The following is a 241,341-nucleotide window of genomic DNA, read 5'->3' as shown; positions in this document are numbered from 1 at the left end:
GGATTCTTGCTGAAGGCAGGCCAGGGTGGTAAGATACCAGGGAGGGGAATGAGGAATTTGAGCAGGTACCCAGCAGGACTCTAGAGGGGCCAAGGGCAGAGCCAAGCTGGGGGCCTACTCCCAGGAGCTCCACGACTCGTCTGCCCAGAGTCCTTGCCACCTCAGCTGTGCCATGAAGTATGATGGCCGATGGTTTCAAACAGCTGAGCCTAAGGCGAAAACCAGACTCGCCAGGGAAGCAGTGCACCATAGAAAAGCTGACCTACCTCGCTGTGGCTGGGACGTAAGGTGTCGGGAGAACGGCTGGAGCCGGAGAGGCAGGTAGTGGGATGCAGAGCCAAGTCTTCAGGCCAGGAGTTCCCTGGCTTCAACTAGAATCATCTGGGGAGCTTTGAAAATGTGCTGATAAAGGGCCCTCACCCCAGACCAAGTTAACTTCTGATGGTAAGATGTGGGCCTCAGTATATTTTTACTGCTCCCCAGGTGATTGCAGCACGTAGCCACGGTTGAGAATGCCTGGCTTAGTTAAGATGTTTGGACTTGATCCTAATTACAATGAAGCCCCGAAGGACCTTCAGTAGGGAGGGCCCGAGAGCGGGTCTGTGTATTTCAGGGAGGAGCAGGGAAGCTGTGGCAGGAACCAGAGGGGACAGGGTGACTGGGGCTCAGAGCCACCGTGGAGAGAAGACAAGGGCCGACTCAGGAGCAATTTGGAATCCTTAACTCCAATTGGTTACCTAAGGGAGAGGGACTAGGGGAAAAGGCACAGTCCGTTTTTACTATATATATTGTCTTATTAAGGTATTACAGGTATGTATTTTTTGTGACTTAAAAATGTTTATAAAATCTCTCAAAACAGGGGTGCCTGGGTGGCTCTGTTGGTTGAGTGCCCGACTCTTGATTTCAGCTCAGGTCGTGAGATCGAGCCCCGCGTTGGGCTCCGTGCTTGGCAGGAGTCTGCTTGGGATTCTCTCCCTCTGCCCCTCCTGCTCTAAAATAAAATAAATCTTTAAAAAAAAAATCTATCATAAAATCTTACATGACACCAAAGGTGACCCTTAGACCTTTGGTTTGGGCCAGAGACAAAAGTGGGGTAGGGTGTCTTACAGAAATATTGCAAGTAAAACCTCAGATTTGTGCACTCAAGCTTGTCACAACACAGGGAAGGAGCGCTCAGTGGCTGTGCGTCACCAAGAGGTGAGGCAAGGAGAGGACTAAGGGTCGGTGGAGTTTAGGGGCCGTGGTTGGCGGACGCCTTTAGCTCGACGGTGAGTGTCAGCGACTCTCGAGTTGGGCATGAAGGTGAGAGCGAGTTTCTGCTCGTGCTCGCCCCCCGTGCGTGGAAGCGGACCCCAAGGAACACCCCAGCTCATCTCCCTCGGCACGCTGCACCCCTACACTCCTCTGGCAGTTATTTGCAAGTCTGAATTACACGCGGTTCAGGAAACTGGCCTAATGATTGATTTACACACAGAGCAATTCAACAACTCACACCTGAATCCCCTGGAACTTGAGGCATAAGTATTATAGTCTGAATATCTCTGAATTGAATGTGAATTGAGTATCTCGGAATTGAAAGAAAATATCACTGAATCCCGAAAGTCGTAATTTTACAAATGTACAATAAAGGAATTTGCCAAGAGTATCAGGAGGGAACAGAAAAGGCACTTGAGGTGATAATCTCTATTAATTCCCTTCAGAATATGGACATGAAAATACAAACCATCATGTATTTTCTTTCCTTAAAAAGGCCACGAAGACACTGATTCAGTTGCTATGAGCAGATCTGAAAGGTTTCATTGGCAGCTTAGGCAGTTTTGTTCAGTAGTTTTGGAATAATGGACAGATCAGCTGGTAATTTAGCAGCACCCAAGCTGTTGGAATCAAGGCGCCATCTGACGTCACAAGTCACTAGGCTACTCCCGAGAAACTAAGGTATTTTATTTTAAGTCACAGAAGTGGAGTCAAGCGTTCCGAAGAAGATTTAACGCATCCGGAGGCGGCCGGTTGCCAGTGAACGGGGGTGAGGGCCTCATACAGCCTCTGTGCGGCCAGCTCCACCATTTCCCGCAGGGATTCGTCTTCCTCGCTCCCTTCTTCGCATTCTACAGTCTGAAAGTGAAAGCACAAACAGGCCTTTCACCCTAAGCGTCTACAAGTGTCGTAGGGAAGACAGACTGATCCCCATTTCCGGGGGGGGCGGGGGTCACCGAAGCCTGGCGTCTGGGGTCCTGAGCTGTGGCCCTCAGGCCCGCAGGCGTGGGCCTGACCCGCGGAGCCCGACCGCACAATCACTGGGTCTAATTAGAGGTTAATTTTGGAAAAAGGAATAAATGGAAAATCTAGTGAACTAGATTTACTTCCAAGCCCATATTCTAACCCAGTAAGTGACACTACCAGGAACTCAGTCTTTGTAATACCAATTACTTAGCAAGTTCAAAATTTGTATTAAATCTGATTTAGACTAATAATCTTCTAGTAATTTCTCAGCTACAAAACACTATATGCGGTTTTAAAATTTTATATGATAAATATTGCCCATATTACAACTTAGTAAGGAAAGAGAAAAGTAACACCCTTAATTCTATAACCTAATGATAACTCCTGTGAACATTTCAGTATATAACCTTCCAGACTTTGAGCTACACATATGTATTTCTTTAAAACCAAAATGGGGTAATTTTGTCATACTTGCGATCTTGTTAACTTTTCTTGGCCCTCACTCATGCGGGGGGGGCAGCTGTGCCATTAGTGATCCCCATCGCCACCTGCCTGCACAGACGTCCGTGTCCAGGTGTACATCATGCACACAACCTACTTTGATTTTCTTTAGTTTCCTACTCGCGCATATTTTGGTCTCTCGCAGTTCTGCTGTTACAATCAATGCTAGAAGGGAAATCCTTGTATCTGCTCGAATTATTTTATCATTAACTTGTCCAATTATTTTCTTTGATTAAATCCAGTGAGTGGAATTGTGTTCAAAGGTATTTAATTTTCTGAGCCTTTCTAGGCATTTCACCAACTCCGCTGCGGGAAGAACGTGCCAGCTCATTTATGACCCCTTCCCGGCCCCAAACTGACCCTGATGATAAACTGTGGCCTGGTTTTCCCCGGTGCCGGGTCCAGCACTCTTGTCCGTCTGTGCCCAAGTGTTAGGCAAACAGTGAGGTTTTGTACTTTCAATCTGTATTTCCTCTAATTACTAGTGGATCGGAGCTGAACGTTTGCTTCATGTGCTTGCTGGCTGTCCAGACTTCTTCTCTAGTGAACCACTTGGTTATATTCTTAGCTTGTTTTGCTTTTTTTTTTTTAAAGATTTATTTATTAATTTGAGAGAATGAGAATGAAGAGAGAGAGAGAGAGAGAGAGTACATGAGAGGGGGGGAGGGTCAGAGGGAGCAGCAGACTCCCCGCCGAGCAGGGAGCCCAATGCGGGACTCGATCCCGGGACTCCAGGATCATGACCTGAGCCGAAGGCAGTGGCTTAACCGACTGAGCCACCCAGGCATCCCTTCGCTTATTTTCCTAGTGGGGTAAAATAAACTAGTGTCTCCTCAAAGCATCTATATAGTCAAAGAACATAAATTTAAAACCTATGTTGTTTCTTTAGCAGAACTGTTCTAATCTTCAAAAACAAGACTGTAAGATATACTTATTCACTTATGCTTATGAAATAATTATGCAGATGTGTAGTGTTAGACCAGAGCAGGCCCCACGATCTTGAATCCCATTTTTTTGGAAAAGCCACTTGGATCTTGCTGGTAAAACCAGAGAACAGTTTCTCTGAAAAAATCTGGAATCAACTGGATGCCAAACAAGAGAAATGGACTCAGTCCTCTCGCTGGAAAGTAAATGATGGGGAATAATCCACACGAGACCCGAGTGCTGTGCAGCGAAGCGCAAGAACACTTAGGACAGGGGCGCCTGGGGGCTGGGTCGTTGGGCGTCGGCCTTCGCTCGGGACCATGGTCCCGGGGTCCCGGGATCGAGCCCCGCATCGGGCTCCCTGCTCGGCGGGAGGCCTGCTCCTCCCTCTGCCCCTCCCCCTGCTCGCGTCCCCCTCTCTCGCTGGGTCTCTCTCTGTCGAATAAATACATAAAATCTTCGAAAGAACACTTAGGACCGGGTGGGGGAAGAAGCGAGAGAACGGGGCCCCGGCTGGCTCGGTCAGAAGGGCACACGGCTCTTGATCTGGGGGTTGTGAAGTCTGCGCCCATGCTAGGTGTAGAGATTACTAAAAAAATAAATAAGCTTAAAAAAAAAAAGGAAAACCAGGAATGTGTAACTTTATATGTAATAACATAAAACCTGTAAAAAGCAAATGTAGGAAAAAAACTGGAAGGAAATGCCAAAATGTGGAAGTGAGCTGTCGGGTGTGAGACCGGAGATAACTTTTGTTTTGACTTTCTCTCCCAAATGTCCTGAAATGTGGGAAGGAGCAGCTACATACCCGTGTCTCCAAGGTTTATATTAGCAGTTTTTCCCGTCCACTGTGACACTTAGAATAGAACCATCTTTTACACTTACACAGTCTTCTCCAAATATGTCCCTTAAGATAAACAAAGATGCAATTATGAGCACAAGATGCATTAACAAGTAAGTCAAGTACATTTTTATATACCGGGGAAAAATAATATTGAAGATAACCCTAGTTCTGAAGTAGAATACTTCTATCTATTCCTGAGATGTACTTAAGTTCACATGTTTTACTAATTTTATAAAATGGTTAAAGTACACAGCAATCATTAGTAAGACGGCTTTCTTCAGGGGCACCTGGGTGGCTCACTTGGTAGAGCATGTGACTCTTGATCTCAGGGTCGTGAGTTCGAGCCCCACGTCGGGCCAAGAGCTTACTTAACAAAAAAAAAAAAAGAAAAAAAAAGGCATGTTTTCTTCAGCTGGTACTGTGCTATGCATTTTATACACGATTTTAACTTATATTTTAGTAAGAAGCTCTTTTGCACAGGAGGAAAACAAGACCCAGGGAAGGGATTTGCCTGCAGCCCCCACGGCTGGAAGGCAGTGGGGCTGGACTGAAATGCAGGCATCTCCACTGAACAGACTCAAGCTGCTGTCTGCTCCTCTGAATCAATTTCAAACACCTCCTTTGAGTTAAACTCTTCACTGAGCATCTGCTATGTGCCAACTTCTTAGGGACGGAAGTCACTGAGACACTGCGTCTGTCGCCAAGGAGCTAGGGTTTAATCATTAATTTCCACCTCTTGTCCGCATCAGTTACCCAGGCGCCTGCCACCGCCGTCCAAGCAGCAGGCTGGACCCAGGCCGGGAAGGGCAGCCCGCGGTCTGACACGCCAGACGGGCCGGCACTGCCCACACGGAGCCCGCGGGCCGAGGGGAGGGCCGGCCAGCCGCCTGCTCTCTTAGGAAGTTAATCGTAATAAATACGTTTGAATAAACTTGGCTGGGTACCCTTGTTACTAAGGAAAAATGCTGTATTTTAACTACAGAAATATATTCAAAAGGTAGGGAAGAAATATTTCATGTTCATGTAATCAATTATTGGTTTGTTTACAGAAACCAATAAACTCCTACTATACATCCTAAGGATTTAAACAACTGGAGTTTTGAGATTATGATCGATTGGAAGTTTAAACACTCCAGTATGTCACGTTCATGAGGCGAATGTAAGCTCCGGCTCTTTGTTCCTGTTCCTCACAGTTCACGGGCGTGTGGAGGCGCGAGAAGAGGGACGGGGCGGCGGCCGGCCACGCCAGCCCGCGGAGAAGGCGGGAGGGCGGCAGGCTGTCAGGATGGCCCGCAGCCCAGCGAGCTTCCCTCCGGCGCCACCGACTGCGCTGCCTGGGGAGGCTTAGCCCGTCCACGGCAACACCGGTGTGCTCTCCGCGAAGCTTCCCAGCACCAGCGCTGCCCGACGGCACAACTGTTCCAGTCACTGTGCCCCGCAGGCACCGCAGGCCCAGGACACCTGCCTTCTGCGGAAGCGCCTTTTACCTGGACTCCTGGGAGGGGCTGCGGGGCACGGGCGTCTAACCCCTCGACGACAAAGATAAAAGCGCGGGTGGCTGTGTGTTAAGTTGCACAGTCTCACCAACTGTCCCGGGCGTCCAGGTTCTCGAATGATTAGGACACTCAGGCTGGCAGGTCGGGCTTCCGAAACTGCAGGGTACAGCCCTTTGCAGACGGAGTCGAGGACGGGGGGGGGGGGGGGGGGGGGGGGGGGGTGACTGCTCTGAGCGCGGGGGTGGGGACACAAACACAGAAGCTGCTGCCTTTTGAATGGCACTGCCTGTCCCTGTTCCTGCCTGTGAGCTGCTTTCCAGTCTGTATGACAGGGATGCTTTTTAATATCAAAATGGCAACATCAAGAACATTTTTCTGAAGACGTTGGTAGCTTCTTCTAGCAAGGTCACCTCTGAAAGCCTATCCGTTTTTAAAAGCTATTAATTGGCTGCCTTAAAAGATTATCAGTGAGGAATTTGGGGGAAGGAAGGAACAGATATGTTAACATAAAACCTCCAATATGCAGAGGACCTTCTTTTGTTAAGACGTCTAGTCAATGAACTTTCAATTTAAATACAGAGGCAGTTAATAAAAGTGGGAGAAAAAAGTAGAAGCAGTCACTCAACAAGAATTTGAGAGATACTATGTTCAAGGCACTGTGCTAGATGTGAAATTATAAAACTAAATTCAAATCTTTTAATTTTCCTTTTCTTGGCATAATACATAGCTTAAATGGTGGTTATCCGCTATGATGCAAGTGATTATTTTATCTGGAAAAAAATCCCCAAATCAGTATTTAAAAAAATGTTTATTTTAAGTAGGCTCCACACCCACTGTGAGGCTTAAACTCATGACCTCACGATCAAGAGTCACATGATCCAATGACTGAGCTAGCCAGGAGCACCCCCAAATCAGTCTTAAAGAGTATTTGAGAAAAAGGGAAAGACCTAATATCTGGTGTTTAGAAAAATACTGAGTTTAAAGGTACTTCTTAGTTTACAGACTTACTATCTGAGAAGAGTCCAGAAGAAAACCATTCTTAACGCAGAACTCACATTTAAGGAGAACATACACAGTAATTCTTAAAGGCACATTAACACCAGGTGAAGAGTTTAGTACTTGACCTTAGTAAAGATGTACGAATCTTAGTCGACCATGCCAGAAATGGCTTAACCAAGGTCACAGGTATTTGGAACTAGCTAGAGTGTTAGCTGGAAGGATGAGGTTCACACCCCTTTACGGAAACAAACACAGACATCAGACATCCAGAGCACTTAAGAGACCTGTCTGAGCTTCACAGCCATCAGTGAGCCAGAACTAAATCCCGGCCTCCCCCTCCCTGCCCTCGGCCTCACCACCCCTTATGGGGCAATAATGGGGACAATACTTACTGGAGCATGATCTCCAGCCTCTTGCTATAAACGTGCATTTCTAATTTTTTAGAAACCTTTTGTACTGCACCTGGGGAAAAAAAAAGCAACAGAGATCAATTTCCAAATTCTTATTTAGAATAGTTCCCGAGTCAATATCAGAACACAGTTACTGGTAAGATTTAAGGGGATCAATTATGGAATCCTTCAAGCGACAAACAAACCATCTACCTGCTGAGGCAAACTGCTATTTTCATCCCTTTATCTTTTGTTCTTGTTAAATGCAGAATCACAAAATGACATTTAAGATTACTTTACATTTTATTTGTAATGTTCCTCAAACTTTTCCACATTTCATGTATGCGCGGAAGTGACCTTGTAACTCTAGGACTCCTGGGGCACATCCTGGCTCAGAGATCTCTGGAGCTTTCATTTTACCTAAAACATTATATAACTTTTGCATTCTACTATATATAATGTACTTATACTGATTTTAATAGAATTAATATTTAAAACCATGTGCCAGTTAGATCACTTAGCTTTCCCTCCCCAAAACACGGTAATCTGACAGTTCAGGAAGATCATCTGGTGTTTCAAGTGTGCCCTGGGACATCAGTTAAGTGCCCCCCAGCCCATCAACAGCAGCAGAACCATGCAGAACTGTCTGGCAGTTCCTTGAAAAGTGAAACATTCAGTTAGCATATGACCCAGCAACTCTACTCCCAGGTACAGACCCAAGAGAAGTGAAAACACATGTCTACACAAAACTTGTACATCGATGCTGAGAGCAACATTATCCATGACGGCCAAATGGTAGAAACAACCCAAATGTCTATCAACTAATGAACGGAGAGACAAAATGTGGTATACAATGGAAGATTATTTCGCCATGAAAAGGAATGAAGTCCTGATTCATGCTGCAACATGGATGAAACTTGAAAGCACTATGCTAAGTGAAAGAAGCCAGTCACAAAAAACCGTGTATTATGATTCCATTTTTATGAAGTGTCCAGAAGAGCTAAATCCATAGAGAGAGAAAGTAGGAGAAAAAAAAAGCAAGCAGATTAGTGGCTATCTTGATTGGGGGCTGATTGCTAAAGAATATGACGTTTCTTTGTGGAGTGATGTAAGTGTTTTCGAGTTGATCGTAGTGAAATGAACCTACTCTGTGGAAAAGAGCCAGGCTGCCATTTCTCCTAAATTATTCTATAAGTCAGACTACAGTTATTCTGATTGCTTTTAATTCATGAGGCTTTTTCCTTTTTTTTTAAAAATGCAGGTCTCACTGGTATTTGTATACATAGCGAAATAATCGCAAGAAGTGCAGTTAACCATCCATCACAACAGTCGCAAAAGGTTTTTTCCTTATGATGAAATAAATAGTTTTGAGTTTTAACTGAATATACAATGAACCAGATGCCAGCCAAGAAAGCTATATAATAAAACTTTATACTTTAATTATAATCATTAATTCTATTAAGTATTAAACAAGCATTTAACTGACATGTAAAATCCCATAAAATACATTAAAAAATAACTAAGCTATGAAACTATTAAAAGAAACTTTCCAGACTGAGTGCACATGTATGCATATTTGCCTATTTATCACTAATATTTATGACAAACTCCTCAGATACCTAAGATTATATGTGTACAATGTGAAATCACAGTTATCTATATGTACACCTGCCCCTAGTAGGTGTGCGTGTCAGGACACAGATGTGCTGAAAACAGGTGCAGTGCCAAATGGAAGGACGTAATGGAATAGAAGAACATAAAAGAATATATTTTGAAAATGCTTAAGCTTGGCTGTGTGTCCTTGATGAGAGCAGGGGGATACAGAAATTGAAGGTGGGGCTAAACACACACACACACAGATAAAAACACAAGTTGTATTTCCAGAATCTGTACCCAAGTCTCAGCAGGCTGAGAAATGGAAACGGAGCGGAATGCCAGCTAAGAAGAATCAGCCTGTTCACAGAAGGTGCCTCTAGAATAGACCTGGCAAACTTCTGTAAATGGCCTGATCGTATTTGAGGCTTGGTGAGCCACGTGGTCTCTGCTGTAACTAGCCGACTGCTAATGGTCGCTCGGGGAGCAGTAGCAGATGGTATGTAGACAAATGGGCATCGCCGTGTTCCAAAAGAACTTCACAAAAACAGGTGGAGGGCTGAACTTGGCTTGTGGGCCCTGGTTGTTGACTCTGCTCTAAGAAGTTCAAATACCAAGTTTGGCTAGGAGAAAGTCAGTTCGTTAGTACGATAAATGTACAGGATGAATGTCCTCTACTTCCCCACGTGCAGCCAAAGAAAAGAGGGAGTGTGTCAGTTCTCGTGATATTTTTCATCTTCTGAAGGAGCAAGTCCTGCTTATTAAAAACGCTGTCACCTTGCCCCATGGGTGGCAGCTTTCCAGGCTACTGTAGCACATACACTCCTTGGGGCACTGTCTTCTCTCTTTAAAATTCGTCCCGTCTGCCTTCTCTCACCCTCTGTATCTAATCCAGCAGGAAAGACTACGGGCTTGACCTTCAGCCTATCTCCAGAACCCAAGCACTTTCTGCCACACCCCCACCTGCATGGCCACAGCTCTCAACTGAAACACCTGCTCTCTTTACTTGCCCTCCCAGTCTCTCAATGAGCACCAGCGCAACCCTTTTAAAAACCTTACATTAACACGCTTCACTCAGACTACAAGTCCAAAGTCCTTAAAATGGTCCATAAAGCCCTACACTTCTGCCCCTGCTCCAAACGCTATGCAGCTGCCCCGGCGCTCACTAGACCACCAGCTCCCAGAGGGTAACCATTTGCTGTGTTCACTGCTGTGCCCTGAGCACCTAGAATAATAGCTGCCCAACAGAAGGTTCTCGATAAATACTTGTCAAATGAATGTTAGCTTTGCAAGCACCTCATTGCTCCAGAAGAACAGAATCTCCTTTTCTGAATACAGCACAAAGCAGGGACGCACTAGGGAATCCAGGGCCGCCAGCTAATTCAGCACAGTTAACTCATAGAAAAAACCCTCTTCTAGCTTGTCTGCAATGAATCCCTGGGGAGTGCCCAGATGCTAACCTTAAGAAACAATGTTTACATTTTTGTTATTATTACTAAAAATGGATCACTAATAATATAATAGCCACTGTTGACTAGTACAGATCAGAGTAAAGGCACACTTTCACTTTGGACCAGAGTACTAAGAGAAATGCGCAATATAAAGTCAGACCCATCTATGGTCGCTCACGTGCTGCTTCCTGTTTGACACGGATAAGGCATATTTGGTGATTATCTGTCTTCGTTTTCTAGCACAGTCACTAAGCGGCAGCTTTGTCACGGGTGCAGCTGGCATCTGGACACCAAAGTTGACAGGCTCAGGCCCAACACGCCCTGGGGCCCCTGCCCCACCACACAGCGTGGAAACGGGCTCAGGGTGGCTGAGACGTGACACAGCCCTGAAGACTCCCCAGCATCCTAACCAGCCTAGAAGCACACCATTTTTGCATAGGTGTCTCATACTTCAGAAAAGTACACAAATACCTGACAAAAATACTGACATCAGGTGATTATATATCACAAGACAGACTTCATTTTATACAAAGGGTTATCAAAATGCAGTGAACAGAAAGGAGTCCGGGAGGTTAAAGCAATTCAATTCCGAGTGTCTGATCTGAACCGAACGAACCTAAGATACAAAGGGAAGGCCTGCTGTGTTCTCAAGGAAGTGGGCATCGATCCTGAAGGGTGTGCCCACTCAAGGCTCTGGGTTTGAGCCCTTCCTTCTTGTTCTCTGCCCTTCGTGTCACTGCCCCTCACCGCGCCACCAATCATCAGTGGTGACGTCAGCACAAGGAAGGTCCTCCTTCCCACACACCTCCACCTTGTGCTTTGTCCTTTGTATTTTTATCACCTAAGAAAAATGTAAAATAGGAAAATAAGAAAAATCTGACAACCGCCTTTCGAGCTGTTCTGTCACGCGTGTACTTCTATGCCCGGGGGCAGACTGTGACACTAAGTGAGCATCCCGGGAGAACCCAGGCTCTGCCAGGCGTCTGTGGCTCCTGGACGTGGACAGTGCCCTCCACTATGCTACCCGCACACAGCGGTGTCCACTCCCCACCAGCTAATTCAACAAACACAAGTCATCAGCGGCATCCAGATGAACATTTTTACCATTTTTTACTATTCCTCAAAACAAATTCAAATGCTTACCAGTACCTCAGATGAGTAAGTTAGACTCGTCTAAGTATTTATTCGTTTCATTATACAGATGCGGTCAGGTACAAGACAATGGATTATGAAGTATCCAGCAAAACGTTTTTCCTCCTGCAATCAAAGACTACCTACTTGTTTATTTTTTGTAATTTCAAGGAAGAGAATCATTTTCTCAGAGCACAACCTGGTAGCATGAGAAGGATAAAGGTTGGGAGGCTTCCCCAAATTCTTCATGGGCTACCTTCCATTCCAATGAAGCGTTACACTGAGTTATGTATAAAATAGATACAACTGTAAAGAAATAACACAGATGCCTTCACTAGTGTCTTCTTTGACTGAAAATGGCTACTTAGAAAAGAAAACCCAAAGTGACTGCAAAATTGCCCTAAGGAGGGATTCCATTCTGTTCTACAGGTTTTACTGAGCACCAATAGGGCCACCGATTTTCTTATTAGACTGTTGGCTCGATTCAGCAATATTTTGGAATTTCTGATTAAATTGTTTTTGAGAGGACTTGACTAAGGAATTTTATCTTAGTGTTCAGGGCAACCAGATTTTCGGCAACAGCACAAATAAAGACCCAGGACAAAAAGTAAAATATGAGTAACATGCAGTGTTATGCACATATTTATCTTGAAGGTTACAGGAGTGGAACAAGCAGATTTCAGATTCTAGAATTCTGTCTTCTGCTTTTTAGTTCACAGACCATGGGAGAAGTGAAAGAATTGATAAAAATGCAATCATTCTGTACCTTTCCTTATTTTCGGGTTGGACTGGACTTCCAGGATCACGGTTGTTACTGTATCTGCATACATATCATTGGAAGGGTTTGCCAGCCACTGTGAAGCAAAAGGCAGAATTAGAAAGGTGTGAATAGGGCCGACCACAAAAGCTGTGAGTGCTACCTGCTAATGCACGGGACAAATGGGACTTTGTGTCGTGCATTTTCACTGACTGAAACTAACCTGAAATTAATAATGCTGGACTTCTCTAAGATATACTGAGTGCTTCCTCTGTGGCAAGGGCTTTATGGGCATCCCCACACTTGATCCTCAGAACACCTTCATTTTACAGAGGTCACTTGCATGAGGTAACACAGCAGTAACTCAGGTACTGGGATCAAATGCAGATCCCTGAGCACTGGGTTTCATCAGCACACAACATGGGAAGAAGGCAGTATTTTTAAACACTTCCTTTTGTTTCCCACACGAAGCCTAGGACCCTTTGCCCCTGCACATGCCCAGGGCTCCAAGACGGTTTTCCTCCTCTGCCAGATGAATGTGGGACCAGGTGAATTATTTCAGGAACAAGTGCCTTCCCTAATGTGTGAGGGGCGCGTGAGGGGCGCGTGAGGGGCTCGTCGGTTGAGCGTCCTCTTGATTTCAGTTCAGGTCGTGGTCTTGGGGTCGTGAGGTGGAGCCCTGTGCGTGGGCTCTGTGCTCAGCAGGGAGGCTGCTTTAAGATTCTTTCCCTCCACCCCTCTCAAAGCTTGTGCACGTGTACTTTCTCTCTCCCTCTCTCTAAAAGAAATGGCCAAAATCTTAAAAAAATAAATAAAAATCCGTAAGATCAGAACAGCAGACCATCTAGATGGAGAACTTACATAGGATTCTACCTTGAGGCAAAGAACGAGATGAGGTACCTCCCTGGATCATTTGGTTCCAGGATTCACTTTGAAAGTCCTTCTTTAAGCTTAACAGATGCCAAGTTATCAAAATCAACCATCAAATTAATTTGGTGTCTGGGTTCCAAATTCTACCAGTAGGAATTTAAAATTCTAATAGTAGGAACCACACACAATGGTTTCTAGCCTTTGTGTATTTGGGTCAAATTAATATTGCTTATTTGAATTTTCAAAATTCCACTCTTAAGAGTGCTGTGTGACAAGTCTATTTGTTTCAATGTAACAGAATTTGATTTTTATCTTGAAAATGTTAGATATTTTGATATAAGTGAAGACATCCAGTGCTATCACAAAATTAGTTGGGACTTCTCATATGAGACCTATATTCACTACACATACTAGATATTAAGCCTTAATTTAACATTAGTTCCATTTCTTTTTTTTTTTTTTAAGATTTTATTTATTTATTTGACAGAGAGAAACACAGCGAGAGAGGGAACACAAGCAAGGGGAGTGAGAGAGGGAGAAGCAGGCTTCCCGCCGAGCAGGGAGCCCGATGTGGGGCCCTATCCCAGGACCCTGGGATCATGACCTGAGCCGAAGGCAGACGCTTAACGACTGAGCCACCCAGGCGCCCCTCATTTCTTTTCTTTTCTTTTTAACTAGGCTCCACACCGGGCATGGAGCCCAACGCGAGGCTTGAACTCATGATCCTGAGATCAAAACCTGAGCTGAGACCATTGAGTTGGATGCTCAACGGACTGAGCCACCCAGTTGCCCTTAATATTAGTTTCTATGTTATTGGAACTATGTAGAAAATGCCCAGCTATGTCATATTTAAAGCTGATTTGGGCAAGAAAAATAAGCGCGCGCACACACACACACACACATTTTTCCTGATGGAGAAGAAACAAATTTTCTCTACAATTATATGTGAAGTCTTAAAATTTTTTCCCCTCCTTGTTAAGGTAAATGATCATATCTTACTTCTAATACCACCATTCCTGGCTCCTGTATGACAGTGATATTTTTGAATACTTTCAGAGCAGGTTTTTCTTGAATTTCTAATTCTTCCACATCACCTGAAAAAAAGAGTATCAAGATGTATATAATTTTCTAATAATCTTCCAGAGGCATTATTCCTTTGTTTATAGAGACAGCTGAAATAAATCTGATACACAATGAAAAAATTACCCATTTGTGTACTTAGATTTCAAATAACTAAGTAAGTTTTATGTGAACTGCTTGTAGCAACTGAAAGATCTCAACATGTATTTAAAAAACTCATATAACGAGCCAGGATTTACCTTGGACCCTCAACATTTTTTCAGTCACGAACTTTGGTGATTGTCAAACATCTGTGTCTATTTAAGAGATTTAGCCACTAGTGTCTTAAAATTTAACATGAGACTAGTCAACTACTTCCAACTAGTCACTTCTGCCTTCTGTCTTCATAGACTTCATCATTCTACAGGAATATTCTGTTGTTTAAGAGACTTTTCTGGTCCTCCCAGGAACCTCTTAATTAAGGGTTAATTTTATTAGCTTTCTGTATTATGACCTATAATTCTAATATGAGGATCTGAAGTAAAAGAAAAGAAGATTTTCTTTCTACTGGTTTATTTTATGGTTGTATTTTGCTATTTGAATTATGAAGAGCATATTAATATAAAGTATAATTTATTATTCCAGTGTTCCTGCTTATTAGAGGGAATCCACACCTTTTAACTTAGTCAGTGCCCCTCATTATGTTCATGCCCCAAAATCTCTAGCTCCGAATGGTCTAATATGAAAACAGAATAGGTTTGCTGTTTTACTGGCCTTTGGCCAGTGGTCATGTGTTCTTGTAAAACCTGCTATATAGACTGGTCCTGATGGAACCAGAAAACTTATTTTCTGAATAAGAAAAAAAATAGATGAAATTTAGCAATAGCATACACTAAAGTGGATTTTAAACACGAGGAGCAAAGATTACTGATATTTTTAGAATTTTCAGTGGATCAAGGATAAGTATAACACAATTTAAAAAATTTATGAGTACACTTTCAAAAATTCCCCGAAGTTGAGAACATGTCCAAGCGAAGTACAAATAAAATTTGTGCAAATTCTGAGACAATTTCCCAAATCAAGTAACATCCTTTCCCAGATATATACTTATCTTACTCAAAAGCAGAAAACAATTAGGTGCATTTTAATAAATACACACACCTGTCAATTTCTGTAGTTGGTAATAGAGCAAATTAAAAGGACCGGTATAGGGAATGGCTTGCGTCTGTTTCACAGTGCTCATGGCCAGGTCAGTATAATCTGAAGAGGAAACAGAATACATACACTTCAAGTAACAATACCAGTCACACAAAATACAATCTGCAATCTACAATCGGCACATACAGGGGGAGAGGGAAGTTAAAGCAAGGTAAACAAGAACATGTTTTTCAGAAAGCGTACAAGGTACTCCTTAATCTCTCCCCACCCTGCATTTCCCCCTTTAACTCCCTACGCCCACCCCTGCTCCCCGACTAGTTAGCTTATGCTTCAGCTATAAGACAGCAGCCTCACCGCCCTGAAAACATCGGGTCCCTGCAGGTCTCCAAGCCAGTACCCAGCTGTCCTCTGCTGTCTTCCGGGCTTGGCCACTTCCGACAACCCTTCACCACGCGGCACAAGTGCTCAAAACCTTTCCCGACTCTGCTAGACCTGTTTGTTCTCTCCTCACAAACTTAGGCACTTCTCTACATCACGCAGCACGGCGACTAGCTCTGGACAAGAACACTTCTCTCATGAGGCAGCCTCCAGGGGCCGGGGCTATGCTCTGTAGCCCATCTTTAGTGCTCCAGCACCCGGCACGGTGCCTGGCCCAGAGTAAGACTGCACCCACCGCTGGAGAGGGGGACAAGTTATACTGCACCTGCGTGGTGCACTAAAGCTGACCGCCAGCCCAGCTCACAGATGGAACACCTAAACACTGCCATTTCTTATCCTTTCATAAAGCACTCATACTCCATGAGTGCTTGCTTTATTATGCATAAAACGGAGCACAGTTTATTTAATGTGATACCAAATTTACGGCAAAAGTAATGGTGGGGGCGCCTGGGTGGCTCAGCTGGTTAAGCGACTGCCTTCGGCTCAGGTCATGATCCTGGAGTCCCGGGATCGAGTCCTGCATCGGGCTCCCTGCTGCTCAGCAGGGAGTCTGCTTCTCCCTCTGACCCTCCTCCCTCTCATGTGCTCTCTCTCTCTCATTCTTGCTCTCTCAAATAAATAAATAAAATCTTTAAAAACAAAACAAAAAAACAAAAGTAATGGTGGCCCAGCATCCATATAGACACACAACATAAAGGCCCAGCAAGTGATGTAAAAGTCTAGGTCATAAAGATCAAAATGCGTGAGTGGGGAGTCCAAGGTACTTCAGAAAATAAAAGTACCAGGACTCCACTGTGAAAGGTGGAAAACAGGCTTGTCAAGGGTCAGCAGGAGTGGTCAACCTTAGAGGTGAACTTATGTTCCCAGTTAAGAAAAAAGTCCACAAAGAATTCAAACATTTAAATAGTTCAAGGAAGATTTCTCCCCCCGTTAAGTTATGTGCATTACTAACCCATCAATTTCTATTACTTGGCTGTTACTTAAAATTTGGCCATTAGTAAGAGAAGATTTCATAGATCTTCTTTCAATGTGAAAATCAATTTATATTTGATAATTAATAGTATACTTACTGGAGAGGTCACAAGGAGAAAGTATGTGATAATTAAAGTTTCTTTTAACAAGTATTCCCGAGACCCGCTGGCCTTGTTCTGGTTTTTTGTCTGCTAAAAAGCCCATGACCTATTTAAAACAAAAAAAAAGGAGGAGAAATTTCCAATTTTGGAAAATGCAATTTTTCAGATACTCAATCCTAATGATGGCCATTAGGCACATGAAATCAAAAGTTGGACGCTTAACCGACTGCACTGCCCAGGTGCCCCTCTAGTTAAACGAATTTTTAAATGCTGATTATATTTCTTGAAGGTTTATAATGTATAATGTATAACGGCCTAATAAAAACTCTGGGGGTGCCTGGGGGGCTCAGTCAGTTAAGTGTCTGCCTTCAGCTCAGGTCATGATTCCAGGGTCCTGGGACTGAGCCCCGCACTGGGCTCCCTGCTTCTCCCTCTCCCTCTGCTGCTCCCCCTGCTTGTGTGCTCTCTCTGTCTGTCAAATAAGTAAATAAAATCTTTAAAAAAATAAAGCAAAAATAAAAACTCTGAAAAGTCCTGCTGTAAAGAAAGCAGCTTAATTTTGTTCAACTCCGCTTCTCCTAAATTGTCTGACTATAAAATTCTTCCCCCTCCCCAAATCTCAACCAGCAGAGTTTGGGAAATTTAATTCTTAGATTCCTAACTGAATACATTTTTCTATAGGTACAAGGTTGCTTCCACTAAACTGGCCACTGGAAAGTTTTGGGAATAGGAGTTAATTCAGGAGTAAATAAATACAACCATCTGTCCTTTGGCAACAAAAGTCTCACATCTTAACTTAGTTGCTAACTTTTTTTCCTCTCAAACTCAACCGCAAGGAAGGATATTCATCAGTTAGCCTTCTCATATCTGGCTCATTATATATTAAAAGAATTGCTGTAAAGTTGCTCATTAATACATGTCTGATACTTAAACCTTCAGATAAATCATTAAAAATTCCCCTTAGAAGTATCTTAAAAAAAATCCTTAACAGGAGGTACAAATGCAGATGCCCTTACATCATCCTTCTAAAATCTCAGGTAAGATTTTTAACTATTTTAAATTCTGAAAATACTGTATTTCAGCATCAAACATGGACAAATTTTTATAAGTTCTATCATACCACATACATGTTTAAACATATGAGCCTATCTTTAGATTCTTTGGGAGGAGGGCCAGTGGACAGAAATAGTGTATTAGATGTAGTAATAAAACAGTAATGAGTATTTGTTTATTCTCAGACACAGGGAGGAAAAGGAAGTGGAGATGTGGATTACAAAGCTACCGAATTCAACTGCATTAAGATCTAATGTACTTGAAAACTTCCTACATGAAGAAATGAATTAGTAGGACCAGAAGAAGACCTGAAAAAGCATATGGATAAAATTTTTATACAATACTAAGTAGACAGAAATCATCATTAAGGACATTATCTTGCTTTGATGAAAAGTCTGTATTTTTAAGAAGTATACATTTCCCTTTAGAAAAGACCTGGATAAGATTAGAAACCACCACCTTTTACCTTGGCTAGCTTTTCTCCTCTGAAATTCAAGGTCACAGCTTCTGTATTCCGAGGATTATGAACCTCTATGTGAACTTCATCATTGTCCTCATATTCTCGAATCAGGGCTGCTTTCAATCTGGCCATTTCGTTCTGTTCTCCATGGACTAAAATCTACATAGAATGAATTGTAAGAATAGCCAAACTATGGAAAGAGCCAAGATGTCTATCAACAGAGGAATGGATATATATACACAATGGAATATTATGCAGCCATCAAAAAACCCGAAATCTTGCCATTTGCAACGACGTGGATGGAACTAGAGGGTATTATGCTAAGTGAAATAAGTCAATCAGAGAAAGACATGTATCCTATGACCTCACTGATATGAGGAATTCTTAATCTCAGGAAACAAACTGAGGGTGCTGGAGTGGTGGGGGGTGGGAGGGATGGGGTGGCTGGGTGATAGACAATGGGTAGGGTATGTGCTACGGTGAGCGCTGTGAATTGTGTAAGACTGATGAATCACAGACGTGTACCTATGAAAGAAATAATACATTATATGTTTAAAAAAAGAAAGAGACGATAGTAGGAAGGGAAAAATGAAGGGAGGGAAATCGGAGTGGGAGACGAACCATGAGAGACTATGGACTCTGAGAAACAAACTGAGGGTTCTAGAGGGGAGGGGGGGTTAGGGGATGGGTTAGCCTGGTGATGGGTATTAAAGAGGGCACGTATTGAATGCAGCACTGGTGTTATACGCAAACAATGAATCATGGAACACTACATCAAAAATTAATGATGTAATGTACGGTGATTAACATAATAAAATTAAATTAAAAAAAGTGAATGAATTTGAAGAGAGCACAGGGAAACATCCTCAGTTCAGCTTAATGATGGCCCCTATCTGACTTTAATATGTGCAACAGACAAATACTTGATGTTATTAAACGTGACAACTTTGAAGGACCTCCCATCAATCAAACTTGTACAGTTATTTTCATTCTGTTTGGCTTTAAAAATCCTGAAGTAGAACTATTTTAAGTGAGAGTAAAGACACTTCTACTTCAGATGTTCCCACTAGTGAGATACACAACTTTACGGAAGCTGGACTTTTTCTAGACTTCTATGTTCAACTATAAAGGGCTGCACCACGTGACTTCTGTAGCCTCTGCCAGCTTTAGACATAGGATTCTTCGACGAAACCATTGCTACTCTTACTAATGCAGAGAACACCCACAGTTTTCTTTAGGTTTCTTAATACAAGACCTTCAAAAGAAGATTTTTATGGGGAAAGAAAAAGACTTGATATTTTCTTCCGTTTATTATAGTAACACCAAATAAAATATTTCAGAACCAAATGAAATTGCCTTTGAGGGGTATTTACAACAACTGTATTAGATACTGGTCTCTTCCCACTCACTTCTATAATCTGTATTTTACAAGACAGATCATTCTTAACCTACAGACTCCTGGTAGATGATTTCTGGCCTGGGCTCACAGAAGCCTACTTGGCATCACTCGTAGGCAGAGGCATATGACCGAGTAAAGAGCCCGGCTTTGAGGCCTGGCTGCTCAAACACAAGTCCTGGCTCCATAGGTACTTCCTAGCTACGGAAACTCGGGCAAGTTACTTAATATCTCAGTTTTCTCATCTACAAATAGTTGTTGGTTGTAAGGAGTAAGCAAGTTGATGCATGTAAACCAGAGTACAGAGTGCCTGGTTGGCTCAGTCAGCAGAGCACGTGACTCTTGAGCTCGGGGTTGTAAGTCTGAGCCCCATGTCCGGTGTAGAGATTACTTAGAACATGCGTACAGTACCTGGCACATGGTAAATAATAAATGCTAGCCGTTACCTATGGTTACCACTAACACTATTGTTATTCTATCACGTAGATATACTTTTGCTGACCTGGTTATTGAAGGAAGGTAAGCATCGAGTTCAGTCCTGTCAGCAGAGAGAGAGCCTGGAGAGCAATGAAATGGGACTGAGGATGAGGTGGTGAGCGCCGAGAGAAAGGGCACTGCAACGCTTCCTCCCCGGCTTTAACATGTGGGAGCGTTCCCGTGAACCACATCCACTAGGGAACCTCTGTGAGGAGCCTGCGCTGTGACGAAATTCACAAAGCTAAAAAGTAGATGAGGGATTTTTCTCCACCCAAGACTCTGCTTATCGAGTAAGGGCCACTGGCAAATCCCTGTGAGGACTTCCAGGCTAGAAAGAACTCAAAAATTAACAGAGGAGCACATGAAAGGACGCTCAACATCATCAGTCATTAGGGAAGTGAGAATCAAAACCACAATGAGATACCGCTTCACGCTTATTAGGAGTGGCTGTAATTACAAAAAGGCAAACAACAAGTGTTGGCAAGGATATGGAGAAGTCGAACGCTTGTGCCCTGCTGGGGGGATGCAGAATGGTGCAGCCACTTCGGGAAGTTGAGTGACTCCTCCAAAAGTTAACAGAATGACCCTACGATCTGGTGAGCCCACTCCTTCGTGTATATTCAAAAGAAGTGAGAACAGGGACTCACACAGATACTTAGAGGCCAGTGTTCACCGCAGCATGCATATACCACGTGCATGTGTGTGGTCTATACATACAACGGAATGTTGGTCCCCCACACAGAAGAAGGGAGTTCTGATACGTGCTACAATATGGATGGACCTTGAGCACATTCTGTTAAGTGCTGTAGGATTTCACCTTCATGCAATACCTAGGCCAGGCATATTGAGAGAGACAGAAAGCAAACTGGAGGTTGCCTAGGGCTGGGGAGGAGGAAATGGGGAATTTTTGCTTAATAGGTACAGTTTCTCTTGGTTGCACAACACCATGAATGTGATTCATGCCACGGAACTGCACACTTAAAAATGGTTAAAATTGCAACTTCTATGTTATATATATTTTACCACAATGAAAAAAATTTTAGGAAAAAAAACTAACAAAAGGCTATTTCATCTAAACTACTTTTCAATAAGTCTAGAAAGGGCACTTCATCTGTTTCCACATACACGTTCCCCAAGTGTCTGTTGATTAAAAATATGTATATTTTTTTAGCTTTCCTTTCTTATTCCCTCCCCAGCCCCACTAAAATAGAATTGTTATTTTCGTATTACATGAAACTTAAAAAATATAAACAGATCACATCAGTAAGGAGCTATGTGATTTCATATCTATTTGGATCTTTAATTTTTTACTATTATATGATTTGTCTTTCTCTCTTTCCGTATTATTAAGCATTTACTCCATGCCAGGCACCGTATTACATGCTTTAGATCTATGTTCTCTCATCCCTTCCTCACAATTACCTTACAAGGTATCATTATCACCCCTATTTACAATTGGGGCACAGAGAGGTTAAGTAACTTGCCCAGGGTTACCCAGCAAGTAAGGGGTGGAGCTGGGATTCAAAACAAGCAGTCACAAGCAAAGCCCATGCTCTTAAGTTATTGGGGAGGCTGCAGAAAATGAGAGAAAGAGCACTGGAGTTGGGCCTGGGGGATCTGATGAGGGACCTCGGGTAAATGGAGACACAGTGCACAGCTTGCCCAACTCAGAGGGGAGCTGCAGAGGTCAGGTCCAAGTGCTCACAGAAGCCTTCTGCAAAAAGGGCTACCTTAATGACAGGCAGTGTTTGATTTGAAAACCAGGTGCAGTTTCTTGGGTCTGTTTCCTTCCCCTTTAACGTTATAAATCAAATTCATAGACTAACCACATGAGGCGGTTTCAAAGCACGAATAAATTCACTGGTTTGCTGGTAATCTGTGTGAGCAGAGAAAGAAATGTAATCAACAGACATTTTCAGTGGTAACTTCTGTCCAGACATGGTAGTGATTTCTTCTGGCTCAGACATGATATGCTGTTAAAAAAAAAAATAAAAATAAAAGAAACAAAACAAATAAACTACCCAATCAGAAAAGAAAAGGTACATTTTCTACTTGTTAACGTAGCCACAAACTCTTACATTAAATTTGGGACCTTTAGCACAAAAAGCCTTCTAACAATTTACTTAGTAAATATCAAATATTTATTTTCTTGGTTGAGCAAATATTTAATCAGGAAAGTAAGCAAGTTAACTAAAATTCAATGTACCTGGAGTATTGGAAGTGGCAACTGTAACTTATGACCAGAAAGGCAAACTTGGATTCCCAGCTACTCTCCTGTTCTAAAAAGTCACTTTTCAGACAGGTGTGTTTCTGTTCTGGAAATCTATTTTAAATACATAGCCAACACTGTCTGTGTGACTTAGAGAATATGCTAAAGTAATAAAAAATGGTCGAAATGGAGAATCACGAGGTATTTTTAAAAATAAGTTCTAGAAGAGGAGAGAAGAGGACGTGATGCTTGGATGTTCAGAAACTGCCTCTGGAGCTCTGCACGCATTTCCTACCATGTGTACATCCCTAAGAGTCAACATCAACCGTTGTGTATCAACAGGAAGATGGGCAATCGACCCAAACACCTTCTGTGACCTTTCAAGAGAATACACACTGGCAAACTTCTTCTTCACTGAATGAGGGTATCCATGTTTTTGCGTCTGTCTCAAATAGGTTCCTTTCCACAGTTTTTACTGCGAATAGATGGGTGCTTCTCAGGCTTTAATGGGCCGCTTTAATGGGCCACCTTGGCAATTCTGATTAGGAATAACACGGTGGTTTAAGACCATGGCTGACCTTGGCAAGCGTCCCTTCCACACAGTACCCTGCTATAATGACGCCATTCCTCTTATCCGTGCACCAGCTTTCAAAGAGCTCTCTGGATAAGCCGCTCTGCATCATGCCTGGGGAGGCCATGACGACGCTGGGGCCAATGTCATCAAAATGATCCATGCTCTAAGAGGGGAAAAGGGATGATAAAGGCATGCTGAGTACCAGGGTTAGGTAAGGCATTCCTCGTTTTTAAAGAAGAACAAAAAGCTAGGTAAAAAGATTAATCACATTATTGAAAGGGCCTCCATGAGACTAGTAAACATTTTAAGTCCAATTTCTAAGTTCCTAAACAAGGTAGGCTAGGAATGAAAGGAGAACAAAGTGATAAAAGGCAGTTAGTTCACACTGACCTTCTAAATCTCCTACTGGTGTTAATGGGCTATTAGGACCATTTTCATTGCTAGGGAGGTGGGCAGAAAAAAAGTAAGAGTCACAATGGCTTTCTATCCGCCCAAGATAGAACTCTGAGAGAATTTTCCCCTCACAATGGCCTTGCGTGCTTCATGAAGATTTTGAGCCGGCCTAGAAATCCAACTGGAAAGTTCAACATTGTTTCTAGGGAAAACTTGGCTCTAACTCTTAAAAATTAACTTAAAAAATAATACTTCATGAATAGAGCCCATTTATAACTGGAAGATGACTTATAACTTGAATTATCAGGGGCATAATTTATTAAGATTAAAGCATTAATTTTAATAAAAATATTCTTCTAAAACTATTTTTTTAACTAAAGAAAATCAGATTTTATTGTTTATTGAATGCTCTACAAAAGTAATGACGAAAGTTTTCATACATGGAATTTGCAGTGGGAATCAAAAAGATTAGGTTAGAGTAAGAATAGAAAAACTTAATATATAATGTAAGATTATTTTTCTCATCAGGACTTCCTGTTTCCACGGCAGAGAGACCCAACTTAATCAGCAATAGTAAATACTGAGAACGTATGCAGACTTGGAACAAGTGGCAAAAATTGTTAAGCAGAAAAGAATGCCAGTTGCTAAATTTTTGTGTTCATGAAGAAAAATGGTGCCTTGTAGAGAAACAGCTAGACTTCAGCAAGAAGGACTGGGCCTCAGGATCAATGGCAGTAGCTGTGAGCACTACCAACTCATCTGTGTTTATGGGTCCTTCCTCAGCACTCACCTTGAGGTTACTAATGTGCTTGAAAACAAAGGGATTATTGATGTTGATCTGTTTGCGGATTTTGTCATTCATGGCATTTACATACGTCTGGTACACTGCCATGCACTTCTTGGCCAAAGAGGACGCGTAGTATATGGGAATATCATGGAGTTCTGGGTGATTCTGCCAGTACTCATCTAGGGAGATTTTATAAGAAACAAATTTCATTTTGTTGTGAATACAGTTCAAATAATATATAGTTATATATTATTATAGTATATAGTTCAAATAATAAATGAATAAGAAATTCTGACAATTTATAGTTCAAATATAGTTCAAATAGTATATAGTTCAAATAATAAATGAATTATAAGAAATTCTGACAACCAAGAAATTAGCATAGAATTATGTATATACAGAAGTATTTACACCCATATATATTTATACAACTATATATATATTTCCCTCTCACAATTTTTGTAAAAGACTAATTTATGTGTTAATAGCAAAGATATCAAGGTTTGGACCCCCTGGGGTGTTAGAAATACAATTTGTAATTATAAGCACACACGACAATTTGTTCAACATGTCAGCTCTTTCTGTAGTAATTATTACCCTGGTTAAGGGTAAGCCACATTCAAGACACTGCTGCGCACAGGGCTGGAAAGCCGGGGGTGGGGGTGCTGGTCTTGGTTGTTTTCCTCAAGGCCATCTCCTCTCTCCGGTCCCTTCTGGTCCTTTCCACAGTAGGCCGCGTCCTAATGGCTCTGCACCTGGTAGGCCTCTCACAGGGCTCGGCCCTGCCTGCAGACACCCAGGTAACAGTAAGTGGATGCTCCTTCCTGGGACGCATTCCTAGTGGATCTTGCATCCTGCCCTCAGGAGGGGCCCTGTTCCACGCTGGCTTCCCATTTTTCCTGGACAGTCTGGGGACACCAATACCTTCCAATACATTCTATCTTGCTTTAGTCAGCTTCCTGTAGGCTGCTTGTAATCGAGGCTCTAGTTCCTGCCCCCTGGTTTCCCTAGTGGCCCTGTAACCCGGAGGCAGGGATGGCTAGCGGCACCAGCAGTGGCTGCCATTTCCTGGCAGTGCTGAGCAGGGCTCCCATAGGTGTCTGCGACCACAGAAAGAGCACACAGGGTCCGCATCTTACAGAAGGAATGGAGGCTCAGAAATACCAAACCCCTTGCCCAAGATACAAGATCACACACCAGAATGTGGGCAGCTGGGATTTGATACCCACAGGTGGCCCAAGGCTCTGGGATGCAGCCTCTGGTTAGAAAGGGTGCTCCTTCTTTCAACACACGTTGGCCCCTCTTGTGCTTTAGCTCCGGGCCAAGGCGCAGAGGCTCTCATGGAGCAGCGGGAGGGACTTCTAGGGTCTGAAGGCTCCCTAGGGGCCCGAGCCTGGCTAGGCTAACATTTTTTTTCAAATTGAAGTATCACTGACATATGATATCCTATTAGTTTCAGGTGTATATCATAGTGATTCGATATTTTTATACACTACAAAATGATCCCCATGGTAAGTCTAGCTACCATCTGTCACCAAAGTTATTATAATACCACTAACTATATTCCCTATGCTGCAGACTACATTTCCGTAACGTCTTTATCGTCTAACTGGAAGTTTGTACATTTTAATCCCCTTCACCTGTTTTGCTTGACCCCTAAGCCCTCCCACGTCTGGTAAACCAACAGTTTGTTTCCTGTATCTATGAGCCTGTTTCTGTTTGGTTTGTTTGTTCATTTGTTTTTTAGATTCCATGTGTAAGTGAAGTCATATGGTATTTGTCTTTCTCTCTTATTTCGCTGCCAAATACCCTCTAAGTCCATACATGTTGCAAATGGCAAGATTTCATCCTTTTTTGTGGTAGAGTAATATTCTCCACTGTCTCTATATACCACATTTTCTTTATCACTCATTCATCAGTGAACACTTAGGTCATTTCCATGTCTTGGCTATTATAAATAATGCTGCAATGGACAGAGGGTGCATATGCCTTTAAATTGGTGTTTTCATTTTCTTTGGATAAAAACCCAGAAGTTAGGACTGCTAGATTATATGGTATTTTGATTTTTAATTTTTTGAGGAGCCTCTGTATGGTGGCTGCACCAATTTACATTCCCACCAACAGTGCACAATGGTTCCTTTGCTCCACATCCTCGCCAACATTTATCTTTTTTTTTTTGTCCTTTAGGTCATAGCCTATCTGGCAGGTGGGAGGTGGTATCTCATCTCACTGCGGTTCTGATTTGCATTCCCCTTGAATGATGAGTGATACTGAGCATCTTTTTATGGGCCTGTTGGACATCTGGATGTCTTCTGTGGAAAAATGTTTTTCCAGTTCTCTGCCCATTTTCTGAATCAACTTGTTTTTTGATTTTAAGTTCTTTATATAGTTTGGTTATTAACCCTTTACCAGATGTATGATTTGCAAATATCTTCTCCTTTTTTGTTTTGTTTAATATATTTTATTTATTTATTTTTGAAAAAGATTTTATTTATTTGACAGAGACATAGTAAGAGGGAACACAAGCAGGGGGAGGAGAGGGAGAAGCAGGCTTCCCATGGAGCAGGGAGCCCGATGCGGGGCTCAATCCCAGGACCCTGGGACCATGACCTGAGCTGAAGGCAGATGCTTAATGACTGAGCCACCCAGGCACCCATGTTTAATATGTTTTAAAGAGTTCAAGAAAATTAGCCTGGTACTAACTTAAACTTAAAAATCAAAACTTATTTCTAAATACTAGTGCATGACCTGAAAAGAATGTTGTGATCACAATCCCAAGATGTGGAAGGTTTTAAAAACAATTCAGTAGAAGTTTACAGTGAGTAACAGACCATAACTTATTACCTTAGAGAGACACTAAATTCTGAGATAGTTTTAAATAAAAATGTAATCTCAGTATTTCAAAGACTTATCAAAATTAGGCTTTTTGTAGTCAGACTTTGCTAGTTACAAAATAGGACTGCCAAAGTTAAACTTGTTACTGAACACTTAAAAACAGGACAGAAACATTACTGTTTGACTATATTTTTTTAAAAAGCTGCCAAATAGTTTCTGATAATAAAGGAAAATTGTGGGCAATACACTTTTAAAGGAAGTCTTATTTTAGGGGAAAACTCTCATTAAATCCCAAAATATTATAAGAGTAGTATGGTCAAAAGATATCATTTATTCTCCTAGGCACACCTCCATTTAGGAAATGTGTTAAATGCCTAGTATGCAGTTTACAATTATTATTTACATATTATTTCTAATTTTTAAAAACCTTATGAAGATTCATCTCCATCTTACAGATTAGGAAATAGGCTTAAACAAAGGTTGAATAAGGTGGGAATGTTATTTTTCTACTTGACTATAAGTAAAAACTCTATAGAAGGACAGGGATTTTTCCTGTCATGCACATGAAATATTTCCTGCTTTGCCCTCTGGTTTATTCTGCTCATGTTTTTACTGATGTAATTAAAATTTTTAATGGTGTCAAAGTTTTCCATACACTTTTATTTCTCAAGTACCTTGCAATGCATTCTACATACCAAGGTCATATTACTTCTATTTTTGGTGTGTATTTTTATGTATAAATTTTAAATAACAAAGAAAAAGTTAAATAACTTGCCCCAACGTCACATGGCTAGAACACGGATGAAATTTGAAACCAGTCATTCAAATGGCTATCCTCTATTATACTACATTGTAAGGGAGAATTTAGGTGAAAAGGAGCAAGCAATTGCATAGGGCAGTCCTGGTTCAGAAAAGGAATCATAACCTACGCCCTGATAGTAGACTTGCCAGATAAAAATACCAAATACCAAGTTAAACTTGAATTTCAGAGAAAAAACAAAAGATTTTCAGGGTAAGAATATATATTAAATATTTGGGACACCTATGCTAAAATGGTATTCATTATTTATCTGAAATTCAAGTTTAACGGAATTAAACTTGTGTCTTATATCTTTATGTGCTGAATCTGGCAACCCAATTTGATGATAACAACATGGTTTCCCCTTCCCAATTTCCTCTGTTCTTCAAATTACTTTGTTATGGAGACTTTTTATTTATTTAACTTATTTTAAAGACTTTATTTATTTATTTATTTTAGATAGAGAGAACATGAGTGGCGGGGGGCGGGCAGAGGGAGAGAGAGACTCTCCACTGAGTGAGGAGCCCAACACAGGGCTTGATCCCATGACCCACGAGATCATGACCTGAGCCAAAACCAAGAGTCATTTTAGTATTTCAAAAAACTAGGGTTCAAAACAGTATGTACTCCAATCCTAGTTAAAAATACACAAATGGGGGGTGCCTGGGTGGCTCAGTTGGTTAAGCGACTGCCTTCGGCTCAGGTCATGATTCTGGAGTCCCGGGATCGAGTCCCGCATCAGGCTCCCTGCTCAGCAGTGAGTCTGCTTCTCCCTCGGACCCTCCCCATTCTTCATGCTCTATCTCATTCTCTCTTTCAAATAAATAAATAAAATCTTAAAAAAAAAAATACACAAATGGGGGGTGCCTGGGTGGCTCAGTCATTAAGCGTCTGCCTTCGGCTCAGATCATGATCCCAGGGTCCTGGGATCAAGCCCCGCGTTGGGCTCCCTTCTTTGCGGGAAGCCTGCTTCTCCCTCTCCCACTCCCCCTGCTTGTGTTCCCTCTGTCAAATAAATAAATAAAATCTTTAAAAAAAAAATACACAAATGACTGGAAAGATGTTAAATCTGGATAGTGAGAAAGTGGATGATTTCCTTTTTCTGTTTTTCTCTGTTTTTTAAATACTTCATTGAGCATGTGTAAGTTTTTCTGTAATAAGTAGGAACAATGGGTGCCACTTTTTGCATATATTTATACTTAATGACCCCTTCTAACTCAAACATTCTGCAATGCTATTTGGGGAAAGCACTCTTCTTAAAGACTGTGTATACAGCTTCAGTGTGAAGAACTAGAAATGGTTACATAGAGCTCTTGCTCTCACCTCCATCTGTAGAATAAGGCTAAGTCTATCCCTATTACACTGAAAAGGAAAACAAGGAAAAATGGAGTAAATGATCCCAGCTCAAAAGCTGATCTGTGAGAGATAGGACATGGTAGGAACTGCATTTTCTGTATCCTAAGCCAGTCCAGTTTTCTCTCAGTCCTTTTTTCTAACTGCAAGTCAAATTTATCCTTAGAAGTCTTGAACTAAAGTCTCCCTAAGTGGCGCACCTGGATGGCTCAGTCAGTTGAGTGTCCAACTCCTAATTTCAGCTCAGGTCATGATCTCAGGGGGGTTCCGCGCTCAGGGAGGAGTCTGCTTAAGATTCTCTCCCTCTTCTTGCCCCCCAAATAAATAAATAAATGTTTTTAAAAACTACTAAAATGATGAATACCCTTACTGATAAAAATTTTTCTTTGTATCATATATTTCCCACAGGTGGTACTGCTGGGTCAAAAGGTGACATATTTTTAGGACTCCTGAGGCTCACTGCAGAGAGTTCTGAGGCTGTTGGCAACTTCCAGAAAAGGGCACCACTTATATTCCCAGTAGCAGCGCCCAAGGGTCACTGTTTCTCTGGGCTTTTACAGCACTACATATTTTTAGATGCAGAAACGGAAGCCCAGAAAGGCAGAATGACCTACCCGAGGCCAGGCAATTACCTTGATAGAAAGGCACTCCAAGATTTTGAGAATCCCCCAATAAAAAGGAAAAGGCATACCTAAAATCAAGAGCAGCTCCTGAGCCCTTCCAAGAGCAAAGACAGGAATGAGACCTCTGCCCCCTCTGTTTACAATGTCATGAACAGTGTTACAGAATCTTGCTTCTCGCTCTTCACGCTTCTCATGGATATGGGTCCCATAAGTAGATTCCTAAATGACATGTTAGAAGTATGAGACCAAGACTGATGCTTGCCAAAGAATACAAAAGTTAAACGTCAATAAAATGCAGCGGCAAAGTAATTAATTTCTTCATTAACATGCCATTTACTTGAACACATTGTTATAATACTAATTGAAAAGAAGAGCAAATAAAAACGTTAGAATTCAGATCTGACTAAGCAGTAAAAAGATTTTAGAAAAAGGAATCAGGAAAAAAATTTAAAATAAAGTATCTTCCCTGCTCAAGATAATTCTTTTTATTTTTTTAAAACATTTTGCTTTCCATCAATGGGAAAAGGGTATTTCTCCCACCTTTGATAAATCAGAGCTTGTAAAACAGAAATAGATATTGTTTCTTATAGTTCTGTTTAAGAATATCCCTCAAGCCTCTCTAGGTGAGGCCCCCTGACCAGCCGCATGGGCATCCCCAGGAGCTTGTTAGACGTGCTGAATCTTAAGCCCCAGCCCAGACCTACTGAATCCACATCTGTATTTTAACATGACCAGATGATTCATATGCAACATCAAAGTTTGAGAAGTACTGCTCTAAAGTACCAGATATAATGAAAGTAACTTTTTCTGAGGGTTAAAAAAAAACCCCATAAAACTTCCCTTAAATTAAGGTCAATTTATGTGTAAGGTACAATTAACTGAGTGAAAATGAATTCATTTATACGTTGCTTAGGGACAGCAATATGCCAGGGTCTCTCATACTTGGGTGGTTGGGGGATGTTACGGGTGGTGAGGGAGAGACCGACAGTTCTTCAGCCTTGAACTAAATTTACTTGATACTCTTCTATATGCCATAGGCCCAAAAGCTCTCTCTCCTAATCCCTGGCCTCACTGTCACCAATACACATTTATTAATTTGCTCCTCATCAACTACCACCCCACCCCTCACCAAAAACTCTGTACAGTTAACTGATTTTTATTCTCCTGTGACTTGCAAACTAGTAGGCAGCTAGAACACACACACAGAAAGTTAGCAGTTGCTACGAGCTGAAAGACAGTAACCGTGGCCAAGGCAGTAGGGTCACACCATTTCTATACAACCCTTAAGAGGTTCTATGAATTTGAGGTAATTCCCTTAGATGAAAATACTTAGGAGGTGTCCTATCATCTCTGATTCAAGGCTAGAGTTATCACATAAGAGCAAGAAGGTGGAGCTGCACTAAGAGAAGCAAAAAAAATGAATTAAAAATACAAGTAGGGGCGCCTGGGTGGCTCAGTCGGTTAAGCATCTGCCTTCGGTTCAGGTCATGACCCCAAGGTCCTGGGATGGAGCCCCACATCAGGCTCCGTGCTCAGTGGGGAGCCTACTGCTCCCCTTCCCTCTCCCCCCTCCCTGCTTGTGCTTTCTCACTCTTGCTCTCTCTCTCAAATAAGTAAAATCTTAAAAAAAATAAATTTAAATTAAAAAAAACTAGTACAATTACATCTGATAACATATATTCTGAAAATGAGATCATGATTTTTTTCCACTAGAAAAAAATCCTGCGTACATTACACTAATTAAAACACACAACACTAATACTTACAATAATAAGAATATCAGGTTTAATATTAGGAATTTCGGCTGCCATTAAGTGTCTGTCTTCTTGTCTTGAGAAATCACCTGTGTACAATAGCTGTGAAAAAAATAAAGCTAGAAAGTTAGGATTTTGGAAGGTTTTGTTTTACTAGTGAAGATATTTAGCTCATAAAATCTGAAGGTGAAGTTCACCTAGAAAAAACAGCTTACAAGTGATGAAATTTAGATGCAATACTTAGGTCTAATTCAAAGTGTCTATCTCAGTTCGGTTATATAAACTGTCCAGTGTTTCAATTATTCACTCTAACTTGGAGGAATGACACACTCCCAGATGCACCCAGCACAGACAACCTGTATATTAACAAACCTGAGAAGTGCTCTGGACACCTGAAACAAGGGCATGATGAGGAAAGAAATCTACTAAGGTATATGGAAAAAACCATCTAAAGTGGAAGACAAAAACATAGGAAGGTATGCATCAAATTTCACATGGGAATTCAGATCTGCATTTGTGCTATTTTCTGCTTATTTTTTGTGCCTCTGAGCACAGAGTAAGGATAAATGATTTAGCAATACTTAGTACAACTCGATGTGTAAACATTTCAAACCAATGAGCAGCTGCTAACAATTCAGGACAATATTACTCCAGAGCATGGATGCTCAGCTCTGCCTACACGTAGGAATCACCTAAGAAACTTAAAGAGGGGGGAAAAAAAAAAAAGGCCAAGGCCACACCCTCAGAGTCTGATTCGATGAGTATTTTTAAACAGGGTCCCTAAATGACTCCAACGCGCAGCAGAGGTAAGAGCTGGTGCTGTCATCCATCTATGTTTACAAGGATGGTGGCAAAGATCTGTTCTGATGAGCACCTGTCACTCATGCAGCGCCCCGCCCCTTTCAGGGGCTTACACGTGAATCCCAGAACACCAGGATGACATGAATGCCCAATCACGGTTTAACATGAAACAGGTAGAGCCACAAAAAAGCTCTGCCCTCAACATTTTTCTAAAGGACCCTGGAAAGGAATCAATCCTATGTATTGTGAAGGAACGTTAGTCTTTTGAGAAGCTTACTTTACTCCTTCTAATCTTGATACAGGAAGTCTTACCATGGGGTTATGAACTGTGATATTTAAAAGGGAAAAGCATCAACTTAATTTTATCCTACATTTCAGTGTTTAGACACCACACAAGTCTTAAGGAATTTCCTTTCGTGTCACTTGGGGGCACGAAGCTCTGCATGGATTTCTCCTGGAGAGGAAGCTGCCAGAGCAAGAGTACCTTCACACCCGCGATCTCAATCATGAACATGGCAGCTCCTAGGACGTGGCCTGCGTGGTAACACCAAAACTTGATTCCTGCAACTTCTTTAACTTCATGGAAGTTGATGGTTTCAATTTTGTCCATGCTCTCTTCCAGATCCGTCTCTGTATACAGCATGTCGTCTGCTGATATATTACTAAATATTTAAAGAGGCCAACACAGAAAATTAAGGGTAAGGTTTTTGAAAATTGTCTGAACACAGAAACCGTGAATGAAATAGCTGGAAAGTTCTTTCACTGTATGGATTATGCTATTTAGAATCTCTTGGACATTTTGTGTATCTTTTTTACTCGGTAACTATAGTAATAAAAATGTTTTCTGTGTACAGCTACAAAGCATGATTTTAAGCAAAGTACATAATAAATTACAGCACAGTACTCTTACGATAGTATTTCTCAATGTTTTTTACCCCAACACTCCTGAGAGATAAACTCACTCATATACACACACACTGAACCACAGCAGAGAGTTTTACATCAGGATGTGAAAAGATTTCTCTACAAAGTGTAGTGTAAGTTTTCTCCTGAAAATTATGCTAATGTACTTCCCAAAAAGCATAAGGGAGTGATGGTTAAGGCCACAGACTCTGGTGCCAGGCTGCTTGGGTCCAAATCCCAGCTTTGTCTCTTACCATGACCATCACAGGCAAACCACCTAACCTATGTATGTCTCAGTTTCATCACCTGTAAAGTGGGATTCATAACAGAACCTACATCATGAAGTCGAGAGGAAGATGAGTTAATATATGCTGAGAAGTAAGGACTGTGTCTGCACATGGTTAGCATTATTTAAGTGGTAAGCAGTATAATTACTAAAGGTAACTCTTCCATTCTTTTATATTTACATGTGAAGAATAACAAATTGCCTCTTAGCTACTTTTGGAATATACAAATTAAACAGTAAACTTTTGAAGGCTAGTAATTTATGCTGTAGGTATCACAAAAATGCTTCTAAATTTTCTGATTATCCTCTTACAAATGGAAAAAAACAGCCTCAGGAAACTTTTTCATTTAAGATAGTAATTTGCTTTGATCAAATAATCTAAAATACAATTTCAGTATATATCACTGTATCATGTACTTGATCTTAAATTTTAATAAAATCATAAAATTCTGTTTATAAAATATTGTTAGCATACCTTATAATTCACCTAAATTACAAAGATTTAGGGATGTAAAAACTTCACAAAGACTTTATGGTCAGGAAGGTGCTGGGTACACAATGGGTATTTGAAGAGTTGACACTGAATGACAAATTAATGACATCCTTGTGAATAAAAACAGTGTCTCACTTCCAAACACAAAATGGTCCATATCTTGAACTATATGTATTCTGTAGAAGCAAATTCCTGTATAAATCTGATAGGGCAATTTACCTGACTTTGACATAATCTGAAAGAAGCCATCTATAAATAGCTTTTGTAGCATGAGTCATAAATGTTCTTCCTTTGAAACTTGTCTTCTGTAGAAACCAGGGCAAAGCTCCACAGTGATCCAAATGGAAACTTAAAAAGAAACAAAAAGATTGTCAATTTTTAAAATACTATTCAGGATAAACTATATGAAATGAAACTGTTGCTCACTGTAAAGTTCTATGTAACATGTGCATATGGATACTTTCAGAGCACCCAGGGTAGGTTATGTGCAGAGGGAAGGAATACAACATCCAGTTCTGCAGAGCCAGAGGCAGGGTGATCCCAAGACCCAGATCACCACCCCAGCTGAAACCGAGAGTCAGAAGCTCAACCGACTATTCTTTTGGTTTCTATTTCATTGCTTTCTGCTCTAATCTTTATTAGTTTTCTTCTCCTGCTGGGTTTAGGCTTTATTTGCTGTTCTTTCTCCAGCTCCTTTAGGTGTAAGGTTAGCTTGTGTATTTGAGACCTTTCTTGTTTCTTGAGAAAGGCTTGTAGTGCTATTTCCCTCTTAGGACCGCCTTTGCTGCATCCCAAAGGTTTTGAACAGTTGTGTTTTCATTTTCATTTGTTTCCGTGAACTTTTTAAAAATTCTTCTTTAATTTTATGGTTGATCCATTCATTCTTTAGTAGGATGCTCTTTAGCCTCCATGTATTTGAGTTCTTTCCAAATTTCCTCTCATGATTGGGTTCCAGTTTCAAAGCATTGTGGTCTGAAGATATTCAAGGAATGATTCCAATCTTTTGATACTGGTTGAGACCTGATTTGTGACCCAGTACGTGATCTATTCTGGAGAATGTTCCCTGTGCACTCGAGAAGAATGTGTATTCTGTTGCTTTAGGATGGAATGTTCTGAATATTATCTGTGAAGCCCATCCGGTCCAGTATGTCATTCAAAGCCCTTGTTTCCTTGTTGATCTTCTGCTTAGATGATCTGTCCATTGCAGTAAGTGGGGTGCCAAAGTCCCCTACTATTATTATATTACTATCAATGTGTTTCTTTAATTTTGTTATTAATTAGTTTAAATAATTGGCTGCTCCCATGTTAGGGGCATAAATATTTACAATTGGTAGATCTTCTTGTTGGATAGACCTTTTAATTATGAAAGTCCCTCCTCATCTCTTATTACAGTCTTTGGTTTAAAATCTGATTTTTCTGAAATAAGGATTGCCACCCCAGCTTAGAACAGATCAACAAAACTAGGAGGTGCTTCTCTGAAAGAATTAATAAGATCGATAAGCCACTGGCCAGACTTATCAAAAAGAAAAGAGAAAGGACGCAATAAAATCATGAATGAAAGAGGAGAGATTACAACCAACACTGAAGAAATACAAACAATAATAAGAACATATTATGAGCAACTATATGCCAACAAATTAGGCAATGTGGAGGAAATGGATGCATTCCTAGAAATGTACACACTACCAAAATGGAAACAGAACAAAATAGAAAACCTAAACAGACCCATAACCAGCAAGGAAATTGAAGCAGTAATCAAAAATCTCCTAACAAGAGTCCAGGGCTAGATGGTTTCCCAGGGGAATTCTACCAAACATTTAAAGAAGAATTAATGCCTATTCTTTTGAAGCTGTTTCAAAAAATTGAAATGGAAGGAAAACTTTCAAACTCTTTTTTATGAGGCCAGCATTACCTTGATCCCAAAACCAGACAAAGACCCCACCAAAAAGAATTACAGACCAATATCCCTGATGAACATGGATGCAAAAATTCTCACCAATATACTAGCCAATAGGATCCAACAGTACATTAAAAGGATTATTCACCATGACCAAGTGGGATTTATTCCTGAGCTGCAAGGTTGGTTCAACATCCGCAAATCAATCAATGTGATACACTACATTAATAAAAAAAGGACAAGAATCACATGATACTCTAACTAAATGCAGAAAAAGCATTTGACAAAGTACAGCATTCTTTCTTGATTAAAACTTCACAATGTAGGGATAGAGGGAACATACCTCAATTTCATAAAAGCCATCTATAAAGAGCCCACAGCGAATATCATTCTCAATGGGGAAAAACTGAGAGCTTGTCCCCTAAGGTCAGGAACACAGCAGTGATGTCCACTCTCACCACTGCTGTTCAACATAGTACTAGAAGTCCTAGCCTCAGCAATCAGACAACAAAAAGAAATAAACTAGCATCCAATCGGCAAAAAAAAAGTCAAACTCTCACTCTAAGCAGATGACATGACACTCTATGTGGAAAACCCAAAAGACCCCAAAATTGCCAGAACTCATACTGGAATTCAGCAACGTGGCAGAATATAAAATCAATGCACAGAAAGCATCTGCATTTCTATAAACTAACAATGAGACAGAAGAAAGAGAAATTAAGGAGTTGATCCCATTTACAGTTGCACCCCAAACCATAAGATGCCTAGGAATAAACCTAACCAAAGAGGCAAAGGATCTATACTCAGAAAACTATGTAACACTCATGAAAGAAATTGAGGAAGACACAAAGAAATGGAAAAACATTTCATGCTCATGGACTGGAAGAACAAATATTGTTACAATGTCTATGCTACCTAGAGCAATTACACACTCAATGCAATCCCTATCAAAATACCTTCAACTTTTTTCACAGAGCTGGAACAAATAATCCCAAAATTTGTATGGAACCAGAAAAGACCTCAAATAGCCAAAGGAATGTTGAAAAAAAAAAAAAAAACCATAGAAAACCAAAGCTGGTGGCATCACAATTCTGGACTTCAAGCTATATTACAAAGCTGTAATCATCAAGACAGTATGGTACTGGCATAAAAACAGACACACAGATCAACGGAACAGAATAGAGAGCCCAGAAATGGACCCTCAACTCTATCCTCAACTAATCGTCAACAAAGCAGGAAAGACTATCCAATGGAAAAAAGATAGTCTCTTCAACAAATGGTGTTGGGAAAATTGGACAGCCACATGCAGAAGGATGAAACTGGACCATTTCCTCACACCATACACAAAAATACTCAAAACGGATGAAAAACCTAAATGTGAAATAGGAAGCCAACCAAAATCCTAGAGAACACAGGCAGCAACCTCTTGGACCGTGGCCACAGCAACTTCTTACTAGGCACGTTTCCAAGGCAAGGGAAACAAAGGCAAAAATGAACTATTGGAACTTCATCAAGATAAAAAGCTTTTGCACAACAAAGGAAACAGGACAACACTAAAAGACAACTGACAGAATGGGAGAAGATATTTGCAAATGTCTTATCAGATAAAGGGCTAGAATCCAAAATCTATAAAGAACTTATCAAACTCATTACCCAAGGAGCAATAATCCAATCAAGAAATGGGCAGAAGACACGAACAGACATTTCTCCAAAGAAGACATACAAACGGCCAACAGACACATGAGTAAATGCTCAATATCACTCGGCATCAGGGAGTGATCAAAACCACAATGAGATATACCACCTCACCCCAGTCAGAATGGCTAAAATTAACAAGCCAGGAAACGACAGGTGTTGGTGAGGATGCGGAGAAAGGGGAACCCTCCTACACTGTTGGTGGGAATGCAAGCTGGTGCAGCCACCCTGGAAAACAGTACGGAGGTTCCTCAAAAAGTTGAAAACAGAGCTACATTATCACCCAGGAATTGCACAACTGGGTATTTACCCCAAAGATACAAATGTAGTGATCTGAAGGGGCACCTACACCCCAATGTTTATAGCAGCAATGTCCACAATAGCCAAACTATGGAAAGAGCCCAGATGTCCATCAACAAATGAATAGATTAAAAAGAGGTGGTATAATATATACAATGCAATACTACTCAGCCATCAAAAAATGAAATCTTGCCATTTATAATGACGTGGATGGAAATAGAGGGTATTATGCTAAGTGAAATAAGTCAATCAGAGAAAGATAATTATCACATGCTCTTACTCATATGTGGAATTTAAGAAACAAAACAGAGGAGCATAGGGGAAGAGAGGAAAAAAATAAAACAAGACGAAATCAGAGTGGGGGACAAACCTAAGAAACTCTTACCATAGGAAACAAACTGAGGGTTGCTGGAGGGATGGGGTAATTAGGTGATGGACATTAAGGAGGGCACGTGATATAATGAGCACTGGGTGTTATGTAAGACCGACGAATCACTGACCTCTACCTCTGAAACTAGTAATACATTATATGTTAATTAATTGAATTTAAATAAAAAATTTTTTAAAAAGCTCTACTGATATGAATAATATTGAAGAAATAGGTACTGGTTCATGTGACATTGTAATATCTTCATGGATATATATTAAGATTTTATGAGGAAGACGAATTCCATTTAATTGGAAATTGCTATTATTTAAAAATAATGCAATACTCTTCAATTTAAAAACTGTTTTAACACAGTTCTTTAACATAGTTTTTAACACAGTTCTTGAAATATGAAAAAAACAAACAACAGTGTGTAATACTGTCTTTTTACAATAAAGCCTTACCAAGTGTCCACTCACGGGGACACAGTTTTTCAAACTGAGGAAAATGTTGCAATGAAAGAATATGTTGTAAGAAAAAACAAACAAACTAAAGCCTTACCTTTGGAAAATAAATGCTGGAAAATGGCCCAATTAAAAAAAAAAAAAGCAGCAGCAGCTCAACCAACTGAGCCACCCTGGCGCCCCTAAAATTCTTTTTTTAAAGATTTTATTTATTTATTTGACAGAGAGAGACACAGCGAGAGAGGGAACACAAGCAGGGGGAGTGGGCGAGGGAGAAGCAGGCTTCCCACCGAGCAGGGAGCCTGATGTGGGGGTCAATCCCAGGACCCTGGGATCATGACCTGAGCCGAAGGCAGACGCTTAATGACTAAGCCACCCACGCGCCCCACTAAAATTCTTTTTATTAAGCATCCGACTCTTGGTTTTGGCTCAGGTCATGATCTCGGGGTCGTGGGATCAGCCCTGCAACGTTGGGCTCTGTGCTCTGTGGGGGAGTCTGTTGGGGATTCTCTCTCCCCCAGCCCCACCCCTACGCCCCCACTCTCATGCGCTCTCTAAATAAATAAACCTTTAAAAAAGACTTTTTTTATTAAGTAAACTCTACCATCAACGTGGGACTCAAACTCACGACCCCGAAATCAACAGTGGCATGCTCTGCTGACTGAGCCAGCCAGGTGTCCCAGAAAATACTCTTAAAACACCAGAATCTTAAAACCTGATAACGATCTTTATAGTAAAAGTTCTCGAAAACTGTGTCGTTAATAAAGAAAATAACTTACTGACTAATTAACAGGAGATCAATCTCAGCTGGGTCAATTAAATCAATATAAGGAAGAGCATCCATTCCTTCTAGGCCAGGGTGGATCCCACAGTCCAACTGAAAGAGACAGAAAAAAGGATCACGATCTCCTACACATTTTATTTATTTTTATTTTTTATTTTTTTTAAGATTTTATTTATTTATTTATTTGACAGAGAGAGAGAGAGAGAGAGAGAGAGAGAGAGAGAGAGAGAGAGACAGTGAGAGAGGGAACACAAGCAGGGGAGAGGGAGAAGCAGGCTTCTGGCCAAGCAGGGAGCCCGATGCAGGGCTCGATCTCAGAACCCTGGGATCATGACTTGAACCGAAGGCAGATGCTTAACAACTGAGCCACCCAGGCGCCTCCCTCCTACACATTTTATTAACACTTACTTAATAGACAATATTTATAACAAATCCATCACACACATAATCAAGATGGACTATACACACCAACATCTGCAATGCAATTCTTATTAAACAATTCAAATATGCCATGAACACTTCTCACTTCCCCAAATATAAAATAAAGCTCACATTTAAGCCATGGGATACAAGATAAAAGACACCTTCTTTTCAGCTAGTTTCTGTGGTCACTCTAACAATGGGCGAACTCTTTTTCAAAAACTTCGATATTAAGTTTATAGATTTCACTACTCCCGGATCTGGCTATACTGAGAAGATAGTAATCAGAAATGGAAAACTTATCAGAATAGGGCAATTGAAGTATTTTAAGGCATTGGGGAAGGAATTCTTAAAGTCAGCCATAATGAGTTACCTATTCATTTTGGGGGCATTACTAGCACATTAATACAATAAATGACTAAAATATTTTACACCTGCCTGTTCTTGAATGATTGGGAGAAGCAGAACCACAGGAACACGATGAGCCACTGAAGTGCCTTTCTAGTGAGGACTATGTAAATCATCTCTCCTAACCTCTCTTTCAGGTAAGGAAATGGGCTTAGAGGAACTCCAGCCTGCCTCGCCCAAGGTCAGGGGCCCTGATGCCAACTTAGGTATCTAAGCTGCTGAACCAGGGCTCCGTCAGCCCAGGCTGCATGGGGGTGGCTGGAGCTCTGCATGGGTTCGGGCACTCAGTTCCTTGGCTCTCTTCCAACGGGGAGTGGTGGTGGTGGCAGGGGTGGGGGGGTGGGGGGGGCAGTGAGGTTGGCTTGACCCTCCAAGAGTGGAAGAGGGATCTTGAAGAAGCAATCGTTCAGGAGAGCTGGTTGACAATTTTACAATCTTAGAATACATCTTCTCAGTTTAATGTTCTGTCACATTACTAAGTCGAAGTGTATTTAGTGATTCACATTAATGTTACACAGCACAGACATATATGTTTTGGGAGGACGTTTTTCTGGGAGCTAAACGGAGAACTTACAGTACTAGAAAAGCTCTAACCCCCAACGCAGACAGAGCCGTACTAATATCCAGACTACAAAATAATTACCATTATTTTTCTTCCTTTGAACTCCAGGATAATACATGATCTTCCTACTTCTTGCCCAGCTCCACTGCAAACATTGAAGGGGAAAAGAAAAGATGATTAAAAACAATTAAAATCAAGCCCAATAAATCCAAATATTTTTACAACTTAAATTATGCCCCATTTGATGACAGCACTTATCTGAGGCAGGTAAGAGTTCAAGAAACTTACAAAGCTAGGGAAGAAGAGTGTCTACGTGGGAAAAGACGGAAAGTGACCCTTGGGAGTTGAGGGATTTTGCAGCTGCTAAGATATGGGAGGGGATGGTACAGACACAAGTAGCCCAAGGTTAAATTCAATCTTCTGAAGGTTAGGGTTAAATCATGATGTAACAGAAATCTCACAATTATGCAGATTATGGGCTCATGCTTCTAGGATCAGCACTTAAGTGAAACTCACAGGCACTTCAAAATTCTTTCATTGCCTTTAGGAGCACAATATATATTTACATTTTACATTATAGCTTAAATTTAAATAGACTTATTTTATTCACAGCCGTGCATTCAGTGCCTTTGCCCTCGAACTTGTTATTGCAGGACACTGGATGCCAAGTACTTCAACAATTTTCCTTTCTTCCTAAATGAATACAACAGCCTTAATTTCCAATTATCACAAGATGCACTTGAAGCTAAACCTCACCTGTTTTTCCAGTCCCTCACCTTCTCTGATGTCTTTTCCCACCCATCCTCGGTAACACTTCACTCGCTCAACACCAAGCACCATACTGTCGGTGCCTAGCATATGGAAATGCCTAGTACCTGGACCATGAACTCAAGGAACTCAGTCCACTTACTAGGAGACACACACGAGATGGTTCTACCCCCAGATGGAGATCCTAGTGCAGAGTATGATGTTGATAAAATCAAACAACCATGGTGCTGCCATGAATTCCTGGCCTCCCCCTTTCACTGGCCCACGAAGCAACCTCTAAGTGTCTGTAGCTCAGTTTTCTCTTATAGTTTCCACAGTAACTATTTCAAGCTTCATCCCCGTTTCCCATTCTATCTTCCTCTTCACTCGAGCCGAGAGCCTTCTGTGCATTAAAAAATATACAGCTCATGTTTGCCAGTTTCCTCAACTTCACTTACCAACCCACCAACATCATGTCTCCCTCCATTTTTCCTATAGCAATACAACAGCTCTTTCTGTCCGAGGCCCATCTTGTCACCACGGTTCTCCACTCTGCACACGCCAACCTCCTGAAGACCTGGACACCGCTGCCTCACCGCCACTGCCCTTCCCAGCTACTTTAGCATCACAACTGAGACGTGCTACAGCGTTCTCACCTGAAAATTAAAACCCCTCCGTTCTCATTTCCTTTAGTTCCGTTATTCCTTCCCCCGGCCGCCTCCTAAGAGCTGTGCTCACTCCCTGCTGCTGGTTCCTCACCTCCTCCCACTCAATTCACTGCAAGCTGGCTTTTGCCAACCACTCTTCTGGAACCGTGCTTGCGACGTGGCTCTTTGTTGCTAAGTGCAAATAGCCTTTCCCGCCCTTCTCTTGTTCTCTCCGCAGCCCGTCATCTGTCTCCCTGGTTTTCCTCCGGCGTTTCCTTCACACTCAGATGCCTCTGCCCACACCTCAAATGTTGGTACTGCAAGGGACTCTCCTTGGCCCACTTCTCAGGCTTTGTGATCTTCAGTCTCACGTTTTTGACATGCTGATGACTTCCAAGTCTGTATGTGTAGCCCAGATCGTTCTTCTCAATTCCAGGCCTCTAAAAGATACGTGGCCTTTAGGTCTTTCTCCTGGGCTACCACACAGGTACTTTAGATTCAAATATGCCAAACTAGTTTTCACCTTAAGTCCTTTGAACTTGCTTTTTTCCTGGAATATCCCTCAGCTATTGACATGATTGGCTTCTTTGTATTTTGTATCATTTGGGTCTCAGTCCAAATGTCACCTTCTGAGGCCTCCTCTTGACCACCTTCTCGTTTGCCCTTCACACGACTCTATCGTAACTACATGAAGTTCCTCTACCTATTTATGGTTTGTTCCTCACTATGAAAATGAAAGCACTGTACAAGCGGAGACATTGTCTATTTTGTTCACTACGATTCAGCTGCAGTACCCGATATGCAAGAAATCTCAAGAAATACTTACTAAATGACTAAAAATTCCCAAATTATAAACCTTGGAAACATTACGCTAAGTGAAAGAAGCTGAAGCCAGTCATTAGAGGTTACATATTATATGATCTCATTTAAGGAAAATGTCCAGAATAGGCAAATCTGTAGAGAAGGAAAGTAGGTTAGTGGTGGCCAGGGGCTGGGGAAGTTGGGGATATGGGAGTGACTGCTAATGGGTACAGGCTTTCTTTCTGGAATGACGAACATGTTCTGGAATTAGACAGTGGTGATGGTTGGACAAGTCAGTGAATACACTAGACATCACTGAATCGTGCACTTTTAATGAGTTGTATGGTATGTAAATTATATTTCAATAAAGCTGTTATAAAACAACAGAACTCCCAAATTTATTCCAGACCTGCCCCAGCTCCGGTACTCCTCGAGTGAAGAACACAACCTTTGACCAGCTGCTCAACCTAGGAACCCAAGACGTGCTAACACTCCTCTCCACAACTGCCCCTTCCAATACATCTGATGAGCTACAAAACTGTAAAGATTTCACTTCCTTACTCTCTGAAACCGACTTCTTTCCACCTCACTGATGTTCGTTTCATTCATTCCAAGCTCTCACTGCTTTTCATCAGGATTATTTCAATTACATCCTCCTGGATTCCCACCACTGAACCGGCTCTTATTCGTCTGCAACAGTGCCGATAGGAGTGACCTTCCTAAACACAGTTCCCACTGTATCCCACTGATGCTTAAACCCTTCACTGGCTCCCCAGAACCGACATGATAAATGCTCAAACTCCTTAGTATGTATACAAGCTGGTCCCTGACAGCCTTTCCCACCTCCTCATCTGCTAATCTTTCAGCCACAGACCTGAGGAAACTGGCCACAAACCGTGACCACTCTCATTTTCACATGTGCCACTTCCCCTGCCTGGAACATCCTTGCCCTGCATTTGACCTGTCTTTAATTCCTACTTATTCTTTAAGGCTCAGGTCATGCGCCGTATTTTCCAGGACGCAGGAACTAGCCTTCTCTTCTCAACTTGTTAGGAATCTTTTCCGTAACTGTCCCAGAACTCAGTGCATGCCAATCTGTATGTACACTTCTAATATACCATTTACTGAGCACCTACTATGATCCTCACAATAAGTGTGGCCATATTATTTTCACATGAAGAAGTGGGTTCAGAGAAGTTGCTGTCCTAGCAAGTGACAGAAAAGGGACTGAATTCCACGTCTGACCCCAAAGTAAGTATCTCCTATTATTCCCAACTGTCTCTCCAGAACTTTTCACTTTGCACCGCAATTCCTTCTGAAAGGGTGAATTCAGTTAACTTGGCACTGTCTTATTTGCATCTCCAATGCTAGTGTGGTGCTGGACACTTGCTCAGTGTTTGCTGAACACAGAAAGAGAGGGCAAGTGTGAACTAGGCAGTGGGAAATTTGTGTTATGTCCCCAGTAGGTGCTCAACTAGTCCTTACTGAGTGGATGTGTAGATACTGCCCACCTTTTGAAAACGCACAAGTGAACGAGATGCTAATTTATATCTAAAGATACGTTTGTGAATTCAAATTGCTAGTCTACAGCAAAGGGTTCTCCACAATTGTTTCCCCCTCTAAGCCTCATTCCAGATCTGTAAAGTGTTTCTCTGGCACAAAGCCATCTCCACCAAAACACGAACCTGCTCATGGACAATCAAGGGCTGCGTTTTGTCCTTAACATCTCTGCTCTTTCCCCTCTCCTTCTACCTTTCTTATTCTGCTAGGGTCTGAAGTCAGAACGTCAAAACTCATAGCTAATCGATTCCCTCTTTCACATCTTGGCAAACGTCGAAATAATAAACAGATTTAGTTCTTCTTCCCACCGCCACAGCCTCATCCAGGTCCTCCTCTCATCCTCCCGCCATCAGCATCAACCGCTTCCCCCAGGGCTTGCCACTCTTTAGCGCCCCGCGGCCCAAAGACATTTTTCCCCGCCCCAACAACATCCTCTCCCCTGAGATTGAAGAAAAAAGCCAAGTCCCATTCAACCTAGCAGGCCCGGTCCGATCCACGGTTCTCCAAACCCCTTCAGCCTGAGAAGCCTGGCCGGCCACTGCGGACCAAGGGGCCGGCTCCCGAGGCCTGCCGGCGAGTGGGGCGACCTAGGAGGCCAACCATCCGGTCACCCCGCCTCGCCTCTCACAGCCCGTGGCTTCGTGCCCTCTCTCGCTGGGCCCTTACAGGGGTCGGATCAGCAGCTGGTCACTCTCCTCAGCAGGAATCGCCGACATCTCGGAAGTCTGAAGGCGAAGCGCGGGAAAGGAACAGGTCGCGGACGTCTTCCTAAATGGAAAGCGGAGTCACGGGGAACCAATGGTAGGTAGAAAAACACCATCCACGAAAAGCACTTCCGGCACTCAGGCGCCCGCGACACTAGGCCCCTCCCCTCAACTTCCGGTCGCAGACGCTCGGGCGCGAGGTTCCTCCCCGAGCGGAGTCCGGAAATCTGGTACGGGGTCAGGCTGCGCCTGCGCGATGTCTCGGAGGCGGGGCTCGGCGGGCGGGGCCGGGGGCACCGGAAAAGCTGGCGCTGGAATTAGAACTGGAGTGGCTGCCCCAGCGTCGCTTCCCGGGGCGGTGGGTGTCTGACCGCGATCACGGGCGGCCCCGGCGGCGGGCCAGCGGCTGTAAGGTGAGAGCCGGGCCCTGGCCGAACCCGGGCTGAGCCTGGCAGGGAACGCGGGCCCCGAAGGCGGCGCCGGCGGGGAGGCCCGCTGTGGGGCGGATGGGTGGGGCCGCTGGGGCTGCGGTCTCCCCGGGGAGACCCAGGCCCCGAGGCGGCTAGGGGCGGGCGGCGGGAGCTGAGGAGCGGGCCCGGGCCTGCAGGAGGATGCAGTGCCCCCGGTGCCCGGTTCCTGTTTGGGGCGGGACTGCAGCTCCTGTGACGACAGGTGTCGTGTGTGGTTCGGTCCCGTCGGACTCGGCGGCGGGAGTGGGCGCTTCCCCGGGGCTGTTTCCTGAGTCAGGCTCTGCTCTGTGGGGCGTGAGGAGCACTGCCTTTTTGTGCTGGCTCCTGTTGGTTTCTGCACCGCTCCGCCGCCCCCCCCATCCCTCACTGAGAAAGGCCCGGGTGGAGTGCGTCTTGTTTGCTGTCACCCTGTGCACCTGCACGTGGCAGGCACAACAGAACGGTGTGGAATGCCTGGGAAGCAGGGTGGGGTCGAGAAAGAGCTTTGGCGTGGGTCTGTCTAGGTTCTGAACTTGGCCCCACCCATAGGATTAGCCTGGCGACCTTGGCCAAGTCCCTTGGAGTTTTGGCTTCTTCATTTAAAAGAGGCTGTGCCACTGCAGGCTTGCTGGTCTTTAGCGGTATATGTAGCACCTAGCACTGGGCGGCACCTGGTAGGTGTTCAGGACAGGAAGTTATTTGGATGTCATCTTCCCAGAAGGTTCTTAGTTCATTAAGCATGTCCTCTGCCAGTCTGTGCAGCATTGGGTGCACAGATGAATTACCTCACCCCTATCTTTGAGGAGCTCACAGTGAGATAGTTCTAAGTAAGACAGTTCTAAGTAGGCAAGAGCAGGCTAATGCTAGGATTAGGGTGCATGCTCAAGCTGTGGAGTACCAGTCCTTTAGCCCAACCTGGAGGTCCAACGGAAGCTTTCTATTTTAGTAAAGAAGCAGCCTGAACTGAGTCTTGAAAGGTGAGTAAAGTTAGCTGAATGAATAAAAGGTGGAAGGGCATTGCAGGCAGACAGAATTATAAGAGCAAAGCATAGAAACAGAGGAGAGTGCATGCTGAGAACCCGGAGAAGCTTTGCATTCCTTAGAGAATAAGGTATGAAGCCGGTTGTGGAAGATGAGACTGGAGAGGTAGATAGGAGCCCTGCCATGCAGGACCTTGCATGTCCTGGCAGAGAGCTTTGACTTCAGTCTCTAACTTTGGTGAGCCCGTGAAAGATTTTAAGCACGTTAATGGCATCAGATTTGAGTTTTAAAGAAATCATTTTAGCTGGAGCTTGGCGGTAGATTTAAAGCGGCAAGGAGTGCCGTTGGGACGTGAATTCCTTAAATGGCATGCCAAACTGTGTATCTGTGCATTGTTATGGGTTGAGCATCCATCCACCCTGATGGATCAGCTGATGAAAAAGTATTTATATACAGCAACGGTTTAGTGATGGCATGGGCCTGTTAGAGGCGTGGATGAGCAAACTGTTCAGGTGGTAGATTCAGTGGATCTTAGTATTTTATTCGATGTGGGGCCTGGAGGACTATGCGCAGTTGGTGATTTCCTGGTTTCTACCAGAAATAATAGAATTTACTGAAAGGGAGAGGAGAGAGGTGGAGCAGATATGGAAGGGAAGACAAAGGGTTTGCTTCAGGCATTTTTGCATTTGACAAGTTTGGAACATCCAAGTGACAATCAGTATTTTTGGTCTCATTCTCATGCATGAATAATTTAGAGACAAGAATGATTTGCTTAAGAACATGCATCCAAATAGCAGCAGATCTCAAAGACTTTAATAAAATGCCTTTCCCTCCCTCAGCTCCTAGGTTGGTGATGGAAAGTCTTTAGGAGTTGCAAAGGCATGATAATACCAATGGGGTGATTTTCAAAGCATTCTAGTATTCCGGGGATTTGAAGGGATGCTTCAGGATTTCACTAGCAGTAGAATCAAATTTTATTTTAAAATCATATTTAAAATTGTTACCTATATTGAAACGTGTGTGTGTGTGTGTGTGTATATACACTCTCCCTTGCAGTAAATTCTCTCTCTATGTATATATTTAAAATATAATGCCCTTAAATATGCTACACAGCAATATTTTGACGAATCAGAGATCGCTAACATGGCACTTTATGCTGCTTAGGTTAACCCAGTTTGTGTAGACCTGGGAGTAAGGCTCTCTTGCCATCTCGTCCTGACTGAAAAGCATCCCTTGAATGCTAGGTGATCGATGGCAGCAAACGATTCCCAGTATAGCCTGATAATTCATCTCCCTCTTTTTACTTGTATCCTATGCAGCTAAGTCCTCTACCTGCAGCCCATCATCTTTCCAAAACAGAAGTCTCATCCTAGCACTTGACTGCTTTTTAATAGCCCCTCAAGTCTTTCTTTTAAACCCAAAATGAACCCCAGACTTTTGTTGTGGTTTGCAAAGCCTCCTGTGGCTCTTTCCCTCCTGTGGCTCTGTCCCTCTCCCTCCTTCCTGCTTGGGTGAAAGCCACATTGGCCTCTCGCTATTCCTTGCAGCTGGGGTGTGCCCTCAGGACCTTTGCACTTGCCCAAGTCTCTGCCAGAATGCTTTTCTTCTGCCGTCCCTTCCTTCTTCAGGTCTCCTCACTGTTCACTTCCTCAGAGCATCTTTTTCTGCCTAAAATGCTCACCCTTCCTGCCATCAGTTGCAAATCCTGAACTCGCTTATCCTGAACTTGCTTTTGTTTCCCTCATATCAGTTGTTTCTAACAATGTGTTTGCTTTTCTTGTCGGTCTGTCTCATCCCTCTGAGAATGGGCTCCTTGAGGTCAGGTCAGGGGCATTATCTGTCTCATTCACTGATACATCCCCAGCACCTAAAAGGTGCTCACTGGCTACTCAGGAACGAGTGAACAAATCACATTTTCTTGCTACTTCATAAATCACGCAAAAACATGGAAATAAGTTATATGATGGGGCTAATGAAAAAGCTTGGGCTTGAGGGTCAGTCTTGGGCAAGTCGCCTATGGTCAGACACTGGTGAGTGGACTGAGAATGGGGTCTCCAGATAGAGTGGGAGAAACTTCTCATAGGACATTCAGTGACCTCCCCTTGATTGACTCATTCTTTTTCCTTCATCAGGTACCTCATTTTTCTGAAAAGAATTGACCATGTCAGAATGAGAGGAAGCTCTCCTTGCACACTGTCGTCTATGGGACCTTTGAAGACAATACAGTAGTATTCCTTCTACCGTAAGCAGATTCCCTTGTTCCCTCTGTAGGATCCAATATTTGGTAAAAATTTGTTGTTATCTTACTCATAAAGCCTCCTGAAAGATGGGTCATAGTTCCCTCCTCTATAAAACGCAGATTATAACCTACCTTCTGTAAGCCCTCTGAGTCTGGGGGCCTGGATTCCCCAGCAGAATATGCAGCACAGACGAGGGATACCCTTAAAAAACATCCGGAGCAATTGAATGTGTCACCAGGTTGTTGTGAGGATAAAAGTGACACAATGTCTTTGGAAGTATTTGAACTATAAACTGTTATGCAGGTTAGTTAATACTTTTTCAAGTATAATAATAGATGTGCTCCTTTGAAATGGGCAAGGATAAATTTTGTTTCCCAGGCATTAATTATTACTTTAAAAAAGCTGCATATAAGACTGACTCTGAAAAACTTCAGGTCACCTCCTTCCCTGGCCTTACGGAGTGAGGAGGGGAGGGCTGGTGCCTGGGGATGTTTTTGTGTCAACTTTTACTTAAAGATAGCTCAAGACATTGAGAAAAATGCCCATTTCGGAGAGGTAGCTATGTCTTCTGTGCTAAGCCCTACCATTTACAGAATGTCAACCCAAGATAGCAATGGAATCTCAGGATCTCGGTTGGTAAGCTAGTATGTCACCTATTTTACTACTGTCTTGAATGGATTAAAGAGAAGTGAGGCACTTGAGTATTTTGAGAAGTAGATGACGTGTGTCTGTTACTTCTCAAAACAATGCTTTTCACACCCCCAGGAATGACGGAAGGTTTCTGTCCTTTTGGGTCATTGGGTTATTTTTTTCAAATTTAAAAAGAAAGAAAGAATGAAGCAATAGTATCCAAATTTGGTGGCCAAAGGAAAAGATTTCGGTTTCCAGTAGGAGTACTAGGCCGCGGACGGGGAAGGAATTGATGATTTTTACTCCTGTTGTGCATAAAGTGATTTCAAGGTGGTTTTCTTGCTCTAACTAACCACCAGTTGTTCTCCTAGGGGAGCTCCTTTGGATCAAGCTATGGTGAAAAATGTTCCGGAAAGGCAAAAAGCGACACAGTAGTAGCAGTTCCCAAAGTAGTGAAATCAGTACGAAGAGCAAGGTAGGGGGGCTGGGAATAGGCCCAGAATGGCAAAGCAGTGAGCATTTTATTTCTCCTGATTCCACACAGAGCATCCTAACCACAGCACAGCTGCTGATAGTCCTCAAACTAGGTGTGTTTTGACATTTATTTTTGGCACTCGAGACACATCCTGTGCTTGATTTAATTTTCTTTTGTTCTAGAGAGTTCCTGAGATGATTCAGTTCACGAACCTGGATGGCACAGGACGTGTGAATGGTCTCGCTGAAACACTGATTTTTAAATGTTTTACACGATCAAAATTGCAGGCCCATCCAGGGGCCGGAGCTCTTGAATTCCGGGGTGTGGGGTGTGTGTGCATAACTGGAAGTCTGCTTACTTAATAGTGAGTGAGTTGGGTCGTGACGCAAATGCCATGTTTAGGACTGTAGAGAAGTCGGGCATATGACTGCGAAGGGACAGTTGAGGCCCGAGTCCTCATCCCTGGACCGAGGCCGTGGTTCTCACAGTCTCCACCCTGTGAGCTCTCTCTTTTCAAAGATGAGTGCACGCAGTGCCAGGATGCCGTGAGGCAGGGGACGAGCCCGTGGCACAGTGCAGAGGGGGTGCCCTCCTCCGGGGGGATGGGCTGGGCTGGCCCGTGGGCACCACCCCAAGCGACGGTGGCCACACCTCAGTGAATAAAGACACACGTTACTGCCCCTCGGGATTTTCACTGAGCTGAGATGCTCCTAGCCTGAAGCACGGAAATTGGACGTTTTAGGAATCCTGCCTTAGAGTGGCAAGACTGAGTTTTCTTGAAGGTTTTTGAACTGAAGCTAGTCAAGAACCTCCTTGCTGTTAGCTTTGCAGCCCTGGTGTGAGGACCTCAGCCTGGGAAAGTGGTCAGGCCTGCTTCTTGTTTTCTGGGCCAGAGAAAGGATAAAGGGAGACTTGGATGGCTCGCTGCTGGCGGAGGAGATTTTCAGATTCCTAAGGGAACTTGCTGATGGCTTGAGATGTTAGCTCCAAGCCGTGGGTTCTCTGATGTGGCCGGCGGGGCTGGAGAGGGCAGAAGGGGGCCACCTGCGAGTGAGGGCCTTACCCTGAAGATGGTGGTGACCTCCGTGTGGTCTCTGAGCCAAGTTTTGACTGCTGGGTGTGTGTTTTAGGTTGATGTAAGCTCTCCTTGTTGTCTCTTCTGGACATGGGAAAAGCAGACCAGTTTCTCCCTTCCTGTTCTCTTGCAGAGAGAGGTTCAATGGGGACTGGTGCTTTCCAGTGCGGGGGAGTAGTTTGGAGCACAAAAGCTCACTCTGTTACTCACTTCGGGGGTGCTGCTCATGCCAGAAGTCAGTCTCAGTTTATAACAGCATCTTAATTCCAATCCCCCCCCCCCCACCCGCTGAGTTTGTACAGTATTTCTGGTGTTCAGTCCCCCACGTAACGTTATGGGGAACGTCTCTGTGCACACAGCTCTGTTCTCATTTTACACTTTACTCCAAGAAGAGCAATTACTGAAAAAGGGAAAAAACATATTTATCAGACCTGATACGTTTTTGCATTCACCTTGATTCACTTCTTGAACATTGAAAAAATTTGAGTATATCGCTCTTTTAAAATCTAATTTTGATTTGAGGTGCAAAGAAGTGACTCATTTTTTTGAATCAAAAGTTTTCACAGAATGTTATTTCTAAAGAAATGAAGCATATCCAGAGCACAATTCTATAGAATCTACACTAACATGTATGTTTCTTCGTGTTTTGCTTAACAATTTTGTTGGTTTTCCTTTGCAATTCACACTGATAATTGCACTCTGGTCTGCCCGTCGGCCCGCGCGTGACCGAGCAGGCCAGGTACTAGTCGGACTAATGGCAGAGGCAGGGGGACGGGGAGGAGGAGACCTTGATCGGAGGGCTGGGCTAGTTCCTTGATGTAACCCTGGGTAAGTCACTTCACCCCGCTGGCTATCTTTGCTCATGTTATTACATAGAATCATACTCCCTGCTGGCTTTCGGCACAGGGTTCTTTTTGGGTTCCGTGGAAATCATGTGAAAGCAAAGTGTAGATTTTCACACACAGCCTAAATACCAGGTGTCTTACAAGCAGGCAGAGGTAGTAGTTTTGGTTCATACTGGGAATGTCCACACCACAGTTATCTGATGTGTTCTGGGAAGGGCAGGTGGGACTACCTGGTTTTTTGAAGTTCGCTGTAGAATTCGCCTTTAGAAAAATCTGTCATAGTCCATCTGCTTGAGTAATTGACCTGCTTTTGTCTATGTTGATTCAGCTGTGATAAATAATTTGAATGTTTGGTAGAGAATTTGAGAGAAGACAGTGTGTCTAATTCTGTTTACCTTTTTGTTTGTTTGTTGTTTTTCAGTCTGTAGATTCTAGCCTTGGGGGGCTTTCACGATCCAGCACTGTGGCCAGCCTCGATACAGATTCGACCAAAAGCTCAGGTACGGAGAAGGTTTGGACCGTTTAGTACGGCTCTTAACTGGTGTTCATATAGTTTTACCAGAGCAGCACAATACGTTCCTTTTTTTTTTTAAGATTTTACTTATTTATTTGACACAGACACAGCGAGAGAGGGAACACAAGCAGGGGGAGTGGGGGAGGGAGAAGCAGGCTTCCCGCTGAGCAGGGAGCCCGATGCGGGGCTCGAACCCAGGACCCCGGGATCATGACCTGAGCCGAAGGCAGATCCTTTCAGGATCATAGACTAGTCAGTCTGTAAAAAGTGGGGACTACGGAGGGGTGGGATGAAGAGCCATATCATGTACAAGAGAAGATAGTAGCGTAAAGTCTATTATTTTTGCTTCCAGATGCCTTAAAAATACTAAAAATGTGGGCATTTTTTTTTACATAAGCATAACCTAGAAGTAACCACATAGTATCACCTTAACGTGGCAGGTAATGCAACACATTGCGGCCATGTTGGCCCTGGCTAGATTTCACAGCACATGGTTCTTCAGCCTGTTGCCACGTGTCATGTAACCTAACATCTGTTCATGTGAAGGGACTTCCTGTCTGGCATTATTCCATCTGCAGGGAAAAAAAATTTGTTTTTTTTGACTGGGAGAGGTAGACCAGATTTGCTGAATCAGGAAAACAACCGTGAACGTGGTAAAGAGGGAGAAGAAACCAAAAAAAGCTTAAATATTTAATGTATCAGGAAGGTACTCAATTGTTATCTAGTCAGCATTTTATTTTTCTCCTGTTTTAATTGATTCTTATTGAGACTTTTATACATTTAGGATATTGAGTCACAGAGGAAGAGGTTAAATTCCAAGTTCTTTCCTATTACTTCAAGTAATCTTGCACTAAAATTTTTTTTATTTTCATTAAAGGTTAAGTTCTGATGGCACAGTTTGTTTTTTATTTGTGAAGGGATTGAGGACACGCTGTAATGCAGATATTTCTTTTGAAGTCTTACTGTTAAAATTTTTCTTTCACCTTTAGGACAAAGCAACAACAATTCAGATACCTGTGCAGAATTTCGAATAAAATATGTTGGTGCTATTGAGAAACTGAAATTCTCTGAAGGAAAAAGTCTCGAAGGGCCCCTAGACCTGATAAATTATATAGATGTTGCCCAGGTAAAAAAACAATTTTTAAAAAAATTTTAGAACATTCTAGAAAATAAATTCATGGCTTTGGAGAAAGATGTTCTGCTCTTATCACTGTTAAAATATTTGTCAAGCACTGTGATCATAGGTGGTACAAGGTACCTAGAGACAGAGTCCCATGGGAACAGAGAGTTCTTTCCTTCAAAAACAGCACTTTTTACTGTTTTGGGAGCTGACTGACTTCCTCATTTAAACGAGGAGCTGAGTGCGGTGATGGGTTATATACACCATAGGTCTGTCTTTTAAAACAGACCGGCAGGCCTTCCCAAGTCTCCGTTGAACTAGTCGCAACTCCTTCAATAATCAGCCTCCTAGTGGTGTTGACCTATCAATGCACTCACACCCGGTTAGCAACAAGAATTCAAGTGAGGTGGGCTTCAAAAACATACCCCAGTCAAGAAGATTAAAGAAAAAAGAAATGATCATGAAGGAAAATTAAGAATGAAAGCAAAGACAAAGCAAAGGTGTAAGGTCAGTGCATCCAATTCTGTAAGATCTGCACCCTTGCTAGTGTGGGAGTGGATGAGCCAAAGACAGTAAGTTGCTTCCTGAATTTCCAGAAAATGGCATCGCAGGTCTTTGTGTTTATTAACAAAGGGTTATTAGCACAATGGAAAGATTCCCTTATCAGTTCTTAGAGCGCTGGTTACTCTGAAGACTATTTGGTCTGGTGAATCGTGGAGAATGGGATCACTAAATACAATGCTTCATGCCCTCATAAAGCACAGGAATTCTTTCCTGTCTGAGGGGCATCAGCCAGTCGAATGTGCGTTTCACAGAGACCTCTGGGTAGTCTGGACTTAATATCCCAGCGTTTGGCTTGGCATCTGTCATTCCAACGAGCGCAAGCAACAGCTCACCAAAGTATTACACTGAGAAGATTGCTAATGTTTCCCCCCAGAAGTGCACTAGGATCATTGTCATTCTGTTAACGACTGCTGAGTTTCTCAGAGCACCGTAGTCTTCGGGCTTGTCAAAGTTCTCTTACTGACAATAGCGTTAGCATTAGCTCATCTTTTGATTCTTGGAACACTTGAACCCTGCTGTGAGAAATCACTAGAAGAGGTTACTTACTGTAGCCATAGGAGGACCCAAGAATCAAGGCATGCAGACATAGCTTCTTTACCAGAACTTCTTTAATGTAGGCAAATGGTTCCATACAGACATTCACAGTACGGGACATCTACTGATTGCCCACTCTCTGTTTTATTGTGGCACTAGACAAGTTAGGCAGTATTCTGACTTAGGGGAATGAAACAGGGTAATCTGCTAGGGAAGCCATCACTATCATCTGCTGTTTTGTTTCCAAGTTACCGCGCGTCAAGCTCACAGCCCCGGGATGTGGGGGCAACCAGACATACCTACCATCTGGGTAGGATGTAAAACGGCTTTCAAGAGGGGTTCCTGCAGCTCGGTTTCCTGATGGTTTCCTGTGCTGACATCGGCATAAGCTTTGAGTATTTTAAAATCTAAATATCTTTATTTTTCTAATGTAAATATTTAAGCCTCACTGGGATCTGTGAGCGGGATCTCCGTTTGCAATTAGGGAAAACATCAAGACAAATGGATGTGAATTTTGCTCAGGTCTGTGGACATGAAAACCAAACCAAACCAAACCAAACCAAACCCTGGCAACAATTTTCCTTCTCTCTCTTTGAGGAACAATTTTTGCTGGGCTGTTGCATACCCTGCGTTCTTGAAAGGGTTTGGATTTGTGATGGCCAGATATTAAACTTGACTAATCAGATTTAAGGAATGTAACGTACTTTTTAATGTAGCTCATGTGATTTATTTTTACTTTAAAGCAAGATGGGAAGTTGCCTTTCGTTCCTCTGGAGGAAGAATTCATTATGGGAGTTTCCAAGTATGGTATAAAAGTATCAACATCAGATCAGTATGTAAGTAAGAGAATTTATTAGGGAAAAAGTGGGTTTCAGGTACTTGTCAGGCTGCTCAGGGCCCACTTGTTCTCTGCTCGTTTGCAGAACTGTTGCTTGGTAAACATTCCTGGCAGCTGGTCCTAAAAAATGACCGATTTCTTAGGGTGAATGAGGAGAGGCCTCCTTTTGCTTCTCCTGGATGGTGGGGCCCCGGCCAACACCCCCCACTGCCGGCCCCTAATGTTTCAGCTTAGGACCCTGCGCCAGCTCAGCGGTTGTCAGCGTGGACGCTGGACGTGAACTCAGGGCTTACTCCTGTTTTTCTGGAATTTTTAGTAGGAAGGGGATAACCCTGAAGGCAAGTGGCCCCATAACCGAGCCTTCTGGGATGTCCCTTAGGGGGAAAAGCACCTCTACAACTGTTTTCTGCCAGATGCATAGATATGCTCTGTTTAAAGCCTCACAGTAAATTCTGCACAGAAAAAGGTATGTCAAGAGTCCCGATCTTTCTTTCTCCTGACTTCTGCAGGATGTCTTACACCGGCACGCTCTGTATTTAATCATCCGCATGGTGTGTTACGACGACGGTCTGGGGGCCGGAAAAAGCCTACTGGCCCTGAAGACCACCGACGCAAGCAACGAGGGGTACAGCCTCTGGGTCTATCAGTGCAACAGCCTGGTGAGGTTTCACGTTGCCTTGCTTAGTCTCATTCACCGGGCAAGGCGGTAAAGCCAGGGGAGATGGCCAATCTCCTGGGAGGCCGAGGAGATGCCACCCACAGGGCATCTGACGCCCGGCAGAGCGCGGGTGACCGTCAGGCCTGGCGGTCAGCCAGCTGCCAGGACCTGCCGTGGGCGGTCAGTTGGGCGGGGATGAGCACTCACCTGTGCGGGCATCTCGAGGGCAGGGCAGACGCGGGGCCGGGGCGGAAGCCCGTCCTGTTCCGTAGCCATCACCCCACTGACGCATCGGCGTCCTTCCCAAAGGCCCAGTTCCTACACATCCGCAGGTGCTTCTCCCAGAGGAAACGCAGGAGGCGGCCCGGGGACATGGTGTCCGGGGCTTCCCAAAGCTGTTGGTGTGCAGGTGTAGGGGAGGTGTTAAGAGGGTCACATTTATACCTTTGCTGGCCACACTAATTCGGGAAGAGGTCGGTGAAGTCTCTTACTGTATGTTTTTCACTTAACCGTAGGAACAGGCACAAGCCATCTGCAAAGTTTTATCCACCGCTTTTGACTCTGTATTAACATCTGAGAAAGCTTGAATTCTGCAATCTAGTGGAAGCTGACTTCGTGTGGAAGGGCAATGGTTTTCAATCTGCAGTGTTGAATTACTCTGGAAATAGAAAGTGATCTCCTGCTCGAGATTTTCTGGAGAAATGCAGTGTATAAAATAGTGATCGTTTGCTTTTCTATTAAAATGTGTCTTATTACAGTGAGTTAAGTCTCAATGAGGTTGTTTACTTTCTGGGACTAAAAAAGAAACCGATGTCATCTGTCACTTTTATTTTTTTAGATTTATTTGAGAGAGAGTGAGCAGGAGTGGGAGGTGGGGGAGGGAGAGGGAGAAGCAGACTCCCCACTGAGTGGGGAGCCTGACGCGGGACTCGATCCCAGGACCCTGGGATCATGACATGAGCCAAGGCAGACACGTAACCAACTGAGCCACCCAGGCGCCCCCCCCGTCACTTTTAAACACAAATGAGCATTAACACCTAAGTGTCACACGTGCATGCAGTGAGTAGGTGAGCACAGAGGGCTTTCTGAGGACGACGAATGCTGTCTGTTGCGAGCACATGGGCCCGCTGGCTGGGAGCTCTGGTCACACTGGTCTGGAACAGCAACGCTGCCAACTCAGGTCACAAAAAGTAAGACTTTAAAAAGTGTATGTCAGGATGGCATGCTAGCAAACCAAAGTATTTACCTCAGAGTTCAGAGAAGAAAGATCACCGCGCATGTTAAATAGTGTCGAAAGAATCTCACGCACAGTGGGTGAGTGGGTTTTTCTAAAGGACCATTTTAATACGCAGTATTTAAAGGATTAAAAACATTACAAATAACACTGTCTGTTTAAAAGTATTTTATTTTTTTCCAGTCAAATGACTAGTTAACAGGAAGAGTCAACTTACTGAACATGCTCTAATTATAAATCACTGCATTAAGGACAACGAAAATAAGAATTGATTTAGGTTATACAATATATACAGTTGCGCTGCAACTAGATCGAAGTAATCAAGTGAATGGATCGAGTATCATACATCTCAAACAGCATTCCAAGCTGCATATTTATGCTCTCCACCCTGTAGCAGATCACACAGGACCTAGGAGTCTGTGCACATGTTGGAGTCCTCATCTCTAGAAGTCAGATCTGATGGAAAGTGGCATATGCAAAATGCCAGAATCCTGCAGCTAAGTTCATGAAACGTAAACTTTAAATATAAATAGTTATCTACAATGTTTTCCTTCCTCTCAGTTGTTTTTTAATTTGCAAAGAGCAAATAACTAGGAAAGGATGTTAGCAGGGAAGTCAATGTAATTTCTCCTCTGGCGAGAGTAATATTAATTACTGCACAATAGCACCACCAAACTGTCAGCTGGAAAAAATATTTCCAAGATATTTATGTACCAGTGAACCTGATAGATTAGTTTGGGACTAGTGTTTAAGTGTTGGTGAGACTCAACTTTAATTCCTTAGATATCTGGCACCAAGTAGTCAAAAGGCTGATTATAAGACACAGATGCAAGAGGACTTTGCTAAAATATACATAAGAAGTGCACTGTGCAAAGTATATCTGTTTACTTTCTTAAATCTATGAGGGAATTAACTAAACGAAGGGTTCAAACAACAGAAATTAACAATTAGTGAAAATAGATGTAGTGCTTTAAAAAAAAAAAAACCTTTAATTACAGATCTAACACATTTTTACCCAGAACTTAGAAAGGCTTTAAAAAGCAACTGCCACACAACATCATAAAACATTCCAGTTTGTTCTGTTTTCCTTTATAATAGCAACAAAAAGTACAATGCAATAAAAAAAAAAAGGCTCTGCACTTAGAGAGTCTTGCCTAATAAAGATGGGCTGCTCCAATCAAATGTACCATCGGCACCATGGATGAAAGGATCACTGCCTCGCTTTCCAAGCCCAGACCTACACTTATCTCTTCACTTCTGGTAAAAATCCGAGTGGGCATTATAGGCCTATTTATTCTCAAAGAGTGCCAAAATGTCCAATATTCCTATTATGAATCTTATGCTCACAATTACTAAATAGAGGTATGACAGTCAAGTTTGTGAAACTAATGAATTCTGATTTTATCACACACAACCTAACCCCCCGACCCCCAGGAGCTTCAGTTTAAGAATGAGGTGATGGACTTCGGTTGTGAAATGGGGATGTCTGCTCGGGAGTATTTTATTACCTGGGACCTACAGATTTCTGATATGTTCTTGATTACAAACAAATGGACAGCTTCGAGTTCAAGACAGTATAACTACCATTCCTGTTGGTATAGTATATAAGTACAAGACACTAAGTTGAGTAAACATTCCCGGGAGCTGGAGAGGGAAGGCAGTGGTACACTCAGGAAACAGCAAGTGTTAACAGTGGGGTCTGCACCACAGTGCTCTAGCTGCGTGACCGAGGAGGGTCGAGAAGGCGAATTCCGAAACACCTAAAGCATATAAACTAGTTTAAAGAACTGTTTTTGCAATCCATCATCCTTAGTTTTTAACCAAATTCAGGAAATGCAGGTTTAGAGAACGTGGAACTGAATTAGCTGCTATTACCATACGCCGTAATAAACCATGGGTAGTTTCGCTAGGTAGGATTGTTCACAACAGGCTACACGCGCATGCAGAATACAGTGAGTTGTAACCTCACAAATTAGGGCTGGAAAGTACAATGCTAAGGTGTAAATTTCCAAGTTGCTTTAACTAAACCTTGGGTGGATTCTAAAGGAAATCTTTAAATGTATCTTTAAAAAAAAAAATGTCTTTAAAGGTGAACTGATAGCCTTTTACCTAAAAAGTCCAGGGCTGGACTACTTCTAAAGCAAGTTTACCAACTTCCTAAAAAGCTGCACTAAAGGGTCACCGACTCTAGAAGCAGGCCAAGGAAAGGCTGGAAGAATTTCTTTCTAATACTCAAATACTTTTAGGTTCAGCTAATTCTATAGATTGACGACCTTGATTACGTAGAGTTAAAATAACTTTTCAGTTCACCTTTTAGGAAATGCTGTTTTTTCCCTAATAAAAGTATGGCAGTATTTCATGAAAACCACAAATTATAAAAACAATTCATTTATACATACAAGTTGCCTTGGAGTTTGTAAAACAGAAGAGCAGAGTTAGAGAAAGTGGGCTACCGGACAATACATTTCATGAAACTGGTCATCTGGCAAGAGTTTTGGTACCAAAAACAAATAGGAACGTAACTGTTAAAAGAAGTGTTTTTGTTCAGTAGCAATTCAGTCAGCAATAAAGTGCACAAATGATACAGGAAATGCTCCTTTGCGACTGGGATCTCCGTCAATGTGGCCAATCTGAAATGAATAAAAGTTTAGGTGGTTATAAAAATTCTAAATGTTAGAAACTTCGAAGGACAATGCTATAGCATTTGGAAAAAAGAAATTTGTTCAGAACAATTTCTTCTGAGAAAGAATGACCTGGGTAAGACATCTAAACTGTTTTCCCTTTTTTCTTTCACTCGTGTTTCAAATATAGCTGACCCCTGACCACCTGGAAGTTCGAAGTGCCACCCCCACCCCCGCAGTGTCTAGCTCCTGACTCCCCAAAACCTTAACTACTAATAACCTCCTGTTGACCAGAAGCCTGACAGATCACGTGAGCAGTCAGCAAACACGTATTCTGGACACTGTATTACACATACTGTGTTTTTACAGTAAGCCAGAGAGAACAAAATGTGAAGAAAATCATAAGGAAGAAAAAGTACATTTAAGTGCTATCCTGCACTTATCAGAAAACACCCCATACCCACGTTGTTCAGGGGTCAACTGCGGTGGCCGCCCACTGTCAGGGAGCGCTCGGGCAGGCGGGCTGGGTGTCTGCCCAGAAGCACACGCGCCGGGGTCCTGGCGTCCTGGGGGGGTGGGGGGTGGGGATGGCAGAATGGCTGTCTGACTCCTGCCCCCCACTTGCCTCTTTTTTCTTTAATGAGGAAACTGAGTGTCAGAAGTCTATGAGTTGCAAAGTCACAGAAAGTGGCAAACGTGAGTGGGCTCTAAACATAGTCAAGCATTTATGAAAGGCTTCAAGAGTTCCACTGATTTTCACTCTGGGTAAATTATATAAGTTATACACTGAGTATGATCTCAACAACGTAAATTATGTAGGTAAGTACAAGTCGAAAAGAAAATCTCTGTAATACAACTGGTAGGACTGGGGGGGGCGCTGCTGAGATTATGGGCAGCATTTTCTTCTGCACACCTTTCTGTATTTTCCAGATGGCTGAGCCCACTGCCAGGCTGGAGCCCCGCCCTCACACCGTGTTGTACACAAGTGTGAAAGCCAGATCTGCTTCAGCTCTTGGGGCCGGGGGGGCAGTCGGGGAGGGAGTAAGCTCAGGTCCGCACAGTGGGCACACACTTGCCAGAACCAGAACCACGAGCAGCACCCCCTTTCCTGCCTGGCTGCTGGGTGTGGCTAGGCCGACAGAAGAGGGAGCTCTGGCTAATGGACACCTGAATCCCGTGAGGGGAAAGAGGCAGGGCACCGAGTTTATCAAGCTCCCTCTGCCAGGGGCACCACCTGACGTGCCTCGCACTCGACAGAGCACAGCGACACCCGAGCTCGACCTCCAGGACTGGGCCCTTGGTGTCTACTGTGTACAAACACTACCAGCCTCCCATGCAAGGCCCGCTGTCCTCATTGTTAATACAGCCTCTTACTGGGGGCCTTCCGTATCCTCTCTCCTGTGGTGCTGAGGTGACTTCCCTTTCACAGACAAGGGGACTAAGGCTTGGTGACATAACGTCACCAAGTCTGTTAAGTGCTGAGTCTGGATTCTTAGGGCCATCCCGCCAAACACCATGTTCACGCCATTCCAGCCCCCACCTGGATGTCACGGCTTGTTTCAGGACCAAGACCGACAGCCAGGGACTCTGCCCCCTAGGTCAGCTTTCTGTATGCCTCCCTCCACCAAACTGGTGATGTGGGGGACGACAGTACCTCCTCTAAACTCAAAGCCTCATTTCAGACCCTGAAGTGCACTCTGGAAACTACAGCCCAAGTGGTCTGCACCCTAATGTGGGAGAACCCCCCACCCCGGGGGGATAAGTGAGGCCCACACAGACGTGGGTGCCCCTGGCAGAGACATCTGAGGGGACAGAACGGCCAGCAGTCCCGAGGATGCACAGGCAGAAGCCCTGACCCGGGAGCAGGCCTTGCAGGCCAGCTGGGCAAGGATTCAGCCCCACGCCCCCCACGCCCCCCAGGCCCCCCAGGCACAGCCCGGGCCCCCCAGGCCCCCCAGGCCCCCCACGGGCCCAGGCCCCCGACTCACCCACCACTCTTGGTCCTCCTCCCCATCAACGATAATCACATCCCCCTCGGAGAAGGTCAGCTCATCTGGGTTGTCGGCCACACAGTTATAGAGAGCTTTGACCCGCTTGGGCTTTAACTTGGTCTGTATTGAGAAGAGGAAGGGTCAGAGGTTAGTGTGACAGGGAGATGTCAGCTCCTGGGGCAGAGAAGGGGGCCGTTTTGTTTCCAACTGGTCCCAGGGGTCCGGACCACAGGCTCAGGAGCCCACAGGTGTCAAGATGGGTGGATCGCTGTAGCTCAGGGACTGGGGGACTTCTGGGAGGCCCAGGGAAAAGCTAAGCCATCCCAGCTGAGTGCAGAGAGCTAGGAGTAACACAGAAAGGCAGCATGGTGCCTGGGGTGCACGTGGCGGTCTGTCCTGGAGCTGTGCTGAGGGGGCTGAGCCCGCCGGCCGGAGAGCTCTGGGGTTGTGTCCTGCCCAGATCCAGGAAGAGGCCTCCCATCCGCCCCCCAGGGGAAGAGGGAAAGACCTATTTCCTTGGAGAGTCTCCTGCTCACTGCTGGCCCGAGCAAAGAGGCAGGAAAGGAGGGGCTCTTCCACTTACTGTCTGTGACTTCCTGGGCATGGGGGCTGGGGGCTGCAGGACGGCAGTGCTGGACAGAGGACCCAGAGCTTCTGTTCCAGAGAGATCCACTCCTGTAGGGCCAAAATGAATCAACGTCACAATATGCCCTCAGGCATAACCAATGAGTTATAAACACTTAATATAATTGCCACAGCATCATGTCTGAAGGGCAGGTTTCCAGAGATTTCAGGACCTATGGAGGGAAAAGTCCCTCAAAGGCCCAAGCAGCTGTGACTTCCATGCAGCCCCTGTCCAACGTGCAAGGCATGTGACTGTCACAGAGCAGGACAGGTGTCACCAGCTCCTCTGCAGATTTCTAGGTCCCTGCCTGGCCCCCACCCGAAGGGGACAGGGAGGCAGGACACAGTACAGAGCAGCCTGGGAGCGGGAGCAGGAGAGGCTCTGTGGAAGGCAGGGGCGCAGCTGTGGCCCAAACCTCTCCCATGCTGCCCCGCGGAAGCAGCAGTAAGCCCCAGGGCCAAATGAAAGAATTACCAGGTCCTCTTGGCTGGCCTTTGTTCATCAGTGGGGTCGACTTGTCAGCCCTAAAAGAAGGGGAAAGTAGATTTACTGGTGCCTGAGGCCCCACAGGCACCTTCTCAACCCCCACCTCACCCCCTCTTTCCGAGGGAGCCATCTGTGCTCAGACCGAAGGTAAAGAAAACATTGCACTGAGTTTACGATACTTTGAAGAAACTAACACCACCTACCAAGTGAAGGCCCCACCCACCTGACAGGTCTCGCCGTGTGATTTCCATCAATGTCAAGACAGAAGTCATCATACTGCTCCCCCTCTGCCTTCAGTCACCCCCAACTAAGGAAGGCCCACAGGCAAGGCCTGATTCTCAAAGACACCAGTCAGCGAACCCTTTTTCTAAAGGGCCAGACGGTACATATTCCAGGCTTTGTGTGTAAAATCTCATCCTGCCACCACAGCGCTCACCTCAGGGAACGCAGAAACCCATGAGCGGGGCCGTGCCCCGCTACGCTGTATTTGTGGGCACTGGAATCTGAATTTCACATGGTTGTCGTGTGTCATGACAGAGACTTCTTTTGGTTTTTTCAACCATTTAAAAACCAAAAACCATCTTAGCTTGTGGGCCATACAAAAATAGGCATGGGGCTGATGAGGCCTGCTCTAAGAGCCCGTGTAAAATCCCAGATGTACACCCAGGGTAAGACCAGGGTGGGTGCTTCCTCTACCAAGAGGCCCCACCAGCATATTCCTTCACAGCAGAACCCCACCAGGCGGCGAGGACAGGCTTCCACCCATCCAAAGTGGTCTTAGAGATACCCTAGCATCACCTACTCTGCCCCGCTCCCCACCTCTCCCTCTGGTCACACGAGAGGAGAGAAAAGGATCCCAAGAAGCAGGTAAAATCAGCTGAGACGGCACTACAGATGAAACACACCCAGCAAGGCCGTGCCCAACCCTGGGCACTGGCAGCCAACACCCCCTGTTCTGAGCTGCCGGACGCTGACCGGCTTTCATCTAGAACTTCAGCACGGAAGTTGGCATCTGAGAGAACAGCCCGGGACGAGCAAGTCTGCAGCTCTGAGAGGGGAAGAGGGGAGCAAGCTGAAGTAAGACACAGACCCCGGGTGCAGGAACCCTGAGACGCACAGCCTGCAGCCACTCAGCATAAACGTGAGAGCGTGCCCCCTACCGCGTAACTCAGTAGCCACGGAGACCGCGGACGTGCCGCTTAGAACAGGAAGGCAAGGATGTGTGTGCTATGTTTCAGAAAGAGATCTCACAAAACAGTATTAAAAAGTTCTGAGAGTCTTCTGGTTAAAAAAAGGCAGACTGAAATACACTTACTTCCACTTTCTCCCAAGGAAAAAGATTAGAAAAAACTTAAACCAAAAAAATACCAAGAGAACCTGAAGAGGAAACATTTTGGAAGCAGCCACTGGAGAGACGGATCCTAACCATGCCAGCTCACCTATGGAGGGGGACCCCTCGTGCAGTAAGGAAGCCCTGAAGGACCCCATCTGTGCTCTGAGCCCCCACGGCTCGTAAGCCCCTGGCGGGGGAGCTGTAAGGCAGGGCAGTAAACACAGATGGGCCCAAAATTTGCTCAAGGAGCTAATGAATCCCTGGATTCCCAGCCCAACCCTGAGTAGCAACTACCCTCCCTCAACCCACTGAAGACCAGAAGTTTCTATTCTTGGAGAGGGTAGAATAGAGCATGTCTGGACTAGAGAGTACACCAGTGCGGTTTTGGGGAGCATCTTTAAAAAAACGGGGACTAAGGGCTCCTGGGTGGCTCAGCTGGTGAAGCGTCTGACTCTTGATTTTGGCTCAGGTCATGATTTCAGGATCGTGGAGATCAAGCCCCGTGTTGGGCTCTGCCCTCTGCGTGGAGTCTGCTTGAGATTCTCTCTCTCCTTCTGCCCCTCCCCCCACCTCTCTTAAAAAAAGGGGGGGGAACTAAGTAAAAGCTTAACTTTATTTCTTTATTCAACTCCTAGAAAACCTGATCCCTTCAGGCAAGAAACAAAGACCGTTCTCTAAGGAACCTGAGTTATTCAAGAAAAAAGGCCCCAGTTCAGGGTTCCCCAGTGAAGTGCCCAGTGAGATGCTCTACAGCCAAGCCCACCTGGCAGCTCTGCGCATGAGGGTACGGACTGCGATCAGTTTTAATGCCTCAGCTGAAGTGCCAACTTCTGGGCGGGGAACACCAGATTTATAGGAAAAAGCCTCTAACATAACAGAAGTGAAAACAAAAACAATGGACATGGAAGAAACAAATTATTCAGAAAAGCAAAAGCTAACATAAACAGAAACACTGCCCCAAACCCATCATTAATAATCTGAGATGAGAGAAAACGATTCCATGAAACAAACAGGATACTATTAACTTGAAAATTATGTGATAGCGGAAATGGAAAGCTCAGTAAAAGAACTGGAAGATACAATGAGGAAAATCTCCCAGGAAGGTAGATTTAAAAAGCCAGCCAGCCAGCCAGCCAGCCAGCCAGCCAGCCAACCAGCCAGCCAGCCAGCCAGCAATGGAGAAATGGAAGCTAGAAGGTGGCAGAGTGCGGCCCCTCAGCTGCACAGAGCTGCATTTCCAGCCCCGGCCTCCAGGTGGAGCCCTGGGACTGGTTCTGGTCCGAGGCGCCCCTACCCAGTCGCTCCCTCAGGAAGTAACCCTGGCCCCAGGAGATAAAGAGCTGAAGGATGTAGTTTCTATACTGAAAGGCTCCATCATCTACCTGCTGGCATGGATGAAAAAAGACCCGCCCTGGGGAGTCAGGGCCTCAGCAGGGACAGGAGGCCTGACAGGGTGTGCCTGAAGGAGACAAGGCAGACAGCTGCCTGGCAGGCCAGTGAGAGCACCCCAGCAGGGTGAAGAAGACCTCCATGAGGGACCCCAGATCTCAGCAGGGAGAGGAAAGGTGGAGGCAGGGATGGGAGCCAGATTTCTCACCACTGGAAAAGGGAGTAAGGAGCACAGAGAGGGAGAGGATGAGAATGACCCCTGTGGTGTCTTGAAAACACTGCCCCAAATTCTTTCCCGAAATCTGGAGTCTGTGACCACTCTGTGCTCCTGCACCGTCCCCACCTCAACCTGACCAGTGACATTCTCCAGGGCTGTGCCTATTTCCTGGGACTTGTTCTTGGCCCAGCCACCATGATTTGAGGAAGCCCTCACCCCACGGAGAGGCCTCGTACGGGTAAGCATTCCAGCCAACAGCCCCAGCAAACAGCCAGCACCAACCAACAGATGCGCGGAGTGGAGAGGGGTTAAGAGCCCTTCGCCTATGGAGTCACTTCCTGTGTCGAACCATCCCAGCCTCTGAGACTTTTCAGTTAGGGCCCCAGATATTGTGGAGAAAAAGACAAGCTATCATCACTGTGCTAATCCAAATTCCTGACAGAGTCTGGGAGCATAATAAAATGGTTGTGTCCTGGTGTGGTTTGCAACGGGAAATAATGTGAACTCATGGATTTCAAGACGAGATAGAAATACAGAGATAAATGTGTTCATAAATGTGTATCTACATGGATGGTCACCTATGCATATACGTGTGTGTATCCCTGGTTCCGACCACTCAGAGGGCCTGCCTGGGAGCGGCGACCCTCCGAGAGTAATGAACACACAAAGCACTCAGATCTTGGCTTCTAAGTATCACTGCCACTAAAAGAAACCATTTTCCAGTTTGAGACCATGAACTAGATCCCTCTTGGTAAAGGATGTTCTATGGACAAGTGGCAAACCTTGAATGGGGTCGGAGGGTTGGAAGGTGGTAATGTGTCTTTTTTAAGTTTCTGACTGCGCTGGCCGTATTGTGTTAATGCAGGAGAACACCCTAGTTTGTAGGAAATATACGCCCCACACTGCAGAGGATGCACATAGGCAAGTTAACCTTGTGAGTGAGCAAGAAATTGAACCTAGAGGCCTAGCATCTTGACCTTAATTCCCAAAACCCAGTGTCTGTACTAAACAGAAGTCTAAATTCATTATGTGGATATAAGATACACATTTGTGTGAAATTTTTACAGTTTAAAAATTCTTTGTAAGTTATTTTTAAGATACTTGACCCTGATGAATTAGCTAGGTGACACCTGGGCTCAAATGTTACGTGGTAGAAGCACTGGAGATTTCAAATGTTTGTACAGAAATTTCAGCAGATGAAGTAATGGGGCCATTGGCACTTGGAACCTTGAATGCAAGAAGCAAGGATGGCAATTCGGCCAGGCCCTGGTTGGGGGTGGGGCTGGAAGACAGGTGGTTACCCGGGAGCAGGCCTCTTCTGGGGGAGGCGGCTGGGTGGCGGGGGTGGGGCTTTGCTCAGTGGGATCCCAGGCTGGGCCGGCTTGCTCTGCTGGCTCAAGGCTTCTATCACACTGGGCGTTTTTGCTACTGGAGGGGGCGGAGTGGGAGCCAGGGGATCTGTGGAAAGAGAAAAGGAGAGGAATAGAGAGGGTCAGACTTTGTCACATCCCCAGCCTTCTCACCAGAGGCTCTTCTCGTTAAGGGCTTCCTTCTTTTTTTTTTTTTTTCCTAATGGTGATTTCATGAGGGAAAACACCCTCCTTTCATTGTAGATTTTTAGAAAACCGTACTGGCAGGGAGTCCTTCCAAGCCTCCAGTTAGGATTAAAACGTTTCTATGAGCTCATGAGGATCTTCCTCTGTGGGGAAGCCACCCTGAGACCTGGAGAGACAGCAGCAAGAGGCTGAGGCTGGGGTCTTGCCCCAGTCCCACCCCTGGCGAGCTGGGTCCTCAGCTGACCCACGGGTCCTACTCATTTCCCCAGGCTTCCAGCAGGTCAATCTGAGACAGCCTGTAAAGAACTAACTCTGTAAAGGCTCCACAATCTGTGAGGGGAGCAAGGCAAAGAGGTTATTTATTTACAGACTCGGAGGCTGAGGCTCAAAGTGATGTGCTTTCCCCAAAAGTTAGAGAGTTGGTAAGACAGGGAGCTGGGCCCTGAGCCCCTGGCTCCTTTACCGGCTTCTCCCTCTCTAACAAACATTCGTGCTGCTCCCAAATAGCCGGTGCCCTCATGCCCCATCCTTGTTGAGGCCGAAGCCATGCTCAGGACAGGACGGGGGACATCCACGGGAACTTCCAGGGCCTCCAGCGCACACACACATGTGGCACTTTCTGCAGCTGGGGCTGGGCTGCTGCTTAGGTTAAAAACCGCAGAAACAACCTGGGTACCACTCAGTGCTCTCAAAGCCAGCCCCCTCAGGCTGGAGCTCCTCCCTCCCACAGCCCACGCAGAGCAGGAAGGAGACAGGCTCAGGCCTTGCCCCACTGATCCAGTAAAGACATTACTCCCCCCAGCCCCCTCCCCTAGGCCCTGGGCCTTTCACCCACGTGTTGACATTGAAGAAGAACACATACCAGATCACATCCACATGACTGTGCCCAAATACTGAGAACCATCAAATGGCCAGAGGAAATGAAGCCCTGGGCTGGTGCATGAAAGGAAGGAATGTTGCTCAAGTGCTCGGGAAGACAGAGGAGGAGAGTGTGTGCGCCGCCCCCCCCCCCCCCGGGCGGGATGCGGGACAGACAGGAGTCTGCAGCTGGGGAGGGTGGCTGGAGGGGCTGGTGGGGGGGATGGGGGGGTGGACACACAGAGCTGGGCTCCTGGCAGCGTCTGCCTGTGGGCGTGCAGCTTCACAGCTCTCCCCACGTGGCTGCCAAAAGCACCCCCCAGCCATCCGATCCAAGAGCCCACCGGCAAGAAAGGAAAAAGGAGAAAACGTACTGGTAGATGTCACGCGGAGAGGGGGCAGCGGTGGATGGATAGCTGGCGGATCTGACGAAGATCGCTGCCTGCTTGCACCGTCCACACTTACAGAGTTTGTCTTCCACAGGGCAGTAGCGGAGGAGGCTGTCTGAACTGCACACACACGCACATGCATACACACGCACATGCACACGCACGCATGCACACGCACAGGAAGGCACGCACAAGCACAGAACAAAAACAGAAACAGAACACTGCATTATTGATCCCCTCTCTCAGAAAATGGTAAATATGACCCTTCTACAATAGCATTAAGACCACAAACAGAATCCTGATTCTTAAGAAATTTTTGTCTCTGGCACCTGGATGATAGAGACTTACACACACCAGACCAAGGATGCTTCTGGGAAAATTACCAGCTGGTTTTCACAACCTTACTGATTTTCCTTCTCAAATATAAATACTGTTTGAAGAGGAAAACGAATAACCACCATGACGTGTCCTGAGCCCTGCACTCAGGTTCTGGAACGTCTGCTTGCCTCTCCCCGTTCCCTAAGCCCTCCCGTGGCTGTGTGAGCATCACTGCCTGGCCCAGGGGAGCACCTGTTCTCAGAGCACGAGGAGAGAAGGGTGCAGACCGGAAACAGGTGATAGGCTCCCCACCTCCTGCAAACATTTCTGGCTAAAAGTCAGCACACATGACACCCAGGGGGCGCAGCTGACACACACGGGGCAGACAGCACAGCCTAGGTCACCATCTCTGCCCCCACAGAGCTCTGCGCACAGGGGTGACCCACACAGGGGGACCCAGGCCTGGGGAGGAATGTGGGCTGGGGATGACGTCTGCCCTGGTGCAGGCCAGGCAATGCTGACTCCCTTTGCTGTTTGTTGTGCGGGGACTCCCTGCTGGGCCAGGTGTGGGCTAGACTGAGAACCAGAGGGATTCTCTGGGGGCTACAGGGAAGGACAATGTACAGCGTCAAAGGAGGACATGGAACTAACTACAGGAATAGTCAAAAAAAAAAAAAAAGAGAAAGAAGTCAGAAAAATTCCCAAACCATCTCATTCTAAGACTTTAGGAAAGCAAAAGCAAAAAAAAAAAAAGATGAAGTTTTCCTTTTACATGCCCAACAGAGCAAAAGAAAATCTTTCCTCCCATGACACACAAGTCAGTAAAAGCCACTAATGGGGTGGAGGTGACCAAACCATTTTAGCTCCAGCCTTACAAAATTAATACACGCACACAGGACACGGGAGGAGGCTGGGGAGACAAGAGGCCCCAGGAGGACCGGACCGTGGGCCCCTCCCAGCCAGGGCAAGGAGGTGACAGGGAGGAGGGCAGCTGTGGAGCCTGGTCTTGCAGCTTCTCTCCTGCGCAGGAAGCGCCCCCTAGAGCCCGGGGGCGGCACTGCCTGGCGCGTGGGCGCACAGGGGCCTTGGCCTCTGTCTGGGAGGTGAGGCTGCTGTTTCCGGGGCCTGCTGGGTAGCACCTGCTCTCTTCTCGGGGATTCACTCCTGGGGGTGCGATTCAGTGACCTAGACGACAGGCCCCCGTCGGCCTTCTCTGGCCTCCCTGAGGGATCCCCCTGGGTGCTGGGGGCAGGGCCCCGTGGGGGGTAAGGCACAGGGCCAGCTGATGGCAGCTGCCACACTCACTCCCCGACCCAGGCCACAACGGTCGCTCACACCCCCTCCCGGAGAGCAGACACAGCACCACTGTACCATGGCACTTCCTTCTGGACCAGTAGCCCACAGCAGCCACAGTGCATGGACACCACATCCCGCGGGGCTCTGTACCCCCCTCGCATGGGATGCCCTCCAAAGGCCACTGGCCAGGAGCTATGCTGGCCACTTGCTGGACCTGCCTTCGAGGAGCAGAACGGCCAGCTGGCCTTTAGTCCTGGGAAAATCACTTAACTTTTGGGGGGGCCTCAGTTTCCATTTTCATAAAAATAAAAACCAGCATCTGTTGAGTCCAACTCATTCTGCTGGGACCGAGCAACTAAGGTAAGTGGAGGAAGCTTTGGCCCTTAAGACACTGGCCGGACCCGCGGGATTATTTTGTATTTTTACGATGAGGTTGAGTATCCTTCCCCAAATTAGCATCTTTTTATCCTTCGTTTCATGGGGATCACAGAGATAAAAAATAATCACAGGCTCCACAAGCTGGCTGAATGCGGGCTGGGCGAAAGGAAACAGGAAAGAATGAAGGTGGGTGAATGGTAAAAGCAGAGAGAAAAGGAACAGGAAGGTCTGCAGGAAAGTGTCACAGGACCAGCATCATGAGCTGAGCCACCCACCTCAAGCCTGCCCGTGTGGGGTTCCCGCACTCCCCACGTGACACAGATGCCACACCTCTACCCAGAACAAGGATCAAGTCAGATGCTCTATCACCATTCAGCACCCTAAGAATGAAGAGCTCCTTTAGGATGCCAACAACTCTAAGACAAAAAAACAACAAAAAACCCCAAATGTCATCTAGCAGGGGGCAAAGCAACTATAAACTTGCCAAAGCAAAAACCAAACCATGTCCTTCATGCGCTGGCAGGAGCTACAGCAGGTCAGTACCTTTGGCAACGTTCCGTGGGGGCAGTGGGGGGGCGCTGGCAGTGCTGGGGGCCGCAGGCTGGGTGGGAGGTGGGCTGCCACTGAGGATCGCGCCATATGTCTCGTTCTGTAAGATGCTGGGCACAAAGCTCCTCTGCTTGTCCTTGGCCAGGCTGGCGGCATCTCTGGCCAAAGATGCAGCATTAGACTGCAGCTGGTTGGAGCCCAGCTGGTAGAAGCTGACGGGCCGGTCCTCTCGCCGACTGGGGCTGGGCTGCAGAAGGGTGGGAAATGCACACACACTGACCTCTCGGTCACAGCGTCTGGTCTACCGGTGACCACCTCATGCACACCGCTGCTACTTGGGCTCTCAATTGTTACATGAGAGCCGCAAGATTTGAAAGTTACTCTTATCATGTCTCTTGGAAACACACCCCACCCCCAAAAGCCATGATTTATAATTTACAATTCTCCATTCTGTAATGGATTGAAAACATAGGCTATTTCACCTTTACTAGCCAGAGTTATCTTAACCTAGATATGCATTTTCACTGCATTTCCTGTTTGTAAATACACTTTCAATTGAGCACCCAGCTGCAATCAATCCCCAACAGCTAGGCGGCAAATTCAGGGGAGATCAAAATGAACTGAAGTCTCAAGATTCCTTTAACTCAGGGGTCAGCAAACCATGGCCCGTGGGCCACCACCTGTCTTTATAAATAAAGTTTTATTAGAACACAATCATGCCTGGTCATTTACATATTGTCTATGGCTGCTTTCAAGCCACCCTGGCACATCTGAGTAGTTGCAGTAAAGATGGTGTTATTTTAGGCCCACAAGCCTGAAATATTTATTATTTGGCCCTTTTGGTTTGCTGACCCTTGCTCCCCATGAAATCAGGACTCGGGTAAACCAGATCTAATTCATTTCCTATATCAGCTTCATTACGAGAGCTACGATCTTGAGCAACCACCTTAACCTTGCTGACCCTGTTTCTCATCTCTTCAATGGGAGGAACTCAGCTTCTCCAGCACAACGCCTGGAGCTTGGCAGGTACAGTACTGGTTGTCGTACCCCCTGCCCCTCACAGGACCACCCGCCCAGTCAAGGCTCTGGCCAACCCAATGGCTCAAACTCAGCTCAGCTACGCAGAACTTGATGGCTAGTTCTCTTCACACATATTTTAAATTCAACAAAGCCCATGGCTGTATCATACCCACCTCTGCTGGAAACAGAGAGTGGGAGGAGGAGTGTGAGCACTTGCTGTCAGACTTTTACTGTGACTGTATGACCTGCTGTGTCATATGACTCTGATGTGTGGACTCGCCCTGGGGCCGATGTTTCCAATCTTTTTTTAGGGTGGGTAAGTCATTAGTCAGCTCTTCTCACTTGGACACCATTTTATAGCTAACTCAGTAGAGAAGTTTCTTAGTCTAAGAAATAGTAAGTATGGATGTTAACTGCTCCACAAACAAGGATAGTCAAGGAGGTTTTGGAAATGCCATATATGTATATAATCAGACATCCTCAGTGCACATCAGGACATTCAAGTCCTACAGTAAAATTAGAAAACTTTATATGGCATTCCCCATCAATTTCCTGGCGGCTAGGAGTGTGGGCTCTGGAGTCAGTCTGCTGGAGTCTGACTTAGCTCTGAGATACACGTGAAGGGGGTAACCTGCCAGGGGGTGCTCGCAACTGTGCAAGACACAGTGTCATGAGCAGGGAGCTGGACTCGGAGGCCAAGCGCCCTCCATCTGGCCTCAAGTTGGTCTCTAAATACTGGCTTCACTGTGGCTGAGTCAACTGAGTCAACCTCTCTTAAAGCTTCCATGATCCCATCTGATAAAGGAAAAAGCTGGACCCAGAGCTCTAATGGTCATTTAATTCTAGTTAAGGTTTTAAAGATCAACTGGTGATCATGACCTGTGATACTGGGGACCCCTGGCTCTTTACCACATCCACGGTGCAAGGGCTTCCTCGAAATCCCACTAGAAACAGAGGCCCCCCGTATCTTTTGATCTGAAGAGCTGACAATGAGGACGTAAGTAACATTCCTTTAAATCAACACGCACAGGAGTTGGGAGACCCCCAGCAGTTGTGGGAAGGGCAAAACCAAACAGCTACTGAGATTAATGGAAGCCCAGAGTTAACTCCACTTTTTGTACAAAACCACTTTGTGCCCTGATTATACTCTAGGCTCCACAGTGTCGGAGCGAAGTGCATCACACACTCCTGGCGTCCTGCAGCCCGGCACCGACCTGCAATTTCTCGTCCACATCGTCATCGCTCTCATCCAGGTCTTCGTGGAGCAGTCGCCACTCGTACTCGACGTGGACGTGAGAGTTAAACCTCCCACATAAGGCCTGGGTCAGCTGAGAAGAGGAAGGGCTGTGGGTGACGCCGCCTGTGAGGCGGGCACCCATGGGTGGTGGTGGGAGGTGGGGAGAGGGGAGGCAGAGTTCCTCTGGGGCGAGGCCAGCCGACTGAAACCCCCCTCCCTACTTCACCGAGGACCTTGAAACTCAAACCTCGAAACTCCCATTTAGTGGTCTGTAAACTGTAAAGTGCGGTGCGCAGGCGAGGGCTATTCACGATCTAAAGGCTAATGGTTGGCCTGCAGGTGCTGACAGGCACACACAGGAGCAAACTCAACAGAGGACAATGAACGTGTCCACTAACTGTTAACCCAACCAGTCTTGGCCCTCATGAGAGATTACGGCCCACAGAAAAAGGATGTGAATGAGTATTTTCGCAATTCTCTCAAGGAAGGTAAATACCCAATTCCATGTTAGATCCACAGGAGAGAAGCGAATTCATTAGATTCAGTGGGTGTCTCAGCACATTAGCCCTTAATTTCCTCCACAGCCAGAGTGTAGCTGTGTGACCTTGGGCAAGTTCCTTAACCCTTCTGTGCCTGTTTCCTCATCTGTAAAATAGGGATAGCAGAAGAAACCATGTCACAAGGTGGCTATCCAGATTAAATTAGCGGATATGAAGTACTGAGAACAGTACCTCTCACTCATCTCACGCTTCCATAGCATTTACTAGTACTTCTATTCATTGGGCACTCACTGAGTGTCGCACAGTGCAATGCTAATTCTTGCAACAACCTTGTAAACTGGTGTAACGGACTTCACTTTACAAACAAGGAAACAGCAGGAGAGTCGGCATTGGCGTGACTTCCCCAGGTCACGGTGGGAGCCCCTGCACTGCCTGACCCCGTGGGCTCCGTCTGCTGGCCGCACTGCCTCTTCTAGAGCAGGACAGGAAAAGACGGTGCGGAACAATCCAAATGACTTGGGGCTGGGGGACAAAATACACACACCAGCTGGGGATGCTGCCGCAAGGGGAAGAGCTAGCAGCACACAGACTCGAGAGAAGGGCCAGAGCCGCGGCGGCCTCCCGATCTCTGCTCCACTTGCCCCAGATGATGCCACGTGTCCAACCAGCAAATTCCGCCTTGTGTTCCAAGCATCACTACGAGGGGGGTGGTCCCCTCCTCTCAAAAGACTCCCCGAGTACGCTTTCTCCTGGTTGTCCCCTCTAGGGTCCAAATGTGGGAAGACCCTCCTCACAGAGGGCAGGGCCCCTCCCCAGCCCGGGCAGGGCGCCTTCACTCTGTCGGTGCCGGAAGGAGACTCACCAGCTCCTCGCAGTGCTCGTGCCTGAGGCGTTTGGCAATGTCCAGTGGCGTCTCTCCAGACTCGTTGGCTAAAAGGCAGGGCAAAACAAGGAGGCGTTACGATAAAAACAAGCAAAGGTCTGATATCAAGAAGCAATTAAAAGAAGATACAGGGAGGCAGCACCAAGTGACACTGAGCACAACTAATGAGATGCACAGCGTGGAGCAGGGAGGCTGACTGGTCTTCCAGTCCTACAGAACTGCAGCAGCGTATGGTTGGCGAGATTTTAAAGACTGCGCTAACCAAGCTCCTACTCAACAGTCTGTAAATCTGAAATTGTGTATTTTCTTCCAAATAAGCCTCCATCAATAAGGTTTGGTTATTAGTTTAAAAAAAAGAAAGAAATTTGGCTCAAGCAGGTGTGTGCCTCCTTTCTGTTCTCTTTGCTCTCTGTTCAGTGGTTCTTCAAAAACACTTCCTCACAATGCCATCACAGCTGCCTGCCCTCGGGCAGCTGCCAGTGCATCACGGTCCCCTGGTAGAGGGAGGGATGAAGGCCCAGGAGCTCAGGGTCCCCTGTGGAGGAGACCCAACTCCCCACCGCCCCGTAAACCTTCCATCCAGAACCGGGAAGGGGTTAAGCCTGATCCTGGCTGGGGGTTCTGAGGAGGAGGGCTAGATGCCCCAAACCTTATTCAGGTTCACCTCAGCACAAGCGGCACCTGCAGGGCCTACGCTCTGCCTCTCACAACCATACAAAGCCTGACCGTGGCGCAAAGTCTACGTCCCAGATGGCGGGGAAACCCCTGACAAACACAGGAGGAGAGGGCCCCTGCCTCCAGAGGGCAGGACTTAGGTCCCCTTGGCCGACAGGAGCCCAGCATCTGGATCCTTCCCCGCAGCAGCGCGGGACCTGCGCACAGGAGCCAGGCCTGGGGGCCTCACCGGTCTCGATGGAGGCCTTCCCGCGCAGGAGGAGCTTGAGGCACTCGGCGTTGTCCGTCAGGCAGCAGTAGTGCAGGGCAGTGCTGCCTTTCCCCGTCTGTTTGTCGAGGTTTCCGCTGACCAACAACAGGGGCAGAGGAAGAGAGAGACAGGTGAGTCGCAGGCCAGGGCCTGGGCCCGTGAGCAAGACAGGCCACGGAATGAGCGCGCGGGCCATTTGGCGCGATCCTCCCCAGCGGTGCCGGGACGGGGCGGATGAGGCGCTTGGGCTGAGGCCGGCAGGACCTGGCACAACGGCAGAGAAGGCCGGAGCGAGGCGCCCATGCGGCTGCAGCGGGGGGGGGGGGGTGCTGGCTGCCTCCTCCAGGGCCGGCCCGAACCACGGCATCCCTCCCGCTTCTCCATCAGCGCCCGGAGGCTGAAGTGTGTGTGTCTGGGCCTCAGGAAGCCGGTGTGACTCGCCATCCTAGACCAGAGAAGGACGGGGGAGCCTTTTCTCCTCATATTGTCGACACTGTTGACAGGAAGTGAAAGAGCCACTTTTCCAAAGCCCAGAACGTGCAAAGGCCTCTGCGTCTGTGGGCCCCGGGCTGCCCCGAAAACAGCCAAAGCGGCAATCATGAGATTTCAAAAGCCCTTCTCGTGTAAAACCAGACTGGACTGCTGCGCTCCTCCAACAAAGCCACCCAGCCTCCCGGCGGAGGCAGCCCTGAAACACAGCTGTCCTTCTGAGCAGGAGGGACAGGGAGGGGGCTCTGTGGGCCCTGGAAGGATGGATGGGAGGCAGCTCTCATCAGGACAGAGCCTGCTACACTTTCAGGGTGAAAATGAGCCTCGTCTTCTGATCTCTCCTCTCTTCCTGCTGCCCTCCTTCCACGCTAGAAGAAATCAGGATTTCCCTTCTCACGCTCCGAGACTACGGTGAGGAGGAATGGTGTCACTGAGCTGTCTCATCCACTGTCCACAGAGCCACTGTGACATGCGAGGGTGGGCATTCTGGCTCCCACAGAGCGCAGCTTCCACTGAGTCCCGCAAACTGCTGACCTGCCCCCAGCTGCTCTACCTCTGGCCATTTCTTGCCCCCCGCCCCCTGCCCCCGGAACAGCAGGGAAAGGCCGAAAGGCAAAATATGACCTTGCTTTTGCACGGTGGAATTTTCCACTCCATTTGGGGCAATTTCAGGGGCTTTTGACCAGCACCTCCCCCTCGACACACCCCAAACCATGATCAGGGAGTCAAGATACACTGTGACGGGTCTTCATGGTTGGCCTGCTGCCCCAGGCGGGCGATGCACCAAACAACAGGACCATGGAGCCCAGGTAAGCGGTATGCACATTCTTTAAAGGAAACTTCTAATTAAAAAACAGAAACAACTTTTCAAACCAAACAAAATGCCCACAACCCAGTGATGCAGTTTACAATCTCAGCTTAGGTGGGTGGCCCAAGTATGGATCTTTTATGCGTCCCTTTTACTCTCTCCACTGCTCAGGGCACCTGCCTGGGTCTAGTGAGACACTTGAGGGACAAGCATGGGTATGGCTCTGTGCACACAGGGTGGTGGGATTCACAGTCTGCCCTCCAGGGCCCAGAATTCAGATGTATTGACCTCATATCTCCTGAGTCCCAGACACGAGAAGATGGGTCTTGCAGATACCAAGAAGGGTCTCTGTCCTCACACTCTAGGGCTTTTTTGGGACTACGCTGGAATACCCCGCTCCTGGCAGTTTTTCCCTGTCCCACAGTTCGTGTTCAGGCCTGGGAAAATCCCAGCACCTTGGCCACATAATGAGGCAGGAATCTGATCCTTCCTTGGAAACACCAAGGAACAAAACAAAACGCTACCCTAATTTTAGAACACCTACCTGTTCTGAACTAAAAAGTCTACAATGTGGAGAGAAGTCCGGTCCACCGATCTGACTGCAAGATGGAGGGCAGTTTCATCTGGCTCCTGAAGACCAAACAGAAACATTCCAGAATTCCAAGAGGAGCTTTCAGTTTCGTGTCCAATGTGAGTGAAATCGTGTCTCTCTCTTCCGAAAGCCTTTTATTCTTTCTTTCAAAACATTAATCTCTAAGATATATGGCCCCTTTAGTCTCCAGGGGAAACTCTGCACTTGGCAACCTGTGATTTTGAGACTGGTCTTCCTTCCTCCACAGAAAGTAATGAGAAATTCAGGGGTTTCATCTGAGTCCCCTCAATTTCTAGCTCCCTATCCCTGCACCAACAACATGTAAGGGGGGGGCCCTTCTGTTCAAAGACACCAGGAAGGTCCCCAGGCCTCTTGTATGCAGTCTCTGATACCGGTGTTCACGGTTTTCATTCTATACTTACAGACAGGGCCATCAATGTTAATGCCCAGACTGTCTTCAGTTTATACTAGGGGACACCTGACCCACTGCCTTTTCTGAACGTGAATTCTGGCAGGTGGGGGAGGAGAGACCTCAGGCAGGTGGGTGAGCGAGAGAGCTGGAGGCAAAGGAAATATCCATGCAACAGGGAATATGAGGTGAAGAGGAGGTGCCCCACTCCAGCTGCCCAGCCAGCCGGGCCGCCCCCCCCGCCCCCCGTCCTCTGGCCACGGCACACCTCCGAGCTGAGCATGCTCTACCCTGGGCCACCTGGGCTTGACTTTTCTCTCTTTTAAACACAGAATATCAGGCTCTGTATAATGTGTGCTCGGGCTGCCAAAGGGTAACAGCCCAGCACTGTGCACCTTCATTATGATGGTAAGGTTTCTAGGGAATGTGTTGTGTGTGTCACAAGGTCACCCATGGAAGAGTATTAGGATATATGCCAACCCTTGACACTGGTAACCGGTCTCCTGTGGACTTGATCCTGACAGGAAGATCCCACCCCACCTTGGACCTCACCCTCTCAACAAGGTTCTCCCAGGAAACTGGGGGATGTCTCTCTTCTCCTCTTCCCTCAGGGAGGAGGGCACAGGGGAGGGAGCAGGCTGGGGGGCTCTCCTTCCCAGGGCGGCCCCAGCAGCTGCTACTGAAAGTTTGGATCCCGCTCACCAGAGACAGGACCTCTCTCGGGTTGCTCGGGTCCCTGAGAAGATGCTCCCTCCCCCCAGGGACTGGCCTTTCCTTCCAGGACTGGCATTCTATTTTTGGTTTAAGAATAAAGCACCAATTTCTTCCCCAGAACTCAAGGCTATCTTCCTTCAGGGAACTGTACTACTTTGTCAGCACTGCTGACCACACTGCCTTGCCACTTCCCCCACAACCTTTCTTTTCCTTCTTTAAAAGGAGCGGGCCACACCCTTACATGTCCGTTGGCCAGTGGGATTTTTTCCGTAAGATCCACACCGTCAGCATACGCTTGGAGTAATCCAAAAATATCTCTTGTTTTGACGGCCTCACAAAGGCTGTGAAGTTTTGCTGCATTATCCGCATGCCTTTTCCTTGCATATTTCCTCTCGATGTACTTGGCAGTAATGTAGTCCTTTCTGGCATTCCTGAAATCAAGCATAATTGCCTTGTAAATGACTAAGGGCCTCTATTCAAACATATCTAACCTTCAATCATTCTGGAACAATTTTTAAAAATCCTGCCCACACCCTCCTTGCGGGAAGCGCTGGGGTGTAGGACGGGGGCCGCTGTGTGATTATGGCAGCGTCTATGTCCAGTGACACCTAGAACCCTTTTAAGAAGCACTGACATCTTCCAGTTTCCAACCCAAGAGGCCTCAAGGCCCGGGGCAGGGTGCCTGGGCCTTACTCAGGGGCCAACGTAGCTGGCCAGGTCAGGCAGACTGGGAGGCCATCCGCAAAGGTGAAGATGCTATCTCCTCAGTCATGGGCACCGTGCCTGGCAGGAAAGGCACGCACCATATGTCTGATGAACCAGAACAAACTGGCAGTCTCTGCGCTCCATTTTCTGGCCTTCCTGTGGCACAGTGTTCACAGACTCTACCTCCCCACAGAGCAGGGAGTGGCAGCAACTCTGAGAAGCCAAAAGCAGCACGGGTTCAAATCCCGCCCCCACCACCTGATGGTGTGTCTGGGACGAGCATTCTATGCCTGGAGGTCCCAAGTCTTATCTGTGCAAGTGTGTACCACACACCCTCGCGGAACTGTGACAAGTAGGTGAACTGACATTTGTAGGGCCTGCGGTAGGTCCTCAGGACCCTGGAACTTGCTGATGAACTTCAAAGACAGAGAGCAAGAAAAACAGTAGGTCTTATGTCAGGAGGACTCTCCGTATTTTACTCCAACGACCTTAACAAGTTACAGCAGAATAAAAGATGTGGACAGGATTTTTGAGAGGCATAGTGAATAATGCCAAGTTCCCTGTGGCCACCAGGTGAGAAGTGCCGGGAAGCAACCCAGAAACCCAACAGCTGATGAATGGACACACAAAATGTGGTCTCTCCACACAGCCATACAAGGGAACAAAGTACCAACACTGGCTGCAGCACGGGTGAGCCCTGAAAACATTACTCGAAGTCAAAGAAGCCACACGAGGCCACACACTCTATGATCCTGCATACACGGGATGCCCAGAAGAGGCAAATCTGGGGAGACACAAGGTGGATTAGCAGGGCCTCGGGGGAGGAGGGGGTGCTGGTTAACAGGTGCAGGGTTTTGTTTCGGGGGGATGAAAATGTTCTAAAATTGTAGTGTTGGGGCGCCTGGGTGGCTCAGTCGGTTAAGTGTCTGCCCTCAGCTAGGGTCATGATCCTGGGGTCCTGGGACTGAGTCCCAGATCGGGCTCCCTGCTCAGCAGGGCATCTGCTTCTCCCTCTGCCTCTGCCCCTCCCCACCCCCGGCTTGTGCTCTCTCGCCCTCTCTCTCAAATAGACAAAATCTTTAAAGTAAAATAAAATTGTGGTGATGGATGCACACTCTGTAAACATGAACAATACTGAATTTACATTTAAATGGGTGAACTCTATGGTATGTGAATTGTATTTCAATAAAGCTGTGAAAAAAAAGCATGTCAGAGAAAACAAAATTCCACTGACAATACAAAAACTGAACTTTAGCCAACAGATGTACAGAGACACAGGGAGAATAGCACAACAGGATCGATGCCTTTGGTTCCTTTCTGGAAACTACTCTTTCTGGAAAGTGAGGTGCCCTGAAATTTCAAAAAGCTGGGCAGGGGAGGCTGAAGGAACAGCCAGGGCCTGGTGGTCGGCTCAGAGAGCCCGGGCTCAAGGTCAGATGGCTGCTCAGACCCGCTCTGCCTCCTGTCGAGGGCACCGTGGGCAAGCCCTTCCGGTGACCCCACTGCTCACAGGGCTGCTGCAGGTTACGTGAGAGAGCACATTCAGGTGTTTGGCACAGCATTCTAGAAACACCAGCATGGAACGAAGGGGCTTGTAGTGCCAAATGGAACCTGCTCAGCTCTTCTCAGCTCAGGTACTGCTCCCTCCCATCCTGCCACCAGGGCTGTGCCAAGCACCTCTGCTGTCGCCACCAGTCACCGAGCCCCTCCGGTCAGCACCCCGGGGCCCGGGCTGCAGTGCCCCAGGGCCAGGAGCGAGCAGGTCAACTCCAGGCTCCAAGAGGGTAGCAGGGGCTTCACTCCTCACTGCTAACGACCTGACCTAAGACATCCACAGCCTGGGTGTTTGTAAAATGCAGACTGTGTGAACTGTGCTAACCAATTTATGTGTGTCGCCTCACGAACGTGCAGCCCCGTGGGCTTACAGGTCGAGCTGACACGTGCAGTCCCGTTGGTCCTCACAAGGCTATGAGCTTTGTCTCCACCTTACAGAGAAGTAAACTGAAGTCTATGGAGGGACATAAAATTCTGTTTCTTCATGCAGTGGGCAAGTTCCCTGAGGGGGCCTCCTAGCACAGTGTGGTGCACGGGGAACTGCTCAGTGACCTTCTGGGCTTGACGGTATGCTGTATCTGATATCGATTCAAATTCTATAGGTCTCCTATGATGGGTGGTTGGACTAGCCGGCTGTCAAGTTTTAGGGAGTTTCAATAATCCTTGTGGGACAATCACCAAGGTGACCTCCCCTGCCTCCCTGGGAATGAGCTAGAGAGTTACTGGCCCCTTTACTTGTTTTTTAATGTATTATTCATCTGTCCAGGGCTCTGCGTCCCCTGAAGGTCATTCCTACACAAGCCCAAGAACAGACCTGCTTTATGCACCACCACGCTCCACGGCTTTGTGAGGGAAGTTCACTCTGCCGGCGCCATCCCCTCCTCACCTCTTGCTTTTTGGAGAAAAGCAGTGAACTGACAATAACGCTTTTGGCACATGTTTAGGACGGGTTTCTTGTACTTCTGAAGGACGGCCCTGTGTAAGGGTCCTGAATCACAGGAGGAGCAGTGGCTTCTGTAAGCAGACGTTAATCTGCCTGCTTCCCCCATTCCACCTATTTCTCTCTCTGCATACCCCCCCAAATCCAAAATCTGGGATTCACAGGCCACTAGAGAGTCTTCAGCTTCCCTTTCAACAGATTTATCTGCAGATGGTGTGTTCTGCTGAGATAAAGCCAGCAACAGTACACTCCTTCTCATGTGCAAGTAAAATATCAGCTTATTTAAGTAGCCACAGAGCTGGGACTTTATCTTTGACTCGTTGATTCATTAAATATATACTGAACCACCACAAGCAACATGTTGTGGCGGAAAATACAAAAGTCAGGAAGATGCAATTTATTAGAGAAATGGGTATCAATACTTCGGTATGGTAGAAAGTGGGATGAAAGGTTTTAAAACAGACCCAAATGCTACGGGAGCAGAGAGCCCAGCAGTTAATTTCACCTGAGCAGGTATGAAAGCAGGCAGCATTTTGCCATCACACTGGCCATCTGCTCTCATTTGGGGGGGGGCGGGCTAAACTTCCTTTTCATTTGTGCCAAGGTTGGGGGGGGTGTCTAAATGCAGACAATATGTTTATATTGAAGGATTTGAAGCAGATAGTGTTCATTTTTTAGAATCATCTAGCCCCAGAATAAACAAATTCTTTTTATAAAGCACCCCTGGTACCTGGAAGAAATTATTTATCATATGCTTTGTTCAAAATTGATCAACATTACAGCATTTCAGGAGACTGGTACCTTCTCTTTGAGCGCAGTATTAAGTAGACTAAATAAATGTGCCATTCCAGACCATGGAGTTTCCTTTACTCAATAGGATCTTTTAGCTATCTAGGAAAAGCTGGCTCACCTCTGGGTGACTCTCTAGTTGAAATCTAAATTGCAAGGACCCTAAGTTTTCAGGGTCTGTGGGATCAGTGTGTAGCGCTTACCTTGCCCCTACTACCCACACCCATGGCGAGCAAACAGAGTTGCCAACACCACCAAAGTGCATGTGTCACCTCGCCCTCCCACTGTTGATCAGCCCGATGGCTCTGTGAGCAGGGGAGTGTGATTCCCTGCTTATGTTAGAGAAGAGGGCTCTGAGAAGCTAGCAAGCCTGCCCAGGTCCCACCATCAGGGAAGGGCTGGATTTCCATCCAAGTCTAGGTAAGAATACAGATTTGGAACTCAGATCTTCATCCAGAGAGGACAACAGCCTCGTGCCTCGTGTCCAGTCTCACAGAACTGCCACAGCACAAACATTTGCTATAGGACTCCGACATGAATCAACTCTAATCCAACACCAACCAAATGCTCCTCTCAGATACCTGATACCTGATGGCCACGGGCTGGGTTCGTGCCCTTAGATGTCTAGGCTATCTTACTACATGAAGTTACCTCACCTCAATGCAAAAGAACACAGACCCTACAATCTCAGCTTCCCAAAGACACATCCCGACAGACGGGCTACAAACACCGCAGTTCTCAGCTTTCGCTACAGGCCTATACACGGCCTCCATGGGTAAAAGCTCTCTTCAAGCACAGTTCACTGCCCTCACCTAATGTCCTTCAGGAGGACCTGTGCCATCAATTCCCTCCCAAGCTTCTTCCAAAGGCAATGCTGTCTCTGTAAATAAATTTTTCTACTCTCTCTTATCACATTTTTCTCATTTCCTCCTCTCCTGCTGGAACACTTGGATCCAGACTCACCACTCAAATGCAGGTGCTGTGTCTTTACTGCCCTGCAGACACCTTCCTTCCTTCCGTCTGCCCCACTCTGCATCGCAACAGAGCAGTAACCAGCCCCCAGCCGCCTGGAGCAGACGGGCCAGCCACTGCCCCGACCTGCTGCCCTTCCATCCACCTCTCCCCCTCAACGGCCAGTGTGATCTGAGTGATTTATGCTTTGTTTGATAAGACTGGCAGGAAAATCTCCTGCTATAAGCTCTGCCTCATCAGGCCCGCAGGTGCACCATGAGGCACAAAAGCTTCTCAGTCAGGTTTTGTGTCAACAGTAAAACAAAACCAAAAAAACTCTTGTTGAAGAAAACACACTCCACATTTGCAAGGACCCTGGGAAAGAAAGTACGTAGTCATGTATCTGTGACAACTAACCCCCCCCGTGGCTGAGAATTTATCCGGAGAGAAGGGGAGAGAGAACTCCCCCGAGGCAGAAGGCCAGGGGGTACCCACACGCCACCAGCAAGGGCGACACTTGCTGTCCTCCTTCCCAGACAGAGAGCATCGGCCACAGCTGCCTTCCTATGGTTTCTTCCTAAGAAAGCCAGCCACGCCAAATTTTTATTTGGATACCCAAAAAGGGGACTTACGCAAAAACACCCACGCTGATTTATTCCCTAAAGAAGCACCCACTGAGAGACCCCAAGCTTGTTATTCTCCTGTCTCTCGGGGCTCAGGTACAAGGCCAACCTTTGCTCGGAAAACGAGAACAGCCAGTTTCATACTTACATGTCACTGCCCGGGTTGGGTTTGACCGAGTCTTCAGCTGGAAGGCAACACTCCATAATCTCATTAAAGCCTGCATTCCCAATATTCTTGGCAAGCTGCAAAAACAGAAGTCTATTTCAGGGTACTCAATTATTAATCCATTCCACTGCTACACACTACTCATGCATTTGATGATTTATTTAATGGCCACTAAGAAATAGAGCAATAAAGTGGCTTGCCATTAATAAAGATGGACAAAACTCAAACCCCAAAGGTACCCATAAAACCAGAGATAAGAAGCAGTACGTCTATTACAGAGAAATGTTCTCATAAAATGTCCCCTGGATAGAGCACCTAGATGGACACGAAGAAGGAGTACCCTGGTCCAATGTCAGTTTTCCTCCTTACCCACGCCCCCCAAAACTCACGCTCCAAGTGAAATGGATCTAATAAGATCTATTTACGCCAGCGAGGAGGCGGCTCTGATACAGTGGAGGGGGTGCTGGGCCAGGAAGCCAAGACTTGGGATTAAGTCATGGTTCAATTTTCTGGTTTTGTGACCACACACAAGTCAGTTTCCCTGAGTTTCAATTTTTCATCAGTAAAATGGGGATGACACCTGCCTTGCAGGGTTGTAATAATGATAAATTGGGACAATTTAGGTGAAAGAATTCTATAAACTGAAGCACTAAAAATGTACTTGTTCCAAATGTAAGGTCCCCACTCAACAATCAACCTTCTTATTTGTCAAAAATTAATTGAACACATTTTAGTTAATGCTTATTGAATCCTTGACACTACGCTCGATGCAGCAGACAGGAAGATAAATATCAGAGCTTGTCTTAGACCAGCTACCCTGACAGTATGGTGACTGGCATCTCCGGAACGGATGCACAAACTCTGAGTGACCAGGAGCTACTTAAAAGCAGGGGTTTAATCATCATGTCCCAGCATCCAGCCCAGCACCTGACAGAGATTAGCTTCTTCCATGTTTAATGAAACAAAACCGAGTGGGAGCACCTAACACAGGGCTTTGGAGAGAAGGGATATTTTAACTTCCATGTTGAAAACGGCACAATGGGGAGCTGGAGGGGGACCCTGCTACTTCTACTCTCGAGGAGTGACGTGGACACAGGGTAACCAGAGAGGTTCTGGGAGGTAAGGCTGCTGCTTGAGCAGCCCCTTCTCTCTTTGGGGGAGCAGACTGGAAGGGGCGGCCAAAGGGATCTGAGTTAGATGAGGTCGAACCTTCTGGTGGCAAGTAACGTGACACAATGAAATGGGATTGTGAGGGAGGCCGAAGGACAGCGGACATGTGTCAGCTTGTAACTTCGTGATGAGCTTTCCTAATTTTACCGTCCTTGGTAAATGAACAAGGCATCCTAGATGGCCCGAAGCACCAAGCACTAACCGACCCCACCTGGGTCCCTAGTCCTGGCCTGGTGGCCTCAAACCATTGTCAGGTGACAAAACCCCAGGGCCTCGCCGCTGTTTCCCCAAGAATGAGGCTGATGGTCAACCATGTCAGTTGACAGCACCGACGTACCAAGGAGTCAACGCCTGCAACGGATTTCTCGGATCGTCAGTGACAGATCCAGGACTGAACCTCAGGATCAGACCCCTGTTTAGAGCCAGCCATGCTCTCACAACCCCATCTTTCACTATAATCTGGACACCGTCCCCTCGCCAAGCACCGTCGTTTTCAGAAGGTGAGTGACAGAAAAGCCACAGCACCCCTCTGTGCGTGAGGGGCCCACATGCCTCCGAGTCTGTGGTAGGCAGATGGGAGGGGGCGTGAGGAGGAGAATTCCCTGGGAATCAGAAAGCTGCCTCCCTTCTGCTTGGACTTGGCTGGTTTACCAGGGGACAGCTGGTCCAGGGAGCCACCATATCCATGCGTCACACTCGTCCAATGCAGAGAAATGTGCCACCTCACAGTTTTGCCAAGTTCCAGCGAATATTTCAGCATGCAGAGAACTCCTTTAGAATCATCAACAAAAGCAAAGCATTTGCAGATGGAGGCTGCAGGGTCATGTCAAGAAAATGTGGGTCCCAGCAGGCCATGTGGGCAGGAGCCAAGGAGGCAGGAAGCCTGGTGGGAAGCAACCCCCAACACTCCCTGAGGACTCTGAGGGTGACGCCGAGCAGACACGGGGCCAGATCAGATCTAGGAGGGTCTGAAGTGCCACATCACTCAGCAAAGCAAATGCCAGCCCCTACTCAGTCCGCAAACGCACACTGAGTCCTTGGGCATGCTGGACGCTGAGCATGAGACACAACCGTGCTTGGAGAGGGCTCAGTCTAACGAGAGGGATGTTGACAGAAAGAGATGCCCGGTGCTGAGGGCTGGGAAAGAAGTCTGTGCTGAGCACAATGAGTATGGAGATGGCAGGTGTACATCAGCAGGGCAGATGCCTGGTCAAGACGCCCGCTTTACCCCACGTGCCTTGCGGGGAACCCTGCATGCCTCCCCCTCACTGCATGGAAGCACCTGAGCACGGGGACTTGGGAGTCCCACATTCCTGCAGATCTGTAGCACCTACCTTTGCAGGGTCCATGGAGCCAGAGAGAGGCCTTAGATGTTATCTGGAAACTGTGTTTACAGTTTGGAGTGAGGATGTGGAAAACCTCCTGCCCGTTTTCATGTTTCCAGGTGGAGAGAGATCTACTCTTCTGACATTCTTCCCTGTTTTTATGCCCCTCAACGGGAGGAATGGACAAATGAGAGAAAGAACTTCCCTGAGAGAGGGCCTCAGCCCAGTTGTACCCAGAGAATGCCACACTGGGGGCGGTGGGCTCCTCCTGTCTGGAGCCTGGGGGCTGTTGTTACCTCACATGTGAACCTGGTCAACTAATTTGGCTTCTCTCAGTAACAAAGCAGACTTTTGGGCCGCTCCCATCCCAGCAGTAAGGAAGGCCATAGGGCATGACACACCGTTAATGTTCAAATGGGTAAAGGGCCAGGGAAGTGAGGGCACTGGACCCCAGCAGGCAGAGCCAAGAAATGCTGTGAGCTCACAATTTTGACCTCCAAAAAAGGAGTGGCTTTCATTCAGTGCCAGGTGAAAAAGCGCTTCCAGCTGTAAGGTAGCTGTCAGTCTCTGCGGGCCTCCCTCTCCACATGCTCTCCTTCAGACCTTGCTGTCAACGGGCCACCTCTACACTGGACAGCTTGTTAACAACCTCCTGACAAGGGAGGCAGGACAAAGTCAGGGAGCATAGGCCTGAGTCAGCAATATGTGCTCCTAAGCTTCCTGACCCTGCTCTTCAATTTGATGGAACAGATTTTAAAATTACTGACCCCATTTCAATTTCATAATACCAAATTTTCCTTTATTAATTTTAAAGGTCATATGATGTCAAATGGATCATATGATACAAGGACCTTAGTACCAGTGGTACCGTTTTACATATGAACTGAAAATCAACGCTGAAATGATGACCTATGTTAGGGAGAAAATTTACCCTCCCCAAATCTATGTTTATCAGAAGGATTTCTGGAAACAGGTTTGCTTTAATATCTAAGGATACTGAGCAGTGTGTGCTAGAGTACCAGTTCAAATGACATGACTTCCTAGAACTAATTAGTACCTTCACACACCCAGTTTTTCTCTGCTGAATAAGACATGATTCTAAAAGCAGGTGCAGGGAAGAAAAGATGACTACTAATCAACCACCTTCACGGATGCCGGTGAAATCCACTCAGTTAATATGGAAACCAAGCATGCTTTGAACCCAAAATAAATAAAAAAGGAAATGGTGAAATTGCCACAGCATACCATCCAAGGGAACTGTGGGTAAACCTGAGACCAGAAAATAATTTACGGAATTAAGCAAAAAGATTTTTATCATGAAGAATATGGTGAGGCCATATGGGAGAACAGGAGCAACGTTCTACGTGGCGAGCGTCTGTTTAGGAGCACCATGCCAGCCAGAGAATGAAAATCCCCGCTCATCACAGCACACCTCCCTGAGATATGGGCTCTAGGACTGATTCACCTCAAGGACAGAGAATCACTGAGCCTGTAAAGCAATTTTGCCCAGGATGTACCCACGAAGACGCTGGAAAATTACTTTCCAGTTCACCCTCTTAATAGGGTGCAAAGAAGTTTAATCAACGTTTGCTGCACAAAAACACATACCAGGATGAAAAACTCAACCACACACCCTGAGGTCACCGCTCTGCGCATCCTCAAGGTTCATGCATGGAGCAGACAACCAGAGTGGAATCTCCCTGTGGATTCACATACAAGGAAATGTGGATCATTTTTCCGAAAGGATTTAAAGTCATCTTGGAAAATAAGGAGAGCTAATCCTTCACAGTGCTTATGATGTGCCAGACATAATTCTAAACACACACACAGAGACATCTATGTGTCAAGCCTTCAAGAGATCCTCTGTACAAGCATCCACCTGTCTACACAGAACACAAGAACCTGGATACTTTACAAAGGCTTGAATTCATAGGGGCACCTGGCTGGTTCCATCGGTGAAGTGTCCAACTTTTGATTTCGGCTGAGGTTGTGATCTCAAGGTCCTGGGCTCCATGTTGGAAGTCTGCCTAAGATTCTCCCTCTCCCGGGGCGCCTAGGTGGCTCAGTTGGTTAAGCGACTGCCTTCGGCTCAGGTCATGATCCTGGAGTCCCGGGATCGAGCCCCGCATCGGGCTCCCTGCTCAGCGGGGAGTCTGATTCTCCCTCTGACCCTCCCCCCTCTCATGTGCATGCTCTCTCTCTCTCTCATTCTCGTTCTCTCAAGTAAATAAATCTTTAAAAAAAAAAAATATTCTCTCTCTCCCTCTGCCCCTCCCCACCATTTAAGCTCTCTCTCTCTCTCTCTAAGATAAATCTTTAAAAAATATATAAATAAAATCTTCTAAAAAAGGGCTTGAACTCATGTTTTATAAATGAATCCTAAACCAACACACACTGTCCATGCAGCGCTTGACTTCACAGCTGCGCAGTAAGGGTTCAGGACAGGATGTCGGGCCCACCGTCCTGGTACACAGTGGGAGGGGTTGGGGAGACGCCCACCTCCAGTGAGCAACCACACAGGCAGAGTTGAGGGACAAGCGGAGGGTGGGAGTGAACCTCACAAGATTTGGGGCCCTTTTCCCTCTGTTTTTCTTTTTTCTTTTTTTAAGGTTTTCTTTATTTATTTGACAGAAAGAGAGAGAGATTAAGCACAAGCAGGGGGAGTGGCAAAGGGAGAGGGAGAAGCAGACTCCCCACTGAGCAGGAGCCCAATGTGGGGTTTGATCCTGGACCCTGGGATCACGACCTGAGCCGAGGGCAGATACTTAACCGACTGAGCCACCCAGGCGCCCCATCCCACTGTTTTTCTGTAACCATGAGGGACAGTCTGGAACTACGGCAGAGGTCAGGTTCTAGAAATACCTGCAGATATTAAATAAGCAGGCTCTGCCTGACGGCTCCATCAGGGCTAACAGCTGGCCAGACTCCTGTGAACATCTGCTGACAGAGGCCCTGAGAGAGAGAGACCAAGATTCGAACCCAGTATCAGAAGCCACCTCATCGTTTCACTGAGATGTAAACATCTTCCCTTCCACCTTCCTTGGCCTTTTCCTGTTTAGCGGGCAAGAGTCTCATGAAGACCATCAGTTGAGGTTTTGAGACACATTTAAGCAGGTGTAACAGATGTGCGGGGCTCAGGCTCCTACCAGCTCATGATTGCCATTAGTAAAACTACATTATATAAACTCACAGTTACATAAATTATATTAAAAACAAAATAACAGTCAAAACTCATCACTTCTAAATCATTTTACTACTCTGTTTCTGAAGTCATTGAAGACCACTGTTTGTGAGAAGAACTCCCCGTATGAGGGTGTGTTACCAAGCACCTCTTTCCCACCGCATAGTCGGTAACTCACACTGGTTACTCATGACGGCACAGATTTGACAAAAAGGTCATGGAGGGAGTATTGACATCACGTGGAGAGGCTGTTCAACATTTGCTGGGGACGGGGATGGGGAGGGACGGCAGTGATGCTTACATGCTCAGCACGCGGTTAAGACTCGCCCCCACAAAGGCCAGTTTACGTCCGGGGCTCCTCAGAGGTGGCCCCCACAAAGGCCAGTTTACGTCCCGGGCTCCTCAGAGGTTAAGTCTGAGCTCTGGGATCAGATGAAAGGGTCCCGCCCCGAATCTGGCACTTCAATAACTATATAACCTTCGGCACATTATAACATTCTAAGCCTCAGTTCCTCCTTTGTAAAGTTGGGATAAATACCAAGGTCACTGGTTGTCGTGAAGGGCAAATGAGCTAATACATATCAAGTGCTCTGTGAAGAGCCTCGTACAAAATAAGCAATTATTATTTCACCAAAAATCACTGAACACTTCCCACTGTTTTGAGAAAACCAGCAATGGCAGTATAGCAACTGCCAGAGTTTACCAGAGAATTTGTGCTTCTCTGAAAACAGACTGTGGAAATCTCAAATCTATGCCACCATCAGCTGCCCAACATACCACCCCCTGGACACATGCAGCTCTAAGACGTGGGTGAATGCACCATGACATTGACAATAACCACACTGTGGAACCAAGGATACACTGCTGGAGTCTTGCCGAGTCCAGCTTAGTTCTAAACTTGACGTCATCAGGGATGTTACTAACCAGGAGACCAGAATTCACTCTAGTTTCTCCCAACTTTGTCTTTCAAGACCACAAAGGAATCCTCTGGAAAGGGTGGAAGGATTTGACAAGATAGTTCAAAATACATTCTAAGTTCTGACACGCTGGTTCTATAGCAGTCATCAATAAAAGTGTATAGCCCCTTGAGAGGTATATTGACCACGATAATTGATTTTCTGTCAAGACTATTGCTCTTTTCATTACAATCAACGGCAATCTGTAACCACTTAATGTTCACTGTCCAATGCCCAGCCCAATGCCAAGAGTTTCTAACGCTGCTTCCTGCCAGCAATTACAGACTCTGAAAACAGTCACAAAAGCTCCATTTTAGGTGGTCTCAAAACACCTAGTGTGATGTGCCTTTTCCTCAGTGGGGCCAGGCTCAAAACTCTGGACGTTTTATGACAGAAAGTGCTTCAGCCTCCCAGGATCAATGTAGATTGCGCTGCATGGCTTATGTGTTATCACTGAACCAGGAATGAAAGCTTTCCTTAGAAACAAAGGCAGTAAAAGCAAAGACCGGTGTCTCCCCCAAAGGGCGACAGTAAGGGGCTGAGGAAAAGAGCACTGGAGGCTTGAGCTTAGTGGTGACCACAGACTTGGCAGGAATCTGCGGGGGACTCCGGGGGAACGCGTCCTCGACTGTCTCGGGGCTCGGCGCTCCGCATGCAGTTAAGGAATGGGGTGAGCTAGACTACGCCACCGTCCTAGTCCGCGTCTCACAACAGTCTCAGCCCTCCTTTCCGTTTCACTTCACTTGATTTGTTTAAGAACCAAGTTTTATAACAAAAAGTGCCCTCAACTACCAATAGCCGAGGAGGAGGAATCATCACTGAGGTTCTAATTGCCCAAACTCATCTGGAAAAAATCAACAACCATCAGCCCAGTGGAATTTCAAGAAACCAAAATGGATTTGAATGCCAACATGAAAACTCAGCTTTCAGCTCATTCATTTCCATTTCAAAATCAAGGATCTGAGAATTACCAGCAGCTCAGATGTTCCTAAAACATCTAACGTGAGGGACTGCATCCTCGAATAGTGAACCCCGAGCTCCCGGTGGATTCCAGAGCACTCAATGCAGGTCAGGATGCCCAGATTGGTGGAAAGCCATGTAGGATCTGCCAAAGAGAACAGGGAAAATTGGAGCTTGCAGTAAGTAGCGGGCCGGGGTCACAACATTTTTCCTGTAGAGCTACGGCATGTGGAGTTTTGAGCACGAGCGTTTTCTCAATCCTTGACACAAGCTGGAGCTCTCATTCACCATTCACTCTGCATTAGCACCGATTTACACACAACACACACACACGCACACACACACACACACACGCACGTGTTTGCCCTGCATCCCCTTCCCATCCCTCCATTCTTTACTCAGTTGTCTTCACCACCCTTCCATTCATTAAGAACTCCCCAGGGACAGGCGTTGTAAACACACAGGACGCAGTGCCCTCTAGTGGACACAGGTCTCTGAGGGCCGTCCTGAGCACCCACCATGCCCATCGCCAACCTTGGTCAGACCAGCAAAGGGGAGAGAAAAACTACCACAGTAGTGCTGGATGGGGAACAGACTTAAAACGTGTCTCTGTGTTCGCAAAATACTAACGGTAAAACGATAGAGAGCACCTACTACGTGCTGATGCCATATTCTGTGCTCAGCACTTCGGGGGAAGCAGGAAGAGTTCTGATCCTAAGAGCTTTGGAAATTGCAGATACTGACATAGAATCCTTCATTTAGCACATACAAGAGCGCCAGCAGGTGAAGAGGTCAGCTGTCTACACAGTGCTCAGAGAGGAGAAGGGCCTTGCTGGAGGGGGTGTGGGGCCAGACAGCCCCCCCGCCTGTGCCAAGGCCCAAGGCCATGCTGATGCCCCGTCACCGCGCTGCTCAGAGCACTTACCTACCCCCTGCGGCATCCGACTATGCGCTGGCCACACAACAGACACCCAAGACATGCCTGACAGATGAAAGCTAGCCTGAAAATGGGGCATTCAAAATAAAGCCTACTCAAGCACGTTATCACTGCCCGTAAGTACCATTCTCTTTCCAACCACCTGCTGCCCTTGGAAACTCACAGCAGGGAAACAGCGTAACCTGGGTCATGAGATCACGGTCAAGTTCTTTCTTTAAATGTTTAATTATAAAAAGTTTTATCCCTTAGGAAATACTTCTGAGCATCTGTGTTTTCACTTCTACCCTTCTGCCAGGTAGGAGTATGTTTCGACTACTTTGTATCAAGTTTCGTCACCCACCCTGCAGCATTTGCAAACAGAAATGTACAAAGCTTTGACTTCTTTATGGGAGCGTTGTAAAAGTCCAAGTGCTGCACTGTCCTCATCTTTTCTTAAGAAAAAGCACGATTCACTACTTACCACTCCCTTCCTCGTCTCCTGCCAGAAGGTAATTTTTAATGAGTCTGAGACCCTGAGGGAGTTCCTCAAACTACCTCCAGATATACAGCCTTTGGGGCAATAGGAACCTCCCAGCAATTCTCAACTGCCCACTCTATTTTTGCTGTGTTGTTTTTGTAAGAACTGTCATAAAAAAAAAAAAAAAAGAACTGTCATAGAATGAGAGGAAGGAAAACGGTAACTGACCATCCCATGATCTTTCTCATTTTGTAAATGTCCAGAAACAGCTATTCCAAAGCTCCCTGGACCTCACAGCACCATTCCATCTTAGTCAGAAGAAATCCACTCCTTAGGCTTTTTAAAATACTAGGTATTAAAATCTACAATGATACTCTATGTCGATTAAAAAAATGAAGCCCCTGAGAGGTTTCATCAAAATGAAGAATAAACATCTCACTTCACAGAACATGCACCTGAGAGGGGCCTGAAAACATTCTCGGCCAGTTCCTTCATCTTCCATACAGGAAAACCGATACCCAACAAAGAAAGTGGCTCTCCCAGCATCACAGACTAGACAGCGGCTAGAACTTCTACAAAGTAGCACAAAGGGGGGATGGAGTAAATCCCGGGATAAGCCGCCCCTACACGGCCGCACAGCCAATACAATGAGCAGATAACCCTGGTTTCACCTGCCTTCTGTGCTTCCGTTTTCATTTCCCAAAAAAGCTTCTAATCTTTTCAGCTACATCAGGCCATCTTCGTGTGGCCCTGTGCGGGGCCCGGAGGCAGGCGTCTTCCCACCCTCCGCCCCCCAGCGGCCTGCACACAGCCCAGGACACAGCTGTGTAGCACCCGGGCACCGCCGCGTCTGCAGTGAAAAGGAAGATCTGTGACTGGTCTGTGAATCGGAATGAGATGTGACCATCCCAGAGCTGGGGGGGAGGGTGTCACCTGGTGCCCCGCAGTCGCAACACACGTCATTGCCCGTCATCCTCTGTACTTCGGAGATGATCTCCTTTGTCAGCTCTTGGACTATGTTATTTTCCCCGGTATTGTCATCCCCCTTAAATGCATTGTTTAAAGCTTCTTCTTTGCTGTTCTGCAGCACAGACATCCATCTAGAAAAATAACAGAGATGCTGTGTTAAAGCCCCAAGGGCTGTGAGGCCCCGGCCCCAAGGCCCACCTCCAAGGAACTTACATTTGACATTCCTGCTCATCCTCCGCTTGGAAGTGGTACGTCCTGTCGTCTGCACAGCAAGAGGAATTAGTCAGTTGTGAGCCTGCATGGTAATCCGCACAGGATTCCAGCAGAAAGTGGTTTATAATTAACCTTGGGAATAACAGCAACTCTCCGCTAGGAAATGAACCATCTCTAGAGAACCGAGCCCTCCCTCGTGTCCTTCCATGCCTTGCTTGCCCTTGCTCTGGGGGATTGTGGCTTTATCATCCAAATTCACAAAGCTGCCCTGCCCTCCATTCCAGTTCATAAAGAGATGAAGCTTCCCCAAGCTGAAGCTATTCAGGGATGGAAACCATCAACATCTTTTCAAAAGCTTTGTTTTTAACTTGCTACAAAGTTGGTCCCCCCCCCCCCCCCCCCCCCCCCCGCCAAAAGTAATTGTTACAGCCCTTCGAATAATAAAAGCCTGTCCTCATGAGTATCTGAGAAGTTTTCTGGCCTTCTTAGAAAGAGGAGGCATTCTAGCAGGCTAGCAGGCCGTGGGAGCGCTGTGTATTGCACGGCGAAGCAGGAGGGACAGCCAGGTGATGATGGGGCGTGAGACTGTAGGCTCACACACAGCCGTGTGCAAACACAGCAGCATCTACAAGGCTTGTCCCAGACTGCTGACCCCTGTGCACGGAGCAGAGAAGAGGGGCATGGACAGGATGTGTGCTATTCCTCCCAAAAGTGCAGAATCTCAGTCCAATTGTGGGAGAGCATCAGAGAAACCCAAGTTGAGGGACAGGTGACCAAAAAACTGATCAATCTTCTTCAAAACAAGTATTAAGATCATGGAAGACCAGGAAAGGCTCTGACATTGCTACAGCCGGTAGCAGGCGAAGATGAAGTAAAAAACGAACCACGGGATCCTGCAGGGAGTCCCAAGAGCCAGTGGAAATGCCAGAACCAGGTAAGACTCCTCATGAACAGCATCACCAATGTTGATTTCCGGGTTTTTTTTTTAAAGATTTTATTTTTTATTCGACAGAGAGAGACACAGCGAGAGAGGGAACACAAGCAGAGGGAGTGGGAGAGGGAGAAGCACGCTTCCTGTGGAGCAGGGAGCCTGATGTGGGTGGGGCTTGATCCCAGGACCCCGGGATCATGACCTGAGCCAAAGGCAGATGCTTAACGACTGAGCCACCCAGGCGCCCCAGATTCCTGGGTTTTGACAGAGTACACATGGTACAGTATACAGTACGGTAACACGTACTGTATACTACCAGACAAGCCATCAGGGGGCTGGTGAAGGATATACAGAGATTCTGTCTACAGTGAGTCCAAATCAAAGCCAAAAAGGAAAATAAATTTAAAACCAAACAGAACGAAAAAAGGGAGGAGATCCAACTTCTGCAGAGAGCAGATCAGTGACTGTCCTTGGGGACGCACAGAACCCTCTGGGCCCCTCTGAATGAGCTCACACGTCGTCTTCCAGCAGTGGTCTTCATAGCCCTGGAAGCAGGCTCGTCCTGAGCACGGCTCCCGGCGGGCTGGCTGGAGGGACACCGAGGCCCATGGAGGGCAAGCGTCAAAGACACCCACAGCTGAAGTATCTTCCTCACTGCCCATGATCATGCAGCTTGACTTTTATTTCCCCAACCACCCAAATGTTCGAAGAGCTCAAACGCATCTTCGTGCTACGTGTCTCAGTAGCCTGGCCAGCGGGTGGGGGAGGAACAGAGAGGATGACAGCCTCATGTCCCGACTCAGGCACGATCAGACATGACCCTGAGCCCCAGCCTTCTCGGGATGCTTGACAAATCAGGCTTCGCCGCTTGGCAGCATCTCCCTGGAGGACTCCTGGCCGGTTTTCAGGCTTCTCTGTGACAACCAAACCCACACACCACTTCAACAAAGCATTTTCACCACAACTACTCCTAGGAGAGTAACACCTTTTGAAAACTAGGATGAAAATATCATAGGCTTGGGATTCACTCTACCCACTACAGCACAGTGGGAAGAAGAAGAAAGAAGAGCTTTTTTTCAAAGAATGACAATGGACTCTGGCAAATTTACAAAAGTCCCTCAAATCGAATTCAGGAAGCCCTTCTTGGTATCAGAGGCAGGCAGCCCTTGCCTGAAGATGTTTATTATGCATTAGATAGTAGAGCAAAGATACTGATGGAATCTTGGAAAATGTTGGCTTGCCAGAGCGTTCACACGAAACCAGATTTACACAGGCCCGCCCTCCCACATGTCCACGGAATGCAATAATTCACGCTTGGTAGGGAGCAAGGCACACTTACCATCTTCTGACCCTCCTTAGTGCCTGACCAGTAGTTAAAAACGTGTAGATTGGGGAGTGCTTTGGGGTTGTCTACAAGTATGAAGTAAATGCCTCTGTGCCTCTCACGGGGGCCCCCACAGGGGTGCTGGAGGGAACAGGGCAAGCAGAGGGAAGTGTTCACCTCTGCCTCCCCGTGTGCGTGCAGCTCGGGCAAGCTCTGTTAACTACTAAGAGCCCATCAGGTCTTGAAGGGTGACACACTGCTTATCATGGGTTACTGCTTCAGAAAAAGGATGGCCTAAAGCCTCTAAGTGGTCCCCAGCCACTTGCTGACATCAGCTTATACCATCAAGGTCTCTCCCTTTACATAAAACTCTATTGCTCTCTGAAGGCAGGTAACCCCAGGAGCGATCCCATGTTATTTTTTTTTTAAGATTTATTTATTTATTTTAGAGAGAGAGCTCAGGGGTTACAGGGAGAGAGGGAGAGAAAGAATCTTGAGCAGACTCCCCACTGAGTGTGGAGCCTGACACAAGGCTTGATCTCATGACCCTGGGATCAGGACCTGAGCCGAAATCAAGTCAGATGCTCAACCCACTGAGCCACGCAGGCGCCCCTCAATCCCATTGTAAACTACGGTCAGTCCTGCACGTTCACACTGTCTCGTGTGAATGAAGGATCTGAGTGTACAGAGGGGTAAACACATTTGTGGCCCTCACGAGACTGAGTAGGGACACAGGGTTTGAAGCAGGATAAAGTCAATTTTTGTATTACAAATTAGTCTAGAATCTGAAGGACAGAACAATGCCCAAACCCTTTACACACATCACACTGCTCAAGGCTCTCCTCCGACTCAGTACGGTGCACATTACAACAGGGACAACCGGGTACAAGGATGAACGGCCATGGGCCTCCGTCTCATCATCCAGAGAAGTGGAGGTGGTAATAATTACCTCCTAAGCTTGCTATGAGCAATAAATCATATAAGAAATAACTTCCTAGCCCTCAGTAATATAATCCAGCAGACATCTTAAAAAGTAGCCACGTCATGCTCTGGATACTGAGGCAATTAAGACTGTGCTCATCTTCCTAAGATCACCTTCCTAAAATGCATGGTCTAGACTTTTCCTCTATAAACACAATTCTTGTGCCTAAATCCCTTGTGACCCCCTTTGAAAGGGGATCTGGCCTCCTTCCTCCCCACAAACTGTAACCCTGCCACCGAAATGTGCCATCAACAAAGGCCAATCTTGTTTCAAGACACACTAGTCCTTTCCTTTCTTAGGGATGCTGAGTAGACACTCGTAACAACAGATGGTTCTGTGGTGATTCTTTTGTATACACCACAAAAAAGAAAAGCATACAGAAGCAAAAAAGCAAACTCTGTGGTGGGGAAGACAAAACAATTTCAAAAACGAAAGTTTCTAGGGCTCTGAAGACCTTTCCACGTTAGTTGTGCAGCATTTCTAACATCACCCAAACCATGGAAGCTTTGACAACACAGAATCGTCCTTTTTTATAGTTAACTGAGGATCAGATTTTAGGCTCAAGGGGCTGATCTAGTATAATCTCCTTGTTTATGGGGGCCCATGAGGAGAGCAGGGCAGCCCTCAGCGTCACTTCCTAAACTGGAGGGACCGGCAAACAAACAGTTATGAGTGGAAAGAGGAAGCATGTATGTCATGTGAAGGCATTTCTCCTTGACAATCAATTCTTCGAAATGGGATTGAGGCCCAAGCAGAGAGTTGAAAATCATTTCTCTGTGGCCTAGCACCTGAGAAATAAACTTACGTGAAATAAGGTCAAAACACTTTTTCTCCTCAGGGTTGGTCTTCACTTGGCAGGTTAATAGGTTGAGCTTTGCAGGAGGCCGGTTAGCCTGTTTAAAAACAGAGAAATAGGGAGATGTGTGGGAAGGAGGGGAAAATCATATGGTATCATTTCTCATTAAAATACAGCAAGAACATGGGGCGCCTGGGTGGCTCAGTCTGTTAAGTGTCTGCCTTCAGCTCAGGTCATGATTTCAGGGTCCTGGGACTGAGCCCCGTGTCCAGCTCTGCGCCCAGCTGGGAGTCTGCTTGTCCCTCTGCCCCTTCCCCTGCTCCCATTCTCTCTCTCCCTCTGAAATAAATAAAATCTTTAAAAAAGAATACAGCAAGAACAGGATTTCCACTAGTTTGCAAAGATGGCTTGCAGAAGGCAGATTTTATGTAGGCAGGCACAACACAGCATGTCCTTAAATCTCAGCTCCCTGGAAGGCAGTTGCCACTTCCTGTGAGGGACACTTGGTGGCCCCCACACCTACTCAAGCCAGGGCACAAGTGATGCTGGCTTTGAGGCCGATGGCAGTGGGCTCCCTGAGATCAAAATGCTCCACGGCTAATGCTCTGAGACATTCTGTCCCAATTCCTACTGATGACACAGATGGTTGGCTGGGTGACTTAGGCACCAAGCTCAATTTCTGGTGATCTTAGAAGTGTTTTCCTGAGTGTAAACACTCACTTCCAAGAAAAGAAATCTCATAGCACAAAAATGACAGAGAAATTATTTTCCCTACTTTCTGAAGTCACAACAGGTAATAGATTGATAATTCTAAATGCTAACCATTTGTCACTTAAGTTTTAACAAAACCCATCTCATTCACATAAGGACCCCGAATCCCCCCAACACAGTGGCAACAAAAGATCACAATACATTTTTGTCAGAGAGATGTCAAAATGGGTATTTTATTTCAAAACCACCATAATTAGTCCAAAAAAAGCAACGATCAAAGGATAAGATAATTTTAGGGGAAAAAAAGTATCAATGGTAAAATGTCTCTCAGAAATTTTGGAGAAATCTCCAAATATGAATGGGCTTATCTTACCCACCTCCCAACCTGCTGAAGGAAAAGATCAAATAAAATGCCATATACTTCAACCTTTTATTCACCCTACCTGTGGCCACCAGCCGCATTTACAGGTTGTGAAAGCTTGGATTTGGCATTCATTGAGAAACACACACATGAGTATCCACACCTGGGCAGACCTGTGAGACCTTCATTTATAAATTCCATTCCACTAAACTCAGAGCAGGGGTAAGGGAGCATAGTCTCCATTAAAATAGGATGGATCCTTGCAGTGTGAACAGTTTGGGTTTGATAAAAGGAAGGTGGGGTAAAAACAGAAGTTGGATAAAAAGGGTAGACCAGACTCTCCTGGTCTGTAGCCATGTTGGGCTCATCTCTTATATGAAATTCACTGGATGTTCTCCACAGTCATAGATGCCTAACAGAATCCTTCAATCGTCAGAAATCAGTATTAAAAGACTTCAAGCTCTATCCAATCTTGCAAACCTTGACAATTCCAAGTGAAAGTACCATCAATCCAATTTTGGATCTTTACCAATAGAATTACCTGGCTCATCTAGGAACGAATACACCAAATGATCTATTTCTACAGCGCCAAGTGGTAGACCACACCATGATGCAACCACATACTTGACTGCATAAAGTAGTTGTCTACCTGTCACCTCCTGTGATCACACAACTATATATATATTTATCTAGGGGACGTTCCTGGCCTATTTCCAAACTGCTGGTGTCCACCGAGTCTTAGGCACAGGAGCAGTAAGAGGGGCTGGGGTATACAGAAACACTTTTTAAAAAAATTTTTTATTGTTATGTTAATCACCATACATTACATCATTAGTTTTTGATGTAGTGTTCCATGATTCACTGTTTGCTTGTAACACCCAGTGCTCCACGCAGAACGTGCCCTCTTTAATCCCCATCACCAGGCTAATCCATCCCCCCACCCCCCTCCCCTCTAGAACCCTCAGTTTGTTTTTCAGAGTACAGAAAAACTTTCATGCACAAGAAGATAATTCTGAATAAGAGTAGCTACATTCACTCAGCAATTAAAAACCATCATCATCATCATCATCATCATCATCATGATTTGCCTATAGGAGGCAGGTACTGTTCTAAGAATTTTTAATAAAATAACTCATTTAAATCTCCTAAACTGACCTTTGAGGTAGGAACTGCTCCAGTTTTATAGATAAAGGGACTGGCCCAGATAGACTAAGTAACGTGATGGATCTTACAGAGCTTGGGGGCAGTGAAGCAACATTTGAGCCAAGGGAAGCCTGGGCTCAGAGCACAAGCTCTTAACTGCAGCTCATGGATTTCCGTGGAAAGCAGAGGCACGGACCTGGACATACATACCTTTCAGTGCCACAAAGATGCAGAACTGAATTAAAACCACCCTCTAACTTGTATTCTTCCATTTTCCCCATGCCATGGGGAAAGCTGCTCATTCTTACCAAGATAGCTACCCTCAGAGACAGACTGTCCTTCACATGTACAAACACAAGACATGGGAAAATATTCAGTGCCTCTATTTGAAGTAGGAATAATTCTAAAGGCACAAATGTGGCTACATGTTCAAAGTAGTAGCTGTCAGAGTAGGTCCCCAAAACTCAGAACAGCTGATACTGCTTAAGATGTCAGCTTGCATGTTTTACATTAATAACTGTTTGCTATTTGTCCATCCAGAGTAAGGAGTAGCTGACACAAAAGCTGTAAGAAAAAATCTACAGGAGAAAATTTTTAGAGAAAACTCTATCCTTTCAATTCTCTCCCCTGCTGAAATTTGTGGGAAATGGTGTCGTCATTGATTTCAGCTATAGAACAGTTCTACCTAATGCATCAGATACCAGTGCTCTTTGACAGCTTAATTTGAAAAGCTCTGCCTTAACAGAAAGGATCGGGAAAGAGATCGATAGATTTTTGTGTTTGACTCAAGGCACTGATTATCAGAGCTCCTCTCACTTTAATAATGCCATTCTATTTTCTCCCAAGTTCTCAGGCCTTTAATAGGAAGTCTGTATTCTTTATGATTGATGATCATTAAAAAAATGAGACTACATAATAACCAGGGGACATTTCTTCCAGTTTAAAAAGTCTCCAGTCTTTGGCAGTGTGGCAAACTGATGCACTTGGCAAAGATGATACTCCATTAGTTATTTTGTCCCAAGAATCACTTTTCCCAGTGCCAGAAAACACAATCAACCTTGGCTAACAGGGAATACCAACTACAGCTTTCACTGAATTCATCCGGATGTTATCACCATCCCTCTGCTAGAATACAGGACACAACAGTCTCCTTTCCCAAAGGCTGCCAGCTTCCTAGGAAGAAACTGGTTTTCCAAATGGCACAAATACACCCCATGCTTCCACAATGTAAAGATCTGATTCCCCACTGAGCGCCAGATACCGCTCTTAGATCCCCATTTACTCCGTCAGGTCTTTGTGAACAACTGTCCTCTTTCCCCGGTGGTAAATTAGCCTACTCAGGGAGATGCTGGCTGCAAAGGTAAGATACACAAGGAGCCAAATCCAAACAAAGTCAAACAAAAAGGCATCTCTCAAATCCCTTTCTCGGCAGAGGTTAATTCACATCACTGCCCGTGAACACTGTGTGGGTGCAGTGGTGTGGTGTGGTGTGGTGTGGTGTGGTGTGGTGTGTGTGTGTGTGTGTGTGTTAGGGGGGCGGGGGAGTCTGCCTTCCAGAGCAAGCAGAATGCACACAGAATGAGGAGAAAAGGACAGCTCTGTGGTGTGTGTATAGCCCCTGCTTTAGTAACCCTCCGGTTTTCCTGGCAAGGCAGAGGGCCAGAGGCAAGGCTGCTCCCACAGCACCCAGCCCAGGCTGTGAAGGGCCTGGTGAGTCACAGAGAGAACGTGCAGAGATTCCCTAGACGGGGGTCCCCCTAAACACAAAGCACTTATTAAATATGCAAGTTGTGCTGTCAGCCTGCTAGTAAAGCTAGCTATAACTACCTGCCAAAAACTGGAGCGACCCATCAACATTTAAAGGAAACTGAGCCTCTGCATCTTCTGGGGAGAAGTAATGGAAGTGATGTGAGCCCAAGTTTACACTGTGAGCAAAGGATTACTAGGCCTGTTTTCATGTCTGTCTCGGAGGGAGAATGACTCGTTGGCTTAAGCCAAGGCTCTGGGTCTAGCAGAATGCTTTAATGAGGCAAATATACCAAACGACTTAAGAGCTGTAAAGAGGCACAAAATGAAAGTCTTACTCTGAAATTTTCTGCATGGAGGCAATAAACCTGAATTAAAACAAACAACTGAGTAGAAAACAATTTGAAAGCAGAGCACAGAGTCACAGGTGTTTGGAGCAGGGGTGGAACCTGGCCATCATCCAGTCTGTGGTCTTAATTTTAAAGAGGCATGGTGACTAGATAGATCGGCCTCCCTGAGTCTATAGCACCCCTCCCCAACGCTCAGGCATATGTCTATATGGAAAGAACATCACATCAGGATCCAAACTGCACAGTCCTGGGAGTGATGTCGTGACCACGAAGGAGGCCAGTGAAGGCTGGATTTTAGAAAAGAGAAATGATCTCTGTTTGCCCAGGCAAGGGACATATTCAATCCCCTAGGCCAAAGGTCCCAAGAGATCCCTACAGACACTGGATGTATGCTAGGGCCCAGTCTCTCTCTCTTCCCCAAGCAGAGTCAGTGAAAACGAAGGGGCCCCCAGGGGGACACAATCGAGGCTCAAGTGAGGTTTTACTCTGTTTCCTTATGCATGAGTCATGAGAAGAGCTGTTTCTCCGGAACTCACGTTGAGCTTTTACCCGTCTATAGCTGTGCTCCTGCCCATCTCCGCCTTTCACCAGGGGAACTGGTGGGAAAGGAGGGTTGGGGGGAATGACAAAGACTCCGGGTCATCTCTACTCCCATGCACTCACAGGACTGGGGCTGCTTGTATGCACATAGTACCAGGCCTTCTGCTTGGGAAAAGAAACGCTGGCCACCATCAGTGTTTTCATTAGTCCCAAAAGAGCAACAACTCAGGCTTTAGACATTTTCAAAAATGTCTACCAGCCTACGTGGTATTTACCAGATTCTGTCATACCAGGTAAGGCATGATACACCTAAGCCACTGTGGGAAAGAGCACCGCGGTGTGAAAGGCTGTGTTTGTAACTGTGCTTAAAATCCCTGGTCTGGGAGATAGATTAGTAAATCATTTTATTCAGATTGATTGGTTTTTCAATAGGCTACACATAGAGGCCTCCGTTTCTTGCAAGGACTCTTATACACAGGATGACAGAAAAAGGTCTTGATTAAGGTTGGGCGCAGTGTGTTAGATTTCTACAATACATGAGTGAAATCTCTCTTCTCTTGGATTTCGGATTCCCAGAGTACTGACCACCGAAATGCTTCCCCTTTAATGGAAAAGTAGGCATCTTCCCAAGCAGGGTGTTCAATTTCCAGACACAAAGACAGCTGGGAAGTGGTGGGCTGTTTGTTTCTGGAAGCCACTGGCGTCTAAATGAAGACTGCCGACCCAGTCAGGCAGTGAACGACACAAGGCTCTCCCCAGTTGGAGCAGCATCAACAGGGGGCAGGTGCACCACATCGAGAAGGACCCCAGATGTGCTCTCCTAGCTGGAGGGGCGGGGGTTGTCTTTAAAAGGCATTGTCAAGGCCTGATGGTGCCCAGCAGCTGGCATCCCCCACTCACCTCCCTGCAGCAGCCCCCGAATTAAAAGAGAATACTTACAGTGCCATGAGATATGGTCAGGAAACCATTTTTAACTGAACATTTCCTTTTCTGCCACACTTTTCGGATCCTTAGAGATAAATGGGAAGAAAAAATAAGAGTTGAGCAATTTTGGGCACAGGAGACCCATGCGCACGTCACCTCCAGCCCCACGGCCACTTACCCATCGCTCTTTTTATAGAGATTGCCGTTCCGCTCAGTCCCGTGCTCTTTGTTTCCCTGAGGCTGATGTAAACTATAGGCTGTACTCTGGCGAATTTGTGAATCCTAAAAATGGTCGAGAAGTTGCTTTTAATCCTGTCCAGATTCCAAGTTATAAAAAAGCCGTCCTTACATTTTTTTTTTAATTAGAGAAATGTCATCTATCGGCACACCAAAAAAAAAGGGGGGGGGCATAAAACTCATACCCAGGAATTCGTTAATGTCACCTGCAAGGCTGGAGAAGGAAATGTCAAACCAGCATCCCCCAACTGGCTGATGGAGAATGAGCTATTTGGAAGTTACAGATTTTACTTAAGTATGAGCCTTAAGTCCCTGATAATGGCAAGAAGCTCCTGGTGTGGCAAAAGCAGCCTCCAGAAGAAAAGTAATGTATGTGTTAGAAAAGGCAGCACTTTTAAGCAAGAAAAATCCCCAATGTTCCACCTCTTACTTGTCGGCAAGTTACTACGCTCCCTGCCTCAGTTTCTTCCTTGGAAAATAGGAAAACAATACCCAGTAAAATGGTAAATATAGTAAGGTCTAAGTAAGAGAACACGTGTGAACACCCGGTACATACCAGGTGTTGGCACAATATTCCCCTCCTGACCCATCAACCCAGCAAAGGGGCCAAAGTACTGAACCCAACCGCCTCAGCCTCAGGGCAGACCATCCACTTAGTCAGTGGAGAATCTGCCACAGTTGGAAACTCCAGTCTTCAGCTACCCCGGGCATCCAATGGGCGCTCAACTATTGAACAGATGATATCAGAAGCCCCGAGCCGAGCATGGAAAGGAGCTGTCCATACTACAACTGGAAATTCTGGCAGACGTAGGAAACGGGGGAGCAAAACATGAACAGAGTTCACAGGCCAACGGTTTATTGAGAAGCTCCCAACCGCTCCATTTCGTAATGGAGGAAAACACGATGAAAATAAGTGATTTGGTTAAGATGCAGAGCCTGTTAGGGCCAGAGAGGAGAATGGAAGGGAATTCCAACCTCCCCCTCGATGCTCCTTCCATGTGCCCTCACCAGAAGATGTCCCAAGACACAGTCTCATCTCCACCATCCTTGGGGAAACTAGGCACTGGCTAATGAAGAAAGAACTAATACGTGACAGTCAAAGTGATCCAGACCAAGAACACAAGTACTCTAGAAGTGAAGGGCCAAGTGGAGGAAGCTGCAGGAGTCTGGAGGGACTGAGTTTTCAAGACGAAAGCAAGTAGAGATGGAGAATAAGGGGAGAGTATCCAAGGCAGTTGGGACAACACACAGATGCATGGAGAGGAAAGTGGTGGCTGTGGTCATCCTCTGTGGATATCAGGACAGCTAGTGTAGCTAGATAAAGTGGGCCAAGTGGTAGAAGGGACAGACAGACTTGAGTCAGAGTTACCGACTTCATCTGAAGGCAACAGTAAGCCACCTCACTTCTTGATAGTTTTAAAGGTTTTTGAAGCATAACATTTTAAATTTTGATGAAATTTATCTATTGCTTCTTTTGTCATTTGTACTTTAGATGTCACATCTAAGAAACCATGGCTTACTCCAAGATCATGAAGAGTTATACCTATGTTTTCTTTGAAGACTCTGAGTTTCAGCTCTTATACTTAGGTTTCTGATCCATTTTGAGTTAATTTTTGGTTATGGTGTGAGGTAGGGGTCCAAATTCATTCCTTTGCTTGTGGCTATCCACTGTCCCAGCATCACTTGTTGAAAAGACTATTCTTTCCCCACTGAATTATCTTAGCACCCATGTTGAAAAAACAATTGGCCATACGTATAAGGGTTTATTTCTGGACTCCCAATTCTGTTTCACTGATCAGTAAGCCTATCCTTGCAGCAGTACCACACTGTCTTTATTATTATAGCTTAGTGGTGAATTTTGAAATCAGGAAGTGTGAGTCCTCCAATTTGTGTTCTTTTTCAAGGCTGTTTTGACTATTCTGGGTCCCCTGCATTTCCTTATGAGTTTTAGAATCAGCTTGTCAATTTCTGCCAAAAGGTAGGGGAGAATTTGATACGGGTGGCACTGAATCTGCAGATCAGTAAGGGGTGGCCATCTGAACATTAAATCCTCCATTCCATGAACATGGTCTGTCTAGCACAGGCATTTTGTTTTGTTTTGTTTTTTTAGCACTGACTTTTTAATTGTGAAATATATATGGGACTACTCTGTAAATAAGGAAAATCAAAAGAAAGTCTTGATCTGAGAAATCAATAATGTGCTCAAGCATCCCATTATTGAATTGACAACAGAGCCTAGACAAATAGACCCCAAAATAGGAGAAACATCCTCATTCTTCACAGAGAGTTCACGCAGCACTCCTGCCTCTAGACAGGCAAACAACTCATTCATCAGGAGAGGATGGTGCCAATTTCCACACTCTCTCGGAAAGGCAGAATATTAGCACTAGAAATCTAGAGCAAACCCAGCTTTATGCATCATTGGGAATAAATGCAGTGGAGGAGAAACAGAGAAGTGCTGCTCACCTATACGAATCCCTGTGAAAGACTAAAAATAAACCTGTCAAAAGACTAAATTGCACAACCAAGAAATACGACTATTGATTTAGGGAGAAAAAAAAACCCTGCACAAAGTAAGTGGTGGAATCATGTGACAACACTGCCAAAAGTGTTCATGCCAAGCATATTAATCAGAATGCTCACAGGCCTTATGAACAGGATAAAGGGCATTCCTCTTTTCAACAGAATCAGACCCTTTGCCAGACTTTAAGGAAGAAATTATGGTTTTATTCTTTAGACCAGACATTTCTTGAATCAATTAAAAAGTGGAGGCAAATCTGAAGCCAGACAATTTAAAATGTGTAAATAAGAGGAATATATTCTATTTGACATAAAATTGAATCTGCTTTAGAACTAATTATTTCAGCATCTTCAAGGTGACTTCTAGGTGATCCAACAAAAACAGCCTTTCTTCACCGCTCACAGAGGTATTTTATACAATACCTGATCAGGTGAAGGGGTGACAAATGAAGTCTGCCTTTTCACATAACCAAGACTGCAACTCAATGGAATACAATCCAAGAGAAAAGAGCCTTTACTTCTGGGAAAAAGAAGAATCTAACACACAGAGAGGTGACTGGCTGGGGGCTGGGGTATCCACGTTACCCTGACTCTTGGAGACTCTCCATCACACTCTGCACTTCCTAGAAAAGCCAAGGATGCCCAGGACTTGACTGAGCGAGCCTCATAATGTGGAGACTGTCCCTGTGTCTGAAGCACATAGATTAAGTAGGCATTTTATGGACCTTCAGAAGGCTCTCTTAAAGTTTTTTCAATAAGCACATATCCTCTATCCTGTGACATCCAGGCAAGTTCTCAGACCCCAGGAACCATCCATGACCCTAAAGTTTATGTGGCCATATGAAGTATTAGGCATTGGGTCCTGCCAAGACAGAGAATGCCCAGATGAGCAGCAGATTTAATATCTGAAACTTTCAGGAACAGGGGAAAAAAGAGTGATGATGTTGCATATGTTATACATATAAAGATCTACTCATTACATCAAAAGTATCCCTGAGCTCCCTAAGACCCTAGAACATCATAAAAACTTACACACTTTTGGGGCGCCTGGGTGGTTCAGTCGGTTAAGTATCTGCCTTCAGCTCAGGTCATGATCCCAGGGTCCTGGGATCGAGCCCCACGTTGGGCTCTCTGCTCAGCGGGGAGTCTGCTTCTCCTTCTGCCCCTCCCCCTGCTCGTGCATGCGCTCACGCTCTAATAAATAAATAAATAATCTAAAAAACAACAACAAACTTACACACTTTATCTATCTACCTCTTAGAAAGCCTGTATTCAGACAATTCTTGTGATAAATGGATTGCCAAGGAGTCACCCCTGGATGCTTGAAGTTTCTCTACCAAGGGAGAGCTGTGATGTCCAAGTATGTCCCACATATGTCCAAGTACCTTCTCGGGGTACGACAGGTGTGTCCACTTACATGGACACAACCAAGAGCTGGGGGCTTTGCTAAGCAAGCACTAAGCCATGGTCTAAGAACAGTGTTTTCAAATCTCATTACCACACATTCCCCATTATTTCTGGATATTTTTTAAAGAAGATTCTGTCTGACACAAGGTATTATTAAAGTCATATAATCTGGCTAAAGAGAACAGGCTTGCAGTGGAATAGACCAGGGTTCAAATCCTGGCCCTGACACTACTGAGTGGGCTCCAGCAAGTACACTTTTCTCCTCTCTCAGACTTAAGTTGTAAATGTGGACTAATACCACCTGCCCTGCAAGCCCGTTGTCTGGATTACTGGTCACAGTTATCAAGTACCCGGAAAAACCTGAGAAATAAGGCAAGTAGGCATGGCCAAACCAGAGCAGACCCCTGAGGCAGTGAGGGGACAGGAAGTGAAGTGTGGATGAAGGCAGGCAACTGGGGAAGTGGGAGAGCCAGGGGTCAGGAACGGGGGGGGCCAGTCTATGTTGGGGTGTGACGGCTCCCAAATCAGAGCGGGGAAGAGGGTCAAGTGGGCAGAAGAACAACCTATCAGAGACAACACCACCAACAGTCACTGCTGTTCAACCAACAAGCGGTGGGAATTAGGTATTTTTTGGTTCACTATGGTTCTTCAGCATCTAGGAGCACAGTATCTGTTGAATGGACGAACTAACTAGAACCTGTTTGTCAACACAATGTGTGGAGTGCTTTATAGAGACTACCCTCCGGATCTCCTAACAACTCTCTGAGGTGGCAGTATCATTCCTGTTTTACAGATGAAGAGACCAAGGCGTGGAGAGATCAGGTAACTTGCTCCACGCCATCCTAGTAGGAAGTGAAGACCTACGATTAAGTCATGCTCTTCTGCTCTGCTAGACAGTTAACCAGGTGAATTTTCTGTCCTGGTCAGAAGCTGGCCCACCTGCCCTACCCACCTGCTGGGACTCCACTAACTGAATCATCCTCCAAATCCTCATTCCCGACATACTAACCCACCTAGCACACATACCCATCTCCTACACAGGGGAGACACCCCTTCTGGGAGCTGACCTCCACTGCAGTACTCATCACACTGTACCCCAATTTTCTGACCCTACTCCCAGGCCGTGAGCCCTTTAAGAGGTGAGAACTGTATCTATCTTACTCTGTTTGTGCAGTGCCTGGTCTAGAGTAACTACTAAGAAAATGGGGGTTGAGGGGCGCCTGGGTGGTGTAATCAGTTGAGCATTTCAGCTCAGATCACGATCTCACTATCATGAGATGGAGCCCCGCATCAGGCTCCGTGTTCAGTGGGGAGTCTGCTTCAGATTCTCTCTCCCTCTCCCTCCTGACATGCTCTCTCTCTCATAAATAAATCTTTAAAAAAAAAGAGAAAGAGAAGAAGAAAATGGGAGTTGAATGTGTGACTCAATGAACAAGTCTTCATGAAGGGCGAACTGAAGGCCAGTCAGGCCACTGGGAGCTTGGCAGAAGAGAGACAAGGAAGTGAACACCTGGCCAGAGGGTTGTGATTGAGGACAGATTTCGGCATGATAAGATACACAAGCCTAGATCAGAAAAGCCAGAGTCGGAAGAGAATTATCGCTGTCACGGACCTCTGCTCCCTGGACAGCACATACTATTCAAACACATTCCTACCAGACAGGGACACTTGAAAAGTGGGGAGCACTGGGGCATCTGGGTGGCTCAGTCGGGTAAGTGTCTGCCTTTGGCTCAAGTCGTGATCACAGGGTCCTGGGATCAAGCCCCGCATCGGGCTCCCTGCTTAGCGGGGAGCCTGCTTCTCCCTCTGCCACTCCCCCTGCTTGTGCTTGCCCTCCCTCAAATAAATAAGTAAAATCTTAAAAAAAGAGAAAGAGAAAAAGAAAAGGGAGGAGCATAAAGCTGACATGAAGAGAAACCACACTTGAGATGTCCAAAGTGGGAAAATCATTGTGGTTTCAGCACTCAAGCCTACCAACACCAGCTCCCAGAGGCTGAGTCCTCCCACCAGAGGGATGAGTCTGGGTTCTCAACAGCGAACAGCAGAGAACCCACATGCCAACAATGAGGTTTTGGCAGAGAATCTGCCAGCACTGCAATGGGATCTGTCCCACAGGACTCCACTGAGATGGGACATACATGGGATGGGGAAGCAGAAGGCTCATGCAAGAATGAGCAGTATTGGAGGGCTTTAACTTTCTCAGATGTTAAAACTATGGTGCATATATAGTAGTCACTGCACAGTTTTTTAATTCTTCTATAAGTCTGAAAAAATTCATAATAAAAGTGGAAAAATCAAATACCAGAATCTTTGTTACAGACAGCAGAAATATCAAAAAATACAAAATGCCAGTGAGGTATGGGGGCACTGGGATCATAATGGCACAGTCTCCTTCCCAAAATGTAGCTACAGGGTGACAAAGAGAAGCAGCCCAAAGCCTCCATATGTAAGAGCCACGTTCTTCACTTAGATCAAATGACTGACGTTTGAGATTTACAGGAAGGAAATAGGACAGCGGCTCGCACCAATCATCAATGCAGTTTCCTTGGGGCACGTTACCTAATTTTTATGAACTGAAATTATGTAGTCGCTTAACCAACTAAGCCACCTAGGCACCCCATGAACTGAAATTAGGCAGTAAGAATTTTTGTAAATATTAAATAAAAACTATCAACACCTTCAGCTAAGTCAGAGAGAGAATCCAAAAAAAAGGGAATGAGAGCTAAACAATGAGTGTCCAATGTTCAATTCTTGCTGTAACTGGAAGAGACAGAACCCCAATCATAAAAAGCATTTAATAATATATAAAATTCCACTTATGCACATTTGCTTCTTACTGGCAACTGTGTTCAGAGACCATCCACTCTATGGAATACCGTCATCAAAAAGCAATGCAGAGCATAATACAACATCCAGTATGACACAACCACGACCAAGAAACTGGAGAGTTCCATATTTGGGCAGAAAGCCAAAGAGGAGCAGTAAAGAAGGTTCTTATGATCCCTCTGTGCAGTTGTGGGCAGCTGGGCTGGTCAATAAAAACACACAAACACAACAAACCGTGAAGACTTCTGGTCTGTGCTGGTAGATTTGTTATATTTTTCTGCAAAGCTATAAATAACCAGCTGACAATAGCCAGTTTTCTCAAACCTCCTAACTCTGCACAGCCAAAGTAAACAGGGCCTTTGCACTGCGCCCAGAGGACCACTCAACTGCACACTGTGCTCTCCTTTATTATAAACCTGAGCTTCGCTTTGTGGGTTTGATACTCCTTTTCAGACAAGAGCGGCTCTCGACCACTCCCAGACCCGTGCTGGGAAGCCCGCTGCTTTGATGGCATTGGGGCTCCTACACCTAACACCACCTCTTCTAGTTAAACCTAAGCCACTGTTTTCTCCATACTCCAAGTTCTTTTTCTCCTTCTTATTTTTCTGCTTATCATCCACGTTTGGGAATATCAAAGCATCAGGATCTATATTCTCCAGACTGGGAGGAAGCCACCAACCCGTGGGTAATTTCAAGCACTCACATATGACCTCAATCTGCCAATCTCTCGCTTAGCTGACCCACATTACCCAAAACCTAGTAAACGAGCAATATGGTCCTACAATGTCATGGCTGGTGAGGCACAGAAGGCAGGAGGGCATCCTCAAGCTGCTCAAGGTCTAGCTAGAGAAAAAGCATCTGTGCACTTGAAGACACAGCCAATAACCCATAAGGAGTATGTCCTGATTGAAATAACTGGAACTCAGATCACCGGGGCTGGGGTGAGCAGAGGCAGGGCTGCGGGTGGTTGAGAAGGACATGAAGAATTCAGCTAGACAGCAGGAGGGGAGGGAGGGCGTGAGTCGCTCTGCTTCCATGAAGGGACAACAGCAAATGTATAAACCATAAACTTGGAAATTTTCCATTCAGTAATATTTGAGAATCCAAATTCTTTACCCTTTAATAAAACCCAGAGAAAGGGTTAAAATTAAAAATGCTACTGGCAGTTAATGTATGCACGGAAGAAACCAATTTAAGTTCATGAAGAAAGCATGCAAAACTCTCCAATTTATTAAAATACTGATCACTACTTACTCTCCTAGACTTCGGTCACAAAGGTAAAGGCATTTGGGAGAGAAACAACAATATTCAGTTATAGTACAGGAACTCAAAACTGAGCATACCAAACTGCCAACAGTGAACTTCATGCTCTAAGTAGTTTAACAGTTATTTATCTAAAATCTATTAATTATACATTTAAATACATTCCTTTATGTACAAGGAAGGGGGTTATGTTCAATTTCACATTATAATACCCACCCTGTAGTAAACAGATCATAGAATTACCTTAAAAATTTACTTTTTAATATTTTTTTAAAAGCCTCCAAAACAAATTGTCACTGTGGATGTGTTAGCATGCAGAAAAGGGATTATCAGAAAGACATGATGCCACAGAAACTAAGGTCTCCTGCTCATCAAAATGCAGCTGGAGGAGACTCTAGTTCCCCATGTTTTACAGAGCATGATCTCAGGGCTGGAGGATGCAGGTGACCACCTGGTACGGGACCACAGAAACCACAAAGTTCCAGGTAGGAAATCAATGGCATAAATACCGATTATCTATGTAACAGAGATTTTGAGAGCTACTCATTTACAACCAGAGAGCGCTAAAAGGGTTTATATGCTACCATGAAGGCCAGGTCTCCAGTAAATGCCTCCCCCCATGAAATAAACAGATCTTAAAAAGATGGTTTCATAAAACCAAACTTAAGGAGCAAACCAAATGCTTGGTGCTGGCCTGATACAGCCCCAGGGTGAACTGTGAGCTCCTGGAGGACCTGAATGTAGAATTCTTCTGTCCCAAAGTCTCTGAGACACAGGTATACAAGCTCAATCTTTCAAAATTAAATCTCCTCACCTCTTTCTGTTCAACCTGCAATGCTGATTTCAAAATATCTCGAAGCTGTATCAGTTGCCTTCTTTCTTCATCCTGGGCCTGTTTGATCTTTAAAAAACAAAACAAAGAAGAGAGAAGCAGGGCTGAGGTACAGCGAGGTTCTGGGAGTTCGTAGGGCATCGCCTCAACAAATGCCTCCCCTACCAGGTCCCGCACCCCAGCCACGACAGAGGATGGCCACGGGGACTCCATCCTCCACGGGGCCCCACCAGGCTGTCAGCGTCTGGGTGGTGCAGCATGCAAACATGGGATCATACAGAAGCCATGCTTAAATCAAAGCATTTGTTTCATAAAAACTGTTTTGACACTCGTGTGGGAGGGAAGCCACTAGCCGCTTACTGTGTGAAGGTCTGTTGAAAGTGTCTCAATGGAAGGCTTGAGGCTCTCAACTGCTTTCAGTCCGTCCTGGAAAAAACTAAGAGGAAAAAAGAAGAGACACAGATAGGGTTTCATAAAAGAGGAAACAGTTCTATTACATGGAGAAAATACCTCTTTAAAGGAAAGTGAGTGAAATCATGACGCAATTCCTGGGGGAAAATACTGTGTGAACCAAACTTTAAAATATCAGGCAAACAAAGAATAAAATGACACTGAAAACCGCAAGAAGTGACAGAAAAGGAACTGCAATAAGCCTAAGTGTTTATAACTGCTCTTGACCCATATGATAGGAGCCCTAAATTTTCAGTGTATAATGGGAAACAGGCCCCTACTGACAAAAGGCAGTGAAGGCTCTGGTTCAGGAATGGAAAAGTCTGAGCTCAGAAAAGCATGGGGTGCAAGTAAGAACAATACACTAAAAAATCTTCCCAGACAGTCAGCAGCTAAGTGGAAAAGAGAAGGCAGAAAAAAACCAAGCGAGTTTGATGCAGGTGAATGGCCATGCCCCATCTGCAGAGTAAGGAAATGTGGTTAGAGAACTTGAGATCAAATATCAAAAGGAAATTTTTTCTTTCAAAGCCCAGAACCCAATGCTTGTGAAGTTGTTTATAATAAGTGATGCAGGAAATACAGGAGGAGTTAGACAGATTTCTCTGCAGCAACAGCGGGTTGAGGCTCAGCACTGCCCCTGAAGCATGCTGTAGAACCCTTTTGAGAGGAATGAAGAAAACGCTTCCCTGTAAGCTCAGGGCAGAGTTCAAAACGTAACAAGGTCTGTTACACCTGTGTGATTTGGCCTCTGCCTAGGTCTCCAAGCTTCAGGTAGCATCATTTGCCCCTTTCATCCACTAGATTCCAGAGCTAGCAGCCTTTGGTCAATGGCCATCAGATCCTTTCTGCCTCAGGCCCTTTGCATATGCTATTTCTGTTTTCTAAAGAGTTCTCCCTGCAGATATCTTCTGTTTTGCCTGGATTATTCCCACTCACTCTTCAAATTTTAAATTAACTATCTCTTTGTTAGCGAGGCTTCCGTGACCCCTTACTTTAAAAGAAGTCTCCTTGCTATATTCTCTCAGAGCACTGTCTCTTGCTTCAAAACCCTTAGCACAACTACCATTACGCAGTCGTTAGTGTGATTATTTAAAATATACCCACCCTCCCTTAGATCCAAAGTTCTAAGAGGGTAAGGACACGGTATCCACAAAGCCAGGCACATTTCAAGCACACACTATTTGTTGAATGAAAACATAAATTAATGAAGGAAGGAAGGAGTCTCCAACTTCAGCCAGGTAACTGGAAGGAGATGATCTTCAAAATGTGATCTGGGTTTCCCATGTGTTCACGTGAGGTGATGTTAATCAACTCAGCCAGGGTCCTGTGGGACTTTCCCACGTGAAGTATATAAGGAACAGAAGGGGCTGTGAGAGAAATGAAGCATGACACTGAATACAGTAATTCTGAGAGGAAGGAAGAGGGAAATATACACACAGGATGTGGGTTCTGAACCATTACTAGCCAGGCATTAGGAATCACAGAAGCTGCACTATGAGAATGGTCTAACCTTAATGTTTAGATATATGCATAATTCTTTATTTTATATTTTCATCCCTACATTTTACCTAATGCTTTTTTTCTGAACATGGAGTAACTCCTGATAGGGCAACAGTGACCTCTCCAGGGCTGTGTCCACAGTCGGGGCAGGAAGGCCTTGTCTTATGCACCTCTGGGCCCTCTGCTCCTGGCACGATGGGCAGCACAGAGCAGGCGCTTTTCAACCGCACAGGAGATATGGAGGTACACACACAGGCCTGAGAAACCGAGCTTCTCCCCTCCTGTCCTGAACTCATCTGGTTCTCACGATTTGCTTCAGTTACATTATTTCTTTACAGAACTATTTCCTTAATCCCTTCAAATTCTCATGAAATAGGTAGGAAGGAGAGAAAGAAGAGGGACCAAGAGAGGGGGACGGAACATCAGGGTGAAGAGTCAGAAGAGCACCGCAGGAGACTGGTCCCGCATGGGGAGCCGGTGCACGGCTCCAGGAATCTGGAGTGCCAAGAGCCCTGCCGCGGAGCAAGTACTCAGAAAGGCGTTTCTTGTCACAGTCACCACCGTCAGCGTGACGCTGGGCAGAGCGCTCGGAGTAACAATACCAATTTGGGTTTGAGATTTGGTTTTTATCTTTGTGATCACATAGCCGGTCTTAACCATCTACCTAGAACACCTCCTCCTCTGATTGTCAAACTGCCCATCTTCCTGTACCCTCCTTTTTGTTTTCTTTTGTTTGTAGAGGTGGGAAGGAGGAGAGGGAGAGAGAGAATCTTCAGCAGACTCCACACTCAGCACAGAGTTGGGCGCAGGGCTTGATCTCATGACCCTTTGACCTGAGCCAAAATCAAGAGTTAGACGCTTAAGTAACTGAGCCATCCAGGCGCCCCATGTACCCTCCTTTTTGAGGCATGTTTTGGCACCTAGGTATACCCTCCCTGGCCTCAGGGGAAGTTTCAAAGAAAGGGGCTCTGTCCTTGCTTTGCTGGCTGTCACCACCGTGACATTTCTTTCCTTTTTTTTTTTTTAAGATTTTATTTTTAAGTAATCCCTATACCCAATGTGGGGCTCAAACTCACAACCCCGAGATCGAGAGTCACATGCTCTACCAACTGAGCCAGTAAGGTGCCCCATCACTGTGACATTTATTTATTCTCCCTTTTTAAAAAAGATTTTATTTATTAGAGAGGCAGAATGAGCGGGGAGGGGGAAGGGCAGAGAGAGAGGGAGAAGCCGACTCCCTGCCGAGCAGGAAGCCCAATGTGGGGCTCAATCCCAGGACCCTGAGGTCATGACCTGAGCCCAAGGCAGACGCTTAACCACTAAGCGACCCAGTCGCCCCCACCGTAACATTTCTAAGTACAAACCCTGCATATTTTTCTTAGGTTGAACCAGTAACACTTTCCCAAGCTTCAAACAATGTTTACCATCAATATTACTAAATATCAGTTTTGTTTTTTATTAAATGTTTTCTACCCAGCCCTTTAAAATGCACCCACTGAGATTCAATCTTCAAGCTCCCACCAAGCAGGGTGGCCTCTCCCTCCGGCTATAGGCTTTATAAGAGCACCCCATTCTCATGGCCTGCCTGCCCTCTGCACCCTGGCCCTGTGTCTCATTCAACACCGTATCCCAAGTACATCAGGCAACAGTTGGTCATCGTGGTTCTCAGCAGGTAACTGCTCAAAGAACAAGTCAATTCAACATTCATCACCACTATTTAGAACATGGCTGTTTTTGTTTTATTATTGTTTTAGAGACTGCCCTATTTCTAGATTCCATTAGAGAATAAGAGACTCAACCTTCAGCAACAAAGGCTAATAAGACACATTTTCAGGATATTCCAGGAACTAGGCAGAGATGCAACTTCTTTCTTTAAATGAAATAAAAAACAAAGAACATAAAGTACTCTTCAAGAACACTGAAAGTGAAAAGCAAAAATGAATAAAAAGCAAAATAATACATATCTAGGCAGTTTTAAGGGTGAACACCCAAACATGGCTCCCAGAGTCTAGTCTACACCCAGAGGCCTCTTCATACCTGCACAGAATAGCACTGTGTGAGAACAGGTGCTGGCCGAGCAGGCTGCCCCTGCCCCTCAGAGCCCAGCGCTTGTCTGGGGTGAGGACGGGAGACTGGGAATGCTAACTGGGGAACATGAAGGAGCTACCAGAACCAACAATGTACAGCCACATGGTCCTTTGTCCAACAGATGAGTCACTCCAGCTCTGCAGTTTATCCCCCAGAATATGAATTAGAAAAGTCAAAGCTGTGCAAGTGATTTGAAGAGCATGCAGCGTGCACGTGCACACACACACACACAGGAAGTAATGGAAGATTCATCGTTTTTAAAGGTTACTGAGCTCGTGCCCATAAAAGGCCAACTAGTTCACTTTTCCACAAGTGGTCTGTTGCTACCCAACGGATCAGTTTGGGCAAAATAAAGAAAAAAAAAAGGAAGTCCCAGAATAGCTTCTTAAAAATAAAATATTAGCAAGGAAGCAACCCACTTCCTAATCTGCCTCACATAAGGTTACAAGGATAACTACTGAAGAAGTAATTTGCATGTTAATCACAAAATTAGGATTTTGAGTCTCTATAAAATAGTTCACCTTGAAAATGCTACAAATTAGGGGTCTTTTTCCATCCTCTGAGACTCTTTTTCCAAGCTTGGAGCTCTTCTTTTAACCTAGGATGAACCACGCAACACAGCTTCTTTTGCTGCTGGACCTTGGTGGCTTCACAGATGCACGGTCACCAGCACCGTGTTAAAATTCCAAAGCTGAGCCAAGTTCAACAGTGCAACTCACCTCTGCAACTATGTGCCAGGTACATGCACCATGCACTGCAGATTAAACAAATAATATCATGGCCCCTTTCCTTAAAGGAGACACAGTTTGGTGAGAGACATGACACAGTATGAAAGATGCCATTCTGGAGATAAACAGCTGGTATAGTGATAATGCAAAAGGAAGAGAAGTAATTCCAGCAGGCGAAGACCGGGCGAGTTCAAAGGAACAGTAGGTAGGTCTCAGGGATGACCAGAAAGCTAGGGGAAGGCACGAAGGGAGCATCGGGACATTCTAGCAAAGGGAGCAGTGTGTGCAGAGGCACATCAGCGTGCGGCACGGCCTGTTTGGGGAAAAGCGACAGACAGGTGGGGCAATTCAACCTCCAAGGATTTCTCACATCAGTCACACCATCTGCTGGCTTTGTCACCAGTCTAGGCCAAGAACTCATTGGCCCTGGATGGTGCCGGAACAGGACTGTGTACCTAAGTGATCACCCATACCCACTCTTGTTTGTTCCTTATTAAAACAGGAATGGAACCAAGAAGTCTTCCCAAGTGTTTCCCACCGACTCTGCTCTCTCATTCCATCCGTCACACTGTTTCACCTGTTCATAGCCACGCCTGCTCCCTAAAACTGTTACATACTTTCTTCTGTGTTTACTATTTATCCACCCCATCAGAACTGAAGGTTCATGAGTAAGAAGTTATCACCAAAACCTCAAATAGTGCCTTGCTGAATGAATCCCCTGCTTAAAACTTTTGAGAGCTCCCTGATACACTTAGAATAAAATCTAAAACCCTTCACAAGGCTCCTAAGGCCATCCATGTCTCTCATTTTTCCATCCGGTTTCATGTCACACTACCCTCCCCCTCACTCATTATGCTTATGTCACACTGGGCTTTTTCCTGCCTCTTGAGATCTTGACTCTGCCTGGAATGTTTTTTCCCTATTTCTTCTCTGCTAGATCCTTTAGATCTCAGAATACATGTCTCCTCAAAGAGGCCTGCAGCTAGTTCAGAAAGTATTTGAATATCTACTATGGACTAGGTACTGTGTCTGGTGGCTGTAGAATACAAGAAGAAACAGAAAAAAAAAAAAAGGAAGAAAAATCCTGTGTCTGCCCTCAATCTTAATCTAAATCAGGTCCTTCTATTCTTTGTTAGATTCCATCACTTCCGAACACGTTGCAAATGTGCAATCATAAACCCATTGCTTCAGCCCACTTGCCTAGCTGATTCGAGCAGGAACTATGTCTGTGATGGACATTCCCTTATCTCCAGCATCCAGGACAGTGCCGGACACAGGGCACCCGCTCAGCAAGCGAGGGATGAGCCAGGGGTTGGTTTGTGTTAGGGCTGAGGGTCAGGCAGAAGTGGGAGGGGGGCGCGAGCAAATGAGCAAGGCATGATGAGGGTCAGGCTGTGCAGGGCTCACATGCTGGCCAAGCTGAGTATGTGAGGCAGCCTCAAACACGGAAGCTTCTCCTTCTCTACCATATTCAGCCTCCTTAGCTCAGCACTGTCACTTGCTTTATAGGATAAATAATATATCAGGATGCCTGGGTGGCTCAGTCAGTTGGGTGTCAACCTTTGGCTCAGGTCATGATCTTGAGGTCCTGGGATCGAGCTCCGCATCAGGCTCCCTGCTCAGCCAGGAGTCTGCTTCTCCCTCTCCCTCTGCCCTTGCTCCTGCTTATGCTCTCTCTCTAATAAATAAAATCTTTAAAAATATACATATATGAAATTTAATATACTGCCTTAACCCCATCTAATTTCTTGCAAACAAAAACCATCTGTGAATCATGTGTTAGATCAAACCAGTCTGTCCTTCTGAAAAAAGGGTAAAAATAAATACATCTGATAATTACTACAGATTTTTATATTGTTTATTGAGAAAGATTCTTTAACCACAAAATTTGCCCTTTTAAAGTGTACAATTCAGTGGTTTTAGTATATTCACAAAATCGTGCAATCATCAGCACCGTCTCATTCCAGAATATTTTCACTACCCCAATCAGCAGTAATTCCCCACTCCTCCTAAGTCCTGGCCATCACTCATCTGTAGATTTGCTTATTCCTGATTTTCCAAGTAAATAAAATCCTACAGAATGTGGCCTTTTGTGTCTGGCTTCTTCCACTTAACATGTTTTTTCAAGGTTCACCGTGTTACAACGTGTGTTAGTACTTCATGCCCTTTACGACAGAGTTTTAAAGGAGTGTTTATTTTCCTCAATACTATATTATCTACCAGAAGTTGCCATAAAAACAGCTGAAATAACACCACAACAAAGAAAAAGAACTTACTTGCACTGGGCATGAAAATATTTGATCAGATTCTGAAGTAAATCCACTCCCTTTTTAATCTTAATTTCATTGACCTTCAGCAGATACTGTTAAAAAAAACACAAAAGGGTATGTCAGACCCAGAACAAGAGCTTCTGAGCGCAGATCGTTTTCTCTACTTCTTCGACATCTTTTGCTAAGGGTAGAGGTCATGGCAGGTGCTGAGCATTTCCTGAAACGCCAGAACTGAACATTTCTCTGTTTGGTGCCAAATGAATTATCCAACGTCCAGGTAATTAAATATTTAACTTTAGGCGCCAAAAACCCCTAGCAGTAAGACACTGGATCTTAACCTGCTAGAGGAAATTTTCTTCAAGCTGCACAAAGAAGGCAGATGCTCAAAGTGAATGGGCTCTTTCTGTTCGCATCCTTCTGCCCCTCCCCCTCCATCCTTTTCTGGGCAGGTCATCGTCTGCAACACTAACTGCCAGTGTTTTGTAGCTCAGACTCTTATCACCACATCTCTAACCCTGGCACTGAAAAAAAATGTGATTGTTATAAAAACCAAATTTTAAGTTGAAATGAACGAAAGCCATTTTTAACTTGGAGAATTCAGGAATGACCACTAAAATATCAGGAAGTTCAGGAATCTACAAAACCAGCCTCAGGAAATACATTTGTTCTTTGCTAAAGGTTTACAGAACAAAGACTCCATAAATTCCTTGTTCTCTCCACTGTCAGGACATGGCATAAAGAACTCTGAGAACATGTCATCAGAGACTGGATGCCCCCAAAAGAGCGGCCACCCCTGCTGACCACACAGGCTTCTCAGCCATAACCTGGGAAGCTCACATTCAAGCCAGAAGTCCAGCCGGAGAGAGGAAGCTGCTACAAAATTAACTACAAAATCTCCTTTCCCTACACCAAGCGACTTTATGTGTTCTCCTTCCTTCGGTCTGATATTTATTCACTGTTAACTGAATAAGATGCCTGGCAATGTGTCAAAATGGCTAAGTGGTTAATAAGATGCTTCGCTGTGACTTAAGTTTAAGTCAAAACTTAAAACGTGTGGACCTTTTGACATAGAACTTCTACTTATAGGAACTTACTCTCTAAGAAGATCATCAGAAAAGTTTACAAAGATGAACAGAAGACAAGGTTCAGTGCAGACTTGTTTGTAAAAGTAACGAATGGCAACCCAAATGTAATGAATGGAAAATTAAAGTATGGTTCAGCAATGCTATGTAGCCATGAAGCCAATAAAGCAGAGGCTTTCCGGCACCAAAGGATGCCCATGACATACAAGTGAGTCAAAATAATCAGGTTACAAAGCACCAATAGAGAACGATCCTGTTTATACGAATTATTTTTATGAAGGTACACAGAGGGATATATGAAAGATGTTAAAGTACTTATATTCTGGTGAGTAAAATTTGGGGTGATTTTTAATTTCATATATAATAGACTAATTTTTAAAAGACTGTATTTTTATAATCAGAGAAAAACAACAGATCTCTCACACATTCTCCACACACAGATGCTCTATATTACCTATTACAGCACACTGAATTTCTCTACAAAATTCGTTTTGAAGAAAAAGTTCCACAATTTAAAATAAACACCTGAAAGCCATTCTTCTAGATTAGATCTTGGGCAACTAAAATTTTAAACACCTAAACAATGGCAAGCATTTATGAAACTTGAGACCTTCAGTGTGAGGAACTGGCTGAACAATTTTACCATGATTAACTACAGCAATCTATTCACTTTGAGATGTCAGATTCTGGGGGGACCGCTTTTCAAACGTTCCTCCTTCCCCCACGGACAGCCCTTTCCAGCCCACTTCTGTTTGGCCCACATGTACATCCTTCATCGGATGTGTCCTCCTCTGGAGACTCCACCTCTGCTTCTGCACACATCACGCTAACTTGCTGGATCTGCTAGGCTCAGCACACATGGGGCCCCAAACCTCTCCGGGGGGCTGGCCTAGTAGGTGTGCTGAGAGCCATCATCTAGACAGTACATTTGCAATATAATAAACTATTTCACCAGTGCACAGGACGCATTCACCTAGACCCGGAGGGGAAAGGTAACTGGTGTTGGGTGCGTAGCACAGAAAGCAATGCAGTGCCCCTCACTTCAAGATATACTAATTTTTCCAATTCACTAAACGTTTTTAAAAAAGCAGTCTTTTGCAGAGTTTAAGCAAATGTGTTTCCTCCTTACTAGCCAAAAAAAGAGAGCATGACCTGAACACAACATACACACGCACACCTGTTCCAAACCCATTCTTTGTAAAATACCCCTACTTAATTTACCCCAATTAAACAGAAACAATACCTAGTATCTGCATAACAAACAGCAATTTCCTATGCCATCTCACACCCTCTGGGCTGATTCCTGGGACACTGTGTGAAGTTGGCCAGACAGGCATTGTTACATATGAGGTCTGTTTACAAAACAACATGTATCTAAAAAATCCACTCCTCTCTCTACAGTAAGACTTGGAGCTTAACTTTCTAAATATTCACTTAATGAAAAAAAATAGCAAAGGAAGAACAAAGGAACAAAGAAGACATGAGACATAAAAAAAAAGACAGCAGACATAAATCCAACCACATCAATAGCAACATCAAATATGAATGGATTAAACAATCCCATCAAAAGGCAGAGATTGTCAGACGAGATTTAAAAAACACTGTCTACAGGAAACACACTTTAGAATCACAGATACACACAGGTTGAAAAAGAAATTCCATGCAAACAGAAACAAAGAGAGCTGGAGTGGCTGTACTAATGTCAGGCTAATATCCTATCCTTGATCCTGGGACTGGTTCTGCTCCACTGACCACTTAAGAGATGGCTCTGGGAATAAAAACTCATTTAAATATACTTCTAAAACAGACATTTCTACAAGCTAAACTCCCGCTGCAATTAACAAACACTCTGAAGTCAAAAAGTGCCGTGTGGCTCCAGCTTTGCTGTTGACTGCTCCCAGGGAACAGAGAGCAGGCTGAGCCAGTTTCAGTAGCTGTCACAATCATCCCCGTGCACTCTGCACATCGAAAGCTGAAGTCTGCACAGGCTTGGCACATGCACCGTCAAGCTCAAGGGGCTTCACGGCCACTGCCAGGAGGGCGAACCCTCAGGCAGAGCTTGGCATAGTGTCCAGAGGCCTTTTTTACAAAGACCCACAAGCAAGGCATAACAAGGCTGGAAGAAAAGGCCTTCATGACTTGTTTCTGGTATTTTGCACCCCTCAGCCTCCATCAGGGACATGTCCCAGAGCATCAGTGCTGCCATTTCCCTCCCCATCCCCAAAGGCAAGGGCTCAGACTGCAGAACAGAGTGGAGCTGAGGAGCTCCCCAGGGCCTCCTGCCTTGATGAGTGAATTCCGTACAAGCACTTCAGAGGCAGGTGGCTTGGCTTCCACAGTATGTAGTGCGCTTGCTCTCCCTCCCTCCCTCCCTCCCTCAGAGACCCACAGGGGACCAGCTGCAGGTTTTTCCAGCTGACTTCTCCCTGGCCCTCCTCATGGCTTCCACTGCTATAATGGGAACCCAGATACCTCATTAAAAAACACTAATGGAGAGAGTATTTTAGCAATGTACCCGTGAGGTGAGTCTGGGTATGTGTATGAGGCCAGAGAAGATGTTTCTTTAGATTCTTCCCTGCCTTTAATTAATGGTTGGGGTTAGATTCAGCTCATTCCACCGTCTAAGAAACTCAGGCTCCTCTAGTAAGAGAAACTGGACAAATGGAGTCCACTAATGCATTGCTGTGTTGTCTGAAGCCTCTGGGAAGCATGCACTCTCCAGAGGAGTTCACATGCCGGTGAAGGCAGGCTGCCTGTAGCCCACCACCTGGAACCCACCACCCCCTGGAAACTGCACTTCACCCCTCCCAACCCTGGCACCCCCGGCTCTTACCCTGCACATCTGTAGCTGCAGCCCGCACTCCTGGCTCTCACTTCCCACATCTGTAGCTGGAGCTAGCACTCCTGGCTCTCACTTCCCACATCTGTAGCTGGAGCCTGCACCCCCAGGGCTCACCCTGCACATCTGCAGCTGCAGCCCACACCCCCAGGGCTCACCTCACACACCTGTAGCTGCAGCCTGCACCCCCAGGACTCCCCCTGCACATATGTAGCTGCAGCCCGCACCCGCAGGGCTCACCTTGCACACCTGTATCTGCAGCCCACACCCCCGGGGCTCACCCTGCACATCTGTAGCTGTAGCCCGCACCCCCAGGGCTCACCTCACACACCTGTAGCTGCAGCCTGCACCCCCGGGGCTCACCTAGCACACCCGTAGCTGCAGCCCGCACCCCCAGGGCTCACCTACCACACCCCTAGCTGCAGCCCGCACCCCCGGGGTTCACCTCACGCACCTGTAGCTGCAGCCCGCACCCCCAGGGCTCACCTCGCACACCTGTAGCGGCAGCCCGCACACCCGGGGCTCACACTACACACCTGTAGCTGCAGCCCGCAGCCCCAGGGCTCACCTCGTGCACCTGTAGCAGCAGCCCGCACCCCCGGGGCTCACCTCGCGCACCTGTAGCTGCAGCCCGCACCCCCGGGGCTCACACTACACACCTGTAGTGGCAGCCCGCATCCCCAGGGATCACCTAGCACACCTGTAGCAGCAGCCCGCACCCCCGCGGCTCACACTACACACCTGTAGCTGCAGCCCGCACCCCCAGGGCTCACCTAGCACACCTGTAGCGGCAGCCCACACCCCCGGGACTCACCTAGCACACCTGTAGCGGCAGCCCACACCCCTGGGGCTCACCTCACGCACCTGTAGCTGCAGCCCGCACCCCTGGGGCTCACACTACACACCTGTAGCTGCAGCCTGCACCCCCGGGGCTCACCTTGTACACCTGTAGCGGCAGCCCGCACCCCCGGGGCTCACCTCGCACATCTGTAGCTGGAAAAGCCGCCGCTCCTTCTCCATCTCTTCGGCAATTTCAGCCCCGCTGATTTCGGTGCGAATCATCCCATGCAGTTTGGCATGCTCCTTCTTCTCTTTTTCAATTTTGGTTCTACAGGTGAAAAAAGCAAAGATAATTTGAGATGCCTCGGCACGGCACTCCAGACAAGACAGGCTTTCAGGGATCCCGTTACCCAGCCTGCAACACAACCGTGCATGAGTCTTTTGCAAACAAGACAGCCTCTTATTTATTTTTATTAGTTTTATTTTATTATGTTAATCACCATACATCATTCGTTTCTGATGTAGTGTTCCATGATTCATTGTCTGCCTATAACACCCAGTGCTCCGTGCAATACGTGCCCTCCTTAATACCCATCACCGGGCTAACCCATCCCCCCACCCCCTCCCCTCTAGAACCCTCAATTTGTTTCTCAGAGTCCATAGTCTCTCATGGTTCGTCTCCCCCTCCAATTCCACCCATCTTCATTTTTCCCCTTCCTACTTTTTTTTTTTTAACATATAATGTATTCTTTCTTTCAGAGGTACAGGTCTGTGATTCATCAGTTTTACACAATTCACAGCACTCACCATAGCACATACCCTCCCCACTGTTCATCACCCAGCCACCCATCCTTCCCACCCCCCACCACTCCAGCAACCCTCAGCTTGTTTCCTGAGATTAAAAATTCCTCATTCCTTTCTCTGACTTATTTTGCTTAGCATAATACCCTCTAGTTCCGTCCACGTCGTTGCAAACGGCAAGATTTCATGGGGTTTTTTTGATGGCTGTGTAATATTCTATTGTGTATATATACCACATCTTCTCTATCCATTCATCTGTTGATGAACATCTTGGCTCTTTCCATAGTTTGGCTATTGTGGACACTGCTGGTATAAACATTGGGGTGCACGTACCCCTTCGGATCCCTACATTTGTATCTTTGGTGTAAATACCCAGTAGTGCAATTGCTGGGTTGTAGGGTAGTTCTATTTTCAACTGTTTGAGGAACCTCCATACTGTTTTCCAGAGTGGCTGCACCAGCTTGCATTCCCACCAACAGTGTAGGCGGGTTCCCCTTTCTCCGCATCCCTGCCAACGTCTGTCGTTTCCTGACTTGTTAATTTTAGCCATTCTGATGGGTGTGAGGTGGTATCTCATTGAGGTTTTGATTTGGATTTCCCGGATGCCGAGCGATGTTGAGCACTTTTTCATGTGTCTGTTGGCCATTTGGATGTCTTCTTTGGAAAATGTCTGTTCATGGCTTCTGCCCATTTCTTAATTGGATTATTTGTTCTTTGGGTGTTGAGTTTGATAAGTTCTTTATAGATCTTGGATACTAGCCCTTTATCTGATATGTCATTTGCAAATATCTTCTCTCATTCTGTCAGTTGTCTTTTGGTTTTGTTGACTGTTTCCTTTGCTGTGCAAAAGCTTTTTATCTTGATGAAATCCCAATAGTTCATTTTTGCCCTCGCTTCCCTTGCCTTTGGTGATGTTTCTAGGAAGAAGTTGCTGCGGCTGAGGTCGAAGGGGTTGCTGCCTGTGTTCTCCTTTAGGATTTTGATGGACTCCTGTGTCTCACATTTAGGTCTTTCAACCACTTTGAGTCTGTTTTTGTGTGTGGTGTAAGGAAATGCTCCAGTTTCATACAAGACAACCTCTTAACTTATTGGAAAGGAAAATGCATTTGGTCATAAGAATGTCAAATTTGACCCTTTTTGTTGAGTACTGGTTCAAGAAATCCTTTCCTAATCACCTACTTTGTGCCAGATCTGGGTCAGAAGAGGCAGAAAGTCTGCTCACGCCTCAGAGGTTTTAACCTTCAGGGCAGCACTTTGTCTGTCTGTCTGTGTGTCCACTGAGCAGCACAAAAGGGGGATGCATGGTGGGAGATTCCCTCCCTCCTCCACTTTCTCCCTGTCCCTTGCCACTCGCCTCCTGGCTGAGTGAGGTCTTGCCAGGTCTCTGCCTTGACTGGGACAGTGCTCATTGTTGCAGAACAAATCTTAAGCATAAATGGTGAAAGAGTTACTTTTAAAACTTACCTGAGAATTATTTGAAGCTTTCACACTCTCAAATTCTGGGATTTTGTGAGTAATTCTGTCTCCACTCTACATATATCCTGATTTTACCGAATTTGATCTCATTCTCCTTTCAGAACCAGAAGACTCTCTCCAGCAACCCTCTTCAAAACCCCCTTTGTGCCCCTGGTTCGGTAATACACAGAAGCGTCTCCTTGGAGGCACCCGAGGGTGGAAGCAAATGTAGCTGGATGGAAAGCCACCTCCTGGCTCTGGCTCAATGACCCTCTCGCCAGCTGACCAGGAGCAAAGCACCGAGTCTTGGCTTCCTGTCTACAAAGATCCTTTCCCTGTCGAGTGCACTGCATGGGTGTGCAGAGGAAGGACACTAAGGGCCAGCAGCTTCTCTGGTTGGACAGACCTTCAAGGTACTCTAACACTATCTGGGCTTATATGTGAATATATACCATCAGTGAAATCCGGATTTTGGGGATCCAGGCAACTCTGAGTTTGGAAATTTGGGTATGGAAATTTAAGATTTCCAGGAGGGGACAAATATTAAAGGTTTGGTATTCCTGAGTTTGTGATCCTTCACCCAAGCTGGTTTTATTTTATTTTATTTTTTTAAAGATTTTATTTATTTGTCAGAGAGGGCACATGTGCACAAACTGGGGGAGCAGCAGGCAGTGGGAGAAGCAGGCTCCCTGCTGAGCAAGGAGCTGGATGCAGAATTTGATCCCAGGACCCCAGCATCATGATCTGAGCCATTAACTGACTGAGCCACCCAGGCGTTCCCCAAGGCTGGTTTTAAAAACAAAACACACACACACAAACACACACAAACACACACACACACACACACACACACATCCCAAGTCCAATTAAATACTTAGAGCTACATCTGGAACAGCTTTCTTCTTAACACCTCTCACTTTACCAGATGGCTTCATGTTAAAGTTTCTATTTCCACTCAGAAAACTCTACATTGTTATCCAATGCACAGTAATTACAAAGCAAACATAAGACATTTAAAAATATTTTCTGTCTCTCAAGTATTTACAGTAATTGAAACCACTATCCCCACAATCACCAACCCAATCCCAGCGAGCTAAACCCTCCCACGCTGGGAAGGAGAGACTATGATCTGAAACGTGCCGATGACTGACGTGGACCAGGAGCAGTACCATCTTCAGTGGAAACCGTGATGCACGTCCAAGAACCAACTGACCCTTTCTTCGTGTTCCTTTGGCAGATGAAGCGATCAGATAAGGCTAGTGTGGGATGCCTCTTTTCTCTCTCTTTCTACACCAAAGGACTGGTGTTTTAGGGAAATTCAGACACAGAGCTACAAGCAGACAGCTCTTGCAAATCACCAGGAAGATGAAGTCCAAAAACTGTGTTGCCGTTGTAAACGGTGACAAAGTGGGGAAAGCGTTTTTGTTTTTTTTTTTAAAGGGAAAGAAACACCTGTCAACAAAACCTGGCCTTAATGTCCTTCAATGAGCTTTCTTGAAAATAACATTCTGTAACCATTATGACATCACAGAAAAGGGACCAGGAAAAACTCGTTTGAAGAGGTCCACGGCATCACTGAAATTTAGACACCGAGTGTGAAAGCATCTGGCATCGTAATGAACCATAGCAACACGGGTTTAAGTGGCTAAAGGTTTATTTAGAAAATACCTTCAAGCAATAAAAGCTCAATTTAAAATTAAGATCTCAAATTACCTACATTTTAAAAAAATGGAAACACTCACATTTTTGTTTCATAGTCCTTCCAAGCTTTATCAAAAGGCTTTTTCAGATCCTGTAAACGGAGAGGCATAAATTAAACAGAACTAATATTAACTTCTGGGCAAGACAACTTACTTATTCCTAGACTAGTCCTGAAAGGAGCATTAATTTCTGTAATAAATGATGTATACTATTCCATGAAAAATAAAGAACTTAGAGCTCAGGCTTTGAATGCGACCAGCAGCCATGCCACACGCACACAGAGCAAGTGGAAAATCCCAGCACGCACACACTGCCCAGCTACACCTTCTCCTGAGGTCTCCTGATTCTACTCTTCTATCTGGAACTTAGGACCTCATACGCTCTGATAAAGCCTGGCTCAAAAGCATACTGAGCCACTGGAAAATTCTATCCAGTGGTTCCCCCCATTCACGTTCCCTTTAACAGGGTTCTTTTGTAAGAAAGAACCTCCTTTGAGGGGGCTTATTTTGTATTTTTTGGCTTTTCACTGGCCTTATGACAAGGCCAAAGCTCCTAGCCCGGCATCTAAGGCCTTCCATGAACTAATCTTTCCCACCCTGGAAGCCTCATCTCCCACTCCTGCACCTCCCCGGACTCAGGGCATCAAACCATACAAAAAAGCCTCAAGAGCAGCACCCTGTCACGCTTCTCCCTACCTGCATGTGCGTCCCTCTGCCTCATGTGCCCTGCCCTCCCGTTCTGCTGGCTAAATTGAGTTGGCTGACATGTTCTCTAGGACCCCAGTCCGGGACGATGAGGAATGTTCCTCAGTGTCCTAACGGCTGGCCAGGCCCAGTGCTCCCTGCCCCAACAGCCCTCCTGGCATGCTCTGGGAAGTAAATACTGAGAGGTCTCTGCAGAGGTCGTGGAGATTGGCCAGCCTGGGCTTCCAGATGAGCCAAACGTGACTGGGAATCACGTGCAGATCCAATCAGAGAATTTGATCTAAGAACTGGGGCACAATCATCTGCCTTTCAGATCACATATCTGTTTGTGCCAACAACATGCAAAAGCAGCTACTGCTCGGCATCTGGTACAGATACCACTCAAGCCGACTTCCTCACTCACATGTTCGTGAAACAATTCACAGCAAGGTGCTTCCTGAACAGTGAATGTCCTTCAGAGGACAGAAAAAGAAAGTCCGCTCAAGCCTTACTGGTGCAGATTCTCTTGCCGGGAAACTACGTCCTAGCAAGGACCCTTTGGCCAGTGGTCAGCCAGTGACACACCGGCCAGAAAACCACACTTCCCTGCACAGGCTTCCCTGCTCAACTGATAGAGAGTGAAAACCATTCACAGGCTCCAAAAGAGCTGCTTCTTTCTCTTCCTACCCTCCTCCCCTTCCCACAGTTACAGCACCAGCAGGGTGACCAGAAAGGCCTTGGGGCACCATCGGTATGACTGAAAGGTAGTGCCAACGTAGCAGATCAAGGGAAACTGAGGCAGCAAGAAGCCATCACGCCATCCAGGAGGAAGGCGCGTGTGTGCTGTGCCCTGACAGGCCAGCATGACCGCGACTCTACGTCCCCCAATGACTGTTCCCAGTGAGCTGGGTGGTCGACGGCTTACCCCTTTCACTCCTTTCAGGTCTCCTTTCAGCAAACTGTCCAGAGGGAAGGAGATGATGTTGTTCATATTCTGAATCTAAAAAGCAAACAAACAAAATTCTTATTCGATGTCCTTTTTTTTAAAAAAAAGATTTTATTTATTTATTTGACAGAGAGATAGCAAGAGCCGGAACACAAGCGGCGGAGTGGGAGAGGGAGAAGCAGGCTTCCCGCCGAGCAAGGAGCCCGATGTGGGACTCAATCCCAGGACCCTGGGATCATGACCTGAGCCGAAGGCAGACGCTTAACGACTGAGCCACCCAGGCGCCCCTCGATGTCCTTTTAATCTGAAGTAAGGACAGCAAGATGTTAGAGAACACCTGGTAATAATTAACCTCCCCTGAAAACCTGGCCGGCACAAGCAGGACAGCCTTATTCATTTCTATGCTCCTCATGGTGGTCACACTTTGCAAATAAAAACATAACTCACAGAAAGTCTGTATTTGTCTATTCTTCACAACAATAGCCTTCTATTAAACTATGAAGTTTGTGAAAAGATCATCATTATGACGAAGAAAAATTATTTCAAAACAATCATTGACAGAACCACTTTAAAGATACCAAATAGAATTCACAAACACACACTTCCTGCTCTCACTCACAGCTCCAATGTGCTGGGTTACACTTCACCGAAGTCTCAGGGCCCACAGATCGCAATCTCCCCAGAAAAGCCCCCCACAGGGGAACTCAGAATGAAGAAGAGAATGAAGGGGACCTGCATCTCTTGGTTAATGTGTAGGAGTCAATGTTCAGAGAGAGGAAAAGAAACGAATGTGTGTGTTGCATGTGTTGTGCGTGTGAGGTGTGGGGTGTATGTAGGACGTGTGGTGTGTGTGTATGTGTGTGTGTGTGTGTGTGTGTTGCTGGAAAAGGAGAAAAATGAGAAAAGGGGGGAGGGAGGTCTTGAGCTGCTCTGTTCTCCCTGAAGCAAGAAGGCCAGGGACGGAGGCTTAGCACATTGTCACCACGGATTAAATTGACTAGAACCAAACCCTCCTGACACACACTTGGAGCACAATCACGGCAAGCAAGGCTGTCCCTGCTGGCCTCAAATGTGGGAAGCTAAGACACCAAGCTTCAGTCGGGGATAGTTAGGTACTGGCTCCCTGTGTTCTGAGGCCCATGCAGTCCCTCCTCGGCAATCAGCTGAGGATCTACTTTCTCCTCTCCCCAGCTTAGCGCACCACTGCCGTAAGTCAACGCAACTGCCAGTTGGCAATGCCAGGGCCTTGGGGCACATGTGTCACTTTGGGATACACACACATAGATTATGGGCCTATAAAAGAGGAGAGACAAGTAAGAACTTTGGAACCATGTGCATTTATTCTTACCACTGAGCAGAGGAAATTTTTAATTTTAGTAGAATTACCTTGAATAGGAAAACCAACTCTAGGCATAATTTTTCAGGCAACATGGGATCTGATTTTCATATATTATTCGGCATATGAAACCTCAAAATGGGAGGAAGAAATTGACTTGAAAAATACCTGCAGAGGTGTGTGACAATGCCTGCACCAAACCACCAATCCTGCCAAATGAATGACCGATTCATGACCGTCCTTTCAGAAATGCCTTTTTTGGGTAACATTTGTCTGAGGCTTCCACAACTCAACGTTTGTCACGTACCTGGCAGCCCTCCAAGGCACACTGTAATCAGCAGGGACTTGCGAGGATTAGCCTGAAGAGTTAGATTTTTAAACACCAAGAAGCGGAGTTTAAGGCGAGGTCTTCGGATGACTGGAAGGAACAGTGGCAAACAAAGGGCCGTGCTGGTGAATCATCTCTAACGCAAACACACCTGGCTTGCACTGTAAACCGTGGCAGGGGGGAATCCGAGGGCAGACTGCCACACGCCTGTCTCCTTCCACACCTCCACCCCGGCCAGGACGCCTGCTGGCAACTACGTGCCCAAGCCCGCTGCCACCGCAAGCCCACCCGGCTGCCTCTGGCAGGTCCCTCCCACCGGGCTCCGCTCTGCTCTGCCTTGCGGACCAGCTGCTCACCCACGAACTCCCCACTTGCCATTCTTGCCACCATGTTCCTGGATGGGTCTCTCTGCCCCTTTTCTGGACTGAGGCTCCTGGCCACTGGTCCCTGCTCTCTGCCTGACCCACCCCCTCCTCTGCAGTGCTGTCAGATTCATCTGGAGTGGTGTCCTTGATAAAGGCTAAACCGACTCCTGCCCTTGGGACCTTCCACAGTCCAACCTCCTTCGCCATTTTTCATCTTTGTATCTGGCCAAGTGGAAGTCCTTGCTGTTCTCTGCATGCGCTCAGTCTGCTCTACCCTGCTGAGTGTCCTCCCACACCCCCCCACTCCAAAGCCTTCCCTTCCCATCCGTCAGGCTTTCCCCAGATGCTACCTTCTCCATTAACACACACCCCCGCCCAGCTGCCAGGAGGAAGTGATCCCTCCCTTCCAAATCCTCCAATATATATATATTTTTAATTTCTTCAGGCGCTTGACAGGTCCTACCCCGCTTCACCTCAGCAGTCTCACATCATACATCCTAAAGGACAGCTTTAAGCATACTTCATTTTATATTCTCCATGGCACCTAGCACAGGGCTTGGCCCAGAGCGGGTGCTTGAGAAACACAGACTGAGTAAATCAATATACTGAAGTATTTTTCTGAGCATCTAATACATAACAGACAGACTCTAGAGATATATTGATACCTTTAAACTAAACGTCATAGAGCAAATGTATATGTGAATTCATTAATCTGTCCATCATGTATTTACTGAGCATCTATTTTATAGGCAGCAACTACCTGGCTACAAAGATAAAAACACAATGCTTGCCATCTCAAGAGGAAGAATAAAGATATACACACCAAGAACTGAACACAGAAAGTCTAAGACATAGCACATGCTGCGTATTTTTCTCTGTACAGACACCAATGGCTCCTTGTAGAGAGACAACGACTGGCTCTGAGCAGCCGGGAGGGCCAACCTGTGCTTGGGCAAGAGCGGCCTGTCCCAGTTACTGAGCCTTGTGACACTGCCCATTCATCCACACGGTCACGAAGAGCCATGGCTAAGAGTCAAAGGCACAGATCAATTTGGTCCTGAACGTTGCCTAGAGAGGAGCCAACACAGAGCCCTCTTGGACAAGGCAAGTGCAAGAAAGGGCAGCAAACACAGCCCGAAGGGGGAACATCAAAGCTGCCCAGGTGGCAGGCTGAGCCAAAGGCACCAGCACAACTCAATTACACAGTGGGTTGGGGGGAAAAAAAGAACAAGGTGCTCGCAGATTAAAAATCTTATTACTAGAAAGAAGTCTAGTGGGTTTGTTACAAGAGGCATGTGTAAGTTGGATTGTATGGATGGATAAGTGAGGAAAACAAGATTCTCTACAGCAGGGGGAAAGAATGCACAATTTGGTTTACAAATCTATTTTAAGACTGTTATTTAATTCAAGTAAGAAAGCAGGTACTGATACACAGGTGTTACGTCCAAGAGAGGTAAACTAAGCTTTGGTATCTAGAGTGAAACAGTAAAGTTAGAAACCGACAGCTATCCATCGGGCTGGCTTGCTTTCACTCTCGATGCCATGGATGGGCCCACAGCCTACTGTGACCGAGACAGGACACACCACGATGCTGTGGATGGGCCCACGGCCTACTGTGACCGAGACAGGACACGCCACGATGCCATGGATGGGCCCACAGCCTACTGTGACCGAGACAGGACACGCCACGATGCCATGGATGGGCCCACAGCCTACTGTGACCGAGACAGGACACGCCACGATGCCATGGATGGGCCCACAGCCTACTGTGACCGAGACAGGACACGCCACGATGCCGTGGATGGGCCCACGGCCTACTGTGACCGAGACAGGACACGCCATGATGCCGTGGATGGGCCCACGGCCTACTGTGACCAGGACAGGACACAGCCACTACAGCTGCTAGGGAGATGCACAGGGTCCTCAGGGAGTGACAGGGATGAAGCTGAAGAGGCACAGAGGGTTAGCAGACAAAGATGGACTAGACAGAACCTCAGTCCCCAGGAACTCACCGTCTAATAGGAAAAATAAAGCCCACAATTAAGTAAGCAAACTCCCCTGTGAAAACTCCGAAGAGCCATAAATAAAGCACCATGGAATTTCTAAGAAAAGAAAATTACTTTTAGTCTGGACACCAGGGAAATCTTTGCTGACCGGGGGTTATGTGGGATAGACCTTCAAAAGAGGGAGCATTTCGTCTTGCAAAATGGGGAGAAGCTATCCTGGGCAGAAGGACCAGGGTGGGGAAGTGGGCAAAGGCCCACGGCAGCCATGTGAGCAGAGGGGCAGGGAAGACAATGCTGAGAAGTCTGGGTGCCAGATGGACCAAAGGGGTTCTGGCCTTCGCTCCAGGGGATTTTTCTTGCCAGAGTTGTTCAAATGATCTAAAATAAGAAACTATTACTTCTCTTGTCAGAAAATAATTAGCTTAATTATTACAAAAGAGACAGAAAGTAGATCAGTGGTTGCCTGGGGCTGGGGGTTAACTGTGAGAGGACATGAGGGACCTTACTGGGGGCAGAAACTGTCACCAGGCTGATGTATGGTCACGGCTACACCGCTTGGTAGAGTTTCTAGAAATCACTGACTTGTATACTTGAAATGGGTGAGATCTACGATATGTAAAATATAATTCAATAAAGCTGTTTTTTTAAAAAAGAAATACACGATTACAAATATAAAGAGAATCCCCATCAATGGATACATTAATCTAGCTTCGTACTCCTGGACGTCATTAATCCAGCTTCGTACTCCTGGACGTGAGCCTCTGCATTTACAGGCTCCGTGTATGCAAACCGCATAGCACAGAGGCATTTTGACTCAGGGTGAGCGTCTCAGGAAATGACTGCTCTCATCTCTGCCTGGGCTAGAGAACGTGAGCCCTGGAGCCCAGATGCTCTGTCTTGGCAAGAGTGCCCTGCGGTATGAAGGTTGGGCTCTGAATCTTTCTCTGACTGTGTGCTGGGGCAGCCCCGGGCCCCAGGGCCACAGCCAAACGAACTACCTTCTATTCTGGCCAACAGGGGTGAAAACCACAGGCAAAACTAGTACACATCCTTGTGCTCAGCAGCCTTGGCCTCAATTCATGAGTAATGAAATTTTTATGATCTATGGGAAGAATTAAATTATCCCTGGGTAATCCAACCAGAATACTTCCTTAGTGCCAAGCAAGTACTGGGCTTTCTCTTACACTCTTATTTTCAACACATATATTTTATAAAATGGCTTTTTGAAACACGAAGCATGATCTGATTATAAATTATTAAGTTCAATTGCTGCTGTTGACTATGGATCTAATACCAATAGCAAACAATCTTTTTTTATTATTATTAAAGTTTTTATTTAAGTAATCTCTACATCCAACTTGGGCTCGAACTCATGACCCTGGGATCAAGAGTCGCATGTTCTTCTGACTGAGCCGGCTAGGCACCCTGCAAATAGGCAATCTTGAAAGTAACAATCCTCCCTTCTTTCTCTTCCTGTCTTCACTTGGAAAAGTCTGACAAGATGAGTCAGTAAGTAGTCAAAGGTCTGTAATCTCACAAGGAGAAATAAAATGATTCAGTTGTGGGGCAGACCGGGCTAGCTAGCAGAGATCAAGAACAACCTGAGCACGCGACTGCCACCGACTGGTGAACGAACATGGACAAGATAAGGAGATGAGTGGAGGTTGGGGGAAGACAGAGCCAGGCAACAGCCACCTTTCCATGCTATTCTTCCTATTTTTTTTGTTGTTGTTGGGGGGGGGGGTTCCTTAAAATTCCTTGTCCTTAGCTTTGTCACTTCCATACTCTGTAAAACCTTTCCACTTTCCCTCCTATGCTTCCTCAGCTCCCAAGGGCACCATCTCACCTGCTCCTTTAGCTCTGTCACTGGTGACCACCTGCTGCTGACCCAGCCAAGGCTCCATCTTGGTCCCACTGTACAACTCGCCTGGGAACCTCAGTGCTGCCTCCTCCTTGACTTAGGCAATGAGCAAGATGGCTCTGCCAAATGATCTTGCCCAAGGGGATCCATCTAGAAGCCTGAACCTAGACAGGATTCTCAGATTTTTAAGAAGCAGCACGAGAGGAGAGAATCACAACCGGGAAAGTTGCTGGGCAAACTTCCTACCTCCAGGCCTGAATCTAGAAAACAATAGGTCTTCCCAGGGCTCCCCTCAAAATCCTTAATAGAGTCCAATTCTCTTTGGGGATAATCAGCTTGTCCTTAAAAGGCCAATGTATCGCTATATAAAACATGGCCAAAGAATCTCACTGAGACTTATCTGTGTCATGTAAGTTTATTTTAATCTGCCTCATTCATGAGAAGCCTGAGGCAGACGACACTTTGAGATCTGTGGTGTTTTTCTTTTCTTTTTAACGTGAGCAAATGTGGCTCAATCACAGAATTAAGTAAGTAAAAGCAAGGCTTCAAAGAATGACCAACCACAAGAAGGCCCAGCACCTCCTTGTCAGGGTGGAGGGGTGCAAAAGACCTCAGACCTCAAATAAGGGCATAATTCTTTGCAGAGGTTTCACTATTACTAAGCATAAGTGTGTATGAAACAGTCAGCACCTGCAGGAAACTTCAAGTTCTTTCCGGGCGCCAGAGCCTAAGACCGAGGAGGGCGTGTGGATGGTGCTGCTAGGCGCGTTACAGTAGCAGGAAAGGCCATACACCTGTGCTGTCCAATGTGCTAGGCACTAGCTACACACACTCACTCACATTTAAATGGATTAAAATTAGATCAAGTTAAAGATCGAGTTCCTTAGTTGCACTAGCCATATTTCAAGTGCTCAAGAGCAACACGTGGCTAGTGGCTTATTATATGGGAGCAGATACCGACCATTTCCATCCATGCAAAAGTTCTATTGAACAGCAATGCCTTAACCCAATAGCTTAAACAAATTTTTAAGCAGCTTTATTAAGGTATAATCAACATATAATATGCTACCCACATTTTAAAGTGTACAATTTGTAAGTCATGACATATATACACATACACCCATCAAACCATCGCCAAAATCCAGATAGTGAACATATCCATCCCCCTAAAAGTTTCTTTGTGCCCCCCCCCTTTGCAATCCCCATCTCCCAGCTCCTCAGTCCCTGGGCAGCCACTGATCTACTTCTGTCACCAGAGAATAGTTTGCATTGCCCGGAATTGTACACATCTGGGATCATGTGACATGCACTTCTCTCTGTGGATGCCTCGTATCTGCTTTGAGAGTGAGCATTCCTACTTGGAGAGCCATCCGTGCTGGGGCATCAACAGTCCACTCCTGTTCCTCGCTGAGCACTGCCCCACGGTCTGGAGAGACTACAATCAGCTTGTCCCAACACCTGCTCACAGACTTCGGAGTTATTTCCAGTTTGGGGGCTACTACAAATCTTACAAATAAAGGTGCTATGATGATTTGTGGGATGGGACTCTCAAATTGTGGTTGGAAGTCCCTTTGAGAAGGTGACATTTGAGCAGCAGAGGAAGGGAGCCACAGAGCCAGGGGAGAACCCGGTGGAAGAACATTCTTGGCAGAGGGAATTCCTAACATGAAGGCCCGAGGCAGCAGTGTGCCTGGTGGATTCAAAGAAGTTTTCTATGTGCTTTCCAAAGACTGTTTATCTGAAAGAATAGGCACCCAGGTAAAGAGGTTTTTGGAGAAGGCAGAAGGTATTAGGTAAAATGGTCTAAATCCCTAAATGGCACTGGGCCGTTTGACCTCATTTAACCCTTAAAACTATTGTGAGAAGTAGGTGCAAGTTATCCCCATTTTACAAATTCGCAAAGCAAGAGAGGGCTAAGTTACCCACTTGGCCCCCAGATCCCACTAAGAAGCAGAGTTGAGCCAAGAGGCTGAAGGCAGAGCTTGTCCCAGCATTTCGCTGCCAGAGAGGGACTCAAACACGCCCCAAGACAGGAGCAGAAGGAGCTGGGAGGCTGAATAGAGGCTTCCCTCTGAGGAGCCGCCTATGTCAGAGTTGCCTTCTAGTTCCTTGTTGCACAAGCAGTTCATCAGGAGAACCATCCAGGTCACTTTCGCTCCTGGGATCTGTGAAGAGACTTCTTCCCTGGCTAGGCGACAGTGCTGGCTGGGGTCTACCATCCCGCACCCACCCCCACGCGGGGCACCGGCGAACACATGCTCCCAGACCGCCTTCTTTGGCAGCAGAACCACTCTGCTGGTTTGTATGATTAAAAGGAGGGGGGAGCCCACGCTGATCTTGAGTTAAGTTTAACACAAACTGAGAGATCAAAACCAGCCAGCTGCCAAAAACACACACTGGCGAGTTTCACACCAGAGACACAACGGGATATAGCTGCTGGTTTCTGCCTTACCCGCTACGTCTCCGCCAGTCACACTGCTTGGATCTTTCAGGTTCTAAGTGGAGAGAAAATAGTCACCCTTTGCTCCTCTTTTCCATTAGAGGCTAGGTGTTGAAACTGCACACTTCAGCCTACCTGCAGCCATGCTGAAAACCCGCAGACAGCCGACTCCGAGGCACTGGGGGAGCACCAGAACTATCCAGAATTCCACAATGTCTCCAGAAGCCCACAGCACATGAAAATGAAGCCATCAACCAAAAATGAAAGCACCTTTTCAAACTTCTTGCCTCCTAGAATCCAAGGCTGGGAGATACCTGAGGGCCTCAGTGAGGCCCAAGCATAACCATCTCCATGTCCCCGGGGGTAAGCCTCACCTGGCTGTCCTCTAATGGTAGCCAGCTCCCGCTGAGGTCGGCGTCACGGGGAAACTTTGTAGAGGTGCACATGGTTAGGACCTCTGGGAATGGGCCCAACCAAGTGTTCTAACAACCCTCCAGGTGCTGCCGCTGCCCCAAAGTTTGAGAACCACCATTCAGTAGGTGTGGCGGTGGGCCGTGATTTTTATTCTAACAAGTTCCAGGGACTGCACTTTGAGAACCTCTGCTCTAGCTGCTTCTCAAACTGTAGGTGCCTACTCATCCCCTAGGGATCTTATGAAGTGCAGATTCTGGTGCAGTAGGCCTAGAGAAGGGCCTGGGAGTCTGCATCTCTGAGAAGCCCCAGGTGATTCCACTTGAGTCAAGGCTAGGGCCTCTGGGGGCGGGGATGACACAATGTCCAAATGCTTTGTAAACTGGAATCTGGGGTATGCAAGCACTGGTATGTTTTGCCAAGTTTTCGATATTAGGGAATGACTGATTAATAGCTGAAAATTCCCAAAGAAAGGGGAATGTACATGGAGAAGCTAGGACCTGGAATTTATCTACACAAATTCGCTGACAACTCCCCACGGAGGGGCAGGGGCCGGACTCCTGGCGGAGCACCCCACCGACAGGAGGAGACACGGGAAGCAGAGCTCTGACAGCTCACAGACCCCCCTTCTGTACCATCAAGCTCCTCCAGCCACCAGCTCTAGCCCTTTGTCACTTTCTCCTTTCCTCATCAACCTTGCCTGCTGTCTCTTCCACCTACAGCTTCTCCTCCTGCTACTGCAACTTGTCCCCTGCTTTTACCCAGGCAAGAGATAGGTCCCTGTGGCCGCTCATCTGGCCATCTCTTCCTGCTCTGCGGCTGCCAGGACAGCTGACCCTCCGCCTTCATCCACATCTCCTACTCCCGTCTGACCACACATTCTTAGATTTCACAAAAGCTTCTTTTAAAGTTCGAGGTCCCTACATCATGGCGGTTGTCCCTTTTACTAGCCAACAATGGAGAAAACACAGGATGGTGAGAGAGAACAGAGACAAACCCTGTTTGGAGTCCCTAACAGTGCATCCTCCATGCATCTGACAAGTCACTACAGACATGTGCGAGGCACGTGTTCATAAACCTTGCCATCATGCCCATGTGCAGATGGACCCAAGGACACCTTGTGACGCCCCACAGGACTCCCCCGCCCCACCTCCACCCCAGGGACGCAAGGACCCAAGGCAGGGGCCGCACCCTCAGGGCTCTGTGGCATTTGTACCGTGCCCATCGGAGCACGCACTGTTTCTAATAAAAGCGTCTGTTGTGCCCCTGGCCAGAGGGCAGCGCTCAGCACCTGAACAGTGCCAGAGTGGACCCGGTACTCAGCAGGCGATCTGTCACCCCCTCAGTTCAGCTCTCCTCCCTCTGGAAGCCTAGTTCCCACACCAGCTCTTCCCATGTTCTCTCACTTCTACAGGTCCATGTATCGGGGGGAAGACAATGAGGTAGTCCTGCCATTCCAAAAGAAAAAAAGAAAAGGAAAAGGAAAGAAACAGTATCAAAGTACATTCACAAATATTAGGTGTCTGTGCTATAACCAAGACACAGGCTCTCACATTAGCTTTACTGCTTTTGTTGTTCTGGTCAAACGAAGGATGTGCTTTCATTTTTGGTCAGGGATTTGAGAGCGTAGGAAGCAGCTTACAGGGCTGAAGTCTTGCAAGTCTAAGACAAAGATCTTCCAACTGTATATTAGGCCAGTTAAGAAGCCAGTGGGAAGGCTTCTGGTCATCCAGAGTAACCGTCAGCAGGCCTGTCCACAAACTCCGTCCCCCTAGCTCTCTAGCCCTCCGCACTCAAAGCTTAGAGATTTTTTACTTTGCATACAAGCCTGTGAGCCGAGCCCTCCTGTGCTCCAGCTCCCAGCGCTGTGGAGCAAGAAACACTGGAGGCAGACACATGCAGCAGTAAAAACCCAGCAATTACCAGAGACAAGAATGTCAGGATACAGGCGCCTGGGGGCTCAGTCGTTGGGCGTCTGCCTTCTGCTCAGGTCATGGTCCCACAGTCCTGGGATCGAGCCCCCCCATCGGGCTCCCTGCTGGGCAGGAGGCCTGCTTCTCCCTCTCACACTCCCCCTGCTTGTGTTCCCCCTCTCGTTGTGTCTGTCAAATGAATAAATAAAATCTTAAAAAAAAAAAAGTGTCAGGATACTAAAATGTCTGAAATGGAAAGTGGGTAGTCTGGCACCAGTCTAGGGGCAGAGATCCCCAAAGACCATGTACGAGATACTAGGGGTTCTCTAAATTTCAGTGTAGTTCATTAATATATGCCCAAAACAATGGTAAGTCTTCCTCCCAAAAAGAGAAAATTATGATCGGTGTAAGACATTTTAATTTATGACATTTTCAATAAATGAAGTTAAAAAGAAGAAGTACACGTGGCGCCTGGGTGGCTAAGCTGGTTAAGCATCTACCTTCGGCTCAGGTCATGATCTCCGGGTCCTGGGATCAAGCCCCGCGTCAGGCTCCCTGCTCAGCGGGGAGTTTGCTTGTCCTTCTCCCTCCCCCCTTCCCCTTCTCATGCTCTCTCCCTTATGCGCACGCTCTTTCTCTCTCAAATGAAGAAATAAAAAAAAAAAACCTTAAAAAAGAGAGAGAGAGAGAGAAGACGTAAGTTTAAGTACTGAGGGTGAAGACCCCTGGCAGGATGCTCTCCATACTTGAAGCAGTGAGATACGCTCTGTTAGTCTGGAGACTGAGCTCACATTTACCTGGACACGGAGGGTGTGGCAGGAGAACACGGCTGTTCTGTTACCCACACAGCAGGGTGGGACGCCTCTCTGCCAGGCTTGGCCCACCTCACATGGACAAGGCCGCAGGCTGCCCCACACCCCAACAGAACCTCACTAGTGCTTTACTCTGCTGCTAGAATATCTTGTAATGCCGATCATTTGCGTAAAATAAATTCATGACTTAGGTGCATGTTGGTCGGTGGAATTTTCAAACTCCTCTTTCGATGAGAGTGAAGTGAGATTTCCTGAGCCCCAGGGCCGCCCCCAGATCTCACACCGGAACTCCGTCCTTCCCTGGGCATCCGCTGGCCCTCTTTCCACCCGGGGCAGCTCTGTGGATGGGGAGCACGTATGTATCACCCCCAATTCTCTGAAACCAAGACAGGGACTGCATCTCTGGGAATGACCTTTCAGCAATGTGTCCTCTAATACAGCCACTCGTTAAAAAGCTACCTCTCAGCACAGAAGTGATCCCTGGAAAATCTTTCCAGGATCCTCACATCCATCTGGTAAGAAGAACAGAACCTAAGAAATTGGGCTGACTTTATAACCAGTTTAGTTTCACACATGTTACATTTCTGGAGCTGCCTTGTTTTTCCCCTTATCCTGCATAACTGCAGAGAAAATTCATCGGCTCTCTGAAGGTGAGAATCTCACTCATTAGTAAAAAAAATCTCACTTTATGTTAAGTTGGCCTTTCTTTGGAGATGTTCCAACTGCTTTATAAATACCCTCTCACACTGCAAAGCAGGTAGGTGGTAATTCTTCTTTCTGGACAAGGGGAGAATTGACAATCTTAGCCACCCAAAACGGAAATGTTTTTAACTGCCTGAGAGAAAGTAAAAGCAAGGCTTTAAAAATAAGAGATAGGACAGATGTGACCAAAAATAGGAATAAGAATGGTATACAAAATACCAAAAAAGGAGAATTCTCCTGTAATCGGCTGGCTCTCAGCAACAGCTTCTTAGAAGGGGCCACTCGGTGCTCCGGTGGCTGGGCAGCTTTGCCAATGGCACCGGCCCAGAAAATCAGGCCTGGTGAATCTAATTTTGGCACAAATAAGAGATTTTCTCCCTCTCTCTGATCTTTGCCAGACACAGGATCAACAACCCTAACTCCATAAATTAAAGCTGAAAGCAAAGGAAAGCGCCCAGACTCAAAGCTACTACCACTAGGACTTCTAACGACACGAGGGTGTCACTGGCGTGCTGGGCTGTAGCTGACAAAGAACCCTCCTCACTCACTGGTTTCCTCTTGATGCTGGCCCTGAGTGGGCCTGGTTTTCCCACCATCAGGGAAACTGAGGCTCTGAGGCTGCCTTGTGGCCACTGCAGCTCCGCCTGGCCTGTGTTTCACTTGACGCTTTCCCCGCACCACCGTCCCTCCTGTTCGGTCTTTTTCCCTCCAGAAGAGTTGATCAGAAACCTTAATTTCTTTAATACCACCATGGACACAGTATGGATTTGGCGTTTTAAGAGCCGAATTTGAATGGCAACTCTGTCGCTCGCTCACTACGGACCCGGGAAGTCACTAATTGACAGACGAAAGTAGCAGGAGCTGAACTACATAGCGGTCAGGAGGACTGAGCGAGTGTCCCCTTCATGCCTAGCCCGGGGCCTACCGTAACCACCGTGGAAAAGTGGGCAGCCACCCGGGCCTGGCCCAGATTCCCGAGTCCTGCAGTGCTCAAAGTGACCAAGCAGCCTTTGCAAGGTCCCGACCTGCCCGGCCTTCAGTTTCGTAGAAAATCCAGAAAAGAAGGGGCAGTTTCGTTTAACTGTGCAGTGGCTCATGTTCATAAGGAAGTGCAAGCTGGCTTCCTGGGGATTCCACCGTGTGGAGTGCTAAGGTGGGCTCTCCTCCACCTGCAGGCACACAAGCAGGGGCCACCCCAAGCTCTTTAAAGACCCCAGAGCCTCCTCAGTTATATAATCTACAGAGCGGGGAGAACCCGGACTCCCTCTTGGGAGCTGTTGTAAAAATTAAGTAAATTAAGAGTGTAAAGCAATTGGCTGGAGTCTATACACAAAACCAGGTGTGGTTCTATTACCTCCATTCTACAGCTAAGAAAAGCCAGGTCTGGAGAGGAGCTGAATGGAGAGGAAAGAGTAGCTGCCTGGTGGGGGGTGGGGGGTGGGGTGGGTGCTGCTCATCCTGCGGGGATCCTTCCCGCCGCTTCCTTTCTGGCCCAATCCTGTTTCCTGACTCACACCTCTTCCTCTTTCTTGGCTTCCCTCTTCATTTCGCTAAAGCACACCCTTTAGGAGTTTCAGAGAAATGACACACAGGAGCTAAACTTTTTGAGCCTTGCATGTCTCTAATTCTACTCTCACGCTCGGTTGGCTATAATTCCAGGTTGGAATTCTGTTCCTCGGGATGTTAGTGGCCTTGCTCCATGCCTTTAAGTTTCCAGTGTTACTGGTGAGGCGTCCAATACCACTGATTCCTAATCCACCATGTGCCTTCTGGAAGTGTGAAGATATTGTTCGCAATTTCCCACGGAGATATGCCTGGGGGCCTCCTCCCTCCCTGTTCTGGGCTCTGACCAGCCTTCAGTCGGGAGACGAGAGTGGTTGGGTTTCAGGGACCATCTTGGTCTCCTGTCTTCCATTCTCTCTGAGGAGACTGTCCGCTGAATGACGGGCCTTAAGGATTAATCCTCATCTCTTATCTGTTTTCCACTTTTTTCTGGTTTGCTTTGTTTTTTGGTCTATTTTCTGACAGACTTCTATCCCAACCATGTCACTGGATTTTTGCTTTAATATTTTCTCACATTAATTGTCTCTCCCCTTCCTTTAACCATAGCTTCGTCCCTTCTCCTTCCCTCTGATACATCTACTCCAATCTCTCAGGGGAATGAAATGCAGTTTCTTTAAAGTTTCCTTCTGCTATTTGCAATACCCCTGTTTCCTCTAAGTCCTTTTCTCTGCTTATTTTGGTCTCTTTCACTCTGTAGGCTGTTCGCTCAAACTTAGGAGTGAGGTGCCCAGAGCCAGGATGGGGCCGACCCACTCAGGGGCTAGGAGAGTGGGGTGCAGGCTATGTCCCAAGAAGCCTTCCACAGGTCTTCCCTGGGGCCATTCAGTTTCTCCAGGTCAAAAAAAAACCTCCAGTCTAACTCAGTGGTGAAAGCCTAATAAGCATGTCTGCAAGGGTCCAGGGAGCGGGGGTTGATGGGGGGCTAGGGCTCCCCCGTCAGGACGCTCACTGGCAGCTTGTTTGGAGCAGGAAGAAATGGGTGATGAACTCAATAAAAGCCCCCAGAGATTGCAAATGAGCGTGAGTAAAAAACTTAAGCACAGTAACGGCTTTTTAATTTTACCATTTCCAACTGAAATCTTTTACAAGTGAAGATGGGGAGAGAGACCCAGAGCCTTAAGGATCTGGTTCTTTCCCTTCCCCGTTATTAACACGTACACAATGTTCCCTTCTTTCTGCCCCATCAAGGCCAGATGTACAAACCCGCCATCATCACCATTTCAAGAACGATGAGCTACTTTTTCACTTGTTATTTGCTTGCTCACAGGAGAAATGAGAATAGTGCTGCTGTTTGCGACCTTGACCTGCTCTGGTCACCCATGACCTTTAGAAGCTGGGGGAGAAAAACAGGAAAGGGAGGCTGGGGCCATCCCAGTGCATATTCCCCTTGTGGAAGAAGCCAGGCAACAGGGTCACAAACAGGCTCTCAGGCTGCCCACTTGTTCAGAATTCTGTTCCCACAATGTGGAAGGCACAGAGCTGCCAAGCGCAAGAAAGAACCCCATTCACCCATGTTACCCAGCACCTACCGCAGGCAAGAAGTCCCAACTCCATGTTCCCACTTGCTTAAAAAGTGACTTTTTTAAGGCTCTGCATTTGGGAGCATAAAAGGCCTTTAAATGTTCATGGCAATTTCTGTGCTTTGATTATAGGTTACCTTGCTGTGTAAGACAGGCCCGGAACATATTTATTAAATATTGTAAGTTTAAACGCCTACCATAATTACCAGAAACAGACAATTCTACACAGTTTAGAAACTTAAAAATTGAAGTCAGAGGCCCTTAAGAAGATGAATGCATTTATCCATTTTGTCCCACAGCTGTGCACATTTAAAATGCTGACTCGAATTTAAAAAGCCGTGTTGCCATAAGAATTACAATTCTAAAATTTACTCCAAAGTCACCTAATGGGTATAGAAAATATAATTCCTTTAGGCACCGCATGAGCTTTGAAATTTATCTGCAGCTGATCAGACACAACTTGGCTATCCTCTACGGAGCTACCTTTCCGACTAAGGGAACCGCAGGTATTTAACACGCGGCCCAACAGCTGCACGTGCGTGAAGACACTTACCAGGTTTTTGAAAAGTGCTGTCAACTCCTTTGTAAACACCGAGAACTTCAGGAACGCACTTCCTAAATCTGGGTCATCTCTGCACACACAGTTGCCCCCGAACTTCTCCAGAGCCTGGGTGTACTGCTCCTCGTTTTCCACGTGAGCTACAACAGCAGTGGGAGATGTACCGTTAGTATAGCAACCTCTCCAACCCCATCCTTAACAGCTTTTTCCTAAGTTGTGAATAAAACTGAACACATTAGCAGGATACAAATCTGAAAAAAGTCAAGTTGCACCAGGAACAGAAATCACTTTGCTGTCCTGACAACATCCAGATGCGTTGGCAACGGATCCCAAGGAAGGAGCACGACAACCAGAACGGAAAGAGCCTCCTCGCACAAGCCCCCCAGTCCCCAGCACATCAGATGAGGCTCCAAGGGTACCCCGATGCCTCCCACATCTCCTAGGACTCCTCCGTGGCCTACATGATGGCAGGAGGAACCAGTCCAGCCAACGGACTCAGCCCTCTCCTAGAAACTCAGGAAGAGAGGCCTGCTCCTCTCTAGTGTGAGGCTCACAGCCCTAACCAGGAACCACCTGCCACAGCTCTCATTTCCACACATCAAGAGCCGTGGACCTCGGAGCATAGGCTGGGGCCAAAGGTCAATTGAGTGCCTCTGTGCTATGCTCAGACGCAACCTCTGCTCAGGCGCCTGACTCATATACATCCCACAGATTTTTCCTTCCTCCAGGAAGCCTTCCATGACTCTGCCCTGTGCCCCTGGTATCTGGTTTTGACACTTTCCTGTGCGTACTCTCAGCATGGACATTGAAATTGTCTGGTAATATATTTCTCGATGTTAGAAGTATTTAGAGGACAGGGACTAAGTTTTACTTGTCTTTGTGCCTGAAATACAAGACAACACACATGTTGTCTGAATGACAACAAAAAAGCAAACCCTTGTCATCCATCTGATGGCATTTTACTATGATTAGGCCTTAAAACAGCACCTTTAACATGCGGAATCCTGGATTCTGGGTCTCCAGCTCAGTGGTTCCCAATCCCTGTTGGACATCAAAATCATACATGGATCTTATCCAACTGTAAGAGCCATCATCCTGCCTCAGATCTCCAACTCAGAAACGGGAGGGGAGGGCAGGTAATTCTAGTAAGTTAATGTGGTTGACTATAATCCCCTCACTTTTAGGTCGGACATTTTTAAGTGAATCCAGCCAGTCCATGATAAAACAACTGTTGTTTGCATCAGACACCTGATTTCTTTTTTTTTTTAACTTTTATTTATTTATTTGTCAGAGAGAGAGAGCACAAGCAAAGGGAGTGGCAGGCAGAGGGAGAAGCAGGCTCCCCACTGAGCAAGGAGCCCGATGTGGGACTCGAACCCAGGACCCCAGGATCATGACCTGAGCTGAAGGCAGACGCCTAACAGAATGAGTCACCCAGGTGCCCCAGGCACCTGATTTCTATGTTTTCCTCATTTCAACGAGAAATGTAACACAACTGCTTTGTAGGCACAACAGGGCAGACAGATATGCAGCGTAAACTTGTATATGAATGCCATCAGATTCTTCCCTGGGTAAATAAAACCACTGTCAGCCAATGCCAATTCCTGGGCCTGGTAACTGGAGGAAACGAGGGGAACATTTGTTTGTGATGGGCAGCCCTTGACCCTGAGCCAGATTCCTAGGATCCATGAACGCCGTGCCCACCCATCTTACCAGGAAGGTGCTATGCCCTAGACCTCCAGTGCTGACCTTTGGGGATTCCAACGTGGGTCTCACAAACAGAAGCGAAAATTAATTTCACTGTTGAAGCCCTTTTCCTTGTTTTTTTCTTTGACATTTCAGAAAAGGACCTGAGAGTTCTGGATAAATTAAATGCATTTCTGAGACCACACTCAGCAAATAAGACAGAAAAACACACATACGGGCCCCGAAGAATGTGTACCAGAGCCGGAAGAACTCCCAGATCTGGGTTCCAGGCCCATGCCTTGCAGGGAGTACGTGACTCTGGTGGGTAAATGGCCAAATGTCTTAGCCACGTGAAGGTTAGCAATCCTTGGAAGGTAAGAATCAAAGAAAAGTGTGGGGACACGAGTTCAGCCACACTCAGCACACATCCAACAGTACTACACACGGTACTTAACAGTGGCACGGATGTCATTTCTATGGAGCACAGACAACGTATGCTTTTTCCATACCTCACAACTTGATAAGATCTATGAATTCTTTCTCATCATGGTAAAAATAAGTCAGGGCTCAAAGAGATCAAATAAGTTGTCCTGGGCAACAAGGGCCAGCAAGCTGCCGAGCCGGGCTTCAAATCCAAGTGCGTCTCACTCAAAGCCCACTGTTCTGCTCTGTACTGATGTTTCTTCACGAAGAAAAACAGCTTCCCTAGCCCAAACCAGGGGCCCACGTTTTAGATTTTTTAAAATTCCATTTCAGAGATGGGTCGGTCATACCGTCTAGGTCACTCCAGTTAGAATTCTAGCACACATGGTTAATGGTGAAGGAAAGTTCCTTTCAAACCACATGCTCTTTTATAACTGTTTGAAAGTTGGTGGTCAAGTCATGGGCAGCTCCAGTGTGGCTTTGGAAGGTAGTGACAGCCACAGCAGACATCTGGGGCTGAGGTCACTCCACTGGATGAGAGAAACAGGAATGCAAAGGCCAAAGTCGCTTTGGGAGCCACATGGTGCCCCCGAAAATAGTGCCCATACTGCTCTAAGTGAACACCCAAAGGGCAGGGGGAGGGAATTCCCTTTCAGTTAATGCCTATTAGGTGGCCTTTAAGCCTTCGTTCAAGTTAACTTGGTAACACTATGAGGCCTTAATATTATCATCCCTATTATCTACTGAATAAATTCGGTGAAATTCACAGGGATTAGAGACTTGCCCGAGATCACACAGTTGGTAAGACGTGGGGCAGGGGTCAAATCCACCCTCTGGCTCACTCTGCAGGCTACCTCCCAGCCCGTGGTCACCTGTGGGAAAGAGGAACCTGTCTTCTCTTCACCCGCAGTCAGCCAGCCTGACACAGAGGAGAAACAAACAGCAGGGCTTCACACTCCAGCACCAAGAAGTATGAACTTCCTATCACCCCTCCTTCTGGGCTTCTCAACTGACTGCCTGGTATAGGTTATGTTTTTAAAAATTCTTTCCCTTGCGGGCGCCTGGGCAACTCAATTGATTAAGCAACTGCCTTCGGCTCAGGTCATGATCCTGGAGTCCCGGGATCGAGTCCCGCATCGGGCTTCCTGCTCAGCGGGGAGTCTGCTTCTCCCTCTAACCCTCTTCCCTCTCGTGCTTTCTATCTCTCATTCTCTCTCTCTCTCTCAAAAAAATAAATAAATAAAATCTTTAAAAAAAAATTCTTTCCCTTGCAAATCTTTGAAACAATGTGTTGATTCCCATACCCCAATCATGATCAGTGAAGTTCTGAGCTCATCATCATCACCATAATCTCATATATTTATATTTAAAGCGTTCTGGTCCACTGCAATTTTTATTTTCTGATGCTCAGACTGTCCCCAGCTTGGATCAGTGGAAACCTCACGCTGATCTACTTGGGGTTTTTAACACAAATTTCTCTTCTTGCAAACAAATGTGTAGCTTCTTGATAAAGATCATAGCCCCGTATCTCTCTGTGACTTCCTGAAACACCCAGCACAGTGCCCACTGTAGGAACAGTAAACCCTCCATAAATATGTATTCACTGACTGACCTACTGCCCCAGATCGCCCTAAGTTTGAGATTTTCCTACTAGAGAACAGAAAGTAGTTGAGTGCCTTTATTTTTCTTTTGCCAGAAACAAACTTAAAATAGGAACCTGAAATAAATAGCTTGGGAATAAAGTTTCTGGAAAGAACCCAAACTGGTCTATCAGCTTTTATTTACAAAATTGTTGAAAGCTGTTTCTCTAAAAAGAGCTCACTCTCTTGCCCCCCCTGTTGTTCAAATATATCTTAAACTCTGGTTCTTATTAATGATCCAGATCCAAACATCTTCGATGTGGGAGGGATTTAGGGAAATGAGAACCCAAGTCCCTGAGACCACGGCAGGACAAGAAAGACCCTGTTTCTTCTCAATTCTAAGCCCACAGCCCTTCCATTTCCCACACCTCACAGCCCAGAAGTCCCACTTCCCGCCAATCTAATCAAAGGGATGAAATGAGAGACTCTCGCTGAAAAATCTCTTATGAAGCCAGCAAGCACATGTACATCCTGAATTTAGAAGGACTGGGTTTTACTGTGTGCTTTTTAGTTTACTTGATTCTGTTATTTTATTATTATTATTCTTTTTTTAACGAAGAAGTTGAATGTTTTATTATTAAACTATCTTCCTGCAAGGCTATTGCTTCATTGTATAAAAATAGCACCAGCAAGTGCAGTATACTGCAAAATTAAGGTAGTATTGTTCTTTATCTGACACATTACAACTAACAAACCTTTCTCTACTGCCAGTTATTTCCAATGGAAAGATTATTTAAAGCATTTTGACCACCATCCAGGGATAGATGTAAAAGCTTAAGGCTTAAGATAACAATGTCAAAAAAAAAAAAATAACAATGTCATCCTTGAATTACATAATTTTTATAACTAGTTTTTAACCAAAGATAATTTCAGGATTCTGAATATTATAACTGGAGCATAAAAATCAGAGGGTGTTGCAAAACAGATGCATGCTGTGTTTTTCTGCAATCATTATAAAGTTAAGGGGTATTTTCTTCCATTAGCATTGTAAGTAGTTTCTTTCTCCACTGGTATTGGTAATAGTTTCTTTCTCCACTGGTATTGCTAATAGTTGCTATTTTAAATCCTCTGTGTACTACCAATTTAAGACAACTATGCTAGATTAAGTTGTTTCATACTAGTTTATTTAGCGGTTCCATTTTCACTCAATAGATTTTACGTATTTCTCATATGCTTCTTCACTCATTAATTCATCCAGTTCTGAAGGATTACTGAGTGCTATCTTGATCAGCCAACCATCTTCATAACAAGATTTGTTGACAAGTCCTGGTTTTTCTGCAAGAGCTTCATTAATTTCAGTTACTTCTCCTGACAGAGGAGAACAGAGTTCACTAGCAGCTCTCACACTCTCCAAACCACCAAACTCATCTTGTTCAGTTTTGTCCCAACTTCAGGCAGACTACAGTAAACATCTCCCAGAGCTTCCTGTGCAAAATTGCTGATTCCCACTGTTCCAATACCATTTTCTGTTGTTATCCATTCATGTTTGTGAATTTATGCACGGAGAGCAGAGCGGAGCCTGTGCGCAGTGGCTGGACGGCGCCTGCCCTCAGCCCCCAGGGCTGCTGCAGGCAGGGTGCGGTGGGCGCAGAGGCGACACGCAGACTGCAGGCCGCAGCCCGCACGCTCGGCACAGCTCACAGCGCCAAGTTCACAAAGGTGCGGGGGTCGCAGTGCAAGGGGCTCTAGAACCCCAGCCGGCAGGGGCGGGGCGGGGCGGGGGCGGAGCGAGGACGGAGTGAGGGCGGCCCTGGACCAGAGCAAGCCGGAGCGAGCCGGCTGGTCCGGGGCCAACTCTTGTTATTTTAAAAAACCCCTCATATCAAGGAGAAGGCCCAGTGCGTATGGTTCAAGCAAAAACAGTTGGATCCAAAAGGGATAAAAGGCAGCCCCCTTTACTCCTCCTCGGCGGGCCAAGCGCCATGAGGAAGCAAGGCACGGACCCAGCACTGCCAAAGGACAGCTGGGGTCCCACAGTCAATTCACCTTCAACCAACCTCTATGTCCACCTCAAGTATTTCACTCATCACCTCCAACCCTGCAACAGGGGTAGGACATGCTGGGACGGGACACAGACAAGAGTGGGCACGGTACCTGGCATCAATGTCTAGGGAAGGAGACACGAAGCCACACCATTGATGGCCTGCAATGTACCAGGTGCTGAGGATTCAGAGACGCCAAGGAGGGGACATCTGAACTGGGGCTGCAAGGTCAGGTAGTAATTTCCAGAGAAGGAACAGGAAGGTAATCAACCCCGGGGAGCAGCATGGAGCCCCTTGTGTTCAGAGGTTGCAAATGCTTTCTTGGGTTTCAAGCCCCTGCCTGCCCGCAGCTCTCAGCTCTCCAAACCATCAAAGGGCAGCCCAGGCCCCACATGCCATCCTCCTCAGGGCCATCACCCCCACAGCAGGGCCTTTTCAGGTGAAATGGGACCTGGTCCAGAATCCTCTCTTTACAGACAGGAAACCAAAGCTCAGAGAGGGTGCTGACTTGCCCAAGTTCACACAGCAGGTCTGCAGCAGAGCTGGAGCAACATCTCCGGTTTCCTGACGCCCAGTCCTCCCACGTTCTTCCATGGGTTTGTCAGCCACTATACTCAGCTCTAGGCTAACATGAATGTGTTCCAGGCCTCCAAAAGGGAGGCCAAGCACATGCCCTGGTAACCCAAACACCCAGGGCCACAACAGGTCACCCTGACTAGGATGTCTGAGCCCCTGCCCCCAGCCAGACCGCTGGCCCCTCAGGGGTCCAACTGAGGCAAACTCCTGCTGACCTCCTCCCCCCCGTACCAAGCGTGCATTTAAGAAGAGACGTATGTTCTCTACAGGAGCAGCTTTACAAAGACACTCCCTAGATGGCATGGTGATTAATACTCAACTGTGTTCCACAATTTTAATGTCAGGATAATCTGCACGAGTGAACATGAAGAAGACCATTTCCCCTCACGATGGCGACCCCACACAGGGCCTGGTTTTACATCCAAGTTGGAGTGCACAAGCTCCTGGGGGGTAACTGCTTTAAGTCAAAGATAATCCTGTTTCCGACAGGATCTCTGCCCTGTGATCTTCCATCCCGTGGGAGAAAACCATTTTTAGAGCTTTATTTCCAGAGTCAGCCCAGATGAAAACCTTTCAGTTCACCATCTGGTAATCTGAATCAAAAGTCTAAAACATTTTTGCCATCTAATAATCCCACTTCTAGAAATCCATTCTAAGGAAATAATCCAGGTGTTCAGAGATGTGTGTGCAAAATAATTTGTAAAAAGTGAAAACAGAGTGTATAAAGTGCCAACAATGTGCAAATGGGTAGATAACTGTCTCTACAAAATGGAATATTCTGTAGGCTTTTGAAATCATGAAGTAGGAATATGCTCAGGACAGAAGACATGTTTCAGGGGAAAAAAAAAGGCAGGATATAAAACTGCATATTTAGTCTCAACTTTATAAAAAGTAAAAATGTAGAGAAGAGGCTGAAAGGAAAATCCATCAAAATGCTAAGTGGTGGTAAAAATAGCAAGCACTCCATCAGGGTAGCTGGTGTATGCCAGGTACCAGCCCAGCTGTCTATGCAGCACTGTATCCTCTTGCTGTGGGAATCCTTCAGACATGGGAGCCGCCGTGGGGGTGCAAACAGCCAGCCCCGGGGGCGGGGGGCGCAGCTCCCACCGGCCAGGCCTCGACCACTGTCCCGCACCACAGCCTGTCACCCGGGGAGTGGGACCTGCCTCCAGTCATGACGTTGTGTTACTGCTTTTCTGAATCTTTTTTTTTTTTTTTTAAGATTTTATTTATTTAATTGACAGAGAGAGAGAGAGAGAGAGACAGTGAGAGAGGGAACACAAGCAGGGGGAATGGGAGAGGGAGAAGCAGGCTTCCCGCCGAGCAGGGAGCCCAATGCGGGGCTCAATCCCAGGACCCTGGGATCATGACCTGAGCCGAAGGCAGTCGCTTAACCAACTGAGCCACCTAGGCGCCCCTGCTTTTCTGAATCTTCTAAACTAAGCTCATATCGTCTTTGTAATTAGAAAACATGCAGAATCAATACAATAAAATAAACTGAAGTGTCTGCTACACTGGCTAGATCATTTTGGCTCTCTGTGCCCGTGCCTGCTGAGGACATTATAATCTGTCTTTCTCCACTGAAGTCTCTCCCGGACAAGCTGACATGACAGAGGCAGCCTCTGGAACCTGAGTACCTACCTGAATCATCTCTGACAAGACAGGTACCTACAAACCAGAAAGGGTTTCATGAGAACACCCTTCCTATTTTACAACCCCTGGGCCCGAGCTCAAGACAAGCAAGACAAGAGAAACATGGTCTCTCTCGGAGCTTCATCACCTGCCATGTCTCCAACATACTGTGCTCTTTTCTATGAAACTCATTTCCTTTAACCCTTTCCTGGGGCATCTCCTTTGACCTTATGGAACCACCAGTCCTTATGGAGGGGATCACGGATGTATTTAGTCTAGTTATGTCCAGCACAGGAAGCTAGCAATGAAGTTATTAATTAAGGTCAAGGTGTGGGCTGGCTACTGAAATATGAACACTTTTGTCGGAGATCACCACATGTTCTTTGATCCTGCCCTCGGTAAATGACAACAAAGTGACAGTTGGAAGTGTGTGAACTCCACACAGTCCCAATGGCCTCCATATAAAACTCCCACCGCTCGCAAAAGTACATCCGGGAGGAAAGGAGCCGGGGGGTGGGGAACGGTGCTGAGACTGATTTACTAGATGAGGTTTATTTTTTATGCTGTCCTTTTTGTCATTTTAGATTATAGGCTCAGAGTACAGAAAACCTATCAACATTCACTTGTATTTACTCGTTCTGTATTTCCTGAATACCCACTCTCAGTCAAGAACATTCCTGGTTACTAAAGGGTAAAAATTCAATCGTGTTGAAAGCCTCTTCTGCAGCAAGCACTAATGAACACAAAGAGTCATGAAGCAGAGCCCCCGCCTCAAGAAGCAAAGTGAGAGAGAAAGATTCACACGATCGTCAGTTCGGTGCAGAGAGCTGAGCCGGAAAGGACAACTCTGGGGAGCTCAGGGGGGGACCAGGTGTGGCCAGAGGATGGGGAGCAGCCGGCAGGGGCCAGGACTGCATCCCAGGTAATGGAGGGCCCCCCAAAGGCTGTAAAGTGACATGATAAGACTTGCATTTAAGAAAGCTGAATTTGGAGGGGACACATGAATGAAGCTTGGTACCCGCCAATGCACAATTCAGCAAGACAAAGATAAATGCTCAGAAACAATCCACTGCCGTATACGTTCCAGGAGGGAGAACTATAGCTTGAAATGAGGAAGAGAGTACATTTTCTGGGACATGATGGAAAAGGCTTCTCAGAGGAGGTAAAGCTTATAGGAGTTCTGTCCTTCAGAATCCCGTCCAGGAGATGAAAGCTGAGCAGCCGGCTGCTTGACTCAACCTGGACTCTCCTTATCTGCACGGAAAGCAGGGAGGTAGATCAACATCTGCGGACTGCAGACTATCGGCTATTAGAAACCTCACATCCAATTACACAGATGCCCCCTGTTGGCAAAGCCGCTTGGGCAGCCGCATTACAGAGTGTGCATTTTGTCACTGCAAATTGCTGTCAGCCTTTTTCCCCTTGATTTCCACCCCCTCGTCCCTAAGGAGACAACTCCCATTACTTACAGATGCCCACCGGACTCCCCCCGCCCCACTTCTCTGAGAGCACAGCAGACCAGGAGGAAAAAACACGCCCATGGTGCGCCAAGGCCTCTCGAGCCTTCACGCCCATGAACAAGCAGCCTTGAGAACTCAATGGTCTCCAAGCCTCAGGTGACAGCTGCTATTCATGTAGGAAAGATTTTAGACACATGTACATGTATATATATGTACACACACACACACACACACACACACACACACACAACCTTTCACTCTGGGAGAGTCTGCAGATGAGGAAACAGGTTCAGATACTCCCTGAATAATGCAGTGTTTTACAGTAAGTAAGGCAGAGAATCAACTCTGTGATGGTATCCACATCTGTAAAACATGGGGGTTTAGCTAGATCAGTGGTTCTTGAATCTTTTATCACAGACACCAATAAAAATCAGAAAAATGTTTCTGATTACCTCTCCAGGAAAAAGCGTCTTTACATAATTTCCCATACAATTTTCAGGATGCAGAGACCCCCTAAGCCTGTCCGCAGACCCTACATACCAGGTAAAAAAGCCCTAGCCTAGATGAGTTTAAATCCCCTACCGAATAAATATGACGACCCTAAGTATGATTCATGTTAATACTTGGGACTTTAAGTCATAAGTCTTAGCTGTCCTTCTGATTAGCTATCCTTCCATGATTAATATGCTGATCACTGCTGACAGCATTCCACAAGTTACCCATCTAAATTCCAATCATTATTCTTTTTTTTTTAAAGATTTATTTATTTGACAGAGAGAGACACAATGAGAGAAGGAACATAAGTGGGGGAGTGGAGAGGGAGACGCAGGCCTCCAGTGGAGCAGGGAGCCCGATGCGGGGCTCGATCCCAGGACCCTGGGATCATGACCTGAGCCAAAGGCAGACACTTAATGACTGAGCCACCCAGGCGCCCCTCCAATCATTATTCTTAACCAGCAGAAGAGAGACCACAAGCGTCTTGTAAGACCTGTAAGTGGAAGACCTCTCAAGGTCTCAAAGTTCATGACTCCACCACCCCCTACAACTTCCGTAGAGAAGGATGCACCAAGCCTTTGCTGAAACCCTTCCAATGACCAGCTCACCCAGTTCACTTCTCTCTCATATTTGAGTCAAAGCCTGCTACCATCAAAATACCCTCTAGAGAGGAACAGATAATATGCCTCACTTCCCCATCCTAGAGAATGCCTTCAGATATGCCCTCTCCCTACCTCCCAAGCTAAGAAGTACTAGGTCCTTCCAGGGTCCTCCTACAATGAGGTTTTCAGTTCTAAGATTTTTGAGGTCCCTCTTAAAATGTTGCTCTTAAAATTCAATAATAGGGTAACACCTTTTTTTTTTTTTAAACATACCTCCCCCAAGGTCACCTGACTCACCTTTGAGTCTCTCACGTACTGATTCATACTGAAGCTGTGATCAACCAAAACCACCTGGAGTTTTTCCAAAAGGATCCCTGTGGCTCAGCCAGCTGATATCCAGGATGGTCCCACAGCCTTACTGCTCACTTTTTCTCCACCGTGGACCCTCATTCACAGCAGGCGCACCATGCACCAGGAAGTGGGGTGCCATGGTCAAAAGCAGAGACAGGGAAGCAGGTCTGGTTCTGAATGTCAGCTTCTCTAAGTGCTAGCTATACAACCCTGGGCAAATTACTACTCTGTGCCTCACTGACCTCATCTGTAAAGGGAGTTGCTGATAGTGCCTAACTCAGAGAGTTGTTATGAGGATTATACTTATGTAAAGTAGTTATCTAGCACAGGGCTTGCCCCACAATAAATACTTCATAGGTGTCAAGATTTTTATTACTGTTATTATGCCTCCCGTCTCAAGTTTATGAACATCCATACAGAAGCATTTTCTTTATCATTTGTCATAATCTCCTATTCCTTTTGATCATAGACATGGTAACATATATTTTGTACCCTAAGTTTTATAGTCTGAAAATGTCATCATAAGCATTTTTCTTCATGTTGCTACATAACCATAATCCATCAAGTAGTATATCCTAATTCAGTTATAGAAGGCTTTCAGGTTTTCTCTGTGATAAAGCACTGGGACAATGCAATGAGCATCTTTGTGTATCTTCCCACATAAAGAGTTTTATTTCTCTTGATGTGAACCACCAAACTGCTTTCTAAAAATTCCTTGCCCTGGTTTTCAATGCCACAACAAAGTAGCAGAATACCAGTTTCATCCTACTCAGGCCAATCACTGGGATTACTATGATTTCGTTAGTTTCTCACGTAACAGGTAGAAAATCATGCCAGATATAGTACCTTCTTCATGCACAACAAAACATCACTTCCTAAACTACCGTACAGATTTCTTTTAAACTGCTCTATCCTAATTATATATCTATAACAGAAAAAATTCTCCATATTAATTTCAAGCTCTGTATTAATTTAACAGCCATATTCTAATTAGCATTGCAAATAAAGGGAGAAATACACATACAAAATTATTAAATTCTCATTTTCTTTCTTCTGTAAGGGGAAGATGGTAAGGGTTTATGGGAAAATTAGCATTTCTTTCTTTGTACTTCTCCTTTCAAGGAAATGACAATTACCCTAGGACATTCAGATCGAAGGTAAAGAAGATATCCCTCTTTTAGTAAGAGCTGCACCAAGTCTTGAAGATAGAGTAATTCTAGAGAAGTGAAAATGAAAGTTTTCCACTGCTTCCTTCTTGATAAAGATGAATTTTTCCACCCACTGATATGTCAAACAGCTAAAAAATGTTAGCTTCAACTTCCCAGTGCTGGGGAGGGGGAGAACACCTTTGGGCTCAGACAGAGCTTGGGATATTTTAAACTAATAAAAGTTTTGGAACAAATATAAACCGGATGTTTTTAAGAGGCCAGATAGCAGATTATGAGTGGGAAAAATTATTATAGAAACTGTTTCTCAACAAACAATTATAATAACAGCTTCTGCAAACCTGTACACAAGATGTTCTAAAAAATATATCTAGCTGGACGGTCATCTTTTTTGAAAAATGGGAGCAAATACCTGCTATTGTGTAAGAAAACTTGTTTTGTATCTGTGGGGGCATACATGATACCCTCTGGCTCAGGCCAATGTTTAAAGTCACATGTGCACATGTGTGCACAGTGTGTGCACAGGGGTGGGAGGTAGTATTCTCAAAGACCAGCAGCTTCAGCATCACCTGGGAACTTAGTCAATTAGTAAATACTAAGGCTCCATCCTGCACCTACTGAACCAGAAGCTCTAAAGGTGGAGCCGCTCAGCACCCCGTGTTTTAATAAGACCTCCAGGGGATTCTGGGGCACTCTGAAGTTTTAGAACCACTACCCTAATGCAGAGGTTGGCAAACTTTTTTCCTAAAAAGCCAGAGAGTAACTATTACAGGCTTTACAGGCCAAGAGGCAATATTGAGGTTACTGTGTAGGTACATAGTAAGATGGTAAAAACCAGCCTTAGCTCACCGGCTGTGAAAACACAGCTGGTGGCCGTAAGGCATCTCAAATCCCCCTCCTGCATCCGTCTCTACAAATCCTCACACAGCAAAGTACAGGAGTCGGCCGTAAACACACTGCTCACATCGAAAATGCTAAGTTTCTCTCCTACACGAAGAGGACAGTCTCAGAAATTGCAGCAGAAACATAACAACACACAAATGGAAATTCGGGGACACCGACGACGGATCTGCTGGCCTCTGTGTCAGCTGCTGCCATGCTTACCACGTGCCCTGAGCCACATCTGTCCCTTCTGTCTTGTTAGCTCAGTTAATCTTCACTAACAATATTTTAAAATATTAATATTCCCACCTCACATATGAAGAATCGGAAGCTCGGAAAGATTAAATAATTTTCCTATGGCAGGCTTTTTGAGGGGCACACAAACTTCTATTCCAGGCTTCTTAGGTTCTAATACGTATGTGCTCTTTATCCTAAACTACACTGCCTCCAAGAATTAGTCACTGACCTCAAGGGCTTGCCATCTAATTGAGGAGCAAAGATCAACAGACATAAACCTGTTCAAGAATAATAAAGAACAATATTTAATGAGTAAATAGGGCCTGCATATTAGGTTCTCTTTCATTTCTGGCAGAAGAAAAGAGTCAAAACAGATTCAACTGCAAAACTCGGAATTTAGAGGTGAGGTGTGGAAGGCAGAATAATGTCCCCTCCTGCCCCAAGGACGTGCACATCTTGACGCCTGGACCCTGTGAAGATGTTCTGCTACCTGACAAATGGGAATTGAGGTTGCACATGAAATTCAAGTCATTAATCAGCTGAATGTGAGATGGGGAGGTTATCCTGGATCATTGGGGTCGGGCCCAGTGCGAACGCAGGATCCTTACCTGTGCAAGAGGGAGGCAGAGAGACACAGTCTGCTATGGACAAAATGGTGTCATGCTCCCCATCCTTCACTATCCCCCAGTGTGACAGTATGTGGAGGGAGGCCTTCTGGGAGATAATAAGGTTTAGATGAGATCACAAGGGTGGGGCTCTCAGGATGGGAGAAGTGCTCTTACAAGAAGAGATGCCCAAAAGCCTACTCTCCACCATGAGAGAACACGGTGAGAAGGCAGCCATCTATCTGCAAGCCAGGGAGAGAGCGTCACCACAACCCAGCCATGCTGACACCCTGGCCTCGGGCTTCCAGCCTCCAGAACCATGAGACACAAATGTCCGTGGATTAAGCCACCCGGTCTGGGTATTTTGTTATCACAGCCTGTACAGAATAAGACAGAGTCACAGTGACAGGAGTGTGAGAAAGACTCTACCAGCCATGACTGGCTTCGAAGATGACAGGCCACAAATCAAGGATGCAGTTGACCTCTAGCAGCCGGAAAAGGCAAGGAAGCACTCTCCCCTGGACCTACAGGAAGGAGGTTTGCCAACACCATCATCTTAGCCCCATGAGACCCATCTCGGACTTGGGGTCTCCAAAGCCACAAGACAAATTTGTCCGTTTCTTTTTCATTTTAACAGTTTTTATTGAAAGTCCTATATAAGATTACTTTATTCCTGCATCTTCTCAATTGTCTCCTCCTTATATTTGCCCTTTGCCTTTCCTACTTGGCAAGATTTGACTTTCCATCTCAGGATCGTTTTGTGGTCCTTGTCCAGTTTTGGTCTAGTGATAACCACCTCACCAGGGCGAATACCCACATGGACAGCTGCACCATGTGCCTTCACCTGCCGGATGTACTCACTCAGTGCAGATGCCATAGGTCTTCCTGTAAACCTAGACTACTCTGCCAATCTGCACAACCTTTGGGGCATCCTCGCACAACCTGGACTCCATCATGCTTTCAGATGGGCATGGCTCCAACACTGTACTTGTCTCAGCTCTTTGGAAAGAGAGGAAGACATAATCTTCCTGCAAATGTGGGAGAACGCATTGAAATGCCTTTCACAGTTCTTGCTCTGGTCAGAAGTCACAAAGGGATTAAACTTCATTTTGGCCGCTGGGGCTTCAGTGATGGCCGCAAAGGGGAAGAAATGAATTTGTCATTTTAAGGCATTTGGTTTATGGTAAGTTGTCACAACAGCCACAGAAAACTAACATAAGAGAGTAAAGAAGGTTAACATCTTCAACAGGGGCCCGGGACAGGAGGGCGTGTGTCCAGACCAGGAGTGGGGCTGGACGGGAGTGTAGAGAGACAGATACACGCGCAGAAGCAGGCAGAAGTCAGCCTGCCTGGGACAGAGAGACACTGGGGACAGTGAGAGGTCAGACGGGGCCATGACAAATCAGGAAGGCAGGCAGGAAAGTCCCAGAAATTAAGGAACTCAAGACAGGAAAAGTATGTAGCAGTATAAGGGATGAATGGTGGATTCTTTCTGTTGTTCTTTTAATTATACATGAAATAAGTGCTCTTCCTAGGCAGGAGCTGCCTTAGGACATTAAACACGCTCATGATCAAACCACACGGGCCTCCTCTTAGAACTAACTGCCCTCAGAGACAGAATGAGTGTGCACTTACAATGCTCCAGACCAACTATGGTCGCCTGCAGCTAATCCCTTCCTGAATATGCCCCACTGATTTCTGGTGTCTAGTTCTAAAAAAATTCTAAAGTTCTAAAAAAATTTCACCTATCCTCACACTCCTCTACCAAAAATATTCAAAAGAATGTGCTACTAAAGGCAGTTCTAGAGAAGAGTTCCAAAACTGTTGTGAATGGTGTCAGCAACATCACAGGAAAAGGTATGGGTTTCCTCTAGAAGTCACCAAAGAAGGTGAATTCTTTGAAGTAGACAACACTGCTCTGAAATAAAGACTTCAGGATCAGTATTCTGACTTCAAAATAATTCAGACTCATGGCCTCATAATAACTGAAACTTGGCATGATCTATCAGATGGGTGAAAGATGACAGAAATAGGAGCCCCCCCACCAAAGGGCTCACTAACGGTCAGCCTGCTGTGTGGAGCCTCAGGAAGGACACAGGCTGGGTGTCCGAAGTGCAATGCTAAAATTCCAGAACCAGCTTCTCACTTCCTCAAGCCTCCGTTTCTTCTAATAAAGTGGCAAAACTCCCTTTCAGGCAGACAGAAGAGCAAGTGCAAAGGGAGAAGGCACAAAATGTGGCACACTGGGGAAACTGCACCTTATTTCCAAGAAGGGTCCTCTAGACAGGTAGCTGGGAGCCGGGGGTGCAAGGGGCTCGGTCTGCCTCTGGTGTTCTGCCGTGTTTACTGAGCCAAGGCTTATGTTGGATCGATGAAGGGAGGCAGTGGCAATATCATAAGCAAATAAATCTGGAGAAGGCTAAGACAGAGCTCCTCTCCTACTCCACAGGGGCAAGCTAAAGTCTCCAGCCAGTCCTGCAGGAATAGATACCTGCTTGCCTGTGCTTGACCCCAATTTCCCTACAATTCTACAGCCCACGCAGGCCTTCCTCACCTCTCCCAGGCTCTGGAACTCACCTTCACGAACGTCAAAGTGGGTAATGAGAAAATGCTGCAGACTTTTGAGCAGAGAAGTAACATCACTAGGCTGTATTTTAGGAAATGACTCTGGGGCAGGTAAAGGAAGGAGGTTTGTGGCACACACTCAACAATATAGGTCAGAAAGGCAGATGTGACACAAGTGTTACTAAATTTGTACAGGCTGGCTTCCTGACACCCATGTGTTTACAATACCTTCCTCTACGCTTGCTTGTTTAAAGCTACATGCTGGGGAACTGGGCTAGCCTACAGGGACACACAGGTCCTTCTCAGCACTGGCCGCAGTCAACGTGGCCAACACCTGCACGAGAAGCAGTCCTTCATTTTTATTTCTGATCAGAACAGCTTTCCTGGGGCGCCTGGGTGGCTCAGTCGTTGGGCGTCTGCCTTCGGCTCAGGTCATGATCCCGGGGTCCTGGGATTGAGCCCCACATCGGGCTCCCTGCTCAGCGGGAAGCCTGCTTCTCCCTCTCCCACTCCCCCTGCTTGTGTTCCCTCTCTCGCTGTGTCTCTGTCAAACAAATAAAATCTTAAAAAAAAAAAAAAAGCCTTCTCGACAGAGGACTTTAAAATCACTCTTGAACCTCATCAGAATACAAAATATTCCCCCTTTTAAACTAGCCTTAAAGCAGAAACTCAAAAGCCCAAGTGAACACAGTTAAAAAAAAAAAAAAACTCTTGAGAAACTTTTTGAAATCTATTGTTTGTCAAAAGAACTAAGCATCGGGCACCTGGGTGGCTCAGTCGGTTAAGCGACTGCCTTCGGCTCAGGTCATGATCCTGGAGTCCCGGGATCGAGTCCCGCATCGGGCTCCCTGCTCGGCAGGGAGTCTGCTTCTCCCTCTGACCCTCTTCCCTCTCGTGCTCTCTATCTCTCATTCTCTCTCTCAAATAAATAAAATCTTTAAAAAAAAAAAAAAGAACTAAGCATCCATCTTTGGGTGATTTCTGGAAAGCTTGAAGAGAGTCAGTCAGTGCACCAGTCAGCCTGAAGACGTGGTGGCCTCGAAGCAGAGCGGGCCCTGCACACAGCCTGGGCCGGCAGGAAGCCGAGTTCCACAGAGCGGCCCAGGAACACATTTAGCCCTCTGATCTCAGGTGACTCATTTATAAAATGAGAACAGTTGGCTGTAAAGATCAGCATAATGCACAGAGAGCACAAGGTTTGTAATAAGCGTCCAAAAACCTACAAACAATCATTATTCCTCCCTGCCCCTTCCCCACTTATCTAGGAAAGAGCTGGAGACAGGTGACCACCTTCTTGGATAGTCTAACATTTGTTTCAGCAAAGCTCAGTGTTGAGTGAAGAGTTTTATACTGTTTGATATTTCCTTTTAAATAAAAAACTTTCCTACATAGGTTTACTTCCAGTTAGGTGTTACTCGATGAAAACTAATTCTACTTCCTTCTTTCATAAAGTCAGTAGTTGCCAGGTAATCCATGTTTATGTACTTGCAAGCTAAGCATGGTGGCGGTTTCTGGTTTTGTTTTGTTTTTTAAAAACTGTAGAGGACTCTGAGGGCACCAGGGTGGCTCAGTCTGTTGGGCATCCGACTCTTGACCTCAGCCCAGGTCATCATCCCAGGGTCATGGGGCTGATCCCTGCACTGGGCTCCATGCTGAGGGGGAAGTCGGCTTGAGAGTCTCTCCCTCCCTTTCCCACTGCCTCTCCCCCTGCCTCTCTCCCTCAAATAAATAAATACAGTCTTAAAAAAAACAACAAAAAACAAAATTGTAGAAGACTCTGAAGAACATCTAGTTGAAGGTTGCAACCTTGGCACTACGGACATTTGGGCCCAGTTAATTCTTTGTTGGGAGCTCTCCTGTGCTTTGTAGGATCTTTAGCAGCATCCCTGGCCTTGACCCATGAGGTGCCCAAATATGTGCACACACCCACACACACACGCACGCACACACCTCTCGGTTGTTAGTAACCACACTGCGGGGAGCAAAATCACCCTGGTTGAGAACCACTGATGTGCATTCTAACCCAACTGGATTATTTCAGAGACAAGGGAACCAAGGCTAAAACATGCTAAGCGATTCGCTCCAGGGTAAAACAGCCAACACCACAAACTCCAAAAAGCTTTCGAACTCAGTCGGGACAAGCTCAGTCACGAACAACTTAAGTCCCTCCCACCTCTTCTCTGCTTTCCTGAACTTCTTTCATGTTCATCTGGAACTTAACCATAAACAACTTAATACCTGTCTAATCATTTTAACATCAATACATTACAATATATAAAATATGGAAAATGAAGGGGGGAAAATATAAAGTCAAAACACCAAAACAATCATTTTTTAGCATACTGCCCTCAAATCTTTTTTCCTATATATATGCTCATTCCCCTCTTGGTAAATTTTTGATTTTCTCTTTATCCCTGAGGTCAAGATAGTAGGCTACGTCCTGAGATATGTACACATATCCACCCATAAACACACACAGACGCAGACATATGCACATACATACCACACACACTGTGTGTATGTACATTCACATGTGTGTTTATAATCTGTTTTCCTTAGAATTCAGTGCACTCTCTCAATCTGAGATCTTATTTTATCTTTTATAGGGAGGCAGGGTGAAGGAACAAAGGGAAAGGGAGAGAATCTTAAGCAGGCTCCATGCCCAGCGTGGAGCCCAACACGGGGCTTGATCCCATGACCCTGAGATCACGATCTGAGCAGAAATCAAAGAGTTGGATGCTCAACTGACTGAGCCACCCAGGTGCCCCTCAACCCGAGATCTCAAATCTTTCTTTAGTTCTGAGAATTTGTCAGCCATTACTTTTTTAAAACTTTCCCCTTTTCCATTTTTTTCCCCTCTTCTACAAGTCCTTTTGGGTGGATGCTAATACTGACCACTCTGAATCTGTTTTCTGTGGCTCTTGATTTTTACTTTACACTGTCCATTCCTTTAACTCACGTTCCAGCAACAAGGGGCCTCACCAATCCCCTCTCCTATGTGTGCAGCCTGCCATTTAGCAAATTTTAGTTTTTATTTCAACAATGATATGTTTTTCTATCTTCACACCTTTTACTGGTTCTTTTTCACTAGTACCTTTTCTGGTCCCAGTAATTAAATACCTCCCTTACCTTTTTAAGGATGTTAATCATACATATGCTCTTATTTTAGAGTCCTGTTCTGATTGCCCTATTAATTTAGTTTCCTCGAGTGTAAGCTCTTTACTTTCTTGATTGGAGGCCCATCAAATGTAAGGCTAGTCTTAATAGCATTTTTGAGCACGCAGAAGTGTCTCATTTTGATGAAGTCTGATTTAACCACTTTTTTCTTTTACGCTATTGCCTTCTGTGTCCTTTCCAAGGAGCCTTGCCTGCCCCGTGTTGTAAAGATGTTCTCCTATGTGTTCTTCAAGAAGCTTTTTAGTTTTAGTTTTTAAATTTGAATCTATGAGCCATTTCTAAGTACTGTTTGTGTAGGGTGGGAGAGAGGGCTGTACTTCTTTTGTTCTGCTGGAAAGATCCAGCTGTTCTGGTATCATGTGCTAGAAACCCCTTCGTCTCCCCATGGGACTGCCTCGGCAACTGTGCTTACAGTCAGACACCTCTCAGTGATGGTCTATTTCTAGACTGTCTTTTGTTCCAGTCACCTCTTTGTTGGCCCCCCCAGCTAGCAACACAGTGTAGACCATTACTGGCTCACAAGACTTGAAGTCAGATGGTTTAAGTTCTCCCAACTTGTTTCTGCCCCAAGATTGCTTGGGATCGTCCAGGTCCTGTGTGTTTCCATATAAGTTTTAGAATCAGTTTGTCAATTTCTCCGGCTAGAATTCTGATTAGGACTGTGGTGCATCTTGAGATCAATCTGGGGAGAATAGACATCATGACTACATCGAGTCTTCCAACCCACATACATCATATACCTCCCCATTTATTTAGGTCTTTAATTCTTTCAGTGGTGTTTTATAGTTTTCAATATAGAGTTCTTGCGTATCTTTTGTTAAATCTGTTCCTAAATATACTAGCCATTCTTGACTGTAATACCACCTTTGTACCTGAGATTTCCTACTGGCCTCTTCATAATCTTGGCTGGCACAGCCCTCCCTGGGGGAGGCAAACGCAGTTACTGACAGCAGCAGAACTAGCGTGGGGGTGGGGCTGGGCACAACAGGTACTTCCAGACCCTTCTCTGCCCCTCCCTCCTTCTAACCACCTGTGCCATTGCCTGTCCTTCTACTCCAGTTGCTACTGTCATCAAAGGGAACATCACAAGGGTAATCTGGTGGCCTGACTGCCTGTAGGCACAGAGCCTGGGCCCCCTCCTCCTCCCAGCCACCAGCCACGGGCAAAGGGGGTGTCTCTGCCATACTCGGCAGCAGTGTGCTCTCCCACAAGCCAGCCTTGCTCTCTGCAGTCCATCACCTGTTTCCACGGTCTCTGGGAGCTCTCACAACTTCTAGGCCTCCAAGCCTGCCACCGGCTTGCTTCTGAGATAAATGACAGAGTCACTTCATGACTTAAAAAAAATTCTTTTCTATCATCGGTAAGGTTTTGAGCAGGGGGCAGACCTGCCACATGTGTGCAACCTGAAATCTTTAAGTCAGAAAAAAGTTTATTAGTCTAGATCAGACATTACTTTGAATAGTTGATTGTGCTTTTGTTGTCATCCCAAACAAGAAAGGCAAGCATCAGATGAGATAAACGGAAGGGCCATTCTGACATGATTAATACACAAACCAAACAACAGAGGCAGGAATGAGGCCGGTGTCCTTGTCGATCCCTTAGACAAAGGTGGTGTGGTGGGAAACTCAGCTGCACTTCAGAGAACAGGAAGCAGCGCATGGGATAGTGGGAGGGTGGGGGTCGGGGGCAGCAGATGAAGTGCCATTCCAGAATTAGAGGCTTGACAAAACAAAACACACTTCTAAAAACTAAATATCCCAACTCAACTTTACAATTTGCATGCCTAGAAAAAAATGTTTGGTGGATTATTCATTAACGGTGATCACTATTACAGCATCAGTTTCTGCTAATGCAAGGATTTACACAAAGAAACCCCTAGGAAAGAATGCATACTCACCCAGCCCAGAGATATTTATTGCTTTCACGGATTTCTTCATTTTGTAAAGAACCATCCGGTCCACATCCAAAGCCTAGAATATAGAGAAGTGGTATTAGTGAGCTGTTTCTGGGGGACAAATCCTCAGTGTGGTGTGAAGATGGAGTCATCCCCAAAAACCAACGCCCTCTTGGATGCCTCATCCACATGAAGCACCTGAGCCACCTCTGCCCACACTGCACACTGGACGTCCGCCTCCTGCAGTGACAAGGGTTCTACCTCAGACCGACTCTACTTCCAACCAGTCTCAATTCTCCCCATGATCAAGCACGGCTCAGATTTGTGCGCATCTGCCAGGTGCTCCTTCCCAAGAGAGGCGAAGGACAGGGAGCAGGGGGAGGAGCAACGAGGGGGTGGTGAGGCAGATCAGCCACCAGTGTATCCCCACTCCGGCAAGACCTCCCTGCCCGGAGGCAGCAGGGTCCGTTAGGAGGCAAACCCACTCTGGATTTGCAAAGACCCAGACGTGAATTTGTTTGGGTTAGAAAGCATGTTCTTCTTAATCCTCTCCTAGCCTAGGCTTCTCTTCCAGAACCAGGGCGTAACAATATCTACTTTGCAAGGTTGAATGATTAATTAGACACACTTAAGTATTTAATATTCCTCTACTACACTCCATTTAATAGTACACTTTAAGAGATCAACCACCACATAGTAGTAGGATATGGCACCTACAGTGTCTAGCACATCGTAAGTGCTCAAGTAAGAACTGCTCAATAACTAATCAAGTCAGGAATTTTAAGTATAGCTCTGCTTTCATAAAAGTTACAGGGGTAAAATTTCCCTTTAACCCAATTCAACACCGCAGAAGAGCAATGTGTCACTTTCAGTTGGGACAGGAGGAAGAGAGCATGTGTGAACTGGGAGAGTGACACCTACCACAGGGTCACTGTAAACAAAGAACTGCAGGGGAAGCTGGACGCTGGACCTAGCCCAGTATCTGGTATACAGCGACACTCAATAACATCGTTACTACTCGTCGTGAGTTTTAATCATAAAAAATTGCAGTCGACTGTCATCAGAGACATAGCACACCACCTCAGAGCAACAGCAGAGTCCTTCATGTCCAGCCTTCCTGAATCACCTTTATTTTTTTTTAAGAGAAGACATGCAAGTGGGGGGTGGGGAGGCAGAGGGAGAAGGAGAGAGAAAATCTTAAGGAGGCTCCATGCCCAGAGTGGGGCTTAACCCAGGTGCCCCAGATGAATCACTTCTTGAATCCACTTTCAATATCAGCACCCTAAGTCTCATTCTAAAGCAACAATGCCTATTTTTTTTTGAAGATTTTATTATTTTAGAGAGAGAGAGAGAGCATGGGGAGGGGCAGAGGAGAAGGAGAGACAAATCTCAAGCAGACTCCCCACTAAGCGCGGAGCCCGAGGCGGGGCTCGATCTCACCACCCTGAGATCATGACCTGAGCGGAAACCAAGAGTCCGATGCTTAACCGACTGAGGCACCGAGGCGCCCCAGGAGAAGTGATATTTTAAAAAGCATTATTGGGGCACCTGGCTGGCTCAGCTGTAGAGCATACAACTCTGAATCTCAGGGTCATGAGTTCAAGCCCCACATTGGGTACAGAGTCTACTTGAAATTTAAAAAAAAAAAAAAAAAAGCCTTATTTTCTGACATACTGTAGGAAGGGGTAGGTAAGAATTGACATAAAGTCAAAATTTCTTATAGAGAACTAGCTTTTATTCCCCTAGGTCATCATTAGTCTGTTCTTGACCTTCCCTTGAGATAGGAAAAGGAATCTGGAAACAGAACATAACCCATGAAACTCACTGTTGAACTCTTTCTCTGGAAGTCTCATCAACTTTTACTCCCCAGTCTGCCCACCCAGCAAACAGTACCCTGCAGCTCGTGCGCCGACTTGCTGGGTTCTGCCAGTGACAGCAAGAAGACAGGATTTTTTCAGGGCTGTGTCAGAAACACTGGTTCCTGAAGCTTTATCGACCGTGTGTCAGAGAGTACAACTCTCACAAAGACACAAGTTCAATGACTCATCAAAGCTCTGGAAGGTCCCAATCCCCAGGTGAAAAACATATTTGATCTAATCAACATCTATTCCAGCACTTGGAGAGAATTTGGTCGGGAATTGCTAGAACAATTTCTGACCTGCATTCAAATAATTACACCTGCTCCTCCTCCTAAAGCTTCCCACAGACAGCAGAAGACACCAACACCAGCTCGGTTAGCCTACATGGAAACGTAAGTCAGCCAATATTCTCATGAAGCCCTTTCTGTGGGCTAGGAGGTGTGAAGGGAGAAATGTCACACACACACAGAGGAGAGAAACGCACCACACAAGTTCAAGGGGCCATGCCCCGACCCAGGACGCTAGTGCTTTTTCTGCACATCCTCAGAATGAGGCATCGACACTGTAGCAGCTTTAAAACCTCTTGGTGAACTGGCCCCCATTACTTCTCCAGCCCCACCTCCTGACCCCTTCCCCAACTGTACCCTAAGCTTCTGTCACAAGGAACTCCTGCAACTCCCCCCACTCCAACCTTCTTCCTCTTCTTTACTTCTGAGCACTGTGCACTATTCTCCCTGTCTCCTCTTGACCCTTGGGTTCAACTCCAATTCCAATTTTGCAAGCTGATTTAGAGACATGGCCTCCTCCTGAAAGCCTTCTCAGACAGATTGGTTATTCACCCGGACTTTTCCCGTAGCACCCTGTGCTTACTCCATAGTTCATCTGATAAAATTTACTGAGCACCTACTATGTGCTAAGTACTAATCCAGGTATTAGAGATACAACGGTGAGCAAAACAGGGCAATGCCCATGCCTGCTCAGAATTCACAATCTAGCAAGATAATGCCCTAAATAAACACAAAGCCAGAAGTCCAGGACTATCGTGTACCTGGCCTGCTTTTCTATTTGTCCTGCTCACCTTAAGACCCATGCTGCCTACTGGGGTACCGACAAGGCACACATGTCTATTGAACATGGACATATGGCCAGTGCCACACATTAAAATGATAATATTTTGGACATATTTGCTTAAATGTTTTAATAAAATTAACTTTATGTCTCTTTTTCCTTTTTTCAGTGGTCTTCTTTAAGGGCCGGAACTTGCTCATGGCTGTGTTGCCAGTGCCCAGCAGAGAGCTGACATACAACAGGACCAAAAAGCAGCTCAGTCAGTGCCCCTGAGACAAGAAAGGCAGGCAGGGACTCAAGAGGCTGGCAAGGGTGTCTGGCTGAGCCTGGAGAAAGCGGGCAGCTACCGAAGGCTTTGCCCCAGAGAAGGGAGAGCTGTACTTGAAGGTCACTCAGGCCCCAGCAGGAACAATGGATCTGAGCAGGCAGGAAGTAGATTCAGAAAAAGGATATCCAAAGGGGAAGGACCTGGCTGGGACCCATGATTGGGAAGCCACGTGGGATCGGTACAGGGCAGCAGACATTCTGGAAAAGTCGGTGAGTAGCCAGGGAGATCTATTCTGCCTCCTCAGCTGATGTTAGTTCTCCAGCCTCTGGCACCCTCAAGGATGACAGAGTAATCCACCCACAGGGGTTTGACTCAACTGTGCTGAGAAAAATGGGCACCGGAGTAGTCATCTATCTCAGTGTGGAAGGCCGACCACAGATGAAATATGCTTCATAATACCGCTGAACTCTGACAAATTTCCTCCCACATTATACTGTGGGGTACACCCCTCCCTGATCTCTTCCTGCATAAAAGTCTTGTAAAAATAGACCACCATATGGAATCTTCTACCTCTGTTATTAAAGAGGATGTGCTGTTTCCCAAACTCAGGGAAGAGAGGATAAACGATAACTGTTGCTTTTCCACAGTCTGTTAAGAGCCTGGAAATAAAGGTGAGGTAGGCGTAGAGGTTGAGTTTAAATTAAAACTGAAAGAGAGAAAAGCAATTACCTCCCCACTCAGAAACACACCCTTCATTATGGTGCATATTTACAGATAATTAAGGTGAAACTTGGTCAGGAGAAGTTAGAATGATTAAGACTGAGTGCTAGAAAAAGTCTTTTGTCGATTACATATAAGAACAGCCCCAATTCTAAAACAACAACAAAATAACAAAACTTGAGAGCCTCAAGAAGACAAAGGGGTCCACTGATCCGGGCTAAGATTCCTAAGAGCCTGGGCACTCACCCACACTCTCCTCTCCCCAGATCTACCCAAGCTTAAAAGAAGGAAAAAGACCTGCAGTCTTGGCCAGAATGTGTGTGTAAAAATTATAAACACAAGCAAAAACTGAACAGCCAATATGGACCTAAGCGGGAACACGGCTCAACAGCTAAAGTCTGGCCAAACCGCATTAATTCTGATGACCTACACTGAAGCTGACCTTTAGTTTATAAAACAAGTTTCACAGAGTCAATTTATCACATAAACAAGACTGAAGGGATGTGTCTCCGATATTTTAGAGGAAAATAAACAACTGTGTCCAACCACTCCAAAAGCATCTCTTGTGACCCCTGAACCATTACACAAACGGCCCCGGTTCTGATTTATTCCTGCAAGCAACTCCCCACAGTCTTGGCAGCTTGTCCACGGACCGTGGCTCCCAGGAGGCCTGCAGCCAGCGAAAGGAAAGCCCCCCAGGAGGCTTTTGCTCTCCCCTCCTCAGACCTGTGCCATCCAACAGGGAAGCCGCTAGCCATGTGGGAACATGGAAAATAAAATTAATTAAAATGTAGTGAAATAAAAAATCCAGCTCCTCGTGTCTCACCACCTTTCTTAGGAGCCTTAGCCACACAACAATATCCTGTTTCTAAACACGCCACCCCCTTTATGCTCTTCCTCTGTACCTGCAGACCCCTCTGTGCGCCATCCCCGAGGACAGTCCCATAAGGCACTGGCATTATCTGGGGGGGAGGGTCCCCTCCTCTTCCTCACCCCGCCCTGGGCTCGGCCCAGAGGTGACTGTGTGACACACCTGTCCCCCTTCAGAGGGCTGAAGTTATTAGTCTTTGTTCCCAGAGCCTACAGATGTCCATCCTGGCATGGAGGCACCTGCCTCCTGATGCTGGACGGTGGGGGCCAGGTCCACAGTCTGTCTGAGGCGCTGAGTCGGGAGCAGGTGGGCACCTGCCGGGGGGCTGGTTTTTGCGAGGCCATGAGCTAAGGACCTGCACAGATGAACTTTTACAATTGATATGGCGATGAGGCAAAGGGGAATAGTAGCTTTGAACCCCAATGCAGAAATGTTCCCAGAAAGAATTCCCTGATTCTGATTAGTAGACCGGCATTATCAAAAAACTGTACTTCAACTATTTTTGTAAGAATGTAAATACTCAGCAAATTTGACTACCAGGTGCCCTGATTAGTGAGTAAATAGTATTTGCTAAGCCGATCTCTATACTTTAATAAAATAGGTTTAATGTTGTGTAGAAGGAGAAACTTAAAAAAAAAAAAACTACTTCATCCAGTATTATATTTTGAACTTTGTTAAAAAAAATTATGGAAATTTATTTTCTCTCTTATAATGTAAGTACCTATATAATACCTTCCATTTTGTCTCTAGGCCTACAGAGCCTAAAATAGTCACATCTGGCCCTGAGGATTCACACAGAGGTTTCTCCGGCGCTATCGGCCGTCCCAGTCTCCTCTTTGCACAGCACCAGTTTGGTTGCCAGCAATTCAAGCCAGCAAGGGTAGGACAGGGCTGGCTTCATTCTTGGAACCCAAAGATGCTACCTGGAGGAAGAGTAAATAACAGACCACAGGCCTCCCCCCGTTGGGCCACCTGGGAGTCCTGTTCCACTCTCCTGTCCCAGCTCCTCTCCCTCGCTCCTTTTATGAAAGGCTAACCTGAGAGGAAAGGACATTTTTGAAAGACACAGACCAAATAACAAAACAAAGCAACACCCAGATCTGGTGGCTTTGCCCAAGGATGGCTTTGCCAAGGAAGAGCCATGCAAACATTCAGATGGCAGCTCTAGCTCATTACACGTTTCACTTTACTTAAAAGTAACACAAAACATTAATGACAGTGTCAAATATTTCCAGAGGCCTTCTGGGAAGCACAGAAATACACCGTGGCCTGCAGGCTCAGTTTAAAGCCAGAGTAATAATGGATCTACCTCCTCCCGGGAATAAAGTAGAGGCCTGGAGAACAGCAGGTGTCACAAAGAATTACGATCAAATAAATATCCAAGCTAAATCTAGCTGTGTAAGACGTATACATAAGGGCACACTTGCTATTCTCTAATAAAACTGAAGTTACTCACAGGACATACATATCTGCACCAGAAGACAAGGGTGTTCATGGCACTCTTCGAAATAGCTGAAAACTGGACAAACCCGAATCCCTGTTAATGGTAAAATGGATGAACTGTGGCATGGACACGGACAAACTTTACCCACTCAGAACATAAAGGAATTTCACAAAAATGTGAAGTGAAAGCAGCAATTTGCAGAAGTATACATGCAGTATACTACCATAAAAGTCTAAAGAAATAGGAAAAACTGGATTATATTATGTTTAGGGATGTATAACGTTGCTGATAAAACTACAAAGAGAAGGGAGGAGATGTCTATCGCACAGCTGGGCGGGCAGCTACTCTGAGGGTGTTGACAGGAAGGCAGGCGAGTGCTCTCTGAATGCTGACCGTGACCAGGAAGGACAGGTGATGGCTGAATGAGGGTCTGTTCATAATCATTCTTTTTTTTTTTAAGATTTTATTTATTTATTTGACAGAGAGAGACACAGCGAGAGAGGGAACACAAGCAGGGGGAGTGGGAGAGGGAGAAGCAGGCTTCCCGCGGAGCAGGGAGCCCAATGCGGGGCTCGATCCCGGACCCTGGGATCAGGACCTGAGCCGAAGGCAGACGCTTAATGACTGAGCCACCCAGGCGCCCCCATAATCATTCTTTAATATAGTATATTTCCTTATGTGTGTGTGTATGTGTGCATGTACGTGTGTGTGTGTGTATACACATATATGATATGCTCATTTGAATAAAAATAAATTTAAAGCCTTCTTTATGGAAAAGAAATTAAGATCAACCAGAGTTTGGGGGCAGAGCCAGAAAGGCTGCCAAAATGAAAGTACCTCACAAGGGTAATTTATTAGCTCAGCATTTTGGTCACACACAATGAGTGAAAGGAACTTAGAGGTCTAGTCCCACTTCCAAGATATACGAGTGCAGGTGACATAAGTCAGTAAGCTGGAGACAGACGCCAGGTTTGCCAATTTCTAAAGCAGGCAATGCTTGAGGACAGGCAAACAGAGGATACCCATCTTTCATTTTTCTCCAACATGTTGTTCTTATTCCTCAGAATGTCTCGGATTCCGTGCCCATCTACCATAACCAGGCTGGTAGCTCAGTGGGCATCTATTCAGAGGACAGCCAGCCCCCTACCCCAACCGTCAACTAGACCTTGACCATGTCCTCAATCACAAGTACTAGCAACAGATGCATCCAAACCTAGGGGTGGGGAGGCCATCATCAGGGAGAGGGCACCAGCATGCCCAGCCCGTGTGCATGTGGCTGACCCTGACCCACGTGGGCATAAAGGACATGGAGAACAAAAAACAGTAAGGCAGCATTCAAAGATCAAAATGCAACAGACCTTTCTCAAAATACTATCTCGGAAAGTAGGAGAGTACAAGATGATTTACTGAACCAACTGAACACACACACACACACGCGCACACACACACACACACACACACACTGTAACCAAGAAATAAACTGTTATGGGGCGCCTGGGTGGCTCAGTCCTTAAGCCTTTGCCTTCGGCTCAGGTCACGATCTCAGGATCCTGGGATCGAGCCCCGCATCGGGCTCCCTGCTCCACGGGAAGCCTGCTTCTCCCTCTCCCACTCCCCCTGTTGTTTTCCCTCTCTTGCTGTCTCTCTTTCTGTCAAATAAATAAATAAAATCTTTAAAAAAAAAAAAAGAAATAAACTGTTATAAACTAGAAGACAAGCAAGTGTTGTATTATACATACAAACTGTGTATATATTAGATATAAGAAACAAATAATTTTTGCTGTCTCAGGGAAAGTTGGAGGGCTTTTTGGATTTTTCTACTTTTAAACTATCATCACCGTGAGTACATTATACTTGAAATTTTTTGAATTAAGGAAAACAAAAAGTACTTCAATATCCTACACTGTTACCTTTTACAGTTATTTTCAGATCAAGTAGGATACTGGATATTAACTTTGCGCACAAAAATGTGCCAAAGAAACTGATTAAACAATAAAGAAAAATACTCAAAATGGCATCTTTCCATACATAAATATATATGCAGAAAAAAAATCCTGGAAGACATGAATTTGGCACAGGGGTTCCATAAGAAGACAGAAAAGACCATGAAGGAAGGTTTCATTTTTTGGTACTGTTTGGTACTACAAAAATATATTTATGTGTGATTTGTATGGTTAAAAATAAATATGGAAGATAAACAGCTCTCCGGAATAAAAAGGAATGTCACTACCCCCACCTGGCTGGCTGAGAACATCAGAAACTGGACCCCAGGAAGCAAAGAACTCATAGAACATGAAAATCACTGGCATTCCTGGTCCAGTCCCAGTCCCGTCCCAGGACAGATAACTACAAACCAAAAGAACAAAGGCTCTGGGGGGTAGGGAAAGCTGAGGTTTGAAATACAAAACAGGGGCACCTGGCTGGCTCGGCTGGTGAAGCATGTGACTCCTGATCTCGGGGTCCTGAGTTCGAGCCCCACAGTGTGTGTGGAGATTATAAATAAATAAACTTTTAAAAAAATTAAATACAAAACTGGTGTCACCAAGCCACACCCTGACTTGGCAGCTGACAGTGCCATTGCCTGCTCTCGTCTTCTGGAAAGTAAGCTCGCCAGAGCAAGCAGAGGGTTTTGCCAGAGCCGTTCCTATCCTCTGTCCCAGTCCAATGGTACAAACACAACCCCATGGCCTCCCTCCCTTCCACACAGTTACTTCTACAAAGACATTCTTAGCAGGACTCTGAAAAGAACCCCAAATGCCCAACCAAGGAGAACAACCACACAATTAAATTCTGGGCAGTTGCTACCATGACCAAAATGGATGTGAAACTGTTCGGTGGAAGAAGAACACAGACCATATGAAAATGCCATGTTAACCAAAGGAGAGCCTCAAGGCTCGTCCAGCTTGAAGAATCAAGTCCCCACAAGCACTCCCATGAACGCTACCACTGGAGACGTCAGCCAGGAACGCAAGCTTTTCTAGATCACTCCCTTACAGAAACGGAAACAAAGGACAATGTATTCTAGCTTTATAAAAATGCTTCACATCCTGATTCCTACTTTGGGACAGAAAGAGCTTCTGGGAGATCTGGGAGAGTTGAAAAGAGAAAGGAGAATTTTGGCAAGGCAGCAGCAAAGAAAGGCGCTCCTAGTCTCTGTGGCCCTGGTGCCCCATTCCCAGAAGAGGGCCTGGCCTGAAGTCCCCACTGACACCTTCTACACTGCACTACTCAGCTCTGCTCCCTCGGATTGACTCAAGAGCCCAGATACGAGCAGGAAATGGGCCATCTCAGGGGAACAATGACAACCGAAACAGGGGACATCAGACTGGAAGGTGCCAGCACAGCACTGAAAGAAGTAGGAAGGGAAGGGGTGAGGCTATGCCCCGGGCCAGGCACTGGAGGCCTGGTGACACAGAAGCAGCGGGAGAGGCTGGGAAGGTGACCTTCAGTTGGGAGTGAGGTCAGCCTTCCACATCTGTCCCAGTTCCAGAAGACAATGTAATCACAAGCCAGGCTGATTTCCCCAGGAAACAGGGATCCAGCCACACGAACTCCACTTCAGTAACATAAACAGGAGAGAGGAGACGTGACAGAGCAGCTTTTTCTGAGCCCCACGTGCAGGCAAGGAGTACCAAGTGGGACTTTGCTTCCGGTGGCTCTGGAGGTCTGCCCAGACACCATCGTTCACACTCATTCTGTGGGTTCTGTCCCTAGCCTTGTGCCTTTTAGCCAACTGGGCCCTCGACAGGGGCCTTTCTGCTGTCAACCGGCTGCCACATTTGTGCTTTATGCATTCTTCCAGAAAGTACCTCTTCTAACTGAAACTACACTTTGGGTGATACCCACATTGGAAAGGGGAAAAACCATCACTCCATTCAGGCCTCCTCGTTCCCTTTTACCAGCCACACCCCTAAACTCCACCATGTCACCTCTAGGGAGACACCAAAAAGAAAAGAACCCAGTAGACTGTGATCTTAGTTCTGGTCCCTCCGGGCTGGATCCTTTAGAATAGTGCAGTGGCTGAAAGTCACTGGCTTTTTAACCAAACAGACAGAGTTCTAAACCACACTCCACATATCAGCAGCATGACCTCAGAAAAACTGCTTCCCCTCCCTGAGCTTGGTTTTGTCATCTCGAACTTGGGAATACTACTACTTGCTTCAGAGGATAAGATCTTCAATGTGTCTGGGCCTCTGGAGGCACTCCATAATCAACAACTTTCATAGGTGCCCTCTGGGTCTCTAAGGGGCTACATCTACACTATGCCGAGTAAGGAGGGGCTGTCCAGGAACACCATCACCCCAGTACTGTTGCAATCCGTAAGAGAAACATCTTCACGTCTGATAACGGTTATGGTAACAAAGAAAAAAACTAAGAAAAAAAAATACCTTTGTAGCTCATCCCAGCCTTTCACTTGCATTAATTTTTTTTTTTCCCATCAACATTTAAATTCTTCAAAATGTTCTCTGATGTGTTTCTAACTCCCCAGAGGGGTGACATGGGCCAAGGCAGGGCCATATGGCAAGTGACAGAGCAGGGTGCTCTGGGCCACCTTAGTGGAAGGGGTCACTTGTCCCCTCTGGGCTTTCAAATGGGACAGAGTGGGCACCTGCTGTCAGCCTGCCCCCTGCTCCCCCATTCCGCAGATTCCTTAGGAACCCCACTTACAAAGCAAGGCCTCCAGGCAGGCTTGCCCCCTCACACCTGGGTGACACGTCTAGCACAGTTCACGCTCTGTGCCCCCTCTCCCCACAAACGGTCACACTGAGGTGAGGGGGTACTCTTGGATGGTCTCCAGGCTCCAGGAGTGTTGGCAGAAACAAAGTGATTCAGGTTAAGTCATTGGCATTTGAGAGAAATGCCTTTCAGTTCCAAAGACAGCAGATGAGTGGCTTCCAGGGGCACTGACAAGCCCAAGAATCACAGAGCACTTCACATTCCACAGAGCACTCTCAGCATCCACTACCTTACACAACATTTATAGCATCTTGTGAAACCACCACTGATTTCCCCAATTTAAAGTAAAAAAACTGACTCAAAGAGTTGGACTTGCCAGAAGTTGTTTATTTGGCTTTGAACTAAAGAAAGGCTAGCAGAGTTCCAGCAGACTGAGAAGCAAGCTTCCAGAACCACGTGGCCCCCATCTCACCCTCCCACTACAGTTTATAACTGCTTGGCTACCAGAGCCAGGAGGAGCGCAAGGGGCCTGTGGACTTCTGCTGCTACCTCCCCTGATGCTGGGGGAAAGTAATCCCCTCGTCCCCCTCTCCCTCAGGCTGCCTTTCAGCCCCTTTCCTAGTCTGGGGCTAAAACAACTCAGAGCTGCTCTTCCCGCGCCAGGAATGCCGCCCACTCCCAGCCCGTAGGACTGCAGCACTCCCACCACTACCACTGTGCTGCGTCTGACGTTCCCCAGGAGCACCGGCAAACCCACCTAGACCCTAGACCACCTGACGTGAGCAATCCTGGGGCCAGAGCACCAGGGGAGCAGACAGCAGGCAGGTGGTGGTGGTGGGCCATCTGCCGCCATTCACCTGTGTCCAGGTTGCATACTCTATTCTTGGGCTTTAAGGGGAAGATGAAATGGCCACTGTCTTTAGTCTCACTATGTCTTGATCTTCCACTTCTCAGTTCCTGTTTCCCATCCCAGAGACCTGGCCCCACTGCCCTACGATGGAATGGAAAGTAGGGAGGAGGAGGGAAACCCAGAATGAGGAAGGGAGAAGAAAGGAAGGAACCACCAGGCTTGTTCAGGCTCCAAATGGCCTGTCATGCACAAAGCCAGCCTCTAAATGCAGCAGAGATGGTTTCTGGAAAAGAGGAGGGAGAGTGTGCCGAAGAGGCTGGCATGCTCACGAGATCTCTTGCTCCCCTGCCCCTCCACAGGCACACAGACGTCACGCCCTCCATCCACAGCTCCCTGCCCCCAAGTCTGCCGTCTCCAGGAACTAACCTTTTGTTTCTGCAATCCAAGAAGTGCAGTGAGGGGAAGAGGAGCAGGAACTGCCAGGCATCTTTCCTGCCCCCCAGACAACATACTCTGCACCCCATTTCATCTTATCACTCAGGCCTATCATGAGCACCAGTGGTGCAGCAAAGAGACCTTAGACTCAAGAGACACAGACCTGGGCCCACACACGGATTCCTTCAACTCCTGGGCCCCTGTTTCCATATCCCTAAAATGGGGAAATGATATCCATTTGATATGGTTCTTGTGACGATAACACGCTAGGTCTGAGCACAGCCCCGGCCACTGGAAAGCATCTGGATTAATGTGAGGATACTCCCCTCCTGCCACCCCAAGAGATGGCACAGCACAGCAATCGGGTCATCTGGTTAGTGACCGGCTCTAGGGTGCACTGTGGACCCGGGTCTTGATCCAGCTCCCCTCCAGCTGCACCTCTCTCCACATATGGTTAAGGGCCAAAGGCCAAGGGGGCTGTACTACCGGGAGCCCACAGTTCCCCCTCCCAGACTGCACTGTGGATACCCAGCACCCCACCACCCCCTGTACCAGCAGACTGAATCTGTGTGGGCTTCTTCCCTGAACTTTTCCCAGATGTGTTTAACCCTAGCCCCAAAGGGTGGGGGAGAAGGTGGACAGAGCTTGGACAGGAGGTGGCCCCCCCACAGGGGTGAGAAGGTAGAGCCTGCCCAGAGGCCTTGCTTTATAAGTGGGGTTCCCTATACCAAGGGGTCTACAGGGTAGGGGAGCAGGAGACAGGCTGATGTCTGTTCCCCTTACATCTGGAACTGGGGCTCCCCACTCTGCTCTGCTTGACCCTAGGACTATGCAGAACCCTTCAGGGCCCAGGTGTGAGAGCCGAGAAGGTGCGGAGAAGTTCAGCACCCACCCACTTCTAGCCTCAAACATGGCAGGGCTACCTGGCCAGTGTACACGGTAAGCAGCAGCAGTGTTCATCTGAAGAAAAGATACCTCTGCTAAAAACACAGACCAAGACTGGATTCTGTAGCCTGGAAGGACAGAAGTCCACAAACTGGTGCTGCACTGGGACCGGCGGGCTGCCTCAGAGTGAGGAGGTCGGAGAGCCCATGGGGAGCAATGTGGGAGCAGAGATAAGGGCCCATCAGAGATGCACACGGCCTCATTCCTTCTTCTTCCCTCTGGGTAACTGTCCTCACCTAGGAAGCAGGAGTTAAAAGATAGGACAGGAATTCGAGAAAGGCCAGCTTAGGAGGAGCCCAGAGAGCATGACCCAGTTGGCAGGAAGGGCAGGTCACAGAGCCAGACAAGGTGGCGGGGGCGAGGCCAGAACTAGGGGGAAGAGGGGACAAAGGCAGGGCAGGGTCCCTGTCACTGAGGGGCAGTGGGGAGGACAGGACATGCAGCAAGAACAGCTCTTGGCTGAGGCAGCTCGGAACCTTCTTGGGCTTCTGCGGGTCATTAAAGGCTGTTAATTTTCGGGATTTGGGGATGTGAGCATTTCTCCCCCAGAAAGGGATTCAGACCATTAGTTTTCTTTGTCTGGTCTCCATCCAGAGAAAAGAAAATTCGAAACCTCAGCTAATTAAACAGGAAGGAAAGAAAGGGAGTGGATTCCCTGAGCCACCACACCGAGGGGAAGAGGCTGCCCCCCCGCAACTTGCCAGAAGCAGGGAGGACCAGACCCCGGGCCGCGGTCCTCACGCTTCCCCACCATGGAGACACAAGGCCCTGCTGCACCCTGCACTTCCCGCGGGACCCCACAATGCTGAGTCCTACAAACGGACACTGCACATAATGGTGCTGCTGGTTTAGGGTGAAGGAGACAAGAGAGGGACAAAACTAAAGACAGAGGTTGCACACGTAAGGATTGCCCAGGTTTCTCCAACCAGGGTGCTCTCTGCCTTGAAGCTAACGCGCAAGGTATTTATTTCCTGCCCCTCGAGAAAGCAAATATACTGATTATTCAGCATTCCTCCCGAAAGCTGGGGACGCCACAGCAGCCTAGGGAAGAGAGAGCAGTGCGATGGGTTCTGCTGCCACGAGCTGCACGGCCCAGGGGTGCAGAAGGCTTCCATTTATTAGCGACAGGGAACGCTGGATTGTGCAGGATGAGGGCATGCGTGTTGGACACCATCCGAGCTGTCACCGCTCATATTTGGCCCTTGGTCAGTGACTTCTCCTCCGAGGTTCCACATGTAAAATTCTATGAAACTACTATCCTCACAACACTTGCACTTTATGCTTCCCAAGAGCGATTACAATTATGTTCCAATATACGTGATGTAAGGGTTGACTTTCCAGATGAAATGAAGAATCCTACTTGCAAGTGTCAATAAAACCAATTAATGACTAGCTATTAATACTATGAAGAATCCTATCCCACATGTAAAAACAAATATTTGGTCATGGCAAAAAGTAATTTTCAACAATTTTTTTAAAATGCCACTGCGTTTCTCTGGTGTGGATCTCTCAAACAGACTGGAAGAAATGTCAAGCATCAGTGAGGACTGCTCACTGGAAGGTCAGGCACAGACAGGACAATATTAGCAGGGGTCGTGGGGGTGACAGCAGTAAGTCTCTTTTGTCCACACAGCAATAGAAACAAGAAGCGCTTTTACGTACGTTATAGCTGATGATTCTTAAACTCCGGGTGAGGCAGGTAGTATTACAGCACAAGGCAGAAACTAAGGCTGGGAAAGGAAGCTAGGTCATTTTTCCAAGGCCATAGAGTAATGATAAAACCAAGATGCCATCTTTGTGATTTCCTTTTCAGTTCAAAAATGCCCCCTCATTCTCTTAGCCTGTTGTTCTTTCTGGAATCACGTGCTGTTTCCTTCGTCTGTTCAAAGCAAACAACTGTTAAAAAGTCAAGAAACAAGGAACAACAAATGGAGAGAATAAAACTATTTTCATCCTGGGGGACAAACTGTAAAACCTGCAGTCATTCCATAAGGCTTATTAGGCAGCTCTTTTGTTCATGTAGCCATCTGAGATTTTGTTCATAACCACCATTTGTGATACAGCGATTGAGACTTCTCAGAAACTGAGCCCCACGGCATAAAGCCAAGAAGACCACCACCCTCCTACCAGGGACCAACGACTTCTGTCTCTGCATTCCCAGCACCTAGTAGAGCGCCTGACACCTATAAATGCTCCATGAACATGGACTGCGTGAAACCCTGTGCATCCGGTCTTCAGTGCACACCGACCAATGCCATCACCAGCTCTGCTGGGGAAAGGCCTCCCACAGGAGGTAAGCAGAGCCACATGCTGAAGGAGGTGACAGGTTGTTAGAAGGCAAGGAACCACAGGCAGGGAGATGGAACAGTCAAGATCAGCAGAGAAGTGGGGCTGTGTGGGCCTCTTCCGGGCAGCCAGCTGGTTGGGGGAGGGGCAGGTGCATCCAGAGGAAAGAGCAAGAACATGAATGGGCAGGACAAATGGCTGAGAGAGAGTTGTGATGGATGGATTTCATTCACTTGGTGGCAGTTTCTTAAAACGCAATTCGTCTGTATGCAGTGGATTAGAAAGCTCATCTTCCTAGTATACAAACTGTTTAGATATATACCATCACTTCCCACAAAGCGACTCAGTGAAAACAATGAGGCTGTTTTCATTCATTTAAAATTGGCAGTGTGGATGCCGATGGCCTATACTTTCACTTCAGAACTCTTACTCAAGATGGGGAAAATTCTGATTTGCACATATAAATAGAAACATATGGTCACAGACATTCTTTAAAAAACAAAACAAAACAGTCCAATATTCTTTAAACTAATTCAAAAGCTTTGAAATAGTAAGACATTTATTCCAAACCCCTACCACTCACGCCATCTAATACCTGCTGGAAGGCCTTATCTCAAGTATGTCCCACAACTAAGCCCCTAAAACTTACAGTCACTGCTAAGCCCATGTAAATATTATCATGGCATTAATTTGTGAAACATTAATTCCTTCTTGTACATTGCTGCTTTGCCTTTTAACTGAAGATGGCATATGCACGTACACACATGCCAAACACCAACTTTTTTTTTTTTTTTAATGTAGGCTGCACACCCAGCATGGAGCCCAACGCAGGGCTTGAATTCACAACCCTGAGATCAAGACCCGAGCTGAGAATAAATGATGCTTAACCCACTGAGCCACCCAGGTGCCCCTAAACACCAACTTTTAACATCTGGGCACCCATACCCACGTGCTAACCTTTTTCTGTCTTGGTCACCCCAGAGTCATGCTTGGCACATAGTGGGCACTCAATAAAATCATCACTGAATGAATTAATTGTGCCCCCAGGATAACCATTGGGTATTTGTCTTTCTCTGATTGACTTAATCTGCTTAGCATTATACTCTCTAGCTCCATCCATGTCATTGTAAATGGCAAGATTTCATTCTTTTTTATGGCTGAATAATATTCCTGTGTGTGTGTGTGTGTGTATTTATCACATCTTCATTTTTTTTTTTAAAGATTTTATTTATTTGAGAGAGAGAGAACATGAGCGGAAGGAAGGGCAGAAGGAGAGGGACAAGCCGACTCCCCCGCCCGGAGCAGGGAGCAGGAGGTCCCTGCATCAGTTCCACCCCTCAATCCTTTTGTAATCTTGGGCAAGTTGTTTCACCTCTGAAAACTGGGAGGGGGTGAACTCCATACCCTGTAAGGGCACCACCTAGAACTATCCATGGCTGTGAACACACGGAACCAGCTGCTGCCTCTTTAAGCTCCAGTGTTCATCTACATCAAATCTTTCTACAATAGCAAGATGATGTGAGGCCATCTCTTCAAAATTCCACAGAAGAATTTTTTCAAGTAAATTGCAGGCTATGGATTCTTTAAATTTTTTTCTATAAGAATGATTTATCCCAGCTCCCCAGAATATCTGCAATATTATTCTGCAGAGTGTATCTTTCAGAATCTTGTAACAGATAATTGTTATTTAAATGTTCCATTTCTCTTGAACAGCCCCTTCCAGTGAAAGCCAGTCAACACTCTCAGAATCTCTGCTCTCACAACACATTTCAACATATAAAAAGCAACTGACATGGTATAAGTAAAGACATGTGGATCAAAGAAGTCACACAATGGCCATTAAGAACATGAAAAGATGCTGAACATCATTAGTTATCAGGGAAGTGTAAGTTAAAACCACAATGAGATTCCACTGCACACCCGCGAAAGTGGCTGATGATGCCAAGGATGTGAAGGAGTGGAGTGGGAGCTCACACACATTGCCAGCGGAAATGAAAAGTGGCACGACCACTTCAGAAAACAGTATGGCTGCATCTCAGAAACACACACTTAGTATATGACCCAGCAATCCCATCCCTAGGTATTCGTCTAAATCAAGAAATGAAACATCATGTCCACACAAAGACTTCCACTCAAGTGTTCATGGCAGGTTTATTCATCATAGTTGCAACCCAGAAAGGACCCAGATGCCCATCAACTGGTGAGCTGATAAACTGTGGTACAGTCATGCAGTAGAATATATCTAGGCACGATCTGCCTGTATTCCTAAATTTTTTTTAAAGATAAAAATAAATAAATAATAAATTAAAAAAATTTTATTTATTCATTCGAGACACAGAGATACACAGAGAGAGAGAGTACGAGCAGGAGGAGAGGCAGAGGGAGAAGCAGGCTCCCCACTGAGCCAGGAGGCGGACATGGGGCTTGATCCCAGGACCCTGGGATCATGACCCGAGCCAAAGGCAGACACTCAACCATCTGAGCCACCCGGGCTCCCCTATTCCTAAATTCTTTGAGTATCTTTCCAAGGCCTTTAAAAGAAATTTCTCTGGATTTGCTGTTTCCTCAATCAAACCAAATCTAATGCAGTTCCGACAGCTGTCAGTTCCAACATCATCAGCCATCCGTCTGCCCGCCTGGCCCCCCTGCCCGCTCTCCACAGCAGCACCTGTCAACGTCTGTGCAGTGTGTGTTAATGACTGTCTCGATACTGGAGAGGGCTCTGCTTCCAGCATTTCCCAGAAGGAAAGTGTTCTGCAGGACACCACTCGAACCTCTACTGGTCAGTATCCCAACGGCACAAAACACTGATGAAAGAAACGTGATGCATTCCCATGATAATTATTGAAAAAAAAATTTAAGGAAAGGAAAAATGAGAGATGCTGGCACACACTTTCTGTTCCTCAAGTCTCCTGAGTTCAGCTGAGCCCCCCACCCCCGATCCTGTTCACGCACACAACCCCCTCCTGCCAGTTCCCTTGCTGGATGGGCAGCTATTAATACCTCTCAGCTAAGGTGACCTCCCCTTTCCATCATTACTGAAGGCATCCCATTTTCCACACTAATTTCCTCCCAAGCACTCTGCTCTCCAGCATAAACTGAAGGTCCCTAGGAAAGATGCCTATCCTCTGAATTCAGCAAGGTTACTTTCCCCACTGTTCCTTCTCCTCCCAAGGGGCACTCGCCAGCTAGGATGGAGGAAAGGAAAAATCAGATGAGGCAATGCATTTTTAGGAGAGTACAAAATGCACATTTTCTCTTTGGTTATTAAACATAAAAAGCCCACTCAATGGACATTGGGGATGAGCGTTCTGCGTCAAGCTTCTCAATTTCTTCATGTCCTGTGTGCCCAGACCCATGCAGGAAGCCAAATTCAGCCAGGTTCCCAAACTTTCAGCACCCACTGGGAGGACAGAGACCCCAGAGACTGCCCCATACAGGGTGCTGTGCCAAATGGTGCACTGAGGGTGGAAGTTAAGTTCTCAGGACCTCAGCTCCTTTCTCTATAAAATAAGAGACCTGGTGAAAAACCAACGGGCCCATGTCGGCTCACAGAATAAAACCCCTTAACATGACAACTGAAGCTCTCAACACTCTGACCCCCTTGCTCTTTTCAATGCCTATCTTCACAATCCCTTTGCCAACCTTCCATACTCCATTCCTATCAGACAGCTCATTCCCTGAAGCCGTGGGTTTTCACACCTCAGTGTGTGTGCTCATGCCGTTCCCTTGAGTGGAATGCCGTTTCCCACTTCCACCCCTTCTCCAATTAAAACCCTTCAGCCTTTGGGGCGCCTGGGTGGCTCAGTCGGTTAAGCATCTGCCTTCGGCTCAGGGCATGATCCCAGGGTCCTGGGATTGAGTCCCACGCTGGGTTCCCTGCTCCGTGGGGAACCTGCTTCTCCCTCTGCTTGTGCCCTCTGTCAAATGAATAAATAAAATCTTAAAAAAAAAAAAAACCTTCAGCCTTCGAGATCAACCCAATGCCACTTCCTCTGAAGCCTACCCATCCTCTTGAGGTTCCTGGGGTCCTCTGATCCTACCTCTTTAAGAAAACCTACTTTCACCCTGCCTTGTTTTGTAGTTCATTGTTGAAAAATTGTTTCCCCACTAGATCTTAAGTTGTTCGAGGGTAAGGCCTATGTCTTCTCTATTTCTGTAGCCCTACAATGCTGGCCTCAGTGTGTTGCTCACAAACAGTCCATAATGGTTGCATTTAATTTAATCTCTATGACTCCTTTCACCTCCAACAGCTACTATTTGATTCTATGAGGCACATGAACAGGAGATCAGCATCTCAGAGGCCGGAAACACCTCATCCTCCACCCAGCGCCACAGACCATTACCTGTCCCTCTCTTTGGCACGTACGCTTTCTACTGTGTTGGATGGCTATTTGTGGACTGCGCTTCAGCAAAACACCACCATACCATATTCTCCCTGGAGACCAGGCAATGTGCCCTACATCTCATATCCACTGTACAACAAGAAAACACGATGTGTTCCAAGGCTTGATAAGTGATTAATGATCCAAGGCTCTGGTCATTGCACAAGGCATGGGTGTGATATCTTTCAAAGTCACACTTGGCACCTGGAGTGCTAGGAAAACTCTGAGAGTTCTAGAAACAACAGCGTAATGATCCTGCTTTACATTTCTTGTTTTTTCCCCTGTGCTTAGCAAGAAGTCTGTGGTCAAATACCATCAGCTGAATTATTAGCAATGACTATGTGTGTAACACACCTTAAAGATAACAGAATTTTATTCAACAAACGTCGAACACCTACTTTGTGTCAGGCAGCATGTTAAACATTAAAAGTGATGAAGATGGAGCTTCTGCTGAAAGAAGATCCTGTGTATTATTTTAGCTTCACAACAATCCTATGAGGTAGTGGGATAGGTATTAATTTCCTCATTTTACAGACAATGAAACTGAGGCTAAGGAGACGAAATAAATTTTCCAAATAAGAAAGTGGTCCAGAGGGGAAGAGGTGTAAACCCAGATTTGCCGCTGCTCCTGCCCCTTTCCCCCCACACCATGCAGCCTTTGAAGTACCCTGACATGCATACACTCTTCCCACCCTAAGCAGGACTGGCCCCAAAGAAAAGTCTGGAAACTTGGCAGGCTGTTTTCATGGCCGCTGCTCTCTGACCAAGCCCCTGGGGCATCCTCTGCAGTGTCCCCAAGGAGGTCACACCTTCCTCTGGAGCCAGCAGTGCACCCGACTCAACTCAGCCCAAAAGGGTTACACCCTGCCTGAGTGCCAGACGCAAGCAGGTGATGGGCAGGTTCCAGTTCCTGCAGAGATTCCAGGCTCCCAGGTCCTGGCTCCAGTCCCACACGGGCTGTCCACGTTCTGTCCTCCATTCCAGCACTGTGTTGCTCTATGGGCTATGGCCCCATATGCCTGTCTGTGTGACAAGTCCCTCCATCATTTCCTTCCCAGGAACCATCCATACGATCTCAGCAAGGTCCTTCCTGCAGGACCATCCTGGCAGGCTCCTAGGGGAGTGTTTGCAGCAGGCAGGGCCTTCTGATATCCCCTCAAGTCGATTCCCATCTGAGAATAAGGCAAATCCAAATGTGTGGCTCACGTTCATAAATATAAAACCCTTCGGACACCACAATCATCACAGAGTTGAAAATTACTATAAGGAAAGCCCTGCTACGCCCTTTGGGGACATGAGGGCAGACGGAGACAGAGAGAGAGAGGTTAAGGGGCAGTGCTAAGCCACAGACCAAGTTCATGCTAAGAGTTCACTCCACATTTAAGGTCCTCTCAGGGTAAAATTTTGAGACTGAAGTTTCACAGCAGACAAACAAGACATTAAGTAAGCCCCATCAGCGTTGTAGAGGGAAGAAACCTGGTCTACACAGATACCCAAGGACCAGTCTGGCTCTACCACTAACCGGCTGTGTGGCCTTGGCTAGGGGACAACCTCTCAGCCCCTGTCTGGGCTGGCCTATCTCACAACACGCAATTTGTCCACAGGAATGCTAAAATAAAGTCTCATTTAGACCTAAAACTCTAGGAGTCTAAGATTCTATGTACATGGAGGCAGGGTGATTACAAAAGTCAGACAGCATTACTCAAAACAAACTTCATCCTCTGGATTTGGGGACGGGGAGAATTCCTGGTGACATCTGAACACAGGGCTAGCCTCACTCACGGCCAACACTGAGCTCTTGGCAGAGCCAACAACAGTGGCAGTGACCACTGCAGATAAAAGCCACAGTCAGGGACAAGGTCCCTCACCGTGAAGAACTTACAATCCAACTGAAATATACATCTGCCACTTCAAATGGTGCAAGAAAATTTACACGAGGGTGTTACTGCTGTACGCAGAGTAAATAGCAGGGAAGACGAGTGAATTCCCACAGCTACCCAGCACCTGTATCTGACATCTTCAGGTCAGTGTCTCCCTAATTCTCCTAGCGACCCTGGGAGCTAGGTGGTATTATCCTTGTTTTGTAGATGAAGAAATGGACACTCAAACAATTAACTCTTGTTGGATCACCTAGCAAGGAGGTGGCAGGAATCAACAAGATATTCTAACATTTCCCTCATACTTAAAAAATGGAGAGTTCCACATAAATTAATTATCCAGAAAAAAATATAAGGTTTTTTTTTTAAATATCTTGGTTGTAATCCCAGAGAAACAAATTTTGTATTTTCCTGGTTTTAATATATATATAATTATACACACACACACACACACACACACACACATATATATCTATATATATATATAGTTGTTGTTGTTGTTGAAGTAAGCTCCATGCCCAGTGTGGAGCCCAACATGGGGCTTGAACTTGTGACCATGAGATCAGGACCTGGCTGAGATCAGGAGTCGGATGCTTAACCAACTGAGCCACCCAGGCGCCCCTTTCCTGTTTTCTTAAATATAGAATGCTCAGTATAGTTCTGCCTTGATACTCAGGATTATCTGCAGAACCAAAGCCTGTCTGTCTTGTAACACTGAACGGTCAGCAGGGGACACAGAATTGCCGGCCACCTCTCTGTTGGGCTTTTCTTCTCTCTGCTGCCAGCTATTCCACCTTCCGTCAGCTGCCTTCCCCTTCACCTACCGTCTGACCTAGACACGAGGGCCACTGAGCTGAGAGGCCTTTTCTGTTGACTTCCGGCATCTGGATATGTTCCAGATGGCAAAGGTTGCTAAAAGTCTGACCTCTAGATAAGTGGAGCATAATTATGCCTAAGAGCTGAGGGGACACATCATAAAGAAGTTATCAGAGAGAGAGAGAGTGTGAGTGTGTGTGTGTGGGTGTGGGTGTGGGTGTGTGTGTGTGTGTGGGTGTGTGTGTGTAGGGGGGAGTGGGGAACAAGGCCAAAGAGTGGCAGTTTCCTGGATCAGCCAGACTTTAAACCTAAGAACATGAAGTATAGAGTAAGGAGCAGAGAGACTATGCAAGGGTAGAAGTGTTAGCATGCGCAAAAAACAATGGTACTAGCTCCCTTTCACTGAACATCTACTCAGTGCCTGGCACCAGCCTGTGTGCTCTCTGAACACGGTCTCAGTTAATTAATGACTCAGTATCATTCCTAAATTTCAGAAAGCTGAGGCCTGACTGAGCTTTTAAAACCAAAGATACGAGACATCAGATGTAGTAAGCAGCACAGGTGGGATCTGAACCCTGGAATGAAAGTACCATCCAAGTTCTTTCCTCTGAAACATGCTACCTTAAACACCCTTCCAACAGAAGCAGCCAGAAAATCTACAGAAGCACTCAAATAAAAAAGCTGAACTATGAACAGAAGGAAGCACATGAGATAATGAGGTCCATGAGAGCACCATCCTATTAGACAGGCAAATTGTTAAAATGATCACCTGGTGCAGATGAAGACCGTGGATGGCCTAAGACTCCCCAGGCATCTGGCGATCTGGAACCATTCCAAGATGGCACCTATCTGGCAAAGAGCAAGTAAGTCTCCTTAACTGAGGATCAGAGAGTTCATACTTCATCAAGATTTCCAGTTGCTGCCCCCCAATATCAGATCCATACAAGGTGTGCTCTCAAAAGACTCACAAATAAACTGCTATCAGCCATAAGACCTTCTCAATTAAAAATATTACTGGATGATTCTTCTGCACACAGGCTTACATGGAAGCCACTGACTTCCCAGAGACAAGCCTCTCCTACACTGAGGACCCAACAGGGCTAAATGATTTGGATGTGCAGATAAGGATCAAGAGCATTAAGAAGAGAAAAGCAAGAAAGGTGTATTGTACTAAAGATTACTGAAGACATTTTATCGGTTTTAAAATTCTGGACCCAGGATGAAACCTCACACATAGGTGAATGATTAAACATTTCACACAGTTCACCTGCTCAGTAGTAGATGGGTTACTAAAAAGTTACATGGAAATCAAAAGTTGGTTAGGTGTGCCTATTTTAAACATCTAGGGAGTATGGGCTTTGAAAAGATTTTACAGAGAATCCCATCCAATTTTTCACACAAATGTAAAGAGTTGTTCAGAGTCACACAATTTATCAGGGGCAGGGCCAAGGCCCCTAAATCAGGTTTGCTGGGGCCCAATCCAGTGCTCCTTCACTACCCGAGGGCTCACCACCTGCCTGTCCCCTTCTATAAAACTTAAATAACCACCCACTCTACATACTAGTAGCCAAAGGCTTGATTACATGATATAATCAAAGGTGGGGCTCACCTTTCGTGCATCTGGGCCCCAACCACCAGCACAACAAAATATTTACTGAGAACCAGTCATGCTCCAGGCACTGTTCTGGCCACTGGGGAGCTGGGGGACAAACAAAACAGAATGAAGTCTCTGCCATCACCGAGTGTCCAGCATCATTCTGGTGGAGAGACAGACAATAAACTGATAAATGCACGGCATCTACTTTGAGATGACCACTAGGAAGGAGAGAAAGCTGCAAGGCAGGGATTTTCGTATCCTCTGCTCTCGAATGCATCACCAGCATCCAGTAGCGCTCAATAACTACTTTTTGACTGAAGGAACACACAGAAAGCGAAGAGTGGTGCCACTTTAGATAGGGAAGTTAGGAAGATATGAGGTGATATTTGAGCAATATGTGCAAAAAAAGACTTGGAAACTAAGTGTGTTACAGAAGGAAACTGCCATCACTTGGAGAAATGACCAAAAATAAATTTATGACTCATCTTTTAGGGTTTGTTTTTACAGAAAGCTCCACATCTAGCATAATGAACGGCCAAGCAGGCCAGCTCCGTGGGAGGTACCCCTCACCCCAGGTGTCCTCTAGAGCCCCCCAACAGTGGCAGCAACTTCGACCTTCCACACCACAGTCACCGAAGGATCCAGAAAACCATCCTCCCCAACAAAGACAGCATGAGTCTTTCTTAGACCAGAAGCTCTTGCGTGGGAGGATCCCAGCTCTTTGCATTCAAAATCAAGCCCAGTTCCTGGAATCTCTATTAATGACAGTAATATTATCATTACCACCTTGTACTGAACCCTGACCGTGTGCGGCATATTACAGGAAGCATAACGTGAAAGATTACACTTGACCCTCCCGACAACTCTGCAGAGTGGGAAACACAAAGTCACTTGCTCGAGGTCACACTACCATTAAAAGGTAAAAGTCCACATCCAAACCCAGGCCTGTATGATTCATGCCTTTACCTTCTACATTACAGGAGGTGATCACTTAACGTTGGCTAAATGCAAATGTCACCGCATACAACACGCATTCACTTCGGCAGAAAGGCTAAATAACCAAACCCAAGCCATTCCTTTTTATGATGCCTTAAAGAGGATATAGTGAAATGTTTTTCCTTCATGTCAAACATCCCAATTATACTGTAAAAAAATACACATTAAATCCATCCCCCGCTCTCTCTATAACACTGATGGGCGCTTGGTGAATTGTTCAGGACACTGTCTACACCGTGGCACCACCTGAAAGCCCCAGTTACTGATTCCATCCTCTAACCGAGCAAATATCAGAGCCACTGAAGCAGAACAGATTCACATGAAGTGTGCCCCAACTTAGTGTGGTATCAAGCTCTGCCTATGAGTGTTAACTGTGTCACACGCTCTGTGCTAAAAGCTCTGTGTTCTCATACAGGGTTCTCTGTTCTACTGGCATTATAACTCTAGACCCTTATTCAAGGATTTTCAGAGCCCTCTCTGCTTCTGTAGATTAACCTTCACCGGGTATTCCAAAATCAAGCATTTTAACTTAATTCTAATCTTATGGTTTGTTAAGGTACTCTCTATGTGAAGGTCTGAAAATATTCGAATTCCTTTAATAATGAGTTTACATGAAAATAATTTTTCTACTAATTCCCAAATTACACACACACACACACACACACACACTTCATAAAAACTAACACACACCACCACCTCTCATTTTGGAGAACAAAATTTGCTGGCTATTTTTACCACACTATTTCCTAATTACTTATATCTGTCTCTTACGACTGTGAGCCCCGAAAAGTCCATATTTATAGAACTCTTGGCAACCGGCACAGTATACAATCCAATGGCTTGATGAGTAAATGAACGAACGAACAAATAAATGAATACATACCCGAGAGACCTAGCTGTATATCCACTATCTCAAATTAGCCTAGATAAAAACAAGCTTTAGCTTCTCTAAGTAGAAATGCTACCTCATTCTCTAATCCATAGCCCCCCTGCAAAATATAGTATATCTTTGACTTTCCATCATACTAGATCTCAAAAGTATTTTAAGTGAATTAATCTGCATGACATATAGCAAGCAGTTGCTTTTAAAAAATCATAATAGTTCCTGCTCCGATTTAGTCACATTTCCCATCTAACTTCCTATACCAACTGTGATTGTAATCTATGAACAAAAATGTTCTTTATGAAAATTTTTTCAAGGCTAGCTACAGCAAACGATTCCTGTTCTTGGAACCTGAAGTACAAACTTTTGTTAATCCATATGCCTTCTCTCCATAAATACTTAAAGCCATTATTCAGATTAGGCCAAAATAAAGAAAGCACACAAGACTGCTTGTGCATCCTTTTTGAGCAAAAAAAATTCCTAAGTTATTGGGCCTTGGTTACATCCAGGCGGGAGCTAAAGCTCCCCAAGGTCTCATTCCTAATGGTCTGAACATATGAAAGAGTCTCACCTGACAGTCATCACACGATCATAAGCTGCTTCCCCAGTATCATGCTGCCCTAGAGAAGGCAATTTTCATCCATAAAGGCAGGAAAAGAAAGAAAAGTTGGAGCAGAAAAGGAAACAGCAAAAAGTGATAAAATGGTGATCAGATGGATTCCGTCCCTGGTGCTACAAGGAGCCACAGGCCTCTGGATCATCTCCTTCCTACAGTGATCTGGCCACTAACTTTTCTCCCCAAAGTTCTTCAGCAAGAAGGCTTGGAGGACAGAAGTAACACTCTGTTCCAGCACAAGATACTCATTCCAGGCCAGGGTGGAGGCCCATCAAGAACCCATCACCACCAGGCTAGACAGAACTGCTGCTGAGCTGGGACTATTCACCGTCTGCTGCGTCCAATTTCCCAGGGGCTGATCCTCCCAGAAGGAAAGGCTCACAGAAGCAGAGACCCAGAGGTCACTGTAAAACCTTAGTGCACTGATTCAGCAAACATTTAATTGTACAAACAACGTGCTGGCATTGGGCTAGGTGTCCACAGAGCAACTGACAGTCTCGGTAAGGGGCTGAACCTGCGCTTCCCATGGTCCAGGCCAGATTTGATTCCACCTGCAAACCACCGAAGTACGCTCTCCTCAAGATCACTGCCCTCACAGAACACTTACCATTACTGTCTGGCCAAAAAATCAGGTTTCCTTCCAGCAGAGAGCATGGATGGACCTTTCACCTCTTCTAAGACAAGGAACACACACTGAATGCCTGTGAGGTAAACACTGTACCTTCATCTTCTGTTTGAAGGAAGGAAACTGGAGTCAACTTGCCCAGAAGTGCAGAGCTAAGAAAGAGTAGAACCTGGTTTGAAATTCACATGTGGGTCCATCCAATAACAAAGTTCTTAATCTGTCTAATATGCTGTCTTAAAAAATGAACTTATTTGGACCCTAACACATGCAACCAGAGAACCCTCTGCCCTCTTTTTTGTCTGTTGAATGCATCCATTCAGGCCCAGATCAAAATGTCATTCCTTTTTCTTTTCCTCCCTTTCCTTGACTTAGCATAGTGTCTGGCATAAAACAGGTGCTCAGTCAATATTGGCTGAGTCAAAAATATACATGTCCACCATAGGAAAATCACAGTTGTTTTTTTCTTGTTTTTTTTTTTTTGTTTTTTTGTTTTTGCTGAGGCAGGAGCATGTACTTAATCAATTTCATTTTCACGGGTGTATGTATATACTCAACTTGGGTATGTGTCAGGAACTCATAACCAGAACCACAGCTTAGCATACAAAGTGGTAACAGGACGATGGCTTCCGAGAAAACCTTCCACTGAAAACTATCAGGAAAAGAAACAATTAATGCTTTACGTGCCTATCAGGTCAACCAAAATTCTGCAAAAGCATTGCTTAGTATCGACAAAGTATCTTCCTGAACCTAACATGAATTAAGAAGGAAGATGGTTGTTCTAATAAATATACGAGCTAGTAATATTTAGTTTGAGAATTTATTTTTGTTCTCATCCTGGTATTCAGATAAGTCTGTGAAGACCAACTGTGAAAATCTTGTCTACATCTTGTTTTAAGAGATGGTCTAGTTTTTCATCCTGACTAAAATCCTTTCCCCTTAAACCACCCTCAAAGTAATACAGGCAAAAGAACCCAACTTGGAAACAGAAGATCTGAATTCAAAATCAAGTCCTGCTTCTCACCAGCTGTGTGGTCTTGGCAAAGTCACTTAATAAACCTCTCTATCAGCATCTTCACCTACAGAAATGAGAATGCTGCCTATTGAAAAGCTTTTGTACCAGTTAGATGGATCAAAACAACTGACGTATCAGTGGTGCTCAGTTAACATCAGGTGAAAGGAAATTTACTTCTCTTACCTCGAAGAAGCAGGACCTCAATTTCCTCATTTGTAAAATGAAGGATATGGCGCCTATGCCTTTGGGTCGCTGTGGGAACTCGGAAGTCCTATTGTCTGGCATACAACAAAAGCTACACAAGGGTTTGTTCTCTCCTACACAAACACATGGCTTCACTCTATCCAAAATAAAATGAAATTGTAAAAAGGTTAGCAGAGTTACACTTAAACAGATCAGACCCTAAAGGAATGGCTATGTAGAGTAACTGCTGTCAAAAACTCTGAATGTACTAGGAAATTATGAAGTGCAGAACAGCTAATCCTCAAATCCCGATATGACGACACAAAACCTGTGCTTACCCTACACATAAGGCTTCCATACTGAAGGGTAGTCGCAGCATTAAAAACGTAATGTAATTCACCACATTAACAAGCTAAAAAAGGAAAACCATATGGTCATTTCAATCGATGCAGAAAAAGCATCTGACAAAATTAAACAGTCATTCTCGAGGGAAACTCAGCAAACTAGAAATAGCGGAGAACCTGATAAAGGGCTTATACAAAACACCTGCAGCTACTGTCACACTTAACAGTGAAAGGCTGAATGCTTCCCCCTTAGGATCAGGAACCAGACAAGGATGCCCACTCTCCCCATGACCACTCGACGTCGTACTACCAGAGGCCTAGAGTGTGCAAGGAAGCAAGAGAAATAAATGAAGGCAAACAGATTGGAAAGGAAGAAGGTACAACTTGGTATTCACAGATGATATGATCATCTATGTAGAAAATTCTAAGGAATCTACAAAAAAAGCTACTAGAACCACCAAGAAGTTAGCTTAAAGCAGGAGGGAACCTCTTAGGGTGATGGAAGTGTTTTCTATCATAATTGTGGTAGTGATCACATGACTGTACACTTGTCAGAGTTCATCACATCATACCCTTAAAATCAGTTAAGTTTTAGGGGCACCTGGGTGGCTCAGTCGGTTGGGCGACCAAGTCTTGGTTTCAGCTCGGGTCAGGATCTTGGGTCGCGAGATCAAGCCCTGGGTTAGACTCCACGTTCATCACAGAGTCTGCTCGGGATTCTTTCCCTCTTCCTCTCTCTCCCCCTCTGCCCACCCCTCACCGCGCTCACCCTCTCTCTCAAATAAATCTTTTTTTAAAAAATCACTAAGTTTTATTACATGTGCATTACACCACAATGACAGCAACCCAAACAGGAAACAATACTTGACCACTCCTCACTCACAGGCTGCAGCTCTGCAGTCTGGCCTCCCCCGCACCCCAGCAAATTCAAATACACTTATACTTGAAATACTTGAAGCTTTGTGGTTTCCCATCTTGAGGGGAAATTTCTGACTTATAAATCAGAAAAGCCCTGGAGAAAAACTTTTAAGTAATACAGAAATGAAAGCAGCTTTGCACATGAGGTCAGATAAAGTGATCAGGATTCTGCACAGTCTGGTAGGACAAAGCTCTATGAAGTGGACATGTCTGCAGCCACAAAAGCTGAGCACAAAGACATTTGTTTATAAAACCCTAGAATGTGAGAACTGAAACCAGGGCTCGTCTAGTCTCTCTCTGGTGTCACAAATGAGAAAACTGAGCCTCCAGGAAGAAGCAGTGACTTGCCCAAGAACACAGAAGTTTCTACCAAAGATGAGAAGGATAACATCTAAGCTTTACAGTTTAAGGCAGAACTTTAATTAAGAAATAAATCAGAAGTCAACACACCCTCAGATGAAAATAAACACCTTTTATCTGATGCAGGAAAGGAGAACAAGAAAGAAAAGCAAGAGAGAAGAGGATTTTAACTGTGCTAGAAATAAATGATAGTTCAAATTTCAAAGGCAGGGCATTCTTTCTTTAAAAAAGTAAAAGGCATCCTGTGTGGCTCATACACACAAACACACACCTACACATATGCACACGTAATAATGGGGTAATAGGTTGCATTTTATTTTTTTAAATTCTATCAATCTTTCAATTTCCCTTTAAGTCTCAAGTGGAAAGTTTTTCTACTTTTATAGATACTGAATTAAGATTTTTCAATACAGATAATTATAAAAGCAAATTAAAGTCAAGCTCTTTGTAGGAGTACTTAGGCAGTTTTAATTTTATTAATTTTCTAATAATATTAATCTTCTAAATCTAAAGTATCGAAATACACAAAAGGAGGTCATTTGGCATTCTGCACAGTACAAGGTTAAAGGGCATAAAAAATAATACAGGCAGAGATGAGAACACATCAGGAGTCTAAGAGGACCAGCATTTTAATGCAACTCTTTGAAGATCTCCATTGACTTAATATATCCGAGTGCCCTGAAATCACGATCTTTACTTCATAGCACTTGATTAAACTTCAACTTATGAAAATTCCTAGATCATCTTCATCCTGTCCAACTTAAAAGGCAGTCAGGCCCACTAAGACCTTCCCTCCTTCCACCAGGAAACCAGGGCCCAAGAGCAATGAGGGTGCAGAGGGCTGCTCCCTGCGCCCACGAAGCCCCCAGTTACTTAGCAACCGTCTAGCCTGGGGGCTCTGAGCACAGCACCTGTGACACCTGAGCTGGGAGCTGCAGCATGCTGAGCAGCACCCCTGGCTTCTACCCAGCCCTTCCCCCGGGGGTCAAACACATCCCTGGACCTCACCAAGAGTCCCTGGGAGGCCAAACTGCCCAGGCTGAGCAGCTCTATTGGAGCCCACCTGGCTGCCCCACTATGGTTCGAGGGATGGCCTCGCCAGCCTCATCCTCACCCAACAAAGTTCTCCAGGCCACCCTCAGGGTTCAGAATCTCTGGCAAGACAGCCTCACCAGCATTTTCAATGTTCCCAGCCCCCTGCCCCCGGGCCAGCCCCAGAGGGCAGCGGCCAGCCAGTCCCACACCAGTGCCCACTCCCCGTCTAAAGCACAGCTGGGCCTCACCGTGCTGCCCGTTCCACTGCTCCAGCTCTCCCTCTGATTCTTCTATTATTTCCCTCCCTAATGTATCAAGCTTTCCAATCAGCCTGCCAAAAGGCCTCGGGCTATACAAAAGAGAGCCACTGCGTGATGATTTAAAACATCCGGCCTCTGTTAGAATGAGCAAGGCCTATAATAAAAACTGAAATAACAGCAAGCTATGGTAAAATCAGACCATCCAAAGGAAAGAGCCAATGGTGCGCACTGCATGTGCTCCATCTGCCCTGAGAGGCAAGGCCACCTTCGCTACTTCTTATGATAAGGCTCTGAAAGCAACTCTGACCAGGGGAGCTGGCACATACTCGGTCATGGCCACCCTGGTACACATGAAGACAGGCCATCTGTTTGGTTCCAAAGGTCATCTAAGTCAGGTTCAAAACTCCAGGCCCCATCTCTAATTTGATTAACTCCATCATTAGTCACTCTGTAGCCACACACAGATCCCTGCCTACAACACAAGAGGGAAAATTCCAGTTGGCACAGATCAGGTCAAGGCAGTGAAACGGTGCATCTGGAGAAACTTGACTCGCTGGGAGAACCGAGGCAGGTGGGGGCAGTGGGTGTTCCTGGGGAAAGCAGAAGAGCAGGGCCATCCCCCCTCCCCACCCCCTCCCTGCCACACCATTCATCACCAGGAGCACACTTCACACCACTCTGAAATTCCTCTCTCAACACTTCCCCAAACAGGATGTGTCCAATCAGTGAGTCATGAAAAATCGGGTATTTCTAAAAATCCGCTGGAAGGAAGGTGTGGGAGAAAATTTCTAAAGGGAGAGAACAAAAAGACAATATGCAAAGCTAATTAAGCATTCAAAAGGTCGGAAGTGGGGTGGCTGGGCCCTCTGTGACCTGACCCCACAGTGGCTGCCTGGCCTTTCATTTCACTCCACCCCCTGCTTAACTCAAGAGTGTAGCCCATGGCACCCTGGAACAAATCCATCTTCCGGCACCTTGTCATACCTACCCAGCTAGTCAAACCCTGGCTTTTTAACCCGTTAGAGCCCCAGCTTCTGGATCTATCCAGTGCCTGTCCTCCCCTTCCCCTAGGCATCCTAGTGCCCCCAGAAGTAATCTCTGTTATCAGTGCTCTGTAAGGGCACTTAGTACGTGTTACCTTGTATTAGAATTTGTGCACCATCTTATCTTCCTCCGCTAGACCAGAGTACCCATGCCAGTCGCCATGAGTCCTCTCCATGGGACAAGCTCTGGGCTAAATGTCCTACGTGACTTTTCTCATTTAATTCCCACACCAATCCTGCACCCAGGCAGTATTATTATCAGCTCTCCCATTTTATGGATTTAGGAGGCTCAAGCTCGAAAGCTGAGAGGCAGATAGATAGCATCGTGATGAAAGCATGAGCTCAAGAGCCCGAGTGCCCGGGGTTGAAATTCTGGCTTTATTCTGTCCAGCTCAGCGATCCTGGGAAAGCTACTTAACCTCTGTGTCCGGGTTTCCTCTTCTTTGAACACAGATGACACCAGTACCTAACCACAGAGTTGTCAGAAGGATTAAATACATCTAACTTTTGTGAAGCACTTAGTGCCTGGCACATAGCAAGTGTTATGTAAGTGTTTGTTAAATAAAAGTGAATGAGCCTCCCTGCCCAAGGTCGTACAAGTATTAACCAGTTGAAATCAGTGTTTGAGTCCAGATCCAACTGGCTTCAATGCAGATGCTCTAATCACTGCATGGGCTGAGGAACAGCATTAAATTCCTCCTGAGACCCGGCTATTTCTCATCCATCCCTGCGCTCCTGCAAAGCATATTGGTCCCAGGTCACCACACAAGTTTTACAAGTGTTACTAAAGAGTGAAATATGAAGAATTTATAAAAAGCTGTCTCTGAAAAGAGATGAGAAACACTAAAGAACTACCAGGGCCTTAGAAAGAAAAGCCTTCAAAAAGCATAAGGCCTCTCATCAAGGTAACCTCATAACCCGGATATCCATCCTGACTAGCTTATTTTAGAGACTCTGACATTAAGAAATAAGACAATATTGACAATATTACAAACAGGAAGACAGGGTGACAGGGCAGGAGGTCACCACGGCTTCTCAACTCCTTCACTATCTGAGAGACTCTTCAAAGTTCCAACATAATACCTGCTTACCTTGTAATTGTCCCATGGACATCGATCGCCATCACCAAAGCAACCCCCGGGGGATTAATCTCCCAGCCATCACGGACAATAATTAGATGACTCACACAGTTTCAAAGCCACATCTCTGAATCTCTCTGCTGTGGAGCTACTTTGGTCCCACTGAGTAAAATAAATAAGTAAATAAATAAAATAAGGAGCACAGACTGGCAGCACTGTCCCTTCATAAAAAGCATCAATCTAGAACAATGCAGGTGATCCTCGGAGCCTGCTGGAAAAGAACAGACGGTGGCTGGTCCACATCTCACCCTCAAACTCCCTCCTCCAGAGCAGCAAGGCAATCTCAACCCTTCTTCACAGGTCCCAAGTACAGTTCCCAAGGGACTGAGCCATTCAAACATGCTCTTACTTTTTTAGGGGATCTATCTCACTAATTCAGCTTCCAAACCCTACCATCTAAGAATCAAGTCTCTCCCCTTTGGCCAAAGAAACAAGATTTCTAGGAACCGGCAATGCCACTGTTTCTGGAACACCATGGGTCACTCCTATCATCTACGCTGTACCTGCTGGCCAGTTTTATTCATTCAACAAACATGTATTATGCATCAGGCACAATTCTAGGTACTGGGGATGCATCATTAAATAAAAGTCAAATATTCCTGCCCCCACGAAGCTTACGATCTAATGGAGGGGGGGAGAGACAGACATTACAACCATGATGAATAAAGAACTTACTAGGTTAAGAGGTGGTACATGCTGTGGGGGGGAAGGGAGGAGGGTCAGGGAACTGGTGTAAACCATGAGCAGTGCAGGCCTCCTGAGAAGGTGGTATTTGAAAGAGGAAAAAGGAGTGAGCCACGTGGAGCACCTGGCAGGGAAGAAGACAGTTGTGGACAGAAGGAACAGCCAGAGCAAAGATTCGGAGGCAGAAGCACGCTAACGCGTGTGCAGAACAGCCAGGACGCAGCGTGGCTGGAGCTGAGGAGGTCAGAGGAGACGATGCAGGGCCCCTCATCACAGGACTCTCCCTCTCAGGAAAACGAGGGTGGTACTGACAGAACACCAGCTGCCCTAACTCCTTCAGCGAATGTTTCCCAAGTGCAGGCCATCAGACGAAGAGGCCAGGTCTCTGTGCTCAGCAAGGCCACGGTCAGCCGGAGGCGGGTGTGGTGTGACCGGCCACGTGCTGACTGCCCACCTGAGGGGGGTGCCACAGAGGCTGTGCAAAGCTGGGAGGAGGACCGAGCATGGCCTCCAAAGATGCTCCGCTGAACTCTCTAGGACAGGCAGAGACAAGATGAAGAGGAAGTGGCTCTACCGGCAGAGGAATAACATTCATAAAAAGATAGGGACGCGGGGTGGGGTGATACGTGGAGTGTGGCTGCAGGGTAGAATGGGGATGGGCTGGTGAGGCAGGCAGCGGCCAGAGTCTGGTCATGAGCCAAAAAATCAAGGGCGTCACAGTGAGTTTTAAGCTCCAAAGTTGAAGGCCAAGTCGTTGTTTTAGGATGAGCTCTGTAACTGCAACCGGTGCGGAGGACACTGGATAACTGGGCTGAGAAATGACCGGTACCCACTGCAGCTGTGGGCAGAGGAGTCCGAGCAGGAGAGGTTAGAGGACTATTAGCCACCTGGGGGGAAGCCGTGTGGATTCACAGAGCACTTTCCCAAAGGGAGCACCAGTCCAGTTTCGACAGAGCTGGGCGCGGCCCCTCTGACTCCCACCTGAAGCAGGAAAAGGCAAGGCTGCTAGAAGACAAACAAAAATCGACTCCCCCACGCCCCCCCAACCCCATCGATGGCCAAGATGTTAAGATGGCAAAATGTTAAAGTGCAAGAAGTCTCCAAAGAGCCCATGCAAGAGGGGTCACAGACGGAAGATGCTGGGGAAACCCGAAGGCCAGCCAGCCAGGCAGGCCTCCTGCTTCAGGGGCATCTGTGAGCAAGAACACAGCCCTCAGACAGGCAGGGGGCAACAAAAGCTGGGTAGGGGTGGGCAGTGAGGGCAGGTGTCCTCCATACAAGCTGGGCAAGAAGCCAGGTGTCTGAACAGGATACGAGGCAGAGCCCGGGCCGCCAGACGGAGGCAGCTTTGTCATACAAGTAAAAACCATTTATTGGCATTTGCGAAGCAAATGGCAGGCCTAGTTCATGACATAATAAAGCCCAGGCTACCACCACCACACTAGACACCCATTAAAACCGGGGCTCAGACCTAGACGTGACTTCATCGAAGTCCCCAAACAGGTCCCTCTGGACTGAAGTCAGAGGAAAGCGGAGTTAGGGAAAGTTAGAGCGCAGGACAAGATGCAGAGCCTGAAAACCCAGGCAGGAGTCAAAGGGAGCCTGTCAGTGGCTCCCAGGAGGGGACAAGTTCTGCCCAGAGAGCTGGGAGGGGCAGAAGCACGCCAGAACCCCCTTCCAGCAGACAGAAACGGCACCCATTGATCCTGCTGGCAGGAAGAGGAAACCTCCTGCTCACGCTGATGTAAGACGGAGGAGGAAGGAAGTGGCACAGGGAAAGTGACCAACATATAACCACAGACCAACCCGAGCCTGGGCAGTGATCTCCCTTCTACAAATGGGCACGTTTCCGTGCTGCCGGGAGGCAAGAAGCTGACCTGTTCCTCTAGCACATGAGACAGGCCGAGGGCCTCCCGCACACCCCACGACTCCCTGGTCCCACGAAACCCTGTGGCCCTGTGCTGGTGGCACCAACAACAGGGCCCTGCGCTTGGCCCTTGTTTCGGCCACAGACACTGCTGCCGCCTTGACTTCTGTTCTCGTAGCGACCGGCACAGATCCTCTCTTATCTGACTGAGAGGGCTACTCCAGGGATCAGAAACTGCAGATGTTTTCCCAACCACCTTCCCTCTGCTTCCCCCAGCCCTGCCCTTGCTCCCTGCCACAAAGGAAAACAAGAAACGTCCTCTTCACCAGCATCCTCCTTACCAAGTAGCTCAGGAGATGCAGGCACTATATTTAGCAACCTGGCTTTCAGCAGAACCCCAGTCCCCCGGCACCCGGCAGAGGCTGCCCTCCCCCCTCCTCTTCGGGAGACTGCGTCTACCCGGGGAAAGCCGCTTGCAGTCTGATCCACAGGAATGTGCTCTGGGGAGCCAGTCACGGCCCAGGTTTTTCTGGCTGGTTCAACAGACTTCGCAGGCCCTGGACTCAGCCCGAAGGGGGCTGGCTGTAAGCCTCCTGCACAGTAAACCTGCGCACCCGGGTAGAGGCTGAGCCAGGCACACAGCGGCTCATCCACGCTGTGTCAGCAACCCTGGGCCACCGGGTTCTCCACAAGACCCTGGGCAAGGAAGCCCATTCACTCCCGCACGTTGTTATGAGCAACTTGATGTTGCCATAGCAACCGCCTGTCTCTTGCCGCATTTATCAAACCATATCCTAATTGTTTGTTTACGCATCTGTTTACACCACGAAACTGTCAACTCCTAGAAATCCAGGACGCTCTCTTTATTCACATTAGTAAGCACCCCAGCGCCTGAACAGGATAGGCAGAGCTCCAACGAATGATGTGAAATAAGAAAACACGATAATCTCTTCTTGCAAAATCATGAAGCTATTCCCAACCAACGCCTTCCTTTCCTTAGAGTTTGGTGAGGCCCTCTCCTCACTCCACACACACACACATCTCTACCCTAGCCCATATGGACGAAAGGCCCCAACACCCCACCCGCCCAGATGGAGAGGTGAACGTAGTGCACACAGCCCTCCCCACCAGGCCCTGCACTTCCTTTTTTTCTTTTAAGATTTTATTTATTTGAGAGAGAGGGATCTAGAGCACACAAGCACAGGGTGGGGAGGGGCGAGGAGCAGAGGGAGAGGGACAAAGCAGACTCTGTGCTGAGCGTGGAGCCTGACCCAGGGCTCGGTCTCACAACCCTGAGATCATGACCGGAGCCAAAATCAAGAGTCAGACGCTCAACCGACTGAGACACCCAGGTGCCCTGGCCCCACACTTTCTTACCTTTCTCCGGACAACTCGTCTTGCCCGCCCAGGCTCAGGTACTTTGTCCCTTCCTACCAAGCTGTATCCTATCTCTCTCTGCAATCATTTGTTCGTCACTTACTCAACAAATCTCCCTGAGTGTTTTTTTTGTGCGCCAGGGCTTGTTCTGGGCTACCTCACCTGCTTGTGCATCCAGGCCCAGGAAAGGTTCAGGCTCTTGCAGGAAGCAATGCTAACCACACTGGTCCCACCCTGCTCTCCAGACATGAGCTGGGCCTCTCCCACCAGGCTAGCAGCACACCCGGGAGGGCACTCACATCTCTGACCTCCTCTGCAGCTGCCCCAGTGCCCAGCCCAGCAAGGGCTAGAAACAGTATTCAGGTTGGTTATCAACAGATGGGGAGACTCCTCCATCAAGGCCCAAGGAAGTTCAGGAGGTGAAGACAACAGAGGTGGGGGCTAACAGCCCTGTTGTTGCTGCCAAGTGAAGTCTGCCCCACTGCCAACGTGCCCAGAGCAAAGGCAAAGCCCAGCGCACTCGACCACCTCCAACACACGCTGCCTACCCCCTAGCAAACTCTGCTGATGGAGCCCTTCTATCTTTCAACCTGTTTGGAGTCTTTGTCCCTGAATATGAGATGTGATGGGACCCAGGGGGCAAAGAGGGACACAATCCTGAGAAGGCAAAGATAACTTTTCTCCCAAAGTACTCCCTTCTTTGTCTCAACACCCTCCAATCTTTACTAAGACTCCTCTCCTCCGCTGAGTCTTTTGCCACCCTGTCCTTGATCATGTATTCCCACACCAGGAATAGTATGGCTGTTAGCAGGGAGCTGGGCAGCACTCACTCCAGAAGGTGCCAAAATCTTCCACCTCTGGTGCCGCTGGAAATGTCACAGAAATTCATCAGGAAACAGGACTATCGGTGCACTTCAAGATCGTGGCAATCTTCCTGAATAGTGCTCTATAACTAAAATTTCCGTTTTAGTTATAGAGCACTATTCAGGAAGAGTACCACTCATAGTGTCTTTGTCAACTGAGCAGCATAAATTTACATATATTAGGAACCAATAGACATAATTTGCATGTGGGTGTGCCAGCTCACATACATATTCTGTTGTCCCTTGGGATTCTGAGAAATTCAATGTTCAAACGGCACCGATGGTTTTTTGCCTATGTGACAGCCAGCTGGAAAAATGGGAAAGAGACCATTCATTCGTCATTCACAGATGAACTCTGCTCAGGAGGGGAGGGCACCATTTACTTTGTCCAGCATAACAAAAATACATCACCGGCCTCAAAATGGGCTCGTTTCTCCTGTAGCCACCCAATCCCCTTTCCCCAAAGAAAGAAATCTAAAACATCAAAACGAAGCAACCAAAAGGAGTGAGAAAATCCTAAAAACAGGGATTACAGACTCAAAGACTGGGTACCACTTAGCTACCACTTAGAATCCCCTTCTCTTAAGGATAACCAAGTGAGTGGGAGGGATGTAAAAACGGGAACATGCGACATAACCAGAATACTCACTGTGACACATGACAGAAACATTTTTAACACTAAAGAAAGATATGATTATCTCAAAAGGATATTTCATTCCAATGATAAATAATTCAAGACTGATGCCTTCTCATGGTTATATGGCCAGAGAGTACCTCCTGTCACAGACATGACAGAAATTATGCCTTACACTAAAATTTGGGAGCTCTTAAAAACTTTTATTTAAAGATTCCCCTCACTGCATTTAAATTGTAATTACACCTACACTCATAATGTTATCTGAGCTTTCCTCTCCAATCTTGCTGCTATTATCGAGTTATCATGAATAAACAGTACCTTTTCCCGGAACAGCCAATACCACTAGTATTAACAGTAACGGCTACTATTAACTCTCTTCTGACGTAATGTGCAAATATTTCTAAATTATGTGTCCTCTCGAGTCATTTCTAAAGACAGCAACATATAACAAACAATGCACATACAACACTTTAAATCTTTTATTTTTTTAATTTAAATTAAATTAGCCAACATACAGTACATCATTAGTTTCTGATACAATGTTCAATGATACATTAAAATAGAGACTGGACAACAAGGTTTCTAAGCATAGGAATCTGTGCATATGCATATGTACTCCTCAATATTACACCCAACCATTTTCTTTTTAACTCAGTAAAATGATTACTGAGCAGCTCTCAGCTGCTCAGATGCTTCTGGGTAACAGAAAGATCATTCCTTGGGCAAGAGCTATACATCCTTGTTCGAGGCTCATGACTACCCCCGAGCTAAATATCTTATTTTATGAAGCCATTAAACCTCTGGAAGGCTGTTTGCTCACCTGCAAAATGGGCACAAGACTCGTCCTGCCCAAACTGTGTTTTGAAAAAAATTAAGTATAAATAAAAATAAGAACATTCTTTTTTTGGAAAAGAGCTCCTGCTCGCAGGAGCAGTTTAATAATAAACTCAGTTTACAGTTTGGTTTCAGGAAATAAGAACACAAACGCAGGAAAGAGGTCAGCAGTGCGAATGGTGCGCTCGCTTCATAAGAGATTAATCATCCAAAGACATTCAGGGAGGGCCTCGGTGCCCGGCATTGCAGGACACGGGGACAAGACACTGACACTGGCCCTTCGGTGAGCACATGCCCTTATAATGAAGGGCTAAAGGGTGCAGCAGAGGCAACGTGTCCTCAAACTGTAGGAGGTGGAACTAACGGAGGCTATCATGATGAATGGAAACTTCTTAAGCACGGCAGGGCTGGAGAAGGACTTAGAAGGTAGATGGGTAGGATTATAGAGCCCCAGACGGGAGGAAATCCTCTGCCATCTGACGGTCCCCCAGGCACAGGACTCTCGAGCATCCTGCCTTGGTTTGCACACCAAACTCCCCATCCTCACCCTTCTGGGCTGGGCTCCACTGACAATCACCCTGTCCCAGCCCACCCTCCACACCTCCGTCGGGCCAGGCAGGAGAAGGGGCTGACTCCTAGACCAAGCGGTGCTCAGCCTGCAGTCTCTCTCTAGACCCCAGGCACTTCTCAACCCCGGGGTGAGAGCTGACGAGGCAGCATCCAGACAGAGAGTGCACGCAGGTTGACGCCAAGCAAGGGAAGAGCCCGGTCTATAGATTGCTGACATTTCAGTGAGTGGGCACTAGACTTCTTTGGGTTTTTTTCCTCCCTCCCACTCAGACATGCCCCCAGGGCTAACAGGCCAGGATGAAGCCAGAGGACTGATCTGGGATGATCCTTCCTGTGGCAGCCAGGCAGGACCGGACAGAGGCCGGGGTTCAGAACATCTTTGGCACAGCTTCCTTCACCCATCTCCCTTTTACTAATGCCCTGCAACAGGCAGCCGGACAGCCAAGAAATGAGGCAAAAGGTGTTGGGCGGGGGGGGGGGGAAGCTCAAGAGGGGTGGCAGGCAGCCCTGTGAGTCCTGCATGGCCTAAGAGAGGTACCCCTGCTTCCTTCATACATATATTGCTGATTAATATGAATGTAGGTATATAACACACCTTAGGTAAAATAAATAAGCAGTGAATGAATAAGTTCATGGTTGAATAAATTCATGGTTGATCTTTTATTTTTAAGCAGTCAGTTCCTTAGAGGTAGAGACAAGACTGTATCTCTAATATTTTTGGTATAATGTTCGCTTCTCATATATGGCATATTATATCTACATATGTGACCCACTGCCAGAGATCAAACATTCGACCTCTGAGTCCCTATTATGTGCAAGGCCCGGGGGCGGGCAACAAACCCCGCCTTCAAGGAGCTCATCTGCCCTCACCTCCTCCCCAGTGCTTTCCCTCCTCCTTTCCCTGGTACAATCCTTATTTCTCCTCCACTCTAGCTCATGAGTACCTTGAAGGCATGAACTCGGTGGAGCCCAAGGCCTGGTACTGAGCAAGGGATCTGTGTATTTGGTGAAGGATATATGAAGGAAGGCCTAGACCACCAATCGCAAACCAACCAACTCTGGGAGATGGCCAAAGCCCGAAGACAGGTCTGACCAATGGGCAGCCGCCATTTTACTCCCTTGCAGTACATCCCTTCCGTTGTATTCCCACTGCCCTATTTCAGACCCCAATGACCACTTCCTTGGGCAGTGGCCAATGCTTCCCTATTGGGCCCCTGCCTTGGGTCCTTCTCACCCTCCCACCCCATGCCAGATCAGTCTTCCTGAAGCCCAGCTCTGTTCATTTCACTCCCCTGCTCAAAAGCCTTTTCCCTACAACCGTGAATAGAAAAGGCTGCTTCCACACGTAGCAAGGACCTGGCCACTGCAGCAAGCAGATGTTTAAAACAGGGGCTCATGAGATATGTGGACCACTAGACTACTAGACTAAGCAACTTTAAAGCTCACTATACCCAACATTCTGTCCCAGGTTGGGACAGACTCTGTCTGTACTCACTCAATGTTCTCACCCAGAGGTGAGAAAACTTTCTCTAGAAAGAGCCAGACAGTAAATACTTTAGGCCTTACGGGGCACATATACATACTCTGTTGGATACTCTGTAGTTTTTTGGGTTTTTACAACTCATTTTAACCTATAAACACCATTTTTTGTTTACATTTTTTTTTTTTTTTTGGCATACAAAAACAAGCTGTGGGCTATAGTATGCCAGCCTCGGCCTTGACCAAAGAGGGGCAACTCTGAGTGCCCTAAATCCAAATTGCATTGTTCTAACTTCCACAACACCTCAAGCTACACCCTCTTTTGTCCTTCTCCTTCAATGAGATTCTTGCTCTAGAAGGATGTCAGCACTGAGGAGGGAAGCAAGGGCCAACCCCAGCACACAGGGGGCACCCACATTTGCTGTGGGTCACCACACTCCACAGCTGCAGAATACTTTAGGCTTTGGCACATGAGACATCCCAGGTCTGTCCCAGGGATGGATGGATGGACAGATGGATAAAAAGGGACCAAGAAAGTGAGTCAGAGAGTAACTGCTTTAAGAATACAGAGAAGAAAGTGGTCCTGATGGACTGGGGATGTGAGGGAAGGGTTTACAGAAGAAAAGACATGATTAATATATTTTTCAACAAAGAAATTAGATATTAATTGGGATGCTTTATAGAACAGAGATCTTGATAACTCTTAAAAAGATTTCCCTGTTTCAAAAGGATGACATGACAATCTTGATTTTGCAAATAAAAAGAAATTCTAAACACATAGAAAGCGTTTTGAAGGGAAAGATATAAAATCACAAAATCAAACAATTCCCTGCACCCTCAAATTCAACAGACACTTTCTGAGAACCATGTGCTGGGCACCATGTTGGCTGCTGAAGGTTCCAAGAGAAGTAACACTTACTCCTTATCCCAGGCACAGTCTGGGTATGAAGGTCCAACATGAAAACTAGTTAACTGCAAGCAGGGGCAACTCCGGATTTGGAAGCTCCCTCACCCCAAAAAGGAAGTGCCAAAATAGTATGAGGCCGGACAGGAAATCCCATGGTCAATCATCCCCCTTCTCACACTCTTTTAACTGCAGCGTCTGAGGGCCGAGGGCTGTCCTCACTGACGTCTGCGCGTCCCAGAAACAGATTTCTACGTCAGGCTACCCATGGCCCAAACTCCATCCTCAGACTATACCAAAGGCCTCATTTGGGCCAACACCAACGGAAGGAGGTGTTCTACGGGCATTAATTTTCTCAGTAAACTAACGCTCGTCAAAATTATACCGCAAAACCCAAAAACTATTTTCATGCAGACTCTCCTCAGTGGATCGCATGCTTCCCTGTCCACCACAGCAGAGCGCACCGATCTGGACTCTTCTTAAACATACTCTGCCATGGCATCGTGAGACCCTCAGGAATTCCTGGAGCAGGGGTGGCCCCACACTTCTGCAAGAGTTTAATTCTCTCTTTTCCTCCCTTCCACTGGCCTCAACTATGGAGCACTGGTCTCTGCTATTTCTATTTTACTACCTGGTCTTTTCCAGAACCTTGAGGATGACATGACCCTCACCTACAGAGAAACAAAATGGGGTTCCAGGCAGCGGCTTTATGCTTACCTGGGGGTCCTTCTGTTTATTTCCCAGTTCTAATGCATGCCCTAGAGTCACCAGCTTTAATTATTCAACCTAATGCTACATTTTCCTTTGGAAAAAAACAACAAAATTCTGAAACACTCATTTGCGGATACTAGTACTCCCTAATCCAACCCAAAATCTAACAAAGTGTCAGAACCCTGAAGCAGCTTACCTTGTATTAGGGGCAAAAATAAAGCCCTGAATGTGACATATCAGGTTCACTGCCTTCGTGCACAGATGCTTGAGGAGACGCAAGGTCGTTCATAAATTAAAAGAGCAAATAAAACAGGAGCCCTTAGGAGATTTCATATTAGCTATGACTAAAGCAATTTTGTCCTAAGATCAATCAAGCCTCCTTCTTTGCTGGGACCATAAAGAAAAAACTGTGCACTTCAAAAATTAAGTTCCTTCCACGTTGCCACAGAAGATAATAAATCATTTTTTAAAAGACAGAACAATAAACCCAGTTCTGGAAAGTGGAAAGAAACAATAAACCCAGTATGGTAGGAAAGAAGGCCAACTTTAAATGTCATCAGCAAAGCAACAGCTTACCAGTAGGTCTGGAGAGATGTAGGAAGGCAGGCCTCGGAAATCCCAAATTAAAGCTTCCCTCCTGAGTCCCCTCTGGCTGGAATAACCTCTTTTAAAAAGAAAACACAAGGTCCCTAAGGCCGGTAAATACAAGGAGGGAGTGAAGGTAAAAGAGAAAGTGAGGGAGAGGAGAATTTTAAGCTTTGGACACCACCTAAATTGCAGCATAAGCAACTTGGTCCCCAAGGAAAAGAAGGAGACATGAACGTGTGGAGGAGGGAAGGGAAGGAAGATGAAAAAGGTGAAGAGCCATTTTGCCCCCTTCACGATCTTTACTGTGGGCCATTCCTGCCGGCAAACAATCCAGCAGCACCGCTTCCAAATCAAAAGCCAGCAACCTGGCAAGCCACAACCAAGACAAAGAAAACCTACAGGTTCTGACAGCTCAGCAGCTCCTGTAGTAAACACACCTCATTCCTATTTGCCAAAAAAAAGAGATTTACAAAGTGAGAAGAAAACCAGGAATCTCAACAATTACCTTTTGTCAAGAAGTGAGTGGTCTCGATCAAGATGATGCTTATAAAAAGGAGCAACCCAAAAGCCACATTAACCACATTAACAATGGGCTGTTCAGAATTTGCTGTGGCAGAAACAGACAAGGCCCGTCTCCTGGTCCATAAACTTCCCAGGTGACTACTGAACATCCTGGTTGAATGAGGCAAATATCTGAAACCCACTTACCAACTCAAGCAACATTTCTAACTTACTTTGCAACCAGAGACCAAGCAGGCCAATCTTCCAATTTCCTTAGTATATTCAGAGTCCAGATGAGAAGGAACAAAACAAACTAAATGTAAGGAATTTGGGCAGTACATACAAACTGTTTTCTTAATTCTAAAGTCAGTCTTCCCATAAAGTAATCAAGCCCCTATTCTGTGCAACCCATTGGGCATTTAAAGATGATTAAGAACTGATCCAGCAACTAGGCAATACAAAGAAATGAAAGACACCCAGATTGTTAAGGAAGAAATAAAACTATCTCTATTTGCAAATGATATTATCTTGAATATAGACAACTTTAAGGAGCACACGCACACACACACACACACACAGACACACACATATCTATGAGAACTAATAAACAAATTCATCAAGATTGCAGGATATAAGAGCAGTATACAAAAGTAAATTATATTTCTGTGCATTAGTAATCAATAATCCAGAAATGAAATTAAGAAAACAATTCCATTTATAATAGTATCAAAAAGAATAAAACACTCAGGAATAAATCTAACAAAAGAAGTGCAAGACCTGTACACTGAAAACTGCAAAACATCATTAAAAGAAATTAAAGGCTTAAATAAATGAAAAACATCCCAAGGTAACAGATGAGAAGATGCTAAAAATGGGTTGGTAAGATGTCTACAATTCCAAAATTGATCTGCAGATTGAATGCAACACCCATCAAAATCCCAGCCGGCTCTTTGGCAGCAACTGACAAGTTGATCCTAAAATTCACACGATAAAGCAAGGGACCCTGAAGAGCCAGAACAATTTGGGAAAAGAACAAAGTTGGATTCAGTTCCTGATTTCAAAAATTACCATAAGCCTACAGTAATCAAGACTGTGTAGTACTAGCATAAACCCATTTACCAAAGAACAAGTAATTTTTATAAAAAGTGTGCCCAGAGAATTCAATGGAGAAAGAACTCCTCAAAAAATGGTGTTGGGACAACTGGATATTCACCCGCAAAAGAATGAAGTTGGATCCCTACCTCACACCATATACAGAAACTAACTCAAAATGGATCAAGGACTTCAATGTGAGGGCTAAAACTATAAAATTCTCTTAAGAAAATATAGGTATAAATCTTTGTGACCTTAATTTAGGCAATAGTTTTTAAATATAACACCAAAAGCACAAATGAAAAATAAAGAGTCTGGACTTTAGCAAAATTAAAAACTTCTGTGTTTCAAAGGATACCACCAAGTGGGTAAAAAGACAATCCACAAAATTGGACAAAATATGTGCAAATCACATATTTGTTAAGAGTCTAGTTTCTGGAATATATTAAGTAGTCTTATAATCCAACAGTAAAGACAAATAACCCATTTTAAAAATGGGCAAAGGATCTGAAGAGGTACTTCTCTAAAGAAAATGTACAAATGGCCACAGGCACATGAGACAATGCTCAGCACCATAAAGTGTCCATTAGGAAAATGCAAATCAAGCCCATGAGATACCAGTTCATAGCCACTAGCATGGCTATAATAAAAAAAAACACACAAATAAAAAAAAAAAAACGAAACGAAAAACAGACAATAGGGGCACCTGAGTGGCTCAGTCAATTAAGCAACCAACTCTTGATTTCAGCTCAGGTCATCATTTCAGGGTCTTGAGATCAAGCCCAGCATCGGGTTCTGGTGCTGGGCATAGAGACTGCTTAAGATTCTCTCTCTCCCTCTCCCTCTCCTCCTTCCCTCTCTTAAAAAAAAGGACAATCACAAGCATTGACAAGGATGTGTAGAAAACACAAAAGGCCATGTATTGGATGAATCCCATTATATGAAATGTCTGGAATAGGCAAACCACAGAGACAGAAAATAAATCAGTGGTTGTCAAGGGGCTGATAGAAAGGGGAATCAAGAGTACCTACTAATGGTATGGGGTTTCTTTTTGGTGTGATGAAAATGTTCTGGAATTGGGACAGAGGAGGCCGTACAACTTTGTGAATAAAATAAAAAAATCAATGAATTAGTTTAAAAGGGTGAATTTTATGGTATGTGAACCGAATCTCAATTTAAAACAACAAGCATTCCAGGAAGTCACAGAGAGGTCTTTTTAAAAAAAAACTCAGGTTGAATATATAATTCAGAACCTATACTTTCTTTTCGGAACTACAAATTAGCCATTTCTTGCTGAATTTTATTCCCACCATTTATTCTACAATCTTTCCAAACCGAACATACGTGATGCAAAGATCTGTGGGATTTTCAGGCTGGAAAGGGTAGTCAGAGATCAACTAATCCAAACCCCTCATTTTAGAGACCAGACGTTCAGGGCAGTGACTTGTCCAAGGCCATATAGCAAGGTGGAGACCAAATAAGAACTAGAATCACCTCTTCTAACTCCTTGGCGAGTGCTTTTTCTACTCCACCATATTAACACAACCAAATCCACAGGGCTTCATAATAGAGCGCAACTTCCAATGAGGAAAATATAGGCTTTCCCAAAAACCTAGGAAAAGCTATGAGAATGTGAATATCAAAAGATCAGTATTTACTTCAAGTTCAACAGTCCAAATTATTTAATGATCACAAAACCCTGTGATATTAACACAACCTGCTTTACACCAGCGAAGTAAAGCGAGACAGAGAATCAAGAGACAAGACTTGTAGCAAAGACCACAAGAGCTGCTCCAAGGAGAGATGGGCAGCAAACAACACTGCCCTACTTGTTCCAAACTTGAACTACGACTGCACCCAATGACATTCCAGCTTAAATACCAATTACCCTGTTGACTCCAGTGATCTTCTGGGGAAGGGAATCTTTAAAGGGGGGAATGGAAGAGGTGAAGCTTATTTTCACCTCTAACCTCTTGAAAAGTATGAGTATGAACAGCTAAGGGAAAGAGAAAGCAGAGGGGGTGATCAGAAAAGAGTGGCAAGAGGCAACTCACACAAGTGAGTTATGCTGCAGATGGCTGGAGACACAGAATGTTAAGAGCTGGAGAAGCCCTGCAGCTCAGCTCATCCTGCTTTCCATTCTACACATGGGGCCACTGAGGCTGGACCAGAAAACACCGGCCCAAGGTCACGAGTTGGTTAGCAACAGGGCAGGGCTATGAGAGGAAGGACTTAAGATTCCCTGTTCCTTTCAGAATCTCCCCCAAAGTCCCCTCACTGGCAATAGGGAACTGACTCCTCAGCCTGAGTCTGCCTGGACAGGCTACATCTGTGATTTACCCTCCAATGGCCTTCTCTCAAAACACAGATTTGCTGACAAAGAGGGAAATCTGGATGGGTCTGATCACTGCCTACGTGGCTGTGGAGTCCTTTACACACAGCTGTGACCGTATTCTCAGTCCCTCAGCTCTGACGAAGCCAGATCTCTCCTTTTAACTCACTTCAAGGCAGTTAAGGTCACTTAATAAACACCTCTGATGCTCAGCACCTCCCCAGGGGCCAGTGTCTGATGGTCCTGTCTGGGCAGTCACACATTCTCTAAGTCAGCAACAACGGGCACCAGCCTACAGGTCTACAATAATCAGCCTGCACTAAAGAGACCCACAGAGACATCTACAGAGGACCAGAAGAGCCAGCAGGAGACGTCAGGTGATGCATTCAAGGACCAAGAGGGGTAAGAGCCAGGACAGCAGGGCTAACGTCCATGTGTGGCTGGGAGGTTCCGTCAACTGCTAGTGTGGGCTGCGGAACCACAATCAAGTAACTTGTCTGCATCCTGACCTCCTCAACTGTGAGACAGAGATAACAGGACTTACCTCAGAGAGTCACTGAAAGGATTCAATAATCAATTTAAAACACAGCACAGGGGCACTTGGGTGGCTCATATGGTTTAGCGTCTGCCTTGGGCTCAAGTCATGATCCCGGGGTCCTGGGATCTAGCCCCACATCGGGCTCCCTGCTCAGTGGGTATCTGCTTCTCCCTCTCCCTCCCCTCTGCTCATGCACTCTCTCTCTGATCTCTGTTTCAAATGAATAAATAAAATTTTAAATAAATAAATAAACCACAGCACAGTCCTTAAAACACAATTAAGGCTCAACTCAAAGAAATGTCAGCCATTATTGCAGTTAGTTTAAAAAAAAAATAAAACCGTAATAAGAATGTGATTTCTTGTGGGAAGCTAAAGAAAGAGGTGTCCAAATCCTGATCACCTTGCTAGAATCCTAACAGACAAGGAAATTCATCATTAGAAGGAGCTGTCTTCATTAGCCACCTGATTTTGACAGCATCTCTGTATAAAACCATACTGACAAAGCCATCTTCAGGATCAAGTGGAAAGATGACATCATTAATAATACTGTTGGTAGGGCAGGCCTCCCGCCAGGGTGCGGGCAATGCCCTGGGCCACTCAGCTCTGCAGGGCTGGGCATGTTGGGAGAGCAGTGAAGCGAGGGAAGAGAAACCATTTCTACAGCAGCAAGGACAGAGAGGAAGCAGAAGAGCAGTAAGGATTTCCCAGAAGCAGCAACTCAAGAAATATAACAGAAGGGGCACCTGGGTGGCTCAGTCGTTGAGCGTCTGCCTTCGGCTCAGGTCATGACCTCGGGGTCCTAGGATCTAGCCCCGCATCGGGCTCCCTGCTCGGTGGGAGGCCTGCTTCTCCCTCTCCCACTCCCCCTGCTTGTGTTCCCTCTCTCGCTGTGTCTCTTTCTGTCCAATAAATAAAAAAAATCTTTAAAAAAAAAAAAAGAAAGGGCGCCTGGGTGGCTCAGTTGGTTAAGCGACTGCCTTTGGCTCAGGTCATGATCCTGGAGTCCTGGGATCGAGTCCCTCATCGGGCTCCCTGCTCAGCAGCGAGTCTGCTTCTCCCTCTGACCCTCCCCCCTCCCATGTGCTCTCTCTTTCTCTCTCATTCTCTCTCTTTCAAATAAATAAATCTTTAAAAAAAATAAATAAATAAATAAATGAATGAATGAAAGAAAGAAATATAACAGAAGCTACTCACTAACACTAACTGCAAGAGGTGTCCTGCTGGCCACACAGGCATCAACACGGAGGGCCTCTCCTGGCCCAGGTTATAAAGAGGCAGTTGGCTGCTCCAGACTCTCGTGTCAGGATGCTTGAGTTTGAATCCTGCCTCCACCACTTCCTAGCTTTGCGATCTTGGTAAAGTGGCTTAGGTCCTCTGAACTGCGTAGGGTTTTTGTAATAAACAAGGTAACAGTATAGAGAGAGAACTTAGAGCATGTCGGGCACGCAGTAAGCACCCCAACAATGCTAGAAAGACAAGAGAAAAAAAAAAGTGAAACAAGAGAAAAAAAAAAAATAACACTTCGGCCATGCTGTGGATATCCCAAACACACTCATACAATAGCAGCATCATTTCAAACATGTAATCTCACCAAGAACAACAGTCTGGGAAGTTCCCCTTCAAACCCTGGGCAGATACCACTCCTTCACAAACAAGCTCGCCCTAGAGTCAAGTATAGTGTGTAACATGCTAGCAAAACAGGAAAGGTAAAAACAGGGCAACTGGCTTGCAGAGAGGCAGTCCAGCTCAGGGGCCCAAGTACAGGACTCGTAGATGCATTCACAGTCCTGTTGAACTCCAAGGCACGCCCAAGCACGTGAATGAACCTACGGGACCGTAGGACAAACTGCCAAGCCCTGACCCTGAGAATGTGCGGGTGCACCATGGCTGCCAAACCCCAGCTGGCAGCTTGACCCAGCACCCCCATTCCTCCCAACACCTTTACTACTCGATCACCTTGACACTGGCTTCAGGTAGAACACTTCTCACAGCTAGACCCGAAGAACCAACAAAATGACAGGGTAACAACTGTGAAGCCTGCTTAAAGAGCACTGTTACAGAGTCAATCACTCACGCCAGAAACAATTAACTGAAAGAATCCTACCACCAAGCCTCGAATTCTTTGTTTGAATTCAAGGGGTCCATAAACCTGGATTGGAAAAAAAGAATGACATCTGTATCTCACTAGTCCCTCACTAAAATTAAGCATTTTCTTCAATTATGAATGTAAGCAACAGGCCATGGTAATATTAGCAGCACTATAAAAGATATATTAATATAACTGCAGAGTTTGAAATATCTCACAATATTGCTTATACTCATCTGGGTACTTCAAAATTAAAGTACATTATTAGACCCACTACCAAATCTTGATATTAAATGTCTTAGTAAGGAAGCATATCTTGGTATGACAGATTTTTCAAATACTTTGCTAACTGTATTACATTATATTTGGTTCCCTTTGAATTCCTCTGTATTGTATTTGATGCATTAAGACATCTTTCTGAAGAAAGGTCCACCACCTTCCTTGGAGTGTCAGACGGGTCCATGAACAGAAAAGGCTAAGAGAATAAACTATAACTGCACATAAGAGATGAGAATATAAGTGGTTTGTGGGGAACGAACTAGCCCTGTCCACTTTTACGATGCTGGTACCTGGCAGAAACAACAGAATGGTAGGTGCCCAACATATGTTTATGAACCAATAAACTCAACAAAACCAAATACAAATAAAAATCCAGCTGGAATACAAGTACTCCAGCTCTGGTTAATGACCCGTTTATTCCACAACATTATGCACCCGATAAAACGATAATGGTACCAAAGTACCAGGAAGGGCCCCGGCAACGGTGTTAAGGCCATAGGACACATACAAGTGTAAGCAAAGGAGGCGGGGTTCTATTGCAGGACAGTGACTAGGTGAACTCAGCACCTCTTTTTAGTAGGGAAAGAGGAGCAAGCATTTGGGGAACTGGATCAGGGACAGGATCTCAGGCATCTGACACAGCCAAGAAAGTGTCATCGGCTATCCTCGGCCTAGAAACCGCAGAGGACAGAACATGTCCCTCCAGCCCAGGTCTACATCGCTCTGCTTTAATATTCCCTGATCCAGTCTGCCGTGAAACAAAACAAACATTCAGGATTGGTCCTAACAGTTCTACAACGAGTGAGGCTGGGCAGCACACAGACACAAAGCAGGCCCAGCAGAGAGCTTCAGCTTCTTCACCAGAGACACCAGAGGTCCACTCTCCAGGTCACCTGGATGAACCGGGCTTGACGGCCATCTGTTCTGCTCACCTCTCCCCAGCACACCAACACACTCTCCACCAGACTGCACCTCTCCCCCGCCAAGAGGCCAAGACCCTCTGGCCTGGAGGACTACACCAGACTCCCAGCCCCACCAGTCTCCTCCTCTCCTCTCTAGTCTATTCTCCCTCAAACCATCACCATGACATTTGTAAACGTCAATCCGATCATGTTATTCCCTGCTCAAACCCTCTGAAAGCTTCCCGTCCCAGCAGAACAAGGTCCAATTACCTCCCAAGACCATGGAGGCCTGTGTGACGTGGCCCTGCCCGCCCTCGTCCTTCCCTCCTTGCCCACCGCCTTCTTCCTGTCCTTAAATGCCCCAGCCCAGTTCACATCTTGCGGCCTCTTCACATGCTGTTCTTCCACCCCAACTCTTCCCTGGCTGGCTTCCTCACTGCATTCCAGGCTCTGCTCTAATGTCACCTCTTCAGAAAGACCTTTCCTGATCTGTCTCCCAATCTCCAAAGTCCCTTTCCAGTCCCGAATTCCACTCAACTTTTCTTCTTATCACTTATCACCTATCACTGATAGTGTAACCAATGTTACACTACATGATTATCTGTTTACTGCAGGGATTACGACCCCATTTGGGGAGAAGCTTTAAAAAATGCCAATGCTTCAGGCCCCACCCAAACCAGTTAGTCAGACTTTCAGGGAGTAGGCCAGGCATCTGGGTTCTACAAAATCCGCACCCCCGCCCGCCCCCAAGTGATTCTACTGTGCAGCCAGGATTCACACTCTTCTCTTAGAAGAACGGTGCTTCTCAAACTTTAATATGCATGTAATGCACCTGGGGATGTCATTAAAATGTAGTCCGTTTCGGGTCTAGGTGGGATCTGAGACTCTGCAGTGCCAACACGCTACCAGGTGATGCCAGTGCTGCTGGTCAGGCGGTCCTGCCTTGAGTCGCAAGGGTCTGAAACAGCACTGTCCGACAGCACTTTCTGCAAGGACAAAAATGTTCTAAATGTACACTGTCCAATACACACATGGCTACTAGCACTTGAATTTCAGTTAGTACAGTAGAGAAACTGAATTTTTAATCTTGGGCTACCATGTTAGATAGTACATGCCTACAGTGTATATGCTCCATGAAGAAAGGTAGCAATGTCTAGAAATGTGGAGCGTAAGAGAAGAATTAAGGATCCCTCCAAATTCTTGGCTTGAGCAGCCCTCTGTAAATTGCACACGATGAGAATCCTATCAGAAGCCTAGTTGGCCACCACCTCAGGAGTGGATCGATTTACTCAAGGCAGGAAGGCAGACACAGAAGACCATTTTGAGACTTTAGGGACTAAAGCATGTGGTAACCCACAGATGATCACCTTGACCTCGCGACTCAATCGCACATCCCTATACAAGGCCCTCCTAACCACAGCCCCAAGCACACTTGACCAATGCCATCCCTGGGCATCCGTGTTTCTGGACAATCTTACAGCCAAAGCCCTCACATTGACCTAGTTTATTGCACGGATTTGTTTATAAGATGTCAGCCTCTCTCACTTAAGTTTGTAGGTTCTTTCAAAGACAGAACTTACTCCACTTGGTATTCTATTCCCATCACCTAGCATACAACAGGACTCAATAAAAACTGCATGACAGAGCCTGGAACCTACCAGGAGTACCATTAGTATTTTTACTGTTAATCACAAGAAAGAGGGAAACTGAATTGCGGGAAGGGGGGGCGGAATTACATAACAAGAGAAGATCATTTCCTCCTTAAATGACTCAAAAATTTCCAAACACATTAAGCCCAGATTTCAGAACACAGCATAAATAAGGTGGCCCTGTTTGACCACAGAACCTCGTTTCCAAAAACACAAATGCATAGGCAAAAAGATGATGTCCTTCTGACAAAAGATCCAAGATCTGTTAGTCTGGGATTTGGAGGAGCCCTCTTCACAAAGAGCTAAGATTCACAATCACATTCTTGCCTAAAAAAGTACATGGGCCAGGTTCCCACTCTAACTGCTGGGAGGGGCATCTGGCCCCAAGGACAGCAAGGCCCCTGGGAATCTGGGCAGCCCAGATGTTCATTTTACCCCTGCAGTCAGAACCCTGTGACAGCAATGAGATTTCCAAGGTAACCAAGGAAAACAGAGTAGAGAATTATGGCCCCGGAAAGAAGTAGATTAAATTTTAATACTTACAAGTCAACATCAAATTTATTTTTAAAACTACATATCTAACAAAGCCAAATAAGCAAGATAGAATGGATGGTGCTCTACAGGAGGGTTTTATAAACATGAATATTCCAAATATATACACAATTTTTTCCTATTCTGAGAATATTTCAAAGTGCCTAGAGACTCAAAGAAACTGAGACAGAAATAACCCCCCCCAAAAAAGGGGAAAAGCTCACTTTTCAGAGTTATGCCACAACTACTTATTTTTTTCCATTATTTCCAAAAACACAGGGCAGATTCCATCTAGTGGTAGCAGCAGACTTTGCTAAAAATGTGCACAATAATTACTTCACCCAGAGAAAGTGATCACCAGGCGAATATTTTAAAATATAGCTATGTGCTGACCTGCTGCCAAGACAACAAACTGGTTAAAAAAAAAATAAGCATGGGTTAACAGATACATAGTTTTTCATTCACTTAACTCATTCAACCATTCATCCATTTCCCCTACTCTTCCTACCCAACCCCCATGTAAATCCCAACTTGGTGCCAAAGCCCTCACCAGTTTCCATGGATTAACTATAATATAATCTGTTAAGCAGTTAACATTTACTAAACCAGTTGTCTGTCAGGTATGGTGCTGTGGATTATCTCAGTAAACCCTCCCCACAACCCTCTGAAGTAGAGAAGTATTATTATCCAGAATTTAGTGCTGAGGAAGGTGAGAAAACGTCAGGTGTCTCACCCAAGTTTAGACAACTGGCAAGTAGTAGAGTCTGAACTTGAACCAGGTCTGACAAATGAGGAATTCAGAGAAATCAGTTTTTTTTTTCTTTTTTTGAGAATTCAGCATTATTTAAAAGTAACAAAAAACAGGGGCACCTGGCTGGCTCAGTCAGTGGAGCGCTGTAAATTCAAACCCCATGTTGGGTGTAGAGGTTACTTAAAAATAATCTTAAAAAAGAAAGTAACAGGAAACAGCAACACTTATGAAAACAACATGGAGCCAAGTTCAATTCCAGCTCTTCAACTTACTAGGCTCTATAACCTTGAGCAAATTATCCTGAGTCTCAATTTCCTAATGTATAAAACCGGGATGAGAAATAGACGTTAAGAGATGTGACATTCACAGTATAAGGTTCACAAAGGTTTTTCAGTTTAAAATTAGTTTGCTAATTTCATGAATCATTTATTTAAACATAGGGCCAAGAGCCTGCAAATTTTAAATTTATTTTATTTCTGTTAAATGAATAACAAGTTACAATACCCACTCTCTGTCTCACTTCAGTATGAAAAGTAGATGCTTGTTGAAAACCAAACTATGTGGGCATCACTTCTTAATCAAAGTATATACGGAACAAGTTTCGGTAACGGGAATGAACATTAAACACCCGAGGACAGAGCATTATTTAAAGGAATCCACAGTGATTCCTCAGAGACTAAACACCTTTCAAATGTAGTTATCTCAAAAATCCAAACTCACAAATTTCATCATGATAGTATGAATAGTGGCTTTGCTTAAAGTGAAAACAGACCTGTAATGATCTCAATTTTTTCATTTTTGAGAATTTAACGAATTCGTGTGCTTCGATGGCAACACGGAGCAAGCTTGCAATTTAATAAAATGACCAAATCCAGTCTCTTTTTAATCTGCTCAGTAACTGAGCTCTCAGATAATCTCCTGCACAGCATACAAAAAAAGCTTTGGAATTATACACCACAAACTAAAATTAATCAGAGGAAGGGATGCCAATTTTAATAGCAATTCCTATTTGCCTAGCTTCCCAGCATCTGCCAGTGTTAATATTTAAGTGACAAACTGCAATGGGGAAAAGAAACAGAACTTCACACACAATCAAGCTTTAAGGCATCATGTAAAAGCTTCCTTCCCTAAAGAAATATTCAGCTACTTTTTTGGTTGCAATCCTTCCATAGACATTATTAGTAGTGTAGTCTCAACACATGGAGAAAACGTTCCCCTTGCTTTTCAACCAGTACTTCTGGAAAAACTTCTTTGGGTCATCCCCATCTGCCCACTTTGAAGCCATCTTTTTTAAGCCTTCCTGACACAAGCAGAATTAAGTGATGTGGGATTACAGAACTCACTACAAAACGTTTAGGGGTAGCTCTCCTCCACCAAAAAAAGGAGAGAAGGAAGGAGGGCCGGCCGATGCCCTAGCTATACTTAAAACATTCAGAATGCTGAATCTATTACTTATGATTTAGCCTATGATTGACTGTTTATGTCTACAAAGAAAAAAATTCCCATGAAGGGCAACAGTCTGGATTTTTCCCCCCAACAATTCCTAACAGCAGATGCTTTGTTCAAGTGGGCAAAAAAATTAATGGCATCACTTAATTAAAAGCTCTGTGGTGACCTCCCCTCACTCTAGTGCAATCATCATCTTCTAGAATCCCTACCATACCCCCATTTTAAGGCTGTAACTTGACATTCTGGCCTAGAGAAACGTAATCTATTCTATACCGGCACACGCGTGGCTTCTAAACCAGTTACCTATTACGAGCCAAGCAGAGCGCGAAGCACCTTACACACCACGTCTCTCACCCTCGCAATAACCCCGGAAAGGATGTATTACTAGTCTCGTTTGCTAGGTGAGGGAAGTGAGGGCAGAGCGCGGCGGCGCTGCCCCACACCACACACCCAGCGGCGGCCCCGGACTCTCAACCTCAGCCCTTCGCCGCAGGCTGCTCGGACTGTCAACCCAAGCTGGTTCACTCCGAAGTGTTCTCTCCGCAGGATGTGGAGGGCTTACCGGTTCGCACTAGGCACGATGACTTTGCACCTTGAACGCACTTGACCAAAATCAGGCCTCTTCCAGGCTGACAGGGAGGGCGGCGATCAGGGGCTCAAGCAGGTGAGACCCACGCAACTGGGGGCGGCTACCAGAGGTCCTCGGATCAGAAGCCCCGGCTCCGCACACAGCTCGCCGCACGCGGCTCCCGGGCGCGGTGCGGAAGGCGGCCAGGCCTCCCCCGCGAAGGCGTGCACACCTTTTCCCGGACAGCCGGGGTCCTCCGACGCGCCCGAGAGTCGGGCAGCGGGGGCGCGGGCTGCAGCGGGGCTCGGAGCACACCGCTGCGCCGCGGCGCAGGGGCTCTTCCCCAACAAGTGGGAGGCGGGCGCCCGGGGACGGCCGGCGAGCCCACGACCCCCGCCGCGCCGGGCGCGGGGGTGCCCGCTCACCGCCCACCCCGCCTTGCCAGCCCAAGTTGGCCGCGCCGCCGGGAGCCGCCCGGCCCGGGGCCCCGCGACGGAGAAGAGGGCAGAGGGGTTGGCTCCTGGAAAGGCCCAAGGTAGCCATCAGCCACCTCCTCAGAGCCACCTCCACGGAACAAAGGGCTTCTGTGTCGGGCACGGGTGGCCCGGCCGCGTCGGATTTTGAGGAAAGAAACTTTTCCCGGGCTGCGGGCGCCGGGGGCAGGCGCGGGGGCGGACCGGCGGGACGAGCGGCGGGCAGGGCGCGGGGCCACCTGAGGCCGGGGCCGCCGGCCCGCCCGGCCGCCCGCCCCCGCCGCCCGGCGACGCCCGCCCCCGGCGCCGCTCACCTCCTCGATGGCCGCCACAGTGTTCCGGCACTGCGCCGTGCGCGTGGTGAAGCTCGAGGCCGTGGGCGCCTTGTAGTCCTCATGGGTCTCGGCCACGAATTCCGACACGGAGATCTGGTCCGGCATCGCCTCGGCGCGCGGGCGCGGGCGGCCGGCCGCGGGGAAGCCGCCGCCTCAGCCGCCGCGCGGGCTCCGACCGGCCGCTCGGACGACGCCGCCGCCTCCGCCGCGCCCGCAGCTCGCCCGGCCCGCGGACAAAGGGAAGCGCCGGGGCGCGGGCCGCCGCCGCAGGAGCCGCAGGAGCCGCAGGAGCCGCCGCAGGGCGCGGGTCGACCGCCCGCGGGGCCCGGCGGCGGGAGCAGGGGCCGCGCGCGCAGCCCCGCACAGCTCGGGCCCGGCCGGTCCGCCCGCCGCGCCGAGGGCTCCGCCGCCTGCCCTCCCGAGCGAGCCCCGAGGCGGACGCGCAGAGCCGGCGGGAACTGCCCGCCACCCAGCCGCGGGCCCCGAGCGACTCCCGCGGAGAGGGGCGGGTCCGGGCCGGGGGCGGCGGCCGGCCGAGCGCGGGGCGGGGCGGGGCGGCGCGGAGGGCCGGGCCGCCAATCCGCGCGCTCGCCGCCGCCGCCGCCGCCGCCGCCGCGGCCGCCGCGGCCGCCGGGAAGCCGAGCCTGCAGGAAGGAAGGCGGCGCGCGCCCCGGCCAGCCGAGCCGCTCGTCCGCCACCGCGCGCCGCATTGTCTCGGCGTTCGGACCCCGCGCTGCGCGCCGTGGTTCGAGGGCGCGCCCCCCGGGCCTGGCGGACAGGCGGGGCCGCGTCGCACCCTTCTGGGCCGAGCCGCAGCCCACCCCTCTGGACCCTACCCCACCCCGGGCTTGGACTCTTCCCGGGGTTTCCCCCCGCCCAAGACCGCCGGGCATGCCCGTCCGGGGGAGGGAGAAAGTATGAGGAGCTCGCCCCCTGCTGGACGGTGCGACCCACCCCGGGCCGGCACTCCGCGCGACAAATGCCTCCCGCGCCCCGCGGGGCAGCCCCCCCTCGCCAGTTTGGGGTTCGGTAACAGTCAGAAGAAATGAGCATATGGTGAGTGCTCCGGTGCCCTACGTAAAGTCATCTCATCCTCCCAGCCTCACGAGGCACGTAGAGCGAGAGTTATTTGCTTTATATAGAAAACAGTTTGCCCAAAAGAGCACACGGTGAAGGCCCCGGGGACGGCGGGGCTCCAACTTCGGTCCCGCTGCCTCGCAGGTCAGAGTGCCACAGAGCTCCTAGGCCCCTAATGAATATCCCAGTCGTGTTCCCTAATCTTACGGAAGCACAGATCGTTCTGGGTTCGTTGGAAATAGTTTTAGGGTACTAGACCAGGACCCAGCCTGAGAGGACAACTGGATGCCCCGAGGTGGATTTTCTGTAGGAAGGGCAGTGAACCGGGGAAGGGCATGGGAACCGGAAAAAGCTCTTTTTCATATGGTTTCAGAGAGAACATGCAACAATGGCAGGCAAATCTCGTACATAACTGGTCCAGTATAGAGTTTGAATTAGTCTACAGATTTTCACATAACAGCTCTTAAGGAAATTTTAATAGTTATTTTTTAATATCCAGAAGCTCTGAAGACACCAGTCACATCAAATCACTCTATAACTCTACACCAGGCATGTCGCATGGTTTCTGTAGCTGCCAGCCATAAAACCAAGAGAAACTTGACAAAAACCTTTTGTGCATCTGAAAAGGAGGAAGTGTGAGAGACACGAAATTCAGTATGTCAGACAAAGCAGTCTCCTGACAAAGCTGCAGGACAGTGGACCAGTCAAACAATCTTTTTTAAGCGCCCATGTAAGAATTTGCTATATGACATGGCAGCTTGGGTCAGACGTTATGTATGGCCTTTGGTATTTTAGTAGCATTGCCTGTGAAATTTAGCTGTCCGAAATAGCTGCATTAGTGCATAGCTTTTATTACTGCACCAGGCAATAAGTTACAGTTTTTAAAACCATAGCATCTCTGCTTCTTTTAAGTGTTTTCACTCTTGGTGGGTTTCCTCTATAGGCAACTTTGTACAATCCAAATCCTGCCCATGTTTATATTTATACATCCTCCCCTACACCAGGCCGACTCTGTTTTCCTCCTAGCTAGTTTTACAGCTACAGCTTTTGTTGTTGACACTGGAGAATATTCCGGATAATTTTTCCAGTCTTGACTCTTAGAGGACTAGTATCTAGTAGGCCCTGAGGATTTAAGACGAGGAAGACGTGTTTTTCCTTGGCATCTAGGACAGCATTAGCCAGACTGATCAAGATTTCTTTTACAGCGACAAAGTTGAGCATGATGTTCTTCTCCACTCTCTCTTCATAGGCAACTCCTGTTCTTGTTTCCTGTAGTTTAATATAACTTTTCAGGTATCTTTACAGGAACTTCCAGTAGCCACAGAAATAAAATTGGAAAGCTGCAATGTATTTTGCAAGGAGGGCTGGTGGGAAGCAAGTCACTGCCAAGTCCACTGGTATTGCAAAGAGGACACATGTGACAGAACGTGAAAGCAGTGTACTCTCACAGACACCCCTGAGAATCGCAGAAAACCTTGCTCCATGCAAAAGCGGGGAATTAAAGCAAGATCAGAGCAGGACACAGCTAATGTGTCTCTGAAATTAATATAATGAGAATGAGTAGTTTCCAACAAAGAATAAAATTAAAGTTGAACGTGGCTCAAGAAGACATTACACACACACACACACACACATTTTTTTAATGCATTAAGGGAAGAACTTACTGATAACATCATTAAAGGCCTGTACTCCCTTATCAAGAACTTTCACATCTAAGTAGCACTGAAAACCTAAAATTTTGAAAATAAATCTCAGTCATAAAATTGACCTGAAATGAACTGACATGAAGCTATTTTATAGTCTTGTTTATCCCACTTCATATGAATATTCATGTTTTGCTGCAAAATATAAATGTGCTTGATTATGGAGTATTGCCCCAGACCCTACTGGGGTTGACTCAGAATATCCAGTGTATGTGCTGTATTACCATTCTAAAATCTGAAAAGCTCTAAATTCCACACACATCTGGCCCCAGGAATTTCAGATAAGAGGTTGTAGGCTTGTATTACTTAAAAATAAAAAAATTAAAAAAGGAAGAAAAGAAAAGAAATGTGGTGTTGCAGACTTGTCATTTCCAGGGAAGAGGAAAGAAACTCTCCTCTCAAAAATGACATTTTCAGCGGCTCACTGAGTCTGGCCAACAGCCCATTTTCCAAAGGAATTTTCTGCCTCCAGTAGTTCTCAAGAGCCTGGGGATTTTTTACTCCCAGGTCAAGGTATAAAATATGTTCTTAACTCTGAAATGTGCTTGAGGGTTGGCTGGTTTAGCACAAGACTTATCCAGTTCACTTGCTATTAATTTGTGAACAATTACTCTTAGAATGATACATAGAGCTATGCCTTAAAAGAATTGTGGTAAAATGTGTAATGAAATAAGGGGGAGGGGGATCCACAAAAACCCTAGTGATATAACATGTAAGTATAACCAGAAGTTTCTTTTCTACAGTTTAATGACATTCTCCCCAAAACAGTGTTACTAAAGGGAGGCACTTATCCCAAAGTGAGAGAAGTTTGGATACGTTTACCACAATGATCTCACCTTGCACTTGAGGGGGAAAAAAATATCACACAGAAACTATTTTACAAATGAAAACTGAGGTTTTGATATCCGCTTTGCTTCTCTGTGAGTTGGATAAGTAAATTAACCTCTCTGGATTCAGTTCATTTGTAAAATGAGAGAAGCTGGACTAGCTAATTTTGAATCCCCCTGATTCCATGATCCATGTTTTGTGTTAGTTTGAGCACAAAAGGGAAAATGCCACGAGGGCCATATTATTACTGAGCATCTAATCATTGGTCCCAGACATGTGAGAATGAGCATGTTTTAGAGGCTGTTTAAAGCTAATTTTTGAGAATGTTGTCACTTTATTAAGCTGGTAATTTTAGATGACAAACTGATTTATTCATAGCTGACTTCACATTAAGATACTTGAGGTCTGTTCGTTTTTTTGTTTTAACAAAGCAATTTCTCTGGGTAACACTCTTGATTGCTGAACTGCAAGAGGCAGTTCTAGAAAAATGAGGCATAATCTGCTCTATGCTGGAGCCGGCTAGAGCTGATTCCAGAGAACGACAGTTAGGTTTTCAGACACTTGGCAAACTGCTGGTTGCACCCGTATGGTAGAAACACTATTCTAACGGTGTGCTACTATACATCTCTTCCCAATTCCACATTCTGGCAGCTTGAAATTGTCCATGGTGAGAGTATTTACAAAGGCTAAAAACCAAGGTTTTATTTATTGTTGTGTTGATTGTCTAAACTTAATAAAGTGGTAGGAAGATGTTAATAACACAGATTAAAATCGTGTCATGTCTGTAACCTTTACGTTGTGAACAGTGAAAATATCTGAGGTCATGTTCTTCTAGTATTTGCAAACTGTGATACGATTCAGCAAAGAGGTTGCTCATGTCATTGACAGATGAGTGAAGCTACAGCGTATATCTTTATGGATTCACTTTTGTCTTATTTATTAACATGGACAGAAATATCAACCAACATTCATGTTGGAACTACACTCATTTGTCAATGACATGAGCAAGTTCTTCGCTGAACTGGATAATAATCAAGCATTTATTCGTAGTCTTATTTTGTCATATCATGGTTGAGTTGCAAACACCGATTGGCCATGAATACAAGAGTTCAGCAAAAAGAAATGAAAGCATTCTGTGAGAATTAATTAGCTGTATGGAATTTATCATAACGAATATTGTATAATTTGGTATTATTTATAAATTGGGTACTGTATATCCCTTATGTCAGTGAAAGTTAAAATAAATGTATGTATACACACCTCCCCCCTCCCCCCCCCCCCCCCCCCGCAGGTTGTTAAACATTTACCAGCCCACTACTGAATATAATTGTATCTTCCCTGCCAGGAGGCAGAGCATTAGACCTTCCCGCTCTGAGTCATGCTGATGGAATAAAGCCCAAGTGGGACAAAAATCTCAATAAATTGGACTGTACATGCAAAGGCAACTTGTGTTAATAAAAATTATCTTAGGGTAATTAAGAAAATGCCATTTGTTGTTTTCAAGTACTTGGAAAAACACAATTAAGTGCCAACAGAGGGTGTGGTCTGTTTTAATGAAAAAGCGAAGAAAGTTTAATTAGCACTCTGTCTGTAAATAGATTTTGCTAAAGCTTTTAAAGAGTGCTTGCATTAATTTATTTTCTTGCAGCAAATCACTGGCTTCCCCCTCAACTTAGCTCCATTCTCAGGCTTCCTAGGACACCCTCAGGTGGCACCGATTCCCACTTGTGCCTCATCTGAACACCATATTCCTGCCCTGAACAGCTCCGGTGGCTCTCTATTGGCCACAGGATACAGTTGAACTCCTTAGTCGCAGTCTGTGCCAGGCTTTTCCCCAGCTTCCGCCACTCTTACCTTCCCTCGGCCTTGCTCTCACCCAGGGTCCGCAAACTACAGCCCAGGGGTCAGGTACGGGCCTCAGCCTGACTTTATACTGACCTTGAGCTGGGAATGGTTTTGACATTTTCCGATAGTAGAAAAAAAAATCAAAAGAAGAATACTATTTCGTCACACGTGAAAATGATATGCATCTCAAATGTGAGCATTGATAAAGTTTGATTGGCATACAACCACACCCATTCACTTACAGATTCTCTGTGATGGTGGAGTTGAATAGTCGTGACAGACTCCGAAAGGTCCGCATACCTAAAATATTTACAGTATTATATGGCCCCTTACAGACAGAGTTTGCTGACCGCATTTTAACAGCACTAAACTTCTCATTTTTCCCCAACTCACAGAGCCCTTTTTTGATCCGTGACGTGAACACGGTTGTCTGCCTTTAATCTCTGTTTCCTGGAGGGCAAGTCCTAGCTTCCCCGCTGCTCTGGCCTCATCCTCAGCCACTCACCCCCCTGCCCCCAACCGAGTAACCCACACCTGGGCCACAGCTAGCTCTCACTGGACTGGATTGAACTTGAGTTCATCAAGTATTTCCTCCCCTCAAGACCCTGAGCCTGGAGTGCTCTCCTCTTGTCCATCTGCCAACCTTCTGATCATCCTTCAGGATCAAACCCAAACCTCCTTTCCATGACGCTTTTAAACATTCTCGGCCAAGGGGCGCCTGGCTGGCTCAGTCTATAGAGCATGTGACGGGGTCCTGAGTTCAAGTCCTCCACTGGGTGTAGAGCCTGCTTAAAAAATGAACAAACAAACATTCTAGGCCAAATCAACCATCTCCTCCTCTGTTTCCATGGTGCCTTAGACATGTCTCCAGTGCTCTTGTTAGGAAATGGAATGGCGTGCCGGTCTCCCTACCTTAGTACACTGTAAAAGGCCTCTCCTGCCCTTCCTCTCTCCTGTGCTCACCCCCTCCCCCATTCTCTTTGGTGTGTGAAGCAACTGGGTTAGCCAAATAATGAGTCAGACAAGATGGGTGCACTTATTTCACTCAACTGATAAGTCTCTACTTCACTCTGGAAATAAAATGCTTCAGCTCCCCCAGAGCTGTGGATGCTTCCATTTTAGAAGCATTCATATTGTATCATAACTGGCACATTTGTTTTCTCATGTCACTGCAGTCGCTAGCCTAGACTCCTGGAGGAAAAGGGCAGGTCTGTGTGCCTCTAGTTCCAAACACAAGGCAGGTGCACAGTAGACGCTCAGTAAGTGTTCGTAGAATTGAATTGCATGTAAGTGCTTCTTTATCAGCATACAAAATGAGAGAAGACATAGCGATTCAACAGAAAATCCATAGGTTTGAGAGATAGGAAGGTGAGTAGGCTTTTCCCACGATGGGGCCTTCTCCGTTGGCTCAAGTATTCTGGAAAAGATATGTTTGTAGAGGGAAATCTCGCATTGGATGGTGGAGAGGAGGGGATTGTTCGATGACCTGACCCCTTCAGAGACTGAAATGTGCAGCTTTCTTCCTTTGCTATGTGAAGACTTACTATGCTGCTAGTTTCAAGATGGCAGTGGTATGACATCATCACCTGTGAACTAAGGTGTTCATGTCCCCTCAACCCTTGTTGCTCCAAGCTGTTCCGGACCAGCAACAGCATCACTTGAGTGTTTGGTGGAAGTGCAGAATCCCAGATCTAGTGAATCAGAGGATGCACGTTAACAAGACCCCCCGGTAATTTGTTTACATTTTAAAATTTGAGAAGGATTTTTCTCGCGTACATAAAGGATACACCCCTTGGCTTTCCCATCCTGTCAGAGGCCCAATATTCCAAATTAGGTAAACTATACTGTACTGAAGGGACTTGATAAAAGCCAAAGGATTATGGTTCTTTCCAATCCTGAGATTTATGAAGGCTTCTCTCAGTTGAGATGCTAAACTACACTTTGTCTAGTTACTGCTCTACCGCATTGCTCCGTAATTCCACTAATATTTCCCAACTACCTCCTATATGCCCAGCACTGTCCTCAAAACGAACATGTAGCAATGAACAAGCCAGAGAAGGTCACTGCTATTATCAAACTTAGGTTCGAGCAGAGACAGACAGATGGTAAATACATAAATAAAGTTTCATGTCAGTCCCCTTGGCAGAAATGAAACAGAGTGCTGTAATAAAGAGGATTTAGGGTGGATGAGGAGTTGCTACATTAGAGAGGGCAATCAGGAAAGACTTCTCGGAGGAAGCAGCATTTGAGCTGAGTCTGGGAAGAAGAGAAGGAACAGGTGAATGTAAATTACAGAGGCTCATACAACAAAGGAACAGCAAGTGCAAAGTCCCCAAAGCAGGAGCTAGGTAGACATTTAGAGAAAGGTCAGAGCAGCTGGGATGTTGTGAGCAAGAGAGAGAATATAAGATGATACTGGAGAGGTGGATGGCGCCAGATCCCACAAGTGAATCTTTGGGATTTTCCCACGTGCAGAGGCCTGGGAGGGTTTGCTTTATACTTAAAAATAAGATCACTTTGGCTGCTCTTGGAAAACCAACCACAGAGGGGCAAGTTTTAGAGGCAAAATAGGTGGATAAAACACTAATCAGCAATATATACATTGGACTTCATCAAAATTAAAGACTTTAGTGTTTCAAAGAATACATCAAGAAAGTGAAGAAAACCCCCAGATTGTGGGGAAATATTTGCAAATATCTGATAAGGGACTTGTATCTAGAATATATAAAGAACTCTTATAACTCAATAATAAAAGACAGACCAATGGAAAAAATGGGCAGAGAATCTGAATAGACCTTTCTTCAAAGGAGATGCACAAATGGCCGTAAAGCACGTGAAAAATGCTCAATATAATTAGTCATCAGGGAAATGCAAATCAAACCACAATATGATACTACTTCAAATTCACAGTATGACCTTAATAAAAAAGACAGACAATAACAATGCTGGTAAAGATGTGGAAAAACCAGATCCTCATATACTGCTGGCAAGAATGGAAAATGGTGTAACTGCTCAGGAAAACAGTCTACCAGCTCCTCAAAAGTTTGAACACGGAGTTCCAACATGAGCCAGCAATTCCTCATCTAGGTACATATACACCCAAAAGAAATGAGAGCACACGTCCACACAAAAACTTGTCCACAAAGATTGATAGCAGCATTATTCATAATAGCCAAAAAGTAGAAACAACTCAAATGTCCAACAACTTACAAGTGAACAAACAAAATGTGGTAAAATCATATAGTGTGTGTTGGTTTGCAGGGGCTGCCATGACAAAGAGCCACAGACCGGGTGGCTTAGACAGAAATGTATTGTCTCACACTTCTGGAGGCTAGAAGTCCAAGATGAAGGTGTTGGCAGGGTTGGCACCTTTGAGGACTGTGAGGGAGAATCTTCCGTGCCTCTCTCTGAGCTTCTGGTGGATGGTGGCCACCTCTGGCATTCCTCGGCTTACAGGCACATGGCTCTCATCTCTTTGTGTTCACATGGTGTTCATCCTGTGTGCACATCTCTGTGGCCAAATTTCCCCTCTGTATAAGGGCATCGATCATACTGGAGTCAGGAGCCACCTACTCAATATGGCTATGTATATGTATCTGACCTCCAGCATGACTGATTATATGTGCAGTGTTCCTGTTTTCAAATAAAGTCACATTCTGATGTGCTAGGGGTTAGGATTTCATCGTATGTATTTTGGAGGGACACAGTTCAATCCATACAACTGTAGAATATGATTCAGCCATAAAGAGGGATGAACGTGGATGAACCTTGAAAACACGATGCTAAGGGAAAGAAGCCAGACATAAGAGGACACATCCTGGATAATTCTATTTATGTGAAATGTTCAAAATATACAAATCTATAAAGACAGAAAGTGGATCAGTGGCTTCTTATGGCTGGAAAAGGGATCCAGGAATAAGGGAGGTAATACTTAAAGGATATGGGGGTTCTCTTTTGGCGATGAAAATGTTCTAAAATTTATTGCGATGAGGGCTGCACAAGTCTGTGAATACACTAACAATTACTGAAGTGTACACTTTCCATGGTTGAATCGTAGGGTATGTTAATTATATCGCAATAAAGCCGTTCCCAAAACAAAACACAAATTAGTGTTATAAAAAGTGTTAAAGACTAAAAAAAAAAAAAAATGAGGAATTGCTGGCTCATGTTGGAACTCCGTGTCCAAACTTTTGAGGAGTTGGTAGACTGTTTTCCTGAGCATTTTTTTTTTTTTAGGTTTTGGAGTCCAAAGTTCAAATCCTGACCCTGCAACCTTCTGTTACCTTGAGCAGATTTCTCGAAGAGCCTTAGCTTCACTGGAAAGGTGCAGATGGGGAAGGGATGTAGGACCACATATGTAGCAGGGCTTTAAGAACTGGAGACTATCTCGGTCAAATAGTTGGCACATAGTAGTTGCTCAATAAAAGATATTGTTAGTCATATGTTTTACACTCTACCCTAAAAAACAGAGTGTTAGTCCATCACAGATAAATCATTCTTCGGGTCACTTATTTTTTTTAACTGGTCAAATAAGGGCTTTTTAATGCCTCTCAGGAAGCAAACTCCTAAAACGGAGCCAAACCTTAGAAGAAAAACCTATTCCCTCACGTTATACATGCCACAGGAGGACCCAACTCTGTGCTGCTTTTCTGCCTCTGACATCTCTTCCTGACTTTTGTTTTTACTCCCTCAGGTGATAATTGAAGCTGTCAGAGAAGGCTCGCGCGGCTCAGTATTTCATTGACGAATTCCACCTGGGACTTCTAGAGCATGTTGCTGAGTAGGAGAAAGAGAGAGAGAAGGCCCCTCAGGAAGGAGCCCACATTCAAGGCAGTGGGGGATTGGAGTGTCTGGCTGGTCATTCAATCTGAGCCAGGAGGGTTTCTCAGCACCAGCATCCGAAGGGACGGGCCTGAGTCAGCGTGAATCTGAAGAGCCACGGGAAGCCAGCAAGACACCTGGAGACTAAGTCGCTGAAATGAAATTAGAGTAGACAGTGACTCCCGCCACAGGCCTAAGCATTTCCTAACACTTTCAAGGGAAAATGAGAATCAGATAGTGCTCTGGTCGGGAGTCAGACATCTCCGTCAAAATGCCAGTAGCCCCAAGGTCAAATAATATCAAGGGGCACAGTTCAAAGCAAGGCAGCGGCGTCCACTGATGATGTACTGTGTGCCAGGCACTGTGCTGGACTCTGGAAACACGAGGCACCTGGGGTTCACACACACAAACCCACAAGGCCCTTCCTCAGGAGCTCAGGGTCACAGAGAAACATGGCCTGAGCCACACCAGAGCACCTATGACTTTGTACCGTATGAGCTGGTACCTCCCCCCAAATTACATTTACTCCTAACTCTCCAGATGTTCTCCTCTGTTTCATCCCACCGCTACGCCCCGGACAGGTCCTGGCCAAACCGTCCTATGGTTATGACTCATAATCCAGCAGCAACGGCCTCATTTAGAATAGCTTATGCAGGAACGATCGCCTCATGAACTTTGAGGAGATGCAGAGTGGTTGGCAAACCCCCTCACCTCTGAACCCTGTTCTGAGTGCTTCTTCCCTTCTTCTGGAGCATTCCTCCCTGCAGTCCCCATGCCCAGCACAGGCCTCCCCTACTACCAGATCCCTGTGGTCACTCAGGCCAGTATGGTCTCCTCCCCATCGTAGTCACTGCCTATCTGTTGGGGGTGTGGTGGGAATGACCGTAGGCTGGCCTGCCCCCTCCACCTGCGACTCCTGGCTGGAAAGCATTGCCTTTACTTGCCTAGCCATGAGGATTTCCAGGCACCCTTGTTAAAATCCAGATTCCGGAAGGCCCTACTATAAACCTACTGAATCAGTCTTCAGGGGAGGGACCAGGATATCTGGATTTTTTAATATGTCCCCCAGGAGATTTTAGACGAAGCAAGTTTTGGGAGCAAAACTGAGACTTTGGGACGTCTTTACAAGCATATGCATGTGTTGGGGCAAATCCTCGAGTTTTTAAGTGTGCGAGCCCCCTTCCATAAGAGCATGAATTCTTTCAGATCCCTGGGGAACCACTTACAAAATTATGATCTGAGAGCAAAATGTTCCCAAGGGACCTGAAAGTGCCTAATACTCATTCTGAAAGTGTTTGCTTAACTGCCACCCAGGGAATGGTGGGTTTGCCTGCAGGATCTGGAGCTGTGGACATTTCCTGCCTGTATGCAGAAGTACTAACCCCTAGTCTTACATGAGACCTAGTCATGGCTTTAAACAGAAACGTCAGTTTCTCGGTTCCGTGGAATTCCCGAAGTCCGTGTGACCGAATGTGTGACTCTCCTCAAAAAGGGTTTGTGAGTTGTTTTCTCAGGTCTTTGAACTTGACTGGGGAGCAGCATTTGCTGAACACCTTCGGGCAGCCTCGGGGGCAGGTAGCAGGTGAGCAAGGGTAGACTGCCTCTGGATTTGGAGTGACCACTTTTCCTCCAAGGGTTCCTTTATTCAGTTGTTTTTAACAAGGGCTGCATCCTAGTTACATATGCTCCAGTCTCCCCTTCCTTCCTCTCCTTGACTCTCCCCCTCTGTTTGAGGTTCTCAGCCAAACTTGACCTCACTTGCTGACTCCACATCGCATTTTGGTGAGTCCCAGTTACAGATGCCAAGAAGTGAGCCGTGCTGTTTGCTCAGGCCCTGTTCAAATTTTCCATAAGGCTCTGAGCATAACAACTCAGCCTGGACTCCCAGCCTCCACTAGGGGCCTGTCCTGAACCTTCCCTGGGCGGTGCCCAGAATGTAGAAGGAGTCCCCCACCCCACCCCGACCTGTGGAAACGGCCGGTGGGCACCCTGGGTCAGTCCCTCATTGTGCCAGAGACAGGATGCAGCAGAGGAACGACCTAGGAATTTGATGGCAGACCAGCTGATCAATGCCTCCTTTGTGCCTTGTTCTGTAATATAACACAGCAGTGTAGCCTGGAGCTTGTAGAAGCAAAAAACACATCTTAAGAGACTTCGAATCAGATGGAAAGGTGCCGATGTTATAACCAGATAGGACTGACTGACTCACTTGGGTTACAGACGGAACAAGGGTTCTCACACTTGAGTCTAAGAGTCCCTGGCAGAGCCAAAGACAGATAATTGTTGCTTCCTTGCTCGGAAAGGCTGACCAGAAGCAGCAGAAAAAATGGTTTTCCTTGATTGAGGCCCCAGTGACTGACAATCCAAAGTAAATAGATAATTTGAGCTTCACGGTCCTATTGATTAAATTGACTCTTTTTCCTCATCTAGTGGTCTAAGCAGAAACTGTGGCGCTATCCTAAATCCTTCTCCAAATCCCATAAAACCAGTCAACTCCAGATCCTGATGTTTCTACTTGTTGAATAGCCACATAGGGGTCTCCGCACCCTAATTCCCCTCCACATCCCTCGCCGATCCAGGCTCTCACTCTCTGAGCATTAAGAATGCCATTTCATTAATGAGTCCTCCTATCTCCCGCCCAGACAATCTTCCGATCCATCTCCTGTTTCGACTGGTGCCAGAGTTATCTCTCCGAAAGTGATCCTTTAAAAACGCAAATCCAGTTACAGCGCTTGCTTAAAAATCTTCCAAAGGCTCCCCATAGTCTGTGAACACAATCCAAATGCCTCCGTGAGCTACATAAGGTCCTTCACCGTGTACACTGCCCAACTCTTCAGTCCAATTTCTCTTCAGACCTCACTTGGCCCGTCCGTTCATTCACTGAGTTCCTGTTATGTGTCAGATCCCGTGCTAGGCTCTGAGAATCCAGTGGTGAGCAAGATAGCCATAGCTCCCCTAGAGCTGGCAATCTAAGGGGGAGGGCAGACATTAAACAGAAGGTACACTCAAGTTCAGCGGGTGCGATGCTAGATTTGTATTTTTGAAAGATCTCTGGCTGCAGGTTGGGGAATGGGTTGAACCATGTATAGCTCCCCAGATTGCTGTGCGTGTGTGCACAGCTGGGCCTTAGCACAAACCTTTCATCCAGCTAGGATGCCCTTTTGATTTGGTCTACTTAGTGAGTTCCTTCCAAGTTTCAAAACTCAGCTCAAAATCCTTAAAACTCACAGCTCTGGTTGAGTTGGGCACATCTCCATCTTCGCTCCCAAGATATATTGTGCATCATTCTATCAGGGTATTGCTCACATCATATGTCAGTCCCCATCACTGGGCTGTGAGTTCATAAAGGGAATCCAGTCTGTGTTCCACTCAGCTTCATACCCGAGGGCTAGCACTTAGTCGGTGCTTTAAACATGTTCCTTGGGGGCACCTGGGGAGTGCAATCGGTTAAGCCTCCCACTCTTGATTTCAGCTCAGGTCATGATCTCAGGGTTGTAAGATCGAGCCCGGTGTCGGGCTCCGAGCTGAGTATGGAGCCTGCTTAAGATTCTCTCTGCCCCTCTTTCCCTCTCTAAGAAAGAAATAAGTAACACAAAAAACAAAAATACTAATAAAATGTTCCTTGAATGGATGAATTTGTACCAGGGGCAAGAGAACACTGAAAAGCTGAGATTCAAGACCTCTATGATTCCCTCCACATTATGTCTTTCTCCACTGGAGGGGGCCCCATTCACCCTAGGCCCAGAAACCACACAAGGGTTTACTATCCTTGAAGGCCTTTCTCTTTCACATAAAGCACATTTCAGCAAATGGGCTCCTGAAGGAATGGGGAATTCTACAGTAGCCTTCCAATCCTTTGTGATGGTGGAAACCCTGGACTTTGTACCTAAGTTTGGGCAAAAGTCTGGTCAGGAAGTCTAAATTTTATTTTCATTGAAGTGGCACAAAGCAGGTGAATAACTCAGGTGTCAGCATCAAGCTGCGTATTAAGCTTTTTTTCGGAGGGGGGCATGGATGGCAATAGTGTCTTGAGGAGGGGGTACCCTTTCCAACCACACAAATGGCTCTATATGGGCTTGATAAACTAGAAGGAGTGTGTCTCGAGTGAAGATGTTAGAAACTTCATTTAGTTGATTGTTTATTATTTATAAGTAGCTTCTAGCAGTTGTCAGTGAGGATTAATTGATTTAAGGAAGAATGGGCTTGCTCCTTTGGAAAGGGTCTTAACATCAGCTAGGCAGAGGTGTTTGATTTACGTCATCTGCCCTTCAGCGGGGACTAGGGCTCTGGAATCTCGCAAGTAGTAAATGCCTTTGCTGAAGTTACAAGCTGTTCATTCATTCATTCAATCCTTTATTCACTCACCCAACATATTTATGGAGGCTCTTTTGGGGGCCAATTTGCCATTTGCTTTATACAAGTTACGTCCTTGCAAAGTCCTTATTATGCAGGTATGGTCATTCCCATTGCACAGCTTACGAACTAAATAGGAAAGGTGAAGTCCTGTGCGAGGAGTCACATGTTTAGGACACACTAGAGCTGGGACTCCAACGGGGGCCCTCTCTCTCCAGGGACTTAAACTCTTCCAGGGGAGACAGAAGATATAGAGAAATACCCATGAGCTGCAACAGAAAGTGACAAGTGGCCTCCATAGTGATGCTTACAGTGTTTCTGGGAGTAGGAGAAGAGACCATTTCTGACTGCCAAGGTATGAGAGGGTTTCCTGGAGGAGGCGGCACTGGAATTAGACTCAATAGGATTTGGACGTGCAGAAGGAGGATGAGACCTCCTTCTCTCTACAGTCCTGCAATGGTGGTTCTAAAAGCTGCTCTGGAGCTTTAAGTCTTAGAAGGAAGCAAATGTTAGGAAGTGGTAAAAATGAAGGGCAGAGCAGCAAGATCTAATTATTTGAGAATCTGTCTTGGCAGAGGTCGGTGAGAAAGCATATAAAAACCCTTGGCTCCCGCCCCGGTGACCAGCTATTTAAGAGGCAGACAAGTGGCCACACACCATACAAGCCCGCACGAGGTAGGGGGGCATTGAATTAGAGCAACATCCAGGA

The 241,341-nt window shown here is 46.1% G+C and overlaps 3 protein-coding genes and 2 pseudogenes across 3 annotated transcripts; 1 reads left to right on the top strand and 4 right to left on the bottom strand.

Annotated features, from left to right (window-relative positions):
* Positions 1-1,920: 1,920 nt before the first annotated feature.
* CPSF3 (cleavage and polyadenylation specific factor 3) lies at positions 1,921-45,596 on the bottom strand. The gene is made up of 17 exons (XM_088026309.1): positions 45,415-45,596; positions 41,075-41,138; positions 39,599-39,696; positions 34,316-34,444; positions 32,899-33,076; positions 31,626-31,715; positions 29,928-30,078; positions 24,253-24,428; positions 23,074-23,232; positions 22,113-22,259; positions 18,420-18,572; positions 16,898-17,006; positions 15,393-15,491; positions 14,172-14,266; positions 12,312-12,399; positions 7,374-7,443; positions 1,921-4,549 (listed from the first exon to the last, which is right to left on the bottom strand). The coding sequence occupies exons 1-17, from the start codon at positions 45,462-45,464 to the stop codon at positions 4,471-4,473; spliced, it is 1,935 nt and encodes a 644-aa protein (XP_087882435.1). The 5' UTR covers positions 45,465-45,596; the 3' UTR covers positions 1,921-4,470.
* Positions 45,597-45,716: 120 nt separating this feature from the next.
* On the top strand, positions 45,717-57,136 carry ITGB1BP1 (integrin subunit beta 1 binding protein 1). Its single transcript, XM_028099354.2, has 8 exons — positions 45,717-45,865; positions 49,015-49,124; positions 50,124-50,227; positions 52,569-52,647; positions 53,651-53,787; positions 55,623-55,715; positions 56,227-56,376; positions 56,891-57,136. The coding sequence occupies exons 3-8, from the start codon at positions 50,156-50,158 to the stop codon at positions 56,960-56,962; spliced, it is 603 nt and encodes a 200-aa protein (XP_027955155.1). The 5' UTR covers positions 45,717-45,865; positions 49,015-49,124; positions 50,124-50,155; the 3' UTR covers positions 56,963-57,136.
* A 635-nt stretch (positions 57,137-57,771) lies between these two features.
* ASAP2 (ArfGAP with SH3 domain, ankyrin repeat and PH domain 2) lies at positions 57,772-226,110 on the bottom strand. The gene is made up of 28 exons (XM_088026308.1): positions 225,985-226,110; positions 168,497-168,569; positions 147,115-147,260; positions 131,284-131,358; positions 129,717-129,766; positions 125,917-126,046; positions 121,024-121,109; positions 114,342-114,417; positions 113,964-114,050; positions 105,075-105,178; positions 104,912-104,981; positions 99,131-99,218; positions 95,089-95,137; positions 94,840-95,006; positions 92,524-92,657; positions 84,903-84,997; positions 79,434-79,623; positions 78,022-78,107; positions 76,160-76,275; positions 75,235-75,302; positions 73,850-73,963; positions 71,610-71,862; positions 69,060-69,194; positions 67,573-67,729; positions 63,321-63,370; positions 62,805-62,896; positions 62,219-62,341; positions 57,772-60,239 (listed from the first exon to the last, which is right to left on the bottom strand). Exons 1-28 carry the CDS (start codon positions 226,108-226,110, stop codon positions 60,165-60,167), a joined length of 3,015 nt encoding a protein of 1,004 aa, XP_087882434.1. The 3' UTR covers positions 57,772-60,164.
* Positions 152,011-157,940, bottom strand: LOC148163497 (glycine cleavage system H protein, mitochondrial pseudogene; annotated as a pseudogene).
* LOC114206000 (large ribosomal subunit protein uL24 pseudogene) lies at positions 161,525-161,986 on the bottom strand (annotated as a pseudogene).
* Positions 226,111-241,341: the final 15,231 nt, after the last annotated feature.

This window comes from Eumetopias jubatus, unplaced genomic scaffold, assembly GCF_037043125.1.
Source record: "Eumetopias jubatus isolate StellerSeaLion01/CBP00866 unplaced genomic scaffold, mEumJub1_p1.0 scaffold_9, whole genome shotgun sequence".
Classification (NCBI taxonomy): Eukaryota; Metazoa; Chordata; class Mammalia; order Carnivora; family Otariidae; genus Eumetopias; species Eumetopias jubatus.
Note: the sequence above shows the minus strand (reverse complement) of the source record. Positions and strands in the feature narration are given on the sequence as shown.

Bases quoted from the DNA above. Each gene is read 5' to 3' on its own strand.
- ITGB1BP1 (XM_028099354.2), top strand. From the start codon at position 50,156: ATGTTCCGGAAAGGCAAAAAGCGACACAGTAGTAGCAGTTCCCAAAGT. The intron at 50,228-52,568 runs GTAGGGGGGCTG...GTTGTTTTTCAG, and splicing joins AAATCAGTACGAAGAGCAAG to TCTGTAGATTCTAGCCTTGG. The intron at 56,377-56,890 runs GTGAGGTTTCAC...ACTTAACCGTAG, and splicing joins TCTATCAGTGCAACAGCCTG to GAACAGGCACAAGCCATCTG.
- ASAP2 (XM_088026308.1), bottom strand. From the start codon at position 226,110: ATGCCGGACCAGATCTCCGTGTCGGAATTCGTGGCCGAGACCCATGAG. The intron at 126,047-129,716 runs GTGAGTGTTTCC...TTTCACCTGTAG, and splicing joins AAGGACTATGAAACAAAAAT to AACCAAAATTGAAAAAGAGA. The intron at 62,897-63,320 runs GTAATTCTTTCA...TTGGCCCTACAG, and splicing joins AGGCCAGCCAAGAGGACCTG to GAGTGGATCTCTCTGGAACA.
- CPSF3 (XM_088026309.1), bottom strand. From the start codon at position 45,464: ATGTCGGCGATTCCTGCTGAGGAGAGTGACCAGCTGCTGATCCGACCC. The intron at 34,445-39,598 runs GTAAGTTATTTT...TTTCTTTTTAAG, and splicing joins GATCTCCTGTTAATTAGTCA to TTTCCATTTGGATCACTGTG. The intron at 30,079-31,625 runs GTAAGTATTAGT...CATGTCATTTAG, and splicing joins AACCTGATATTCTTATTATT to GAATCTACTTATGGGACCCA.